Source organism: Haliotis asinina, chromosome 7 (assembly GCF_037392515.1).
Source record: "Haliotis asinina isolate JCU_RB_2024 chromosome 7, JCU_Hal_asi_v2, whole genome shotgun sequence".
Lineage (NCBI taxonomy): Eukaryota > Metazoa > Mollusca > Gastropoda > Lepetellida > Haliotidae > Haliotis > Haliotis asinina.
In genome coordinates, this window is record NC_090286.1 from 28,255,686 (window position 1) to 28,494,489 (window position 238,804).

General features: G+C 38.6%; 4 protein-coding genes across 5 annotated transcripts; 2 read left to right on the top strand and 2 right to left on the bottom strand.

Annotated features, from left to right (window-relative positions):
• Positions 1 to 18,708: 18,708 nt before the first annotated feature.
• LOC137292144 (E3 ubiquitin-protein ligase TRIM23-like) lies at positions 18,709 to 26,580 on the bottom strand. The gene is made up of 10 exons (XM_067823684.1): positions 26,481 to 26,580; positions 25,827 to 26,114; positions 24,913 to 25,191; positions 24,523 to 24,705; positions 23,256 to 23,471; positions 22,913 to 23,047; positions 21,816 to 21,945; positions 20,784 to 20,894; positions 20,075 to 20,199; positions 18,709 to 19,624 (listed from the first exon to the last, which is right to left on the bottom strand). Exons 1-10 carry the CDS (start codon positions 26,553 to 26,555, stop codon positions 19,445 to 19,447), a joined length of 1,722 nt encoding a protein of 573 aa, XP_067679785.1. The 5' UTR covers positions 26,556 to 26,580; the 3' UTR covers positions 18,709 to 19,444.
• A 153-nt stretch (positions 26,581 to 26,733) lies between these two features.
• LOC137292146 (trafficking protein particle complex subunit 13-like) lies at positions 26,734 to 203,208 on the top strand. Of its 2 annotated transcripts, none has more exons than XM_067823686.1 (11): positions 26,734 to 26,803; positions 175,987 to 176,155; positions 182,570 to 182,654; positions 186,337 to 186,467; positions 186,961 to 187,033; positions 188,228 to 188,272; positions 198,182 to 198,312; positions 199,350 to 199,551; positions 199,857 to 199,957; positions 201,248 to 201,401; positions 201,801 to 203,208. In XM_067823686.1, the coding sequence occupies exons 1-11, from the start codon at positions 26,761 to 26,763 to the stop codon at positions 201,900 to 201,902; spliced, it is 1,236 nt and encodes a 411-aa protein (XP_067679787.1). In that variant the 5' UTR covers positions 26,734 to 26,760; the 3' UTR covers positions 201,903 to 203,208. The 2 variants fall into 2 exon arrangements, with proteins under 2 accessions (XP_067679787.1, XP_067679788.1); XM_067823687.1 differs by lacking the exon at positions 26,734 to 26,803 and adding an exon at positions 149,032 to 149,089.
• LOC137292145 (sodium-dependent organic anion transporter-like) lies at positions 52,229 to 91,175 on the bottom strand. Its single transcript, XM_067823685.1, has 3 exons — positions 90,454 to 91,175; positions 68,484 to 68,655; positions 52,229 to 53,017 (listed from the first exon to the last, which is right to left on the bottom strand). The coding sequence occupies exons 1-3, from the start codon at positions 91,114 to 91,116 to the stop codon at positions 52,308 to 52,310; spliced, it is 1,545 nt and encodes a 514-aa protein (XP_067679786.1). The 5' UTR covers positions 91,117 to 91,175; the 3' UTR covers positions 52,229 to 52,307.
• A 26,466-nt stretch (positions 203,209 to 229,674) lies between the features above and the next one.
• On the top strand, positions 229,675 to 235,294 carry LOC137290623 (uncharacterized). Its single transcript, XM_067821686.1, has 3 exons — positions 229,675 to 229,756; positions 231,258 to 231,485; positions 233,429 to 235,294. Exons 2-3 carry the CDS (start codon positions 231,307 to 231,309, stop codon positions 233,622 to 233,624), a joined length of 375 nt encoding a protein of 124 aa, XP_067677787.1. The 5' UTR covers positions 229,675 to 229,756; positions 231,258 to 231,306; the 3' UTR covers positions 233,625 to 235,294.
• Positions 235,295 to 238,804: the final 3,510 nt, after the last annotated feature.

Consider the following 238,804-nt stretch of genomic DNA (forward strand, 5'->3'; position numbering starts at 1 on the left):
TAGGTATTCTCGTATCTGCTGAAAACTGGTATCGATTGATGTGTCAATGGTCTCTGTATGTGTGACAACCTCTTGTTTACCTCGGAAGTAAGGCTGAACATACTCAGTGGTACTCCCAACCTGCTTATCGAGCGACATTTTCACTGTGATCTGAAACTTGATACTTCCTAGATTATTTAGTTCCTGGTTGACCTTATCAGCTATCAGAGGCTTGATATCTGTAATGTCTATGTTTCTATCAACGTGCATGCGCCAACCTCTCAAATAGTTGCCTACAGCGCGCTCAGTGCGCACGAACTGTAGGTCAATAGCTCTATTCTGTCGTAATAGTTCTACAAGCTGTGGTTTTCTCATACGGGAATACCCGCCTAAACCCAAATCGTGTGCCTCGGCTTTCAGTTGTTTTACAGTGGGAGGTTTTGCTACGGGGGCATGTGATAACAATGCGGTTAACCCGGCTCTCCCCAGGTTTGAATAACCCGTGTATCCAAGCTGTTTTGCTTGAGCTTTTAATTGTTTTACCGTAGGGGCTTCTAAACCTAGTAATCTCAACAATGCTGACTTCCGCATTCGAGAATACCCAATCACACCTCTCTGTTTTGTGACCCGCTTAAGCTCGCGTACAGTAGTCATAGTGTTTACACCTAAGAGAACCAATGTCTAATTGGGTCACAGTAAAGGGAGTTGATAAAAATATAGTGAATCCAGTACTCGCACTGTTGGATATAGTATTGTAAATATTTTATTTGGTATTAAGAGAGCCGCCAATCAAAACTAGGTGAGGATTTTCGTCCAATATTCGGACCAATTCTCGTAAGTCTTCTTTCAGCGAGGTATCATGTGTACCCGTGTATCCAAGCTGTTTCGCTTGAGCTTCTAAACCTAGTAATCTCAACAATGCTGACTTCCGCATTCGAGAATACCCGGTCACACCTCTCTGTTTTACGATATGCTTAAGCTCGCGTACAGTAGTCATAGTTTACACCTAAGAGAACCAATGTCTAATTGGAGTCTATCTTGAGCAGTCGCCTACGTTCTTTTATGTAGCCCTTTTTATTCTCGTAGATGAGTTGATGTCTGACTACGTTCGCTCCGTGAGCTTTACATAGACAGTAGTGCCCTTTAACCCCGATACCACACACAGAACACGTGTAGTTAGGACTTCCCATATGGAAACAACAGAACCCCTGATTCCTGCATTTCCTACCACAGGCCTCGGTCTTCCCCATAAGTATGTATTCGCATCGGTATGGAGCGGGTCTCATGTTTACTTATATGGGTATTTAGTTTAATTGCTTCGCAACCAACGCAGTAGCTGCTATACCCAACACTATGAAGCCCAGTTCACGATCCATTTGCCCCTTGGATGGTGTGTAGAACTGAGCGAGTGTGGGTTTATTTAGCGGTTCCAATTGTTTACCAGTTAGTAGGTAGTATTCTTTCATTGCTTCATCGACATCGTTGAATGTTTGAACGGCATGGTTTTCACGCTGGAGTTGTTCGTTAATAAAATCGATCCTCTGGAGGCGTTTTTTAGCGTACTCGGCCTGTGCCTTTTGTAATTTCTCAGTAGCGAGATTGTGCCGCTTCCTTTCTTCCTGTATTTCAGCCGCGTGATCATCTCGTAGTTTCGAGAAGAGGAAATTACTCCCGGAAAATGCCAGGGCATTCACTAACGCCCCACCGACCATCATAGCTATCGTGGCCATCCTATATTTATTTCATTATATTTTCAGGTATTATCTCTTGTTTTACTAGGATGTCTTTTGTAGCCATCGCCATACCAAGGTTCATTATGAGCATACCCATATCCTGCAGGTTGAAATCTAGCTTGATAGTTGGTTGTTTAAGCACCATTTTAGTCAACCGAGCGTACCCTACGGCTAGACTGGCGACCACTGTGGCGTGGTATGCGTCGTTGACGAACGTTTTCCCCTCAGACATTATGTATATGATATAAAAATATTAAAATTATAACATGATATGCGGGTCGACAGTGGGGGGTACCTCACTGTTGGGGGGTACCACCTCACTGTTGGGGGGTACTCCCACGTATAACCATGTTATAACCACGGCAGCACCTACAGCCAACAACAGTCGGGGGTTGATAATTTTATGTTGGTTACACCACCGTTTTATACCGGCAGCTACTCTCTTAGGATTCTTCTGCCTGGTTACTGTTTCCCTGGTCTCCACCGTCACCTCGGGAGGGGTTTCCCTCACTGTGGGGGGTACCCCCACCGTCACCTCGGGAGCAGCATCCATCTATACTATTATTATTATTTTTTCTCTCAAATTGACAATGCTTTGCCGTGATAATCGCCGCCGTCACTGGAGCCAACAACATGCCATATTTGTGGTACAGCTCGCAGCTGATAGAGCTCACGGCGTGTTCGATAAAAGGGTCTTTCTCGAGGTCCTCCCACAGGTAAAGTCGGCGCTCTGGTGGAATGGGAAGGAAGTATGACACAATACCGGTGTATATCTGGGTCATAGCCGATCCTATTGTCTTTGTCATTTCTGCTCCGAGCCGGGACTCGTATCTAGCGTACAGCTTATCGATTTCTTCGGCTGACATTTTGTGAATTTTATCCGGAGTGTAGTCTCCAAAGTAATGTTTGGCTTTGCCGCCAACAGCCAACGCCACCAGTTTCTCTCGCTTATCATCAGTGGGGGAGACCCCCACACCCCCAGGTACCAACAATTGTTCGAGCAATTCCTCACACTCCATCTTATAATATAACAAGTAAGATTTAGTTTTAACTATATAATACCCGATGCAGACAAAACACAGAGAAATGAAGGTTAAGTTGCACACGACAAACACTTCAAATATCATAGCTATACTTAGTATTTGCTTAGCTTTAGCTTAGCTTTGCTTAGCTTTGCTTAGCTTTAGCACACCCTATATGCTACTGGTTGGTCGGTCTTGAGCACGAGCTTAGCGTGTTTAGTTTCAGCGAGCTGTTTCTTCACCCGTTCCCGTTCTAATTTGCTCATCACATCGTTCTCTCTCAAACACTCCTCGAACGAATCCCTGTCCTTGCAGTGAAATAAGGCCACCCATCGCGTCTGCTCCCTGAGGTCTTTCAACACCGAGTTGAACTTCTGCGTTAGCACCCAGACGCTGTGATTTGCATGCTGGCCGGAGAAGGCCAGGTACGATAGCATGTCTCTCTTTTTTGTTATCTCGCGATTAGCGCTGCAGTCGTCCAGTATGAACAGCGTCGGTTCCCCTTTAAATTTCTCGTGAAGAGCTTTCAACCAGTCCTGCAGGCGTGTTCCAGGGTCGATTTTGTGTACGTCCGGGTCCGTCATCACCCAAGGTCGCGCGTACGTTTTATTCATGCTCAGAGTAGGGCACATGATAACGATGTTATCGAACACATCCTTGTAGTAACCCTCCAACATATCCAACACGAAAACGGTCTTCCCACAGCCAGTCTGCCCGCACACTATGGCGCAGTGTGGGTCAGTGGGGAGGTGGGGCAGTGGGGGACCCCACGACTGTTTATTGTTGGGGGGTGTGGGGGGGTACCCCCCATCAGTAGATGGCTTGCACGAATCTCCCATTGTCTATATTAAGTTGCGCGTCCATAATAACGCACAGATATAATTTCAACTTACCAGCGGGTTGAGCCTTCTTAGTAATCTGGATGGTTATCCCTTCGCTGCCGTTATCTATACGGCGCCCGCTACCGTGCAGTTTATCATCATCCGTGGATCGCATGTCCAACCATAGGGCGTACTTGGTGGTCAGGTATTCACCGATCTGCACGGAGCCGAGGTCCAGGTCCTTTGTTATATAATGTGGGGTCCCCCCCACTGGTAGCTTTTTTATCTCACCCACTGCTGGTGTGGTCTCATACCATGACTGAACAGCTGGTTGGGCACGCCCTCGATGGTCACTTCCACCTTTTCAATCTCGGGGTTGAAAAACTTCTCGCTGTCCCTCCGGAATGGCTCGTAATCCTCCACGGGGACGACCAGGATACCTTTCATCGATCGCGCCAGCACGTTCAGGTTGATATTCCACACAGTGTCGCTCTTATCTCGCACGACTGATCTATGCCTCAGTACGCGATCGTACAGGATAGCCATCTTCCCAGAGTACTGGCTTCGAACCTGCCTGGCCAGCTCCGGGCTAGTGACCATGTCGAACTTCAGAGAGATGTTGTCTATGGCATAACTGGCCTCATCACCGTTCGGCGTACGCACTACTTTGCTATAGTCGTTAAACGTGAGCTCGTATTCGAGCCTATCACCCAGCGCGGCCTGGTAAAACGGCGCGTGTCCCGTGAGCAACTCGAAGTCGAGCGGCACGCAGAATCGATTCCCGTATGCTCGAGCGATGGCCTTTTCACCGTCCGATAGCTTGTCTAGCTGGTCTGGCGTGAAGGCATACCCTATGCGCGACCGGGTTGATTTGCTGATGCCCTGGTACACATCATTGACTCGTTCTCCCTCGCTTTTCCAGAGATCCCCGTAGCAGTGAAACACGTCGCTGTCGTCGATGCTCAGCACCTTGTTACCGCTGATCTTGACGGTCGTTTTCTTGATGATAGCTCGACCCACGTTCCGCACTAGCTCGCGTTTGTCGTTGTCGGAGGTCAACGTGATATTGAACGCCAGTCGAACAGTGCCTGGTACAATAAGGTCATTCTCACCAAGGTTTGGAAATCTAACCCGCAGAGTTTGATTCTGGTCTATCTTGCTGGGATTGTTGGTGATGGTCACCGACTGGCGCACGGCTCTGGCGCCTAGTGGCTCTCTCAATCTTCTGAAAGGATCTAATTTTCTGCCGTACATTGTTATATAAATGAAAATATATTTTTAATACTAATGGATGAAGACATACCTATGGATGATATGTGGGGCGATAGTGCCCATGCATTCGATGATGCCCAGGAGACGTCATTCTCGCTAGGTGGCTCACTCATGAAGGGCGCCTTCGACGATTATTACAACGCAGTTGAAAATAAATCCAAACTCAAGCCGTTGGTAAGGGACTATTCCAAGTTTACCATCGATAGCAATGGCAAGCTGCGTTTGAAGGCTCGCCCGGAGATCGATCTCGTGAATAAACGCACGAGAGAACCGCTTGCTTTATCAACATTGGGCAGTAAACATGGGAGTGACTTGATCCGCGATGAACTAGGTTTCATAGATTACGGTGGCGCGCGACCTAAGCTTCCTCCGAAGGTCCGTCAAGGTCTGCAAGACATCAGGGACGCCACATCAGATCAAAACATGACTTATGATATTAATAAGTTGTTGGTCGACTACGAGAATTTACCGTTCGGGAACTGCGGGGGTTGGACCGGTTGATGCAAACCCTTCATGGACAGCTCTGGAAAAGCACGGCCAAAATTGGTGAGATAGACGACCACATCGCCTATGAAAAGGGCAAACTCGGTGAAACTGAGGACGAGTTCTATGAAAGCCACCATCGAGGAACGAATACGTAATTTGGAAGAGGAAAAGAAGGTCTGGCTGGAGACAGCATCCTCCTTCAAAGAAAAGCTTCGATCCCAGGTCAGCCGTATACGGGAAACCATCAATCAAGTCCTCCACCGAGACACCACGTTAGCAGACAGGATTCGGATATTGTTCCGGGAGCAAGGGATCACCATCGCCAGCATTCTGACTGCATTTGGTTTCATCATATCAACCCTGGTGGTGTCACTGACAGGGGGTACTGTGGGGCCTGCCGGCGGCGGTGGGGGTGTTAAACCTGCCGGCGGCGGTGGGGGTGTTAAAGACTGGATAAAAAAAACTCGGGGAAGGCCTAGCTAAACTGGCTGGTAAAGCCGCCGAAGCCCTTCCCGGCATCCTGGGTAGCATCGTCTCGTGGTTGTTGGGTGCTCTGGCTAAAACTGCCACGTGGCTCAGTCAAAACCTGTGGGCAGCCATCGTCGCCGTGGCGGGTCTGGTGTACGTAGCGGCTAAGAAATTTTTAACCAAATAAGTCCCAAAGCTACCCCACCAACCACCAGGGCCGTTTTACTATCGATGTGCTGCTGATTGGAGGCCTGAATGTGGGGGGCCACCTCCTGTGGTGTTGGTTGAACTTTAGACTCCGGGGGTGGCGCCACTATACCCGTTTCACGTGGTGGGATGTGTGGGATATAGGGGGTGTTAATATCGGGGTTGATACCCAACTTTTGATCCGCCGTGGCTATGACTATTTTGTTGTTATAACCCACCACTTTTTTTACTCTCAGTTGCATATCACTCGGAGCCATGTACAGCCCCACGCCGAACACGTAATTGACTTTCGATCTGGCGTATTCTAACACGTTTTGGTAACGGGCGATGGCCCGCGGGAGATCAACTGGAGAATTGATAGCATCCTCAACGTTGGCAACGAACTGTTTCTGAGCGTCGTAAGCAGTTCCCTTACCGAGGATGTTGGAACGCGTCATCGACTGCGCACCCAACAGCGCCCACACGTACGTTCGAATCGAGTCGTTCAAGCGTATTGTACCAGCACGAGTGAATTCTTTCGATGTTTTTGAGATCATTTTAGTCCAGGATGTGGCTGCATCAGGATTGGTTTGCTTTATGTAGCTGACATGGATCTGTTCATTCGTTGTGGGGCCTGTAAATGTATGATGGTGTGGGTTGTATGTACCATCTGCAGAACCGGCTATATATGTTCCGGACCTGTAGAAGTACACGTAAACTATACCGAGACCATGGTTCACACCAGGAAGGCGAAAGTCTTTATTCGTTGGAATCTCAAACTCCCCACAAACACGTTCATAAGCGCGTTTATCATAGGGGTTATTCGTCATACTCCACGCTTTATCTTGGGGAAGAGGAGCACTTATTTCCTTCAATATTCGTCTCGTTTGATAATAAATATGAAACAAAATGACTGCCTTACTCAGTTCGTCTATACCGTAGTCTAGTGTCACACCCGACCCTGTCGTCGCACACCACACAGCAAAGTTGAGTTCGTTCTGCCAAAACTGCATTGGGTTTTGATTCTAGTTTACCACCGCCTGCGCGTTATTAACGGTCACGATATAGTTTTCAAAGATATTAATAAAGGTTGTTTTAAACCCCGTACTACCTACCACCACGATTTTCAAGTGTGCTAAGTCCATATTATAATATATAAATTATATATTATAATATGTACATAACACTTCCAGGAATAACGAGCGGTGAGGCCGTTCAGCTGACGCACGTGATCGATAACACGTCAGGCCAACTAGAAGTCGCACTCTGCGATATCACCTACCTACCGCAATGGACTAACATCAACGCCAGCAACAATAAGCTGTTCGTCAGTGGAACTCGCAGCCAGATAACTGACGGCTACTACAGCGTGTGCTCTCTAAACGACGAGGTCTTCAAACCCCTGGGAGTCAAACTCAAGATGAACGACTCAAACGGCACAGTGGTGTTAATCAACAACGGAAGAACCTCCTTGAGGCTCGGCCGACCATTAGCGAGGATACTCGGTATGTCTCCTGACGAGATAAAACCAACAACAACCGTCACAGGCACGAAGTTACCCGACCTAGTACCGTACCGAGAGCTGTACATTCATCTCGGTCAGGTGAGCACAACGTACAACATTCAAGGAGGTCACCCTTCCACTATACTGAGAGCAGTGCCGGTGAAAACTGAGAAATACAACGACGGTAGAACCGAGTCGTTTTCACCACGGCAGTATAAGAGATTAACCCAGGGCAACATACCTGAGCTGATAATATCGGTGTTAGATATAAATCATAATCCTGTAAATATAGGATACCTCAGCTTAACGCTTCATGTAAAATGACCAGCGCACAAGGGCCCGGAGTGAAAAAATGCGTCAATATCGGGATCTCCGACCTCGGAGACACGCGCAGTTTCGACGCTCCCGGAGTAGATGGTAAATCGTACGCCTTGCAATTGAAAAACAACATTTACAAACGCGTTGAAGTCACCTCCGGTGGAACCCTAAGTGATATAGTAGATACCACAAGAGCAACAGTCAACACTAAGTACGCCCTTGTCAACACCGGTAATAACTGGATAATATACCCATCGTTCGGGGGTAAACTGTTCGACTTAGACGATGTTGAGAGCACTACCGTCGCCCGAAACAAGCCATATATGCTCGTCTTCACCGAAGATGACAAGTGGGTGTTGTTACCCGATAACGACTGGTTTCTCAATATTAGGCTCAGCTCCCCCTACGTGTTCACGGATAACAAAGACAACCACCTAAACAAAGTCGTGAACAATGGAACCCTGCTCGTGGCTTACGTCCCAACTCAGAGACGTAGCGTAGTCGTCAGCCCACTCGACACTATGGCAGCCCACATGCTATCGAGTAAACCGGCCATACAAAACGTGACATTACAGTTGGTGTCTGAATTCGAAGGCGTGGTCAGTATACTAGAGAGTCTACCGGCAAACTCAACACTGATCATCAAAGTCTACCTAGGAGAACCATCGGGGAATGATGTCGAGATCGTGAAGGGGATCAAACTCGGGTGGGGGAAATGACACCAGTATCAAGTTTGCAACGTTTACGTGCATGTGGGTGTCGGCTCCAACACCAGTCTGCAGGGGGTCAACCTGATCGTGGAAAACAAGATATCACTAACCAAGATCTTCCTGCCTGACAACATACACTTCATGGGTATGAAGTTCACCCCTGAATTATTATCAGAAAACCAGTTGGAAATTATATCGTAATAGTATAATAATGACCAGTCATCGTCCCAACACTACGCTTAACGACCTAGGAGATACGGAGGGATTCGATCAGCCTGGTGAGGAAGACACCTTATATATCCTGCACTTCAAAGACAACGTGTACAGACGGGTGTCGTTATCAGATTTAAAAGAGCCCAAATGGCTGATCAACTTAACACTCGCCTCACCTTATATCACAATAGACGAAAATGCGTGGATCTCTAAGATTAGGAACAACGGTATCTGGGTCGGGGATTTCATTCCTGAGAGTATACCCATGATAACTACTGATACCGAAAAAAATAGGTTAAAGACTGGAGTAAAAAATAAATTAACATTTAGCAATTATTCTTTTAACATAAGTCTTGATATATCCTCCCCTTTCACACTCATCATAGAAGTCTTCTTTAGGAATTTAGACAATGAAAACACCTCAAGAGTACACCAAATTTTACCCGGGGTGTCAATACACTGGTTTGACGAACACCAAGGCCAATATTGTCGTATTGTTATGCAACGGGATACCCACAGGGGTTCTATAAACCGCTTAATAAACCTCAGTGGGGTTTTTATTACAACAGGAAAGTCTATTAGATTCTCACCTATTACCCTGACTACTAGTCTAGAACTTATAGACTTCAAATTAATTTATAGAGTTTTAACTGAAACCCAATTAAAACATCTTTCAAAATATATATTATAGGATGGGTCTGTACCCAGTCGTAGAGGAAGTAGCGAAGACGCTGGAAACCGTAGATGGGTTCCGCTTGAGGCAGTTATGTGACGTGAAACGCCAACTAGAACAAGACCGTGACACGCGGAAAGCACTATGTAAAAAGTACCATAGAGCTTTCAATATCTTGGACGGGGCTGACACTACCCTTATGACAACCAGCATGGGACTAGGGGCGGCAGGTGTTGGATTGTTAGCTACCATCGTGGCTACACCTATAGTGCTAGGTATTGAAATAACAGCTGGGGTGGCAGGGGTGTTAGGGTTGGCACTTAAGTTGATATCACGCAGACTGCATCGTAAGGCATTGAAACACGACGAGATCAGGGTTCTGGCCGAAGCAAAGCTCAACACAGTAAGTGGGCGTATTTCCACGGCACTCTCTGATAGTAAGATCTCAGAAGAGGAGTTTCGTTCAATCCTCTCTGAACTCACAAAATATAACGGAATGAAACAAGATATTCGGTCCAAGTCTCGTAAGTCTGCTATCAGCGAAGACGAGAAAAAAAAGTACATAGAACAAGGGATACAAAAAGCCCAGCAAGCCTTTATTACGAACACCAAAGAGATCATAGGCGGTTCACGTTAAACTGTTTCATCGATATAAACGTGACATAGGCCGGGTAAGAGAAGAATTATTGATCGTACCGTATGGCACAGTGTTACCTCCAACACACGTTAAGTAGTAGGGGTAATAGTAGCAAGAGCTAAGGGCCCAACCAAAGCCTTATTTAGTAAATAAGGCTTTGTAGAGACTTTTCTTGAAAGTGATCCAGAACCCCCATTCCCTATACTACTCCTATAAAACACGTAGCAATTGTTTTGAGTGTAATCTTCCACAACCCTGCTCTAAACCAGATGTTCACAGAGGTGTGTTTCACCAGGGATAATCCAAATCTTCTATTCTCCTTGGTTTGGCCCAACATATATGTTATATATGGTAGTTAATGTTAACAGCTGCATGTGTGTAGTAGGTCATGCTAACCTGTGTAAATGTCTGGAAGGTGATGCTAGCAGCCGCAGATGATGCCAAAAGTTACACCTGTGCAGCAGATGATACTAATAGCTGAACATGTGTAGTAGGGGATGCTAGCAGCTGCAAGTGTGTGCAAGATGATGCTAGCAGCTGCAGGTGTGTGGAAGCTGGTGCCAGCAGCTGCAGGTGCGTGTGGAACGTGATGCTAGCAGCTGCAGGTGTGGTAAGTGATACTAATAGCTGCAGATGTGAGGAACATGATGCTAGCAGCTACATGTGTGGTAGGTGATGCTAACAGCTGCAGGTGATGCTAACAACAGCATGTCTGTAGTAGGTGATGCTAACAGCTGCAGGTCTGTAATAGGTGATGCTAACAGCAGCATGTGTGTAGTAGGGGATGCTAGTTGGTGTGGGAAAGATGATGCCAACAGCAGCACTCTAGTAGTAGCAAAGTTTCAGACTAGACTTTGGTAGTTATTTATCTCCCTAAACTCCTGAAATATGCTGCTTCTCAAGTCATGCTGTGGAATTATAGGCAATAATACCTTGGACAGATGGAAGGTACATGTATGTCCATATCTACTAACAACATCCATTTTAATACCACCTACAAATATGTTGAACACAAATTGTTGGCAAATTCAGCCCAAAATATCATATAGAATCTGTTTCCAAGAGACAGTTTACAAATATTTAAAACCATTTCATATCTCAATATTTTATTCCATGTAAGTATCACACAAAATTGCGCACTAGGCATGGTACATAACAAAATAACAAGAAATAAATATCAGGTGGTAAAATAATACCATCTAGGAATCATCCATACTCTATCTGTCATGACAATTTCCACCCAGCATAATGATTTTAAACACCAACAGGTGGTATCATCTCACCATCTGTATCTGTACAGGCCTTCCCATGTGTCTCTCTTTTGTACAGGCCCACTCATGTCCTCGCCCACATACGTGTCCCATGTTTGAACCTTTACAGGCTAACTCTGTGTGTGTCAGATATACCACATTTGTAGGGGCCAAACAACATGCCTGCTGCTTGTACGTATGTACAAGCCCACTGATGTCCACCACACTGGTATCACTAGTTAGTCCTAGGCCAAATGCTAGAAAAGTCCCTATCTTTTAGGATCTCTCAGCAGCAGTAAACATGTTATTCAGTTATTAGTATGACACCTTCCAACCTCCAAAAATTCTTGTTGATGTTGAACTAGCTACAGGAGGTATCAGGTTACTAAACACTAACTGGGTTCAGTCCACTGTTGAAGCAGTGTCCACATGTTCATAGACAAACTGCTTGAGAATTGATCACATTGTCTAATGGATGGTGACAAGCACTGGTGTTCAACATGGTCAAGATATGTTGTATGGGTGATAAGGCTAGGTGTATCATAATACCTGATTTTGATGTTATCTCTACATTTGACCTAGGAGTATAGTGACATGCCACACTTAGTCTGACTTCCCCATGCCTGCCTAGATGTTGTGCTACAAAAGAAGCCACAGTGTTCAAAGACACACACAGATGGATGCGTATTCACAGTACTTACAGCCAAAGGTAAATGTTTCACAGCATACACTTGGAACCAAGACACAGCATGTTCAGACCAATTAAGCAACTATTACAAAGTATTTTGGTAGTGACTGTCAGATCACGAACAGATTACTACCAGGGCCCCGTTCAGCAATCGTAGCACTAAGATTCCCATACTTCAACACAGACTTACCACTGTTGTAGTGCTATGATCACATTGAGGAACAGGGCCTATTTACCTAGCTACATAAAAACATACTTGCCAAATATGGGTGACAAAACTTTAGCCCCAAATCAATAAATCGATAAGGCCAGACCAATTTTATTTCTTGTTTTACAGATTTTTGTCATCTGAAAGCCTAAAGGCAGGTGGGAAAAACATAAAAATAAAACTTCCAATCAAAGTAATATTCCTTCTAAACACTCAAAGTATTTTACTTTTGGCAACTTATGAAGTGAAAATGGGTAAAAAAAACCCTAAAAAGTATTTTCTTGTGAGTTTACATTTTTAGCCAATAAAACCATTAAAATTTTATTTTTTGAGGGGGAAAAATTAATTTATATTTTTTTCTTATTCTTGAAGAAATACAGCAGGTGCATCCTTACAACAAGAAATAAAATTGGTCTGGCCTAACCTTAGAATGCTAAACAATATCTGTATTTTAAGGAGGTAAAATCAAACTCACATGATTAACAGACCACTGAAACGAGACCACCTGTTTGCAAGACATATTTGTAATAAATATTACAGCAGATTCATAATGATCTTAAATGTTCTCACATCTACTTGATAGTAATATCGCGAGCAGTTCTACTTGGTTATTTACAACACTGTATAAATACAGAAGCACTGTTCCCTTGAGTACTCTGATTGGATGCACTGTATTATGTCCTTCTATACTATACATCTCTTATCCATCTACATATTCCAAGATATCACAGATATAATGCATCCTCTATATTTTTCCAGTTAGAACTAGTATCTGACACTACAAAGGTAGAAAAGCATACACATTCTCACATAAAACTCTGAGAATTATTCAAAACGAACCATTTAAGAAAGATATCTACAGCAACAAGGACATGGCTCACACAGTCCTGATATGTCTGTATATTTATGGCTTAAGGAATCTAAAGACTACATCACCAGAACATCACTCAGCGACACAGATGAGCATGAAACATGAAACAGAACTTGGGACCAGCAATAACATGGTTTTAAGGTACCTCAGTATCTTTTAGAATACCTCAGTGTCCAGTAATAGAAATAAAGCAGGGATGTCTAATATCCTGAAAAGTGACAACATACAGCAAAGGTTTCTACCATATCAGATATTCTACCAGTCCTTACTAAACTGAACTAGTTTGGGTTTGTGGGTTGGTGCTTTTTTCCATTCCTGCTTGAGTCTGGGTTGATGCTGTGATTGGTATTCACTGCCGGTTACACAACACCAAATGTTTTCCCATAGACTTCTATAGTAACCTTATATTTTTTTTAAAAATATCCAGGCTATCAACAGCCATTCCATGTACACATGGGCACAGTCTGGCCTCTAAACTGCAATAAAACACAAGTTGTGGCCAACTTGTCCGGCACATTTGCCAAGCACAGGAAGCGGAACACATCAACCCCCAGCTCCGCACCGAATGTCACCTACTTCAAAATATAGGTACACACATAAGCATAACCCATGGTGATAAAAATGACAGCACTAAATACTTAAAATTGTGGTCAGTTTTAATAACAGGGTGGATGTGCTTTTAAAACACATACACATCTTACACTATTTCATCCAATCACAGCTGTCACAGGCCTCTGTCCGTTTGAGTTGTTTCCATACGGTCCTCGCTAGGGCAGCATGTGATATTGATATAGTGTAGTGGAACCTGTAGAAAAAATGGTCTGCATCTGCACAAGGCCAATCTGTGATTTATGTACTGTACATACATGAAACTTCTCAGAAAAAAAATAAAACTGCATGAAACCTCAATATTTTTTTCTGTCCAACATATCTATTATGGCAAAAGAATAAAGAGATTTGCTGCACTGATAGAGGTGTAAGAGTTACATCATGTCTACTTCATCAAAGCTTTGCAAAAATGCATTTCTGCTTTCATAGAGAAAGTTTTCAAATCATGTATATACCATGGGAGTTCACTCCTATTTCACAAAAGAAGGGGGTCATGGGTTGATTCCATACATGACTGGGGCTGCCTAGATCACATCAACCCAGAATATATTTTGAACGACCAAAATCATGGACTATAGGCCAGATATTGGGGAGATTTCACATTAAGCAGCTTTAGAATCTTGACATATGTAAGGCTGGTTGATGAAGTTTGTCAAAAAGTACTAAGTGAGGAGATGCATAATGCCTAGCTGTCTGGAACACTGATCAGAGTACCCTGCCGCCTGTTCGTCGATCAAGGCAAATGACCCCTTAAACAGATGAAATCACTTTTTGACCACAGCATGATAGGAACTTATTCTTGACTCTATTGATTCATCAAGCTAAGACTTTTAAAAACTTCCAGGAAATCAAAACTATTTACTGTGAATTGTTTTGAGGTTGTTAGACTTGACAGTTTCATGTATAAGCCAGTTTAGAGGGTACAAAGTGGAAATATCCTCATAATTTTGGAAATTTATTGGTTAACCTGCCCAAAACTGAATATTTCTATTCACAGTTAACAGTATTTGACAGTATCAGCTAAAACCAGTGTTTCTCTGCAATAATTTATGGGTTACTGGGTGACAAGAAGACATATTGTATATGGGTAAACAAGGGAGATAATTTAAAGACATCACACACTCTCATGTCAATAAAATTTCTGGTCAGACCCACTCTACAAGGGTCAATTGTTATTATTTACATCTAATCAACTTCTTGGGTTCATGTACAGCCCTTAATTCATGTCTGGCAAAAAGAAATACTGCACAGTGAGGCATTAAGAGATCATGGTCAGAAACTTCCAATGGATGACGACGACCGAGTGGGGGAAGTTACCAGTCAGACATTGTGGTGTTTTAACTGGACTGGGGTACTTAAATGTACTGTATGTACCTACATATCCAAGTACTGCAACTGCTACAAGGTGGTAAGACATATCGAAGAAAAGGGCGTGTGCTTGATTAGACGCAGTCAACAACAGACTTCAGACCGGCTTGTCGAAATACCACATTGTATGTGAAGGCTTCTGTTTCTGCTGTATGTGTGCATACACACCTACCCATTCATCAACAGGCATTCTGCAAGCTGAAAATAATGTTGCTATTATATTAAATGTCAAATCATAAAATCCAAAACAGCAATGAGACAGTTGCAGATAAAACAAAAAATAATTTTGAAAGTCATATGTGTTAAAAAGGGGGATTTTCTTTTAAAATAAGGAAAGAAAATTAAGTTGATTCACATGCAAAATGGGTCAGACAGACAGAACTGACCATATGCTTCAATGTTTACATTTAAAACAAGGGTTTGTGACATGTTCTGCTGTGCAATGAACATATTTCATGATTTTCTTATCATTTAACTTTAATTTGACCCTCAGGGGATAACCTCAGACACTCACATTGTTATAATAGTGTTGATTTTGGCTTACTTTGTTGTCAAATTCATCAGTTCCAACAAATTTAGAAGCAGGTAACCATTAATCAAAGGTAGAACTCACCATAGGGGTCTATTACCACTGTTTGGCCTCAAAACGAAGCAACGTTCATATTCACAACACTAGAACAATCTATTCCACTCAATACAGCCCCATCTTTACTCCCATTACCTTTAAATTTGCCTCCACATTCATACTGACTTGTTTCCATGGTGAAATAAACACAGGAAAGCATGTAAAGTATGAATTACTGAAATGTGCTCGAACCCTACAGGTTACACAACACCAAATGTTTTCCCATAGACTTCTATAGTAACCTTATATTTTTTTTAAAAATATCCAGGCTATCAACAGCCATTCCATGTACACATGGGCACAGTCTGGCCTCTAAACTACAATAAAACACAAGTTGTGGCCAACTTGTCCGGCACATTTGCCAAGCACAGGAAGCGGAACACATCAACCCCCAGCTCCGCACCGAATGTCACCTACTTCAAAATATAGGTACACACATAAGCATAACCCATGGTGATAAAAATGACAGCACTAAATACTTAAAATTGTGGTCAGTTTTAATAACAGGGTGGATGTGCTTTTAAAACACATACACATCTTACACTATTTCATCCAATCACAGCTGTCACAGGCCTCTGTCCGTTTGAGTTGTTTCCATACGGTCCTCGCTAGGGCAGCATGTGATATTGATATAGTGTAGTGGAACCTGCCAGTGCAGCCTATCAGCTAAGGGAGGTAACTCTGAACCACAGTGACAGGATCAAGTGCCACTGAACTTCACAAAGCTTCTGTACGGCACACATAACCGTGTGTGGTAAGGTTAGTTGTAACATATGAGTGTGTTTACAAGGCGTTCTAATTGTTAATACTTGATCTAACCATTCACTACACATCGCACAAATCCTGAGATTAAAAGCACATCCTTCAAGGGAGATGATGTATGGAAAAAGACATAACACAGAAACAAGTACAGCATTCTGCTGCTAGCTAAAGACTTTAACAACAAACACCACCACTACTAGTAAATGTCTAGTAACTGTAAGCTCTGATGGGTTGGACAAAATGGATATGAATACTAATGTCTCAAACCTGACTGACTTTTTCTCAGCAATTCATATTCATAATCTCATTTTCATCAGCATTATTTAACTCAAGACCTGTGTCCACATCTTGTACTATTTCTCTTCCATGGCTGCAACATGTATGGTTGAGAAGCAAGGATGAGAGTTATCTACCCAGGTTGGTACTCAAATACATCTACACCTGACCTGTGCCAGACAATTGTAATTCTCCTTCCATTATCAATCAACAACTAGATCCACTGGAACTTATATTCATGACAATTGAACACATTGGGATTAACAGGATGAACCTGTTGAAGATCTACCAGACCCTATTATCATCAAACAATCTTCCCTATCAACATCTTGCTCTGCAAACAAGATCTCTAATGGCAGTAACTTTCCTCTCACAACACTTCAGCAGTCATCAAAAACAAACAAGTATGCACAGAACCAGATCGACTGGCTTCTCACTTCCACAGCTTATGATCATGTTGAAAATGTTGAAAAACATCACCCCAAATTATTTCACATATGTAATCATTAGCAAACACAAGTTGTCTATTAAACCAGTATTGTTAAGCCAGTGAAATCTAAATCTTAACTGACAAGAAATCAAGCTGACAGTGCATAGGAAAGGTAATACATTGAGCAGGAACTGTTCTTATAAGGGAGATATAGCTGGAAAGACCATCCACTTTGAATATCACTTCCAATCAAGTAAAATTCAACTAAAAATTGTTGAATGATGGTGCTACAGATGGACTCAATCTGGTGCTTATTTCTAGTTTCAGTCAACAAGGTCAATACATTTTAATTACAGCATTCATTCAATCTCGACCATTTAATTGAGTAAGTAGGGTAACAATTATTTGTGTGATTAATTTCATGGAAATTATGATAATAATCATGATCAGTTGAAATCATAAAAGTTAGCAAATCATGTGGTGAATGAAAACATAAATTTGAAGCTAGCGTGCCTGGACTCTGGACTACCTTTACTCGTAAGCTATTCAGATATCTACTTTCTAATATAACTTTGCTTCATTTATTGACTGCATTAATTGTGGAATTTTTAAGCAGGGTTCTCCAGCAGGACACAAATCTGTCCCTGATTGTAATTTGTACTCCCTTTGCCATGTGGAAGCCATGGATCTTGGAAAACCATGGGGTATATACTATCAACAACAATAAAACACTCTGAACTTCGTAACGTATACATGACCCATGAAGGTCTGGAGTAGAATAGGCCTTCATCAACCCATGCTTGCCATAAAAATGACTCTGCTTGTCGTAAGAGGCGACTAACGGGATCGGGTGGTCAGGCTCACTGACTTGGTTGACACATGTCATCAGTTCCCAATTGCGCAGAACGATGCTCATGCTGTTAACCACTGGATTGTCTGGTCCAGACTCAATTATTTACAGACCGCTGCCATATAGCAGGAATATTGCTCATTGCAGCTTAAAACTACACTCACTCACTCATAACATATGAGGGAAAGATTGTTTAAGCCTATTTTCAAAATACAAAAGTGAGATATGTACGCTGTAGTCTGAAACCATGATGGAGACTCGCTGACCAGAACATTCCCCTGAAGCAATCACATACAGAGAGGTATTTCACTGATGTAAAAGATTTGAATTCATTGTAACATCAGATATATATGTAATATTTTAGGACTGTCAATGAAAAGTCTTGCTGTCTATTAACTAACCATTTTACCCCACCATGCTAACCATGAAATTTTTCACACATACTTCTAAACATAGAAATCAGTTTGGGTATTCCAAATACTGTAATTAATATCGGTATGAAAACTCAGAAATCTTATCAATTATGGAACAATGATGGAAATATGGAAATTAGATCATCTTTGCAAGTATGAAATGAATACTAGTCAACATAATGGCTCCCCGTCAGATCTCTGTATACCAACATACTGTTCAAAACACCACAGTATTACCAGGTACCCCTCCAACATGTTAAAACACATGTTTACACTGTTATCCCAATCTAACAAGCTATCACTACAGCAGTTCAAATAATAACAAGAACTCACATGTAAATTGACTTCTGCTGAACATCACAGGTGAATTCATTCAATATGGTGAGGCCACGTGGAGTCTTAAAGTAGGGAGATTGTGTTCTAAGACAGACAACATGTACTCATTCCACTTCACCACTGTGAATAAACTATGTTTACAACAAAAATAAACAAGCTTTCATGTCTCTACTGTAGTAGGAAATAGAAAGGTCAACCTCAATTCATTTGAAAAATTATCCTTGTAAGACATGCTGAGGTCCGCTTTGGGGTCAAATTGGAAGAACTGTCTGAACAGTCAAAAACTTCAGTCTTTTCTCCAAACGACAAGCACACAAACCATGATGTTTTTTCAGGGATATCATGTTAGATCATCCTGCCTTGAAGCAGTTCAGGTGGTCACAAAGGCTGTGGTCACATGATTCATTCTCACATGCACATATTTCTCAGTGCATTGCCAGTCCCCTTGAAAGTCACTCAGTACAGTTCATCTGGCTAGAGAGATGGTCCATGACATCACGCAGTCCAGATATTACAGGTCTTGGGCTCCTGTAGCTACTGTCTGTCTAGAGAACACTCCACAACATTGCACAATACACTCTTAAGTTTATGCCAGTTCAGGAAAACTTGTAGGCACCATTTATCGAGAGAGCTACAACACAACATAAAAGTGTCCACACCAGACAATACAGGAGCCACTGTGGCCACCATATGTGAAGAGAGTCGCTCTACAATATCACAACGTCTGCTCCAGAATTCACGCAAGTTCCGGGGCCCCTGCTGCCACCATCTGCCTGGAGAGCCACTCCAGCCCATCACAAAGTCCATACCCGCTCTTGGCGTCACACGCCTGAATATGCCAACTCCTGTTACAGCACAGCTTGAACAGACCAAACTGCTCAGTGATCTCCTCTATAGTTGCACACCCTTCGATGTCCTGAAATACAAACAAGACTAAGGTATAATCTTAAAGTATAATCAACAGTGGCCTTAGGCTACAGTCTTCTCCAGACAAACAAATGGCATGATATATGAATGTGCCTTTGAATTTGCAAACAACAAACCAAGCCAGTCTGACCAATCCAGTAGTATAGGAAATGAGGGTATAGTGACTGGTCCACTATAGTGATATTTTAGCAAACTACGAGCCATACGCAGTATGAAAGCATCACTAGAAGTTTGCTAGTTTTTTTAAACTAGTTTTTGTTGGAAAGTTCTTGCAAAAATACCAAAAAGTTACAAAATTCCCTATACTACTGACCACTAATTCCACTCTGTCGCCCTTGAGAAAAAGCAATCATTTCTAACTCTAATTCATGTTCCACTGGAGTGGTTAGTGACATTCTGGCCCAACACTAACAATGAATGAATCCCACTTAGCACTAACCTGTTTGCTGGCAAAGATGAGCAGTGAAGCTTCCTTTAGTTCCTTCTCCTGGACCAGCTTTGCCAGTTCACTGTGAGCCTCTGACAGACGCTCCTTGTTGCTACTGTCCACCACATAGATCACAGCTGCAAATGGTGGAGTAAGCTCTACACTAGCTAGCAATATTATAAGGGTTACACTATTTTTCAGGGCATTATCATTTGCAGGAGCCTGAGGACTTCCATTAACTATCCGGTGAAAAAAGACCATTTTTGCAACAGTCAAATACTGACAAGTCGAATTGCTTCGGACAGAGTAATAAATATGACTTATCAATGATTTCGAGGTATAGGTTACTCATAAATATGTATGTATATGATGGCAGAAAAATGAACCAACAGGTACTTCAAGATATACATAATATTTGAGATGCTGGAATGCGACTCATTGGGATTTGACTGTATAATACACTTATATCATTCATGGCTCTTTACTGCTGCTGTCCACCACAAAGATCACCGCAGCGAAAAATGGAATCAGCTTTATAATTGCTAGAAAAAGCTTCTTGCAGTTGCTGTCCCTAACACAGACCACAGTTGAAAGCAATGGAATAACCTTTACACTAGCTTGACTAGTAAGAAATATTACAGCTTTATCATACATAGTGTCTTCCTGCTTCCCTACCACACCCGCTGCAAACCAAACTTGCACTTCTCAAGTGTTCCCTTACCTTGAGTATTAAAGTAGTAATGTTTCCACAAAGGTCGGATCTTATGCTGCCCTCCCACATCCCAGATGGTGAACTTGAAGTTCTTGTATTCCACAGTCTCAACATTAAACCCTGCAAAAAACAAGTGAGTTCAACATTCAGAATCAAGAAACATGTGAATCTTCAGAGTGCAAATTTACCATCATCATGGGATTTCTGTAGGAAACATGCTTCGGTGTGAATGGAGCTGCCAATTATTACAACTACATGTACAGAGATGCCAACCCTGATTCAAATGAAAGCAGAGTCATGCCTTGCCCAAAGCAATTCTCGAGCACTGAAAGTGCCAGCTGGGGGTGAGCGTGAGAGGGGGAACGGGACAATTTTGACAGTGGGTGTCTCGGGGGACCTCCCCTACAAAAATAGATTTCGTCTGCTGGAAATTTGCAATTTCTGGGCATACTTAACCAGATTATACTTAACTCAAATGAGTGAGTGGGTGAGTGAGTTTAGTTTTACACTGCACTCAGCAATATTCCAGTTATATGGTGGCAGTCTGTAAATAATCGAGTCTGGACCAGACAATCCAGTGATCAACAACATGAGCATCAATCTGCACAATTGGGAACCAATGACATGTGTCAACCAAGTCAGTGTGTCTAACCCGTTAGTTGCCTCTTACGACAAGCAAAGTCGCATTTCATGGCATCCATGGTTTGCTGAAGGCCTTTTCTACCCCAAGACCTTCACTGGGATTAACTCAAATGAACATAATGGCTACTTACTAAAATTCTTTCAAACATTCTAAATTGATATACATATTTGCATTTTCTAAAAATCAGAGGTTTCTACAGAAAGTAGAGTTTGTGTTTGAAAATCGGAGTAATTCCTCCAAATTCGGAGTGGTTGGCATCTCTGTAACTAGTATTGATCATTAAAACCTAAGGAAAATTGATTATGTTTTTCCAAATTCCCAGGCCAGACCTGGCAAATACATTCAAGAATATTAGATTGAAAGCCTGTTAACACATGTGACAATGTTCATTAACATACCTATTGTAGGTATCGTCTGTATGAACTCGTTCTGTTTCAGCTTGAAGAGAAGGCTTGTCTTCCCTGCTGCATCCAGGCCTAACGTCACTACTCTCATCTCTATCTTGGGCCCAATGTGGACTCGGTTGTCCTAAAGTTACAAACACAAACTGCATATTAACATGGTAAAAATGAAGAAGTAATTGTCATTGTTGAAATTGCTGACAATTGAAACTGCTAATGATTTTAGGTGCATTGATACGTGGTTTCAAACATTAAAAAATGTTCAAACTGTTTAAATATAAATACAATATACATCAGACCCAGGTCACTCATGATTCCTTATGAGTATGGTTCAATGTTATCTTGAACTATGGAAAAGTCTTACAAATTCAAAATAATTCGATAATGTTAATCTTTACTGAGGCTTGTATTGATTATATTTTGAGTAGAGATAACATAGGGGCTAGTTGAGTCATAATCTAAGGGGAGTAACTCTATACAGCTGAATATTTTCAGATGCTTTTTTCCTTCCTCAAATTTATATGTCGAAAATATGGCAAAAGTTTGATATATCTATTCTAAATAGACACTGTATATTCTGTTTGCAAAAAGATAAACAGAGCTGCATAAATTAAATGCTAAAGATTTCAATCTGAGTTTCTATCTTCAGTGTGTAAACATTTGTGTTGCTGAGAATTATTCTTCTAGAATTTTTGTTTAAGAACAAGAAGAAACTGATTTTAGTGTGTGATCTTTCCCCTCTACACTAATGTCAGCAATATTCCAGCTATGTTACTGACACCTGTAAACAACTGAGATAGGACAAGACAAACCAGTGATTGAAATAATGAGCAATGATTCACTCCACCACAAACCAATAGCGGTTTGAATGAGAGTGATCTGTTTATAGTCACTACCCATGAGTGAGTGAAGTGGGTTTCACACCGCTTTGATCAATATTCAATCAATATCATGGTTAGGGACACCAGAAATGTGCCTCACACAAAAAAACACACATATGGGGAACTGAGACAAGCAAAAGCTTTGAACACGGGACTACTCAACCACCCCTGGTCCATTAGAAGGAAATACTCATGGTAGACTATGGCACCCACCTTGGTAAATGTGATGGGAATGGTTGGGTCAAGAGCCAGCTGATCTGGGAGATCCAGGAACTGTTGTTGCTGTTTCTGTATTGTGTCCAGTAAGTTATTCACATCAGGCTTGGCCAGCAACACCTTGGTGTCATCCTGGTCAAATTTGTTTTGTATTGATAAAGTATTAACTCAGAATCCTTACCCTCTGGATTACAAGATCATTATGTCGTGCAAACATATTTCCACCTAATTAATTATAAATAATCAGATTATTCAATTTTCAGTACAACAGTTATAATTCATTAACATTAGAAATAATAAAAGAGTAAAACTGAAAATCTTGTCCCAGTGAAGCGTGTACCTGCTGCAATGCCCCTTCACACTGGTGACAGACAGAGGAGATCTGGGACAGCAACATTGTCATGTCCTCTTGCTGCTGTCGGAGCATGCACAGCTTCTCCCGGATGTGGGTGTCCACTGCTGTCAATGCCGCGATCTCCTGACGGTTCAAGTTCTCACGCAAATCATGGAAGTACTGCTTGATCTTCAAACGAGACTGTTCAGCTGTGCCAGGAATCTATCATGAGAGATCAACACTGAGTGAGTGAGTGAGCAGATTATTGAAATGCAAAGCAAAGGACCACAACCAGTTTAAAACAGATCAGCATAGTTTCCATTATCGCCAATGTCAACATCATCATCATCATCATGCTTTTGTTACAGGTTTTCCCACAATTTTGAATGAGGTTGGTTGTACGCCACTTTTAGCAATATCACAGCAATATCATGGCAGAGGACACCAGAAATGGTCTTCACACACTGTACCCATGTGGGGAATTAAGCCTGGATATTCAGTGTGAAGAACAAATGTTTTAACTTCCAGGTTACTCCACCTCCCCACCAGACACTTATGAATAGTCATTGTCTGGATTATTGCTTGAATTGTACAACATGTCACCAACTAATGAAAGACAACTTTATCCAAAACACAAGCTGTCACTCAAGGATCTGCAATTTCTGCGTGACAAAACGCCCTTCACTACATCCATGTAAACCTGCTATCTGAAAACCTTATGGTATGGTGACACATGAGAGAATAACAATATGCTAGGAAACCAGTTCACTCGAACACTTATGGATATGGTTGTCCAAAGAACAGACCCGGCAAAACACAAACAACAGCTAAAATGTTCTTAGCAAACAAATACCATATTGGTTTAGTATCATCTGATTCACTGAGTATAGTTTTGCATTGCTTTCACATACAGCAAAATCCCAGCAATTGCATGTAACAGAGCACCTGAAACAGCTTTAGACATAGTATTCTTGCAAGGAATAAAACCTGAGCTTTGACAATGATGACCTAACTCGGTAACGAAGAGGCTATACCATTGTCCTGAGTGTAATTTATGGAGTTACCCAATTACCTGCAGTCTGTATGAAAAAGACAGGTAACTTTAAACAAATCATATTCTGATCATGAAATCAAAGTTGTACATATTTTCTTCATTCTGGCTACAAATGTAAGCAAAGGTTCATTGAAAAGGCATAAGCTAGTCTGGCCAAATAAATATCAGAACATGCTGTACAGTAAAAGTACTCCACAGTAAACTGGGAGAGAACCCTACTTGTTGTGTGGAAGAGCTGCCATCAGTTGATGTGATGACGTGCAGTCCTCCCTCAATGTGCTGGATGACAGACCCCAACTTTCTGGCAGACTCTGCCACCTCCTCAGCAAAGGATCGGATTCTCTGCACAGCACTGATTATGGATGATCTCACATTCTCTGCCTCATTCTCCAAGAGAGCATGCTGTAAAACATGATTTCAGTTGGTCAGTTTGACTTGGATGAAACCAATGAGTGAATGAACAAGTGCATGACAGGCATGGAGCTGCTGGACCAAGTATCATTACCCAAATAAGCTCTTTCCATAACAGAGACACCCTGGGTATTTTTAATTTTCTATATATCTAGTTCAATCCTCAGACAAACAGTTACAATTAAACTGAAGTTTTACCTTATGTTTGGTATGCCTGCCATAGTCTTTACATATGTAGCACATGAGGGGTGTCGTCTTGCATTCCTCTTCAAGACAGGCAAACTCAACCAGGTGCATTGGATGAAATACACACTTAGGGTTCTCACGGGGCTTCTCTGATATTGGAACTCTTTTATGTCTTGCCAGAGTTCGTGTGGAGTGTGATGTCTCCGAACAGTCCAGACACAGATGTGTGCTGCACACAATACAGAAGATTACCGCTGTATGGTGCTCATTTTCATCACAAGGAATGGCAAACTGGAAATAAACAAAGCACTGAGTTAATCTTAAGTAAGATCTGTTTAATTGCACCAAGTATGAGCTGCATACATTGTACACGTGAGAACCAAATCTTTAACTACAAAGATTCCCAACCTGAACTGAAAGTGAAACTCAAATAACTGTATCATTGAAGACACCTTGGCACATTCATTGTTGTCTTCTAAAACATGTGAAACCAAAGCAGATTTTTGTACAGTGTTAGAATACAATAAACAATAGGTATTAGTCATGCTAGCAGAAGCCATGGAGAAATTTGGTTAATGCAGAAGCAAAATGAAAATATCACAAAACTACCTTCACTATCTCAATTGATAACACTTGGATTAGCATTACAATAAAAGAAACTTCTCACAATTTACACAATGTACACTACTCTGTTATACAAAATGAAAAAGGGTCTGCAGATGTTGGGACAAATGATTACGATGAAGTCAGCTAACTCATGATAGTATTCCTACAATAAGAAGCAACTCAAGAAATCCATTGTGCACACCACTGAGACACATGGATTTCTAATCATATTCATTTCACTTCCCAAGTAAATATGACAAGCATATATAACACTGTTGGTAGACAAGTCATTTGCAGTAATTACATAAAAGATTACACACCCCTTCTTCTCGGTTCAGAGCTTTTTCTGAAATAGACCAGTTCTGGGATTGCTTTGGATACTGGATTTTTTCAAGGAGTTCAAGTAGCGCAAAGTTTTTCTTGAGTCCCCACACACCAGAATCTCCAATCTCTGTTGGCTGTCGGTCAAATGGGCATAATACTGAACGACCATGTAGTGGCAGACGAGTGAGACACTGGTGACAGCATGTGTGGCCGCAAACCAACAATCGGGGAACCTTGTCGCCTTGAAATCGGAAAACTTCATTGCACACCCGGCATTCACTTGTCTGAAATCAACATAAACATTCATTTCACTAAATTTCTCGTGAGAGGGTGAGTAAGTCGAAGGACAGGCTACCCAAACAAAACGAACAATAGACATGGTGGAGCTTGCAACCTCAGTCTATTTTACCAGACTAAGCTGCACCCAGTAAACTGATGTCTTTCCCAGAGCGACGTAGTAACGACTGCTAGATGTCGTATAGTAAAATAGGAACAATATCTTCGCTTAGGACAACGCAGTGTTTGACATTCACCCTGATCATGCATATTACAATTGTCAAAATCTGAAATCTGAAATGACAACCTTCTCTTTTGTTAGCGACACAAATATTTGTTTACTGTGCATCTAACTATCTGCAGTCTGAACGTACATTTTCTGGTTCACTCTGATTCAGAGGGGTTGTTACATTGACAGTATTATAGACCCTCTGGCCACCAGACGCCATGTTGGAAGTTTACACTATCCGCAGTGACGTTTATTCCATCTTCCGATCTTCAAAATATATCCTATATGATTCGTTATCTTAGATTTTCCTCTAAGACGACTGACGATTCTCTATTTCTATATTACTTAATGAGCAAATTTAAAATAGGATAAATACGAAACCGGAAGTAGTGTCCGTTCTCCGCGGAGCTGCAATTCAAGCAATCATGGAGGGCGGAAGAGAACGAGAACAGTTGTTGGCATTGAAAGGTAGGTTTATTTACAAGTTTCTTCTTCTTATATTAATGCAAATATTGAATTATAGAGAACTCCGAACACATGTTATCGTGCTCCCTTAATGACTGGACAAGTGGACTTAGTTACTTTGGCATAGCCTGTGTTCGCATCGTTCCTTGGGATCTGTAGTCTAGCAGTCGACGTTTGCTACTGCTAGCAGACGATTATTTCCCGGTTTTCTGTGAACGGTTTTTCTGTGACATAGATATGACATCAGTCAAATGTAGTTATTGCTGACTGCATGATTTTGTCTATTGAATTAAGATGTGACAGTTTGTCATTTTGACGTTCAGAGCAGCCGAAGGTACCTTTCCTGTTCGAGGACTGTGCGTAGTCCCTTAGTCTTGTGGCATTTCAGACGCTCAGGCGTTTTTCTCGATTATCGTAGGAACAGTTTCAAAGACATGTTACTAATTAAGAAAATATTACCTTAAACACATGCCACAATCCGATTATTTACAATGTCTTTGTGAGGCAACTCACCTCGTTATTGCATGAGTGAACGCTGTCATCAGAAAACATTTTGCACAAACTCACTTTTATGACAAGGGTTGTAACACTGTCAAAAGCTGTTGACTTGATTGTGCATACAACCGACCTATCAACATTTGGTTCATGTAAAGTACTGCACACTTATTACAACATGCTGTCGTCGTCACTCAGGAGTTGGTGCTTATGTTATGGTTCACTATAATAGGTAACTTCCAATTATTGGAGTTTTCAGGATGGCCTGCCGAAATTTATTATGTGTCATACTCAGTTGTTCATTCATTGGGAGCTGTTCACGGAAACCCTGTGAAAGTACTGTACCAGCCAATGTGGCTGTGGAATGCAAGGGTATGCAAGAATAATTGAGACTGAACATGGCTGAGTAAGCTTATGCTGCTACTTCTTTGAGTGGCATTTTAGAAGTTGAGGTGTACAAATAGAACAAATTGTTATGGATAACAACTTCTTTATTGCATGAGTGCGACATTTCGTTACAGATTCTTCTACCGTTATCAAGCAGGAGTGACTCCTACAGATTCTTCTACTGTTGTCAAGCAGGAGTGACTCATGCTTGACAATGGTAGAAGAATCTGTATCCAAATGTCGCACTCACGCAATAAAGAAGTTGTCATCCATAAGAATTTGTCCTATAAGCTTATGCTGGTCAGTATCAGTAGGTATGGAAAACAAGCACTCGTTTTGACAAAACAGAAGTACAATGTAATAATGTCCTTTAATACAGACTTGATTAAACAGTAAACTATGAATCAGTTTGTTTCTGTTCCACTAATTCATTTTTTCTATTTTTATACTAACATATGTAAGATATTTAATTTATAACATTACCCACACTTTATCATTTTTAGCAATGTCAGGCCAGACCATTTTTTTCTTGTTTTAAGATAGGCCGTTACTTGATTTGGTATAATCATAATAATGAGGGCAAAAGATCTAATCCTTTCTATCTATCAATACTGGAGCAACTAATGCAAAGAGCAAAGAATTCTTTTTAAAGTCAGTGAATTCATTTGTTTTAAGGTAATGTTTTTTCCCTCTGACTGGAATGCTGAATTAAACCAACATATGTTCCCATGTCTCTTATAACATTGATAAACTGTGAAACAAGAACTGAAATAGATCTGGCCTGTGTAAATTTTACTACTAATGATTTGGACTCATGAGGTAAGTGTTTCTTTGAATGTTGGTTGATGGTGTTTTGTTCATTGTATGATAAGCAGTTCAAAAGCTCAGAATATACTTGTGCTGAATCTTTTTATAGGTGTATGTGTGTGTGTGGTGGAGAAAGTTGGGGGAGGTGGGGGTTGTCTTGCAATATGACTCTAAGATAGATCTATGGTTGTCTTTGGTAACTTATAAACCTTCTTTACATAGACTCACACATTTTAGAATGTAAGAACATGAAACTGGCTCTACAAGATAGAGAATATATGTGACTGGGATTTCTAGTAAGCTAATAGGTGCAAGCATCCTTGATTGTAATTTGTGAGAGCCTACTAGTAGTCATTCCTTCAGGCTGGCTGCAGAGGTTAAAAAAGCTTCCTAGATTTTAAGTAGTCAGTCAGAAAGTCAGTTTCACAAATGAAAATATGCTTCCATCTCATATGTCTGTTTGCAAGTTATTGACTGATCTTGTGTTGGGACCATAGTTGCAAAATGGACCTGCAGTGAATTTTTGTTTTAGAGATATTTGTCGCACAAATGTTTGTATCTGAAGTGGTCTTTCAGTAGTCTACTGTTGGCAGCCCTGCCAGTCTTATATTTCAAACACTGTCTTATCCACTATAGGGTGAAATGATTCGTTTGTTGTAAGTGCTGTTATCTGTTATCCATCTTCACATAGCACCTCTATAAATGGCAGTTGCTGCTAGAGCTATTTGGGATACAAGTTGAATTTCTGGACTCACAATATATCTTTTGTTCCCACATATACAGCTGTCTGGTACTTATACCAGTACATGGCATTTTTAGATGGTAGTGATATTAGTGCATGGTACTGATATAGAATAAACATATGTTTTGCAGACAGTGTACACAACAGGAATATGTGTTCAGGAATGCTATTGCATATAATTTTTTCTTGTGTAGACAAAGAAGCTCTCAGATCTTCGCCTTTCAAAGTGCAGCTTGCTTGATTCTTGCATAATATACAATATGCTTGTATGTCCCTTATCCATTGCCCTAACTATGTATCATGACATGAGGGCAACAATTGGTATGTGTTTAAGTATGTATCATGACAGCCATACCATATTCACTCACTGTACTGACATTTCTTGGTGTATGCACATATTGAAAGTGTATTGAAGAGACATAAAATATCTCAACAGAATTAAAACACAAAAATGGAAACTCAAACAAGGGAATATACTCTTTAAGTCTTGTGCACAGGAGACTTGGCCGAAGCTTTTGCAAATGTCTCTCTCTCTTTAGAAACGTGAAAACAAAATGACCTGTGATGTTTTGATACATAACTTTTGATGGATTTATCTACACGTCATCAGAGGTCTGGTCTTAAGCAGATGTTAGTAAAAAGCAGGGATCAATCTCCCCCAACATCCTGTGTCTGACGTAGTAAATTCTGGCAGGACTTAAAATAATTTGTTAACATGTGCAACCTCTTATACACAAGACAAAGTAGTTGTCGCCTGTATGAAATCAGTTCATTGGTTAGCTTTTGAAAACATCTGATTGACGACAAAGTTTAAAAGTTTTGCTGATTTCTTACATGAATTTGACTCTGAAGAAATTCTCAAGGAGGGTAAAATCAATCCTGATTTTCCAACAACTGCCAGTGAACTATTAACATCTATGTATGGTGTGATAGAGGATGAACTACAAGTTAAAATGCAAAAGTGTCTGTTTGTTACCATTTAGTTCTGAAGGCCTCATTTATTTCAGAGTGGACTCAGTGAGTCCTGGGACTCAGACAGTTGACTTTGTAGATTTATCACAGAAAATGTCATGTCAGTATAATTATAACTCATGTTGTAACTTGGCAGAGGTGACCTGTGTGTCACTGGTAGCATTGTATGACACCATAACTATGGTAACATCTGACAACAATTTTTTAGTACCATGAATATAATATTGTGATTGTTGTTGCTGGTTGAGGTCATATAGAGTAAGTGGATGAGTTAAGTTTTATGCAGCACTCAGCAATATTCAAACTGATTGTGGACCAATATCCAGTGATCAACAGCATGAGCATCGATCTGCACAAATGAGACCTGATGACATGTCAACCAAGTCAGCGAGCCTGATCACCCAATTCTGCTAGTCGCCTCTTACGACAAGCATAGTTGTCTTTTGTGGCAAGCATGGGTTGTTGAAGGCCTATGCTACCCCGGAACTTCTCAGGTCAGGTCATGCTGAAGATATGAATAACTCATCGATATACAAAATATGGTTGTCGTCAGTATACATGCAGAGATTTAAACATTTGTATGTCATCGAAATACAAGAAGATGTGGTACACATGTGTATGCAATGAATACACATGCAGTGACTGTAACTTAAATATGCATATGTTATTGTTATATAAGCAAAGGTTGTATATATGAGTATGTTACCAATATATAAACAAAAGGGTGTATTATGAGTATGTCAACAATATATAAGCAAAGGATGTCAGCGATATATGAACAAAGGGTATATATATGAGTATGTCATCAACAAGTCAGCAAAGGGTTTATATATGTCACCAATATATAAGCAAAGGATGTCAGCGATATATGAACAAAGGGTATATATATGAGTATGTCATCAACAAGTCAGCAAAGGGTTTATATATGAGTATGTCACCAATATATAAGCAAAGGATGTCAGCGATATATGAACAAAGGGTATATATATGAGTATGTCATCAACAAGTCAGCAAAGGGTTTATATATGAGTATGTCACCAATATATAAGCAAAGGATGTCAGCGATATATGAACAAAGGGTTTATATATGAGTATGTCACCAATATATAAGCAAAGGATGTCAGCGATATATGAACAAAGGGTATATATATGAGTATGTCATCAACAAGTCAGCAAAGTGTTTATATATGAGTATGTCAGCAATATATAAGCAAAGGATGTCAGCGATATATGAACAAAGGGTATATATATGAGTATGTCATCAACAAGTCAGCAAAGGGTTTATATATGAGTATGTCACCAATATATAAGCAAAGGATGTCAGCGATATATGAACAAAGGGTAAATATATATGAGTATGTCATCAACAAGTCAGCAAAGGGTTTATATATGAGTATGTCACCAATAAATAAGCAAAGGATGTCAGCGATATATGAACAAAGGGTATATATATGAGTATGTCATCAACAAGTCAGCAAAGTGTTTATATATGAGTATGTCACCAATATATAAGCAAAGGATGTCAGCGATATATGAACAAAGGGTAAATATATATGAGTATGTCATCAACAAGTCAGCAAAGGGTTTATATATGAGTATGTCACCAATATATAAGCAAAGGATGTCAGCGATATATGAACAAAGGGTAAATATATATGAGTATGTCATCAACAAGTCAGCAAAGGGTTTATATATGAGTATGTCACCAATAAATAAGCAAAGGATGTCAGCGATATATGAACAAAGGGTATATATATGAGTATGTCATCAACAAGTCAGCAAAGTGTTTATATATGAGTATGTCAGCAATATATAAGCAAAGGATGTCAGCGATATATGAACAAAGGGTATATATATGAGTATGTCATCAACAAGTCAGCAAAGTGTTTATATATGAGTATGTCAGCAATATATAAGCAAAGGATGTCAGCGATATATGAACAAAGGGTATATATATGAGTATGTCATCAACAAGTCAGCAAAGTGTTTATATATGAGTATGTCACCAATATATAAGCAAAAGTGTGTACTGGTATAATGAGTATGTCACAAATATATAACCAAAGGTTGTATATGTGAGTATCTCATCCATATAAAACAGAAGGTTGTATGTAAGAATAACTTACCTTAACACATCTTACATTTATATCAAATTTGTTAAAATGTAACAACAACAAAAGTCTGCATGTGTTAATAACATAGACACACCCTAACCACAATCAAATTGAAGAATGGGCAGTGGGGTAGCCTTGTGTTTAAAGCGTTCGCTTGTTACGAAGACCTGTGTTTGATTCTCCACATGGGTACAATGTGTGAAGCCCATATTTTGGTGTGCCCCGCCATGATATTGCTGGAATATTGCTAAAAGCAGCATAAAATAAACTTACTCAAATTGAAGAAAGATCCCTACATAATTAGATATATTCACAACTCTGATTAAATCACTGATTAAATCACAAACTGATGTGGAACAGACTCAAAGGATTCCTCACATTAAAACAAGCACCTGTCACTGGCAGATGTATTATTATTGATCCACTGTTTCAGATGTGGTTGGTGGGACATGTTTCATTATGAGCAAATACTCAATTTATCATTGTGCAGAAACTCACGGTCTTTTTGTTTTCATACTGTGAACTGAGCCAGTCAATCTAGGTGTGGCCATCACACTGTCTCTTCACAGACATATATCATGGTTTGTCCCCAGCCATGTTAGTTGCTGTTGCCGTTCCTTCACCACTCATTCAAGCTACGGTAGTGGAAGCAGCATTTACCTCGAGACAGGAAAGTTGTGGTTAAGGCCCCTAGTTGGGTCATGCTAAAAGAAAATATACAATGGTATTTGTCGTTACTATTTTTAGTGGTCAATTTGCTAAGGATTGAAATAAGGACTGTCAAGCTTGGATAGTTTTAGTACCAAGTAAAATTGTGTCATGATATCTCAGTGGGTTAAGCCTGTAAGCTGATATATCTTAGGACTGGCACAAGCTGCCCCAAACACTTGTGTATAGAGATATTAATTTGCAATGATAATATTCTTCACATTCTCCAAGATTATCCAGGATGAAATCTCTGTTTATGTTGTGAGAAATTCCGTGGGACTTGCTGAACCATGGGTTTATTTGATTCTGATTACGAAAAAAAAAATCATAAAATCAAATCATGCTTTCAAATTTATTAATGCTCAAGTATACTTAGGCCATGATGGATCTAAGTAATGAGGGTAGCGGGTAGCCTTGTCCCCCTGAAAACCACGGTTCGTTTCCCTACATGGGTGCAATGTGTGAAAGTCATTGCTCGTGTACCTTGCTGTCATATTTCTGAAATATCGCTAACAGCGATGTAAATCCATACTCATTCGAACTTGTTACTGCACTCAGTGTATCAGTGTGCACATGAACTGCTTTCCTTGGAGGTTGTCCATCATTACTTTGAAAAAATTAGAAATTGAAGGATTCAGGGGTTCATTTAATTCATTGCTGTAACATCTTCATCTAATCAGTCTGCAATTCAAGCAACTTGTGTAGGTAAGCTGCAACAAATGAATGGTCCTTGTAGAAGATGAAGTTCAAGCTACTGGACTCATACATTTTCAGGCACAGACGGCAAGGGACTCATTTACATGTAAACCTTACAATTTTTATGACTTTCATTGTAAATTTTAACACTAGGAGGCATACATCAGCCAGCATCTTTACCACTTTCCCGGAGCCAAAATCAATTAAATTACTTTTTATTCAGTAAGTTCAACAAAGGTGAGACCATATAGTTAAATACATGTAAATTGAAAAAGAAAGACTATGGCAAGTTGGCTTGGATGTATTTGACAAGAACTGATGTGTAACTGCAACTGTTAACCTTCAGCTATGCATGTATGGTTACCTACAGTGAAAATCCCCCTTTAAGTCTCTTTTTCACTACATTATTGACTCCTAGAACTCAGGTGCTCAGCCTTCACAAAACATTAGCAGGATAGAGTTAAATTTGAACCAATAAGGTCATCAATTTGGTGGTTATTTTTGTAGCTGCTGGTTAAATTTGGTAAGTGTTCCAGGCTTATTTCAGTATGTTCCATTGTGCAGCTCCATATGGGGCCAAAATGGCTGCCAGTAAGGGATCAATCAAGGCTCTCCCTCCCCATCGCAGACAAAGATGCATTAGGTTATATTTTCATCCCAAAGACTTCTGTATACTGCAAAAGGGTAAATGGACACGCCACAGGGGAGTGTTCATATTAGCCAACAGTGATAAGATTAAATATGACTGAAATGAGGGAAAGCAATGAATTGATCCTATTAACATTTCTTCAGTCATGAAGCTGTGCTATATTTATATTACTCCACTTTTGATTCATGCTTTATCTTTCCATAAACCCAAAATGATGCACAGTGCAGTTGAAACTTGCTCACACATGACATTTTCCCTCTTTGACCATATAAACTAATTTTCAGATGTCTGAATCATTTATGTCAAGTGAATATTTAAATATATCTAAAATTTCATAATGCATAAACAAATTTTAATAACAAAACGGGCATGTGTGGGTTGTTTTTCTTTTTTTCTTTTTTTTCTTTTTGTGACAATAAAATTGTTGTGAATGCCTTGGTATTTCAGTGAGTGTATACTGGGATTCAGCACAATTCTGATATAATTTTGGTGTTGGAAGAGAGCTTAAAGCAATGCAGATCTCAGACTAAACCATTTTAGCGAAACCTTTGAGCATGGATATGGTCCTGACAAACCCTGAGAGTGAGTGAGTGAGTTTAGTTTTACTTCACTTTCAGCAATATTCCAGCTACATGGCAGCGGCTTGTAAATAATCAAGTCTGGTCCAGTCCAGAGATCAACAGCGTGAGCATCGGTATTAACCTGTTATCAGGTCATTACCAATCCCTGTAACCTCTTAAAGATATGAATGTAATAAACATTGCGAGGTGTCTGTTTTTGTAATCACAGTAATCATTAAATTTTAGTTGATGTTATGTTAAAATGTGCCTTTCTAATCAGGTGCAAATATGAAAGTGTTGAAGCATTTTGAATCGATCTTGTGGGGACTGCCAATATGCTAAAGCCTAATTACCTCCTTTTTGATTTGAAAGGCAGCCAAGGAAATCGGTTAATCCTTCTCATCATCAGGACATAAATAATGGATAGATAACTTCGTTATGACTGTTATAGCATTCTATAATTAGTACTTCATTTAACGAATGTCTGTTTCCATGTTATTGTATTATAAAGGTTTGTGAGACGATATGTTAGTCCCAATTATTAAAACATTTATTTCTCTTGAATAACTTCCTATTTCCTGAGAGGAAACCATTACAGAAGAGTTAATTCATTTATGGATTTCTTCTGATGTAAATATGGTACAAACAGCCTGTCATTACCTGTTCTGTTAACAAGTTTCTCATAATAATCTTTACATGTACTCCCAGTTTTACATTGCTTTGCCAAGGGTATTACATTTTTTTATTGTTTTCATATGCACAACATGGATGTTTGGACTCCAGCACAAGAAGGCCAGTACTGTGTGTATTCTAAGTGGAGTGTCCATCCTGTGACAGTACTGTGTGTCCATTACAATGACACCAACAATATTGTGTGTCCATTCAGGCCCCATCAATGACACCAACAGTACTGTATGTCCATTCAGGCCACTCCAATGACACCCACAGTACTGTGTGTCTTTCTTGGCTACTCCAATAACACCAACAGTACTGTGTGTCCATTGAGGCCGCTCCAATGACACCAACAATACTGTGTGTTGGCCACTCCAGTGACACCAACCGTACTGTGTGACCATTCAGGTCACTCTGAAATGACTCCAACACTACTGTATGTCCAATGACATCACTAGTGATGCGTATTCATTAGCTGATAACTGATCGATATAGCATAAGTTTCAATATGACACTACCAGTACTATATTGTATGTGTATTTATAGTGACATACTTATACCTGCATCAGTGCTTTATATTCATCAAAATGGCCAAATATCAGCTGATTCGGATTTTAATCAACCAAGTCTTTACCCCATTGCTAATATTGATCCAATATTACCAGGCAATTATTATAAGACCAAATAATGCGATCAAAGTAATATTATCCTCAACAATTTTAGAAATTGCTGTTTACTGGCCAACAACTACAAATCAATATGGATCCAGGGATGATGAAGGCAGCCCAGTTTAATAAGTACATGGGGCCGACTGATCACACCAGACTATAACCAGTACCAATAATCAAACTTCTTGCATGAGGAAGTGGCCATCATTACCAGGTTTCTGAACTGGCTGATCAGGTTGATCGGGACAGGGCCTGACTGTGTCCTGGACAAGTGCTTTTCATCGCACTCTGATAGGACATGTTGTGATTTTGATGAGATTTTTGACCACATTTGCCCCAATGGCCATGCAACTAGTAGACTTGTCAGAATGTATTAGCCTGCATTGCTTCAACAATCAATACCTCAGGAGGCCAGCTTTGTGGGAAGATAGAAGTCAGCCTTCAGAACTCCCCACTCCTCAGGGTTACACTTGCATGTTTTCTGACTAAGTATGAGTTTCGATAAGTTTATGAGTCACACTAAAAATGATTTGTCATATTCATGATTCGGCTATTGCTCTGCAATATTTCATTTTGGGTTTGACAGTTCAAAAGGGTGAATGTTTGCAGATTTTTGTAATTGTGTGCATTGGTGAATATTTGTCTTGGATATCCCAGACTATTGATCTAGATGTAGGGCATCTTGGTACCATTGATAATAGCAGGATTCGTTGTTAGATTTTGCTTGCTCATAAAACAAGACAACTTATCAAACAGCTTTATCTTCAAGCATTGACATGAAAGAGAGGTGGTGTTAAGACTTCTTACTTGATGTTTGTTGCCACTTTCAGTCATCCATGAGTTAATGAAACAGCTTCTTTTTTATGTAAACTTGGTTTTGAAAGATAATACTGTGAAGCATCCATTGAGCTCTTCCATATTATTTATTTTATCATTCATATAGATGGATATTGTCTCAGCCCCAAGGTATTTCGCTTTGATGAAGTCAGGGAACACTTGCTTCACTCACTGTAGGGATATGAAGTGATTCCTTTTAAAGAGGTTGAATACCATGGTATGTGTGCATACCGTATGCAATGGGATGTGACAGTAGGAGCATTTGTATTGTGTTACGCAGTTATTTCCGTCTACCCGGCTTCTAATCATACTTCATGATATTTTGGCCACACAAGTACTTATCCTTCGGTAAACCTGGGCAAGAGTTACCTCCCCATCAAATTAAGTTTTGGTATGCTGCAACATTTAATTGGAGATAATGTTGATACCCTCTGGTAGCATATTTTTATTATTTTTGAATATTAATCTAGTTTGAATTTACTACATTTAAAAATTCATTTCACATAAAAAATTGTTGTCATGATAAACATCCTTTTTACACTGATGAATCAATATTTCTTTTTAAAGTTTATCTAGAAGTTAGTGAATGTGTCAAATACTACACACTGCTCTAGAAGTGGATTTTTTTGATTTATTTCATATCAATACTGAAATATCTCTTTAAAAACACATACTGAATTATAAAAGCAAACAATTTTAAGGGAACTTTTATTGACATATTACTTTTTAAAGATGGTGCCACAAAGGGGTGACACTTGTCAAACAAATGCTCTAGTGACTTGCTGCTTTTGTTACATAATTAGATTTTCTACAAAATGATACCAAATTTATGAGTTTCTTGACATTTTGATGTTTTGTATCCAACCTCCTTAATAGAAACCTGAAACTTCATTCCTTTTGTTGTACCTCAGTGGCGTTAAATATTTTGCCTTGTTAGATGTCTTGATTTGTCCCACCCTGAAGGTTGGGGAAAAGCAATGCTGACTTTGTTGTTTAACTTGAGGCAACATTATTTACTCTGAAGAGTTGCCTCCCTTGGATATGCAAGAAACCTTTGATTATGATCCAGGTCCACCCTGATATGTTTCTAGGGTTCTCATAACCATACCCATGCTTATGAATTCAGTTTAGTGGTACCCTCCATCATGTATCAAGGTGAAAACCTTCCTTATCTTGTTTACAAGAGCAGTTTACAATAATAATAATAATAATAATAAGAAGGATATTTATAATGCTAGATATCCTGGTCAAAGAGTACAATCAGATCGTTATTACCCCGGATAACCCAAGCTGCCTGTTAGGCACTAAAAGATTAACAGCCTCACGACTTGTTTCAGGGGGTACCTGTTAGGTAACAAGCTTTTTATCAAATTCCTTTCATTTAGACACAATGTTGCAGCCTGAGGACCTTCCACAGTTTTTTAACAGGAGGCAAAAGCAGTTAAAGTGACAGTCATGTATGTATCATTGCTATGATGTGAAGTCACGTCCCCCTACCCACACCTTTCAATAGAATAATATATTGCAATTTGTTTCCCTTGAGAAAATGAACCATCAGTCAGCCACACTACATATTATTATTGATTAGCCATTGTATTGTGTACACAGCAGAAAATACAGCTCCCCAGAACACTGTCTGAAGGCATCAGTAGCATATGAAGAATAACACTTGCTTTAACAAGTAGTTTGTAGGAATATTGTGTTTGGTCAGAGAACCTGTTCAGCTGAACCTGTTTGTAGCTGCATACGACAAGCAAATGGGCTGTTGGTATTGCTGCTTGAGGTGGATATTTTGTCATCATTGATGCAATGTCATTGGGACCTTGTCAACTTCAGAATAGAATTCAATATTACTACCAAATTTGGAATCATTCTTGCCGATATTTTGGGGTACAATGAGTGAGATTCAGAGAAAATGAACCAGTCTGACATATTGCATCATCATTATCATAATGATCAGGCAGTATACAGTGATACTGAACTTACGCATCACTCACTCACTCAATCACTCACTCACTCACTCAATCACTCACTCACTCACTCACTCACTCACTCACTCACTCACTCACTCACTCACTCACTCACTCACTCACTCACTCACTCACTCACTCACTGCATTGATCAGTAGCTCATTTCACCCACCTGTAAATGGTACAGTAAAATGTTATTAAAAGCAGATAAACTCATGACGACGAGCAGATGCTTAACCACCAGGCAACCACACTGTACCTCTATTTAGCAAAGCACCAATGTCATTGTCATGGCTGTAGCATTGTGTCATGCTTCTACCAAGTTAAACACTATTTACAGAGATGGTTAGAATCAGTTAAAGTTACCAATTGCTTACTTGAACAATGCATATTTGTTCCCTACCACAATGCAGAACAGGGGGCTATGTACTCACCAGCATCTATAGATACGTCACGATTCTTGTTTACGCGATATCTCATGAACTGTTATACTCAATGTCTTAACAATTTGGTGACAGACTACATTTGGGGATTAAATAGACAGCAGTTGATTGTGGTGAACTTATCTTGTTTGCAAGGGTGACCACGACTCTTGTTAACTCAATATCTCATGAACTGCTAGACCCAGTGTCTTCAGATTTGGTGACAGGCTACACTTAGGCATCAGGTAGAGACCAGTCAATTTGGGTGATCTAGACCTTATCTTCCACTGTCTCTTGACCACTTTTCAAGCTCTTATTAACCTTATATCTCATGCACAGTTGAACCAAATGTCTTCATGTCTTCAAATTTGGTGAATTACATAGACAGCAATAATGATTTTGGTGAACTTGATCCTATTTATAATGTGACCACAACACTTTGTTCACTTTCCAAACTTATGTTAACGTGATATCTGATAAAACATTGCAACCAGTGTCTTCAATTGTATCGACAGCCTACATTGGGTGATTATGCAGATAACACTCTTTTGTGTGTGACCAGTAAGTAATAGATTAGCAGCAGGGACATTGCCACATTAGTGTCAAACACTTCTTCATATATATTTTGTCTCTATGTAGCTACAAGATTGGACAGTTTAAGAGTATCTGACAGTAATTGTTTTCTGATTCTCTGTGTAAGAAGTTCAGAGAATTTGTCTTAAGATTATGGTATTTACATTTAGAACGGCAGTTTTTTTCTGACTGTTGTCATCAAACACCACTTACTGGCATCTAGATTTGTTATAGTCTAAGGTTATCTGCATATTAAATGTATGCATAGAGGCATTTGTTCTTATGTTATTGTTTTGCCATTGGTTATAGTGGTATGAAAAATCTAGAGCTCAGACAGGTTGAATAATGCCCTTAGCAGTGGATAATGCCCTTAGTAATGGATAATGCCTTTAGTAATGGATGGTGCCCTTAGTATTAGATGATGCCCTTAGTAGCGGATGATGCCATTAGTAGTGGATAATGCCCTTAGTAATGGATGGTGACCTTAGTAGTGGATGGTGACCTTCGTAATGGATGGTGCCCTTAGTATTAGATGGTGCCCTTAGTAATGGATGGTGCACTTAGTAATGGATGGTGCCCTTAGTATTAGATGGTGGCCTTAGTAATGGATGGTGCCCTTATTATTAGATGATGCCTTAGTAGTGGATGATGCCCTTAGTTGAGGATGATGCCCTGAGAATAAAAACTACCCAGTGTTTACAAGGACTGACTGAAAGGGATCTAATCACCTGCAATATATGCACGTTTCAGCATCAGAATATGCCCGATAGAGACTCCCACAAAACCAAAAATGGCCACCAGCCTATATCAAACAGCTCTGAAGAACTCATGTTTATTGTCATGTTTGCTTTCATTGAAAATGTCAACATTTCCAGCTAAAACTTTTGACAGCATCTTTAAACCAACTTGATGCTGAATGTGTGGGAGAGATGAAATGCTGATAATCTAGGTTTACCATAGATGTTTTATATTAATTGGTTCAAGGATATTTGTCTTGAAGACTGTTGCCCATACTGTGCGTAGAGATGAAGATTGATTCTTTATTTTTATCTTTGTTTTGGCATGTTAATACTTGGTACTCTTTGGATTGTGGCCATTTTTTGGTATACTTTGGATCATGGCCATTTTTAAAATAAAATATGGCAGACATATACACTCTTAAGCAAGGATATACACTTTTAAATAGTATATCGCAATATTATGTTGCAATAGACTTTCACATAAAGTTGCAATAGACTATCATAATTGTAAGTTTCTATAGACTATCACAGTCGTATGTTGCAGTAGTCTATCACAGTCATGTGTTGCAATAGACTATCACAGTCGTATGTTGCTATAGATTATCACAGTGGTATGTTGCAATAGTCTATCACAGTCATCATGTTGCTGTCACAATTGTATGTTGCAACAGACTATCACAATTGTATATTGCAATAGACTATCACAATTGTATGTTGCAATAGACTATCACAACTGTATGTTGCAATAGACTATCATTATGAACTTATCACAGTGGTTGTTTCCACCTGGTTAGCAGGGTATGGGACAAATGTCATTTAGGCAGGAAAGCATTTATTGATGAATTTGTTTAAAGGCATAACTATCAGCCTGATCAAGTTATGCTTAAATACACAGAGCTCGAAAACTAGCATTGTTTATCATTTGATAATTGAAAAACCTTGTTTCATTTACAAGTCTACTAATGGTGCAAACAGAATATTTTCACGTGAATATAAGTTGCATATGGTCAGATTACTCCCATGCAAATCTTTGATCATGGTAGTGCCATAAAGACAGAAAGAGGCTGGTGAATTAGCTTTCATGTGTTCCACATCTTTATCTTGTTTATCATGGAAACTCAAACAGGAAATACTGGTGTAATGGTAGACTGACACTTTGTCACTGCAGCTATATAATTCTGAAAGAAACAGCAACAAAAATGAAATTGGCTTGGAGTCCCCAGGAAGGAGTGAGTGAGTGAGTTTAGTTTTATGCACACTCAGCAGTTTTCCAGCTATATGATGTTTGTCTATAGATAATCAGATCTGGACCAGACATTCCATGAATCAACAGCATGAACATGACACACTGAAAATTTACAATATGGTAACATGTGTCAGTCCAGTCAGCAAGCCTGACCTCTTGATCCTGTTAGTCACCTCTTGTGACAAAAACGTAGGTTACTAAAGATCAATTCTAACTCGGATCTTCATGGGTTCCCAAGGAAGATGGGAGATTACAATCCTGACTTGCATATCTAGACTTGCCTCATTTACAGCTTCCATATAAATTTTACAATAAGGACTGAGTGGAAAAATTTGCTGTTGGCCCAATGTTAAGTTTGCAAGCACAGCAAAATACCAATTTGATTCCCATTTTCCTTAACTTATTCAGCTCAAATACCAACTTGAAATTCTGAATTTAGAGTTACAAATATTCAAACTAAGTATGGTTCACAGTTATTTGAAGAAAAGTAAATGAAAGGATGTATGGGACAATATTAACTTTTCAACATAGAGGAATGTATATTGGTGCAAATATTGCTAAAATGAGGATTTGGTTCTGATGTTTTATTAGCATGAGCACATTCTGAAAATATTTGGAAGGGAATTTAAATTGGTAAACATTGATTATTGACTCTGAATTTATAGAACCTCTTAGATTTTGTAAAGAATTCTATTCAAGTAAGATGAAAGGTAATGCAAGTACAATTTATCACTGGCAGCATTAATAAGGGGGTGAATACCTGAAGGCATACTGACCAAGGCAAGTTGGCACTAAGAGAAGACAGAGCTGAGTATATGAATGGTTGGTAGAGGAGCATAGTCACCTTGATGATTCTTGTCCTTGAGTAACACCTGTAATCAGGGTCTGAAAGGCATGATGTGGGGAAAATGACAACATGACAAGTAGCTAGGAAAACCAATGATATTTTATTGGAACAATAACAATGCCTAAGTCAATCGTACTGCTACCACAGAATCCTGCTTGATCCCATTTTAAACAACTATATAATGCTGTACTTAGACTATACAGAAGTGAAATAGTAGTGCAGAATACGGGATGTATCCCATACAGATCTCCAGTGCTCAACAGTATACAGGCATCAGATTGTCGCGCTCAAGAGTCTCTATTCTTGCATTAATTATATAACACTCTTAGAAATAAGACCCTACACACCTTTGTAAACTTTGTTAATTGTGTTAATTTTAATGCAAAATATGCTGATGTAGAAAATATATGTCACTGGAACGTTTTGTGCAATAATGTTTCATTTTTTAATACTTCATATCTGCCAAGTGATATGTCACTGTTTCACACTGTTTCAACAGGTTCCTGAAAATATTTGAAATGTGTTCACATTTGATTTTTGAAAGACATCTCATGCCTGTATATGTCTTTAATATGACAGAAAACTATATTACAATTAAATTGTACTGTCAAATTTCAAATACGTATGCTTGAAGTGTTGGTATGGACATTTTAATACTGGGTTTCCTTGCATATACATATTTTGTCTGATTACATGTGTAACTTAGGCACTGTTAAATAACAAATTTGCACATTGATTGAAATAATCACAAAATCTCTCAGAATATATACTTTAATATATGTTGATATAAAAAATGTCATCAGTAATATTAAACATTGACATGTAACTTCATTTACACGAGGATATACAGAAAATTTGCATATTGGATTGATTGTTTGAGTTTGGGGGGTTCTTAAAAACTGCTAATATAAATTCATATATATATATATTTTTATATTTTTTTTATTCAGTCTTTGATTTAACACCTACTTGTACAGTTGCGTCAAAATGATTGATGCTGAAAATACGAATTCTTTTCTCTCAGTAAATACAACACTGTCATGTCAGTCAACTTGAAGTACTTTTTCGCTTGTATTATGGATTAGGTAAGGCATTTTAGTTTATTTTGGCAAGATATGTTGTAGCATTAGCAGGTTAGTTTTGGACTTGTTTGCATAGGTGCATCTTTTCCGCATCTCTGTTGCATTCACTCATGCATACCTTGATGCAAGCATGGTTTGCTGGACCAAGTCAACACATTGTACTCATAATGCTTTGACAATATGGCAGCTGGTTCATCTGACATAAATATATTTATGTAAAATTATGGACAGTGGTGAATTTTTTTTTCTTTCATACCAGCAATTAATTATCTTTAAATTTGACATTGAACATGTGTGCACAAACTGGAAATTTGATGTTAATTCTTATGGTTAGGCCATTTTCCTTATAACATTTTTTTACAGATTTTCTCTTAAAGTAAATCCAAAATAAATATATCTTTGTTGTTTAATATTATTCTAAAATATAATTAGCAGTAGTGGTAGCAGTCATAAAATTAACTGTAAGTATGAACTTGTATGCTTTCTAATTGTTGCTCTCAACCCAGGTCATTCAAACCATTATATTTTTATTTATCCAAATCCATATATCACCATATATCCATATATTCAAAAAGCTTGCTGCTTTGATTTTCCAGTTTAATGATTCACTGCAATCTGATCAAATTAGGCAGAAATACTGATGTCTCTTGACAAACAGACCAGGATGTGATACACTACACACACAGATGTGGACATGTATAAACCAACAGTATCAGTTACAATTCTGTTCTTGTTCCAAGCAAAAATATCATTCAGGAAAATCAAGTTCTATGGATAGTCAACTTCTTTATTTGTTTTCGTTCAACTATACAACTTCTGAAATTGCTTTCAAACTTCAGTATAACAACTCACAATACTTGAATGTCTTGTACTAACATTGAGATATTTATTGTATCCATATTCAAATTACACCATGTTTTTGTATGTGTATTTTAATAGACCATTATTGAATTGCTGATCACAGGTATGAAACAGGGAAAAGGGATTTCATAGATTGTGAATTTCTTAGTAGTATATTCATGGGATATTATGACTATGCTTAAGCTGTGATGTCATCCCTGTCCAGAGAAATTGCTACACTCAACATGCTTACCATACCACGTATCACATGAAAGCACTGACATGTTCCTATAATACTCATCAGTTACTGCTCCGTCACACTCACAGCAACACTGTGCATATAACATATGATATTCATTAATTATCTATAGATCATATTTGAAATTTGACAGTACATAGAATACATTTCAGTCTCTTAATAGCAAGTAATAAATCACATCAAAGTTGAAAAATAATTACATGATATGCAAATTTCTGCATCTTGAAACTATCATGCCCATATATGGGTACATACTAAGGAATGTATGAGGTTCACAGGAGTCATTTGAAGGTCAGAGGTCAATCCTGACCAATCAAAAGCTGAGGATAAAATTGTGTCCTTGATGCATTGCCATTCTGAAGGACAAATGTGCAAGGTATCTTTGCATGGCTTGAATGTGAATGATGCTTCTAGGATATAATACAAACGTAAACAGCATGTATTATCTAACAATGATCATACCATAATGAGTCATGAAATGTGTCATGGTTCGAACACACACATATATTCAAGGGTGCTCCTCAACAGAGAGCAAGGGTTCATGAAGAGAAAAAGGGTTAAAGCAAATACCATAGGACATACAACTACTGATTCATGTTTTTTCAATAATAATACATCAGTGCATATTGAGTTTTAATACTAACTTCCTACAGTCTACTTTGGCCTATGCCATATGTTTCTTAATGACAATAAGCTGATGTTGTACCAATGCTCATTACAGATTTTCCTTTTCAGCAAATTTGTAAAGGGATAAAGGCAGACCATTATTTGAATTTTTCAGCTTTACAGAACTTCCTTATTAGTCCACCTGCTGAAAAATAGAAACCAAACAAGTTTTAACAGCATCATGCTGAGAAAAAACTGATTAGTTGTTGTGTTTTGAAGCACAATAATTACCAATTCATATGAACAGTTATAAGATTGGGTTGTTCTTTCATTTCACTTAATTTGCACAATATTAGTCTTCATTTTGTCTTCTTCTAATTTCAGTCTTTGTCTTTTAGCTGTCAGTGAGAAAAATACCAACAGGAATATGTTGCAATGTAAAGCCTAATCAAGAAATATATAATCTCAATTTTATGGTATAAATTACAGGATAAAATTTAGAAGTATAATTGTAGAGAAACCTATAAATAATGTAAATGTGTTGTCACTGAAATATTTTTTGTATCCACTGATATAATATTTAAACTATCAAAAGTGTTGGATTGGTCAGGTGGAAGTGTGGACAATTTATTTGGGTGAAGTTGTGTTTGGGCACATGCTCATTTAAGAAGATGTTACTAGTGATGTTATACTCACAGTTGTCTTTCTTTGTGTCAGTTCAGCAAGATCTTGACTGGTATGTATTTTCATTACAAGAGTCAGGTTGTATAGTATGCAGATGTTGGCTCACATTTAAATAGGTTACTTTGATTATAATGAAATGATTTACACACTCTATAATCTTAGTTTTTGAAATGTTAAAATTGTGTTTGATGGTTGCCATGAATAGGTTATCACAGTTTTTCTTCTGATTTCTGATTAGTCCATGAAATGCAGACATTTTCTTATCAAGAGAATGCTGGCTTATTCAGTTTCAGACTTTTTGGACAATGATGAGCATTTGCCAAATTGTTATCACACCAGTAAAACCCTGTTACCCAGACAACTTGTAGATGGTAATTACATTTGGAAGTGTCTGTATATGCATGTGTACAGTGGAATATCATTAATCATGATAGTATTGGATTAGAAACTGCCTATCTGTTTACAGAAACTCAGTAACACTTAACATGGGAAAGAATATGTGAGAAGTCTAATGGAAGATGAGATCTGAGAAGACTGTGCAAAGATTCAACAGTTTGGGCACACACAAGATCTCAGGGACATGAGTTCAAAAGTTTTGGACCTGTGACTGAAGATTAGCATTTTGCCAACTTTGTTTTGGTACTTAGCACAAAAGGTAGACTTGCACAAGTCTCTAAGATAAAAATGAGTAGTTTAAGTGACAATTTTGGAAATATAATATGTACTAGCTGTCCACTTTTCTAGACATGCCTCCTTGTAAGCTAGAATTTATGTACATCCATGAGCTCAGTATTCAGTACAGCCTTGGAGCAAGGCTATAGAAATTGTTGCTGTTGGTTTTCTGACTGACAGACAATAATGGTTGAGACATGTGCAGAAGCTTTTTTCAATTAAAATGGAAAACAATACTTCTTACCCTTGACTTGTTAAACCAGACATATGTTCCATTGTCAGTTTCCCAGGGGAGCTACACAGACTGGATAATCAGGGTTTCACTATGCAGTTTTGTTTATGTGCTAATATATCAATATGTTATACTCTTTTGTAAACAACTTAGCAAAATGTATTCAGAAGAAGAACCCAGCAAAATGTTTTCAGAAGACTTAAATGGTTTAAGCCAGAGACTTGTAGTCTCAGAATGTTGAAGGTTGTAAAGATGTCCCGCACTTAAGGATCTTGAAAACAGACACACTGTTCCACAAAATGGAACTTCATCACATTATACCATAACACATTTTTGCTCTTTGAGCTCAAAGAAAAGGTGGAAGGCTTTGGAGTAACCTCCCTTTGAAGTCCCTTTGAAGACTGAGAAAAACTGATCTCTCTCAAGAGTCATCCATCATATTGGTGAACTGGTTTGTTATTCATATATTTGCTAGTCAGATACTTGCAAAAGAAACGCTCTTTCTGGTTACAAGATGCAGATTGGCTGAAATAAGGTTATACGTCCAATTACACTTGTAAAATGTGGGATAATATCAAGGGCAATTGGGGGATAAAACACACACAAGAATTTTGCTGAAAAATTGGTTAGAGATAAATATTTTTCCTGCTCCATGAGTAAGGGAGGATGTAAATGGTGATCATGCTCAAGCATTGGTCAAGTGAGAAAAGACAGATACTTTGTTACACTTTCTAATTCTTTTAAGGAAAGTTATAATAGATTACAGTCTGCTGAGTATGTACAGCTACATGTAAAGACTGATAAGAATGAAAACATTTATTAGATGTGAGGCATTCCCTTGGACAATTTCAGTCAAGTCATTAACCTTGTAGCCAAAACTGGCATGATATGGTTATGCTGAAGGGATCGTTGGCATGGATATGTTCGACCTTTTCTTAAATATTATAGCACCTGACCTGCACAATTCTTGTACCTTTTCTACACAGATGTACTTGACATCCATGTGGGATATATGGCAGTGTTTAAATAAAATTATGACCAGACCAGTTGTATTTCTTGTTTTACAGATCTGCTTGTTGTGTTATTTCCAAGATTCAGAAAAAAATAAGGATTATTTTTTCTTGCTGAAAGAATACAATTTTAATATTTTTATTGGTCAAAAATGTTAATGTGACAGAAAATGTTTTCAGATTGTTTTTTTGCCCCATATGCTTGTACAGTATGATGACAAAAGTAGTTGCGATTTTTCGAAAATGGCCATTTGGCTTCGATTGCAACATCTCAGACTTTGTCTCATGCTTCACAAATACTGAACATATTTCATGTTTGATACATGATATACGATTAGCTATATGTAAGCTTGATATACGATTAGTGTACATGTGCAATGACATAACATGTTGTCTGTCTGGAATGCAAAAATTGTCTGCTGTAAACAGTGGGCTGTAAACAGTTGATTGTAATATTAATGCTGTCAAGTATCATGAAATACTTAAAGACAACCTCTGGCCTGTTCTAGCTCAGCACTTCAAGATGACAACGTCCCAGTATATTGGGCACAAATTATTCAGGAATACAAACATGACAATTGCATAACTGTAAATTGCATGATTTGGCCTGCACAGTCTCCTGATCTTAATATTATTGAAAATGTGTGGATATGCATCAAATATTTTTGAATGTCATTTAGCAGTGAAAATACATAAGAATGAAGATTTTTATGGATATCAACTTCTTTATGAGAGAACACAACGTTTCGGAGTTAATGCTTACTCCTTCATCACCTGATGAACAAAAAGATGTTCAGTGTTCTCTCATAAAGAAGTTGATATCCATAAAAATCTTCATTCTTATGCATCAAATACACTACATTGATGATCACAATCTATCCTGACCACTGAATCAACTGACACCATCCACGATGTTTGAACAAATATCACACTACACTATGTACTTGACCAAGTACTGAGGTATGACATTATTCTTTTCTTGAAACATTGCTGTTTATAGGTTTCAAATGGTCTTGTGTTTATCTCTGCTATTTTTTAAAAATCGCAAATATTTTTGTCATCATGCTGTACACTTCTTGTATTGGCAAAAGCAAAATACTTTCAGCATTTAAAAGGAATCTTACTTTGAATGGTGGGGATGGGGGGGTTTATTTTGATATAATTTATTCCTCCGGCCTTTAGGATTTCTGAAGACAAAAATCCTTAAAACAAAAAATAAAGTTGGTTTGGCCTAATACAAAAAGATGTTCAGTCCGTCCTCATCATAACCCTAATGGTGAAAGTATCTGTATGATCCTGACATTCAAATATGCTACTCATATTAACTTAAGTTATCATTATTTTTTTCATATCATTCAAGTTAGTCTGTCACTGCATGATAGATTGAAAACTATAGTGACGTGACAGAATGAGGCAGAAAGCCGCAAATACTATCCATGTGTAATTTGCAACAATATATGGTGTTCTACCTGAATGTAATGAAGAATGAACCATCGATTAAGTAGTTTACATTAATTAATGGTCAGTACAGACGAATTATTTGTGTTTTTGCTGAAGACTGATTGTTTTATCTTTCTTATTTATGTGTCCTGTTGGCAAAGCGGTCATAGTGCTAAGATAATCACAGCACCAAGATGATTTTTTTACATACCCTGAAGCGCAGTACTGCTGTGTAAAACAAGGCCGTGACTGTTCAGTTAGATATTTTTTTTATCATCTAACTTTCTATGTCAGATGATCGAATGGTCCCATAAGGTATTAGAACAGTTTGATGTCTCATACCTCTCGAATCTTTATTCAGTTTGGGATTGCATGTTTTACATTTTAATATCACAGATTTATCCTTGTTCCGTTTGGTTCTAATACAGCTATGGCAGCCATTGTGGTATGGAGTTAACCATTTCAATGATTTGAACCAAGTTACACTGACATTATAACATGAAACATGAATAATTTTATAAAGATACAAATTAGAATTTCACTATTCTTAACTGCCTCAATTTCAGGCAGGCATCAATGCTAATGCTACTTGCTATTAGTATGTCAGTGATGCTCTGCGATCTTCATCTTGATTCACTTTTGGTGCCAAAGTTTACTTTTGATCCCCTGCAGCCTCCACCAATCAGATAAGAAAGATCAACCAATCATAATCAGATGGGAAATATAAGCCATTGAATGATTGGTGGGATGCCCATAATACTTACACATGCACAAATACTGTACAGCTAAGTGTTTCTACTTGATAGTATCAACCAATCACATGGCAGTTAGGGTCAGATATGCCCAAGAAATACAAGTCATTGATTGGTGGGTTGTTGGTATTACAGTCACACATGCACCAATACCATACAGCTAAATGTCACTACTTCATTACATCTGTCTGTGATGGATACATGTATATTGCATCGGTTTGCCAACACGCATCCTTCATTATCGCATGTAATATATCACCAATCTGTCACAATAATAATGCTAGACTGATTCACCTGTATTGCCTTGTTTGAGAGGGGACGTTGCCACCGATCCCTCATCCCTAACTTTGAAAAGAGTTTCATGACCTTGACCATGAAATCAATAGCCAATGAATATGTTTTCTTCTGAACCTAGGTTTTTTATTGAAAACTGCAGCCTAATACAGACCATGTACCTTGAGAGGAAACTCACTGGTTAAATTTTAACTTTTAAAATTGTATTCTGAGTACTTACAATGATCTCCTGTTAAAAGATAATCTCTAAGCTCTAGTTGATAAATAACGTGAGTGTGCTATAACTGCTGATGTGCTATAACACTATAGTCACAGTATACCTGCTTGTAACAATTTGACTGGACGGTTAGTTTAAAATTGTATCATTTAAATCTGGTTTAAAATGGAGTTATGTTGGTGAGTAGGTCCAGCACATGTATTACAGAATGAAGATACAAAACACTGGATAATCAAGCATGGCTATTGTGTTGCATCACAGCTACTCGATCTAAGCTACAAAGTATCATATGTACAAGTAAACAGTGAAAAAATCCTTAGAAAGCCATCTTTTGCTTGTAACTTTTATCCTATTTTTGTATAATGAAAGTTGATCTGAAGTAAATGTTGAACACCACCTTTCAAACAGGGCTAAAGGGACATAGCGATAAACCTGCTGGTCATGGAAAATTCTTTATGGCTCCATTATAATGACTGTTAGAACCACCAACTCCATATTGTTTACAATGGAAAATTCCTATAAGACTTTATACTGACTAGGCAAAATCAACAAATCAGGATTACAAGTTCAAAGCATGAGTTTGGTTCAAGTCTAGTACAGGTTTCATGTACTTGTATCTTAGACACATAAAAGGAAACAATTCAAAAGCAAAACCAAATGTATATGTAGACAAAAGCTTTGCTATTTAGATAATGAACACACTAAATGAAGTTTTTTCTTGGGATTTAATCACAAGAAATTAATGCTCACAAAGTTCTTATCAAAATGAATGGTCAGCAAATAATATTTAAAATAAATGCATAGTTTCCAGCCCCTTAAAATACATCAGAAATTTGTAGGGATTCTTCTAGATGCAACTTTGGGTATGTTTGTTCAACAGGATAAGAGTTACAGGCAGATGGTGCTGTTGCTATGCACAAATCACTGATGGACATATAGGGCATCCACCCATGTCTGGAGGGACTACATGATAAAAAATAAATTTAGAATCAAAATAACAGACAAAGTGGGAAAGGATTGCACTGTTGTCTTCTCACACACTGAGGTCATGTGACAAGCATTGCCAGTGCAATGTGAATATGTGTTTTTTTACACGTGCGTCTAGATGGAAACGTTTGCATGTGGTGACCAGCACCGTAGAGCTTTGTTGGCTGGAAAAAACATCCTAAGCATGTATCAACAATTGTAATAAAAATCAACATTCATACACATATAAACCAAGAAACATTGCTTATGCTTTACCACTGAGATGTCGGCCTGAGAATGGTTGTTACTGTACTAAAGGTAATTGGAAAGTCCTAAGACGAAGAAATGCTATAACACTGTCACTTTTTCATTGGGGGTATTGTGTTCATCCTCAGAATTCTCCGCCACAAACAGTGGAGCAGACAGAGCTGCTATTCCCGGCTGGTTCATGATGCCAGAAACAATACTGTAGTTCCGACAGTTCTTCTGTTTCCGACTTTCCAAGAAATTATCAACCCACTTCTTGACCGTCTGCAGGATGGCCAAGCAGACGTAAAGTCCTGGCATAGTGAACATAACCCATATTGGAATCATAGAGGCTGTATCAGCAGCTGATTGAGGAAGAGAAAATCGCAGGGCAGCTAAAACAATCAAGCAGTTCATGCTTGACGTCTCCAGTGCTATTGTTTTGATGAAGCGGACTTTCTGCCGACATGCCACGGAGCACACAAATCCAGTTGCACATCCACACACAGGAAGCAGAATTGCCCCCAGAACTGCGTAATTATCGATGTATTCAAACACATACATATTTATGTAAACACCTAATGTGATATAGAGAATGGTAGCAAGAAGCAATAGTGGTTTAATCAACCAGGTTAAAATGGCATCTGCTATCACAGGCCGGAACCTGTTTATCACCAGTCCAAATGCGTAAGCAAAAAATGTTGAAGCCAACCAAATTTCGAAATTGTAAATTGGAATATTCTTTGTGGTCTTCTCTTCAACTCCTTGTTGAAAGTATTGTCCAAGAACGAAAACCCATAATGGAGCCGTACCTGAAACAAACAAGGAAAGAATGTAAATTATGTCAAAAGATTTCATGTAGCTTTGGTAAAGATTTCTACGTAGCTTCCTTGAATGTTGCCTGACATATGTGGCTGTTTGAGCAAGCCTGTCTTCCTTGCTGATCAAAGAAACATCATTCACAGATTTTCATGTAATGATCAATTTTCCCCAAAAGCCATCATTGTTGATATGCAGAAGACATTAAATGGGATATTGATCTACTAGAGCTGCTGTATGGGGTAGCTGAAGACTCGTTCACCATACTTCATCTCAACATGCTTTTTGTGACTCATTAAAGATTACACCAACATATTAGAGAGGAGTAGTTGTACTGCTAGCCCTTTACAGTCAATACTATTTGCCTTCTAAAGAAGCTATTAGGATTCCTGACTTGGAGAATGTTTGACCTATAGAGGAAAAATTAGGCTTGTTTGCAGCGAGCAATTTTGTTATTTGTAAGAACATGATATATTGATTAAGTCTTGCTCGTTACAAGTTATGATACATCATATTTTTGGATCTGCCATGTGTCTGATGATTAAAGAGAAAAAGACATAACAGGATGATATCAGTCAGAAGCCTGTGCAGGTTGCTGTTTTCTGTGAAGCATCAATTAACACTGATGAAAAACAGGGAGCATGGTTCGTCAATCACAGGAAACAGATACTAAGCAGTTTGTCTTGTGGGGAAAAAAATCTATATTTTTTTAAAGTTGTGCAACACATTTCAGTAAATGGAGGTTTCAATTGCAAAATTTTCAAAAGCAGGATATGAGTAGTGAGTATGTTTTTATGCTGCTTTTAGCAATGTTTCAGCAGTACCGTGGCGGGGGACAACGGAAATGACACATGACACATTGTACACAGGAGGATAATTGAACATGGGTCTTTAGCATGACAAGCCAACACTTTGACTGCTACCAGAGACCATATAATATATATGGTCTCTGCTGCTACGATACCTCACTGCCCCACAACAGGAGGTAACAACCGTCAACAGAGGATTCAACAAGCTATGAGAAATAATAAATTGTTCAAACTGAGTTGAAGAATGCGTGTTTCAATCTTTGGCTCAACTCAGAAACAGTTTTAGGGAGAAAATTTTAAAAAGTATGATATGTAAACTCAGCAGACATAATTCCATGAAGGCAGTCTATACATGGTCCTGATCAACTCACAACAGTGAGTTGTGAACAAAGGATGACATTGTATGATATGTTCCCCAGCAGTGACGCCTGGTGATGTTCTGTAGCTTCTGGTGACCAGTCAGATTCAATAAATCCACTTGTGGAAAGGTTACACACTGTCGTTCTGCCTTTTTGGGTGATATTCTTGAATAATCAACTGATCGGCTATTTGCCATCAGGGCCAGAAGAAACATAAAAGTAGTAACCAGGAACGATTCCCTGTATCTGACAGCTGGCCAGAGCATTTGTGGTTTCTTGTAGACCAACATGAATGGTTTAACAACACACCCAGTCTTCAGGCTGCAACAGCTTCAGGTGACAAATAGGTGCCTTAGGTGAAGGGAGTCAGTGTTCAAGAACATATCAACAGCAGATAATTCCAAGCAGAACATTTTGTCTTGTAACAAAGGTTGTAGAATAGTTTGGAAGCAGTGTTACAGTATAAGGTTCTGCAAAGTATGGATTGTGTGGCTTCTGATTAATGTACTCATTATTGATAAGTAATTGCCACAGATGGGGAGAGATCAATTTTATTTTTTTGGATTACACATCCACCAGACATATTTTTTTTTCATGAATAATGGCAAAAATTTATAATTTGTCCTTTTTTTTCCTGATGACATTTTCTGTCCAGAAATGTAAATTAGCAAAAAGTTTTTTTGTATTTTGCCCCTATATACACTTCATAAATTGTCAAAAGTAAAATACTTGTAGTATTTAGAAGGAATATTACTTTGACTGGTGATTTTAATTTTTTTCCCTTCCTGCCTGGCTTTAGGTTTTCTGAGGACAAAGTTCCGTAGAACAAGAAATATTGTTAGTCTGGCCTAACATTTACTAATTCTTGGTTCTCTTGTAAATTTAAGAGAAAAGAAATAATACACCAGCTCGTTTGAAGGATCTCATAAAAATGTAATAAATTTGTTTTATCTGTAACAACAAGGATTATGAATATTATGAATCGACAAAAGTATGACACATCAGTAAATAAACATTAACAGAACCATGAACCATGTTGTCATATTTTCGCCACGTTTCTATGCACATAGGAAGTTGTTTCAGGTGCTGCTTCTGTCTTTTTTCGATAAGATATTCACAATACATAACCCAAAGAAATATTCATGCTTCCTTTCATCTGCTTCTCATGTTCCAAATGTGGATAAAATTTTATAATGAATAAGTGGTCATGAATACAGATTACATTTTTATCATTTCCTGGATTGCTTCCATTCTTAATAGTTTATAAAACAAGTAGGATCTTCAACAAGACATTCTCAGTGTATCAAAGTTTGGATGAACTTAGTCACAATGAACTGGTATCCTAGTGACTGATCCTATTATATAGATCTCAGCACCAGGGTTTATTGGCAGGACACTGTCCTGATGTGGCTGACCTTCGCTGGTGGAGTTGTGTTCATTACACAGACATACAAAGTAGATGGAATTGGTCTGGTAGTCTCCCAACTTTCTCGCCTGCTGATGTCCAGTATGCTGCCGTTCTTGAATATGCATGAGAGTTTTACGTGTGCAATTTTCTCTGCTGAAGTACTGCTTGAGTGGAAATTTGGCAAATGTGACGCTACGCATTATAAAGGAAGAGTTATTGGAAATGCAAATATGATGTAGAATATAAGTTTGAGCTTGTCAGGGAAAGAATATGGTTGAAGTATAAACTGATTGTGAAATTATCTTCTTGCGTGTTGGGTATAAAAACTGCATACATCAACCTGAGGCTTCGGCCCCTTCCTTAGGCAGTCTGTCTGTTACAGTTAACATTCAGTTATTGGTTTGGGTGGCCCAGGGCGATGTCCGACCAAGCTATAAGATGCATGTTACTAAACTCCCATATCTGAATCCAGAGTTGTGACAGTCACAACATGGAATATGGTCCAGTTCCTTTCTGGTATGGGATTTTAGTGCTAAGGCAGCCATAACTCCGATGCTTAAACATAGTCTTCCATCAATCAAAGCTGTAAGATCACTAAACCACTAGGCTACCTACTGTCCAACCCCCTTTCCACATTGAAGACACGTTTGTCTGGGTAACGTATCATAGACTAATGCTTAGTCTCTGAATATATAATTTTGACAGTAACAAACTGAACCATACGAATTGAAAAGGAACCCCAGGGAGTTTCAGAACCTAAGGACATCTAGACTTGCTTCGTTTAAGGCTTTAGCATTGCAGGGATGGCTAGGCAGCAGGGAAAATAATTTGGTTCAGGGACTGTGAGACAGACTGAAGGTACCTTGGCATGGTGTACATAGCAGGGACATCACGGCTGCAGTGTGCGATAGTTCCAGCCTTCATTAACTACATCCCACTGATCTAAGTGCTGTAACTTGAGTGTGTTGCAGTGTGGTTATAACACTCAAATCAAGTGTAGCAGATCATTTTAATGTTTGATCCCATATTTTACTCTCCACAAATTCAGTTCATGTGTAGTTTCTTCCTTTGTAATTACCACAGCATGTTCCAGGCAGCAGAGGATACGCTGCAGCCTCATGGTTCACTCATACTGATACCAAGAAGGGAGGGCATCATGACTTGTTAAATTAATATAAGCTTATAATCTTTGTTGAAGTCATTACAAAGGAGAGATCCAGTTTCGTTGCTCCTGACAATATTTTCTTTTTGTTTCTCTGACATTTTGAAAGCTGTATTTCACAAGTGATGCATAAATACCTTGACCTTTATCAATATTACACAAGCTGCATTGAGTTCACTGTTTTAATTCTTTGTGCAAAACACAGGAACTTTTATTTTTGTCACATATATTTTTTTTCAATTTGTTGAGTTGTTGTTGTTCAGCAGTTCATTCATGGCTGTTTCATTTTCATTCTGAAATGTACGTACTTGGTGTTTGTCTGTGTAAACCTGGGCCAAGAGTTTTTAAACTCTCTTAGGGTTACGATATTCATAAGTAGATTTTAATGTATTGCACTTATAACTATTTTAGCGCTAAGAGGTCGTCAGATATCTAGGCCCTGCTCTCTAATGACAATTAAATGTTGCCATACAGAAAATGTATTTAATGAGAAGTCCAGAAATTTATGCTAGAGGTTTATACTGAAACTCCTGTTGAAGTAATGAAGAAAAATGTTTAAGGTCACTGATTCTCTTATTTGGGTCAGGAAACCAAAAACATAGATTCACAGTAATGACACTGGGTTAAATCTGATTACTGACTTGTCTTTTTTGTTTGATGATTTTGCAGGCCTTGCATCAAGGGTTAACACTGCACTTTAACATGACCCCCTCTCCTTCTGTCTGGTGTCGTGTTCCTGTTTATTAATACTACTTTCCTTACACATCTGATTACTTCAAAGACATTCCTCTAGTTTTCATTTTAATACTATTGTATTACTTTAAAACTGATATAATTATGATATCTTAATTTCACTGAGGTAAAGGGCAGACAAATTCAGTGATCAAGAGCAGATAAGGTTATTTTCTAGAAAACACCCTTTCTTTTCAAGCTGTCTCATACATTTCTATCAGCTGTGTTGTGAAAATATATTGACCTTGCCTTGGTTTAATAAAGAGGTTTTATATGGAAATCTGTTTTATGATGTTTTTCACATTTGTCATGGTGGCTTTAAATGCATCTTGGATTTGACATCTAATAAATGTTATTAAACTAAATGTCAACATGAATGATTGCCAGCCACAGGACATTCATCCAGAATATTTATTGTGGAATAATGTTGTAAAATTCCTTTATATATTTGTACCTAATACACTTCACAAAAGTAAAATGAATCCAATGCTTTTAAGATACTCCTCTCAGTGTTAATTTTTTTTCTACCATAGTTTATAATTGTATGGAATGAGAAGAATGTCCTTACCCTGCTTGGAGCTCAGCAGTGTATGATGTAAGGAGCTGTAGGCATGATACACACTAACACAAAAACCAAGCACCTGCTGAAACAGGATCATAAACACAGTTCTTGTTTCACAGGACGCCGAGCAATATATGCCTTGTGTGCTGCTCATTGACAGGTACTTAGTGATGATTTGGGATAGAACTGGTCTTTGCAACCATTATGCTTATGATAATAGGTTGACTGAAGGGGTCTGGTGTCTTTCAAACATGGCTGATGCATGTCATTGTATCCCAATTACATGGATCGATGCTCATGATGATTGTCTGTGCTAAATCTTCTGACCATTGGTTTGAATCCTAGATTTGCCGTGATCACATTTCTAGGCTTGTCAGCACTATACTTTGGCTTCCATCACTTCAGGTTTGCTTCCTAAATCAAGCTTATGACTGGGATACTGTCCTGTACAATGTTTGGACCCTGCAACTGTCTTTCTTCAGCCTGTCTTGTGAACTGTAAGTTGGAGGCAGGATGTGTGGTAGAAACTAATCAATGTACAGGTTAACTTAGAGGAAAAATAGGTCAGTTAAAGTTTCTGGTTGATGTCTGTAAATATGTCTCTAAACACATGGGTCCACACTATCAACAGACACGACCTTTCAGTATGATCATCCATGTAATAACATAGTTGGTAACAACCTCAGACAGCACTGTTTTTGTTCAGACAGTTCTGGTCCAAATATCCAGACAGTAAAGTTCTTATGTAGATGACCCGACAGTACAGTTCTTGTCTAGATGACTAGATGGTACAGTTCTTGTCTAGATAACCAGACAGTACCGTTCTTGTCTAGATAACCAGACAGTACAGTTCTTTTCTAGATGACCAGATGGTACAGTTCTTGTCCAGATGGCCAGAGGATGCAATTCTTGTCTAGATGGCCAGACCGTATTGGTCTTGATTAACAGATGGTACAGTTCTTATCCAGATGTCCAGACAATACTGTTTGTGTCTAGATATCTAGACAGTAAAGTCCTTGTCCATCAGTCCAGAGGGTACAGTTTTTGCCCAGATGTCCAGACGGGTCAGTTTGTGTCTAGATGTCCAGACATTACAATTCTTGTCTAGATGTCCAGAGAGTACAGTTCTTATCTGATGTCCAGACAATACAGTGCCTCTCTTGATGACCAAACAATACTGTTCTTATCTAGGTATCCAAACAGAACAGTTCCTGCCCAGTTGTGCAGTTATTTCAGTGCCCATATCCACAGGTCTTTGATTCAAGACTATGCTCCTGTGACCATGTCTCATCCCAATACTGGACCCAAGTCACAAGCACATAACAAACACTGAATCTTGAGTCACAACACAAAACATTATGAAGATAGTTTATCACATAAGAGAATGTACAAAACCAATTCAAATGGTTTTGGCAGAAACCACATCCAACAGGTTTACATCCCCCTATTCACCATAATTACAAATAACTCAGTATAATTCAGATATGTTTCAGTGTATTCCAATTGCAAAGATCAATGCTTATACTGTTGATCACTGGAATGTCTGGACCAGACTTGATTAAGTATGTATTCAGCTGGAATATGTAACAAAGTTAAACAACAAAACCAGTCAGATGTATTTACAGTGTATTTCTGATGTTTTTCTGAGATACTTCCAATGTATTTCAATGTTCTTTAAATGTATTTCAAGTGTGGGCATCATGATGAATGTCAAGATGGTTTCTCAGTTTCTATCTATTACATGTCATCTGAGTCTGAAATCATTAAACCTAATTCTGATTGGCCTTATGGAACATGTTTATTGCCACTGAAGCAGTGTTCGGAATGGATACTGTCTGACATGTTCGTTATCTCTGAATGTTGCTCAGAGTGTTGAGAAATGATTTATAATCTGCACCAGACAACTTACTGTGAGATAATTATTGTAATCATAACCAGATTGTCAGAAATCAGGGCACTGCTGGTCATTTGTGCCATGGCTCCCTGTTTTGGAGTTTTCAGAAGCTCATTACGGTTGTGTTAGAACAAACTGACATATCTGCTATGCTCTGTAGGTAGTTACTCCATGCCTGAACATTTCTGTGTGGGAGCTGACTAAATTGAAATTGTGTGTTGTGATAACTGTATAGTGTGGATCATTATTCAAAATATCAATCATTACATTTTCTTTCGTGATTTTATTCTTAACAGGTCTGTTGCTCCTATGTCACTGACTGACTCATTAAATCTGCAAAATTTAAGAATTTTTGGAAGCATTATACCTTATGTGGGGAAATGAACCCAGGCCTTTGGTGTGAAAGCAAATGCTATTACCACTAGTCTCCTTGTTGCTTCTGTTGGAACGTGACAAATAGGTATGAGAGACTACAATTTGTAGCCAATGTACTGCAGCGATACATTTATTCGTAATTGTGAAATGTTTGTGGTAAAGGTTGTGTGGTTACTGGTGCTACTTGGTCTGCCTTGCCACCACTAGTGTTCGTGCATCAAAGGATATTACATCCTCCTATCCATGGAGATTTGCTCCTAATGCCGATTTGTCTGCATGCAACTTTGGTCTTATGTTCTGCTGGCATCCAGCCTGGCTAAGGCTCAACAGCCTCCCAGCAACCTTTTGGGATGATAGAATGTTAAACTAAGGCAATTTAAGTTGTGAAGTTGCTGTAAGTGCGATTTAAGTAGAAGTACAGTCTCGTGAGATTTTAGATCAAAATTGTGCCCTCTCTGACTTCAATTATGCATGGTCTGAGCAATTTGGACAAATATTTTAAAGATTTTTCAACCCCCAAAAAACACACATGAAAGTCACATAGGTGGCTCCTTCAAAAGACCATAACACATGTACCTGCTACATCTATTAGTTGTTATCGATTTGGAAACTTTCAGAATACATTTTTGATTCTCAAGGGTTAAATTTGGCTCACACATTTGTAGTTAATATCCTTTCTGAGGTGTTGATACTGTTACTCGGCAGACAATGCCACAAGTGGTGAAATCAGTCATGTCTAAATGATGACAACATGCTGGTGCTAATTTCATGACGACTTAACGAAGGGTCTGTGAAAGGCACTGGGCTGTTGCTATGTAGTGGCACTGATGAAATTATTGCTCTAGATGGATTGTCCATTGATTTGAGCCTCAGTCTTTTGGGGTCAGACAGAATTTACAGTGACAAGATCAATAATAGCCACCTAATGGTGGTAGTTCTCTGCTGATAAATACGTCTGCGTAAATTTCAGTAAAGTGATCACTTTGTGACATTCACTGATATGTTTTTCAAAATGTCCTTGGAGATGTATGTTTTATCAGTATGCAAAGTTCAGGAACTGCTGAAATGAATCAATGTGTTCACATTCTTCTTGCCTTCAAAAGGCATTGCCATCTCAGCAATTATCTGCCTTGGAGCTATCTCCCTTTCAATATTGATTTACAGAAAGTGAAATTTTGTCACAGGCAGAATCATAATTTGAGTTGCAAGTCTTTCACAATCCTTTTGCTTAGACCCAGCGGTATCTTCTATTATCTGATCAAACCAACCAATGAAATGACACAGATCAGTGTTGGCAGAATAACACGGGATTTAAGATTTTCACTAAACCGAATCAATATAATGTCCCCGATGACATTTAAATGTCATAGATGTCTCCTCAGCCTTCTATTTTCTGCATTGTTTGCAGATTTAAAATCCCATTTGTTTTATCATACTAGAACAGAAGCATGACTATCAGTTATGTTTTCAAAATTTGGTTTGTCGGTTTTTGAAACTTGTAAATGAAACAGATCAGAGCAGCAACATGGTGAAAGACCAAACACAATATGAACCTCATGAAGAGTCGTCGCAATCTTGTTTCTATCCCAGGAATAACTACGAACTTTCAGTGCCATTATATGGGATCTTGTCATTTAAGATTTATGTATGGATATCATGAAAAATTAACAGTGGCCAAATCAGCTATTTTCCACAATTTTACGCAATCTGTATTTTTCTCTTGCTTATTGTCACCTTATGAGATGTCTGCACTAGTAAGAGAACCACATGTGCCTATTGAAAATGATACCTACTTTGACAATAATATTTTAGGGAAGATACTTTTGTTTTCATTATATTTTTTTTTTCGGATAGTATTAACTTGTATGTAGAAGGGATTAAATGCTATGTTTATTTAGACTGATTTGTTGATAATGTATTGATTGGTTTGAACATGTTGAGCTGGACCAATGGTCAGTGATAATATACCAACCAATTCCTATGGATAACATAAGATGACCATGTATCCAGTTAATCAAACTATCTAAGAAATATTACTTGTATAATCAACCAAATTTTCTTCACCCCAAGCAACACCCCACCTCATGCCCAATGCACAACATAATTCTAGCCATAAAATGGCAGTGTGTCTTGATCAGACAGTCCAGAGATTGGCACTTTGAACAATGAACCTCATCATTGGTGCACAGTGACATGAACAGAACCGAGTCTTCACCTCACAACCAAACATATTAAGCCACCTTTGTAAAGTGCAAGGCTTGCTGGAGACTCATTTCAAGTTGGAATCCCCAGCGGGGGAGCTGAGGTTCACTGAAAATTAATCCACAAATACCAAAAAAAACAATACAGATACTCGAGGGACATATCAACTAACACAAGTTTCCATATGTGTTCTGACTTTGAAACGTCTTCTTGGGAAATAGTTCCTATCTGATATTTAAGAAATGAAAGAAATTTCAGTTGTACCAATATGTATGAGCTCGTACCTAAGGGACACATCAGGGTGATTTGTGATACTATCTGCAATTATTTATTGACCTTTGAAAATACAGTGACATGTCCCATTCATTATCAGCCAAGTCTTGGTTTAGCCACATTCGCCATTTCTGCATGTCCTCATATTTACCTAATGGAAGCCATGAGCCTATGTTGTTTCTAGCTGTACAACCAGATAGTGTCACACAGGTTCCACTTCCAATAATGTCAGGTCACTAATGCATAGTATCTATGTAAATTGGTGCGATTACCTCGACCCAATTAACACTTCGATGGTTTTGTCTCCCTGTTATCTCTCAGCATGAGTTCATCGGTGTGGAAAACCAAAGATTGCCACTAAAGTTTGACCAAACAACATGCTAATGTGCCTGGCATTCTCCATCTGCTAGTGTCTGACTTGGGCAATTTATACGTACTGGACACAGGCCTTCAAGAAGGGCCTCATTGTCTTTGAATCTGTTAAAGGTCAAACAATCAGCCATGATTCCCATGGAATGAAGCGTAGGGTATATACCACCTATACTACGTTACTCTGCCATGCTGGTGATGCTGGAGATTAGTACAATTGACATATGTGTTGTTCGTCCTAACTCAGAGAAATTATTTATACAACTACATCAAAGTGAACAATACCAGCACTTATCAGAAAAACTCATCAGAGGAACTGTCATGTAGCAGTAAAAGTTAAGCCGTTGCATCATGAAGAAAATAAAAGAAATTTGGACCTGTTTGTGATTATGATTTGATCTTCAGGTGCATACATTATATTTTTGAAGTTTTCATTTAGTGCTAGTTTGCTAGTTTAATAGTTTACTTCGCTGATGTTGAATGTCTATATGAGCAATTCTTTGTTTCAAATCCATAATAAATAGGTTTCTGTTCAGTGTTGGGTAAATGGGCAACTGGAAGAACTGTTTCATGAAAGAGTGTAAAATCTGAGTTTCAGCTACTGGAATTATATATAGTCATCATGTTAATTCCTGAACTGTTTAGCGTTCCAGGGGCCCACATTGATTGCTGACATGAACAAGAAATACTTATGAGCATATTAATATTATTTAGATGAAATACCACTCAGATGAACTCTTTCTAATCATTCAAAATTATGAATTAAGTTTCTGATACTTCGACATCATAGTTTCCCTTTCAGTTCAGCTATTCTTTCTTTATGAGAAATACTTAATGCTGTTAGAGAATACTAAAGCTTCACTGACGCCCCTTGATCTGGCCTGTAGCGGGGAGAGTGTAAATGAAGGCTGAGAATAATGTATCATGAGTTGAAATCGAGCAATTTCAGCAGGGATTCCTTTCTACCAAACTCTTGTTAAGTTCGCACATAATACTGGATGATTTTAGAATGTTCGGCATTCATCCAACAGATCTGCCACTTCACCTCCATATAACATGCAAACTAATTTGGATAGTGTCAGTTTAAAACACTGCGGGTTGATTGTTCATCATATGCATCGATCACAAACAGTTTTACTGAAATTGATAACTGCCTCTTTCAACTGTTTTGGCATCTTTATCAATGGGCGTTGTTAGCAGTGGCTTTCCTTCTTCAAGAGTTGGTTTATTATGAGGCCATTTAATGCATAGATGCTAATATTTTTATGTTTCAATGCAGCTTCATTTATTTCATGCTTTTGTGAAGTTATTTGTTGTGTTGAAGCTGACTCTAAATGCTGCTCAATGGAACAAGTGACTGTTTTGTTGTGGCCAATTTTGCCTCATTGCACCCTTTCAGCCATAATGGCAGAGAGAGTGTACTAAATGGGTGGTAGTGAAGAGAGTAATTATTGACATTGCTAATTAATGATCGGATCATTACTTGTCTATTTCACTATGCACTTGCACATTTCAGTAGGTGTGTTTGGGTTGTCAGCCTTGTTAGCTTTGATTTATGATGGGAACTTAAAACGGTTTATGCTTGGATATTTCGTTTGTAATTACAGGGGTAGGTTTAAGAAAAAGCAGTGTACTTGCCCCTTTGCCAAGAAACTGAACAAGAATAAACTGACTGGTGTTAAAGAACATCTGAAGACTGCAACCAAAAGTTGGAAACTGATTGAATTAAAGAATTGTCAGAATCTCATTGACTACACATACAAAACTGAAACAAATATTTGAAACTTATTGATCAAATGCTTTGTATGTTGTCTTACGCTACTAAGTTCCTTCTGTAAAAGGAACAGAACCTTCTGATGAGTAAGAACATATGCATCTTTCAGCAGCAATGTGAGACTCTTCAACCAGTAGGAGCATCTATGCTTCTTTGTAAAAGACTGACCCAAACAATGTAATGTTAAATCAGATGATACATAAAAGTGTTTGAAACTGTTGCATTTAACTGCTTCAGTACAATATTTCATTATTGTAAGTGACCCACGAAGATCCGGGTTAGAATTGATCTTCAGTAACCTATGCTTGTCATAAGGCAACTAAAGGAATCAGGTGGTCAGACTTGCTGATTTGGTTGACACATGTCATCAAATCCAAATTGTATAGAACAATACTCAGTAATGCTCATGCTGTTAATCACTGGATTGTCTGGTTCAGACTGTCATCATAAAGCTGGAACATTGCTGAGTGCTGCATAAAAACTAAACTCATTACTTATTACTCTTTATTAACTGTTTATGTTTATGTGAAAATAGTTCTCAAAAGTATTTACATTTTCAGATCCTTTGGTAATATCATATTTAGAGAAAAAGATCTGTAAGTGTAAGGTATTTAGGAATAGTGTAAAAAATGCTTGTTTCATGCAGAGAAATGGTTTGAACATGAGTATTGACTGGCTATGGGTTTGTGCAGCAACAGAGAGCATATGAGTACATCACACTATTATTGTGAACATTCTCACGATGAATTCTAATCTGAATATACTGAGGTATTTGCATCTGCATAAACAGTGTTTGTCAGCATTTCATTTATAGACATGGGCAATGATCCTTTATTCAGAGGGACAGCTTTTAAATAATTGAGGTCGGTGAATTAACTGAAGGTTGGTGCATATTGATTCTGTGACTATTGTGGACATCAATTTCTCTCTTGTCCATTTCATCTCATGACCGTATGTTATTTTGCAAGACATATAATCAGACATCCATACTGAGATAAGAGTTGATGAAAATTGGTTCTAGAATTGCCGGACATGACTGTGGATAAAGGAGAGACAAGTAAAATCAGTGGCCATATTGACCAGGTCATTCCTGAAATTGTTCCTGCATTCGGCTATTACTTAAGGTTAATGAGGTCATCGCATTGTAAAGCTGGTTCCAGAATTGAGGAAAGGGAGGAGCTGGACTTTGTTTGGTTTCAGACACTGATTGGGAAGACCTACTTGTTAATCAAAGAGCACCCGCTATTTATCATGATGATGATGATGATGATGAAGAAACTGTACATAAACACATTTTTATAATGTAAGGCATATAGGGATATAGTGGCAGTCCAAACCTTGACAGGAAACCTTGCAAACACATCATTTGGTCATTTGTGCAAATTGGGATTTTGATTATTTTTTTTTGCTAAATCAAAATGCCCTCTGTCTGTGATATTTAAATCATTGGATGTATACTGATATACTGTTATAAGCGTTTGATGTCAGAGGGTGTATAATGTATCATGTGATATCATGTATATATTAATATACATTTGTATCCATGTGAAATCAGATGGTGTGTAGTTCCCATACTGTTGTATCCATGTGATAACAGGATATATGTTAATATACCATTGTAGCATGTGATATCAGAAGGTGTTTACAATTTTCTCCTATTTTCTAAACTAAAACACTGTTCAATGTTTTGTAACTGGCATCAGATTTATTTTGATGCAAACATGTAAATCATTATAAGAAAACTTATGCCATTGATTAAACATTTATGCAAAACTATTAACATCATGAGGAATTTGATAAGAATGAGTAAGTGAGTTTAGTTTTACTCTGCACTCAGCAATATTCCAGCTATATTGCAGCAGTCTGTATATAATCGAGCCTGGACCAGACAATACAATGATCAACAGCATGAGCATCAATCTGCGCAACTGGGAACCAATGACATGTATCAACCAAGTCAGTGAGTCTGACCATCCGATCCCGCTAGTCACCTCTTATGACAAGCATAGTCACTTTTTATGGCAAGCATGGGTTGCTGAAGGCCTATTCTACTCCTGGACCTTCACGGGTCTTAGTAAGTGACGGGAGCAGTAGAATACAGACAATCCCACATTATTTCACATATTTTGATTATCATTTATGAAAACATGGCTGAGAAATTTATTCTGACAAGCCAACAATTGTCTTTCAAGATCTAGTCTGGTGCCAGTAGACTGTGTGTGGGGTGAGGGTGTGTGTGCGCGTGCACGTGCACGTGCGTGTGTGTGTGTGTTTACAATGACAGTAGGATGGTATGTTGTTCCTCTTTGTGTGTTAACGTCATGAAATCAAGAGTTAGTGTCTGATTGTATAAATGATAATTCAATTCAAATTAAAAAGGAATCCCAGTGACCTGTGCATTATGAAAATCTTGACACATCTTTTGCATTGCATGAAGGGCAGTATGTGAGGAAACATTGCTCAGGGACTATGAGACAAACTACATGAAGTTCAGTAGACTAATACTCAGACTCTGTATATATTATTTTGAAGGCAAGAAATAGTCCTGTTTGAATTGAAAAGGAGCCAGGTGAGACTGGAGATTCGGAACCTCAGGAAATTTAGACTTGTTTCATTTAGGCTTTACATTTCAGGAGGGCTAAGCAGATAGGGAAATAATGTGGTTGGGGACTGTGAGACAGGCTACTTGAGGTTCTCCTGAACTGTTGCCTAGAGGGTTGGATGGAGTCTAACCATGAACAAACACACAAGGCAAGGTACATAGCACAGGCAGTGATTACTTTCAGCACAGTCCCCCTTGCTGTGTTGACTTGGCAGAAGACTTCAACCGCCCTGTGATTAAGTTTAACATTAGCTCAAGTGAATACATAGTGATCAGGAACACCAGCATATCTTCATTACACCCAGACATTGCATTAGCTTTGTAATTTATTATAACCTTTGATCTACTTGATAGAGTTAGGGTGTGTGTAATGTCTGATGGTCGAAAGTCATGTTGGTGCAGGCTTTGCCATTCTTAGATCTCTGTTCCTGTTAAGATATATAATGAAGAATTGTGATACAGAAGTCTTTGGTGGTGATGGCCTACAGGTCCTGGTTCTAACACTCGTGATAAAGTCCAACTGGATCATGTTATTTGCTTTGACTACCTAACTTACTCACAATTTTCTTTATGTTGGCTAAGAACATGAATGGAACCCACCATTAGATATTCTGGAAGGAACCTGTGATTTTGTGCCTCCTTATTTTGATTCATACATGGTGGATGAAATAGATACTACTGCAATAATTAAGCATAATGTTACTGGGTTATTACAATAATATATCTAGCTATTTCCATACTATCCCCGTAGTAAACTCAGTGTTTTAAATTACCTACTGGTGAGGTTTGTGTTTGCTTTCATGGTGATTGCAGTGTTAAATAGTATTTACTCACTCTACAGTATAAGAAGATTTGATACTAAAGAGGACCAATCAGAATGCTTGATTGTGAAATGTCCTGGTAGAATATTGTTCCCATCATGTCGGGGAAATACTTACCTAACATTGCCACGACACTTATCATATTCATGGTGAGACTGAGGGGAGCGTCAGCATCGCCGATCATTACAGCCACGTGCCCAAGGCCGCCTCCAGGCACACATGCCACACATAGTAATCCAAAACGTATATTTTTATCGACAGGTAGCAACATCGCCAACCCAAATGCCACCTGGAACAGAAGGAACATCACACAATGAGTATTAAAACTAGTAATATGAATTACTCAAATTTGAGCACATACTGATGGAGAGTAATAAGGAAGCCATTGTAAGAAGATATTATGTCACAGTGTTCTGCAGAAGAATGTACTGACATTCCATTCTACTGCATAGAGGTTGATAACATTTCATTGCATAATTTATTTTGTTGCTGTGACCCAACACCATGATGACTCTGGGTTGAAAAGGGCACTAGAAGCCCATGTATTGGATTATGTCATTTATTGCATGTGATCATACTCGGCTGCATTGATCACTTTTCATATCAATCACTGGATTGTCTGGTTGACTCAATTGTTTAAGGGAGCGCATGAATATATCAAGAAATATTACCGAGTTTGACATTAAACATCCAAGAAATGATATCAAACATATAGCAGAACTTTATTTTAGAAACTAATGAATCAATGACAATAAATTGTGGATTATCTGTAGAATTTGGAACGGTGATTTGGAGGTTTGCATCCAATATTGTGCTAAATTCAAGGCTGGAGGCATATGTTTTTACTATCCCTTTGATATTTATACAAACTTTTCAAGATATCAAACGGGCAGCAGGGTAGCCTAGTGGTTAAAGTGTTCACTCATCATGCTGAAGACAGAAGAATTTGATTTCCCACATGGGTACAGTGTGTGAAGCCCATTTCTTGTGTCCCCCACCATGATATTGCTGGAATATTGCTAAAAGCTATGTAGAACTAAACAGACTCACTCACAATATCTAAACACTTGAACTGCTGACAGAGTTAATTTCCATGAAGCAGAAAAGGTTTCAAATTTTATAAATGTCATCAACTAAAAGTGGTCAGAATATGTACAGATTTTTTTCATCAGTTAGTACCAAGGGACAGTAATAAGGGGCAAGGGTTAGCAAGTTAGCAGGGATGAAAATCTAACAATTAATTTATCATAGCCTAGCAAGAAAAGTGGTAATCACCGAGTTATTCTCAAGAGTCTGGGTAGAGTACTGTGCAAGGTGCAAGGACAATTTGGAAGCATGGCGTGGTGGGACAACCAGAAAATGTGCTAGGTCAGCACTTACAGCCCCTTAGGTTTCAAGCTGATAGATTTTCACAACTTGTACATTTATGAGGTGTTAGCAGAACAACAAAATAGTCCTCGGGGACCAGGAACTGTCAGATTTCATGTGATGATTTTGTGTAGTGTTTGCTGCGATTGTCAAATGATTAGACTACTGTGCTTGAAGGTAATGACATTATCCCAAGGAAAGTATTGGTCAGTTGGCTGGAAATTCCTCATTACTCTACAGTCACAACATTGCTAGAATAACTTGCATAATGCTGTATAGGGTATAATGCAGTTATAACGTAGAAAGAGGATATCAGCTGTGAGAAATGCAGTCACTTCAATTCACTTTCTTTATTTGGTATAAAGGCCAGTGGCCCATGTACAACATAATGCATAATAATCATTATAGTGACAGATAGGAATTTGTGAGTAATAGAGTTTCCTTAATAAACTTTACAACATTAAGTCACTTATCCCTTACCAAACACATAAATATTTTATTCATACGTTTACATCTTTGCTGTAACCAAAGTTTTGGTTTCTGATTTGGATCAGCAAGATCACCATATTCATAATAGTCCATCAAAAAGGTACTACAAGTTTAGTTACGTGAATCAAAGGTATTGACAGGGGCTGCACTGTTTGAATGTAATGACATTGTTTCAGTGAAAGGTTTGCTTTTTGAAAACTTTTTGTGTCACTCACTGTTGTTATGCCACATGGGCCTGATTTATAGCCCTCTTATAATGTATATCTCAGCAGTTAGTTGGTGCCTTTGTTGCCTTTGTTCCACATATTTCAGTATTTGCTACTAAATCTGCAACAATACACTGTTGTTGGGATAAGTATCATGGTATATACTCTTTGGTTTACCATATTTTTATTTAATACAGAGTGCATACAGTAGAAGAATCAAGCACAATATATTGGCTAGAAATGTTTATAGTTTGTACCATAAGATAAGCAAATGATAAACAGTCTTTCTCCATGAGGAGAAATTACATAAATGCAATTTAAACATAACAGTTGGCTGAGGATAAAAAATGAACCTTTAAAGGACTTCTTGTAGTATTAGGCAATTTGTGATGCTAATACTGGGCAGCATAAAAATAAACGATAACATAACAAATGAGACCCAAGTTCTATGGATAGTCAACTAATCTTTATTGCAATGAATCGTTATTGCAATAAAGACATTGATTATCCATAGACCGTGGGTTTTCCTCATCTTTCCAAATTTAACTGATGGTAAATATCGATAATCTCAGTACACTGAGGAACGCAGTATACTTTTGCAGCTCTCCTTGTCACAGACATTTCATCAGTTCCAGATCAAGGAAACTTAAACAGTCCTAGTATGTTGAAGCTGACATGTTTAAAATTCCATTTTGCTTAAGTAGTTTGAAACCCCTAAAGACGTCCTTAACCATTCGTTGAAGTAGCCAATGAAAAATGTCTTCCAAGACCAGTCAAGTGGCTCATTGTCATTCTTTGCACCATCTGTCCAATCAAGATGCCAGGAAGGGGACTGGGAAAAGCTCTCTAATAGTCTTAAATATTACACTAGCATTTGATCTGTTTAACAGAAAATGCTCATTGGAGTCTGGCCAGTCTATATTTACTGAAATGTAGAGACGAAAAAGAATTTTGTTTTGGTTAAAGGCTCATGTGCTGTAATTTTGTATGTATTCCTCAGATCTGGTAGGTTGAGCTGTTTATGTTCATTTTGTATTTATTCTTGATTTGGGCTAGATTGGGTAATTAAAGGCCCTGATTATGTGTATTAGGATAAAGGTAAGCTGAATTCCTTATGACCAAGGATTTGAATAAGTTCTAAGGATAGTGTTTCTTCTATACGTTATCGTGAAAATGTATATGTAACACTGAGTGCATGAAATCTTGTGTGTAATAAAGCATCACAGGCCTAGTGGTAAGTATTATCATATCCACATCTCTAATATGAGTGCAAAATATGAACATATATCTTGTTTGATCTTAACTTTTAGTACATTCATGTTTTTATTTCATTGTTCAAAGTTATGGTGATGATAAACAGAACTTCTTTGAATGGCAATTAGAACCCATTTATCCCTCCATCATACAGTGGTTCAAAAATATTTTGAAAAGCCGCTTGCCATAGGGCAAGTGACTTCAAGAAAGTATCTTGTCCTAACTCATTTTCCACTTGCCCTGATTTTATGACGCAATGCATGATGTTAATGTTTACCCGAGTATTTATCGAAGAGTGATAATTTCACTCTGTACTATCTCTACTTTATTATTAGTGCTAACTTTAATAGCTTCAGTATGAGCAGATATGAAATGAAATCCAATATTATTTGCAGTTTGAAACCATAAGTGGAAATTATCTAGTAGTCCATGGACAAATAAGATACCATTGTTTGATTGCCCAAAGTGAAAACTGACCTGTCCCGGGCATCAGGCGATGGAATTTTTTAACCCCTGTCTTATCTTTACTTATTAGATGTAGTATATATATATTTACTGAAATGATGAATTTAGCAGCTCCAACCATCATTGATTTGAACAAATTTGATATTGTTCTTTATTTGGACTGATGGAGCGTATCTATTTGGGTGTATGGCAGACATTTTATCAATGTTGTCATGAGCTATACATGTAATCTTGTTTTTCGTAAAGAGAAATCAAAGTGATACGGCTTTGACCTTTAAGTCAGTGTTTTTAGTAAAGCACTTGAATCTTTTATTATTGCTTAATGTTGACAGATGATCAGACCAAGAAAAAAATCTTTACATGTGGATTTCTGGAAACGACAACAAATTCCTTCATGAATATATACATGGTTGGAGATTTTAGTAATTTGATTTGTCACAATTGTATAGAGTTGATTATGTTGAGAGGTGAGACTTGGGTCTACATTTATCTGCCAAGTCTCATTGTTATCCTTACTTACACAACCAGGTTAATTTAAAACTTTCTTCTTACTCTATGGATCCAACCCCAGATGAGACTCTGGTCAGAGGGATGAGAATAGCCACCATTCTGAAGAAATACATTTTAACCCAACATCCCCATAGTGCAATGAACATCGCATTCTGAAGAATCATTGCAGCTCAGACCCCCCACACTATGAGCATTTTGGGTTCTATATGATGAAGTAGATGTCCCTACCATCGGAAATATATTACATTTATCTGAGAAGTAGAAAACTCTGCCTGAAATATGAAGATTATTGATTCTTTAGGGTTGAAAATCAAAGTCAATAAAATGTCTGATGAAAATTTGTAATTTTTCCTGAAAAAACGCTTAATATCAATAAAAAGTTAAATGTGCATAATTTTTAGATCAATGAAAAAACACAGCTGTTATATTGCTGGGTACTTGAGGCCAGATGAAATCTGTTTTGGTCAAGTGAGAAATGAGTTATTGACCAAAGATGTGCGATTTCAAGAGAACATTGTAGGAATGTTGTTGTGGAAAGGACATGGAGTCACGTTTTGGATTAAGCTGAGGTCATGTTTCTGTATTCCAGTTCTAGGACTGTCCAATTCTTAGCGCCAACTTACCATTAAACTTTGGAGGGAGGGCGTAAAGAAGAAATAACATTGCATTTAGAATGGCCTCTTGATTGCTTTGATGAACCAGATATTGAACCCAGTGTTAGAAAGTAAACTACTGAAAATATGGAAGAAATACTTCTCACGGAATATCCTTGACAAATGCCTTCAGTGTGGAATATTTTCATGAGGATGTTTTTAGGAAATTATTCTTTTTAAAGTTCATTTTAGGTGATATTCTAAATTAGTAAGAATTCCTTTGCCAGTAAAGGGACAAAATCAATTTCTTTGAAGACTGAATTATTTTTGCTTCAAATGAAAGCCAGATAATGGTAGAAAATGGTAAAAACATTATCTCGTTTGTTGTGAATTTATTATTTTGTTTGGAAAGGGCTATGTAAATTTTAGAAGGAAATTCCTTTTGCAGATTTTGTAATTTAAAATGTGAACAGACTGAGTGAATTTCATGAGAAAAAGACAATACTTGAGTCCTAGCCCAGTAGGCAAAACACGAAGGATAATTTTTAGCAAGAGGAACACCAAGTACCAAGAGCAATTCCAGATGAAATTAAAATGTCATTTAAGCTATTCATCTTTAAATTAAATGATGTATATTGGAGTCTTAATATATGTCATGTAGTCTGGAAACTCAGCACAATGTCTGCGATTCCCATGAGTCTCTGTGATGGCATTCTTCCACTGACACACTGCACTGTTCCTTGTTTCTGAACACTTTATTGCGTGAGTGATATGCTGAATGTGACTTCATTTATTTGCACAGGTAATAACTGGGTGCGACCTAACACCTGAATACCTTGTAATGAGTCTGTGTAGAAATCCCCTGCCGCCTAGATTAGTGCTAAGTGTTGTCTTGATGAAGTGCTTGTCATGTGAGGGAATTCAGTACTGGACAGTCTGGCGACCGTGTTGCTGTTGGCTATAGAAAAATATAGGACCCTGAGTGACTTTAATGTGTAATGTTAAAAGATAGAAGGATGTTATTAAATGGACACAGAAATAACATTGTTATTGCATCTCAGTGGACATACAGATACATTGTTCTGATTTCTTGACTAAAATTGTAATGGTCCTGTATTAAAGTAAGTATCAAATCTTATAATTCAGGATTGTGATCCACAAAGGGTACATAATGCTACGACCTGTCATAACTCCAACTAGTTTACCATTGGCAATTAAATGTCATACAGTTAAATGTCATACATGCTTTGTTGATTGGGGCCCTTATGGGCTCTTTATATTTATAATTTGTTTGTGTCTCTGGTGTTGAAGGTGAAGGCAAGGTGTTTGGACACTTTGAACAAGGTTTATGCAATATTTCTAGCTTTTATTAATAATCTGAATTATAGAATCTCTTTCTATGACTATAATTTCTTCATGCGATTTGTGACTTGATGTGGGTGGTAGGATAGTCTAGTGGTTAAAGCATTTGTTTGTTGCACCAAAGACCTGGACTTGATTCTCCACATGGGTACAATGAGTGAAGTCTATTTCAGGTGTCCCCTGATGTCATATTGCTGGAATATTGCTAAAAGTGGTGTAAAACTATACTTACTCACTCAAACACAGATGATGGTATATCTGTGATATGATTCACTGAAGCAATGAAACATCATAGATATATTCATGGGAAAATGTTGATTGTCACAGAAATCCAAACAATGTGTGAAGTAAAGTAGTTTGTGAGACATATGGTAACCTGACCTTCTGGACTATCTTGATTCTAAATTACAGTAAACAATACAATTTGTGACCATGAGGTTATAGACAGGGACCGGTGTCAAAATGTTTTCTTCATCTCAACTCTGACTGTTTGATCATAGGAATTCAATATAATTTACCATCAGATGTGGGGAGAGCATTTCCTCATCAAAGGATTACTATTTTGGGATCAATCAGTTCCATGACAGCTGTGATTTCTGGTCAGGCAGGCAGGATTGGTAACAAGAATGCATTTTTCTGCTGTTCACAATTGGATTTAGTTCTGATTGGATAACAACATAATGGATGTGCGACTTGTTCAAGACATCATGTGTGACTTTAATAGTTTGTTTGTTATATATATTGAGGGACTAGCTTGAAATTGTTTCCTGGTCCTTCAGGAATGTATGGTCTACTGTTGGTAGTGGGGTGAGGAAACTGGTTATGCATATTTTCCTTAAGCACGCCTACTCTTTAAGTGAGTGAGTGAGTAAATGAGAATGGTCTCATGAACAAACACTTAAACCGCTAGGCTATATCCTTCTATGCATGGGAAGGTTATTTTTTTGTATGTTTTGTGTCAAGTATTATTGCGAAAAGCCAAGGTGACCTTGACCCATGATAGGTCCTGTTTATATATTAGTGAGTGAGTTGGGCTCTATGCCGCTTTTAGCAATATTCCAGCAATATCACAGCAGGGTACACCAGAAATGGGATTCAAACATTGTACCCATGAGGAGAATCCAACTTGTTTTTTTGTTGTAACAAGTGAATGCTTGAACCTCTAGGCAACCCCACTACCCATCATATATATAAGAAGATGGTGGATTTGGGACTAGCAAAGGTGTCCACTAGCTTATGTCCTCCTCACCTAGGCATCTTTTTCTTAATGGGTGACCAGTAAGGTGCTTGTTAGCATGCCATTGGAAATGTAGTCCTGAAGAGGACATGACCGTAACCTGTTTCTGATGTGGAAACTAAAAGTATCAGGCATCCAGAATTGGATGACTTAATTATTTATTGGCCACTTTCATAAAGTTGCAATATTCCTGAGAGTTACCTAAACCATACTCAACAAATCCTCACTCATTTTGCAAACATCTGGTATCATTGTTGTATCTCTACAGTATATGTTCTTGAATTCTCATTTGTAATATGGTTGGACTTCTTGTGATTGAGTACAAATACTCATTAAACAAGTCTGGGTTATCAAAAAAAACTATTTTTTTTTATAAGTAATATATTTATTTAATTTTCAAATCATCCGGCTTTTAGAAGTGTTATTTTGAAATGGATAAAGAAGAAAGATTTTTTACAGAAATCTGAATCATGTACTAATGGTATTTTCCAGATAGGCATCTGCTTTTAATAAAATGTTTGCTTACATTTAAAGTCTCTATACACACACAGTGAATTCTCATCTAAACTGCCACAGTTTACTCATAAACAGTTGAGAGGAAAAGTGTGGGTAAACGTTCCAGCAGACCACTCTCAAACTGCACCAGACGAAACGATGTAGCATTTCAAGTATATGGATGTTGCTAGTTTATCAGAACCCTCAGCCTTATAAGTGGCTGAGTCAATAATCACCAGAATTACATCAATGCCTATAAAACAGGCATCTATCACATAGTTTGCTGCAATCCCGCAGAAGAGATTACTCTTATTTTGCAAATGGCATGTACATAATATTAGTAATGGCATGACTGTCTCAGACTGTTTTATCTGTCAAAAAAAATAATCGGTTTTCAAGTCAGTTTGATTCCTGTAATGTATTGACATCCATTCACTTACTGATAAGTGGATAGATTGCTGGTATAATTACATCTCAGTTTGTCTGCCTCACCACAACCTGTTGGACGTTCCAGTCATGTTTCAGCCATTTTGTTATTGACCATGGTCTGTCTTTCTTTACCTGTGTATCCCTTGGTTGGCTTGTTTCATAAGCATAAACTCAAATTACATGAAATCAAAGGCAAACATAGCATATTCTCCCCATAAAGAGATTATACGGGTTTAGATTTCCACCTAACAAACATTCATCATTCTACAGATCAATATCATCCGGTCCTGCAATTCCGTAATTCAACAATGATGTGTGGGCGAATATTGGGTCAAAGACAAGCTAGTTATTGAGGTAATGTGGAAATTGGCCTCCTTGGATTAGTTGTCAGGGATATGTGCCTGTAGACATGGCTGCCACCTTGAGGCAAAGGTGTCAAGGGAGAGAACTGTGTACTGACAAATTGCCTGACAATTACATCTCTAATTTGTACCGCATACCCAGAGGGTGTTTAGCAATTATCTGTCTCTCAAGTGCCTTGATTTATATCAGTTTTGTTGATGGAACTTATTCAGGGTTCCAAGAGTTAATCCCACATGGAATTGTGAAAGCTAGTTTAGATGTGTAATGGTATTTCAGCTTTGTCGAGAAAACTAGCGTTTATATTGTGTTATATGTCTCGTCTTGCCTGGAGTGGCTTGTCATAGTCCTTGATAAGGTAAAGGTTAATGTATACACTATCATCCGCGTATGACTACTACACTTTAAGTGGTCAATGAATATTGTTCAACTTCATATTTACACCCTTACCCAAACTTATAAGATAAGAACTTATGTCGAGGAGCTCTTGCCCTTTCTTAGTATTTTACAACATCAGCTTACGGAATAACAGAAGATAGGCAGTAACAAGAATATTTTCCTTTCAAACTAAGGTATGAAATAAACCTACAGCTTTAGCTCAAAAAGCATCATGCAGAAAGAAGTCAATATTAAAATAATTGCAATAAATCAGAATTGCATTTGTTGTTTTTCATCAAAGTCAATATTGTGACATACATTTGTCCTATTTTAGGACTGATAGCAAGGTTAAATTTTAACCAGTATTTTGATTTGCCATATGAATTGTGACAATGGGAATGAAAAGGTCTTATCCTCTGCAAATAAAGTTTCAGAATAACAGAAGCCGATTATCTAGCCTGAGGTCCATTTGAGCAGACTGCAAGCTAGGAAAGAACATTGCATCTGGGTCAGCTTGTCTGTCTGATCATAAATACATGGCATTCAATCTAAATAATCTCTAATTGCTAACTGGGTGTATCAACTAGTATAATCTATTAATCGCAAAGCCTACATGTGCATCTGGACTGATGTTTGTGATTTAACTGTATTGATTTCATTCAAAATTATACTGAGATAGCACCAATTTCACATTACTTTCATGAACTGATTAGCACCACTGAAAAGGTATGTGAAGTGGCATGGTTACATAGGTAATCTAGGTTTCTGGGATCTGTTGGCATTGGTCCATGGGATCCACTAGTATAGGTAATATGGGTTCCTTGGACCAATTGCTATTGGATCCTGGGACCAGTTGGTATTGATAGTTTCTTGAAACAGTATTGGTTCCAAAGATCAGTTGGTTTAGGTTCCAGGGACTGATTGGTACAGTTTCCTGTGACAGTTAGCATAGGTTCCTCAGACCAACAAGGTCTGGACTTGGTTGAGGGAGGCAAAGAGCCAGGTTGGGAGGTAAGAACCACGCACTGCCAACACCTTCCTCAATCAAAAAGAAATAAAGTGTTAAAAAAAAAACGAAAATAACAAAACAAAAAAAACCACCTTCCTCACTGTCACATAGCACAAGCAGCTACACATCGGTGCCAAATAAATGATGTGCAATTAGTTATTGTCTAGATTATCATCAATATTTAATCGACCCAACATACTGTGTCTGTGGAAAATTGGCTTTTGCAATATGACATGCCTGTAACTTTGTTCTTTGTTATATATCAAATATATTATAGTGTCCATAGTACAATTGGCAAAATTGATACATCATGAATACATATATTACTTTTTATGGTAGCAGGTTAGCCAAATGGTTAAAGCATTTGCTTCCATCAAGTGGAAAGCCCAGGTTCTATTTTTCACATTCAATGTATGAGGCTCAAACAAGGCTTTTCTTGGTGTATTCTTATGGAATATTGTGTGGGCTGTGGGGTAGGCTAGTGGTTAAGGTGTTTACTTGTCATGCTGAAGACATAGGTTCCATTCCCCACATGAGTACAATGTGTAAAGCCCATTTGTGGTGGGCTCCACTGTGGTGATATTATTGGAATATTGCATTTAAGAGTGGCTTAAGACCAAACTCACTCCCTACAACTCTCGGTGTTGTGGGCCAACATCTTAAAAATACCAATGATATGTGAAGATAAACCACAAACTGATATTAGTAACTCCAAAAGTTCTCACAAATATTTTTGAATGGTACATAATTTGAACCCCAAAGTGGTATTCATAAATATTTTGAATACGTACTGGATACCACTGCTTCTTCCCAAACGGCCATATTGACCCACTGAGTGGGCACAGAGAGACAGATTCTGGTAAACATTGCAATATCCACTGTTATCCGCTGAATCTGGCTTCATGCATATTGCATTCGTTTAATGTGAGTTATCATAAAAAGAATATACCATTATTTGCATTTCACCTTGGGGATGCCAAATAAATCAAGTTAATGAGCAAGGGAGAGGAGTATAACAGGAGATGTGACAAAACCAGTTTTGTGATGTCAAAGATTTTGGATTATTTAATGTGAGACAGATGAGTTATCAAGACACTAAATTGTCATTCATCTAAATGACAACATTGAAATACCATTTAAAACACTGACAACTAAAGAAGATGTGTGGTATTTGAAGTGAGTGAGCTTCATGCCACATTTAGCAGTATTCCAGCAATATCACAGCAATGGTTAAGACATCGGCTTGTCACACTGAAGACCCAGGTTTGATATGGGTACAATATGTGAAGCCCATTTCTAGTGTGTTCCACTGTGATGTTCCTGGAATATTGCTAAAAGCAGCATGAAACAAAACTCACTCAAACATACGGACAGATTTAACTCTCAAAATCTAATGCTGAATATACAGTGTGTAGATGACATCAGAGATGTAGATTTATCTGACAAATATGATACAGCCCTGAAAATAACCACAGCATCTGCTGCCTAATTGGGTCACAGCTGTGTTTAAATTTTCTGATTGTCAAAACACAGTGAGATTAATCCATCATGTCTGCAGCTCATTTCAGAATAGCTGTTAATAAACCATTACTCTGTTTTGGTTTTAACCTACTCATCATGACACAATGCTTCGATTACACAAACTATTTGACCATTGGGTTGGACCACTGAGTTGAACCCCAGGAGTGGGTTGATAATCGAAGTGTTCCACGACATGAGTTTTGATCACCTTAATGCTGTGATGGTTTCATGGAACAGATGTTGATCATTATTGATGACTTGATAGAACTGGTGATGACTTTCTTCATAGTGTGTCTTGCTACTGACATGGCATGGATACTTCCCAGGCAGTTGTGAAGGAAGTGTGCTCTGGTCCATTGACTAGGTTATTGCTATCAGTGTAGCACCATGGGTATTTCAAATGGACACCTTGCTTCAAAATTATGTTCAGATCTCTGTGATGTGAAATATGTTGATTTCTTTCAAGTTTTGAGAGGAGATTTTTGCTCAAACTTACTTCTCCAACATTTGTCAGTAATTAACTGATATTTTGTTCATGATTATCAATTTCTTTGAACTACATTGATAACCAGCCCCAGTGCCAATACATTTCTTGAGAAAGTGGTGATGTTAGTACCATCCATATTGAAACATTGCAGTGAACAAAAAGACTTAAGTCAATCCTGTTCTCACATATACTACACCTTCAGGATTGAGGACTTAACTCAGAGTTCAGATATTCCGCCTCTACTGATTAATGGTTTGATCATGCAGTTGTTACCCAGCTGCTTGACAGTCGACACGTTATGAATGTTTTCTAAATCAAATGTTCAAGCCTTTGTGAGTGCAAATTCAATTCAGTAGGGACACAGAATAATTTCACAAACTATAATATGTATATATCCATTCCTACAACAATATAGTATTAACAAATGGAATAATTTTACATAGATATTGTCAGGTTTATTTTACTTCATGTATGTATATGTGATAAAATTATTCCATTTATTAACATCATATTGTTAGTGCTATGGAAGCAGTGACTATATTTGCCTTTCGATTATTTATTAAAGTCCACCTAGATAAAGCTTCTGTGATCAATAAGGGATAATAAAAAACAATATTGTTCATAAATCACATGATTCTTTGTTACCGCCTCAGTTTGTGGATAGTACTGAATCTATTCACTTGAAGCAGTGTTCGTCATAATTACAAATGATTGGTCTCCAAGAGTCATCCATTATACAGCCTCAGATGCTCCATAATATAGAGCAAGAGATTTTCTCTGTATCTGTGTGCCAAATTGAATTTTACAACAGTATGTGATCAGGAATGTGTTTGTTCATAAATGCCCTTGTGGTTAGGGTTGTAATTGAAAAGGATATGTCCTTTGTTGGGTTTTCATGCATTCTTTTAGGAATAATTTGGCAGTCATGATATATATTTGTCAAATGTGTACAGAAACTTATCAACCTTAACCCTCATCGATGGTAGAGGTTTTCAAGCTCCATTGTGTTTTATTGGGTGAAATAATAATTCAACTATTTCCTGTTTTGCATTACATGATACTATACAATACGTAAACGATAGCTATAAACCTCAGCTTGCAACAGTTCTACCATGAAATGAGTAAACTTTTGATTGTTATTGGTTAATTAAAGTCATTCAAAATGCAATCACTTAATACAGGATTCTGATTTTCTGTTATGCAGTTATACAAAGTAATGGACTTGTTTTCGTTTTTTTTGCATTCAATCAAAAGGAGACAAACTGAAATTGAATCGATATTGCAATGTTAATGTGCAGGTAGTTTTACACGAAATTTCACACTTGCCAATGAATTTGCTGTGGTCAAAAGGATTAATGTAGTGATACATGGAAAAGAAAGTAATCTCTAATCTCCTTTTTAAAGTCATCAATGTTGAACTTCAGTATCTCCCTTTGGATGGCATGATAAAGGTGTATTCAGGTGTGACGTATCATGTTGGGACTGTAGTAGCATGTCCACGTGTATGATATAATTTCCAGGTGTGTATTATCATGTCCAAGGGTAGAGTATCTGATGTTCAGGTGTTTAGTAGCATGTCCAGGTGTATAGTATTATTTCCAGGGGTGTAGTATCATTTCCAAGTGTATCATGTCCAGGTGTATAGTATTAATTTCAGGTATATAGTATCATTTCCAAGTGTATCATGTCCAGGTGTATAGTATTAATTCCAGGTATATAGTATCATTTCCAAGTGTATCATGTCCAGGTGTACAGTATTAATTTTAGGTATATAGTATCATTTCCAAGTGTATCATGTCCAGGTGTACAGTATTAATTTCAGGTATATAGTATCATTTCCAAGTGTATCATGTCCAGGTGTACAGTATTAATTTCAGGTATATAGTATCATTTCCAAGTGTATCATGTCCAGGTGTATAGTATTAATTCCAGGTATACAGTATCATTTCCAAGTGTATCATGTCCAGGTGTATAGTATTAATTTCAGGTATACAGTATCATTTCCAAGTGTATCATGTCCAGGTGTATAGTATTAATTCCAGGTATATTGTATCATTTCCAAGTGTATCATGTCCAGGTGTACAGTATTATTTCCAGGTATATAGTATCATTTCCAAGTGTATCATGTCCAGGTGTATAGTATTAATTTCAGGTATACAGTGTAATTTCCAAGTGTATCTACTATCATGTCCAGGTGTATAGTATTAATTCCAGGTATATTGTATCATTTCCAAGTGTATCATGTCCAGGTGTACAGTATTATTTCCAGGTATATTGTATCATTTCCAAGTGTATCATGTCCAGGTGTATAGTATTAATTTCAGGTATACAGTGTAATTTCCAAGTGTATCTACTATCATGTCCAGGTGTATAGTATTAATTCCAGGTATATTGTATCATTTCCAAGTGTATCATGTCCAGGTGTACAGTATTATTTCCAGGTATATTGTATCATTTCCAAGTGTATCTACTATTATGTCCAGGTGTATAGTATTAATTTCAGGTATACAGTATCATTTCCAAGTGTATCATGTCCAGGTGTATAGTATTAATTCCAGGTATACAGTATCATTTCCAAGTGTATCATGTCCAGGTGTACAGTATTATTTCCAGGTATATTGTATCATTTCCAAGTGTATCTACTATTATGTCCAGGTGTATAGTATTAATTCCAGGTATACAGTATCATTTCCAAGTGTATCATGTCCAGGTGTATAGTATTAATTCCAGGTATACAGTATCATTTCCAAGTGTATCATGTCCAGGTGTATAGTATTATTTCCAGGTATACAGTATCATTTCCAAGTGTATCATGTCCAGGTGTATAGTATTAATTCCAGGTATACAGTATCATTTCCAAGTGTATCATGTCCAGGTGTATAGTATTAATTCCAGGTATATAGTATCATTTCCAAGTGTATCATGTCCAGGTGTATAGTATTAATTCCAGGTATACAGTATCATTTCCAAGTGTATCATGTCCAGGTGTATAGTATTAATTCCAGGTATACAGTATCATTTCCAAGTGTATCATGTCCAGGTGTATAGTATTAATTCCAGGTATACAGTATCATTTCCAAGTGTATCATGTCCAGGTGTATAGTATTAATTTCAGGTATACAGTATCATTTCCAAGTGTATCATGTCCAGGTGTATAGTATTAATTCCAGGTATACAGTATCATTTCCAAGTGTATCATGTCCAGGTGTATAGTATTAATTCCAGGTATACAGTATCATTTCCAAGTGTATCATGTCCAGGTGTATAGTATTAATTCCAGGTATACAGTATCATTTCCAAGTGTATCTACTATCATGTCCAGGTGTACAGTATTAATTCCAGGTATACAGTATCATTTCCAAGTGTATCATTTCGAGGAGTAAAGTATCATTTCCAGGTCTGATGTACCATGTTCATGTGTGTTTTATCATGTCCAGGTGTATAGTGTACCAAACATGTGCTAGTTGTAGTGTCCCCAGCAACATGTACTGGGCAAATCGCAGTGTCCTACCTACTGAAGGGTTGCATTGTTAACCAAGCCTTTGGTCATCATACACATACAGCTGATAGGGTAACACAGATCTTTATCCAACAACTGGTTAGGTTAGGTCTCCACCAAACTATGCATGTCAGAGGAAGTCACTGAATGGATTGGCTGTTCAAACTTGAAGGCATTTTTGATTGTGTATCATTGTACCCCAGTGGAGTAGATTGGTGGTCACCGTGTCAATCACTATATTATCAGGTGAAATATATTAACAAGCTGTCATGTTATTGTTTGAATTTTGATGCTGTAAGCAACTAACGATACATAGTGTTAAAGAGCTGTTGAAAACAACCTCACAAGTTCAACATTACCAGGTGCTGCTGTGTCCTGAAAGCACACATTAAATCACTAACTAATTTAAGACGTTGGTTAGTGAAAGGTGACTAAGATGGCAGTTATGTTATCTGGATTGTAGCAGGTCTACAGACTCCTGGTTCTGACGTGTTTACAGTGTGAAAAGTTCATCCAATATTCACATTGCAATCATCAGATCTGTATGTTCTGCGTGCAGAGCCCTGATTGACTACCATTACAGGTCTCATCAACTCACGCCAAGTCTCTTTGCTTAGTGGTTTTTTTTCTGTTGATCTGTCCAACAAGGCCAAACATGTCCTGAAGGAAAACATAGAGGACCAGCCATGAGTGGTTGTCATCACAGTAGGTGGATTAAAAAAAGTTTATCAGTCTAAAGACGGATGGTTCATAATGAATAATGAATAACAGACACTGAGGGAAGGGGGAAATCTCAACAGGCTCCATCTGGTGAGGGCGGCTGTAGGTTTAGCTCTTAGTGCATCATTGGTGATTAGCTATTAACAATATAAGAATGGAAATATATCTTTTGTGGTATTGAAAGAATTGAAGCCTTAAGGGTTCTTGTGTGTCGACAGTTGTGAATGGTTGTGTTTTTTCTTGGATGAGTGAATGAGTATAAGGTTCGGTCATCATTATTGTCACAAGGCCAAGTATCAGGCTTGGTGACTGTGTTGATTCAGCATCTCTATACATTTAGTGACCAATGCTGCTCATAATATCAATCACTGGATTGGTTTACCTCAAATGCATAAATTGCCACTTTAAATGATAAACAAGGAAGAGATTCAGTAGGTTTCATAAGTGTTCAGTTCCAGTTCAACTGAAAAACTCTTTGCCAAGTTCATCTGTTTGGTAGATCAATAAATCAGTAAAGTTTTCCTATTTTGAATCACTGGTATGAGACAAAAAATACTCTGGTGTTTTCAGACATAAACTTTTATCATAAATCATTCAAACTGGTAGATAGTTCAAAGACTGGAATTCATGCGATGCCCTATGTGGATCATGCAGCGTTATGGCCATGGAACATAATGGGATTCCAATCCCAAGTTCCAACTGATATTTCTATACATGATGGGTTTACAGATAATGCAACCATTCTATTTTCAGTTTGGGGTTATTTCTTCACTGATTCAATTCACATCTTCAGTTTATCTACCATGGAGACAGTATTTACAGGCTTACATAACATTTTAGCAGAAATATGGAATCTTCTGTAAATTTGCTCATTTCGGGTAAAGGTAGTCGTCCTCAATATTGTATTTTAGAATAACACAACTTTGTAGGTGTTCAGTTTTGTGGGTACGAGTAACATAATATTATTCTGTGATATATCTAAGGAAGCTGACTATAAGCACCAGTGTTTTGCTGTTGTATATGTGTCAGTCTTCGCTGTAGACAGCTCATGACACGGATCAGACACTCCGCTGTTGTAATCAAACTGCTGACAGTTGGAATTGGACAGTTAAAAGTAATTCAATTTCATTGCAATTGCTCTTTCACTTATGTTGGTTGTCTAAAAGATACCACTGTGTTTATTTTGTTATATCCTATCTGTAAGTATGTGAAGTGTTTTGGTTACTCAGTTTAGACTACCATGGCAGATGGAAGTCGGTGTGCTGCCAATTTGCGGTGCACAGTTGCATCCCTTATCTATTTCAGGATCTTCTTGTATTTGTATCGCATCTGTTGGGAACATGCACCTGCTTATTGGTTATTTTTTGCAGTCATATCACGTTCATCTACACAGAAATAATATTTACATTGTTTAAATCATACTCACTCTCTGATTCACTCACTCACCAATCACTCACAATGCCTCACCACACACCACATCACCACACACCACATCACCACATCACTGATCTCTGAAAGAAAGAAACGTTAAAAGTGCAGTTGCACTCTATTATTCCACCTGTATGTTGCGTTTTACATAATTTTGATTGGTAGAGGCCACAACTTTTATTGATTATTCAAGGGGTGAGATAAATGACTACAATCAAGGGGTATGGACCATTATTTAGAAATTTGGCTTGACATTTTTCTGTAGTGTATTTTTGACTGGTTTTGATTGTGGTGCAAATAGTTGAGAATCCTGTGGCCAGTTGGGAGACAAACTCACTCCCTCACTCACCCACCCACTCACTCACCCACCCACTCACTCACCCACCCACCCACTCACTCACTCACTCACTCACTCACTCACTCACTCACTCACTCACTCACTCCATTGCTTCAATAACTCATTTCTGGTGTCCCCAGTCATGATATTTGCTGGAATATTGCTAAAAGTGACCAAAGTTGCTAAAACCCAACTCACACACTGACCTAATTGTTTCAGTATTGCTAAATGTTACAAATTTGATTGCACCCAAACATCTAAACCAGTGGATTTCACTTATAGGTGATAAAGATCCATAATTCTTACAGACGCCCATGGTTAAAGGTTCTCTGATAGTCTGATGGTATCTGTTTGATTATAACACTTGATGACATTTACGTTCACCATGGTCACATGCCTTGTATACCATGAACAAACAGCACCATCACATTCTTCTGTTAATAATTCACGCTGTATTTGTCTGGAGTGTTGTATTTAGTTAGTGTCACACTCTCAAACACTATACACTCAGTACGACTTTATTGATGCTTGTATTAAAACAGATGTTGAGGACTTATCCTGCAGGAAAATCCACTCTTGGCAGTTATGAAATGATGTTTTCCTCTCAGCAGATATTGATTGGCTACTACCTGACATGACTGGAGTGACTATTGAACTAGCTGCCCTTGTTTAGGTATGTGTTGAGAAATTTCTAGGGTTGGCTGAGTTGGTAAAGTGTTAGCTTATGAGATAGAAGAAGGTTTAGGTTTGATTCTTCATGTGGGTACATTGTGTGACAATGTGTATCGCTGGTCTCCCTTGATGTGATGTTCTGACAAATCACTGAAGCTTCTTAGTACCGCATTCATTGATGAAGTAAGATTAACTCCCTTGGAGTATTTCAATCATATCATAGGATGTCAGATACTTAGGATGTTAGTCTCTTCTTGCGACAAGCATAGTCGCCTTTTATGGCAAGCATGGGTTGCTGAAGGCCTATTCTAACCCAGGACCTTCACTGGTCAATTGATAGACTAAACAGTGTAATGTGTTCATATTCTTTCGTGATTAAAAGGTAGTATTGTAGTTGAAGATCTAGGCGTAATTTACAGCTACTTTTTTATATAATATTATAATACATGATTAAGATTTTGAAAAACTGAAAATTTTAGCCTCTGAGCTGAGGAATATATTGTCATTTCTTGCCATTTTGATGTTAGGGATAAACATTATGGGCATCTGGGTAGGATATTGTAATAGGGGTGGGGTATTTAGGTAACAAATTTGAACCTGTCCCAGCCCTAATAACAGTTCAATGGCAGCCATTCCCCTTTCAGCTAATACAACACTGAAACAGTTGCAGAAGAGCAAAATTTACATCGTGTTGAGCATCCATTTTACCAATGCATGGGAAAACAATTTGAAACATACGTCAAGTACTCATTCAAACTATTTCAGTTCGTATCTGATGAAAGTTCAGAAATGATTTCATCAAGTGGAAAGGCAACAATTTTTAAGGGATCACTTTCATACTGAAGTTTGGATATGAAGTTTCTTTCAGTGATCTATGATAAATATTGGAGGTCCATATTTTGGCAGAATTCCTCCATTTTGGGTGTATAATGCCCTTTCTAGTCTCCTTAGCATCAGATGCTGTAACACAACAGTTAATGGATCTTGAAATACTTTGTGAGTTGCCATCTGGATTGAATGTCAACCATTTTAGACACACAATCTCCACTTCACTGACGTCATGCGACAGACACCTTCTCAGTGGTGGTATTGACCACAACATGTCAGTGCTTGATTAATCTGGTTATAATTGGAAATACTATTTAAGGAACTGCCACTGTGACTGGACATTGCGAGGCAAATCAATCTGATAATTTCACGTGAAGACAAAGAAACTCCACTGATAATGATCAGGAGACTGTCAGCTGGTTTTACATAATCTTGGAAATATTGTTCAAAGTAACATTTCTTTTGTGGCAAGTTAATCATAGTGTTTAGTAAGGACTTGTTTTATCTGCCCAAAATCTGCATTCAGCTGATAAGGACAAAATTTGTGGATGAACAACTTCCTTATTCAGGTAATGTGATGTTTCAAAACAGATTTCTGTATTGTTGTCAAGCAGATATATGACATCAGACAATGGTCACATATTACGTGACAACGATACAATTATCTATATCGAAATGTGCATCCACAGAATAAAGTAGCTGTTCAGACATAAAGTTTATCCTTATCTGACTCTCTAACTTATAAAATGCCTCTCCAAGAAGTTAAAATGCATTCAGCTATTAAACATGTGTTTCAACAGAGCTGATTTACACCAAATTCAATACATATCGTCTCATGATGAGTTGACAATGACATGATTCAAAGCATGCAGAGAATTTAGTATAAGAATTAAGTCAAAGGAACCATAGTCATGAAATGGGTGGTTTAGGGTTCCTCGATTCATGGCCTGATGCTGTAAATTTCATTGTTGCATGTGTCTGATGTGGGCCGATACAAGTTACTGAGTTGAGTTTTATGATATTTTTAGCAATTTTCCATCAATATCACGGAAGGGGACATCAGAAATGGGCTTTACACATTGCATCCATATGGGCTTGATACAAGTGAGTTTTTTTCATTTGCACTTTTTTTTTTCAATACTCAAGCAACAGCATGGTAGGGGGTACCCGTGTATGCCCATTACACGACTGTTTCTTTCTGTTTATCGTAAGACAGTAATTCTTATCCAGCTGACTGGCATTTGTTGCAAGGGACTGTTATGTTATCGGACAACGCGTTAAGAAAGCTGGAGGCAATGATTGGTGGCTACATCAGCATCAGTCCAAGTCCACATCAATACAAGGCCTGATTATCTATGGCGTTATTCATGTTAATATGGTGTCTACCTGAAGGCATGTGTATGTACCGTAAATATTCCTGGTGAAGATATTGCAGAATATCCCAAACCAACACTTTTATGAGGCACCATGAATTACTAATTCCAGGGTTGTGTTATTATATGATTTAGGCATTATGTTTAGTCTAATGACTGGTGTTGGGTTGAAGCACAAGCTGGTTGTATCAATGAAGGGTAAAGGGGCAGCTTTTGTTCAGACGTTTTGGTCAGTGTACATAACGAAGGATGGAATCTTATTGACATGACACATCCATGTGTACGCTTCCAGAATCCATCTCTACATTACATGACAATGCTGCAAGCAGGTTGTTTTCACATTTGTCAAGCAATCCTTGCCAGGATGTTGAAACATTTACTTGAATTATCAGTTATTTCAAAAGGTATTGTATGAGAGGTAGGGGGGAAAAGCAGTTGACAATTAACATGGGTTAGATAGAATAGAAATGTGTATTGATGTTCTGTGAATTGATTATTGTTATACAGAGGCTGTAGCTTGTGTGTACTTTGTATCTTTATACACAGGCAGGGCTTGTGACAAAACAGGCATGGACCCTACAAGTGGATGAAGATACTGTATAACATGCATCACTTGATGAGTATCGTGGTAAAGATATGCAAATAGCTGAGCGGTATTATTATTAATGGTTTTGCTATCTAGCAGGTGGTTTTAGCAGGTTGTTGGCAAGTTTGCATCTTTATGAAAGTACGAAACTTAACATGCATCTCCATTTCTCAAGTATGATAGCAAGGAAATTGAAACTCTGAAACTTGAAATTTTCATGTTTTCAACTTTTCTATATTTTTCCCAAATTTGAAATAAATACCAATGAAGTTTACCTGAGAATTCATTGTTGAAAATAAGAAGTTCCAAAGACATGGGAATTAATGATTATTATACATTTTGCAGCAATATTTGATAATTTTCATCATGGTTTCAAGTCTTACATAATTTATGAGTAGATGGTTGGTGGAGACAAGATGTATGAATATCTATATTGAGTACCTGTACAGACAGATGCTGATGAAACTCAGGTAATACTTACAACTGGCATCAGGATGAACTGGCAACAAAACCCAATGACGAGGGACACGGGGTATTTCAACTGTCTCTTCAAGCTCTCCGTATCAGTCACACAGCCAATCCCAAAACTTATAAGGATGGCCACCGCAGCAGCCGAACTATTAAACACAATGTCGGCAAGACGTTGTTCTTTTTTCACAGAGACACTGATGGCCTGGACGTAGTGGGCCTCGGGTACATCCATGCTTGTGTGATATGTGTTGAGCATTGCGACAGACATCGTCACACGCCCAACGTGCATAGCCTCAATGGTGAAGTTGTGTTCTCGGTCAGCTTCCACAGACATGACAGCATATCTCTCCTCCTGCTCCATATCCACTGACTTGTCATATAGACTGTCCACCACTGGCCGGGCTATGTTGTCATTGTCTGATATTATCACAAATACATAAGATGTGCTATTTTCCTGACTACCAGAGCCAGGCTCAAGCAGCGAACAGTTGAAATAGACGCTCTGTCGTGAATTCACTTTCAGATTATTGATCACTGGTGGATTGAAATAGACGAGGAACGTCTCATTCTGGGGTGTGCTGAGCTGCACCTTGTGGGATCCGCCATTGATTTTCTCAATACTCAATAGAATCATCATGATACTTTCTATGTAAATCTGACACTTAAAGTTCATGTTTCAAGCGCTGATACCTGCCCTTGGCTTTATTGTAATCAGATGGAATGTAGGTGCTGATTGCAATGTGCTTTACTGTGTTGGACCCACGACATTTGTTATGTTATTATTTTTTCAGTGCTTACTCTCCTGTCCACCCTACAGTGGTGGTCACAGTAGGCATGATCCAGAAGGATTTCTCATTGATTTGTCTTAATGGTGCTTCTTTGGCAGTTCCTCTACACAGCTACTAGACTGTGCTAGACATAGACGAAATCTAAGCTGTGGACAGAAGATTCCAATGTCTCAATCTCCCTTTCACAGTTCACTTACATGCTGCTACTGGCAGGCACAAGTTAAATGGAGCCCCTTCCTCTGTTGAGAAAAGACGGATCACTATTCCAGCACTGTGACAAAACACTTCATCAGAACTAAGTGCAAAGTGACAAAATGGCTGTAATGCATATACAAAATGTGTGACACTTGCAGATTGGTCACATGGTTTGAAAGGCGTTTTATCACTGACCTAATCCTGTTTGATGACAAGTTGCACAATTTTGCAATAATTGTAATTTGTAATTCTCCTGAAAATTACTGACAACAATTTTTCACTCTTGACTCTCCATATTTTTCACCACAAATCCACAATTTTTCAAAATAATATCAGAAAGTAGAGATACGACTGTGTTTTTCTGGTCCCCAAGGAATGTTGTAGGTTTGCAGTGCAACTGCAGTTTGTCAAGATTCTGTCTCGTGGCCTGTTTCTTTGTGGTGATGCCGCCTTAGCCTCTTAACTTCATTTGAGGTTATCAATCTGATGACTTGTTCTTTAAGTAAGGCTGAAGTTTAAGATACTGACATACGCTTTGTGATCTGTCATATGTCCTGTGGGAGGTGATAGAGTTGTCCGTTTAACACACAGTTTGAAACAGATGGAAAAACTAACCTCTTTCTCTAATCAAACCTAAATGACAGGCCTGTTTAATCAAAATGTAAATTGTGTAAAAAGCTTTCAAGTTAAAAAAAACATGGAAACTGAATATCTAAAAAAAGTGTCTTGTTTAAAAGTTTACTCATAAATATGTATTTTTTGAATAATGATATCCTGTCAGACATTTGATAATGTTATCTGCTTCAGTATTCCTTTTAATGTTAGCATAGTATGTTATGCTTTGTGTTGTCATGAATTACACTTGGTGAGCTGTTTATGCGTTACGAAAATCATTGTGTAGTGATTAAGCGTGCAGGAGTCAGAATGGTAGGACAGACACTGGATGACCTTGACCTTGAATATGACTTAGTTATGTGTACTCCTGGTGTTCCTCCTTGAAGGACTGTTGACATGAGTGAGTGAGTTTAATTTTACTCAACATGTGTCACACGTAAGCAATATTCCAGCCTGGCTGAACTGTCAACGGGATGGCATTGAGATATTCCAGAGTGGTCACAATTACTGAACTCCTCTTCTTGAGGACCAGCATTGGGTTTTACATCCAGTTGTAATGTTTGGTCGCTGGTGTGTTGTGGCCATTGTACTTTCCTTCTACAGATATACAATCACTACACTTAGCTGTTTCACATCTGTGATCCTGAATTAATCCATATGGAAAGTGCCTTGTGTTTATTCCAGTGTGTTGATAGATTAAACACCACAAGTAGATTTACATTAACTGGTTGCTGATTAACACTGTGAACTCCATCATTGTGAGCTGATACAGAGTGTGTTTAAGGCAATGCACTGTGTGGGTCATTCAGCTGTTGATTACATTGAAACAATGTAGACTTTTTTCTTTTGTGTAGCATCAGATGCTTTAATATTTCTGCTTCTTAAGATGAGCACTATGTTGTTGGACTGTTGTGGTTCCAGTAGTGAGGAAATGAGATGTCACTTCCACAATATTGGACACTAATCACAGGTACCTCCAAAGACACAAGCTGCAACTTAGATCTCCTGAGACAGTAGATTCAACCTCCTGAAACAAGTAGTGGCTACCCTCCTCTGAAACAAATAGTGGTTTTTATCAATCAACACAAATAGTAGTTTTAATCCTTTGCTACAATCAGTAGCTTCAAATGCTCCTATGAAAATACGAGCATGAGTTCTCTGTTTCAGACAGTAGCTTGAATTTCCTGGAACTCATAATGCTATTGATCTTCTTACACAAATAAATCAGAAATCATAGTGTTAATTCACTGATACCATCTTAATTTCAACCTCCTGACTCAAATAGCAGTATTTGCTCCAACAGCAGGCTTCAATTTCCTGAAACAAATAGAAGCTTTAATCCTCAGACACAAAGAGCAGGTTCAATCATCTGATGTAAATAGTAGCTTCAAAACTCTGACACAAACCTTCACTCCTTTGATAGCTGTAGTAGTTTTAATGTCAGTGCTTATAATCTATGACATGACTTAGATTGTCACCAGTTTCTGTTGATGTATTCCACTGTTATTGTATTCAAAATTCCAGACACTTGAAACAAACACAAGCTGTCAGCTTCTGGTGTCCCACAATCTGTACACATGTCGCACTAGTTTCACCTATAGATTTTTATGCTTTTACATCTGCTTTGCATATCTTCAATCAATATCAGCTGTACACCTCAGACACCAAATAATCTGTACACTTCTGACAACACTATTGTTGCCTGCACACCGTATGGCAGACCCCTCCTCCCGCACCAGGAACGTGGGCTGTGGATACAACATGTGTCAGGTACCTGTGCACCTTGATCTGAGCCAGTTGCTAGTGTCTACAATACTACTTGTCCCTATAGCATATGACTAACCTTCTGGGCTTCCAGTAGAAACTGTAACTCTTTAAGAACAGTCATTGAGTACCAGACTATTATACCTTGTGATTCTACTCTGACACAGTCTTGTTGAGTATAAGACCATTATACCATGTCATTCTTCTCTGACACAGTACTTATTGAGTGTAAGACTATTATACCATGTCATTCTTCTCTGACACAGTCTTGTTGAGTATAAGACTATTATACCATGTGATTCTTCTCTGACACAGTCTTGTTGAGTACCTGTTTTGTGGACTATGATACCATGTAACACTTCTCTGACACAGTACGTGTTGGTTGTACCTCACACAGAGAGTTGTTGCTGACAAGGTTGACAGCAACAGACTAAAGTTGTTCACTATCCAGTGTAGCAGGTAATCCCAAACAGTGTAGTTGACCTTGGACAGTGTGCCACATGTTACACTCTGTCTTTGGTTGACAAGAAGCAGGAAGGCTCTTTCCTCATGCAGATACGTTCTCTGACAACTCAGGAACCCCTCTATCCACCATTCTGTTGACTGTATATATGCAGACACCTTCTCCAACAGAACTGTGTTGACAATAAACAAGTACTTTCTGTATCTTCAGTGCTGTTGACACCTTCTGTGACACAACCCTGTTAACTGTTAACAAATAACAAGTACCTGCTCTATCCACAGTTTTGTTGACAGTCTATGTGCATACACCTTCTCTGAAGCTTCACTGTTGACAAGTAGCAAGTACCTGCTCTATCCACAGTTTTGTTGACAATATATGTGCATACACCTTCTCTGAAACTTCACTGTTGACAAGTAACAAGTACCTGCACTATCCACAGTTTTGTGGACAATATATGTGCAGACACCTTCTCTGACACAACTCTGCTGACAAGTAGTAGGCACCCTGTTTAAACACGGTGCAGTTGACTATATATTTTCAAGTACGTTTGCTGACCAAGTTTTGCTGACAACCCCCTATGTATCCAGGAAGGAGTAGACTACAATTTACATTAGGTTTCAGTCCCCTTGACTGCACACTTTGAGGAGAAAGATGGACAACCTTCTTTCTCAGTGTCTGTTCCTATCATCACAAGTGAGACACAAGTGTGGACTGGAGGTAGCCTCTCTTGATCACCAGCCTCCTTTGGGAGTGATTAGTCACTCTGAACTGTACATAGCCACCTTGTCAGCGAGGATCTTCTGTTCACTTAGAATTCACAAAAGGTGTGAGTGATCCCTGGAGATGCTAGTGATGTCTCCTCCTGAAATGTAGCAACCATACATATGAATATCTTTTGAAAGAATTTCTTTTACTGTTGATAATGAATATGAAGACAGGGATTTTGTGCCCTCCCTTGGTACCTTATTCACTTCATTGCCTGTCTACTTATAAGGTTATTGAGATGATTTCTCAGTGAATCTGAACTGTCCCAGTAGCTTTGCTAATCCTGTGATAAACTATATTGTTATTCAATTTTTGTGACTACAAGATTCTCAATAGAGTCAAAATCCCCTATTGTGGAATATTTTGTCTGAGTGAAGAATATTTACAAAGAGTAAACCTTGTTTTCTTTTTTTGGGGATTACAATAGTGTCAAACGTTGATGTCTTGAAGCAGAAGCTGGGGCTCCTGTGTAATCCTAATATCTAGCTATTATTTTGTGTTTGAGTTAAACCTTAGCTAAGGATAACTCAACGTATTTAAGAAGGTCCCTTCATTCTTAATGGTGTTTTGACTTTGCAGTTACCTCCCCTACCCAAATTCTACTGAAGAACAAAAGCCTTTGTTATGTAAAGATTTTCGATTATGGGAAAATCTTCATTGTATCCACTCAGCAAATTCAGATGAATGAACAAGTGATAAGAAACCTAATTACTGATCATTGCCAAATAGCAGGAATATAGCTGAGTGAGGCGTAAAACAGCACGCACGCACTAACTCACTCACTCACTCACTCACTCACTCACTCACTCTCCTACAGGTGAGTCAATAAAGTTTACAGTGCATTTATCATAGTATTATATTATTGAAAGTAAAATCTGCATACAATACTTCATTATGTTGTGACCAAGAACAACATTTGGAGACAATTTTACTTTTTAAGTTTGTTTTCTGATCAACTAAATTAAAAAATTTAAGTGATATATGTATTGATGTGTTAGACCTTTCTAGATGCATGATTACACAATGCCATTTAGAAAGTGGTCAAATGCAACATATGTCATATTTGGGATTTCACTTCATTAGTAAAGTACAAATTCTAGTACTTTTTTGGTTCCAGGATTCAAACCCTCATCCTCAGAGGCACCTAATCGCCAGAACACAAATTCAGATGCGTGTTCTTTTCTCTTGGAACTTTACCCATCTCATGAAGAAAACAATGCCTTTGTCGAGGAAGTAACTGTCAATGATTCTACTCTTTTACCAAAATGCCGTTTTTTTTCCCCTAAGCTGATCAACCCAATGTCCTTTATAGATGTCCAGAGTCCATGTAATATTATACAGTCTCTGATATGTCTTAATATGTATTTGATATAAAAGTGTATCACTCAGCTACACATAACAGATACCAATACCATGTTTATAACCTACGCAAGCCCACGTCTGTATACCATCCATTACTGTGGGCTTGGTTTATGGTAGGAGGTTCCTATGGTTGTAAGGTGTTGTGTGGAAGCCTGACTCGGGATGGGGGCTTCAACGGACATGATACAGACATCTTCAGCAGATGCACAGCCTATGTCGTCAGTTGCCTCTGAGATAATGAATACCATGACTGGACAGTGGGATCCCACCATATGATCAGAAGGCATCAGGCCTGGTGTTGCTGTATCTGTCTTGGAGGGATCTTGTAGGTAACAGCCAGCTTTAGACTTGCAGAGTCTCTCAGGCAGTGATGGTTTGTTCAATGTTCCTCAATTTTATTAAAACAAGAGTGAGTGAGAATGGTTTTAATATTATGGTGGTGGTCTTAAAAAATCAGACTAAAAAATCAGTCTAGATCAGACAATCCAGTGAGAAAAAATTGAGCATCAATCTACGCAGTTGGGATATGATGACGTGTCAATCAATTCAGCAAGCCTTACCCGTTAGTCACATCTTCACAGAAATAAAAATATCAAATTCTCTGTATTAAAAGAAATCATTTATCAATCGTATGAAAAAATATGAACAAAAAGACTGGCATCCTCCGATTCTGCTCCTTTATCTAGACTTGTCCATTATCAGGATAGAATGGCCATACATCCACGGCCTTATACAGTACAGACCTGGATCAAAGTAAGTCAATCATGGAAGGGTGTCAGATCATGGACAGAGTTACGACTTGCTTTTAGAATTACATAGGGAATGGGGTTCTTCACTTCATCATACACTAGTATTGAAATAAAACCATTCTTTTCTGTCATTAGGATTCATACTTATATGATGTGGTGGGTGTGATTCAGTCAGCATGTTAGATGAATCAGTGTGATCAATTAGGGGGCGGTATATGATCGCAGACAGACAGTCTTTACAGAGGCATGTTCAGGCTGGTGATGTGTGTCGCCTTATTTCCTCTTCCTTGTGGGACATAGTACTGGGACAAGCATTCAGACTGTGTTCAGGTGTTAATATAGAATTTGGTATAGTATACTGTAGTATATACTGATTACAATGGACCATTTCAAATTTCTGATGAATACTAGAAGCCAGGATGATGGTGTATAAATCCCTATAACACTGGTAACGATATACTGGTACTTAGCAGATAATGTCCTTGTTATCAGGCATTATACCTTTCATCGTAGTATCCTCTGATTATGATATACATGCATGAAGTGACTCATGTGTGTCGAAATATCTTATGCTTAAATCTTATATACATGCACTATAGTGTACTTACTCATTGTGTTGGGGGCGATGGAGTAGTCCAGTGTTGGGGTAGCCTAATTGTAAAGCATTTGCCCGTCACACCGAGTTACAGTTCGGTGCAAGTCCCCACATGCGTACAATGGGTGAAGCCTATTTCTGGTGTCCCTTGATATTGACCTTGATATTGTTGTAATGTTGCTAAAAGTGGCATAAAAGCATACTCATTCACTCACTCACTCGCTCACTCACTTCTGTCATGATATCCTGTGCTTTAAATATATATATACACACAAAGGGACTCTCATGTGTCTAATTATATCCTATGATTTAGGACATGCAGACATGAAGCAATTCTCTTGTGCATCATGATAGATAGATAGACATATAAACTTATCCTATGATATACATGCATACTGCATAAAGATGTAGTGTATACCAAAAGCTGATAATTATAGTTGTGATAGTGAAACTGAAATAGTTAGAGGAACCTTAATGTACATAATTTGAATAGATTATGAATGAACTGAGGCTCATAAAAGGTTTTTAAGCAATACATTTTACACATGTTAACACTGAGGGATTTGCATGATACATGTTCTTGTTCCTTGATGGCATGAGATGTTCATATCAATCATTGGTTTGTCTGGCCCATAGTTGATTAACAAGCCACTCTAACCTTGATCAAATATTGATGAGTACAACATCAAGACTGCTTTCCCATGGTGTTATTTGATTTCTCACAAAATTAATTATACTTGTTTATAAAATATATCAAACATAACAAAGAGTTACTTTTCACCCTGTTAGAATCAGCATTCCTCTTTTTTGTATAAAGGGCACAGTTCAAGTATGGTTGTAAAGGTTTATTAGTATTTTACATTGATCAGTAAAAATAACTCAGTTAACATTGTGTGGGAATTTGTGAATTTTGGACCATTTTCAAACACCAGTATATCAGTAAAAATTATTATTTCCAGAAGAAGCATTGCAACCCTTCTTTTTCATTTCATTTATAAAAGTTTTGTTTATTTGCTGTACTTGAAAAAGTCTATATACACAACCTTAGAGAATTTAATTTACTTTTGTTTTTGCACAGAATTTGTCATGAATCAACATTCTTAAAATTGTAACATTATCAAGCAATATCATTACTCAGCTGCATCAATAGGCTTCCCACCCATTGTTCAAGTTCAAACTCAGCCCTTCAGCATGATGAGTGAATACTCTAACCGCTTTGCTAATCCAACAGGCTCGTCTGTGATCTTGTTTACTACAATTTATCGTAATTTGAACCTTAGTGCAGACACGCCATTCTCTGGTTCATAATGAAAGTGCTGCAGAAAAGAAGCTAAGTTCCTATCATATTATTCTGGTGCAGGCAGTAGTGTATGTCAATACAACCTGGGCTCATTTTCGGACACTAACTACAAATTAGGCAGCTACACATGCACAGTTCTGGGAAGAAATCATCTAAATATTGGCTCTCTAATATCCACTGGTCAAAGAACGTGTTACTTTTTCATTGATCTGAAGAACATTTGCCATTACAAAGGTGTTTTACCTCCGTTGAAATTGTGTTACAGCATTGGTAAGATGATTGAAAATTGATTGGCTGTTACAATTGTAAGCAGCGACTCATTAAAGGAGAAAATAATAGAAGATCAATTTCAATTACCCAAACACTCTGGCAGATGGACTGGAATTCTCCTGAATACCAGAGTTCAAGAACTGTGTAAACAGTGGGTACCTTCCTCATAATGTTGATGGGAAATAATAGGCCCACTATGTACTCTGCTTGACCATGAATGCAGAGTTTTGCTTCCTGTTATTATGGAATAAACAGTTCCTCTGTCTGTTGCGTCGACATCAGTGAATAAGTGAGCGAGTGAGCTAGCCCATACAGAATCGTTCCAGTCAAATCATGATCAGTTAGATACAATTAATGAGAATTTTTTTTTTTTTTTTTTTTTTTTTTCAATGTTCATTTTTATTGCTGCAATGTCACAGCTGGGGACACCACAAATGGGTTTCACACATTGTATTCATGTAGGGAATTGAATCCAGGTCACCACTGTGACAAAAGAATACTGTGAACACTAAGACCATCCCACTGCTCTGATTTCAGTACAAAGCACTAATAATGATCTTCCTGTGGAGGTCATCAAATCTGTCTCAGTCCTTGAACAACATGATTTTTGTCCTACTGCCTAACCCTCTCTGCGGTACTAAAGCCCAAATAAAGCAAGTCTAGACTGCTTCAGGTTCTGAATCTCAAATCTTACTTTGTCTCCTTTTCAGTTAATATGGGTTTATTTGTTACTGTCAAAATAATATGTATTCAAAGTGTTGGTTCGAGAACTGCCATTGTCTTGGGTATAAAGTCCATACACATTTATCATTTCTCAACCTCCCGTTTCCCATCATGCATGTATACTGTTGAACTGTACCTGCAGAAGTGCAAAGTAAAACCCACATACTAGGAATGTATATAGTGGTTTAAGGGTATTAACTGACTTCTGAACACCAATGGAAGGTGTTCAGGATAATTAATCATAACTGTTCCTATAGTCTGTCTCACAGTCCTTAAATTCATTATTTTCCCTACTGCCTAGTACTCCCTGCAGTGCTAAATCTTTGAATGAAGCAAGTCTAGATTTCTTCATGTGCAGAAAATCAGGTCTTCCTTGGGTTCCTTTTCAATATAAGTGGGTTTATTTTATATCTTTGGATTCCTCATTTGCCAAATGAAGCTGTCAATACATGTTTTGATTTGCTTTTTGTTTGTGAGGCAAATTTGAAACGTGAAGTCCCAAAATGCTTCTCGAGACATTAACCCCCTGGATGCCGAGTTTTTTTTCAAGCGCACATTTTCATAAGGTTTGAAAAGTGAACGTTGTGCGAGAATTGCGCTCGCGTGGTACTGGATCTGCGTATGGCTATAAAATTGCTCAGAAATGTAGAATATTTAATTTCCCATCAGTTGGTATAAATATATATGCGGCTACCTCAGGGCTCTGAGAAATAGACACTGCTAAAAGTTGTCCAAAACTTTTGTGTGTGTTGAAAAACAGTAAATTTCTCCGTTTTTTATCGTGCACCAATAAAAGCACTCTGCTACGGTTTTTTAATTTGGCATCTTTGCAGAAAGTGTGAGCGAAGAAAATACAGCTTGATATCTGAACGACATAACTGTATATGAAATGGATGGATGTACTAATGCGTAACATCATAATCACAAAATCAAAAATTACCTGCAATAAATGTCAAAAATCGATTTTCTACCATGATGTCAAACGTCGACACAGTATTCATGAACGTATAAAGATAAGGGGGCATAACTCAGCTATGGTTTACATTAGGTCAATGTAACTCCGATCACATGGAGAGAATTTGCTGTGGATACCGACAGTATATTTTCGTGATGTTTTGTTCACAGTGAACCAAACTATTCCAATACAAAGTTCCCCAATGTGAGAGGATACTGTTTGGTAGATTCACAATTTGTAAGAAAAGATGCAAGTGTACTACATCAAAAAGCAGGCAATAGCGATTTGGATGTCCTTATCCGATACATATTTTAGTTCTTAGATTCCCATATTCTCCTGTTTGTGTAGATGTATTTTTATTAATTTTGCATCATTATTAACGAAGTAACAGCCACAATTTCAAATGTAATGAAATAACTGAAAATAATTTTAGTTGACGTCACGGCATTTTGTGACGTCGGAAAAAGACAACTCTGGTTGCTGATTAGTATATATCTAACCTAATTTCCACTCAATGTGTAAAAGATCTCGGCTTCTGTGTCAGAATTCAACACTTTTTAGACAAAATATAAAATGAATGGTTTTATCACTGAAATAGTGCCCTGAACATATGAACAATTACATGGTTCTACTACATATCTTATTGTGAGCAACACGCGCACCTGCCTAGCATCAATTTAGCATAAATGAAAATTTCACAATACCTGATTATTCATTGAATATTCATTTAGGAAATAGACTTTTCTTCTCATGATTATGAAATCAATTCCATCACAAGTATGCAATGAAAGGTACAAAGAGATCGCTTTTTCAGTACAGAAGTATTAGGATATGGACGTAAGGTTTGTCCAAATTAAGACATGACCTGGTTTATATATTTTTAACAATTTTCGTATAAATATTGTTTGAGTTAGATATTCTGCCATCAGATATATTTTAATCGAATTTGAATTGACTGTATTATTGAGAAAAATGATAATGAATCATGAAACGTTTTTGACAAACTCGCACCTGGTCAATTAATATTCATAATTGTTTTGTCTATAAAAACGACACAAACCAATACAATGAACAAGACAATTCCTTTAAATAGTAGTATGTGTGCCCCTACATTTCATAAAATGTGCAAATCATTTTCATTAATATTATCCGTTTTACTTATAAGTTGGAATTAAATCGCCGTTTATTAACCTGTTCATATGAAACTGCAATATTTGTCCCAACATATTGAATTTTGCACATCACGGGAACTAAAGCACATGTTGCAGTAAAGGCTACGTGTGATCTTCCAACACTTGTGTAGAGGCTTAAAATGTGGTATAGTACACTTACTGAGTCAATTTCCCATGTAAGTATTATTCAAACAATCAAAAGCTTTCAAAGAATAAAAACGCATACCTTATATCCACATATGATATGGTGTTGAACATGGATATATGTAGATAATGAAATCAGTTTCATGAAAAAATATCTGAACAATATGCAAAATATACATCACAATACTAAAAATGCAATCGGAATGGTATGGGCATTGTGTTTACTCTTGTTCAACCGACCTTCACCTCAAGAAATTGCCTAATATGTGCAACAATGTTGACGTGTGACATCACTACCGATGACCGATTTCTTTCAAAATGGCGGCTTCGCTGAGAAGGGTACACAGGAATTTGCTAGGACTTTTTGCTTGATTCAGGGATCTTTTGTATATAAATGTGACATGTAAGTAATCAGAATTATTCTGACTATCTGTGTATTGTTATATGTTTTGTCGTTTACATTGTAAATGACGGAAGAAGCCAGAAATGCCGATAAGTACCGTTGTCGTTCTGCGTGATTTTGCGTCAGTCATGGCGTCATGCTGCACTAAAAGTTTGACAGTTTCTCATGAATTACCAAATGCTTTCATTGCATCTGTTTTCAGTTTGCTTTTCCTTGCTACGATACTCTTCCCCGAATATACTAAAAGTATTGAGCCATTGTAAGCAATGATTAGACGTCTGGATGTTGGAAAATTTCCGAAAATGCTACGCAGTGTAAAATTGGAATTTTTCTTTGCTTACAGTTCAGTCAAGCGCTGCCTTTCGAGCACAGCGTTCGTTTTCTTACAAAGTATATTTCGTTTCGTTTTGTCTAGACAGTTGGTATTGGTGACAAAGACCTTTTGTAATTTGATTCTAAGATGCTTGGGGAATACAATGATGCATTTGTCACAGCTAACTATGAAGAATACATGATGCAATAGGCGTCTCAATACCGGCCTTCTCGAAACGTGATTTTGTAAACACTATCCAATATGGCGGAAAGCGCACTTCGGCGTTCGTGTAAGTGTATTTTCGAAAACATCCCAACCGATTCTAGGTACATCGGTGACGTTTCAGAATTATCATTACTGGTTACATGAAAACTTGATATCAGTGATAATTAATATGCTATTTTTGAAATTCATCACTCCCAGTAATTATCCAATTTTCACATTTCAAAAGATACTGCAAATAACGCTGTGAATCTCGATTTTGTACAGTTTGAAAAATGGCGACATTTACGATGAAGCCTATTTTGAAAGACGATTTTAAGCACTTTAGCATGGTCTGAGATAATAGTGGATGGTATCAAGAAACTGGGAATTTTCCGTAGAATTCAAAACTGTGAAGTATTTATATATGCGTGGTATATTTAGAATTATATTAGACTTCCAAGTGAGGTATGTAGAGGAGGGACATATATGTCCCTGTGGCATCCAGGGGGTTAAGGACTTCACAATGGACTCTCTGTTTCCTGTAGGTCATGAAAATAATGGTAGCGCTACACAAAACATGGAAATTATAATTGCATGTATGCTAAAAATGGTTCATCAGTACAATTGCAATAAAAAGTCTGACCCTGTAGATATCAACTTAGAACAATACAAAAGATAAAAAATAGCTGAACAGTTGAACTTTTTGATTATCTTTAAAGATAGACAATTAAATGATTGCAGTCTGAATGTTAGAAGGAAAGGTTTACTTTCCAAGTGAGTGAATATTGCCATATCAGCCATTTTGCAACTATTTGCATCAATACTCACCTGGGGCAGTATTTGAATCACCTGTCTCGAACAGCCGTGTATGTGATTTACCTGAACAGAATTCTCTGACATTGTGTCAGTCCACTCGCTGAAATCAATTGAAGGTACTACACTGACAAGTTTGTAAGCAAGTTCATTGTTCAAACTGCCCCAGGGTAATTATTAATTTATGCCTTTCTTTCATTCATTCAGTGAGGTGGATCTGAGATTCTCGCATGGATGCAACTGTATAACTGTCAGTGTGGAAGCGCTGTGTTGTGCCAGGACATTTCTTGTCACAGCTGACTCATGTGACCATCAGTCCGTGACTGTTGAAACCCAGGAGTTTACAACCACAACAGTCAAAATTAAATCCATATTTGGACATATCATGGCAATGACCCATGACATTTTCCTTACATTCTGTTTCCTTAATTGATTATATGAAATGCATTTATTCCCGAATCCTTGATATCTCCAGGATATACGTTACAATAAGTCTCCACTATACTCTGGATGCGCCAATCACCTAAGCTGCCAGTGTCAACAAAGATAGCAGTCGCATCTGCAAAGGTTTGTTCACAGTGCAAGTCAGATTTTGGGAAATTGTACAGACAAACTGACAGGTCTGAAATATGCAAGAACTCCCTATACCTGTTTCATAGAACCCCTGCATCATTTGTGTCACCAAGTTTAGTCGGTTAGATAATTTAGGATGTGAAAGTGAGTTGTTATTGGTACGTTCAACTTCTCTTCATAGACACCTGATGGGATAAAAAGCCAGCCAAATGAGGTAATAAGTTCATCGGGCTGAGCTGTAGATGTATCCAGGGTATAGTGGAGATTTATCGGAACATATACCCCGGAGATATTGAGGATGGATTCCTGATACAGCAAATTATTAATATATTTTGAGCCTGTGGCAGTGTGAAGGATTCAGAAAAAAAAGTATTGGACTAGATTTCAAGCTAAATAATCTTGGACATTTGTAAAATGTTTGCATAATATTTTGCTTTGTATTTTATGCTCAAAATATCTTTTTTATGTATTTGTTGGCCTTGGAATAATCATACAAGGTGACATATGGTTTAGAAAATTATTCATGCAATGGTTTACAATGTTTTGCGTTTATGCATTTTAACCCCTCAAAAAAAACTTTTAAAATGTTTTTCTTGTTTGTTTTTTTATTTGCACTTATTTATGTGTTTTGCCTCAGTAGCATCTAATTCAACATTTTATCTTAACAAAAGATGTTGAATAAATAACCAAGCCCAAAACAGCTGCATAAAAGAAAAATCAATCGATGGGGAGGTATTTGTGACATATTGATCGTATTGATCTCAAAGAGTGAAACTTGCCACACAACTTGAACTGACTTTCTAAAGACGTAATGTCATGCTCCCCTCTTTCTCAAACATTACTAATTTCAAAAGGTGATATGTGTAATTATGCTTTTCAGCTTGGAGAACTTGCAATACTATCGATCCCAATGAGAGAGTGTATTCATCCATATTCTACACATAGGATGTTTCTTTGAGGGACAACCATGTGATTGACTGTGACCGACTAGGTAGGAGTTACCAGGATGTCGATTACTGCCGAGTTACAATGACTCACAGGTGATGGTATGAACTCGTAATAATGTTAGATGTGTTGCTATTGGGTATAATGACCTGAAGCATTGTAAACAAGTCTTTAAGAGACACTCATAAGCAAACAACATTTTCATGGGAATTTTATTGTGTGTTTCCATTTCATGGTCAAGGCTTGGAGATATGATGTTGGTATAACAGATTTTTTCAAAAGAATTGTCAAAGAAACATTCAGTTCCTGTTTTGTTTATTTTACAAAATTATTGATTTTATTTATGTTCACATACATAGTCACACTTCTCTTTCACACTCCTATCTTTCATAATTATTATGGTGGGCGAGCTGGCTAAGGCACCAGGCTAGTGATCCAGCGAGGTTGTGGTTTCGGGATCAAGCCCACCTGTGACCGGGTGTAAAAACCTTGGAGTCAGCTTTGGTGGCCACATGAACATGTGCATACACCTAGTTGCGGGTACAGCAAAGTGCAGTAAACTTGGACAAAGTGCTGTGACTATGTGTCCCAGTCAACCCAGCTGTCAATTGGGTACCTCATTGGGATGAGAGAGCCACAATAAACTTGGTGTGCCTAGTGGCAGCAAGAGTTGTATACTCCTCAGGGAGTTGAGATTGACATACGATGTGCTGTTGAGATTGACATCCAGTGATCAAGGGAAAAATACCAGCGAATTGAGCATGCACTCGTGCGTGGATATGTGCGCTATATAAATATCCTATCTAAATTATACAGTGCAGTGTTCCAGAGATAACTTACTGCCCTTTGGTGGGGCAGGATATGTTGTGCTTGATTTCGAGATCTGCACTCTGTCTGTTAGCCTACTCTTCATCTAACCCCACTGTGAACCATAACAAACATCCTACAACCATCTTTGTTGTGATGCCTCAATGAGTATTGATGTCCTACAATCATCTTTTTTGTAATCCTACATCATGACTGACATCATACAGAAATCATTGTGATACCTCCATAGTAGTTGACATATAGTCATCTTCACTATAATCCCATTGTCATGGCTGACATCTCATAGAAATCATTGGCATACCTCTATCAACGTTCACGTCAACAGCACTCATTGCTGTGGTAATACCCTATCATTGTTGACATCATACAGCCATTTTTGTTGACATGTATGATGTATAACAAGAATGTTTATCATATATTCATAAGCACTGTTAGTACTCTTTGCAGACCTTAATGTAGCTTTCGTCGCCTCTTCACTACACAGCGAATAATTTAGCAATAACATTTGTCTGCATAATGCCTATATTTTTAGCTGATTGTTAGAATTTTGTTACATTTTTATAGAGCAAAATAAAGCGCTAAATAATTTTATGTCCAAACACTGTGGACTTACCTAGATAAATGACCTGTGAAGTCCTAGGGTAGAATAGGCCTTCAGCAACCCATGCTTGCCATAAAAGATGACTGTGCTTGTCGTAAGAGGCCACTAACAGGATCAGGTGATCAGGCTTGCTGACTTGGTTGACACATGTCATTGGTTCCCAATTGCACATATTGATGTTCATGTTGTTGGTCACTGGATTGTCTGGTCCAGACTCAATTACCTACAGACCGCCGCTATATAGTTGGAATATTGCTGAGTGGGGCTTAAAACTAAACTCACTCACTCACTTAGATAAATAATGCCTATGTATAAAACCAAACTATATGACAGCACTTGGCAAATCAGACTGCTCAGGAGCAGAAACATGTACATATTTGTGAAGCTGATGAAGACATTCCTGGTCAAGAACACAAATCAACTGTCACCTGGCTAAGCATACATGTACATTTTTGTATCTCAAAACAATAATACGATGCTGAAAAATTCCCCAAAGAATAGCAGCCTGTCAGCCTGGCTGTTCAGATATAATAAGCAAAACTCACACTGAGAATTCACCTCTGCATATACTAAAGAGTGCCACAAGGAAGTATGAACATTCATGCATTGTACAAACCAATAAATCTGCACAGAAAGTAGAGACAATACCCCCTAATGAACTATTAATGCATTTTGGGACAATCCCATTTCCTGCTTCCTCTCGAGATGACAAGTCAGTCATGTGATTAGTTGAAATTAAAACTCAAGAAAAGTCCTACCTGTTTCATGTCTCTCCTGCTCAAAGTCCCACACAGGGGATAAAGGTTGAGCAGACCTTGTCAACCAGCCAAACATTGATTGTCACTAGTTGTAGAAGTTTGATAATTGAGAATAATGACTACTCCATCTTAGTCTGCACAGACCAAGCTTCTGAATGTTACTTTGTGTATCCCTCGAGCATGGGAAGTGCTGCAAGTCTAAACACACCTTGGAGAACAACATTGATTAATAGTATTGATTCCAGATATTGCCATCAAGGGGCACTGAAGGACTAGCAAATAGCCCATGTGGTCACTTTGCTTACAGCCGGATGAAGTCCTATCTCCAGACTTATGTAGGTCCTACACATCTGCACCCACATACACGAAAATATTTGCCGTTATGAATTATCGATTTCGGTGTTTTGTTGTTGAAGGTCATTGTTACATCAATTAATGCTTCCTCAAATGTCACACCTTGTGATTCTGTTGTTCATAAACATACCATCATGTTTGCCCTCAGGATCCATATACAGAAGTATGGTGCAGATACACCTCGGTTTTCTGTGTCAGTGAGTGCGGCAGGGATACCTGATAGACATTGCTTGGAGACTTACTGTAATCCAGTATTGTCATGCTAATGATTGTGTTAGCAACGCTTCACTGAACACCATGGAGGCAGCATGCTTGTGTGCATGACAACCTCAACAAGGCCAATTTCTAAATCAGAATTAAACTGAATTGGGTGGAATAACTGGAAATGAATGTTTCAGTGCTAAAGTTCCTGATGCTAACAAGGGTCTGCAATCAACTGAACAATCTTGGAATGGACTTCCAACAGCCTAATTAGTATACATGTTGACGCGTTTTGATAATTCAATGTATCAAGTAGTTAGTTCTTGAGAAAGTTAAGATATCTGTCAAAAATGCAACTGGAATGTACCTTGCTAAGTTTTGCATGGATTTTCAAAATGTGAATAAATATGTGAACTATATTACCAAAATGGTCAAGTATTTGACATAAATGACATATGATTTGGCTGCCAATAAAGCATAATGATTAATTGTATCAGCCATCGATTGCAATAAAGTGGCAAACACTGGCTGTAATGTCACGGGCCTTAACACTGACAGTGTTGTGGCTTAGCAGTTTCCCAATCTCTGACACTGTCTTAAAACAACAAAGGAGTATTAACATAGAAGCATTACCTGTTTCTGATGAATGGGTATCATGGAAATCATAAGATTCACCTGATGATGACATCAAAGGCTCTCTCACTCGTCTCTGAGTGTTGTAAAACATGCACTGAATAATGTTGACGTATAACCCAGCCTTGTTATTGACAGAAACCAACAGCTATGTTTTACAGCGTGTGTATTCCTGTACAGCTTTTAGTTTCATTAAATATTTACGCAAATTCTTACAGTTTGGCGATCTGTTAATGAGTCTCTGTTAGAAATATAGAGAGGTGTTAGTTTATTTGAAATTGTTCATTTTAGCCTATCATGACAATTTACCCATCCATATTTGTCTGTTGTATATATAAGCTTCACCATGGCAATGGATAGGACAGTGCTATACAAATATGTATATGCTTTATAGATCTGGACATCACGCATGACATTGATGTGATCACTCCATGTGGGAATTATATTAGATAGAATTAGTCCCAAGAAACCTTTGCTGGTTCTAGAAGCAATTAAATGGACCTGTGCTTAGAGATGGGGCTTTTGTTATTTGCTTGTTATTGTGTTTGATGGGATGGGTTACTGATGAAAATATTAATCACTGATGATTCTGGTTTAGAGATAGCAATTACAGGCTATGGTCACTTATGTGTAATATTTCAGCCATGAGTAAAGTATTATTGTATATCGATAGCCTGAACATTCACGTTATGTGCAGATTGTACTGATAATGGTCTCCCATTTTAGGTATAATAGTAACACCAGCTGTCTTGATCTGGTGTGAGTATTGTTGTGTTTAGTGTTTATTTCAGGTAAGAACTGTTTATGATGGCCTTTTTTCTGTCATTTTTAAGCAGTTATGTGTATTTGGTTTGTATGAATCATGCGACATCCACTGGACCAGGCTGTCAGTGCTACTTTGAGGATCAGACCATTGTTGACTCCTAATCTATCTGACCATCAGTGCGACCCATCTCATCAAATCAAAAGTGCCAACAGTGACAGACTAGGCTGTCAGTGCTACTTTGAGAATCAGACCATTGGCAATGTCTAGTTCTTCCGACCTTTCATGCCACCTCTAGGTCCCCACCTCTAGGTCCGACCAACAGTGATAGCCCAGACTCTCAGTGCGATTTTGAGGATCACACCATCCATCTGTTTTTTCTGACCATCCAGGCCAAACATGAGATCAGATGAACAGCGACAGAACAGATTGTTAGTGCTATTTTGGGGATCAGGCCACTGGTGCTGTCTAGTTTTTCTGTCCATTAGTGCCACCCATGAGATCAAACCAACAGTGACAGACCATACTGTCAATGCTATTTGGGGATCAAACCATTGGTACCATCTAGTTTTTCCAGCCATGCTGGCCAAACATGAGATAAGACCAACAGTGACAGACCATGCTGTCAGTGCTATGTTGGGGATCAGACCATTTGTGCGGCCTAGTTCTTCCGACCATCAGTGGCACCTATCACATCAGACCAGCAGTGCCAAGACATTTGACCATATTGTCAGTGCCACTTTATGGATAAGACCATTGGTTTCTGCTAATGGTTTAATCAGTGCCACCCAATTGATCAGACCAGACCAACAATGCCAACTGGTGGTCTAGACTCCCAGCTCCACAGTTTCAGACTGTTGGTTCCCCTCACCTAGTGAAACACACCATCAGTGCTACATAATTGACAAGACTGTCAATACCAACCTTTGGATCAGAACAACAGCGCTAACTGATTAACCAAGCTTTCTGAATGACACATTTGTCACCTAGTAGCTCAAACCTTTGGTGCCCCAATGTAAAAAGCCAATGGTACCTCAGGCAAAGTGAACCAGACAATTGGTGCTAACTAAAATGAACAAGAATGTCAGTGCTAACTTACGGTTAAGACAATCAGTGCCATGCAGCGTCACCTGTTGGATAAGAACATAAATACCAGCTTCTTGCAAATAGTGCTTCTTTCCATCTTACGTATATAAGTGGACCAGGCTATCAGTGTCATAAGTGGACCAGAGTGCCATTGTACAAAGTCAGCTTATCTCTAAGGGAATCATAATTCCCGCATAAGTCAAAGTCAGAGTGAATCAAAATGTAATCCTGATGTCAGAAAGTGGATCACACCACACTGTCGCTTGTGGTCCACGGCAGCCATGTAGTTGGCCAGCCGGATGTACCATCTAGTAGACCAGATCAGCTATGCCATCTAGTGGACCACACCAGCTGTGCCATCTTGTGGGCCAGACCAGCTGTGTCATCTAAAGACCACACCAGCTGTGCCATCTAGTGGACCAGATCAGCTGTGCCATCTAGTCTACCAGATCAGCTGTGCCATCTTGTAGGTAGAAGCATTGGTGCCACTTTGTGTCCATGTAGTTGGCCAGCCGGATGTACCATCTAGTAGACCAGATCAGCTATGCCATCTAGTGGACCATACCAGCTGTGCCATCTTGTGGGCCAGACCAGCTGTGTCATCTAAAGACCACACCAGCTGTGCCATCTAGTGGACCAGATCAGCTGTGCCATCTAGTCTACCAGATCAGCTGTGCCATCTTGTAGGTAGAAGCATTGGTGCCACTTTGTGTGCAAGACTTCAGTGTCACCACACCAAACCGTTCTGTTACCTGAGTAACCATGCCATCTCGTGGCTGCTAATTGAGAAATATGGTTCAAGATAACATTTTGGAAGCAATACACAATCCATCTGATACACAATATATATGTAATATTTTGTCAGGAGCATACCTATGCTCTGTAGTTTCACTGAAAGTCTAACTCATCTGGCTTCCTGCCTTATCCAACCGAAAGGCCGATCAGACTGTGATTTAACTGAAATACTGTTCAATAATGTTACACTCAATTCACCCAATCACAACATGGATTGACCGACTTCAAGTGTTTATTCAACCTTATTTCTTCCATGATCACTATTATGAAATCTGTGACATTAGTGTGGTTCTTGGAATAAGTATGCTATGCATTATCAAATTCAAAAGATAACATAGAAATACACACAGAAAATCCACATCAAACAGTCACAAATAAGCTTTCATGACACAAATTTGATTTGGGTTCCATTTTCTTAAGTGTGAAGGTTACATTCTTTAATCAAGCTTGCATCATCAATTATTGATCGACCAACTACCGATGGTGGAACGGCTGATATCTTCGAGCTGTATAAGCCGAGAAAACCACATTTTATTGGATTATCATGATTACAGAAGCACACTTTCAAAGTAATTACATCCTCACTAACCATGTGAATATTACATCCTTACTCGTCTTATATTGATGGCTTCTTTAAGGAGTCAAGTGCTTTGCCACTCTGAATAAAGCTTTGTCATGCTAGTATTAAAGCTGTTTGGGTATTAGAGCCTTTACTGTTCATCTTTAGGATAGGTTTTTTTTTTAGTTATAGGTTACACAAGTTCATTTGATTCAAATACTATTTAATTATTGAACAAATGTACACTGACAGACAATGTGAATTATAAGAAATTTGGATATATCGCCAGGCAAGATCTTCTCATACTGAAAAGAAGAGACATTTTCTCATTTTAATTCATATTGAATTAATTTGAGTAATTTTTTTCTGATTAATGTTTATTGTGTGATGTAAATTCATTACCAGCAAGTCTCTTTCCTTTATATTGAAGAAACCAGTGGTTTGATTATTAGCATTTTAATAAAACACAGAGTAATGGTAATAACTGTCAAACATTTGAAAATATCAATACTTTTTAGAGTTGAATGGGTAATCAATATCAAACATGTGCAAACCCAGCTTGTTATGGACCTGTTCATTATACAACTAAGTGAGGTCATTACACAACTTTTGGGCAAAATTGAGCATACTCTTCCCATTAACATTTAAAAGGGTATGATGGTTGTTTCATGGCCTAAAAAATGATAACAATATGTGGAGTACGTTTCCAAATCTGAGAGAATTTTTATATTGAACAAACTTTTGGGATAACTACTTCTTATTTTATGTGTGCAACATTTCAATTCTTGTACCCTTGTCAAGCAGGAATTACATTTCTTCAGTATGTCTCAACTTCTAAAATGCCGCTCACTCCTATGCAGTCCTGTGTTTGGGATTTGTACCACATGTTCCTTTGTTTTTTATTGGTGAACAATTAACTTGCCTTAGCATGCTTTTAAGGGTGACACAGAGCATAATGCTTTTTTGTAACAACAGATGTTATCACTGTTTAATAGTGAGTCATAAACATATGCTTTGGTACCAGCAGAATTGTACAATGGACTCTCCTTTGAGCAGACGTCATCAGAGGTGGAGGTTTGGTCACACATATTTGCATTTTGTAAATCAAAGAAGGATGCAGTCTCTTCTGCCACCCAACTCCAAGCATACTGTTGCTGTCATGAATTTACAAAGCTTACATATTTCTGTTTTTGAAATACATATGTGTTCAATCATAGCAAGTGGTCAAAATTTTGTCAGCAATGCTTTCTTTTCTTGATGTAAGATAAATGTTCAGCATTCTAAATCTGATAAGCAAAACAGTCCTCCAGCAGGCCCAGTATCCCAGAATGAAGGATATTGGCCTGATATAACGATGATGTATGGCTTACAAATATTACCAGGGTCACAATGGGAATTCTAGTGCCAAGACAAACAGACCCAGATTACATTCATATAGTACTCTTCAGAGGGTCGCCAACTGGCCCACCTGTGAGAAAGGTGTGTAAGGAAGCTAATCACATTTCTCTTTTGATAATTTTCCAAATGAGAATTCTGAGAATGTTAAAATGAGTTTTCATCACATGAGGATCTTTAACGCCAGTATATTCCCATCCAGAAGTAATTTCTGCACCATCACTTCTTGTTGGTCACATCTCTGTACATGCCACTTACCTGTCGTAGAATTCGTACTCCTTCTTCACTGTTGCTCCCGTTCTTTGCATGTGACCTTTTTAGTTAATGGTCTCCATACCTCCAGAGAGACTTGTGTTCTTCAGGGCATTTCATTGCCATTTAACAAAGATTATGTGATGTGTAATTCAGAAGCCAGACTGACAGGTCAACCCTTTTAGACAACATTACAGCTGGTTCTTCGGGGCCATTTGCAAGGCTCATGGTTCAAGTTCTTCATTGGAAGGAGGAGAAGTAGATTCTGTGTCCGCTATGAACTTGTTAGCTGAATTAGCAGGAGAAATTGGTTGAGTCTTTTCAGCATTTCAGGCCCAGTGTGTGGTTGCCGTGACTCAGATGTCATGAACAGATCAATCAACAGAGTATAAAGGAGTGTGTTGTTATTTGATTAGTTCTACCATGAATGACTTTGAGGATAGAGGAATACATGTGCTTCTTCTCATGTCTATATGCTATATATGTCTATACATTCAGTTGGAAGAAGAGTTTGTCCAGTTTTGATCCGTTTAATTCCTTTCACCAAGTGACATTACTGCCCCTGTCGATGAATGAGAGCATGTGACATTCATTTGCAGCTCCCTTGGGAGTTCACAACCTTAGATCTTGAGTTAGAGGTGACTAATATGATCAGGTGGTCAGACTTACCAACTACTTTGACAGATGTCATTGTATCCCAAATACATAGATCAATGCTCATGCTTTGGTCACTGAATTGTCTGGTCCAGACTCGGTTATTGTCCATGTAGTTTGAATATTGATGATTGTGGCCCAAAATTAAACTCACATATTCATGGGAGGCGCTTGAGGGTTAAGAGTCACCTGGTATCCACTCACTGTTGACTGAACATCTCATTTCTCTGACAAACAGTAAATATCATGGAAAAGGGACATTGATATTTATATATCTTTGAAATAGTCTTCCAACTGAAAAACTGTCCTCACAGAATGTATAACTATCAACATAAAATAGGTGTTTTACTTTGACAGAAAAAGATTTCACATTGTTCAAATTTGTTTTTATAAGGTACATTTTTTGCACTAATGTTTAACAAATTTGGACCAAGCAACTTTCGCAATAAACTGAATTCATCCATAAGTATATGACTTGTTTGGTAAGAACAGTTAGGTTTCTTGCATATAGGTACAATGTGCATGAATATTGTGGACTTAAAGTAAGTGTGGATAGACTGTAGGTATAAGCTGAAGACTTTAACAATGTTACAATTTGAAACAACAAGCCATACATGACTATACATGATGTCATTGCAAGCTACCCTTGATAGTTTTAACTTGTGCATTATCCACTTAGTCCTACAACAGGAGTGAGTGAGTGAGTGAGGTTGATTTTACACTGATTTTACCAGTATTCAAGCAATATTACATGGGGGACACTAGAAATGGGTTTCACACATTGTACCCATACTGAAAATCGAACCCGAATCTGTGGCATAACAAGCAAATGCTTCAACCACTAGGCTAGTTTTATGTAAAGAATCTTCAGCTATTAGACAGGTTGTCATATTACTGTTATGAATTCAACAAAAATATATCATTGTTTTTCAAGTTACCATTATTAACACAAATTCATCATTAGTATGGTTCCATACACTGTGATCACATCTTGACATGCATGTCAAGGTCAAATCTTGACACACACATTTGGATCCACTTTTGAATATCAAGCACATTTCTTACATTTGTTAGTGTGAAGTTTTGAGAGAAACAGATCCAACTCCACATGTCTGAGCTACAGAAACAATACAATGTTATATCACTTGTTTACAATCTTCTCACAATTGCCATGGCAACAACTCTTAAGATACAAAATAGGAATTGTTCTTAAACAAACAATCAGGCTTCTTTTTCCTCTCATGTTTACTTCAGAATGATGCGTAAGTTGGTTGCATTTATCTGTCTGAAACAAATAATGACACTTGCACACAAAGTGTTTATGTTAAGGAAAGGGTAATACCTGTTCAGTGTTTGTGCCTACAGTGTCTGGGTAAGGAGACATTCATTATTTACAAATGTCTAAACAGTTGCCAAAGGAGATAGCAAATCCACTGGGTTCGTTGAAAGAACTTTTGAACTCAACATGTTTTTTCCCCTTTTGTCTGGAAATACAAAACAGGTATGCAAGGGTTCCATAAAAAAACAGTGTCTAATTGAAGTGCTGATATTTTTTTCCTTTGATCAAAAGATAATTATGCATGGTTAACTGATCTGCTGACCAACATTTCCAAACTGTAGAAAAAAATTCAGATTGGATTTTTTTCTTTTGATTGTGTCCTAATGTCTGTCTTGTGAAAAAACAAAAACAAAAAAACATTAAAGTGAAACCATATATGAAAAAGTCAATGATGTATCTTGTCTTTAAATAATTGTAATTGTGTCGTAAACATTCCCTCTGGTCCATGGTTGCCAGTTTCCTGTGGGTGACACAGATATACAGAATGAATGAGATTACATTTCTTCTTCTAAGTCATAGCTATCCGGGTAAGCCCTGGTGTTATTCTTAAATATGTACATGATTATCTCCCTTGTCTGTGAAGTCACAGCCACGATTACTCAACCCTTAATTCTTAATTCTTAATTTTTTCTGTATGGTCACCAACAGACATGTCAGAATGGAGAGAGATTATTTCATCAAGTTACCTTACAGACTTAATTTACCTATGGTCAGCAGACATCGCATTAGGTCACAGGACCATTGCATTGTTGCTAGGTTTAGTGTTTTTGCGATAAAATTATCATTTTAGGTATTAGGAAGATTCCCACCCATTTTTGAACTTTCCTTAACTTCACCACGTTGCAAAATAAGTGCATACAATGTTAGAAATTTATGGCTGATCTTGATCCACATTCTCTGTGTGCATCATGCTTTGTGGGAGCCCCTTGTACAACTGATGCCCGATGTTTGTTATGTTTGGTTTTATCAATGGGATATGGATAGAGCTTGTATTCATCCCAGAAAGAGGAAATTATCAGACTCTAATTCAGATTCCTCAAAAAGCTGCCTCACAACCATCTAATTTATCAGTAAAATCAGAGACGAAACCTAGAAACAAAGTCTGGATCTAGTTCGTCATCTCGCCATATTGATTTGTCAGCCATTCTGGACTTATTGTCTTCATTCTAGTCGAAAATCGAATCATCCATGTGGCAATCCCTACATGACTTTGAGTTCCAAAATGAAGAGAAAATCTGCGGCTTACAGAGGCAAATAGTTTTCTCATGCTTCTTAACTGAAAATGCTGCATACGCATATGACTCACATGACAACGGGCATGCTTGGTACTAAAGAGTCATTTCCCGTAGGGCGGTGTGGTGCTCTGTTCAGTTTGGTCCAACATCACCCACATCCTGATGCCGGGTCGCCAATCCCCACGGCGGGAGACGCTAAGGCTTCAAGCAGAAGGGACACGGTCCCTGGTTGCCAACTCTTAAAGGTCAGTTCCTAAGCTAGCTTGCCTGCAGAGCCAACTATCATGTCACGCTTGGGTGATTCGGCGTCCCCAGCACACCATGGTCTGGATCCGGTTGGCAGGGCTAAGGCGACTGGCATAGATACTAATCACCATTAAACAATCAAGATTCCACAGCATCTGCAGAGCAAGGGACGGTGCATGCTCTTCCTCAGTTACAGTTAGCCAGGAATTTATTTACACAGACAACACGCCAGTCATTTTGTTAGTCCCTGTCTTCTCGAATTCAAATGGACACACGATTTACCTTGTGACTAATCCAGAGTAAATTATGAAGGAAGGTTTGTTTACATTACCATTCCGGGGATAAAGTTCTTAGGAGCAGTTTTGGTTGCAAGAGCTTGTATTTATCCTCCATAAAACCATTGGGAAAAGTTCAAGACCAGATTATTGCAATATATCAGGTTAAGGTGATCGTCAGTCAGGGGCAGAGTACATCTTCAGGGAAATCCAAGTGTGGATAAATCAAAGCAGAACTGTAGATCTATATACATTAACTGTCTGCCCGGATCATGTAAAGGCAGAATTACTTTGGTGGAGTCAGTAATCAAATGTTCTTTTGGGTGCCCCATTTTGTCCAGCATTTCACTCAGCATTTCACTATATATTTGGATGCATCGGCCACTCTAAGGATGGGGAATGCACATGGGCCTGTTGCAAGTTAGGACACATGGTCTTGTCAGGAGAGGGTATTCCACATCAATGTTTTGAAGATGCTAGCCATTGTAAAAGCATTGGATCACTGGAGTTGGAAACTGCATTGAAAGATTGTCATGATAGCTACTGACAGTTCTATGGTAGTGGCTTATGTCAACAAGCAGAGGGGAACCAGATCTATGAGTCTTTCACGAGTCATGTTAAACCTGTTAGCCATTGCCAAACATACAAGATGTTACCTAAGGGCTCATCATAGTCTGGGACGTTTCAACATCCTTTGCAGACTCTGTATCAAGGCAGGACATCATTATTCCCTAGGAGTGGACTCTACACAGGGAGGCCTTTTATTTAATCAGGAAAAAATTGGAAACTCCATTGACAGACCTTTTGGCGACCTGCAGGAACAATCATATCCCAATGTATGTCAGTCCAGTGCCGGAGCCAGTGACATGCAGTGGATGCCATGGCGATAACTTGGGAAAATATGACTGCTTATGCCTTTCCCCTGTTCAAAATGATACCAGAAGTTCTGGTCAAGATTCAGTTGCACAACTGCATAGTTTATCTGGTGGCTCTCCTCTGGCCAGCAATCATGTGGTTAACCACACTCTTCCAGCTTCTCACAGACTCTCCCCTGCCAAAATGGGACAATCTTCTCAGTCAACCGAACTCCTCACAGGTCCTGCAGATTTGTCATGTGGAGAAGAGACCAAGGACTTGTGCATTCCCCAGTATCCATCCCCATGATTGCGGATTTCTCCCTATTCTTGAACTCTATGCTTCATGAATTGATCAGATCCTTCTAGATCAAGGGTGTCAAATCTCCTACCATCTTTCTGAAATGTTTGTTGAAAGCTCCTTCTGAACCAATGCAAGACACAAGCTTAAAGTTTCTGTCATTTAAAACAGTGTTCTTGCACGCACTGACTTCCAGAGTATCTGAAAATTCATGGCTTGGACTTTAGATCACTAACTTTTTCGGAAGGCTATACTGATATGTCTTGTAGAACGTTAACAGAATTTGTGGCAAAAAAAAAAAAACAGTCAGTGTCTAGCGGGCATTTGGGACCAAGGGTTTTTAAAATTCCAGCCTTGCCTGCCACTACCTCCAGAGCAGACAGATCAAGATTATTGTGTCCTATTCATTTTTTACATTGGTACATTCAGAGCACCCTAGCCTTCAGAAAGAGTCAACTGTTGTCTACTTGTTCTGTGTAAGCAGAATATTGACTCAGAGGTTTCCAAGAGTACCTACCATCTCTTCGTGACTCAGAAGGACTATTATGTGTGCATATAGAGACATATAGTTTGCCTATAGTTCTCACCTGATGAAGTTAGAGCTCTAGCTTCAACCTTGTGGCATGTAATTCATCTTAGATGTGTTGCTGCATCTTTAGAAGGGCTTTGAGACTTGGGACCTGCATTGTTGGCACAGCATATATCCTCTGCCCGACCTTTTGTCAAAAAAATGGGGTGGGGAAGTTTAGAAATGGAGCACTGTTTGATACGTGCTAGATCAGCAGAACTGTGGGACCTTGAATATTGGATGCAGGTCCAGGAAGATTCTTGTGAAGATCTTCAAGATTACCCAGTGAGAAATTAAGAAGTATGTCTATTAACATCTAACAGTGAAGGTAACAGAGGTTACAGGATTTTTATAATGAACATTATCTAGGAGTGGCATATATAATCAATAGGTGGCACCATGTCAGAAAGTGATGTCATAGGACTGGAAGAAAAAGACAAACAACTGGAAGAGGAGTCAAAGAACCAGAAGTGATGACATAGAACTGGAAGTGACGTCATAGAACCTGAAGTGACGTCATAGAACAGGAAGTGACGTGACAGAATTGTAACATGGACAAGAATTATTTTAGTCTGTAAGAAGTTTGTGGATTAATTAGGAATTGGTCTTCAGTGGGGAATTAATTCCATTATTGATCTAATTTCTCTTCAGATACCTCAGAATCTTCCTGCATGATAGCTTCCTGTTCAGGAACTATAGTAACAAGATAACATGGTGATGGGAATATTGAACAGGTCATAGTTATGTGGGATTCTAGCAACCATAATCCCGAAGGAATGTTTACGACATAATTAGGAACAATTACAGATATTGTTAGTAATAATTAGTAAACTTACCTCTGGATTTAACTTAAAAAAATCATAGAAAAGCTAAAATTGTCTCCTATCACCAGCATATGAGGCATAAGTCATTAAGAATTTTGTACGTTTGTAACAATTTTCCATTTCCAAGGATACTGAATTGATTTGTTCATTGATAAACTGCTTGTATTCCTACTGACTTCTAATTTTTTAAATAAATATGTTTAAAGCTTAGATATTAGCTTCAACAGTATTGAATTTTTTTTTTGCGTGTTAACATGAATGTATAAATAGCTCCTGGAGTCTAAGTCCACCTCATTGTTTTAATGATAAGCGCTTGGGAGCCTTAGAGGAGGTCAATGGAAAGTGACGATACTGACAACAACAGAATCAGTTCCCTTTCTGTTTACTGGAGAATAACTCTTTACAGTGATTGTGAATTATTCATGTTTTCTGTCTCTAAGAGAATTATTCATGGTTTTAGTGGAGGTTTTGTATTAGTACGGGTTTAGTCAGTTGTACTTATCAACACTCTTTCTGCATGTTGTATTCTTATCCATGGACAGTGTGTTAATGGCTTACTCCCCTCACAGGTGCTGGGATGAAAACAAACTTTGAAGAGCAAATACATGCCATGTTACTATGAAATGGTAGTGAGTGTTTGAATGTGAATGAGTGAGAAAATGTGTCTTAGTTGCTACTTTGAAATACATCATTTTATTATGAGAATGTGGAAGGAACATTTTCTTGTTACTCACTCACTCACTCACTTAACAGCTCCCTGTTCCTTTTCACACTCACTTAATTATTACATAAGAGGCCCCATTCCTGTTAAAGTGAGTGAGTGAGTATGGTTTTACACCACTCTTATGCAATACTCCAACAATATCACAGCAGGGGACACCAGAAATGGGTTTCACAAATTGCACCCATGTGGAGAATCAAACTTGAGTCTTGGCATAACAAGCAAACACTTGAACCACTAGTTTTATGAAATCTCAGCAGGGATCACCAGAAATGGGTTTCACACTTTGTGAAGGAATCATGTGAGGAATCTAACACAGGTCTTCGGTTTGGTGAGCGAAAGCAAAGCCTACCCCACCGCTCCTTGTTAAAAAAATAAACTTGATTTTTTTTAACTGCAGCTTCATCAACTATCTCTCCAAATCAAAACATGATGAAACAATATAGCAATGTCTCCCTTTAATGATTTGCACATATTGCTGTTCTTTCTGCTTCAAGTCTTTCCATTTTTTTCTTTGTAAAGAGGCACTTGCTATGAATGTGTATCAGCCAACAGAGGGAGATTTATTGTAAATAATGTCTTCTAGTCAGGCACTGTTGCCTCCATCCACTCTTCAATAAAACTTTCTTTTCATGTGATTATCTCCTAGACGTGATAATGTAATGGGCATCCGATAACGTCACCACCATGAAATGGGAAATAATTTCATTGAGTTTATGAGGTAAATTATCTCCAATCCAGCCTCCTTACAGCTGATTAAGTACAATGTATTCATGGCCGGAAAATGGAGAGGATGCGTTATGGTTACATGATCTGTTCCACTGTGAAAGTGTTAATGATGTTAATTGTGATGTACATTCAGTGACTACCTGCTTTGTTTGTACAGTAAATGGATAGATTGAGTTAATGTGTCATGGTTCTTATTGTTGGCACAACACTGGTGGTGCTGTATGTATGAAAGCGTTGAACCTTCAGATACAGAGGTTGTTACAGTGTGCACTGAAACAATGTTGTGTACCAGTACATTGTTCAGGCTTAGAAGTTACTTATGTGTTCACTAGCTACCCAAATGATTTGCTATGAAGTTGCATTCAGCCTAACAATGCAAGGGGTGTAACTTGTGTTATGTTTGGGATTATACTTTTCAAAAGGTATTGTTTATTCGTAAAATGGGTGGTCGACAAGGATGTGTACTTTGTCCTCGTGATTTTTATGTATATTGAATGACTGTTGCTGCATTGTTGTACACTAATGCTTTGTCATTGTTGCCTTGGTATGCTTTGTACATGGTAGTGTCCTGCAGTATGAGATATTGTCAGAAAATGTCGAGTAATTAATGTTCAGTAAGCAAATTCAGCAATTCATTCCTGATGGAAGGACTTTCCTTAATGAAGCATCTTAGTGAGTGTGTAAGGTTTTATTATTCCAGCTGTATCACAGTGTATAACACCAGAAATAGACTTCATATATGGTGCCCATGATTGGATTTGAACCCATGCCTTTTTCATGATGACTGAATGCTTTAACCACTTGGCTACTCCACTGCCCTATTCAGCTGGAACAAATTCTACCTTGACATGCACTTTAACTATCATCTATCACTGCCTGACAAGACATGATATAGTTTCTTTAAACTCTAATCTTTTAATACTGAATGTGTGACCTGTAAAGATCCAGGGCGACTAACAGGATCGGGTGGTCAGGCTCACTGACTTGGTCATCGGATCTCAAGTGCGCAGATCGATGCCCATGTTGTTGCTCACTGGATTGTCTGATCCAGACTCGATTATTTACAGACTGTCGCCTCATAGCTGGAATATTGCTGAGTGCAGCATAAAAGTAAACTGACTGACTGACTGACTGTAAAGATCAGGGGTAAAATAGGTCTTCAGCAACTCCATGCTTGCCACAAAAGGCGACAATGCTTGTCAAAAGAGGTGACTAATGGGACTGGGTGGTCAGGCTCGCTGACTTGGTTGATACATTTCATCAGTTCCCAATTATGCAGATCAATGCTCATGGTGTTGGTCACTGGATTGTCTGGTCCAGACTCAAATATTTGCTCAGTGCAGTGTAAAACTAAACTCACTCACACTAATACTGAATGTCAGTCATGTTTCAGTATCATTACAACAGATGCATATAAACTATGATTTACAAAGGGTGTATATAGACTAGGGAGGCCGTTAAAGCAACAGGGCTTTCAGAGACACTTTGGCATTGTAGCAGGTTAATAGGAGCACCGAAACCATGGTAGTGACCTTCCTGAGGAATTCTCGGTTATTACTTGGTATTTTTATTAGCGTATAACCATGAATTCATGTGTACCATTTGCACTCGCTGAACTACTCTAGCCAATCATTTTTATTTCACATAGGATTCATTATTTAGACACTGTCCAGATTGATATTCATTCATGTGACCGATTATTTGATCAATAACTCCAGCAATGGTGATTTTTTCATTGATGGGTATTAAATTCTCCAAGTGACCCAGTTTTGCAGTCAAGTGGCCAAGATAAAGTGTTTGGCACTATCGCTCCGTCAAGAGTATGTTACCAAGCATTCCTAGACTTTATCAACCGTTCCAGGATTGTGGAATTATACAAATTTGGAACTTGACTTTGGTCAAGTAAACAGAAAAGATTCATGTGTCTGTCTACTTTAAACTTTTTGTCCAAAAATGGTGGTAATTGGAATGTTGTTCTTGAAAGGCATTTAAAACTGGACGCACATTTATACATTACTTGTTTTTAATGGACAACAACTTCATTTGTATTCTTAGCAGATTCATTCACCCGATGAAGGAGCATCACCTGCTTCTATCTCCTGACATTCCATCAGATTTACTAAATGAAAAGACAACTTTAAATCAGTTCTACCTAGGCAATGCAGCAAGTGCAACATGGTGAAGAGTATAGTCGGTGCAGTGGCTGATATTGTGTTCCACAGTGCGATCATAGGGTGATCTGGTACATATGACTTAAGTAGTTCCGCCCTAGTGAATGCTGATTGCACATATACTCTGAAGGGCTACTTTGGACTCACTGGCAACATTGTGACAGAAAATTGATTAGATTTGGAGGAGATCTGCCATCTTGATCAAACTATTTACCATTTGTGTCATTCTGGAAATTGGCCATGCGAAGGTCGTGGTGATGAAAGTATGCTAGGATGGTGAATTGGGTTAACGCTACCCTGAAGTGGATTTCAATTTCAGTTATACCACGCATGTGAGTTTATTGTGGCAGGGCAGACCAACCCAGCGTAGCTGGAAGTTAAAAAGCATAATATGACAAACAGACTATTGTAGTGTAACACTTGATCATTGTTTCGGTTTCTATTCCAAATTTTAAAACTTAAATCAACCTGCAATAGTTTGTCCAAAATGTTGTCATCTTGTTCTAAAAAAATGTCCTCATTGGTGCCAACTCTACAAATTGGCAAGTCCAAATTTAAATGTACTGTGAAGACATCTTGAAAATGATGGAAGTGCAAAAAGTGTCAATTATTTTAACATTTTAATACATGGCAAATAGTCTTGCAATTTCAGGGAACTGAATTCTATTTGATTATGTTTTTCAACCAATTAGATTAAAGAACACAGTGACTTTGAGTTTACAATTTCAGTTAGACCATACATGTTAGTTTATTGTGTCAGGAGGGACCACCGCCATATAGCTGCAATATTGCTGAATATGGTGTAACAATAAAGAAACAAATTATTGTGGCAAGGACTGGATTCTGGCACAACTAGGGAAGACAACTCCGCAAAGTGAATTTCAGTGCTGTAGACTACTAGACCATCCATGCAAGAATATGTGTGCAAGAGTATAATATCGATATGATAACATATGTGTGAGTGAGTGAGTTAAGTTTTACACCGCTTTTAGCAATATTCCAGCAATATCACGGCGGGTTACACCAGAAAATGGGCTTCACACATTGTACCCATGTGGCGAATCGACCCAGGGTCTTCGGCGTGACGAGCGACCGCCTTAACCACTACGCTACCACACCGCCCCGATAATATATGTGTGCAAGAGTATATCGATATGATAATATATGTGTGCAAGAGTATATCGATATGATAATATATGTGTGCAAGAGCATATCGATATGATAATATATAGTCTGGTTCATAATTATTGAGAATTTTTCTTCTTACTTTGAGCTATCCTAACACCTCAACTGATTCACTGATACTTAAAACTAAGTAATGGTATAAGGGAGGTAACTCATCTTGGTCTACTGAGTATAGTACAATTAGAGTTACCTCCCCTGAATTTGTAGCAGACGTCATTTTCCTAAGCACTGTCAACAATGTCTGCTGAGGATAAAAGAAGGTTGATTTTTGAGTTGTGTAATCAAGGAATTGATGATGTAAATACATTGGCAGAGAGAACAGGAACTCCTCTTTCTACTGTGTATAGAATTAGAAGAATTTTAAAGAGGGAAAGGATTTTGGGCACCAGAAAGGAGCAGGGAGACCCAGAAAATTGGACTTCTCAGATCGCATTCGGCTGGGAATTTTAGCGTCTAAAAAGCAAAGGGCAAGCATCTCCAACATCAGGTATGAAATGATAGAAAGGGGATCAACAGTTGTATCAAAATCTACAGTTAGAAGAAATTTGATTGATCTTGGATGGGAGAAAAAGACTGGAATTCCTTCTCCTCTCATGAAACAAGAACATAAAGACAGGCGTGTTGGGTGGTGTTTGGCACATGAAAACTTTGACTGGGAAAATGTGATTTTTACTGATGAAAGCTCAATATGGGTATATCCCAATAATGTGAAAATATGGACAAAGTCTGCGTCAGCACCGTTGTATCGACGACCTAAATACAGCCCAAAGTTTCATGTATGGGGAGGGATATCCTTATTAGGAACGACCCCGCTGTGTGTGTTTGGGGGAAATCTGACAAGTCAACGCTACACTAACATATTAGATAATTTTCTCCTTCCAAGTGCACATGTGTTTTATGGAAATGACTGGATTTTGCAGCAAGATAATGATCATAAACACACCGCAAAACATGCCAAGCAGTGGTTTCAGGAGAAAAATGTGACTGCATTACCATTTCCTGCGTATAGTCCTGACTTAAATCCCATTGAGAACATTTGGGGGATGATGAAGGAATGTGTGAATCAAAAGGGGTTGACAAAAATTGAAGACATGAAGAGAGAAGTGGTCCGATACTGGGACAGCATAACTCACGAGACACTAACCTCTCTGATAGGAAGTATGCCTACCCGTCTTAGACTGTGCCGTGAAGCTCAAGGAGACTTGATAAAATATTAAATTGTTACCTACACAACATGAAAAGGTCAGTTCACTTTCACGATACATTCAATTTTATCTGTTTTGTTCTAGTTTAATAATATGAAATGCTTTAGCTATTCTCAATAATTTTGAACCATACTGTATGTGTGCAAGAGTATATCGATATGATAATATATGTGAAACAAACATTTTATCAGAGTCAAATGAATATTCATGCAATGACAAGTCTAGACTAGTGGGACCAAGGGACGTCTTTAATGGAAAAGGGAATATGATGGTATCGTGTCTGCATTACAACTCAGACCAGCAATTTTTGTGTAGGTTTGTCGAGTTGTCCGGAGAGAATACAGGCTGTCTGGGACAGAAACGAGAGTCCAGAATTTACAGATATGAATACGCGGTGTTATTAGATTAACAAGATGTTACACCTCAGTGTACTAGCACCAAAGAGAGAGGGTGGTTGTGTGGTAGCCTGTTGTTTAATGCATTCACTTGTCTCACTATGGCGCGGTTTGATTCCCCAGATGAGTACGATAGGTGAAGCACCTGCGACCCTGGAGATATTCCTGGAATATTGCTGAGAAGAGTTCAAATAAGGAGAAACTTTTTATAATTAGTTTGCAGATCATCTTCCCCCCCTACCATAACCCCTTAAATTGAATGTGAAATTCCAAAATGAAAGCTGGAAAGCACTGGAATATTCTGTTCTTCTGAATTAATTCTTTAAACAACAATAACATTGTTCTTCTCAGTTTTCAGATGTATGAATGGCAGACCAAACTTAAATACATTACTGTCAAAATCAGATCACTTGATTTACTTGATCACTTTTCCACCAAGTGACGAAGATCCTGCTTGACAAATTGCTGAGCTTAGATGATGCGAACTCCCGTACTTTAGCATAGATGTACGATAGTTGTAGTGATATGCTTGCTTTGTGAAGTGGGTTGAGGATTTAAGTACCAGGATGATACTAATTATCATCTGTACTTTCACAAAGAATATACGACAGTTGTAGTGATATGACACTTTGTGAAATGAGTGGCAGGATTTTAAGTACCTGGACACTGTTTCACAAAGCTCTCGTAAGCCTAAGATTTCATATTTTTTCTAGTAGAATTCATATCTCCTATGTTACAGTATAGGAGGTACGAATGCTACAGGAAAATTTACAAGATTTAGGGCTTACAAGAGCCTTGTAAAAGTGGGCCCTGGGTCACACTATAGTTTTGGTGATCTCTTTGTAAAATTGGTGACAGGATATTAGTAATATTAATAACCTCCAATACTATGACAGAGACTCAAGACACTTTTGGCACTATGATCACTTTGTGAAATGGCTCACAGGATTGTAAGTAATTATTAAAACCTGTACATTATATCACTACAAGCTAATCTTATAAGTTTTAACAGATGCAGAATCCACTTAGTCTTCTGGCAGTAGTGAGTGAGTGAGGAAGTGAGTGGGTTTTACACCACTTAAAGCACATGGGTGTCACACATCATACCATGTGGGAAATTGAACCCAGGCCTTTGGTGTGATGAGCGAATGCTTTAACCACAAGGCTACCCCACTGCCCCAACTTTGGCAGTACATCAGCTACAAGGTTGTATCAGGTTAATGAATGAGCCACCTTCAGCTTATTCCAGACATTCATACAATGTAAAAATGTAGGAATGGAACCCAGGCCTTTTGTGAGACAAGCATGATATGTAGGGCACTGCCTTCTCAGTGAGTAAGTGAGTGAGTATGGTGAGTGGTGAGTGAGTATTCTGTTACCAATATTCTAGCAGTACCATGGCGAGGGACACCAGAAATGGGCTTCACACATTGCACCCATGTGGAGAATCAAACCTGGGTCTTCCACGTGATGATCGAACGCTTTAACCACAAGGCCACACACCCCAATCCAACCCCTTTCATAGTTGAGCAAGTATCTGGCTACAGTTCAGGCTATCAATGAAACGCTCCTTTATAACATGTCTGGAAGTGTTGTAAACTTCAGTACACTGTGGACCAGTGAGTCACTGAGTATCATCAGTGTTTCTGGTAGATTTGGCTCAAATGATCAATAATTGAACATATCATTGATGGGAAAACTTCTTAATGGTTATCGATATGAAAATTGTGTTATTGATAATATCATGCTTTTACTTTTGTGATAGAGCATAGTTTTATTTTCCTCACACGATCAACAAATTTAAGACTGTATGGTCTGATTCTTAAATCTACCCAGGACACTGTTTTGTTAATAATCCATGTGAAAACATTTCACTGCTCACCAGTGGCATGAAATATATTTATTTTTTCAGACATATTTGGCATTTCTGCACGAAGTTATGTCTCTGATATTTATTGATAATTGATCAGCATTTAGTTAACAATTATCAATCTCTGTGATGAATAGCGATAACCAGCCTCAGTTTCTGGCAACTGTTTTACTGCCAACCCTAATATAGACAGACTGATTGCTAGTTTAAAGAAGCATTACACACATTCTTTAAACCTATATTCTTATTATCATTTATGATTTTCTGTGCTTTTGTAACTGTGGGAAGACGATTACATTCTGCTTGGGTATTCCACCATGTTGTATGCCTGTATGATGAGTAGTCCTGAACCAGGCTCTACACAGCATCACTTGACAGCTATCCAGTGACAAATATAATTATTATTCAGTGCTGGATGACTAAGTTACAATTCAATATGAGATGCGAGCAAGTACCTTACGTTTTGTAAAACAAATGATAAATGTTGTGACGTGCATGCTTATGATACATGGTATTATGTTATGCGATGTGGAGAATGCCAATGTCCCTTTCAACAATATTTATGCCTGTCACAGGGACCAACAGCATGTGTATTCTTAGTCTGTAAATTTTAGACCATGAATTATTGATAGAACAAAACACTGAGCATAAGGACTACAAAGAATGGAAATTTTCTGAAAGGTCTCCTAAGAGTCCTTATAATTGTATGTATAGTATGTCACATGAGAAATAGTTTTGGCTTGTAGTTTGCATTAAACTGTTCATCAAGGTTGATGAATAACATAGCAAACAATCCTGATTTTCAGAAGATGAAATATATTTACATGTTGAATATTAATTGCAATACAGATGCATGTTCTTTAAACAATTAGAATGTAAACTTTGTTACATAATTCGCAATAAAGAAGATTGTCTTTACGCTTACAAGTCACAAAGACAAAAGGTTTATGCTAAACATGAGAAATAAGAAAGGAAGATTTAAAATGCTAAATCACAAAGATAAAAAGTTCATGCAAAACATGAGAAATAAGAAAAGGAAGATTAAAAGCATCATCCTACCTGAGAGTCTACTGGAGAAGGATAAAGTCAAGTGTAAACATTCATCTGATGCTGATCCACTCCATATGTACAAATAAGTAGTGTTATGGACAAGCCTCGCACCTACCATGTCTTCCTGTGATATAAAGCCAGGCTGTGGTCTCACACAGACTATTATACAGCTCATAATGTGTATCTTCCCTCACTGGTTACCCAGGGGAGATCAGGAGATTTCCCCACTCAGTTTTCAAGACCAGCGCAGTTGCAGGGTTCAAACACACTGACATATTGTTGTGTGATGACTGCTTTGGGTCCATCAGTACAGGCAGGATGAGGCAGCTATTGGGAAATTATTTTAGTGATTTATTGAAGTCCTCCTTGAGCAGTGTCAGGTAGCAAGGTGGTTCCTAATGAGAGTTTTTGGTGCAGAGCTTTTGCTTTGAGAGTGTGGTGTGTGTTTAGCCTAGGCTGAGGTTGCAATTACACTCGTGACTGGATACAGACAATTGGAATGTGATGATCTTCTATAATACATGACACCTGATGGCTGATTGAGATGATGCTGCCCATCTGAGCTGGTGTTTTCTGGAGGGGGCATTGCCTGGAACTGCTCACCTGTGTTAGGTAGATCATAGGGTTGTAGTGCCGGGTAGTGTTTGGGGCTGGTTCCTGAAGGGGGAGTTGACTGGAACTGTTCACCTGTGTTAGGTATAGTGTAGGACTGTGCAGTGTAAGGGCTGGTTCCTGTAGGGGGAGTTGGCTGGTACTGCTCACCTGTGTTATGTCAAGTGAAGAGCTGTAGTGTATGCTAGTGCTTGGAACTGGTTCCTGAAGGGAGAGTTGACTGGAACTGCTCAACTGTGTTATGTCGAGTGTAGAGCTGTAGTTTCCGGTAGTGCTAGAGGCTGGTTCCTGAAGGGAGAGTTGATTGGAACTGCTCACCTGTGTTATGTTGAATGAAGAGCTGTAGTGCCAGGTAGTGCTTAGTAAGGGGCTGGTTCCTGAAGGGAGAGTTGATTGCAACTGCTCACCTTTGTTATGTCGAGTGTAGAGCTGTAGTGTCAGGTAGTGCTAGGGGCTGGTTCCAGAAGGGAGAGTTGATTGGAACTGCTTACCTGTGTTATGTCGAGTGAAGAGCTGTATTTTATGGTAGTACCAGGGGTTGGTTCCCATAGGGGTCTGACTGGACTGCTCACTGTGTTAGGTAGAATGGCAGGCTATAGCATGGGGTAGTGCTAACAGCTGGTTCCTGTGCTGGGAGGTGGCTGGATATGTTCACCTGTATTACGTAGAGTGACAGGCTGTACTGTGGGGTAGTGTTAGGGCTGGTTCCTATGGGAGAATTGACTGCATATGTTCACCTGTGTTATTTTGAGTGTAGAGCTATAGTGTGGGGTTGTGCTAGGGTCTGGTTCCTGTGGGGAGAGTTGGCTGGAACTGCTCACTTGTGTTAGGTAGAGTATAGTGCTGTACTGTGAGATAGTGCTAGTGTCAGGTTCCTCTATAGGGAGGTAGCAGGAACTGCTCACCTGTGTTAGGAAGAGCGTAGGGCTGTGGTATGGTGTAGTGCTATGGGCTGGTTTCTGTACGGGGTGGCGAAAAACTGCCCTGTATTAGGTAGAGTATGGTCATTTTTTCCTTTGATGATCTATATACGTGAGTTGGCTACAACTGCTCACCTGTCTTAGGTTAGAACATTTGCTATTGCCTTTGGTGGTCTGTATGTTAGGTTGAGTGAAGTGCTGTCATGTAACACAGTTTCAGGGGCTGGCTCCTACATGGATTTAAAGGCATGGGCTTCTCCATGAAGGATTTATGGTTAAATTATCCAACTTATGTTCTCTTGCAGTGCCTACTGGTTGTTCAGCTGGGGTCATGGACTTGTCCAAAAAGGTAGAAAAGGGTCCACCATCCAGTCTTGTTGGTTGTTAGGCTAGGTCTCTACATTATTGGACTACTTGTAAGCTAGGAATGAGCTGGTCTAATTTGTAACTAGCTGTAAGACAGGCCTTTTTGTCTTTTTTAACTGGAATGTAACAGATGGGAATGGTGCATATATATATCGCAGTTTATTGTGAAGGCAGCAGCTGAAATACTTCACATCAGATTTTTTTTTTATGAGTTTGTTTTTTAAAACCGAACACACCATTAATTCCAACTTAGACATCTGACTGTTTCCTGTAAATCAGTAAATCTGGACCAGATAATCCATTGATCAGTATGATAAGCAATGATCCACACTTTTGATTTCAATGATGGCAATCAACCAAGTCACAGAACCAAGACACTAATCCATTAAGTCATTTCTTTTGACCACCATGTTTCTAGGCACCTATTTTAACTCAGAAAAGAGACAGTTGTGCTTCTTAGTTCAACTTCGGCACAGCACCGGATGAACATTACAGTTTCTTATCTAATTCCATGAAAATGCCAGTGCTCTAGATGTGTATCTGAAATAATCCAAGAGTCGCTTCCATAGTTCCTTTGATCATTAATCCAAAAAATCCAGTCACAAAGGAAACCTGTTAGGACCAGTCAGGAAGTTGAAAGCAAAGTGACCAGTTATCCACTGTGCATGACTGGTGAGTGTTGATGTAGCAAATGCTTGACAGGAGGGAACCATTTGTACCTCATCCTACTTTGAAGTAGGCCCGAGTTAGCCGAGATGCCAGCCTTTGATCCAGGTCAACACTACACAGGGAGACACTAGTTCCAGACATGATCACTTCTAATGTGATCCAGAGGTAGCCGGAAACATTGCTGCATTTGTTTATTCAACATTGATACCATGGCTTGTGTGGGTAGGGGCACATGTCTAACCAAGTGGTTGAAGGATTCGCTCAGCATCATGGTCTGTTCGAATCTTACATGAGAAAAATCTGTGAGATGTGTCTTTGCAGTGATGTTCCAGGGCATCATCGCACAGATGGAAAAGGTCTTTCAGATTGCCTTGCTTGTTACAAACTGAGGTGGAGTGATCAGTCTTAAGTACATTTCACTGGATAGTGTTTTTCCATAGCTTATTGTGTTTTTATGGTTCAGACTTGATTATTTGCAGGCTGACTTATTTTCATTGTATCACTGCTGACAATGGCATGAAACATAAATGTGTGACCGGAATTATGCTGAGTGTAATGTTGACTCACTCACTCATCCTCTCACTTGCTCCCTCACTCACTCACTCAATAAAAAAATTCACTATTTGTTGTAAGGCTGGAATGCATAGAGAGGAACAGCCAGGTGTACAAGGAGCATGTGCTAGGTACCAACAAAGTTATAGAATTATTTACCTATTGTCATTCCTTCCTCACACACCTGGCTGTTCCTCTCTTTGCACTGCACCCTTGTTAAAAAATAGTAAACTCTGTCAGTATTTTAATGATAGTTTGTGAAACCACTGGTATTTTTATTTTTAGGACATATATTCTGCAAGAAAGTCACAGAATTGGTCTGATGTTTTGATTATGATAAGCATCTCACTGAGCATTATATGTTTATTGGTTTTCGAGTTGAGATGTCAAGATTGCATTTGAGGCAAATGGACTATAGCACTCACTCAACCACACAACCGAATGCTCACTCGACCTTCCACCATTCACTCAAAAACTCAACCACCCAAAGACTCATTCAACCACTCAACCACTTTAGTCACTCGACCACTCACTACCTAATTGCACACCAGCTCACTTTCATTCTGTCAAAGTTGGTCATTGGTCACTGAAGGTTGGATGGGTTACCATTGGTTGATTTAATGATGGAACGTTATGTGTGATTGTCACCAAGAACACCAGTTAAAACAATACGGGATACAGTTATACAGTATTAAGTCAAATGTGATGTCAAACACACCTGGAACAGACACATCAAGGTACAACATTGAATCCTTCTCCCTATTAACAGAGCACAATAAGTGAATTACTGGCAGTACCAATTGAACAGTTTTGGCTAAAGGAGTTTGAGGAATCTTGACAGTTAAGTTTCTTACATACAAATATGTTTGCTTCTTAATTCTAGTATTCTTATGGTTGCATACATATTTTATAAGCACTTCAGCGTTGTATATATGTTTCTCGTCCCAGACCCTTTCTATTGTCACTGCAGTGTGTTATCCTGGTATGACTACACTGTGTACAATTAGTATAACTGTAGAATATTTATGTCAAGAAAAATACCTTAAATATCTTGAATCTCTGGGTTGCTTTCAAATTGATTATTGCCATCTTCTGGGTTCTCATCAACAAATCACAAGGTGCTCCAGCAAATGTCAAGATCCAAGGACAAATTTGTCACTCCAAGATAAAGCTAGCATCAGTGTCAACATAGGTATTCCCTCTTTCACTTTAATGTTACTCAGCTAACTTTCCATCAATAATTCATTGGGTTAGGTTGTCAACGTGCTTCAGTTAAGACGAGGACTGGGAATACGTTACCAAGGTAGCTGATGTAAACTGGCTGGAATATCATCATGGACTGGGATGAGTGTCATCATATGTTTATAGAAAGGTCAGAGTGGTCCTGTCATGTAAGGCACTGATGTTTGCTGTACAGAGTTGTGTCCCTTAGACATTGATGAAACCTGATATGGGTTTGAATCCGGATTTGCTGGGATTATGGTTTTAGGTTTAACAGCTGCGTAGTTGTGTTCATCGGTTTCACCAAAGTCTTAGTGTCTGAAAACTGTTTCACTTCACTTCTCCTTACGTTATGCATTAAGCTTACCATCAATGATATTGGGTAAAAATACAGGTTACTCACTCACTGTAGAAGGCATCATCTGCTGGTATAGGAATGTAATCATATGCTTGTGAGTATAATCATATGCTTGTGAGTGTAAGCATATGCTTGTGAGTGTAATACAGTCATCTGCGTGTGAATGCAATCATTTGCTTTTATGAATGTAATCATGTGCCTATATTAATGTAATCATCTGCATATAATAATATGCTTATGAATGTAATCCTCTTCTTGCATAATGTAATCATGTGCCTGTGAATACCGTCAACTGCTTGTGGGAGCATCATGATGCATTTATGACTGCAGTCTATAGATATATATATATATGCTGTTTTGTGGAGCTAATACAAATTCAGCATGGTGAACTAATATCACAGAATATGACTACCAAAGTGAAATAATTCTCAACTGTCCTGAAGACAAAATCTCAAATGTCCATAACTTTTCTGAAACAGAGTTTGATGCTGTGCCTCTGTCTGTTATGACCAAAGATTGTCATTCTCAATGATCAGTGAGGCAAATTAACAAGTATCCTATATAAAGTTCCATGATTTCAATGAATACAAAATATTTCACTTTCAGTAGCAACTGAAAAAACATAGGATCAAAGGATCAGAAAATTGGAAATGATGTTTTCTTTTGTCGACTATTCCAAAAGGACGATGCAAGAGGCAATATTGTATATGAAAGATGTAGTTGCATATTCACTTCAATAAGCAAAAGCTGCAGCCATACTCATGTATCACTGACGGGCTGCAAGTCCTGAATCCCTGCATGGCTGCCTTCTATACATATATTGTACATAGCACAACACAAGCAACCATTCTTGTGAAATATTCCCCCCCCGACCACTGGTATTGATCAGTACGGGGATAAGCTGGTTAGCACTGATGTGATAGTTGAATGTGAAGCAACTTCACAAAAATCAAATTAATTTCAGATGAGAGATTTTGGACGTGAATCCTCAAGGAGCCTTGTCCCATGGCAGAGGCGGAAATCAGATTGTCGACTGAATACCCTTCTTTTATTGTGGTCACTATGTGGAATTACTGTGTCCACAATGCCAGCATCAAAGCATGTGTTATTACTGTGAATCTGGATGTGCACGTTGCCCAGAGCCAACCACATTCCACGTATTGGAATTGGAATGTCCATACTTCATAAGTGTCAAACAATATTTTGTTATGATGGCATTTAGATATGCACACTTCCCAGTATGATTCGTATACCATTATTACTGTGGTTAAATGTGTACGCTGCCCCGCATGATCCACATGATGTATTGTGGGACTTAGCTAGGCCCACTGCCAAATATTAAGCCAATATTCCAGCATTATTATGGCATTTGAAAGTACACCCTGCCCAGTGTAAGCCATATATATTTATCATGGAACTTGAAAGTCAAAATTACTCTGTAAAGAGCCGTATTTCTTTATTATGGAATATTTATGTCTGCTCTACCTTAAGTGTCAAGCAGCATTATAGTGTTATCTTGAGATATAAATGGCCACACTACTTTTTAGCAAGTCATATACTATCATCATGAAATCTGAATGTCCTCACTATTTAGTGTTAAGTCACCCACTGTGTTTAAAGTTCCCACTTGCATAAATAAGTACATCTGTTTTTGTCAGCTTTTTATGACCCCCACCATAATATGGCTGGGAGCATATAGAGTTACTGTTGTTGTCCATGTCCATCTGTCTGTATGTCTGTCCATCCATGTGAAAGAGGAAATCTACTCTACTTCTCAAAATTCAACTAACTTGTACATGAGCTTTCTTGGGACTGTAATGGTGTGCATCTAACATTTTTGTTTTTTTATTTAGAGACATTTGAGCTTGGGTACATTTTGCTGAATTTTTCTATGATGATAGTCTAATAGGGGAAGAAAGGGAGGTACATTATCCACTTCTCCTCAAAAACTACTGTATGAAATTTATTTAGATTACACAAGTGCTCTGTGGGGACTCTAAAGGTGTGTATCTCATATTTTGATATTGTATGTTATTTATTTTTCCAATTTTAATGCCATTTGAACTTTCATAAATTTTGGTGAATTTCTCTTTGAATAAAGTGTTATGAAGTGGGAAGTATCCACTTCTCCACAAAAGCTGCTCAACAAAATTGATTGAGCTTATACCTGTTCATATCTTGTTCATCCATTTTCTTAATGTTGTCACTTCTACAGATGTTTGAATTCAGTTGAATTTGGTTCTCTTCATCCTGTTCATTCCATACAACAGGGGATGTACTGCATCCACTTCTCCTCAAAAACCACTACACAAAACTCAGGTAGCTTACATATATCTTTCATAGATACTCTAAAGATGTGCAACTCATATTTTGTTTTCTGGGGTTTTTTTGGTGTGTTTTATAGTTTTTTGTTTGTTTAGAGACATTTGAACTTAGATAAAGTTTGTGGAATTTCTCTCTGATGAAATAGGGGATAAGTCAATCCATTTCTCCACAAAAACTGCTCAACAGAATTGATTAAGCTTACTCATGCATTTCAGTGGGACTCGAGAAGTGTGCATCTCATAGTTGCATGGATGTATATTAAACTTGTTTAGTAGAAATTAATCACCAGAGCACACTCAATGTGGGGAACGCTTCCTACAGCAGCAGGGGCATCCGTGTCCCTAGACGAAATTCTGTCTTGTTACAGTATGAAAGCCCAGGGCAAAGTATGTATGAACATTTAGTTGATATACGATATGAACTTATTCTGTGAGTTGTATTTACTATATAAGCCAATGTTAAAATCTTGCAGAAATATTCTGTAATATTTTCTTGCATCTAGAAACCAAAGATGTATGCATAATCAAATCGTATCAGTTTGTATTTACATGTATTACACAGTCCAGTGAAAATGAAATATGGACTGACATTTTAACAGACAGGAAGTTTTTACACTTGTCAGTTCAGGTAGAATTTGTTTTTCATCAAACACTGTTATGCCTGTTGTCATGTGACAGGGAGCCTGTGTGGAACATATTCATTGGCAGTGTTTGGTAGCTCTTCATATATTATCACCATTATTGAAATGGAAGTTTTTCACTTTTCAATAACTCTTGTTTTGAAATTTATGAGTATTCAGGCATGTCAGAATAAGTGTGATCACAGACAGGATATGATATAAATGATTTTATGAATAAAAATAAATTTGGTGTGTAGTAGTTTTGTAGAACTTAACAAAATAACATGAGTCATCCAACTGTAGATCAGATGACATTTTCTGTTGTTGCAAGTGGTCACAAATGTTGATTCAGAGTGATAGGACATTGGGTTATGTAAGTTTCAGATGTCAATCTGACCCACTGAAAATTCACAGGATCCACAGAAAAAAAATTAAACACTCATTTCAGATTTAACATTCCTTCGCCTTGAAGTTAGTCGCAAACATAAGGTTTATAACACAAGTATGATGTGTCATTTATGACAACTTCCGTCATAAGAAATATACAGTGTTGACACTGGGACCAGCTGGCTGTAGACTCCCATTCGGACTGCTGGCAAACTTACCGGATTTGTCAGAGGGTCCAGCACTATTCGTGAATACTGGTGTTGGAGTAAGGCTCTGCTTCACAAGCAGCACACTGTCTAATTCAGACCAGCTTGGGATCAACAAAAATGTCTGAATTAGACAGCAGTACGAGTTACATACAAATTTCCAATATGAATGCCTGAAGGCTCGAATTTTTCCTTCACGGGTCAAGTGGTTTGATAACTGACATTGTTTTAGTTAGAAGATATTTTGCTGTAACATTGGTGATCAATTAAATATGAAATAAAAATCATGATTTTTACAGTTAAACAATACGTACAGAAAATATACAGGAATCTAAATAACTGTTATGAGCATGGTGTCATCATTCGTTAAAGGACAAGCATCTGTGATATGAATTAATTTGGACCATGGGTGGGTAAAGGCTCTGATAGCATAGAAACTATCAGCAAGGTCACACATGACATGCTATTTTTTTTTAGCATCATTCACTTCAGAAGACCGAGAAGCTGATTAGTGTTTTCGGTATTGAGATAATTGTCTTCGTTACTGATTGTAGATGTTATACCAAGGACATGGAACAAAACTTCTTCCACAATAAATGATCAAGTGCTTCTGGCTGTTTGGTCGTTAAATTTGAATCCTGTGGGAGTAGTTTTAACATGCAGATGGAAATAAGCATTTCAGTTACTGGACCTGAGGTAAACACAGAGGTGGCTGTTTGTGTGAAAATACATCTACCGGTCCACATATGCCTGACCAATATCAGTCAACACACAAAATATGGAGTCCTAGAGGCCTTATTTGACAAGGCATTACACGGGGTTTAAGAAGAAAGTGGACTTGATGTGAGAAAACTGCATCAGAAGTCCTCCACACAGAAACATAAGCTATGGTGACCAGCCTTTGGGTGGTGGGGTAGGCCAGTGGTTAGAGTGTTTGTTCATCATGCCAAAGATCCAGACTTGATGGATACCATGTGCAAATCCCATTTGTGCTATCCCCTACCAAGATATTGCTGGATTATTGCCAAGAGAGACATAAAACTAGACTTATTCACAGCAGTCTCAATGATGTAGCTATTTATTTTTTTGCATTAGGATTTAATCCTGCCCAGAACAGAATCTGTGTTATTATATAGTTTGTCAGCTTTATATATCCATCCTTTCCAAAGATTAATGGCAATGCTGCATTCATCAAACCACTTGGCTTGCGTTTTCCCTGTACATCTGTATCATTTGTTTAGGATACAGGAAAGAAGACTTGCCACAATTTTCCACACTACAATACCACAGACTATATTATCTCAGTCAGTTGCTGTTGTATATACATAACATTCTTGGGATCAGATTTGTTCACATAAACTATATCCAACACAATGAAATCTAATGAAACATAACCCACTCCAGGCAGGCCATGACCCAATGCGTCTTGTAATGTCCATGAAATGGTGAAAGTCTGCACATCACTCACAGGATGAAGCTACCTCAGGGATGAAAGAGACTGGTGATAAATACACCAAACTAAGGAGGCATATCGTCATAATTCATTTTGTTATGAAAGTGGTAAGCTTTCAATACTTAGGGCTGTGAAACATTAGTGAGGCAGTTTCACTTATTGATGCGAGAGGCTAAATGATGTTTCTTGTTTACCTGGAGCATTAAAATGGATGGATCTCCAGGGCAGACTCTGAAGGACTTCTATTCCACATGTGGAACATGGACTAAGTATTCAGGAGGTATGGATTCTCAATACTGCCATGAAGTTAATGGTCGACATACTCAAGTTTATGGATGGCCATTTTACATGGATTTCACTACAGACAGATAGTCTATACTTCGCAATGTGAATGGTGTATTTTGACAGTTATGCTCAATCATCTTTTGATGTGAGTACTCATAGCTTATTGACTGTCATCATCCAGTGGATAAGTTCAAAGGAGTTTATATATATATGAGAAAAGTTGTAGATGAGAAACCATAGAAGACTGATTGATTATGCAGATATTTTTTCACAATGGCCTGAATGAGTGATTTGATAAATTAAGTGATATTCAGCTTGTTCCATCTAGTGATGCTCTATGTGCCAACAAGATTTTACATCTTCTTGTCCATGTGTCTTAAGGCATCAGTTCTCTCTCGACCATAACGTGTTCTATGAAGATAAACATCACTTTAATGTTTCCAATTTGGACTTCCTTGGACATATTCTCAAATACTGTCCCCAAGGACTTAAACCCATTTCCCTCACTCACCTTGCAAAGTGAACAGAACAAGTAGAAGCTAAATTACAAGAATAATTCAAGGCACTTACGCAGTTCCCAGTCGTCAGCTGTAGGCTTGATGCAGTACACGGAATTTATATGTGAACATCTTGCTGCATATGCTGTGCTTGGGTGGAGATGTGAGTGGTCAATAACAAGGGGCAGTTTAAGTCTATTTGGTACCACTGGCGTGTGGTGAGATGAGTCAGGAATGGACCAACACAACTGGTCAAGCAAACAGTGATCAGTGAAGCTTTCCTCAAACCAATTACTTGACACACAGATGTTGAGCGGCCATTCTTGTAGATGGATGAATTGCTGCATTAAGCCTAGAACTTGAAAAGAACTCCAGTCAATCACTCACAATCCCAGATGGACATGTACCGATATATATAGCACAATGTCTTGATTAAATTCAGATAAAGAAACTCTTCATTAGGCCAGATTCATTTATTTTCTTTGTTTCACAAATGAGTTTTTAAAAATGTGGTAAATAACTCTAAAACAAAAATTAACATTGGGAAGACTAGTTTCTTTTTTATCAGGATCTTAGAATATAGTGATGTTGCTCTTATCTACTAATTGTGTTCAAATAGGGTAATGCCATGTCAAAGTTAATTTATTGGTGATGTTCAAGTTAAGGTAGTTGAGTTATGGATTTCAACTTCTTTTATTGTGACGTTTCCGTGGAGATGCAAGTACCTCTATTAATGTTGTATGCCTGTTAGTAATATGGGCATTGCACTTGTTTATTCCCAACACATCTAAAATTCCTTTGAATTCCTAGGCCTTTTATCTTTTAATATTTGATTTTACAATTAGGGTCAAATATTAATATATGGTTTAACAAATGTGTTTTGGAATGTCAACTTCCATTTTGTAAGTTAATTTTCTATAAATAAATGGAAACGGAAGTGAGTTTTATTAGGGCTGTGTGTCGGCAAGTACAGGTCGGCGATTCAGGTACCCATGTTGCGATATGTATTGCAAAATTGGTAACTTAGGTGTTTGACAGTGAGTGCCACATATTGTGCATGTCATACCTATTGACTATCAGTCAGTCAGTCCCTAAACATATAGGTCATGATTCTGATAACAGCAATCTCAAAATGAGGTTGCTTAGTTAAGGGGTTTGTTTCCCTTTTTCACAATTTATAGTATTACAGTATTTCATTTTGTCATTGAATAATGAAGGAAAATTTGTTGTGAATGGCAATCTGTGTAGATTTTGATTTAAACCATAGAGAAAATCACACAAAAATTAGATATGTTCTTTACCCAATATATCGGTTCTCAGAAGAAGTATTGCAATAAGTATTGTTTGAAAAACGTATTGCGATATGCCAGTATACTGGTAATATCATGCAGTCCTAAGTTATAAATTTGGAGTTCATTGAGGATTAAGTTGCTAGATGCTTTATCTGTATTTTAGTATCTGGATCTATTGGTATGACACGGGAATCGAACCGGCGACCTTCCACTCTCCTTGAATACAAACTTATTCCTATTTCAACTAACATTCTAAGAGCCATATTTCTTTCACAGCTGTAAATTATATTGTGTACATGTTCTTAGTTAGTCTGAAGATGTTTTATAAAATATCAGCTTCTCTTATTCCAGTTAGAGAACTGTTTTGTTAACCAATGATAAGCTTAAAGACCATAAGAATATTAAAAGAAAACATCACATGTAATCTTTGCTGAAAGTGCACAAAGTTTACACTCAGACTCTAACCAACATTACCAGAAGAGACTAAAAACATTCAGGACACTGAACTTCATCTCGACATAATCATGTAATTGAATTTGCCAAAGGAATACATAAGCGTCTTGACAGCCCCACAGAAACCAAAGTGGAAAACTAAGTCAGTAGAGAATATGATCGATACGACATTGCTGCTAGAGTATGCACATAGAGTGTACAGACCAACACAATATATTACTTGTTCACTATATTCATTTTTAATTATTGAGAGACTTGTCAATTATCCCTGTGCCTTTCCATGGAAGTCCAAGACAGTGACTAGTCCCAGTGCTTTAGCCTGTCATATGAATCAGACAACAGGATTGGGTGGCTAAAATGCATGTCTGACTGCTAGTATTCCTTTACAGTGTGGATAAGTGCTCATGCTTTCAACCAATGGGTAAATATAAAGATTTATGTTCAGGTTGGTCATTGGAACCAATCAATGAGCATTTTGGTTTTAAGGTAAGTATAAAAGTGGTCCTTTGATGATGGGCCTTCGGTGTTGCCATTGCTGTTCAGTTTTGGGTCACCTAGCCATGAGGTTTGATTTCAATCATGTCAGGATGCATTGTTTTAGGGAGTTGAATTCAGTTGTGCCCAGATTATGATCTTGAAGCCATTATAAACGGGTCAAACAAAATGGAACTAATCAATGAGAATTTTGGGTTTTGAAATGAAGATTTTATGGATAGAAATGAAGATTTGAGTTGAAACGGTAATTAAGGATTTTGTGTTTCAAATGGAGTGACTGACAGTGTCGCTGTACCTTGACATGGTGGATAAATGTTCATACTGTCAGCCCCTGGATAGAAAGGAAGCCTGTAGTACCATTGTTTGCAGATAGCTTAGCCATGGGGTTCGAATTCAATCATGTCAGGATCTGCTGATTCATCGGTTAAAATTCAGTTGTACCCAGAGTATGATCCTAATGAGATACCAGCATCATTACAGGTGGTCAAACCAAATGGAGAACATTTACAATCTCCAACACTTTCCGTTTGTTTTTCTTTTCAGTTGTTGTTGTTTTTCACATGCCTTGCTATATTTGCTAAATCAAGGTCATTCACTCAAGAATGAACACACTGACAGGGTTGCCATATGTGATCCTTTTGTCGGCATTACCCTATACCTGATGGGTTTCTGCTGACATACCTTGATATAACTGAAATAGTGTTCAAACACACTTACTCCCAACTATGATTGAATGAAATCCCATCAACCCAGACAGACATACCAACAAATGACTGGGGACTCATAAACTTCATGCTCCCCTCGATCAGTTATATGCACATACCAGTGATGATCGACTTAAGTGTACCCTGCATACAGACACCTCATCCGTCTGCTGCACCCTGTGTCTGGGTCTCCCACAGTGGGGAGTTCCAGGATGGAAGATGGCACTGTAGCATGTCGAGGCCTGCTGGGATACATTGCCTATACAACCATCCTTCCATACACTTTTATTATAACAGACAATGCTGTGAGACAATCTTCTGCACTCCTGTCGAAAAAGTTGGGCCAAATGATTCCCGTTGCTTCAACAATGAGGAAATCAATAATTTCGCTGCTTTCTATCCGGACATTAGGATTCCTGCATTTTATAGACAATTCAGTGTCACATTCCAGTGGTTGCTTTTTGGCTTAAAAGAAATTTAAGTATGGCCCATATTTGATATTAGATCAGTGCTTGCATTTTGACTGCAAGAGGGTTTCCTTGGCAAGGCGACAGTATTATGGACGAGAGGAAGATAAGCTGGGTTGACCTTTGGTTTTGGTCTTTGAGCTGGTCCCAGGGGAACTTTTCTATCAGTTGAGATAGCTTAGAAGAGAGTTAATAAGATAACCTGATACTGCTAGAAGATGATGGAATGATTAGCCAATAACACAAGGTACCAGAAGCTGAAGAGAAGTATTAAACCCTTCATTTTCATAGTTAATAAGCTGTCATGCTCTGGGTTTGCCATTTCAGGTGGCCTTGTCAGTGAAATGTCATATGACCATTCCTAGAAGCTATGTTCTACACATGTAAAGTTGTCCTTTTGCTGGAACATGTTGCTGTGTCACTGATTGCTATTTTGCAAGCAGATGAAATATTTCTGACATGCAAAGTCAAACGGTCCACATAAGTTTAAATTTTGCAATAAAATGTTATAGGACAGGATTGTGCCCCAATTTTAGTGTAAGATGGCTGCAACAGAATTCCTGTTACAAGTCATGAAACTGTGCTGAGGAAGGTCTATGCCAAAACACATTGTCTTATATGCATATGTTTTGGTCTGTTTGTGAGGTATCATAAGGTCAACAGAATGGACTAGTTTTTGGACTGATGGCTTAAATTCCTGACTACAATGACTTCTGGACTGGATCAAGGACAATTTCACGTCTGCAAGCTTGTAGATGTGCTTAGTCTAATCAGGCATCACAATAAGGCCTGGATGACCTGATGGAGTATGTTTACAGCAATGTCCTCTGAGTATGATTACTCACAAATCTTGACAATAATCCCCTCCACCAACATCCAAGCTATCAATGACCCGAACAAGGCCTGCTGTATAGAATCAGTCAGCTTCATTGTGCAGCATCAGCTCAAGGATGAGATTAGGAGTGAGCTTGCTCTGCCCTTGGAATGATGTGTGTAGAAAGCAAGCAATCCTGACTTGCTGAGCAAATCCAGATACATTGGGATTTGGCATGGAGATATACCATTTACATTTGAGTTACTGATCCCAACTCATGGGACATGGGAAAGTGAATCTGACAGATCTGAACTGCATCACACAGCTAGCTGATGAAGATTAAGCCAGATTCATGGCAATATGGGGTTGATGGGGTGGCTGTTTGGTTTAAGCGTTTGCTCATCACACTGAAGACTTGGGTTTGATTCCTCATATGGGTACAGTGTGTGAAACCCATTTCTGGTGTCCCCTGCTGAGATATTGATGGAATAATGCTAAAAGCGTCATGAAATCATACTCACAAACTAACTCACTCACTCACTCACTCACTCACTCACTTCAATATCCAGCCTTTCTCATAGTCAACAGCATTTCTACAAGTTCCCTGATGATATGACCGAACACAGCCTAATATTCCTAATTGTCATGTGTAATTAGTTTGCTGAAATCATTGGCCTCTTTAGATGATAACATTTGAACTGGTCGTGGAATTTCTGTGATTTCGAACTTTAAATGTTGATTAAGAGTGATTCAGAGTATTCAGAATGATTAGGAATGTGCATTTAGTTTTTCTTGGTGAATGCATTGACGGGGAATCTTACAACAAACTTGATAGCTGATTACTTGATGTAAATGAAGGCAACATATGGCCAAAATACAAGTTGGGGCTTATCTGACTGAAAGTCAAGACCGTTTGTGTTGTATTTCTATCGTCAGTCAACATCTCTCCTGGAACTAGAAGATTTACAACTTTGTATTAATGATCACATCTATAATGTCCCCATCCAATCCAATTTAAAATGGTATTTTTGCCATTCCTAAGCAATTTGTGCATGTACCATTATGACAATGGTCATTGCATTGCTAAAGCCCTAAATGAAGCAAATCTAGATTTCCCCAGGTTTCCAACTGATTGGGGATCCGGTCTGTGAAGATCCAGTCTAGAAATGACCTTCAGTAACCCATGCTTGTCGCAAGAGGCGTCAAACGGGATTGAGTGGTCAGACTCACTCAGACCTGGATGGCACATGTCATCATGTCGTCCCAGTTGCATAGATGATCACTGGATTGTCTGGTCCAGGCTCGATTACTTACCAACCATATAGCTATTTACACCAAATAGCTGGGATATAGCCGAGTGTGGCGTAAAACTAAAGTCACTCACTCAATAACGCACCTTTTAATATTAATGTGCTATCAAACTTATATTTATTCAGGGACTAAGCATCAGTCTGATATCAGATATGGTGAGATATGACATAGCTCGTGTTGTTTGGTTTTCTTCTGATCTTTCATCACTTTGTACAGCCTTTGATCTTCACTTAGCATACCTTTTCCTGTGTCATTAATTTTTTATCATCATTTGAAGCATGACCACAACTATTTCCGCAGAATTCAGCTTCAGACTTGTGGGCCTTATGTTGATCTTAAAGGTACAATGTAACACATTTTGTGACAATATTTTGGCCTATATTACATATACTGGGGATGTATGCACTCACTTAAGCTTCCTATTGATGCAATCAAAGACTTTTTGTCCCTTACGACTTGACAGAAATCAAGAAGAATAGCTTCCAAGCGGATAACATGTGCCATGTATGGAATGTAAACAAGTGCTCCGTATATCGAACACTGTCTCATGACTGTTCTTGGTGTTTGCCAAACTGGTTTCAGTAGTGAACTGCGCGTAGAATATTCGTAAAGTGCGCTCCAAGGGACATAACTCTATCAGGTTCACTTGAAATAATGTTCAGACACTAGATGGCACAATTTAATACAATGTTGTATTAGTCCTTTCAGACATTTAAGTTGATATTGTAATCTAAATTTTAAAAATAAATAAATTAGAGAAATGTGGTGTGACATTGTGCCTTTAAGTTTCAATCCAGCTTGACACAAAGTTTTTTGCTTGATCAGACAACAAGTATAGTATGCATTACTTTGGGTTTCACAAATATTGTACTCTTTAACGACCTGGGTCACGTTGGGGCTTTGCCAAAAACAACTTAAGCTAACAGGCAGTGATGGAACTGAAATGTTCCTTTTCACAAAATCCATAGCTCACTCTCAAGACATTATTTTTTATCTTGTGTCATCTTTGAGATGGATTTTCTTTTGGAACAACCATCCATCACCCGTATGAGTAAGTTGGCAATATTCCAGGATTATCACACAAGAAATGGGACCTGAAAATCATGCGGGGAAACGGACCTGATTGTTCAACAGAAAATGAAAGGATTTCATTTGGTAGGCTACCTGTATTTTCCTTCAGCAACTTGGGTACTCCTTGCTTCAATCTCTAGGCTATCCTATACTTAAGCAATTAGGCTAGCTCATGCTTCAACTTCTACCATTCTTTCAACCACTTGGCTACCCCATGCTTCAGCAACTAGGGTATCCCATGCATCATCCACTGTGCTACCCTATGCTTAAACCACTGGACTACCTTATACTTCAACCACTCTGTTACCCTATGCTTCAATAACTAGGCCACCTCATGCTTCAACCCATGCGATCACACAAATCACCTACAACATAGTCAATTTCTGGGTCAGTTTCACCAACTACTTTGCCTGAGCTGAATACACCTCAAGACTGACTTAAAAGTCCCTGTGGGCTTCCTCAAATGTCTTGTTCCATGCAAATGCCATGATCCATCTTTCACAAGATGGCACAAAATGGGAAATCACTGTTACTGACTAATTAAAATAAAAATTAGTTCTTAACACTGACAAGCTATGTGAAAATCAAATCTTGCATCATGTTCCTACATTAATTCATTCATTTTGTCTGGAAATTAAATTTCTAGATAAGGTAAGCAGGGATTGGGAACTTTGACAATGGGCCATTTTCAGAATTATTAGCCATTTTCTGAATTTAGAAGGGGCCACTACCCTTGTGTCAATATTAAACTTCCAAATTTTAACGGGCCATTTTTCATTCTAATGTGCCAAGTGGCCCATGGCCCCTGCCTTTCCCAATCCTTGAAGGCAAGCAATATTTAGGTACCAAAATGGTTAGCATACTACTAGGTATGATCCTTACAATGTAAATGGGGTGTGATGTTTATTTAGGTGATCTTGGTGTCCTGCATGTAGTAGTGGGTATTTCATGTGCTAGGTAGAAATGTCGTATAGACTATAGACACTTCTAAAGACTAAATCACAGTGGTATAAATGAACCTTGTGTTTCAATCAGTGTTGATTAAAGCAGATATTAATGTTTGAATACCACTTCTGTTAGACCCTAATATCTGTGTGTTTAATCAACATGATTATTTAGAAAGACTATTGGTGAAAGGGATGTGACATTGTAGATTTTGGACACATTGTTACTAAAACTTTGAAGCTGTAAACTTTGCACAACCCAACTCGTTTTTCAACTGGAAATCTGTTTCACATTTCAATAGGTACCCTGACTCACATTCCTAAGGGTACTCCAACTCGTATTCTAACAAGTACTCTGACTCACATTCCAACAGAAACTCTGACTCACCTCCAACAGATAGCCTGACACGCATTTCAACAGGTACCACGACACATTCCAACAAAGACATGACATACACCCCAACCCCTTCCAGCACCCAGCCCAGCCCCCTTATCTCCATCCCCTTATCACCAACACCCTTAAACTCCAAGAACCCATGACCTGTCACAGCTTTCTCACTGTACACTTCTGCAGGCAGTGTCATTTAGACAACCATCCTAATGCATGCCAACCACATTTGGACAACCCTCTTAAACACCCCATGCCTATCACATGCAGACAACTCTCCTAACCTCCACTTCAGCCGCATTTGGATCCCCCTGCTAATACCTCTAAGTGATCCATCAAGACACCCACAACCAAGACCTAACTCTCACAGCAGCCACATTGTGACACAGCTTCTTACTCTTCACTTCAACAAAATATGAACCCCTCCTACAACCCCAAAATGATTCCATCAGGACATCCCTCTTTACTCCAAACACCTTAATGATCACACCCCTCCAACAAATAATCCCTGACATTACCATTTAGACATCTGCACTACCAACCCTACTCATCAACAACCACCCGTTCCAATAATCACATAGCCAAATGTCTACACTACACTACTCTCCACCCTTTCCACCATCTGTCTGGCTGTGCCTGTACCACTATTCCCACAGGCCTCGTTCATCGTGGAACATGCAGGATGTGAAACCAGTGAACAATGAACATCACACACTCTTTCTAATGACCTCTTTTTCCATTCCTCCCAACACCCCTTCTCCAGGCTAATCCCCATCTATGTCAGAGCCGAGGATAGGCTAAAGAGATCAGGAAGGCAGTTAACACTGAACATTATACACAAACCCTAACACCCTCTTTTCCATTCCTTTCATCACCTACCCAACACCCCTTCCTCCAGGCTGATTTCCATGCCCCGTCAAATGTCAGAGTCAAGAATAGGCTATAAGATATCAGGAAGCTCATGAACAATGAACATAATGCACAAATCCTAACACCCTTTTTTCCTTTCCTCCAATCACCCACCCAACACCCCTTCCTCCAGCTCACTGACTGTGATTCTCTCATGCTTCAAGCATAGTAGAGCAGAGAACAGGCTGAATGAGATGAGAAACGTAGTGAACATTGATTAGTTGTGTGGGACTGACAGGGATGCCCTGAGATAAACACACTGCACGCTATCAAGATATTGCTGTTTGTTCCTCACCCTCCAAGGCCTCTCCCTACCAGATTCGGACAGCACCTCATGAATAACCAATCGCCCAGATGGTTACCCTCAAAGGTTAGTGTCTCTTCTCACTGATTCATGCCCCAGCTTAGCACTGCCTCTCAAAGACAGAAACCAATGTTTCGCTTCACTTACAACACTCACATGTTCACAGTTTTCTTTCCTATTGATGATGCTGGTGTATATAATCAGCTACTCTTTGCAGTCTAAACCAAAAAGTATACAGGACAAAGCAAAACACTGTCTTGCACTTGCACACTCAGTCATCCAAAATCACAAACCAATTACAAGGTCACGTGACAGAGTTACATCATCCATGGAGTATCTCAGCGTCAAGATTTGATTGTGTCTGCTCTAAGAATACAAAGTATGTGTTAGGTTTTTGATTCAGGATTCCAAACGTATGCCAACTGTGCTAGGTTAGAAGAAACCAGTATTCGATTGAGCAGGAAATAATCATGGGCTGGGATTTCAATCAAATTTGGAACTGCTCTGTCTTTTGTTATGTTTCATCAAGAGCCAGAGGCAGCATATTTTGTGAATAACAATTCATTTATCTCCCAATCATCTGTTGAAATAACAGACCACATCTGTCAAATGGAGACTGTTTTCTTTTATCTTTAGGAGAGGAAGAAATTTTCACTTTATGGTCTTTCACTTCTTGAATTGCAAGTTTGCAGATTTCCCACTGGTGCACATGATGCATTTGCTGAACAAAATGAAAAATATTGGTCTCCAGGACATGTTTGAAAGTGGCGTGAGTTGAAAGGGAGCAGAAGATGTCATTACAAGTTGTTGTCCACAAATACTCCAACTATATCTTACTACAATCAGAAGTGCAGTCACCAGTACTTCAACTTTACCCATGCCTTCAGGGCTGGATGACATGCAGCCACCAACATTACCACTTTATCTGTGCCCTCAAGGCAAGGTGACATGCAGCCACCAACATTACCACTTTATCTGTGCCTTCAGGGCAAGGTGACATGCAGCCACCAACATTACCACTTTATCTGTGCCCTCAGGGCAAGGTGACATGCAGCCACCAATATTACCACTTTATCCGTGGCATCAAGGCAAGGTGAGATGCATTACAACTTTATCCATGCCCTCAGGGCAAGGTGGCATACAGTCACCAACATTCCAGCTGTATCCATGCCCTCAGGGCAAAGTGACGTGCAGTTGTTCCAGCTATGGTGACTACATATGTGCTTTTGTATACCAATTTAGGATGACTAATGTGGAGGACTGGGTATCGATTGATATCAAATTATCAGTAAACATCAGAGAAATAACAAAAATGCAGTCACTACAAACTCAATATATTTCACTTCACTGGTGAGTGGTGACACATTTATGCAAGGATGACTCACAAGTCAACAATTTTGAACATAGTTTGGAATCAGACCATGAATAAACACTTAACTCTCGTGTGTAAGTAAACATTTTATTTCTGATAATTTGTGTAAGATCTGATACCACAATTTTCATATGGATAATTATTGATAATTCTTATCCTTCTCTTTATATAATTATCCTTAACATATTTGACACCTGTAGTCAGTTCAATTATTGACATCATTTTATGTCACTGGAAGGTGATGGTTCCCTGTTTTCAATTAGTACCAATTATGCTATGTTCTTTTTTCAGTAAATTCGGGTACAACTTTTTTAGCTGAAACCTGTCATAAACATGTCATAAATAGGGAAATATAGTGTATTAGCTGATAACATGTTTCAAGTGTTAGTAGCAGATCATTTCCTCGTAATACTGCCCGGTTAAGGACAAAAGCATGCCCTGCAACTATTACACCCACATTGAGATTCAAACCCAGAAGAGCAGAGGTTAACCTAGTGGTTAAAGTGTTTACTCATCACACTGAGTCCTTACATGGATACAATGTGTAAAGCCCATTTCTGGTGTCCCCAACCATGATATTGCTGGAATATTGCTAACGGCGGCATAAAACTGAATTCACTCACTCACTCACTCACTCTCTCAAACCCAGACTTTTAGCTTGATTCTCCAGGAGATTCTCTTTCCATCTAACTATATATTATCATCTAATGCAGGAACTACACTTGTTTTTCATGGTAGTAGTTTTGATTTTTTTGCAGCAATAATAAGTGACAAAAGCTTTCACAAAAACTGAAGTTTGTTTAGCAATTCTCATGATACTATATCCCAAGTGATAAGTTCGGAATGGAATGACAGTTGAAAGAGAACATTAGAGAGAATTGCTTGTCTCAAAAGATATCAAAATGCATAAAACATCCAAATATATTGCTCCTTGACAGGGCTTGGCAATATGTTCCTTATCATCTGGCCATAAGTATCATTTTGTCGATGTATTTTTAAAGCTCAGATGTAGCGTTTATTATTAATGGTTGAATCAAGTTGTTATCAAAGAAGGAATCAAGGTCTGATGGTCCAACAATCAGGTTTCTTGTTTCTCGGGAGATGAGGAACAACTTTAACTTCTGTCGTGAAATTACTTCTAAATGTAATCAGTTTGCCAAAGGATGATATCAGTCTACAGCATCATGTGACAAACGAACCAGTCCCTTTTACTTTTGTTTCATTAGGACTAGAATTTTAAGCTGGTAACATTTGTTCCTTAGCATTCATATTGAAAAGTGTTCATGAAGATGCTATTTAGGCTATTTATAGATGGATTACCAAGTGGACAGCTGTCATTCATAGGCCAGACCAGTTATCCCCCTTGCACATCACATGATCCAGATGAGTTGTCTCCCTTTGGTAGGAGTTTAGATTGACCCTACTACAAGGTATCGTGTCTTTTTATCAAGTATAAGTCAAGTCACACAAGCTACCGATCATGTGTTTTGATTGAGTATCAGTCAGGTCCACGCTATCTATCGATCCAACCCCAATCAAATAGTTCTTTCTCAGGCAGAAGTTTTATTTGATCCAGAAGTATTTGATAGCAAGTGGTTGTTTAGATCAATCATGCTGATTGTGAAGGCTATTGTGAAAAGGCACAGCAGCTCACAGAAAGCTGGTTGGCAGATCATTAACAGTTATTTCTTTCTACTCCGTCCAGATTCAGTTTACTGTTGAATTAACCGTAGCACATACTGTCATGTTGTTTCCCCTATTGCCTGCAAGTTTCAGCTTGGAAACATTTAACATGTCATAATCGCTCATTGTGTGAGAGAAGTGATGCAGGCCTCATGCAAGGGGATTTAATGCTGAATAGGCTTGAATGCCAAGGCTGAGGAAAACATTCTGCTGGGCTGTTTTATGCAGGTCCTGTGTAGTCCTTGGCTGTTTAGCATAGGCACTATGTTGTCCTTGACTGATTAGTACAGGTCCTATGTTGTGCTTGATGAAGAAATGTAGGGGGTATTTTATTGTCTTTGGCGGTATAAGATAATGAGATGTACTGTCCTAGACTGTAAGGCAATGAGCTAGCATATTATTGTCCTAGACTAAGGCAATAGGCAGGTATTTTAATGTTCTAGACAAAGGCAGTGAGCTGGTACATTACTTTCCTAGACCAAGGCAATGAGCAGGTATTGTAATGTTCTAGACTAAGCCAATGAGATTTTATACTTTTGTCCTAAACTAAGCCAATGAGCAGGTATTGTGATGTCCTAGACTATGGCAACAAGCAGGTATGGTATTGTCCTAGATTGAGGCAACAAGCAGGTCGTGTAATGTCCTAGGCTAAGACAATGAGCAGGTATGGTATTGTCATAGTATAAGGCAATGAGGAGACATTGTATTGTCCTAGACTAAGGCAATGACGAAGTATGGTATTGTCCTAGACTAAGGCAATGAGGAGGCATGGTATTGTCCTAGACTAAGGCAATGAGGATGCATGGTATTGTCCTAGACTAAGGCAGTGAGGAGGCATGGTATAGTCCTAGACTAAGGCAATGAGGAGGCATGGTATTGTCCTAGACTAAGGCAATGAGGATGCATGGTATTGTACTAGATCAAGGCAGTGAGGAAGTATGGTATTGTCCTAGACTAACTCAATGAGGAGGTATGGTATTGTCTTAGGCTAAGGCAATGAGGAGATATAATTCTTAACTGTTTTGACTTTATAGGTCTCATTTTCATGTAAATTATGTAATTATTTTGCTAAGGATCTATTCATCAAGTTTGATTATCAGAATTATTACTGCTTGATTTTACAATCCGATTGCCTTACATACGTTAATCAAGCAAGACTGCACAAATCATTTAACGAATGCCTGTCCTATGAGGAACAATATCATTTTTTAGTTCAGAAGCATGAAATTAATTACTAGACTACATAAATGACCAGTTATCAGCCAATACTCAGACTCTTTGTCGTCAGAAACACAACACAATCTGTATTAAGTCATTGCTATGCTGACCTTGTAGCTTGAGGGTTTTGTCATTGAGTACTTCTCCCTGTTGGGAGGTTTGTACATTATACTGATATCCATATTTGTGCTTGACGCGAGGAAAGAGTAGCTATAGTTACTCTATGGGGGCATAGTTGCATCATTTCCTTAGCCGTAATTTGACCATGATTTGCCTCTAGTGAGTTGCATTCTGCGACACTTATAACAATACCCTCAAATATCATGGTGGGGGAAAGCTAGACTAATGCTTAGTCTCTGAATATATGTAATTATGATAGTAACAAACTAACCCATATAAATTTATAAGGAACCCCTGGGAGACCAGAGATTCAGTACCTAAACCTGAGGAAATCTAGACTTGCTTCATTGAAGGCTTTAGCTTTGCAGAGAAATCTTGGCAATAGGGAAAATAGCGTAAATCAGGAACTGTGAGACAGACTAGGAGACACCAGAAATTGTCCTATACTCTCAGCCTGATGAGGGAATGTTTCAATCTCTGGGCTGTCCCACCATCCCAGATTTGTATTGACGGTGGATGCATTTCGATGGGTAAACTTGATATGAGGCATATATTATGTTTATTTGTGAGGTGGGGATGAATGTTTTGCAATTCAGTTATCATGGTCTTATCGAGGGATGAAGGAAAATGCTTGCAAGGTTACATATTCTTTCATACTTTCTTGTTGGGGATTAAGAAAAATGTGGAGCTATACAGGTAAAGTTATCGTGTGACTATTGTGTGTTACCATCCAATCGCACCTTGCACAATGGCATCATATGAACAAACTGGGATTAGTTTGTTCAGAAAGCCTCAATTCTTCCACTGTCTGCAGATTATTCCCAATTTCCTTGATCATGATAAATCACTGTAAAAACTACTTTAATGCATTATTCTCTAAGGAATGTCCACATTCTGTAAATAATCTTCCCATGGTAAAAACCTGTGTTACTGCAAGTTCTAGATCCCTAATTTCCTTGCATTGACTGTTTCCCAGGGGTTGGCCATTCCTCGCAGACAAAATAATTTTGATTACATTTTATGGAAATATGTGAACCTTCCACTCAAGAGATCAATACAAGGGACCAGACCAGAAATACACTGGAGCTGGTCTATCGCTGGAATGAGATAGACCGAGAAGCGCATGTTGCGTGTTGTGTGTAATCACAGGATGGTTCAAGTGTTAGACTGATAGCCAAGTCTAATTACCTCTCGCTACAATTCATTAATTGATGATCACTCTCTCAAAGCTGCGCCCATCTGATTGTTGATGTTGCTGTTAGCAGGGAATGAATGGGGCCGGGTTTTTTTATGTGACCTCCATTGCATTAAGGGACCTTAGTTGACTGTTTTAACCTTTGCTTTTTAAATTTTTTGTCTTCGTTGATTTTTATGGTTTAGATATGCACTGATGTTATTTTCTTGTTTTTTGGCCTTTTAACAACTTTATTGATTTTCTTTAATGATATTGGGGCCCGTATGGTTTAAATCACTGCCTTTTTGTACTTTCGGCTGTACTGTTTTTTGCAAAGTATGTGTGCAGCTGCAAACTCTGGATGCAAGAATTTCTTGTTTTCCATTAGACATATATGTTACAAAGGCAGTGTTTTGTTTACAAACTAAAATTTGTGGTCCCTTCAAACTCTGGATGCAAGAATTTCTTGTTTTCCATTAGACATATATGTTACAAAGGCAGTGTTTTGTTTACAAACTAAAATTTGTGGTCCCTTTCAGTTCATTAAGGTGCAGTGGGGTAGCCTAGTGGTTAAAACGTTCACTCGTCACGCAGAAGACACGATTTCAAGTTGCCAAATGGGTACAATGTGTGAAGCCTATTTCTGACGTCTCCCTCAGTGTTATTGATGGAATATTGCTAAAAGTGGCGAAAGACTAAACTCAGTCAGTCACTCACTTCATATATTCGTAGCTTACTGTATAACATACGATCTGCTTACTTTGAGCCCTTTCTTGATTACAGTATTGCAAGTATTATAATATTGTGTTATAAGTGACTGCTATTATTCATAAAAATAAACAGTTGTTCAGCAGCTATGTACTTCTATGTTTACGAATAAGAAATATGTCAAAACAATGCTAATTTGGTAAATTGTACAATTTTGTGAAACTGGTGGTAAGAATGCATTGACCATTAAGCTACAACCCCCACCTCCACTGGCCAACAAACTCTTCAAATTTGTACCTCCTGGTTTGGAAATGTATGTATTCAATGCCTTTTATACATATATTCCTATTTTGAAATTGGGTCTATTTGAAACTACTGCTGGCAGTTGAAACAGTAAAAGGATAGATGGTGTCAGATGCCTCAGATGGCCTCAACTCAATGCCAGTCTGAATGGAGCTACTTTTGGTGTCCATCTTGGTGGAGGCTGTAAATGTTCAAACAACAGTAAAATGGCAAATATACATTTGTGGGACAGTTTCATTTACAACAGAACTGAACTCAGATATGCATTTTCCAAAAGATAATTTCATGAGTATCTACAAAATAAAATCAAATTCATGAAAACGATCGAAAACTTCAGACCATTTGAGCACAACCTTGAAAGGATTAGTGTTGTGGGAATTTAAGCCCCAATAAGTCTGGGATATGCATAGAATCGGCAAGTGAGTTTGATGAGTCTCCTGTGTGCCACAATGTTAGTGCACCATCATGTTCAATATTTCAGTTGGATGGCCTCCCAGCACCCATGTCTGTCCGGACATCTAATCCTGTTAGGTGTGACATTTGTACGTTTCATCTCAATGAAATGATTTTGTATATCACCACAAGCTCAGGCGAGAGAATCGAACGTGGTCTTCGAGTGATCAGCTCCATGCGACTGGGTTTTATGGAGCTCCTGACATTGCTTGCTGGGCCAATTACTGAAAAAATGTCTTGGGCGAATTGGACCTACCTTTACATTCTCTGCTGAAATTTCTTGCAAAATAAAGTATTGCTAGATCCATAGTCTGTCGCACAGTCCTTGAACCACATTATTTTCCCTAATGTCTAGCCTTCACTGCAATACTGAGGCATTAAATAAAGCAAGTCTAGATGTCCTTAGGTTCATCTCTATATTCAGAGACTATGTGTTAGTCTATTAGATCCAGTGCCCTGATTCAGTGTCACAGGTTTATGTTTAAGTAAGGGCATTACTGTGTTCTAGAGCTAAGATCACTTTGCAAGACTGCATCCTGATGAATCAATCCTTTGTCACTGATTAAGAAACAGGTTAATCATGTTTCCATTTAGTCTAGATAAGATAACTTCACAATTAATCATTTTCTTGAAATTTTTCTTTCATTGCTTTCAGTTTTCAAGAAGATGAATATTTGAGTCACCTTCTTTCACAGACTCTGTTGCACTTGTACTGAAGCAGTTAAACCATTATGCCACTCTTCCAAATATCATACGAACTGCAACAGTAAGCATGATGACTGTTGTGTACCTTAGGACAAGACCAAAGGATACAAATTGTAACTGCAGAGAAGTCTGCATTCCTTGACCAAGGGAATTTGCTGAAAATGATGTTTTTAAGTCATAAAATGTGCAACAAACACTGAATGATTCATCAGTAGTGCCAGAAATAAAAAAGGACTGTTAATCGTATATTTTTTTAACTTGAACAAGGATGGTTCCAATGAATTAATTGATATCATTCTGCACATACAGAGAAACCATCTAACTGAAGTTGATTTAATTAGAAACAATGATTTTCTTTTGTCCTTTATATTTATATCTAACTGAATTTGATTACCCCAAAAAATGTCAGTTTCTTTCTGTCCATTTAGCTAGAAGATTTACAACATTGGCTCTGCAGATCCATGGTCCATTGTCCAATTCAGGTACATGGCTATGGAGCAGGATGCATGGTGATTACATGCTTAGGAACCTTAGTACTTTCTACCCTAGCAAATAATTAAGGCCATATTTGGTTTCCCTGCCCCATTCTGCTGGTCTGTCTGCACATCTATAGATATTCCCTGATGGTTTGGTTTTGTGAAGATGTTTTTGCCCATCCACTGTTCTTGATCCTGTTCCACCACCTAGAGAACCTGTAATGGTTGTGTACACAGGAGTTAGACAAGTGAGTCATTGATCGTCGCTCATTGTATGTACTTTCAAAGGATGATATTTTGTTCAAATTAAGATACGACATGGTGAACAAATATTAAGAATATTGTATTCTGATAAGTGACAAAAGAATTATTGAATAAATGTAAAGTAGGCCACCTTATTTTTGTGTTTGCACGAAAAGAACATCACTTATCTTAAGATAGTTGGGCATGCTTGTTGAAAAAGTATTGAACATTATACAACTCTGTTTTTTTTACTCAGAGGCTGTGAGAAAGAAAGTTATTTGTAGTTCAATTAGAGGGTAGGTTCGTGGTGTTTTACAATATTCTGATGACTGAAATGGACACCATCCACAGTCAAGAACAACACAGTTCCAAAGTCACACATTCTGAAAAGACAATTCAGTTTAATGCACCTAAGAAGACAACTCAATCTTATAATTACTCATCCTTATTCCCAGTTGACAACTTGGTCTCTCAACATAAAGATATGAACTGGATTTCAACGAACTATGTGTGATATAAGCAGAGACCAAAGAGATCAGGTGTTCAGACTCACTGACTTAGTCGATGTATGTCATTGTGCCCCATTTGCAGAAATCAATACTTATGAAGTTAATCAGTGGAATGTCTAGTCTAAACTTGTTTATTGACAGACCATTGTAATGAAGTGTTTCTGCGAATGGCTTTAACAAAAAGAAGACAACCCAAATTTACAGCCAAACACGAAAAAGAAGACAACCCAATCTCACAACAACTCACACTGGAAGACAAGCCAGTCTGACACACAGGAAGACTATCCAATCTCATAACCACACACCCAAGAAGACAATCCAAACTTACAACTAAACACTCAAGAATACAATCTAAACACTCAAGAATACAATCCAAACTTACTTATATTCAGGTATACTCACTCACTCACTCACTCACTCACTCACCAACTCAAATAAGCACCAAAATACCAACACATGGACCCAACCACCAACCCACTATGTTGCCTACTAACACCACTGATCCACTCACTCGTACACTGATCCACTTGTAGCAGGGCGTGGAGTCATCTCACAGATAACATCCTTACCTTGTCAGCTTGCTGACAGGGTTAACCTTTTTGGTCATGTGGACTAGGCGCCTGACTTTGGATCAGAAGGTCTGTCGTTCGAATCCCAGCACGGGAAATTTTGAGGCCGCTACATACTCACTACCAATTAACAAATCCAAACACCACAACATCAGTCCTCTCACCTATCCAACCACTCACTAACATCCGCATCCACTAATGTACTCATACATCCTTGATCAATTAGCAATCCAAACATTGCATCCACTCACTTACCCAATCACTCATTCACTTTTCCACTCATCCACTGATTCACAGATCCATTGATCCACTCACTCAGCTGTAGAACCCTTGGTCACAGCAACCTGCACCAGTTTGTCCCAGACCCAAACCTCCCCTGCAGTGACAAGACAATATTGCCATGTTAGACTGTGCTCTCTGCGATCAGTCCAACCCAATCAACTCAGCCATATGTTTACCCTCTGTTGTATCAACATGTATCCCCTGCTGCTGGTGTTCCTGACTGATAGGAGCAGAGCAACCGGGCAGGGGAACAAGCTGAACAAGCACTCTACAACAAAGAGGGGCATTAGGTTCAAGAAAACATTGCTCAATTATCCTTGCTAAGTTCTTTTCTGCTGTGTGATCTAAGACTGCAGAGTTCACTGTGCCCTAGTACCCAGGCCAGTGCATCTTTGGGCTAAGATAACATTACTCTTCTCTGATTATTGTGATTGGAGGACCACTCTTATGTGATCAAAGAATGTGTTTTGTAACCTTTCAGCTGAAGACAAGGAAAGTGTATAGTTGGGTGTATGGTAATCCTGCATTGGTCTTGTCACTGTTGCGTGGGTTGTGTAACTGACAAAGGGACAATGATTGGTGCTAGAGGTTGTATTGTTACTGATTTTGGGACAATAATTGTCTCAGGGGTTATATGGTAACTGACGTAGAGACAGGCATTGTTTCAGAGGTTGTTTGGTAACTGACATAGGCACAACCATTGTTTCAGAGGTTGTTTGGTAATTGACATAGGCACAACCATTGTTTCAGAGGTTGTTTGGTAATTGACATAGGCACAACCATTGTTTCAGAGGTTGTATGGTAATTGACATAGGCACAACCATTGTTTCAGAGGTTATATGGTAATTGACATAGGCACAACCATTGTTTCAGAGGTTATATGGTAACTGACATAGGCACAACCATTGTTTCAGAGGTTGTTTGGTAATTGACATAGGCACAACCATTGTTTCAGAGGTTATATGGTAATTGACATAGGCACAACCATTGTTTCAGAGGTTGTTTGGTAATTGACATAGGCACAACCATTGTTTCAGAGGTTGTTTGGTAATTGACATAGGCACAACCATTGTTTCAGAGGTTATATGGTAATTGACATAGGCACAACCATTGTTTCAGAGGTTGTTTGGTAATTGACATAGGCACAACCATTGTTTCAGAGGTTATATGGTAACTGACGTAGGGACAATAATTGTTTCCAGAGGTTGTATGGCTGTTGTTGTTGTCCCTATGTCTGTTACCATAAAACCTCTGAAACAGTGACATATTTGACATAGGGACAATCATTGTTTCCAGAGGTTATATGGTAAGTGATATAGGGAAAATCATCGTTTCCAGAGGTTATATGGTAACTGACATAGGGACAATGATTGTTTGGCTGCAAGGAAATGTCTGTATATTTGTATGACTGCTCTTGTGGAGGTAGTATGGGGACCCTACTTTTTGGACAACCATTCTTTTGGAGGATATATTGTTACCTGTATTTCTGTTCAAAGAGTTTGCATGTTCCTTGAATTCTATAGTACTGCCTCCCTCTGGACAGTTACTGTTTGGGAAATTATAGGTAACCCTTCCTTCTGAACAATCACTATTTATGGAGGTTGCATGGTAACCATACCTTCAGACAATCTCTGATAAAGAAGCTATGTGATAACTCTACCTTTTTTGAAAATCTTTGCTGACATGTTTTTTGATAGTACAGCCTCTTGGACAGTCAGCATTCAGAGGCTTGTTTGGTAGGTTGTCCTTATGGACAGTTTTGGTTTCTGTGTGCTTGCCTGTTGATATTGGTTGTTACTTGTCACCAGTGTCTTAATCCAGGGTTACTTCACTTCTGACTTTATACAGACTTCTATCACTCACTTGCGCTCAGCAATAGTCAAGATGTATAGTGGTAGTCTGGACCACATAATCCAATAATCAACAGCAAGAGCATTAATCTACCCAACTGTGATACAATGACATGTGTCAAGCCTGACCACCTGATCCCTTTAGTCGCTTTTTATGTTAGGCATGGGTTACTGAAGACCACTTCTGACTTGGATCTTCTTGGGTAAACAATACCAGAATCCAAATAAAACATTCATCCATTACACAATGGTCACAGTGTAAAAGGCCTTTATTAGACCTACTTAGTGGTAATTACCTAAAATGAGCTATTGTAATCTCAACACTATAAGGCGTTATCACCACAATAAAACTTTACCATGTACAATATTCAGTGATCATTCCCATCTGTGAAGAACCCAAGACTTGCCTCAGAGCAGAGAAAAAGTTACTTCTTGAAAGAAAAAAAAAGTAAGAAACTTCTTGCAGACAAATTCTGGACCTCATATTGGCAGACGATGATTGAATTAACTCGCCATGTAATCCTGATTACCTCGTAGACATTTAAAAACTCCCTCCCTCTTAAATTGGCCTTCAAGGGTACGGCAGTGATGTTGCCTCAATTATCACAATCATAAACCTCCCTTGTTGTCTGTGGCCTGACTGCATCCATAGAAGAAAGTGTGCACCTCTAATCAGCGGACAAATACGTCTCGTGCATTAGTCGCTAACGCACACCTGCGCTGCACAGTTGCAAGCTCGGGGGCAGACGTGAACCCTTCTTGTCGAATGGTGGGGAAGATGCTTAATAATGCATCCTTGAAGTCATTGTAGTAGTGTTTCATGGTGGAGAAAAAGGCAGGAGGTATCTCGAATAGCTGATGTATAGGAAGCCGGATTGGACATGATGGGCAGAGTGTTTGCCAGACAATTTCTTCACTCATTTCAGATGGCTGGAAATATCAGTTTGATGTGTATGATTTATGAGTTAATTTGTGTCTTGCTGTAAAGGAATTTTAGTCTTGGCTTTAGTGTCTGTCTCATGCTGCTAAACTGTCTGGATCATGGTTAGTTTTGTCGGGCATTAAACAATGGTATTGTTTAGTGCTGTTCTGAGACACATGTCACCAAAATTCAAATGCTAAATTTCACATAGTCAGTTCACTGACCATATATAAAATTGTATTTGTAAGCAGGAATGGGGTTACACACTGCAACCAAATACAAAGACCAGAGGGATAAGACGTCATATGGTACATTTAACTCTAGTCCAGTCATAGAGCTCAGATTAAATAAACCATATATACCAATAGCCTAGCAATCTTTTTCCTATCTGTCATGCATATAACCTCATTTTTTATATTTTGTTTAATTAGAAAAAAAAAAAATTTCGGTTTGTCCTAAAATGTTTTGAGTCTGCATCTTCCCACAGATCTCATTACTGGCTCATTGACCATATCTCCAGAAGGATTCTGTTTAGGTTCTTCAATTTCCCTAACACAATTTTGTCAGATACAGCTGATTGTTAAAATTTTGAATGATACCCTTTAATAAGCTATTGATTTTTTGTTTTCCATTATATATATTGAGGGAAAACCTTTTGTTACCAAGAAAACAATGCTTCTATTTTAATAAATCATAGTCTTAATTTAATAGTATATGTTATCAGTTTTATGTTTCATAATCATTGAGATATGTTTTGATTGAAGAGGATACAGTGGTCTTAAGTATAGGAGAAAACATACCTCTGAGGTTTTGGTAGACAATGTAAAACCGGAGGGAGAGGGATTTCCTGAGCCCAATGGTTTTAGATTGTCTACTGAAACCGAGGAGAAGTGTTTTCTGCAGCATATATACCATCAATGATGGATAATTACAGTGTAGATGATTTAATGAAGCTACGTAACAATGACCGAAGCACATGTAAAGTCAATGTAATGACAGTAACTTAAGTAGATAATTTAACCCCACCACCTTTGTTGGCCCGGTGGTGGTTTTGGTAGAGCGTCTGCCAATGAATCTGAGATTTGCAGTTCTAATCCAGTTTGGAAAATGTTTGTATAGTGAATTTAATCTTGAATGACATTTTTCAGTTGATTTCAAACACTCATGTATCATTTGAATGTTGATGTTCATATAGTTCATAAGTAAAACCTGGGAAGTGGTCTTACTAACGAAAAGTAAAACCTGGGAAGAGATCTTTCTAGCAAAAAGTAAAACCTGTCCCTCCAAAACTATAACCTCAAATGCGGTTATTCTGGGAAAACAAGAGTTGACCTAATATATAATATATAGTGAGAAGCACACTTTAGGTTTCTATATGATATGTAAATCTCTTCCAGTTTTATCACATTCACTGAAATATGTATCAAATCATCTTTTGCATCATTTTTTTCATATTCAAATCTATATCAAGTTGTATATCTATGTCAAGCAAGGCTATACTTTTACACAAACTCTGGAATCTTGGATTGAAATTATACTACCAGTATTTGTAATAAGTGAAAGAGCATGTCTTTCATTTGAAAGTATCAGGAGTTAAACTTCTCTTGAGTAGTATATGTGAGTTTGTGTATAAATCTGTCAAGTACAGAGAATGAGGAATGTTCTCAGTTAATGTGACTTTGGGTACTCATTCATGTTCTTCACTTATTTCATAAACTGCTGTATATCCTAGACATTGAAATAAAATGCTCGTGAAAAGTGACTGAAATTAATATCCTGTTGTGCAATTCCAGCAGATTCCAGGGCTGTACCAAGATCTATAGACTCAGTTCTCTACGGCAATAATAAGATTCCCAAAGAAACTGTTCCATTTAAAGGACATAGTGACCTTGAGCTTCAGTTCCACTTTTAAAGGTCAGAGCTATCAATACTTACAGAATGGTTGTAATAAATGTGATCTTAATGGCTTCCTCTCAAAAAATTTATCTGCTCTCATCACATAGAATGTGTTGACAGAATTGTTAAGAGTCTGTATGTTTTGGAAAATCGTAACAACTGGAATTGCTCCAACCCTTAGATTTTCAAATTGTCCTAGCTTTAAATGTATTGGTCCTGTTTGGTGATTGTGTGTCCTTTGACTGAGCATATTTCCTGGGGTATTTGACTGTGCTGATTTAATAGAGGCCCAGCAGAACTTAGAATGACGTTTAAGGGATTGAATAAGCATCTTGCAAATTTCATGAATGGTTGCAGTTCCTTTTTCCATTGCCCTCTTTGGATTTGCTGAGTAATTGTCTAGGAATTCCTAATGAACAGAGTTGACTTTGACTTTGAGTTTAGAATTATTCATTTATGTAGGGCACTGTGAAATTTCTTCCATGTTGGCAAACTCTTTTTTGGTTGTGTTTTTGAAGCTATCGATTTGTCTTTAGAACTGTGTCTTTTGTTGGTAAAAAGACATAAATTGTAAAGAACATGATAGTGCATAATAAGACATGCATTGATGTGACATTGTAAAATTTATCATTTATTTATTAGAGAAATGTCCATACTGGCATATCCCCAATAAAGATAGTCTTAAGGATTTTTCTAAATCCACCACCATCATCAGAATGAGAAGTGAGATTATATAAGTACCGATGAAGTATTGATTATTGACTCCATTCATCTTATCATTCAGGGTAATGAGGACTGCCTTCAACAACCCATGCTTGCCATAAAAGGTGACTATGCTCATCGTAAGAGGCAGCTAACGTGATCGGGTGGTCAGGCTCACTGACTTGGTTGATACATGTCATCAGTTCCCAGTTGCGCAGATTGATGCTCATGCTGTTGATCACTGTATTGTCTGGTCCAGACTTGATTGTTTACAGATCGCCGCCATATAGTTGGCGTAAAACTCAACTCACTCACCTGAATCAGGATCAGTAGTCTAAAGCATGGCAGTTCCCTGTGCAAGTGGGTTTGAATCTAAAATACTTAATCACCCACTGTTCAAAGCAATAGTAAAAAAACTCACTCATTCTGATGGAGCAGTGGAAGATTTGACAAGTGGCATGCTCAGGTTTTCTTCTGTTATTGAGCCTGTTGCTCTTGGACAGTCAACCTCAGGCCCCCAAGCGCTGTTGGTGTTCAGTAGACATATGAATAGGTTCATATAAGTACTGAACAGCTTCCTGTTCATCTTCACTCTTATCAAGCTATATGTATTGCTTCACCTGCCAAGTGGCTATATCCATAGTCCATTATACATTGTGAATGGTAACAGTTGGTGTGTATACCATTTACCATCACTGCTAGGCTGATCATGGGGCAACAGATAAAAGACTTTCTCACTCATGGACAGATGATGTAGCTGTGATACAGCAGATATCATGAGGCTTTGTCTGTCTCTATTAAGTCTTGGGGGAATATAGAAAAAAAAACATCTTCACCAAAGAGCCATGACTTAATGCCTGATACAGTTGACATAATACCTTATCTATATTAGTTCATAACACAGAATTAATTACAAATGCGTAATTCAAGGCATGAGCGTTTCATTGGTACCAACGTCTTCCATCTTTGTACTGATGTTTCAGGGCATGATCTTGCCCTGTATCAGGATAATGACCTGATGAAGGGCACATGTTGACCCTGACACATGGTTGAAAACATTTAAAAAGTTGTGACTAGTAAATTGCTTCATGTTCTCCCAGTTTCTAAATGCATTTATGTTCTAAAGTTTAATGCCTTCATCTTATTTTTAACAAATATCAAAGACAGGAAAATACAAGTTCAGGCTGACACTCAGAGTTTAGTTTTGCATTCTGCAGTCTTCTTTGGTCTACATTTTGTGGTGGTGATTATAACGTTTGTTTTGAAAACTTATGCATGTAATTAGGAAGAGGGTGGTTCTGAGTTGGTTGTGTTCAAATATACCAAAGATGCAATGAGCATGATGAGTGCTGCTTTGAATATTCAGTGCGAGGAGGTTCAGGTATACAATGATCCTATACAATTACCCTACCAGCACAGCTATGGTGCTTAAAACTCAGTAAGTCATAGGTTTAATATCAGATTTGAATCCTTTATCATCAAATCCTATCAAGACTAAGAAAAGAAACTCTGTATATTGAAATGCAGTACTTTGTTAATGAAGAGTAATGAACAATGTAAAGAGTAAATCTAATGGTAATGTTAGAGGTGTTGGTGCTACCATGGGTTGGCATAAGTATAATGGACGAAAGGCTGTCTGTTTTTAAAAAAAGTTGCACGCCCGATGGTCTTGCGCGAACCTGACTTTGAGCATAAGGCCCAAAGCCTTGATTTGAAAAGATTAACAAGTTTCTGTCCTTTTATTTACCTTAAGTTGTCTGGCTGAAATTGTTTAGAGTTTGATGAAGGATGATGGCTGACATGATGATACCAGTGATTATAGTACTGATAAGATGTACACTTATTTCACTGACATGCCAACATTTTACACATTCATTAAAGGCACAGCTGACCAAGTTGGAAAATAGAACTATTTGCATAAAGCAAGTCACATTAATCCCAAAACATTTCTGTTTTCCTTCTGGGTGCTTTGAGTTTACCATGGTATAACATGGGATTCCTGGCAGTCTGTGAGGAGGTTCCATGCACCATAATGCAGCAAGTCCATGCACGTAACCCATTGCATGTCACCTAGTCATTTCCTACCTGCAAAATTTGACTGTAAAAACTAACATCAGCCCATGACTAATTGAATATTAGGAAGGAAGATGAATGTAAAGGCCATGTTGGAAAAAGTCAGCCACATAAATGCAAGCATTCGAGGTATTGCTATACAATATTTTAAGAGGCCTAGCGAGAAAGGCTATAATTTAAATTGATTCAAACACCCCAAAGCAACCTTTATTGCTTCGTGAAGGATGGTTTCCATTTCAATGAAGGAATTTGAATAATTCCAATTGTATATTTTGGGGGTTTCACAACTGTTGTATCTAGTTGAAAAGACCAGACATTTCGAGCTGTTTTAAGGTTGTAATTGTTTAGTATTGCTTTGTGTGAACGATTGGCCTTTCTGACAATAATGCTTTTGGCACATGGTCACTCAGGACAACAGATGATCACCTGCATATTCATGCTGAAGAAAGATATTGTTTCAGCTAAAATATACCAGCCACTGATAATGGAATCACAAATTAAAATTACTTTGTTTGGATGTATTTTTAGGGTAAACACAGACAGAGGAATTGTTGTGATGTAGCCAATGAGCGTTGCCAAAATAGTCCTAGGAGGGAGTGCACAATCAGCCAGTCAAATGGCTTTATTGATGGAAAAAGTAACTTGCGCACTGTGCAGATATCAGAAATGTGATCATTACAACATTTTATCCTTGAGCAAAAATGGCACTGTGTCAAATTTGATTGAACACCTCCGGGTTGTGCATTACCAGGCACTTAAACTCATCTCCTGAAATATTATCAAGGTTTTTCATGATCATACATAAACATTGCAATGATTTAGAAACTAATAAGTTAATGATACAACATGCATTTCAGTATTTTTAATTTAGCCATTTTCTTTCGCATCAAGTACCCTGGGACACTATTAAATTGATCTTAAAGTATTTTTCCAACTTGAAATCCTGACTATCACAATTAAATCAAACTCAGATTTCACTAAATGCTGTTGAACATGGTAACCAGCAAGTACATCTCAGAGCAGTTTCGTGCAGTTGTCCCTGCGACTCTGATTAGCAGCTCTGTGAAACATGATTACCTTTTAATGGGATTACGCTTCCCTGAGTGGAAGCTGTGATGACTGTTGTCTCTGATTATGTCCCTGAATCAACTAGGCCATCTAAAACATCTTCAGTTTGTTTAGAAGGAAGTAATTACTACATGCTATTGATGCAGCCAAGCAATTAGGCATATCAAGGTCACTGTCTTTACTGTTTCCAATAAAACAGTACTATTAAGAGCTTACACAAGAAACAAGGTAATGGATGAAAGAAAAATCGATGTTGAGTATATTGGCTCTTGTCTTGATGGTCAGTGATGTACAGCTTCATCTCATCTGTCAAGGTAATGTTTTTGTGTTGTGTTCATGTTCATGTAGACTTTCATTATCTGTTCTATGGTAATGTGTCTTTAAGAACAGATGAAACATGATACAGCTACTCAGTCATGAGGATAACATCTTGTTCCTGTTTGTGTCATGGCCCCTTTCAGATTACTAAACCACTGACAACCTCTCCCTCATCCTTCATTGTGCTCAATACCTTCACTCAGTCTCCCATTCCCTGTTTCACTTTTTCTTTAAGACACCCTTTTAGTCATGCAGCCCGCTCATAGTATTTATTGACGTTCATTCTAAAATCTCAGCCAAATACAAACCAGTGGTTAACACAAACCAGTGCTTTACACAGTCCGTACATAAACAAAACAGTGATTAACTTAAACCAGTGACCAATACAAACCAGTGCTTAATACAAAATGGTGCTTAACTTAAACCTGTGCTTAATTCAAACCATGCTTGACACAAACTAGTGCTTAACGTAAACCCATGCTTAAAACAAACCAGTGCTTCAGAGATGGAGCTTCATATGAGCCAGATTACAGACAGAACAGTCTCGCACGTGAGTGAATGAGTGTTGGTCAGTATCACTTTCAACAATATCAGTGATATCATGGCAGGAAGATATCACTATTTCCATGAAAAATGAATAGGAGTAAATAAGTTGTGTACATACAACGTGTGTCAGTCTTTACCTTACCTCACTGTGGTATGGACATCCATCAAGCTAGAACTATGGACTATGGGATGCACATAACTACAAACCTGGATATTATTGTATAGAGTCACAGCTGCTGCAGCTGGTCAGAGTTTATACCATGAACACCAATGGACCAATCACTGTTGTGTTAGGAAAAATTAAAAATCTATTTTCTCATTAAGAATACGTCAGAGAGGTAATAAATGCTTATTAGTTTGTTATCAGCATAAGGGTTGTTTGGAGAGTTTTACGGTTATGGCATGGTCAGGGTATCACAGGGTGTCATGACATATGATGAATGTTTATTGGATTAGGAAGGGATAGGGGGGCGCACTGTGTACATCTGCATCTGTGTTCATGAACAACACTGGTGTTCATCAACAGCATCAGTATTCATCAACAGCATGGGTATTCATCAATAGTATTGGTGTTCACTAATAGCATTGGTGTTAAAAAAATAGCAGCAGTGTTCATGAATAGCACCAGTGTTCATGAATAGCATTGGAGTTCACAAATAGCATCAGGGCTAACAAATATCATCAGTGTTCACAAATAGTATTGGTGTTCACAAATAGCATTGGTGTTCACAAACAGCAACAGTGTTAAAAAATAGCATTGTGTTCATGAATAGTCTCAGACACTCAGACAAATCGTACTGATTTACCGATGGACTGGTGGAAGTCTACAACCTGCCATCCTACTAGGCCGACTGTATACAGGACCCAATGTCCTCTTGCTTTTTAAACCATTCGTGAACGCTGCTGCATTGGACCACAGGCCTTGTAGTGCAAATAGAGTTGTGCAGCAGAAAGACACTTACCAGTCTTCATGGATGCTAGCGAAGCAACAAAGGTTGACAATGTACTTCCTACGCTTTGGTTCGTAACATATTTTCCATGTCAAGATAAAATATCGCCATCATCAATGGTATACACATATTTCTTCACTGGGTTGTGGTCTCAGATTCCCAAGAGGACTAGAGATTTCAATATCACAAGAGCAAAACTAAAGTAAAAGTAGATCCATGTTTTGAAAAAGCATGGAGGCACATAATAAACAAGTCACGAGGTCACGAAGGCACTTGGCCGAGGGCAAAGTTATAAAATATGTCTGAAAAATGTAGGGGTGCAACCTCCCGTTCACTCCTCTCAGTATCTTCCAGCATCGAGACACCAGGACTCCTTAACTGTTAATAATGGACAGTATTTGATAAGTTCATCAGTGAAATAGTAATGACAAATATTACCTTTATAACTTCGACAATATCCAAGGGTATTTGTGCCAGTCAGGGTCCAACATGAGTGTGTTGGAGTTGTAACAACTTGTTAATCAATCCAGTTGTGAACTGCAATCACTCAATAGTCCTCTCTCTGCTGGCTGTGGAGACAGATTGTTGTAAGCTACACTTGCTGAATAGGTGACAATGATCCGTATGACCTCTCACTTGCTGAGCTTATTGAAACTTTTAGTATTTGTATGTATTATGGGAATATCATGTGTGGCATTGAAATAGATCCTGCAGCTATGCAGTCTTAACCAGATCTCTTTTTGATAACATGTCATGTTATAGCTTGCTTCAGTTAATGGTATAAGCATTGAGTAGTATTGAGACATATGTATGTCATGTTTGGGTATTAATACCCTATGGAATACATGCCAGTATATATGTGAGTGGGGTATAGGGGCATTTGTGTCATGTCATGGTATATGTACCAATATAGATTGTGAGCGGGTGGTATATATAACAGTATATACTGTGGATGGGTGGTGCACATACCAATAGATATTTGTGAGTTAGGTATATGTATGTTCATTGTTGAGGTATTTAGACACAGCAGTATACAGATAGATGTTGAATATGAATTAACATTTTGTTTTAAGGTATTAAGTGAGTGAAACTGGAATTGAACAGCTTTTAACAAAATTCCAGCAATAACACAGGGGGTGACTTCACACGTTTCACCCTGTGGGGAATTGAACACAGTCTTTGACATGACGAACAATCACTTTCACCACTTGGCTGCCCTACTGCACCTTAAGATATTATGATAGTGATGTGTATGTTAAGTGCAATATAGAAGATACTAAATGACCTTCCGTGTGATACCTTTATTAAACGAGTGAACAAGGCGATAAATCTTTCATGAGTTTAATGAAAATGGTATTTCACAGAAGCGAGTTTAGTATTCTGTTCATTACTTCCAACACAAATTGATAGAAACTGTGGCTACAGTTTGAGGACTCCAGTTTCCTTGAGTCAAACAAGGTCCAGTACCACTGCAAAAACGGCATTAGCATTGTGACATCATAACTGTGAACCCTTATGATAGCATACATCTAGCGGTATTACGCTAGAGTAACATTGCTATATAAATGTTACACTGCAGTATCTCCCACAGGTGAGTAATAAATCAAGAATAATATACACCTTAGTTGAGAATTTGTTCTCTTCAGTCACGGTGAATGTCTCATGATACTTAGTTCTACAGACATTCCCCTATTTTATAACTACATATAAAAGCATTTTATTTGTTTACCAAGTGTTTACTCACAAAGTAGTAGTAACACATTATCAATATACAACTCAAAAAGTTCAAGGATCACCCAGTCCTTTCATACTCATACCAAAGCGTTATGGGCTACCCCATTATCTTGCAAGTTGTTAAAGTTGATCTGTCATAACAGACTTATGAATCAGTTTGAGTTTGTTCCACTTTTAGCACTATTCCAACAATATCATGTCATCGTGCCTACGTAGGGAATCGAGCATGGGCCTTCGGCAAGGCGTACAGAATTATGAATAGTTATAATGATTATAAGGGATGATGCATAATTTTTTTTTATTAGGATGTTATATTACTCTATGTGAATGTGAAGGAAGAACGAAATCATCAGTCAACTGATTATCTCAGAAATTCAGAGATATGTATTGGTCCATGAATCTCATGGAAGCAAGGAATGCCAAAACCTATTGATAAGTCTTCACGATCCAACAAGACCAGTTCATGGTAACCGTGATGTATGGGGCCTAGACATCCCTTCCAATATAAGTTCTTCTGACATATTGATCCTATCAGCTCTGAAGATGTGAAATTACAGGTTGCTATCAATTTTTACACAGATGACCATCAATGGGTAATTGTGAAGTGACCCGCTGGGTGCATGACACTCACTGCTGAATGACCTTCTTCAGTCAAAGAATTAGGTCAAGCCTACATTTATGCCAATTTCAGACTTCATAAGCATTGCTATAAGCAGTGTTTGTAAAGATTATATGGACAATACTTATTCAAATTTTGACAGGGCAACTTTTAAAGGGAGACTCTGCTCTGTGTGATGCCTTTACTCAAGCTGGTCTTAAAGCTTGTTATGTGTTGTTATGTTGTTCAGGACTAGAACTAATGTCACTGGAAACCTTTCTTTAATGAGACAGCTTAATGGAACAGTAGTTAGGATAGTAGCTTTGATGTTTGTGTGGCATCATACCCTGATCTGAATTAATCATTGATTTGTCTGCTCCACACTTGAATATTGACAAATAGATATTATTTAGCTTGAAAAGTGATGAGTGCAGCATAAACAAAAACAAAAGAAAAAGATATTTTGTGACACTGAAACATAATCAGTCAGTCATTACCGGCTAGAATGATTAAACCAAAGAATATACGAATAAGTTTGAGAAAATTTGACAAATATAGAGAGGACCATCTGTGAACCTATTTCTAGTCTGGTGTGGTCCAACTCCCCAGCAAAGAGGCCATAATGATTCCTTCGCATATGCCATCACTGCATACCTGTGAAGATACGGGATAGAATTGATCTTCAGTAGCCCATGCTTGTCCTAAGAGGCAACTAATGGGATCGGGTGGTCAGACTCGCTGTCTGGTTTGACATGTAATTGTATCTGAGTTTCATGAATTGATGCTCATGCTGTTGATCACCAGTTTGTCTGGTCCAGGTCTGATTATTTACAGACCGCCACCAAATAGCTGGAATATTGCTGAGTGTAGCATAAAACTAAACTCACTCAATCGTCATAGTATCTCAGTTACATAGATTGAAGCTCTTGCTGTTGATGACTGGATTGTCTGGTCCAGATTTGTTATCTTCAGACCGTTGTCATACAGGTAGAATATCCTTGAGTGTTGTGTTAAACAACAGACCAATACTCATTGCACCTGTAGCACTGTGAATATTGATGGTTTCTGTGAATGATCAGCTCCTGAAAGGCGATTCATATCACTGCTGCAAAACTGTTTCTACTTACATGCTTAGAAATATTCAAGTTTTGTATTGCTGCATATTGTTCATGTTCTACTTTCTCAAACGTTATTGATCCATATATAATGGCCATTTGTGTTGTGTAGAAAATATACCTGAAATTGATGATTCATGCAGAAAATTACCACCATGCATTATTTGGCATAGTCAGGCTACAAAAACAAGTGTCACATCTGCAGCCATGTAATGAAGTGGAAGTATTTCATTCTCTAACAATTTTTGTTTTTCAGTTAATTTGAACTACAAAAACAGTTACTAGTTATTGTGATTATTATGTAAACATGATTATACACTTGTGAAACACTCCCTTTGTAAGCAATTTGTTTTGCAGTCTATTTGTGGGTATAAACAAAGACAACATTGAATTGAATTCTTATTCAAAGCTCATGGTGTATCATGCCCTGATTGTTACATCACAGTGTCAGAGTGACCTAGATGGCATCAATAGGTAGTGGAGTGCTAAGATTCAGTGCCAGCTAGGTTGCTTACTAGTTACTGTAATGTAGGAAATCATTCTTCGTGGGACTCTGCGGCACCTCTTAGCTTTTCATCCAAAGTCCAAGTTCTGCCATAATGTAGCTGTGATACTGTTCACTCACTCACTCACTCACTTACTCACTCACTCACTCACTCACTCACTCACTCACTCAGCCCAAACAACTATCCAAATATTCTCTCACTCCTTTGGCCAGAGGCGCTTTAGGCTTTCTTTCCATGTCAGACATTGCTCACTCCCTCACTCCCTCACACTCCCTCACTCCCTCACTCCCTCACTCCCACCCTCATTCCTTCTCACTCAGTCACTCAGTCAGTCATTCAATCGCTCAGTCACTTATTCAGTTGCCACTCACTCAATCACTCTCATACACTCACTTGCTCAGTTGCTCAGTCAGTGACTCACTCACTCATTTACTCACAGTGATGTCTTTATCTTCAAAAGTGTCCATGAATAAATCCCAGGAATCTCTTGCTCAGACTAATTCTAAAATCAAACCCATCTTTATATAAACTGCATCACCATTCGATTATGCCAATATTGACACAAGACTAATATGGTAATCACATCAGTTCAGATACAGACACTCGTAACATATTAAGTTCGGAGGATGTATGCTTCAGATGTTGGCATAAGGTGTTATCCCTCTCCCTGCTCCTACACTACAGTACCTCACACAGGAAGCTTGTCCTGCAGACAATTCCGATTAGTTAATGGAACATGTCACAGAAACCTTCTCAAGTTTTCCATCTTATACAGTTTGTCCCAAGCTATGAACATCCACTGGGGCTGTTTGGGGTCTTAGACAGAGTATTTGCACTGCCCTGTCTGACTGAGTTGGTACATTGATTACCTGATAGGGTCAGCCCAGTAGACTAAGTGCATAGGATAAGTAAACCTGTAGATACAGAGGCCTGGACTTGGATGGGAGATGGGAAACTCAACTGTCTGCTGTTTTCTTGCCTTGTCGCGCTGATGTAACTTACATGGTGAAAGCTGAGGCATGCAGTGTTGTGGGTATGAGTGGGTTGGATACAGGATAGGGAACGATTAGTGGTTAGTATACAGGATAGGTGGTTGGGGTAGGGGACTGAGTACAGGGTGGAGGATTAGGGGTTGGGGTAGAGGAGTGAGTATTGGGTGGTGAATTTGGGGTAGGGGTAGAGGAATGTGTATAGGGTGGAAGATAGAGTATTAGGGTAAAGGAATGAGTATAGGGTGGAGGATTGGGGGTTGGGGTAGAGGACTGAGGATTTCAGTGGAGGATTGAGTAGGGCAGCAGGATTGAGGTGGAAGGAAACAGATTTCTTCAATTCAGGTACACTTAGTTTTATGTCAAAGGTAGCTTATGAATCTAATTTTTGTCTGAAATCAACTTTTTCATTGGTTAGAGGATTCTTGTTAGGGGAATAAAGGGTTAGGGGAATAAAGATTACATGTCTATTTGAATTTCATTTAGATAGAGCTTATGAAATACGTAAATCAATTGCAAAAACCATGTTTCCTTAAATAAGGGGTCAGAAGTTGAACAATATAAATATATGCTGTTAGGCCTGATGATCCAATCACATATTCAGTGAGAAACGTGCGTATTATGCTTCAAATATTCTGATACTCGACTAATTACTCCATCAGATGCTGCACAAGGCTGATGTAGTCCCCTGTTCATCATGTCATTCAGACGAGAATCAGGCCTAGCTACCAAGGATAGGATAACTGTACAGAGAAGAACTGACAAACGCTTGTGATTATGTACAGATGATTTCCTTCACAGAAAATTCGTCCAACAAACATGAAACGCTCAGATATACATTCTACAGTCTAGCCATTGTAAGCGATACTTGACTTGTTAGTTGTCATGTCAGAGGTGAAGGTCAACAGTGATTTAGTCGTCTGACCTGGCTTCGGTTCCTAGCTGACTTATGTCTGGTTGGTAATGTCATGAGTCAACACTTTTTAGGTTTTTCTGAAGCATGTGCTTACCTTAGTACATCTTTACATATTTTTATGCATCCACAGATCTTACCTTAGTACATCTTTGCATAGTTTTATGCATCCACAGATACACCTTTAAATTGTATGACATCCAAATTTCTTTGATAATTGAGTTTGCAAGTGGCATAGACAACTGATGAAAGTGAAGTTGGATAGTCTAGTGATTAAAGCATTTCTTTCTCAGACAGATGATCTTGGTTTGATTCTACACTTGATAATACTGTGAAAACAACTGTACAAGTGAAATATGCTGACAGTGGCATTTAGTGTGAATTCACGCTGTCTTCCACTGCCAGCTGATGTGACCGCACACTATTATGAGTATATGAGTTATGTCCCTTAGCATGAGTTATGTCCCTTGATTGTTTGTTTAAAGCCCATTTCCATGTGATTATGTCTGATGATTTGTCATCTCCACACCGTGCTTATGGACTTCCACAAAGTGGTAATGTCGGAGACCAGAATCACTTTCCTCCCAAGAATACATGTACCACTTTAAGCTGACAAGCCGTGATATAGCTGATATGCTGTTCAAAGTGTGATAAACCCAACTCACTCACTCACTAAATTTAGCTTGAATGGCTGTTCAACTGGAATAAACTTAGATCTGAACACTGATATATCACTGTATGCCAGTACAATCTTGGAAGAACTCATCCAGGTGCAAGACAGCAGATGCTTTAGTGATGCCTAGGCAATGTGTTGACTCATAATGATGGTGAGTCTCTGATCAGCAGATCCCGGCAGGTCTAAGGGGTGTAGGTATTGTTAAGAAGTATTCAGATTTTATTAATTGCTTTATACAATTTTATGAGGTCTTTTTAATATGCTTACTTATTGAATACCCTTTTCCTTGCAGTGATGCGACTTACAAAACCAACATTGATGCCATTTCATCCAATCCAGTGCGAGTCACGTGATCTGTGTGGTGATCAGTTCCTGCAGCAGAACAACCTTGACCTTGCAAAGCCGAGGGGTCTAGAATGCTTTCCTCTGGGAGATATGCTGACATTGCCGCAGAACTTTGGGTAATGATTCAAAACCTTTCCAGCATCTTCGGAATTAGTATTTTGACAACATAAACTGGTAATATTAGCCTTGATCTATTATTTTCTGTTTTACAAAAATGATGACACCCCAATTTATTCATGAGTTTGGAACACAGTGCATACAATATTGGAAATTGTGGACATTTCTCCTCCATTTCTCATGGATGTGATTTCAGTATAATTGGTACAGGTGCATGTTTGTAGTAAAACTCAGCTAAGCCAGTCCTTATATTATTGATTTGATTTAATGCTGGTTTGTATGTTTTTTTTGTGAGAGGATCATATTTTGTTTTCTTCATACCATTGTTACTTTTATTCAGTTCTATTATGCTTGTTATTGAAATTGGTCTCATCACAATATGGTTGAAATACTGCCAGTGTGACTCACACACCCATAATCTCTGACCCATGAAGATCTGCACTAGAGCTGGTCTACACTTTCACCGATCCTTTCATAAACTCACAAGTATACAATACAAATACAATGCTTCATAAATAGTTTGCCTTGACACACAGATCTGCTTGCTTGCTCGCTCACTCACTCAATCACTCATAATCTCTGACATCCGAACATTTACAAATCCATATTTTCCCTGATCCATTCAGACAAATTCACAAATACAATATAAACATGCAATATCACATTAACAAGAATTGGGACGTCCATATGTCCATTTGTAAGTGCATACGTACGTGCCAATTCTTCTTAACGCAAAATCTCGTGAACTGTTAAACACAATGTTTTCAAGTTTGGTGACAGCCTACATTGGGGGATTACACAGACACTTGTCAACCTTATTTTCAAGGTCACCATGACTCTTTGACAAATCTTCAAACTCTTGTAAATGTGATATATCATGAACTGTTTTACCCAATGTATTCGAATTAGATGACAGCCTACAATAGGGGATTGCACAGACGCCGTTTGATTTGGTTGACCTTGACCTTAATTTCAAGGTCACCACGATTCTTTGACCCCTTTTCAAACACAGGTTAACATGATATCTCATACATTGTTGTACCCAATGTTTTCAAATTTGGTGACAGCCTGCATTCTGGGTGTACACAGACATCAGTTGATATTGGTGACTTTGATCCTATTTTCAATGTGACCACAACACTTTGTTCACTTTTCAATCCTATGTTAACGCATTATCTCATAAAACATTGCAGCTGATGTCTTCAGTTTTGTCAACAGTCTACATTGGGTGATTATGCAGTCATTTCACACATCGTGTGTGTGTCCAAAAAGTACAAATTAGTGAATATGTTATTAATAATACAGTCTTCTTTAGCAACAGAGGATATTGCCACTTAAGTAGCAGACACTTGTCTCACTTACCATATAGCTTAATAAACTGTGCCCTTAATGGTAGCTGATATATGACTCAGAGATAGACACCTCTTAGTGGCTATGAAATGTTATAGGGCTTTGGGGTGGCATAGTGGTTAAAGCGTTTGCTCATCATGCCAAAGACCAAGGTTTGATGCCCTACATGGGCTCCAAGTTTAATGCCCATTTCTTGTGTCCCCATTGTGATATTGCTGGAATGTTGCTAAAAGCAGCGTAAATCTAAATCACTCACTCTTGGCTCACTAAGAAATGTTGCAACACATTCTTCCAAATGTTACATTTAACATGTGATAAGATAAATATGCATTCTATGGAGATTTATGTTTCGTTATCAACATGGGGCCCTCATGAGCGTGATTGCTCCTGGAGTATTACATGTTTGCCCTCCACATTGTTGAGTTTGATGGTTGATATAAATTCTTAGCTTTGAACATTTACTGTTGTCACACTTGTTTGACTGCATGAATGATTTGAATTATATGGTGCAAGATATTCAAGACTGTCTCTTTCTCTTTCAACTTACATGCCCCATGTGTATATGGGATCATGTTCATTTATCTGTCCTTTTCTCTACAACATTTCCATTTGTTTCTTTTACCTTACCCAAACTTATGTCATAAATAAGCTCATGTCATGCACAAAGGCAGGCATGCACGCAAGGGATCACATAAAGGAAATGAGATAAGAGAGTCAAATGTTTGAACTAATTTGCCATGAAAACCCTGATAACATCAAGTAACTTCAGATTTGTCTGAACTATCATGATCGGCTTTGGCCATTATAGATTTATCCCGAACAGCTTGTTTGAGATTTTTATACTGTGTACATGATCCTGATCTTAAGGGGACTTATTTCATTTTCATCCGAAGTATAAATTAAATTTAATTTGCAATCCTGTTTGAGATCATCTCTTAAACCAACAAGCAGTAAAGCTGAAACTGTTCATGGATAATTAGCCTGATTCATGTCGTTCCAGATCATCTCCACCCAACGGAACATGATGAAGATTTTCAAATTTGCTTCAACTTTGCAATTATTAAATATGAAAATATAATTTCTTATGTAATTCTCATATGATGTTTTCTTGCTTAATTCATGTACCCCCTTTTCATATTTCTAAATTTGTAACAAAACACTAAAATACAGTTTTATCCCCAGTGCATACGAAAAATATGCTGGTCCTTGAAAACAACTTTCTTGGACTATACTTTCATAGATACTGTTAATGGGAGGCTCATGTTTTAACTTGACAGCATCTGCTATGAATGTGTCTGGTTTAGCTACATCTCGGGAAGTGTCTTGATTGTGTTGGTTACCATCAAGACACTGTTAGTATTGTCTGAAACTGCTGTGTCAGCCTTGATAAAATTACAAACTGAGCTGTGGAATTACATGGCCAATTGAAATGGATGATTGTGCTTCATCAGACTACAACCATTCCCCATTTTTATCTTTTTCATTCATCCTACCCTCTTATCATCCTTTTATTCATTTCCTTATTCCTATATAATTCAATCTCTCATTTCTTCCAACTTCCTACAACCCTCCTTGTTTCTCCATCCATTCATCTTAAATTTTCTTCATTCCCTCCATTATATCTTTCCTTCTTCATTCATCCAGTCCTCGCTCAAGTTGCACACATCTTCATTCCTCATACTGTCAATCAACCCTTCATTCTTCCAGCCTTCATTCTTCCATTCATTCACATCACACCTTCATTCCTCATACTGTCAATCTACCCTTTATTCCTCCAACCCTTGTTCCTCCATTCATTCACATCACACTTTCATTCCTCATACTGTCAATCTACCCTTCATTCCTCCAACCCTTGTTCCTCCCTCCATTCACAACACCCCTTCATTCCTATTAGCTCTGTTTCTTCATTCCACCGTTCTTGTTCCTTCATGAAATCATCCTACCCTTTTCTTCCTTCATTCTAGCCTCCTTCATTATTCCCACCTACTTTTGTATTGCATTTCATTCCTCCCACCCATGCTCTTCCCTTCATTTATTCTATCTTTCCACCATTTTCATTTATCCTCAAAATTGCTCCAATCCTCATTTCTCCAATCCTCATACTCTTTCCTTTCCCTTCTTTGACCTTTACTGACATCTCTCCTAGTGCCCTATTTAATATGGATTGCTAGGAAAAGCGTTATGACTCTAAATGCTGATATTGCTGTTTAATCAAATTTATCGTGAACAAATTTGCTGTTTTACAATCATGAAGCACTGCATGGGCAGTTACATTGCATTTTTATTTGTTTGGCAAAGTTATGTTCCAGAAAACCCAATTTCCTTCTTATCAGACCATGATTGTGGTTTGAAGACCATTTTCTAGGGTTGTATTGCCTGCACATACTAATTAAACACACTTTATAACTACCATACCTTTCTGTCATGGCTTCATTTCAACATTATGGCTCTTCCCTTACTTAAAAAAACATTTATTGATTTGGAAATAGCCTTTCCAGACACAAACTTCTAACTTTAAAAAACTGGTGATAATGAATATTTTTTGCTATTTTCAAAGCAATAGTTATGAATTATAAGGCCACAATTTTAATCTGTTCTAATAACTGGAACCTTCTCACACAGCATCAGTGTTTATCTAAATTGATTGCTAAGGTTCGCTACCATGTTGGGGATCTGTTGTTGAGTGGGCAGATAAAATCTTTACTTCACAAGGGAGCATAGGGTGGCTCTATGGGCTCAGATACCTATGATGATCCGTGTTCGAATTGGTCTTTAGTAACCCAAGCTTGTCATAAGAGGCAAGTAGCCTGTAAGTGAAAAAGTCTGGACAAGACAATCAGGTGGTGAACAGCATGAGCATTTATCTGTACCACTGGGATTCCATAAAGTGTCAATCAAGTCAGCAAACCTAACCATCTGATCCTGTTAGTCGCCTCTTATTTATTGAAGACCAATGAAGCCTTGTAGGCCAAGTCACAGATAATGTTAGGGGTAATGTGGCATTATATACTATGAAAATAAACTAGAGGATTTCTGTTTTAGGCCGATATACGTTTTCTTTGGAAGTGATATGTTTGTTTATGGATTTAGAAAATGTTCTGTTCACAATGTGTCATGAATTTTGTGTAAACAAGCCAATTTTGTGCGGTTTTCTTGATGTGCACATGAACATGGTGGTGTCAAATTTAAAATTAACAATGAAATGTGTCAGTGTGTTGCTGTACGTTTCAGTGATAAAAGCCAGACTGAAAGTGGTTCTAACACTGTGTTTTCTCACTTAAACTTGTTTGCAATGTGGCATCTGTCAGAAACAGCTACATGCAAGTGGCTTGTTGGAAGTTTGAACAAGTCACGGAGCATTTTGGCAAGAGTTCTTAACATTACTAGGTCAGTTATTAGCAGATTACAACCATGATGCTGACAAATAAATGACTTCAATGACAGGACAAGGGCAGCAACTGGCACATGAGGTCATTTCATCAGAATGCTTCTGTTGCAAAACTGTGGTCAAAGTGCCTCAGAAACCGATGTCCACGTGTCATCGCTTGACTGACAGTCCATCACAATACATGATTAGTATCATGAATGGCTGAACACCTTTACATGTTATTTATTGTGTCACTTGGCTGAACGATTATAACAACATCCTACAGTCTCATATGCTGTCATTTCTCAGCAACATGGATGTTGTTTTGTGTTTTGGGGGTGTAACACAAGAGCACACAGGGGTGGTAGTGATACTCAGTACCTCTGAATTAGTGAAGACCATTTCTGGTGTCCACTGCCATGATTTTCTGGAATGTTGCTAAAAGCAGGGTATAACCTAAGTCACTCATTCACTTGCCCACTTCCAGCTGAGGAATAGAACCACCTTACCACAGTCAGCACTCGGTTCAGTCTTGTCACCCATTGAACATGTCTGGCATGAGCTTAGAAAGTAGATATTACAAGCACCGATTACTTGTGCTTCCTGTGCAGGAAGAATGGGATGGAATATACTACGATGACACAGGATGTTTGGCTAAGAGCATGCCTCATTGAATCCAGGATTGTCTTCAGAGTAGAGCCAGAAACAATGGGATGGAATGTACTACGATGACACAGGATGTTTGGTTAGGAGCATGCCTCATTGAATCCAGGATTGTCTTCAGAGTAGAGCCAGAAACAGTGGGATGGAATGTACTACGATGACACAGGATGTTTGGTTAGGAGCATGCCTCATTGAATCCAGGATTGTCTTCAGAGTAGAGCCAGAAACAATGGGATGGAATGTACTACGATGACACAGGATGTTTGGTTAGGAGCATGCCTCATTGAATCCAGGATTGTTTTCAGAGTAGAGCCAGAAACAATGGGATGGAATGTACTACGATGACACAGGATATTTGGTTAGGAGCATGCCTCATTGAATCCAGGATTGTCTTCAGAGTAGAGCCAGAAACAATGGGATGGAATGTACTACGATGACACAGGATGTTTTGGTTAGGAGCATGCCTCATTGAATCCAGGATTGTTTTCAGAGTAGAGCCAGAAACAATGGGATGGAATGTACTACGATGACAGGGGATGTTTTGGTTAGGAGCATGCCTCATTGAATCCAGGATTGTTTTCAGAGTAGAGCCAGAAACAATGGGATGGAATGTACTACGATGACACAGGATGTTTGGTTAGGAGCATGCCTCATTGAATCCAGGATTGTTTTCAGAGTAGAGCCAGAAACAATGGGATGGAATGTACTACGATGACACAGGATGTTTGGTTAGGAGCATGCCTCATTGAATCCAGGATTGACTTCAGAGTAGAGCCAGAAACAATGGGATGGAATGTACTACGATGACAGGGGATGTTTGGTTAGGAGCATGCCTCATTGAATCCAGGATTGTTTTCAGAGTAGAGCCATATTCACATGATATTAATGAGTTTAAGTTTGTATGGTACATGACATGATACAGAGTCAAATGCTTTGGTGAATCATCTTACTTTCAAAACCAAATACAAACCAGTCAGATACTACAGTAAAACAAAAGGATGGATGCTTTATTGTTTGGATGTATCTATTTCAGGAACATCTTTCTCGGAGAGACATTCTCGAGCTACATCAGCGTCCACAATGACTGCGATCAGATTTGCAGGGACATCGTCCTCAAGGTAGTAACATCATATCTCATGTTGGTTATTGTCTAACAATTAATTCATTGTGCTTTATCAGTGCTCATGCCTTAGACCCTTTGAATGCTAAGTATTTTATATTAAAATAGTACTAAGGATTATTATACTATATTATATGATTTTATTATGAACATCAGCTTATAAAGTTGAAGACTGCTTCTCTGTCACTTTCACTTCATATTGCCGATACAGATGTCCCACCATCAGACAGTGCCAGGTATCTCGATACTGAAACCTGTAAACTTCTGATGCGTTGTATTGTCACTTCTAAACTCGACTACTGTAAAGCACTATATGCCAGCCTCTTCAATAAATCAATCCAGAAACTACAAAGAATCCAAAATCACCAGATATATCACTCAAACTCTTCAACATGACCATATCGCACCAATACTACTGTCTATACACTGGCTCCCCATCTTGGCTAGAATTCCTTCAAAATACACTACAACGATAACTTTCCCAGCTATCTCAAACAAATTGTCTCCATGTAAGTTTCTCACCACAGTCTTTGATCCTCCTCTGACTCTCTCCTCATCCAACGCATATCTCCAAACCAACTGTGTTTAGCCTTCTCTTTTGCCAGCCCTGAACTGTGGAACTCTCTTCCAAAGGAAATCAGGAACGCGTCCTCAAAAGAAACTTTTAAGTCTCTGCTAAAGGCTCATCTGTTCATCTGTTTATGTAAAAAGCTGTATGAACTATTCCCTTCCCCAGTATTGTCATTGCACCAATGACCATCTCTACCGTGGATATTAGGTGCTCTATAAATACATTATTATAATTACCGACCAGCGAAGGTCCGGGGTAGAATAGGCCTTCAGCAACCCATGCTTGCCATAAAAGGCGACTCAGCTTGTCATAAGAGGCGACTAACGGGATCGGGTGGTCATGGTCGCTGACTTGGTTCACACATGTCATCGGTTCGCAATTGCGCAGATCGATGCTCATGTCGTTGATCACTGGATTGTTTGGTCCAGACTCAATTATTTACAGACGGCTACCATTTAGCTGGAATATTGCTGAGTGCAGCATAAAACTCAAGTCACTCACTTACTATTATTACCATTATTATTTTGGGGGGTTGACAATCTAAGGCTTCTAAATTATTACACTAGTGTTAAGCTATTCTGGAAACTTGACTGTCATCCTGAGAAAAAAGACCAGGTTGGATGTAACTGATGCTCCAAGATCGGAATATCTGGATTGTCTAAGACAGCATTCAAGGCTTCTATTCTGTTACAAAAGTGTGGAGTTCCTTCATTCTTGAAACCTGACTGTAAAGTCAAAGAAACAGGCTGGGTGCTGCTGATGTTCCTAGATCTAGATTATCATTTCACTCATCTGGTTAGCAGTTCCCATCAATAAGCTGTCATATATCATTGGGTTTGCTAAGAAAGTAATGTTCTAAGTTATTTGAATGGGACACAAGTGGCCGTTCTGTGGTGCCATTGATTTCCTGGAAGTGAGATCACATGTCGAGCAAGAGAAGTTACTTTGTGTGAAATGTAAACACTTTTAGTCAGTCAACATTGATCAAAGCTGGTTTATTTACTTTCACTTCTTATCAAAGATAGAACTATTTCAAGTGAAGGATTATTTTTAAACCAAATTCTTATTCATATTGCATTCAATTTTTGTGTGTATTTTTATGATTCATCATAATATCCAACACATCTCAACAAGTTTGGCTTTTCTGTCATGTTTCCATCTACAGGCTTGTATAAGATACCACTTGATGTGAGTAGTTTATGCATTCTGTTGTCAGTTGTAAAGATACTTCTTTCACTGATTTTCACAGACTGCATGTTAAGGGGATTCATTCTAACAATTACAGTTTCCATTGAGAAGTTCCATGGAAAAGGGTATCAACAACTGTCTGTGGGATTTAATGCTTCAAAATCCATTCAGCTACATGCTCAGCTACTTCAGTGTAAACATTAAGAGAAGTGACAGTTTCAGCACAACTCCATATAAAATGTACAGTTTGATTTTTTGACAATAATTGAAAACTTACAGCTGCATTAAAGCCTAAACTGTGAATGAAGACCTAAAATAACTATATCAGAACTGACAGCAAATCTGCTGATTAGGATGTTATATTCCATGTTGAAACAATTGTTGTCTGCGATATGTTTTGACACTAAAGTGGGAATACTCGCTTAACACGCAATTGCAATAAATATGCAGGGTGTCAAGTTATTACAGAAAGACCTGTAGATTTCCAGACTTGTGTCAAATGGCAAAACATGATATACTTGCAAAATAATTAAAATGCAAGGGACAACATACCATTAATCTTGCGCCATGTGTTCTTCCACTGTCCAGTGAGGAAACTGAGTTACTTTTGAGGCAACTCCACATTTTCTATGGATAGCACTTTCTCCCAGTATTATCTACCATAATATCTTTAGCTCCATATCCAGTAGAGTTTCTACAACAGTGTTAAGTTTCTATACATATTTATTGACTCTGAAGTGGGATATTATGATAAAGTAGTATCTAAGGACTTTACTTCACTCTCCAGCAGATTAACAATGTTTGTAGCATGTTAGTCAAAGGGGGATAACTCCAAATTGTGCTTTCAAATCGAGAGGAGATGGGAAAGGGAAATGCTTTCAATTCTGATAGGGGTCACTTACCCATTTTGTTCAGTGTATTGTTCCATTGGATGTTTTCAATATATAGCCAGTGGTAGACAGCTGTAAGAACATACAATGTAGATAATAAAAATTTTGATTCTGATCAAACTGTTTTTTATTTAAAGAAAGATATAGCGGCTGACTCAGACTTTCTTCATAATACAATCTGACATGTAACATATGTTACATTTGACCACTTTTTTAATGACTTTGTGTAATCGTAGCTTTCGGCCGTGGGAGACATGCCAATTTACACTTATCAGAGGGGTAGACAAAGTCCACAGTCGAGACTACCAAATGTCCGACTTCATTTTTTTGGAAGTCCTGGTGGCTGGGTGGATTAGGCTGACTTTGTGTGCTGGGGATTAGGTAGCTGGCTCTGAGGGTGTGAGTTGAATTCCCCGTTGGGATTCAACAAAAGTACTAGAATCTGTACTTTGCTGTAATCCCAAATGTAATATATGTTATATAGATGTTGACCCCTTTCTAAATGGCAATGTGTATCACAATCAGACATGACAAATTCCAAAGGAACTGAACCCCCTTTACATTCCAAGCAGTTCCTTGAGCATAGGGCAAGGCAGACATGTCAGACTTCGGCAGATATTCCACTGAAACCGTTATGTAAAGATAAAAGTATTTAAACTATTGCAAGACTGATTTATCAGGAAAATATTTAGATAGATTTGCTGTAGTGATATCCATTAAGCAGACAAATGAGGCTGATATAATCCTCTCATATATGAGTACATCACATGGACATGTGGCAGTTAGCCCATGGTGATCCTTGTCTACTGAGGTAGACTTGCATCTAGACTCTGAGATGATCGTTATATTACAGAAAAAATAGTCCCTAATTATGATCATAAAATATAATGAAAAGGAGCCCAGAGACTTTATTCAGAAACTATGGTCATCTCAACTTGCCACCTATTCTAGACATGCACAGGCTTTTGTGGATATGTTGGTTTCATTGTCTATATGACAGACTAGCACTGCTCCTGTACTTGTTATTACAGGCAGACTTGCAGACCAGCTCCCAGAGGCTGTCTCTGTCCAGCATCAACTCACAGCCAATCATGGAGCTCTTGCCTGACCACAGCATTGATGACGTCATACACCATGAGGTCAAGGAGCTTGGCACCCACATGTTAGTATCCTGTTCAGGGCTTTCAATGGTGATATTTCCCTTTTACTAAGTGTACCTGAAAAGAAAACAAAAGGTAAAAACACCAACTCAACTCCTGTCTACTCTGACTTTCTCAGTGACCCATGAATTTATGCGTTATGCCTTCTGCAACCCATACTAGTTGTTAGAGGCAACAAACAGGATTGGGTGGTCTGGCTTGTGGACTTGGTTAGCACATATCATCATATCTCAGTTGGTAGGTTGATGCTCATGCTGTTGATCACTGGATCATCTGGTCAAGATTTAATTATGTGCAGACCACCACCATATAGCTGGAATATTGCTCAGTGAAGCGTAAAACTAAACTCACTCACTCATTATTGCAAACTCACTAATACAATACAAACTACTGCCTCAGTAAATGATTCATAATATCCTAACCCCAGACTTCCAACTGTAGACATGGACTGGAATCAGAATCAGTGTTCTGTTACATGTTCTGACTGTCTTCCAGCTTGGTCTGTGCTGTCAGCTACACGCCACAGTCAGGGGAGAAGCTGCAGTTTCGGAAGTTTTTCAAGTTTCAGGTAAGACAATAAAGGGAGGAGACATGAGGAACTTCTGATTATGAAAATCGTCACCTATTGGAATCTTCAAAACAAGAAACACTGCATGACTGTTTACAAGTTAATCAAGGAATAAAAATAGACAGATAGTGTTCACAGTGGTATAGCAGAATAAACTCATACTTGTGATGTATGACCAGGTACTTGCTGAATGTTTTGAATTTGTCTCTAAAAATGACAACAAATTTAAGTTGGGTATATACTGTTGTGTAAAGGCTCTCCTCTTGTGTTTTGTTTGGGGTTTTTATGACAGGCAGGCACACTGATAAAAGATCACTGTTCAAATCTGGGATATTGTTAAAAGTATCAATGCCCAAAGTACCAAAAGTATTGTAACATTATATTCAGCACTACAATGTAAACTTACTATTAAAGCCTCTTAACCTTTATTATTCTTGTCATCAGTGATATCGTGCTAATACATATCGAGAGATATAGCAATGTCGAACATAAACTGTCATCACCAAAATCACGCTATTATATAGCTGGAGATATAGCTTTATTGAATATAAACTGCCGTCAGTGATAACATTCTAATATATACCTGGAGATAGCTAATATATAGCCAGATATGTAGCTATATTGAACGTAAACTGTTGTCAGTGATATCATGCTAATACATATCCGGAGATATAGCTGTATTGAACATAAACCGCCATCAGTGATATCTGACTAATATATAGCTGGAGATATAGCTATATTGAATGTAAACTGTCATCAGTGATATCATGCTAATACATAGCTGGAGATATAGCTATATTGAATGTAAACTGTCATCAGTGATATCGTACTAATACATAGCTGGAGATATGGCTATGTTGAATGTAAACTGTCGTCAGTGATATCATGCTAATATATAGCTAGGGATATAGCAATACTGAATGTAAACGGTCATCAGTGATGTCAAGCTAATATAGAGCCAGACAAAATGGAAAGTGTTAAATACCAACCGTGAAACTTTGAGTGATACATACTGCTAACTTGGGGTTGAATACTGAAAAGCCAGGATAAAACATGGAGTGGAAAGAGGTAGCAAATCAGGATCCTATATGATTCGTATTAGACTGACTTACTACATGATGTTTCACTGCCCATGTCCTGATTGGTGCAAGAGTTGAGAGACAGTTGTGTTAAAGATGTGGGCTTTTGTTGAAGGTGCTGAAACCACTTGATGTTAAAACCAAGTTCTACAACGCCGAGGTAAGAGCCATGTAATCTCCCTCTGTTCAGTGTACAAGTTGTGTTATTTGCACTCTGTTGCTGAAAACACTTTCCTTGAACTAATGACTTTCAATATTGTAAAATGACATAATTGCAATTCCCTTTTTTACAGTATTTTCTAAATAATCTCATGGTATATTTTCAACCATGTTTGGCTTTATAAATGCGTTCAGAACTATTTTGGTTGAATAGAGATACTAAAAATTGGTAGTTTTATTTGATGACTTTTGTATTAAGTTTATGTTTTTGAAATCTAACAACTAATATTTTTAACTGGTTCATCAAGGACAGTAACTCTACTTTGTATTCATTGTTCAATTGTTCCATTGTCATGAATCATCATTTTGTCTTCAACACTTCAATCAGTTTGTGTACTGTGCCTTGAGATATATAAGCATGAAACAAAATTCGGGGAAATTACATGGCAGATTTTGCATATTAATCAGTCATAATTTCTTGTCAAGCATGTATATAGTCAAACATGGCATTTAGTTTCTATGTCACTCAAATGTTTAATTTCACTTTCTTATGATACTTCCTAGTATAGCTATTATATTATGTGACAAGAACATACTGTAAACTGATCAAATTGCAGATACTTGGTAATTCATTTCAGACGTCTCTGCTCAAAGCACAGCTAAAATTTTGTTCTCGAATCTGTTTGAACACATTTTTTGTGTCCATTGTTTATGTTTAATGTTCACTTGATGCTATATATTTGATTTTAATTCCTTCTCCTTTGTTTCCTGTTATTTGCATGGGCAGGACTTTTTAGTAAGTGATTTCAATTTTCTGTTGGTCTGTGACTAACCATGCTTGTTTAGCTACACTGATTTGCCTTGATGTTTTACACTGAGTCAGATAAGGGGGGCACTGTTTTGAACTAATTATCACATGTTTAATATCTAACTTTCTTGAATGTATAAAACATGATGGAATTTAGGAAGAATTTAAAGTCTAATCAAATCAGAACCATATACTGCAGCAAGATGTACATTCATATATCACACAATAATAAAGTTAAGGCAAATTAGTCAGTACAATTTCTTTAAAATGCCAGTAAACAAAAAGCTTCCTACATTAAATAACTTATCAATATCAGATTTTCTAAATGGAGTTTTCATTTTATATTTCATGTGTAAATTGTGATTGAAATAAGTATAAAAGTTATATTGACAATGGTGAATACCTCAGTATGCTGTCATCAGTTGACCAGTGTGTCATAGACATGGTAAGATTTACTGTTACTGTTTACTGTGGATTGTTGATTTGGTATGTATGGGGAAATTGACCCAGTGTATCTCATGAGAGTTTGATGCTTCAGATTTTGACTGCTGCCACCACTATTTGAAAACCATGTAGTGCATTGGCAGCTGATGCATACATGTATCTCCATGTAAACCCTGCAAAAACTTCTGTTTATCATGTCATGGGTCAAGGTCATTCTTGAGGTCATAGATATAATGTAGGTCAGTGAAACTTTTAGTATTTGTCTTCCTTAGAGTGTGGAAGGTCTTAGTAAGGTAGTCATGGTGAAGGAAAGTAAAGTATCCAGGTGAATTTTTTCATATTTACTTCAAATTCCACATTGAGATATCATGTTTTGCCTAAAAGATGGTCTGGCCCTTCCAAATGCTCTTAAAAACATCTCAAGGTCATGAGCTCAGAAGTTTATCAGAATTGCTATAACACCAGTAAGTAATCAATATTGTAGTATGGACTTTGTAGTGATATAAGTAAATATCTGCTGTTGAAATGTTTTGGTCCTTTGAATTAAAGGTGATTGTGTGTTTTCTCTCTGTCAGTCAGGATATATGTTGTAGGAGCTGGAATGTTAGCTGAGGGTCAAAGTCAATCAGCTGGATGAACTTATAACTATACCTGGATGTTTATGTAACTGTGGAATTATTGCAACTACCGACCTGTTGGCACATAAGTTTTCCAGTTCAGGAAATGGCATTAGACCAAAGTACAAGTACATATTGTAGGGTAGCTAGAGGAACAGGACTAATTTGTAATGTTTTTTATAGCATTTGAGAGCAAAAGTGAATGGATAGATTTGATGAGATAAGGTGTCACCTCATTTGGTTAGAATGTTCACATTTTCTGATTTGATTTTATAGCTTGGGGCTTTTATGAAATGGTTGGATTTGGAGCTGCATCGTGATTTGAACATCTTGTTAAGGTCCACATACATCACATTCCCTAAGTAAGGAATGACTAAAATGAGGATTGGGACATTGCAGTGTGTCACCAAAGTGATTCTGTCCCATTTTTCTCTGATGGTTGTCATGGTTTCATGATGAAAAGCACTGCATGTATGACCCATGTATTAGGCAGTGACAATCCAGCTGGAATATTGCTGACCCAGCAGAATACGACATCCACTTATGGTAGATTGTTGAATGAGTTTACATGTTCTTGTTGGCCATCCCCTCGAGTAGAGTAAAGCGCATGGTCTGTAGTTCACTCAATCATACATACTTGATTGAATATTGACTTACCTTAGATTCCAGTTACCTCCCCTTCCACTTTTCATGTCGATCACTTTCTTAACATTTGTGTGTGAATGCCACATCACTTAAGAACCTTTGCATTCGTGTCACAATCAATTTTTCGATTATCTTGTCACTTTTTTAGTTTCGTTTCTTATAATCATGTTATGAATTTTACACATTGCTGACACATTTTGGTTATTGCCTGTGGATTTTCTGGGTAGGTACTAGCCTCCTGCAACAATTGTGGGTGGTAAAAAACACCTTAACACATCAGGTGGTCTAGCCCAGTGATTTTGCTGATATCCTGTCATTGTATCTCAACTGGATGGACCATTGCTCATAATTTCAATTACTGGATCCAGATTTTTCACAGGCTGTTGTTCATGCTGAGTGATCAGTGACAAACAAACATTCTGTACTTCAGTGGTGAATTTTAAACAAACTGTATGTCAGATTACAATTGGTCTTCAGCAGCCATTTTTTAAAGAGGTGACCGAGGGAATCAGGTAGCCAGGCTTGCTGGCTAGGTTTAAGCATGTCATCATAATCACAGTTGCAATCACCTGGCCAACAATCCATGTTAAAAATAACAGAGTTTTATAAATGGACATGTATTGTAGCAGAGCTTGTTTGATTCTTATTTAATGCTGCACTGACCAATTTTCAGCAATATGGCAGCCGTCTGTATATAAACAGGTCTGGGCCAGACAATCCAGTGATTGAGATCATGAGCAACAATATACGCAGTTTGGATACGATGACATGTGTCCGTGAACCAGACCACCCAATCCCAGTAGTTGTCTCTTATGACATTGGTTCCTAAAGACCACTTCTAACCTGGATCTTCACAGTGGGGTAATAGCAAAGGATGATTGTAGCTTGAATAAGAGATTAATCATGCAGGGTTATTCCAAGAGCAGATATATTCAGTATGACAACATGTGTATGATACCATTCTTTATTGTCGATGTTGTGTATATGGTCTGGACTAGAATTCTTTCCCATGATCATAGTTCCCACAATCCTCCCCTAGATGTGCCATATTTTGATGTTGTACAATAGAAGTGATTAGTGGGTAGCTTCCATAGAAACATTTGAGCAATTCGTGCAACAGAAAGGTGAGAAAATGTTTACTCTCTTCCAAGTTCTGTTAGATAGTTCTAAGTCATAAGTTCTATATTTTCTTTGGCACTTTTAGACAAGTGAATATAAACAGTGTTATCAAACTGATAAACCAGTGTGATAAATATGCAAATGAGAACACAGTATGTTTATCTCCACAATACCAACACAGGATTAGATGACTCTATGGAGTCAAGGGAGAAACTGTGTGGTTTATTGGTTGGTTTGTTGTTTTATGCCAAACTCAGCAATATTACAGCTATATGGTGGCAGTCTGTAAATAATCAAGCCTGGACCTGACAATCCAGTGAACAACAGCATGAGCATCGGGATACCCCAGTGGGATAAGATGACATGTCAACCAAGTCAGCATGCATGATCACCCAATCCCATTAATAGCCTCTTATTAGAGGCATGGACTAATGAGGATTAATTAACCTATATCCTCATGGGTATATATTGAGTGATTAACCCATTGTTTGAATGGGTTGATTTCATGTTTGGAAACACAACAAGAGCTTCTTTTATCTCTAGAGACTGTGAAGTATGTCAGTTTATGTCCCAGATTGAAATGAATATTTTTTATGCTAGTGAAGGGGCTGATTTAGAACTGCTTGTATAACTGCTTGGATTGGTAAAGAAGGACTGGATATTCAACATGTCACTTCCACATAAGTGTACTGTTGACATGTTTGATTTTTCATGAAAACTTTCAACATTTTTCAGGCAGACAGTTTTAAAAAATGATTAAAATGCACAAAGAATAAAAGATAGATGTATGTTGAAAAGGATCAAGGTGCAGTATTCATGTTTTCTATTGTCAAAGTATAATATGCTGAGTCTTGACATTGGTGGTTTACCATTACACAAAGTGTCAGATTAATACATGACAAGCATGGGTTACTGAAGACCAGTTAACCCGGATCATCATGGGTAGATATTGAGTGGAGCTCCATTGTGATGGCATCTGACTTTCCTGTGTAACCTGAATCCTGAACTGAACTAAGTTATTTCATTTTCAAGGCCAATTTGGATGTATGTATAAACATTTTGTTGTCCTCTCATGCCCATTAACTCTGCTGTCACCCTGACTAACTCTGTATGGACTGCCTGGCATGTCTGTCCTGTCCACTTCCACATGAATGTATGACAGCAGACGTGGAGAACTTTCCTGCAAACACTACAGATGTACAATCACAATCTCAGAAATCAGATCTTTTACTTCAATATGATATCTCTGCACATGAAAACCCAACCTCCTCAAAGGTGATAGTGTCAGGTGAACTTTCCGTCTGGCCAGCCAGTGTTAAGACTTCTAAATTCACAGTACCAGTGAGTGAAGCATTACACCAGCTTATCTGCTTTGTTTAACTAAAAAATTATCCATATGACCTTTCACAAATGTACTAAAGAAGACTCTGCTATTATATTATCATATTTTTAACACCCTGACATGTGATTCACAGCCTTTGTTTAAAAATTGAATTGATGTGAAACATAAACCCTTTTGTTGTTCATTCTAATTGTACAGTCAAATATTACTCAGTGTTCACCTGACATGACCGTATGTGGAGATGTTGTCATATCTTTAAGCAGAGCGATATATAAGTAAAAGATATAATTTTTATTAGCTTAACACAAGCAGTAATGATTATATATGCTCTTTTCCATGTGCATCCTTCTGTATCACATTCATCCTATGATACGTATGGCCATAAACATCACATGTGTAATTGAAAAAGGTGTCAAATGTATTTGGACTCATTTGATATTTCTTGGTCTTTGGATGTTCTACTGTTTCTAAGCCCAAATACTGCCATGAATCAAACAAATTACTCCTTTTTTGATGATCACTGGTCTTTATAAATAATTTGTGTACTGATAACACTAGCCTAAAAAAGTGATTTTGGAAAAAATAAATATATTAATATATTATCATCACAAAACCTGATAGCCATGCTTTGAAAAACACATTGCTTATTGCATTCTCTGAGATGAAAGTATTTTCCATTCCTGTTTCTAGTGAAGGTAGAACTTGAAAGAATCTACCTGAATTTGTATGTTTATCATTAGTTTTAATTGCATTTTTATTTTATCCAAGATATGACCCAAACCCATAAACCATGTGATGAAAAATTAATAAGCTGAAAATATGCATCACATCATTCTGTGGTTCAACAAATACACACAGTATTGTTATACACTACTACACCAAACTCCACTGACAAGTATCGATTCCCTTAAAGCAGACAGGCATGTTGTTCCAATCTCCTTTGAGATTTGTTCTTGTAGACAAATTTGGACTTTTGTTGTATCTTACATAGTAAGAAATGAGATATATGAAATGTAAAAAAATTATGATTTTAAACAATATGTATATAAACTAGCTATATAAGGGATTAATTAACTAATTTTAATGAAGTAGTGTTTATATCCTTGTAGTTGAAGCAGTCACTCATTATGTTAAAGACTTGGGTTCGAACCTCCACATGGTACAACATGTGATGCCCATTTCTGGCATCCCTCAATGACTTTGCTGGAATTTTGCTAAAGCAGCTTAAAACCATACTTACTCACTCACTCACTCATCCTGGTTATGTATCTTCACCAACGTGGCATGACGTCCTCAAAAATACATATACTACTGGTCCTTACTGCTTTGATAAAGTTTTGTATACATACCTGCACGACTGTAAATTTGGGGACTGTAAATTTCCACAGTCATTGGTCCGATTATTTAGTGAATTTCCATGGGATCATTTTGTAAATCATCACACTCTCCAACTTGTACAGTCGTATTTAATACACTTTTAAATCATGCAAGATTATTTTGTAGGCTAGTAACTTTCAGGCAGTGCTAGCCTGACTGGCTAGCAAATTTTGGAAACTATTAGATAGATGTTATATTAATAACTGCGGCACAAAACATCACTCTCACAGCTTGAGATGTCATGGGTTTGATTCCCTGTCTGATTATGTTTCCACAGCTTGTTTTCCTCCCATAATAATATGGTATGCCCTGATGTATCTGGGATACTGTTTAAAGCAGCTACTGCCTGGACGTATTTTGATATGACCCTTGACTCAATATATCTTGTATGTTCATATGTATTAATTGCTTGACAGACTCTTTGCAAATAATCCCTCTGATATGCTTAGCTTCATCTGGAAATCATGTACTAACAGAAAACTACTACCTAGTATTCCGTACAGATCAATAAACAAATATATCCAAGAAAGCCCATGCAGTACAAGGCTAGTCTAGATTTCCCCAGCTTCCAGGATATAAAAACAGTCTGTGGTCTTCATGTCATTATATTTCATAATTTCATAAAGTTTTCTTTTTTTATTCTTTTTTTTTTTGAAAATATGTTCATTTCAGAACATTAAAGGAACAAATCCCAATAATTATTGGCTCATTGTTGATTTGCACTGTAAAACTGGCATTGTCAAGAGAGGTACAGCAGCACAAGTCATCTGACAGATCACTCTCATAGAAACTGTGACAGATTCACTCAACATAGCACAGTTCTACTAATGTGTTAAGTTGTAGGCTTGAGCATATATTTGTCAAATGTTAGTTGTATTTAATACATATTTGTTGTATTTCTCTCAATATCAGTTAGCATGTTAGCACGGTGTACCATTGATACCAATGCACTCCAGCAGTATTGAGGACCAGGTAGAAAAGTGTCCCTATGATAAGTGCTCAAATGGAAAAACTGGTCCTCAGGGAAACTCACCTCAGGACAATTATCCCAAGAGTACACGGAAGCCTATCACAGAAAATCAGTTTCTTGGGTGGTAGAATTCCAAAAGTAATTTTTCAAGGGTAGCTTATGTTGACCTGATATGTTATTGTTCAATACCTAGAAACTCCTACCTGCTTTTCAGACCATACTATTCAAATCTATTAACCTTTCACATGTTTTTCACTGGAGACAGAATCAAAGCATGTGAATGTCACATCACCTACTGCTGATGTCTGGCTGACTTGGTGTGAGATCTTACCCTGAGCATGAACAACATGTGTATGCTTCTTACCTCATTCCATTGCAGTTACATGCTACATCCAGCCTCTTCCTTCTCACACTACCAGCCAGCTACCTCTCTTCCATTGCAGTTACATGCTACATCCAGCCTCTTCCTTATCTCACTACCAGCCAGCTACCTCTCTTCCATTGCAGTCACATGCTACATCCAGCCTCTTCCTTCTCTCACTACCAACCAGTTACCTCTCTTCCATTGCAGTTACATGCTACATCCAGCCTCTTCCTTCTCACACTACCAGCCAGCTACCTCTCTTCCATTGCAGTTACATGCTACATCCAGCCTCTTCCTTCTCACACTACCAGCCAGCTACCTCTCTTCCATTGCAGTTACATGCTACATCCAGCCTCTTCCTTCTCTCACTACCAGCCAGCTACCTCTCTTCCATTGCAGTTACATGCTACATCCAGCCTCTTCTTTCTCTCACTACCAGCCAGCTACCTCTCTTCCATTGCAGTCACATGCTACATCCAGCCTCTTCCTTCTCTCACTACCAGCCAGCTACCTCTCTTCCATTGCATATATACCAGTATAGCAGTTCATTTACGAAGGTCTTTTAATATCTTTCAATGTATCTTTCTGCCTTTGTATATATTCTGTTAAAGTAGTTTTTATATAAGAGTCATTTAATGACTGTCAAGTTGTTTCTGCCTTTGTTTATATTCTGTTAAAGCAGTTTATATACAAGGGACATTTAATGACTATCAATCTTTCTTTCTGCCATTGTTTATATTCTGTGAATGTGTTTCATTTTATAAATATGCAGACACCTTCAAAGTATTTTATACCACTGTATATGTACTGTTGAAGTAGTTAATTTCAAGGTATCATTTAATAATGTCTCAGAAATTGTTTAGCCAATAGGGCTGTGTACTGGCAAATAAATTGTATTGCAATATATCACGAATCAGGTAGTCATATTGCAATATATATTGCAATATATTGAGAATGTAAATGTTTGACACTAATTAGTGACACTAATTTTACATGTCAACCCTATTTTAGTCCCTAAAGCTATATGTTGTGGTTCTGATAACGGCAGTCTCAAAATTCAATTTTCTAGTTCTATTTTCTCTTTTATACAATTTATAGTACAGTATGCTGTTTTGTCAGGATTTAATAACAAAAGAAAACATTCATTGTGAATGAAGGTCTGTGTAGATTTTAATTTAAACCATAAAGATTATCACAAAAACTCCCATATGTCCTTTACCCAATATACTGTTTTTCAGAAAAAATATTGCAATATGAATCATTTGAAGTGTATTGCGATATATCAGTATGCCAGTATTACCATGCGTCCTATCTGCCAATATTACTTACTTTCATTGACAGCAACAAAATGATTTGGTTGTCAGGCTTGTTGACAAGGTTCATGATGTGCAATATGTGCAACCTTTAATCATGAAACCAATCACTTGTTTATCTCCCTACACACAGGGAACTGTATACTTGCATGTGTATTTAAAGCCAACAATATTTGTCAAAGGTCAAGGTCATCTTTGAAGTCAAGGTTAAACAAGTGCAATTCTTGTGTAAGGTCAAGGTAATGATTTTTTTATTTGAAGTAAGCAATGGATTAGAGACCAAACCTTCTAGGAAACAACAGCAACAAAGCTCAGTCATTATTTGCAAGGTCATGCAAAAACTTCTGGTTGAAGCATCTTTCTCCAAACAGTATTTACAGCAGTTTAAAATGTCAATATATACTGATATTACAGGTAGGTTCTCCATTTCTGTTGTCCCCTTCCATGTATAGCTGGAATATTGCTAAAAATGACATAAAACTAAACTCACATGGGTTCTACCAGATGGCTCAAACTAAACTAGTGTCAAATGACATGTTAGTTTTGTCAACATCCCCAGAACAGTGTCCATGTTAATGATTATCGCTAACATATATTTCTAAATCTTGTCATTGTTAATTAAATTCAATTAATGCAAACTGTATTTTAAAGTAGAAGTACGTGACTCATCTCTCTGGTAAAATGGAGAGTAAATGATCACCTTTATAAGTATTTGATGCTTTCAATGCTTGCTTACTTGCTTTAGTTTGGAACTCTTCTTCATTCTAATTGTTACTTCTTCACCTTCATGCATACAATGTCTTTAACGGAAATGAATCAGATCTGTATGCGAAAAGGTATCCGCAAATGTAAATGTAGAATTGCGATAACGAGCATGCTTAATGTGACCACTGAGTTTTATGTACCTGTAGTCTGACGAGGTTTACTTGGAGGCTCAGATCCAGAACATCACACCTGGACCGATCTACATGGATCATGTCAGTCTGGAGCCGTCACCGCAGTACCATGTGAAGGAACTCAACTCAGTCAGTCCAGACACAGGGTAGGTGTACAACACAGGCTCAAGCACTATTTTGGTTGGTTTGTTATTAAACCAACCAGCAATTTTTCAGCTATATGTTGGTTCAAGCACTCTGGGAATACTTTGTTAACACAATATGGAACCTAAACACTATTGGAATACTATATACATACTGTATGCAACATGAAGACCATGTGAATGCTAGATAAATACTTGTGGACTATGTGATAACAGTACATAAACACTAGTGGAATACTATATACATGCTGTATGCAACATGGAGACCAGACATGTAAAGATCTGAGATAGAATAGGCCTTCAGCAACCTATGCTTGCCATAAAAGGCGACTGTGCTTGTTGTAAGAGGTGATTACGGGATCGGGTGGTCAGACACATGTCATCACTTCCCATTTAGGCAGATCGATGCTCATGTTGTTGATCACTGGATTGTCTGGTCCAGACTCTATTATTTACAGATCGCCGCCATATGGCTGGAATATCGCTGAGTGCGGCATAAGTCTAAACTCCCTCACTCACTCACATGAAGACTATTTGAGTGCTAGATAAATACTAGTGAACTATGTATTAACAGTACATAAACACTAGTGAAACATTACGTAAACAGTAAGTGAAGACCACAAATAAACAGTAACACTTTGTTAACACTGAGTAACCAGTTTGTCCAATTTGAGAACACCCTAATACATTTTTAACAGTGTGAAAAATGAATGAACACTTGTTAACACTTACTGACGACAAAAATAGGATTAAGTGAACAATAAGTAGACATCAGCTCATCACTTAAGATAGTAAGAACAGTGCATTAACATCATGTTTACAATGTAAAGTTAGCAAGTAGTGTTTGTTCAAAAGCTGTGAACCCTGTGTTACTCCTGTATTACGAAGGGAGCAGCATGCAAGCACTGTAGTTCTATGGGCCCATAGAAACAATGTTTACACTCCTTTTTAACAACATGTCAGCTGACATTTGGATCCCTATTTCTGCTCTGACAAATTGTACATTTCTCCACCTGTATTATATCTGCTGTTACTTCCAGGATGAAGCAGGTGTTTGGCAAGGCCAACTACTTGAACCAGATGGACACCCGTCAGTACCTGTACTGTCTGTCACCACGGCCTGAGCTGTACTCAGAGAACAAGGTGCTGAAGGGAGTCACCAACATTGGCAAACTTGACATTGTTTGGAAGACCAATCTTGGGGAGAAGGGGCGACTGCAGACCAGCCAGCTCCAGAGAGTGGTAGGAACTTGGGTCATTGAGCTAGATTCTCCCTAACATGAGGGATTGTGAGAGCAGGTTGTGAAGGGCTCTGAGCTAGATTCTCCCTAAAATGAAGGATTGTGAGAGCAGCTTGTGAAGGGCACAGAGCTAGATTCTCACTACAGTCAGTTCCAGCGTATGGTAGGAACTTGAGAGCTTTGAGGTTGAGAAAATTCATGGAGTCCAATATGCTCTGTTAGAATACAAAAATGTGACTTGTGTTCTTCAGACTAACAGTAATATTTGTGAGCATGTAATGTGTATGGAATACCTCTCCTCTTCAGGCACCTGGGTTTGGAGACATTCGGTTGACAGTGGAGTCAGTTCCCGACACTGTGGCACTGGAGGGGACCTTTGCTCTCACCTGCAGGATCACAAACTGTTGGTGGGTATCTACAGCTTCCTGCACTGTCATACAGATTCATCACATCTGCAATGGAGTGCAACAGTGTTTGGACAATCACTGAGATATGTCTGTTTTAAGGCTTTGTTATAATAAATAAAATATACATATTTAGCTTCATGCATTTCATCTCTTTACGTCACCAAATGTACCTGATGTTGAGTACATCATCTAATTCTTTGAAAAGACATGAAAACATGTTTACTGACATTATAATTTCATAAAATGCCTTCAATTTACCCTATGTACCTTTTTCAACTTTGATTAGGTCTGAAGACAACATGTTAGAAGCCATTTTTAATAATGTTGATACACATTTCTTAATAGCATAACTCATTGGATACATGATATGGTATTTATTTATTTGTCCACCTAAGGGCTGCCCTACAGTGTTTCTTTCATTGTAACTAACTAGGCATTATCTCACCATTTTGTGATTAGTTTTATAGCTTTCTGAATAATCAGTTTCAAAATTAAGACATCATTGAAGAAGTATGTTTTTGATCAGATGTTTTCTCAGTAAACTATTTATATATGTTTTGTTTCAAGAAATTACAGATCATTCAGAATTGTTGGACAGATTTTGTTATCACATCCTTTACTCTGGATCAGCAGATAATATCATCTGTGAGGATCAAGCAATAAAGACAGGCTATATATGACACTGGGTAGGCTAATGCATTGTCTCTGAGTATAGATAATTTTGATAGTAACAAACAAACCCATGTCAAGTGAAACCAGAGATTCTGAACCTAAGGAAATCTACACTTGTGTTATTTTGTGCGTTTGCATTGCAGAGAAGGTTTGGCAGTTGGGAAATAATGTGGTTCAGGGACTGTGATACAGACTAGACATAGGGATAAGGTTCAATTCAGCAACAGTACGTGAGACTTTGTCTATGTCAGGTTGAGGATGCTGTGTGGCACTGTTTCAGTGAGAGGGCAATGGACCTGACGCTGGCTCTCCAGAAGGTTTGGCAGTTGGGAAATAATGTGGTTCAGGGACTGTGACACAGACTAGACATAGGGATAAGGCTCAATTCAGCAACAGTATATGAGACTTTGTGTTTGTCAGGTTGAGGATGCTGTGTGGCACTGTTTCAGTGAGAGGACAATAGACCTGATGCTGGCTCTCCAGAAGGTTTGGCAGTTGGGAAATAATGTGGTTCAGGGACTGTGACACAGACTAGACATAGAGATAAGGTTCAATTCAGCAATAGTATGTGAGACTTTGTATATGTCAGGTTGAGGATGCTGTGTGGTACTGTTTCAGTGAGAGGACAATGGACCTGACGCTGGCTCTCCAGAACCAGGGTGTTACAGGACTCATGTGGTGTGGCATCTCAGGGAAACAGCTGGGGAAGCTGCAGCAGAACGACAGCATGGACATCCCTCTCACCATGTTGGCCACCATTCCCGGACTCCAGGTAAACTCAGCAACCCCTCACCATTTCAGGAGTCCAGTTACTCTCACTTTCTGTGCATCCTTTCCCATCTCCATTGCTCTAGCTATACTTATATTGACCATGATTGTCACAAGAGGCAAATGTGTGGTCAGATTGATGTCTTGATTGATGCTCTTACTGTTGATCACTGGATTGTCTGGTTCAGACTTTATTATTAACAGACTGCCACTATATAGCTGGAATACTGCTGAGTGCGCCATTAAACAACAAGCTTATACTAACTCCCACTTCCAAATAGGGATTTCACTCTTGTTGGTTTAAGAATGTATTTTATAAACAATGCAAATAAAGTGCCTCCAACCAAACTTAAAGCCAAAGTTTGTAATAATTAATTTATTGTGGTGTTATTATATTTTCCAGACAATATCAGGCCTGCGACTTACAGACAACTTCTTGAAGCGCACCTATGAACATGACGAGATAGCTCAGGTGTTTGTTGTTGACGATGCATCACTAAGATAGATGCTCAGAACCAACTCTTCATGTGTGTGAAAACAGCAATGCAAAATTTGCCATTGTTACATGAAAGTTTAGGTTTAAAAGCTATTGTACACCTTTAATTTAAGATATGTTTGTCTGGGTGTGTTCTGTCTGATTATCCTCAATATCGTAAAGTGTTGTGCTACTCAGTCTTTTAATGGGATCATCAGTCTTCAGTGTCCAGGTGACAACAGAATGTAATTGAATGCTTGTAGGTGTTACCTGCACTAATAATACACTGCCATCGGGTATCACTGCTTAAATTGAACAAACACACATTTCAGTAACTTGTTTGGCCACAATGTAAAATTGATCAGTAATCTGATCAAATTGTTGTGGTATACTGGTTGTAAATATCACGACTTTCATCAATGCTTACAAGACAGAGTAAGATATGCACTGAGCAAAATAGCCCTACATCAGCGTAGTCAGCGGCAAAGTGCAATATTTAAAGTGTTGGGTACTGTAGTCTGTGATAACAGAGCAGACTCAAACCAGCACAGACACAAAAAGGGATTTCTTTGGCTTGGCTGTTTTGTAACCCTCTTGTCATATTCATGAAAGTGTCTGATTTGTAAATTTGTACAAAATGCTGTTTTCAAGTAAAGGATACTTAAGTATTTCTTTCTCTACCAGCAATGTGTAAGGTGATACTAAATTGTATTAAATAATGTGTTAGGTAGCTTTAGGACATGTTTTGTAACTTTTACAATGCCTGTTCATTTCAAAGAGGATACATGAAGTGAAAAAGTCAAAGAGTTATCTCCCTTCCTCATTTATATTTTAGCATCGCTGAAATGTGCAGCAGACTTTGCAGAAACATCCATTTTTGGGTTGTTTTAATTCTTTCCTCATATGAAATGTAATGTATATTGTATGTATAAGAAAATAATAAGACACCCTATCCAAGTAATTCCAAACAGCAAAGCAAACATGCTGACTTCGCACTGTTTTCTCACATGTATTTCCTGCAAGTTCACTGTTTCACTGGTATTTGTGTCATAATGGTGAGGATGATTGCAGGCGGATGCAGAAGATGGATGAAGAAGAAAGGTTTTAACTAAAGTGACTGTTATGCACTTCAGGTATAGATGTTTTATGCTGAGTTAAAAATGCAAACAAGTGGTTGACAAGCATGTTGAAGCAAGCAGATGTGAAGGATATATGGTGTATATGAACTACTGTACATAGATGTGTATGTATATATTGTCTCCTTCCAAGGCTGCCATGTGAACAGTTGTGAGCTTATGTACAACACATGATTGAATAAAAACAGCAATGCGGATCAGACTTGTTTTGCTTTTTCCTTCATGGGTATATTTGTTAATTTTCAGGTATGGCTTGCGTGTGATGTTCAAAGTGGGATGAAGTGTGATATGTAGTGATATTACAATGATATTTTCAATATGGACATTCATATCAGTATTTATACCCCATTTATGATCAAACAAGCTAACAAGATAAACCTGTAGATTCATCACAGGACAAAGCAACAGCCTCCATGATGTAGTGGATTAAGCAAACCAGCCTTGATAGAGGAAGACCAGTGCTTTTTTTTTATTTCCAGGTGTGCAAAACCAAAAGATGTAAAAAGAAACTTTTTGTTACCTTGCCTGGTTCTCAGCACTAGGCAGATGAAAGGTGTGGTTGACTTACAGAAGTATGAGTGGGTATTTTATGTTAATTTGCCCCATCTCAGTGTGTTTGAGCTTTAAAATGGTCTTCAATTCAAATAGTACAAGCCCAGACCAATGCATCCATGCACATGACTATCAATCATCCTGAACTAGATATTAGACCTCATTTCACGTCCCCTTACCAGTGACTGACACATTGGGACACCAATAAGGGTGCTTTCATATTTGAGGAGTTAGTTTTTCAGGACTTGAAATTTCATTTAATGTAGGGCAGTTTTGAATATGTTATGTTTACACTGACATGAATTTTTTATTCGTCAAAATGCGTTCTTGCATCCTCAAGGGGTGGCGCGGAAGCCTCTCGTCACGCCGACCCGGTTTTTCGATTTACCACATGAGAACAATCTGTGAGGCCTACTTCTGATGTCCCCTGCCGTGACATTACTGGAATGTTTCCAAATGCAGTGTAAAAACCATACTGACTCACTCACTCCATATTCCAGAGCGGAAACCAGGTGGTTGGTCCACTGGCCACATCACGCCTAAATGCATAGGTGGACGTGTTACCCTATTTAGCAACGACGGCTGACAGTCACTAGAATAAAGAATGTCAAAACTAGGACGGCATATTTATACATGAACTAGCTCACAAATACGCATAAATTTAGACAAAAAGGCAGACACACACAAGCGCATGCGCATACACGTCTTTCTGTAAGTGGAATAATCTTGAACGCCACGAAAATCCAATTTCAACTGAACCACTACCTTCACATTAGTCGAACTGACCTTACAGGTCAAGCGTAGCCCACGTTCTTCAAATATCGTCACACCCATCGCCAGCAATCTCCACGACAAGGTGAGCTCTCTGCAACACTGTCCCATCATATATAATACTTCGCTAGTAATGTTTTTGGAGTCAGTAGAACACTTTTAGTAAACAGGTGTTTTTTTCAACAGAGAGAAGGTAGTATTTAATTGTACGCACATGTGGGCCATGGCCTAACCCATAGGTCCAGTTGTGTGTACACACGACAGTGACAAAACTGTATACAGTTTGTGGAATGTAGGAATTTTCTTCAGTCCATGCATTCCTGAAATACAACAATTATCAAATTTAAGGAAAGAAATGCACATAAAGAATTGTCTTTTGTTGTCAGCATCTTCAGTAACGGTTCCAGTTTCTTCGGTGCCGGATACTAATACCACAGTTTGTCTGATAGCGACATCACGATCCGAATCCATGCAACGGAACAATATGTTCTCCGTGACAATCAACGATATTTAAAGCGTATTATACCCATGTCAGTGTTGCTGAAGATGACTCCGAACCAGGATATCATAGACGCGTCTATATAGGTTACATTGTAAATTTATAGACATTTATACATCCTCCAAGGAGTCATGGCATGGGAACTTGCCAAAGCGTCACTGACCAAAGAAATTAAAGTATTTTACATGCAGGTAAGATAATGCACATTTAGAGAAATTTACATATACCTCGACCATCAAGAGGTTGAATCCGGAAATACACTCAAAGGAATTGATTGTCTTCTCGATATTACAGAGGAAACACCTGATACATTGTATGTGGCGTATGTTTAACATATATCACGGTCGTTGTATATCTATTCTTCGAATTCCTGGCTGTAAGACCTACGTCTCGTGTCAGTTTGGCCTGGTTTAAGTTAACTGTCTCGCATGTCTGTCGGAAGCAGATCTTTCTCCGACACGGAGCTAGATACCAGGACACGCCCATTCATGTCTTTATCTAGCAAGTTTGCTCATAGTTGTTCAGAGTACGACGTGGCCTGAAATCCAAACTCATCGCTTCGCTAGTTTTCTCCTCTTTTCTGTTTTCACAAGGTAAACATAGTATCTACTCCACTCTTGATTTCGATAGCGATGCAGGTTTGTTGCCCATGTAACATATTTACTAGTACAGTGTAAACGGGTACAAATTGGAAATCTTTATATGATTATGTTTAAGATGAAACGTTCATTGAAATACGTTTCAAACTTACCTTAACCATGCTTTCATTTCAGTTTCTGGTTTAATACCATATACTCGATTTGTAGTAGGGTGATGTCCAGCAACATATTTAAAATAATTCAGTGCATGCCAAGTAGTGATTGATCGCGTACTAGATAAATGTTATAACCAAATTGTGGTAGTTCTATGAATGTAACTTTCCAGACATGAGTGAAAATCTTGAGGTTTTTGTTTGTTTGTTTGCTTTCCTTTTTAAGTCGCCCTTAACAATATTTAAGCTTTGTGACTGCGGTAACTAAATTTTCCCACAAGAAAAAGACAAGCCGTTGGTCTACACCTTAAGCATTGATCCACCCTTCTGGGATCTTAAGCTGTAGAATCAATCAACCTTTGGTCGCCCCATTCTTGCCCGAAATCCGCAAGGTTGTGAAAAGCTTGTCACAAATCAACATATCAAATATATGCGTTAGTTATTATTATTTACTTCATTTTGGGATCTGTTTATACTGGGCAGATTTATGGGTATCCGAGAATTTGTCTTTATACCTTCACGATCGTTGAATGTTCGATTGTGTTATACTGTGTCATTACCTAGTGTAGTCGTAGCATCTTTGTTTACCCAATTCCAATTCATATTTTTATAACACTGACTGGACCAGTGGGCTGGGCTGCAGATGTGTGTTGTGGTATACACTAAATACCATATTGTGTGATAACATTGTTATCAAATACCGTGACTTAACACTGTGAAGTGTTACCAAACAAAAGTGGAAGCAAAACATTTTTTACCTTGTTGGAAGACATTGTCGCTGGAATGCCGAACAGACGAGCAGACGACACACTAAGGGACGTAACTCCAATTTCCTGTCCAAACTATGTGATTATCCATTCAACATGCATGGTTAACCCATATCATCTGGGCCAGGTCTAGCTGTTACACTGTTGCAATAGGCCTAACATCTTTGTGAGGTATTTGATAAAAGATATTATTTAGTGACGCCATACTGTCATGTGTCAATGCTGACAGAACATAGCAAAGACAGGAAAGAGTCTGACAAACCATCATAATCGTTTAAAGAGTACATGAACTATTCACAACCGGAGCGCTTATACTGTTCACAGTAAGGTCGCCCTGTTTGGATATATTTGTTGTCAACCCGTGACGGTCCGGGTTAGAATTTATCTTCAGCAACACATGGTTGTCCTACGAGGCAACGGGGTCTGGTGGTCAGACTCGCTGCCGTGACTGATGCAAATACCAGGTGTTAAGGTCGATACTCATGATCTCAGTCACTGGATTGTGTGTCGATTATTTACATACACAGCTGGCAAATTGTAGATGGTAGTGTTCAGCAACAATCATTTTGAAACTTTAACCATCATAAAAAAAACTACATTTAATTTTTGCATTTCCCCACTTCAGTCGCCGACTCCTCCCTCTACAGACGGTCTAAATATGACCAATCGGAAGTTCTATGGTGCCGTGGTGATAATAATCCTTGTGACGGAGCTACTACTTGCGCCCTTCTTTTACAGCCTTTGGTTGGGGAGAGCTCGACGGCATTTCATCACTAGTGTCGCCTGCGACATCGGACTGTGCTACATGGTTAGAAACATCATAGAGTAAGTATATAGCATTCTTGTACAGCTAGTGTAGCACTGAAATGTTCATCAAATGAACGCTGGTTCGTCTCAATGGGAGGTCGAAAAAAGGGTACATTTGAAAGGTTCAGGGACTGCGATGCGAGAATATGTTGATATCTCTGCTTGTTAAGGTAATGAATGAACAATGGAACTTTATTGGATAGTCAGAGATACTCTACAGCTTGTATCACCTTCTCACACACTATAACCTGATACTGAGTAAATATATACTATCCACTTTTTCAGCTAACCCCGCTACACACTAACCCAGTGAATGTCCGCGCTTGTCGTAGGAGGCGACTAACGGGACAGGGTGGTCGGGCTCGCTGACTTGGTTGACACATCGTCCGTTTCCAGTTTGCGCAGACTGATGCTCATGCTGTTTATCACTGGATTGTCAGGTCCAGACTGGATTATTTACAGACCGCCGCCATGTAGCTGGAATACTGCTGTGTGCAGCGTGAAATTAAACTCACTCACTCATTACGTTACAAGTATGCAATAAAAATCACGAATTATTCTAAATGTAACAAAATATGTTAAATATTCTTTGTCTCTCCGAAATGTGTTATCATTGTAACCTTCACTATGATATTAATGTTTAACGATGTACATGGGAGGATGGCCTAAAAACGAATACAATATGAATCCGTTATGTACTCACTAAGTGGGTCGTGTTTCAGACGTCTGTATCCAGTAAGGAACTGGAAGGAGGGACTAAAACTGGCCGGCTACCTGACAGCGTTCTACTCCTTAAACATCTGCCCCACTGTAGCCGTCTTCCCGCATGTGTTTACCTGCATTAATGCAGCTGTGCAAACTACTCAGGCCTTCGTGAACATTTCTGTGATTGTGCTGGCATTGATATATGTGAAGAAGTGAGATAAATGTATTCTTTAACGTTGTAGAACTTGGCTTATCTGCATGTACGTTCTAGTAAATAAAGGCAGCACTCCAGTTGCACAAAACCGTGGGCAATGTTGTGTGTATTCCTCTGGTTCTGGGAGATGGGGTAGTCTAGAGGTTAAAGCGTTCGCTCGTCACGCCGAACACCCGGGTTCGATTCCCCACATGGGAACAATGTATGAAGCCAATATCTTGTGTTGCCCTCCGTGATTCCTTTCTGGAATATTGATAAAGGCGGTGTAAAATCATACTCACTCACTCGTGCGCATCTGTCACATCACATGATATAGAGAAATATGTCACTTGAACCTGTATCATTGTTTTCCTGAACACCATGGTTTAAGAACAAAACACTTGTAAATATGCAAAACAAATGTATAGCGATTGACAGGTGGTGTTTTAACGTAGGTGCCGCCGTGCCCTGAATTAGCCAGTTCAATAGCACGTATGTGCGGCCCTTAAACCCCGACAGGTCTTAAGTCCCGATTGAACATGAATAATCATTAGTGGGCGGGGCTTATGTGCTACGTCACATATGGGCGACAAAGGTTTCTGTTGAACTAAGGATAGAATACATGTCTCAATGACAGGCCTCTTTGCGTTATGCAATGTCTCAACCACAAGATGCATACGAGATATGTGTAAGTATTTAGTATATGTGCCGTTTATTCAATATGATGTGCTTTTGATTTTTTTAGACGCAGCTTCCTACAGGTAGCATTGGCTGAGCTGAAGCGATTTCCAAAGCCATCTCGAAAACATCCACTGGCTGACATTAGACTATGCCATGTCTCAGCCCAGTCCTAACTGTTCATTGCAATCCTTCCATACACAGTAAAATATATTGTCAGCCGACGTAATACTTATGCGATGCATATTGCCACACCTAATTAGGCTATTTCCGCGCATGTCAAAAGTGGGTCAACTCTGATAGTGCACTGATGTAAGGCAGGTTACCCAGGCCGAAGCAGTGCTACTCACGCTATGTGCTAGTTCACATTTTGAAAAATAAAAGGAAATATATATATCCCCAATTTTTCCTAGAATGACAACTCATTCTTCTGCAATTTTGGTCTTGTAAGTGAAGTGGACAGATAAATTCTTTTAAAGTGTAATAGTTTCTGGTATGAAGCCAAATTAAATATAAAGCATAAAAAATAACCACTATACCAAAACCTTCACCAGTTAATATGTGTGCAAGAGGCCAGTTCTCTCTAGAATACCATTGTGTAGAGGTTGTTGTTAAAGACAGCACACCTATTCACTCTTAAATGTCATTTATATTTCTTTCATAACTGGAAATCACTTAAATATCAACAATTTCATAGTATTTATGGAATTATTTTTATCCCTTCTTGACAATCTTGGTAATCCCTGATCACTTGGAGCCTATACAGCCTTCTGTAGACCAAATATTTCATTCACTCTCTCTCCCATTTCAGTCACCACTTTCCGCACTCTCGGCGCTTCATGGCGAACAGTCAGCGGGCAGATGACAGGTGGTGGCAGGTGCTCAGGGGAGATCCATCCAGCCCCAGGCACCCCAAGAGACTGGTAGGACATGAAAAGCATCTTCATTTTGCCCTACCTTTTCAGAAAAGGACCAGTCGGAACTTAAGACCCTGTTTGAGTTTAAATATTTAAATATTTTAACTCTGAAAAGGTCTTAAGCTCCGGTTGAAGTCTTGCCCCCTACCTGGCCCCTCATGGTTGATTGTGGCTGGTGCAGACCATTCCCCTGATCACTTGGAGCCTGTACAGACCTCTGTAGACCAAATATTTCATTCACTCTCTCTCTCTTTTCAGTCACCACTTTCCGCACTCTCGGCGCTTCATGGCGAACAGTCAGCGGGCAGATGACAGGTGGTGGCAGGTGCTCAGGGGAGATCCATCCAGCCCCAGGCACCCCAAGAGACTGGTAGGACATGAAAAGCATCTTCATTTTCCCCTACGATTTGAGAAAAGGACCAGTCGGAACTTAAGACCCTGTCGGAGGTTAAGACCTCGTCTACCAGGCCTTAAGTTCCGACAAGGTCTTAAGCTCCGGTTGAAGTCTTGCCCCCTACCTGGCCCCTCATGGTTGATTGTGGCTGGTGCAGACCATTCCCCTGATCACTTGGAGCCTGTACAGACCTCTGTAGACCAAATATTTCATTCACTCTCCCTCTCTTTTCAGTCACCCCTTTCCGCACTCTCGGCGCTTCATGGCGAACAGTCAGCGGGCAGATGACAGGTGGTGGCAGGTGCTCAGGGGAGATCCATCCAGCCCCAGGCACCCCAAGAGACTGGTAGGACATGAAAAGCATCTTCATTTTCCCCTACGATTTGAGAAAAGGACCAGTCGGAACTTAAGACCCTGTCGGAGGTTAAGACCTCGTCTACCAGGCCTTAAGTTCCGACAAGGTCTTAAGCTCCGGTTGAAGTCTTGCCCCCTACCTGGCCCCTCATGGTTGATTGTGGCTGGTGCAGACCATTCCCCTGATCACTTGGAGCCTGTACAGACCTCTGTAGACCAAATATTTCATTCACTCTCTCTCTCTTTTCAGTCACCACTTTCCGCACTCTCGGCGCTTCATGGCGAACAGTCAGCGGGCAGATGACAGGTGGTGGCAGGTGCTCAGGGGAGATCCATCCAGCCCCAGGCACCCCAAGAGACTGGTAGGACATGAAAAGCATCTTCATTTTCCCCTACGATTTGAGAAAAGGACCAGTCGGAACTTAAGACCCTGTCGGAGGTTAAGACCTCATCTACCAGGCCTTAAGTTCCGACAAGGTCTTAAGCTCCGGTTGAAGTCTTGCCCCCTACCTGGCCCCTCATGGTTGATTGTGGCTGGTGCAGACCATTCCCCTGATCACTTGGAGCCTGTACAGACCTCTGTAGACCAAATATTTCATTCACTCTCTCTCTCTTTTCAGTCACCACTTTCCGCACTTTCGGCGCTTCATGGCGAACAGTCAGCGGGCAGATGACAGGTGGTGGCAGGTGCTCAGGGGAGATCCATCCAGCCCCAGGCACCCCAAGAGACTGGTAGGACATGAAAAGCATCTTCATTTTGCCCTACCTTTTCAGAAAAGGACCAGTCGGAACTTAAGACCCTGTTTGAGTTTAAATATTTAAATATTTTAACTCTGAAAAGGTCTTCAGTCCTGGTTGAAGTCTTGCCCCCTACCTGGCCCCTCATGGTTGATTGTGGCTGGTGCAGACCATTCCCCTGATCACTTGGAGCCTGTACAGACCTCTGTAGACCAAATATTTCATTCACTCTCTCTCTCTTTTCAGTCACCACTTTCCGCACTCTCGGCGCTTCATGGCGAACAGTCAGCGGGCAGATGACAGGTGGTGGCAGGTGCTCAGGGGAGATCCATCCAGCCCCAGGCACCCCAAGAGACTGGTAGGACATGAAAAGCATCTTCATTTTGCCCTACCTTTTCAGAAAAGGACCAGTCGGAACTTAAGACCCTGTCGGAGGTTAAGACCTCATCTACCAGGCCTTAAGTTCCGACAAGGTCTTAAGCTCCGGTTGAAGTCTTGCCCCCTACCTGGCCCCTCATGGTTGATTGTGGCTGGTGCAGACCATTCCCCTGATCACTTGGAGCCTGTACAGACCTCTGTAGACCAAATATTTCATTCACTCTCCCTCTCTTTTCAGTCACCCCTTTCCGCACTCTCGGCGCTTCATGGCGAACAGTCAGCGGGCAGATGACAGGTGGTGGCAGGTGCTCAGGGGAGATCCATCCAGCCCCAGGCACCCCAAGAGACTGGTAGGACATGAAAAGCATCTTCATTTTCCCCTACGATTTGAGAAAAGGACCAGTCGGAACTTAAGACCCTGTCGGAGGTTAAGACCTCGTCTACCAGGCCTTAAGTTCCGACAAGGTCTTAAGCTCCGGTTGAAGTCTTGCCCCCTACCTGGCCCCTCATGGTTGATTGTGGCTGGTGCAGACCATTCCCCTGATCACTTGGAGCCTGTACAGACCTCTGTAGACCAAATATTTCATTCACTCTCTCTCTCTTTTCAGTCACCACTTTCCGCACTTTCGGCGCTTCATGGCGAACAGTCAGCGGGCAGATGACAGGTGGTGGCAGGTGCTCAGGGGAGATCCATCCAGCCCCAGGCACCCCAAGAGACTGGTAGGACATGAAAAGCATCTTCATTTTCCCCTACGATTTGAGAAAAGGACCAGTCGGAACTTAAGACCCTGTCGGAGGTTAAGACCTCGTCTACCAGGCCTTAAGTTCCGACAAGGTCTTAAGCTCCGGTTGAAGTCTTGCCCCCTACCTGGCCCCTCATGGTTGATTGTGGCTGGTGCAGACCATTCCCCTGATCACTTGGAGCCTGTACAGACCTCTGTAGACCAAATATTTCATTCACTCTCCCTCTCTTTTCAGTCACCCCTTTCCGCACTCTCGGCGCTTCATGGCGAACAGTCAGCGGGCAGATGACAGGTGGTGGCAGGTGCTCAGGGGAGATCCATCCAGCCCCAGGCACCCCAAGAGACTGGTAGGACATGAAAAGCATCTTCATTTTCCCCTACGATTTGAGAAAAGGACCAGTCGGAACTTAAGACCCTGTCGGAGGTTAAGACCTCGTCTACCAGGCCTTAAGTTCCGACAAGGTCTTAAGCTCCGGTTGAAGTCTTGCCCCCTACCTGGCCCCTCATGGTTGATTGTGGCTGGTGCAGACCATTCCCCTGATCACTTGGAGCCTGTACAGACCTCTGTAGACCAAATATTTCATTCACTCTCTCTCTCTTTTCAGTCACCACTTTCCGCACTCTCGGCGTTTCATGGCGAACAGTCAGCGGGCAGATGACAGGTGGTGGCAGGTGCTCAGGGGAGATCCATCCAGCCCCAGGCACCCCAAGAGACTGGTAGGACATGAAAAGCATCTTCATTTTCCCCTACGATTTGAGAAAAGGACCAGTCGGAACTTAAGACCCTGTCGGAGGTTAAGACCTCGTCTACCAGGCCTTAAGTTCCGACAAGGTCTTAAGCTCCGGTTGAAGTCTTGCCCCCTACCTGGCCCCTCATGGTTGATTGTGGCTGGTGCAGACCATTCCCCTGATCACTTGGAGCCTGTACAGACCTCTGTAGACCAAATATTTCATTCACTCTCTCTCTCTTTTCAGTCACCACTTTCCGCACTTTCGGCGCTTCATGGCGAACAGTCAGCGGGCAGATGACAGGTGGTGGCAGGTGCTCAGGGGAGATCCATCCAGCCCCAGGCACCCCAAGAGACTGGTAGGACATGAAAAGCATCTTCATTTTGCCCTACCTTTTCAGAAAAGGACCAGTCGGAACTTAAGACCCTGTTTGAGTTTAAATATTTAAATATTTTAACTCTGAAAAGGTCTTCAGTCCTGGTTGAAGTCTTGCCCCCTACCTGGCCCCTCATGGTTGATTGTGGCTGGTGCAGACCATTCCCCTGATCACTTGGAGCCTGTACAGACCTCTGTAGACCAAATATTTCATTCACTCTCTCTCTCTTTTCAGTCACCACTTTCCGCACTCTCGGCGCTTCATGGCGAACAGTCAGCGGGCAGATGACAGGTGGTGGCAGGTGCTCAGGGGAGATCCATCCAGCCCCAGGCACCCCAAGAGACTGGTAGGACATGAAAAGCATCTTCATTTTGCCCTACCTTTTCAGAAAAGGACCAGTCGGAACTTAAGACCCTGTCGGAGGTTAAGACCTCGTCTACCAGGCCTTAAGTTCCGACAAGGTCTTAAGCTCCGGTTGAAGTCTTGCCCCCTACCTGGCCCCTCATGGTTGATTGTGGCTGGTGCAGACCATTCCCCTGATCACTTGGAGCCTGTACAGACCTCTGTAGACCAAATATTTCATTCACTCTCCCTCTCTTTTCAGTCACCCCTTTCCGCACTCTCGGCGCTTCATGGCGAACAGTCAGCGGGCAGATGACAGGTGGTGGCAGGTGCTCAGGGGAGATCCATCCAGCCCCAGGCACCCCAAGAGACTGGTAGGACATGAAAAGCATCTTCATTTTCCCCTACGATTTGAGAAAAGGACCAGTCGGAACTTAAGACCCTGTCGGAGGTTAAGACCTCGTCTACCAGGCCTTAAGTTCCGACAAGGTCTTAAGCTCCGGTTGAAGTCTTGCCCCCTACCTGGCCCCTCATGGTTGATTGTGGCTGGTGCAGACCATTCCCCTGATCACTTGGAGCCTGTACAGACCTCTGTAGACCAAATATTTCATTCACTCTCTCTCTCTTTTCAGTCACCACTTTCCGCACTTTCGGCGCTTCATGGCGAACAGTCAGCGGGCAGATGACAGGTGGTGGCAGGTGCTCAGGGGAGATCCATCCAGCCCCAGGCACCCCAAGAGACTGGTAGGACATGAAAAGCATCTTCATTTTCCCCTACGATTTGAGAAAAGGACCAGTCGGAACTTAAGACCCTGTCGGAGGTTAAGACCTCGTCTACCAGGCCTTAAGTTCCGACAAGGGCTGGGCCTGCATTGTGTACAGCCTTCAGTGCTGACCGAATCATCTGACATTTGTGATTTGATGATTTTGTGTAAGAATTTTGTGTTCTTGAAATTTTGTATCCATGCAGTAATTACAACTAATTTCTAATATTTAGTTGCTTCTTTTCTAGTCTGATGACTTCTGCAGAATGTGTGGAGAGAAGTTTTTAAGCATGCTGAGTCAAAAACGAAATATTCTTTCTTTAGGGCACTATGAAAGAACAAGAGATGGTAAGGTGATTAAATTGTTATTATTTCATCGCTGAGAACTGAGTGATGTACTCAATACACTGACAGTGCCACAATCAGTTCCATTAGGCTACACCTCCTTTCCAAAACATGGGTATACAGAATGTCAAGTCACAATATGGAGGTTGAGAATGGAGACTGGCTGCCTGCATATGATTCCAAATGGTTCGTGAGGACAGTCGACCTCTTAACATCTCAGCCCTGGTTCATGTAGCCAGCAGAAATCTGTCACGTAGGTGACATAGGATGATCTGACGGTCTTCTGCTTGTGTCGTCACACATGGACAACCTGACCTTTTGCAATCAGAAGCGGTGCCAGTTTTTTTGTAGATGACCTCTCAAGTCATACACAGTACGATATCTGCATCCCATTGCTCTTGCGACGTCAATAACTGATCTTCTCGCTTTTCACATGCCAACGGCACATTCATGTTGCACAGTCGTGCCATTTAAAATATCGTTAGAACTGTGGTTTAAAGGTGTTTTTTATCCCCCCGTCATGTAATGTGGGGGGATATAGTTGACGCCTCGTCTGTCCGTCCATCCGTAATCATTTTGTTTCCGAAACATAACTCAGAAACCATTCAATATTTTTAGACCAAACTTGATAGATATGGTAATCTCAGCCAATGGTTGTGCCTTTTGCTATTTACAGATTTTTGGCATTTATATTTTTTTTTTTTTTACATGGAACATTTTGGTGTTAGTTTTATGATTGGGTGGGCTTCGTTTCCGGAACAGAACTCAAAAACCATGTGGTATTTTTCTGCAAAACTTGGTAGATATATCAGTCAGAGCCTGAAGTGGTGCCTTTTGTCATGTACAGGATCTTGTGATGTATTATTTTCTCGGTTTCCTTGGAAACATTTCAGACTTAGTCTCGAAATGGGGGGGATGGTATTCATTTCCGGAGCAGAACTGAAAAACCGTTCAGTGTTTTTTCTGCAAAACTTGGTAGATATATCAATCAGAACCTATAGTGGTACCTTTTGCTATGTATAGGATCTTGTGATCATGGAAACACTTTGGACCTTGCCTGAAAAGTGAAAGGTGTGTTTTATTTCCAGAACAGAACTCTCAAACTTCTCTCAAAATGGAAGGGTGGGCTTTGTTACCAGGGCTCAACTCGAAAACCATTTCATATCTTTCAACAGATCTTGGGAGATATATCAGACATGTCTTGAAATTGTGACTTTGCTGGTTACAGATCTATGGCATTTATAATTTTCATGATTTCCATGGAAACAATTCAAACTTAGTCTATAAAAACAATGAGTAACTCTCAGATTATTTGTCCTTTCAAACATGTTGGGGCCGGATGGATATGTCATCTTCTGATGACTCTTGTTTCACTTCTTGAGGCCAATGCAAACATGTGCAAATGAGGAAAACTTCGATGCAAAGATCACATGAACGATTGCACATGCAAAACCTGATGTGGCACTAACGTCATTTGCTCGACGAATTGATGGGTTTGAGTGGGTTTTGCTAACGGTTTTCTGGAGTCGAAAGTTTGGGATCCCATTTCGGATATACAGATGTATCATCAGAGAAAAATTATTCATTATTATCCTCCCGGCATATAATGGAAGAGGAGAATACAGTGTTTTGTGTAAATGGGCTGTTCTGTCTGGGCTCAATTTCTTCAGGGTGACTTGTGATAGCTTTCATTAAAGATCAGATGAAAGACGCTGAACTTTACTGACATTTCTTTTGGTCCACAATCTGCACATTGTATTGACTCCACCCATCCATGATTTGACCCCAAGTTCAAGGTTGTTTAGAGTGTTTCAGATTGAAACTTCGGGTGACCATTGTTGACAGTGGACACAGCAAAATTGAGATGGTCATTCCATGCCTGTATGGCTGTCAAATAGTAACTGCTTCCTAACAGTTATCGCCAGTATATCAGTATCAGTGTGCACAGTTCGGGGCATTGAATTAACAATTTCTGTTTTGTTTGCAGTGTTTTTCACAACACTAGAGGACAGCTCAAGAATCTTGTGCGATGTAACATAAGAGGAAAATTAAAGAAAAAGTTATGAACTGCATAAATGTTTTCACCTTAGTCAGGGCAATATCACACAATCAACATAATAGCAATCTATATCATACATAATAGTGCATGTTAACAAAAGTGATTAATTGCTCCATTCCCTATCAGTCTAGCGCAAAAATCAATCAACTAGTCACACAATCAAATATCAGAGGTTACTGTATCATGATACAAACATACATTAATTCACAAATGAGACAAGGAATTCTGAAATGGCGATAGAGTAAATTGTGAGGAAACACCTATTTGTACTGCCATGATTCTCTTCTGCCATCTTATATAAAAACATGATCAGCAGCAGTGAACTGACAGGCCATATTGGTGAATAGCTCAGTAAGTACCATGACTAAATCTTATTGCACGGAATATTTTCGTAAATACTGCTAAAATATGGTGATAACTTTTCAGCAACATGTTAACAGCCTGTTAAGAAAGGATATTTTTCAATGAAACATAATGTTGCTGTGGAAGTTAGTGGGAAAACACTTCAGTTTTAAGCAACCTGTAAAGGCAAGTACACACTTTAATAATTCATACTTTTATGCTTTCCTGTTGATATTTTACCATGGATACCATTTGGCAAATAGTGACAGATTTCATAGTACTGGGCGTGAAGCTATAGTTACTTTAAATGGAATGGATTGTTTTGTGGCCCAGATTTGAACACAGCTTTGTTTTGTGGTCTATCAGTGACAAGAGCCCACATTGTCGAGTCATTGTTACCTGGTTTCTAAATTCATAGAACCGATAAATTTGACAACAAATTAGGATAAAGTCACCTCTGCCACTATTTGGGTGTCTGAGTTAATCTTTTCAGTGTAAAGTCACAAGATGTGAGTATTGTGAGTATGAAATGTGTTCACTGTTGTTGGCACAACATGCCACAAACCCTTTTGATTGAACTAAACAATGTTGCATATGATTCATTCATTCTGTTTGACCCTTTTGGCATATGAATAGACATGGTTTTCTTTTTAAAAAACACTTTTTTCATTTTTGACTTTCAAACAAGTATGTAGTCTCATGGCTGTTAATTTCCTATTTGACATTTAACATGATATTGACACCATTTTCAACTTGTAGAAAGACTTGTTGTGACAGGGGAGGTGTATCTTTGCACAATCAGCATAATCAGAAGCCTTCACATCCAAGTTAGGCTAATGTTGACAGTATGTAATCAAGCACCCTCATTTTGCACTGATATCCTCTACCACCTTTTAGATGCTGTCACAACTGGACATGTAGGTACATACCATGTTTAGTAAGTCTTCTGGTCCAGGCTGTGTCTCAATATCAAATTTAATGACTCACTTACCCTTATTCATTAGATTTGTATTTCTGAGGGTTTTTTTTTTCACTTTGAGAAGAGTAACCAATAAACTCCTTAAGTTTTCTTCATTTTTTTTAAAAACTGACTAATGTGTGAAATGTGGGTTTGTTGAAGCAATTTTAAATCTCAATCACATGAGGTCATGAGTATCAAAATCCTATTCCTTTAATGTAGTAGACTCTGATGTGTCAGTATAGGAAGGCAAACAACTGACCATTACTGAACAGGAAGTTGTGTAGTTACCAGTTTTTAGGTTTAAACATTATTCGATATTCGAAATATGCCTTTGCTTGGAACTATCACATGCCCCCCTTCTTTTGTGACAAATGAGTGAAATCCCATGGTATCTGTTTGATTATAAAAGATTCTTCATTAATGCAGAAATACATTTTGCAAAGCATTTTTGAAATAGTGTTACCTGAGGGTTATAATAGACCTAATTTGTCTCTAACAGCTATTTCAGTGCAACAAATCTCCTCTTTATGGATATGTTGGACAGGAGAAAGTATTGAAGTATCATTCAGTTGCCTTTTATAGTCGACATCTCATCTGTCTGTCCGTCTGGTTGTCCATAATGATTTTCTTCCCAGAGCATAACTCAAAAACTGTTCAATATTATACAGTAAAAGTGGTAGATATACCAAAAATACATTTTGGTGGTGCCTTTAGCTATTTACAGATTTTTGTCATTTTTTTTCCTGGATACAATTCAGACTTTGTCTCAGAAGGGAAGGGTGGAGTTCGTTTCCGGAGCATAAATCAAAAAACGTTTCATAATTTTAGACCAAAATTGATAGATACAGTAATCTCAACCTATGGTTGTGCCTGTTGCTAGTGACAGATTTTTGGCATTTTTTTTGGTTTTCTATGAAACGTTTTGGTCTTAGTCAAATGGTGCAGTGGGTTCGTTCCTGGAGCAGAACTCAAAAACCGTTGAGTATTTTTCTGCAAAATTTTTTTTTTGACAGTCAGAATGTAAAGCGGTGCCTTTTGCTGTTTACAGGTTTGTGTGAGTTATCAAATGGAGGACCTTGAAGTGGTGCCTCTCTGTTTACAGATATATGGCGTTTATATTTTTCTTGATTTCCATGGAAACAATTCAAACGTAGTCTAAAAAGTCATTAAGTAACTGTCAGATGATTTGTCCTTTCAAATATGTGGGGGCTGGGGGGATATGTCATCTTCTTATGACTCTTGTGATTTATTATTATCTCGGTTTCCGTGGAAACATTTAGGACAAAAAGTTTCTCAAAAGTTATAGGTGTGTTTCGTTTCCGGAGCAGAACTCAAAAAACTTCTAAATATCTGTCAGTAAACCATGGTAGCACAACTCAAAAACCATTTCATATCTTTCAACAGATCTTGACACATATATGATACAGATCTTGAAATGGTGACTTTGCTGATTACAGATATAATTTATACTTTTAACCTTAAGTGAGATATGATATGATATGATATGATATGATATGATATGATATGATACGATACGGTATGATGCGATATGATATGATGCGATACGATACGATACGATACGATACGATATGATATATGATATGATATATGATATGATATGATATATGACATGACATGACATGATATAGGATATTTATATAGCACACATATCCACACATTAGTACATGCCCAAGGCACTGGTATTGTTTCCCTCGATCACTGGATGTCAATCTGAACAGCACACTGGGACACATAGTCACAGTACTTAGTCCAAGTTCACTGCATGTTGCTGTACTGGAGTTTGCCAGTATCCATTTGGCCACCATCTGGTCATATGCCAACGGATTTGTGGGTTGTGCACTGTACATTAGAGGTCTGCAACACAAATAGTCTGCACACAAAGTTGACTTCAAGGTTCTTTACACCCGATCACAGTTGGGCTCGATCCTGACACCTCAACCTCGCTGGGTCACTAGCCTGGCACCTTAGCCAGCTCACCTACCATACCCCCTGTAACTATTCTTTTAAATATTTGGGGGCCAGGGGAATATGTCAGCTTCTGATGACCCTTGTTTCATTGTAGTTGTGACATGATGCTGATTACCACTTTTCCAAGATATAAAACATCAATAATTTGGGAGAACAACAAGTGTATAGGTTAGATGTAAAGTATTTTTAGAGTCCTCCTTTTTGGAAGCAATGATATTTGAATCCAGCAATCCAGCAGGACAAACGGACTTTTTCTGTAGGCTGGTGCATTGGATCATAGACACATTTTTGTCAGTGTCCAACACTGTAAGTTGTGCAGCAGCATCAACATGCACATGCTATGTAAGTTAAGGCTTGCTAAACTTATTTGGAGTGCAGAAGTCAACAGTAATCATCATGCTCATGTATTTTTGTACTAAGGTTTGTAATGTACAAATCATGCTTTATTTGGAACACATTTTTCAGCCAGGACTATCATGGACATGTATGATTAATAGTCATTCTTCTTTAGTCAACACATTATATAGGTTGAGATAGAAAAATGTTATCACTAAATATACTGCCAGTGCCCTGTTGCCAATACCTGTGCATTGTAAGGAAGTCTGTCTTCTTCATGCACTAGGCTGTTGTGTTTGGGAGTTTGAATCAAACTTGGTGCTGGTGTGTTTCAACACCCTTGTTTTTTGCTGTTTTTGACAATGTTTCTTTTCACTCAAACTCAACGAATATTGAATTATATTTAAAGTGACCATTAAGCGCACAAAAACTTACATTTATCTAAGAGTATAAATGACTTCACCATGATTCAGTTTATGTATATATATGACTATCAAATTCTGTGATGTTCCCACTTTCTTTTTTTTTTTGTTGTTGTTGTTGTATATAATGAACAATATACATTTAAGGAAGAGTCAGTTTTTGAATAGTATGTCCTTGTACCTAAAATGTATTTTTTCACATCCATAGCTAAGCCAGTCATGGTACATGAACATGTCAATAAATATGGATTAGTATCTGTGGCTTTTGCACTGAATGTGTTTCTCTACTCTTGTTCATTTTCAGTAAATTTTATAACATTATTAACATTAATCACATAATGTGAGATAAACAAAAGAATGGTAAACATGACATTATGTATTACTATACCTCTCCATATAGCTTAGATATTGTTGAGTGTGGCATTTGATAACAACAACAAAAAATAAACAAAAACATGTGAAATACAATTGATCCTAATGATTGATATTGATACATTTCAGGCACAACCTGCAAGAAAGAAAAGTAAGGAAGTCGCAGTGGCTGATCCGTCTAGACAGCTGACTTTGTGTGCTGGCGATTAGGGTGCAGGTTCAAGTCCCAGGTGGGACTCAACCAAAAAAGTAGTAGAATTTGTACTTTACTAAGAAAGTGTAATCCCAAATATGACATACATTACATCTGATCACTTCCTAAATGGCAGTGTAATCACAATCAGTTATGCCTTGATATGGGAACAATAAGTCAAACTCAATATTCCCTATCTCAGGGAAAGGTAGTTGACAAATATCAAATAAAATATGTGTGATCTGATATGAGATATCAAATGTGATTTTTATGGTCATATCTAAAGTTTTAGTCACAGATGCAGAAGCATCTTCCTGATGCCTGATATAAAGGAAATTATTGTTGATGTAATTATTACTGAGACAGATACACAGAAAAGATGTATTTGACTTGCACGTTTCCACTGGTGAGGCAGTATAGTATTCCCAGAAATTATTGAGAATCATGTTGCGTCATGTAACTCATTACGTTTATTAACTTCTGGTGTTTTACTTACATAAACATGTTAAAACATCATCCTTTTACAGTCTCAGTCTTGTTTTAGTGCTTTGTTAGACCTCCTCGCTCAGCAATGCATGCCTGAATACGCCTAGGCACACTACCCATCAAAGTTTGTAGGTAATCGTGTGACAGGGTATCCCAATATTGGACCACCTCGGCCTTCATATCTTCAATATTTCTCAGTCCCTTTTGGTTTATTCTGTCCTTCATGACTCCCCACACATTCTCAATTGGGTTTAGGTCTGGGCTGTAACTGGGCAAGTCTAAAACCTGAACATTTTCGCCCGACAACCACTGTTTTGTGTAGCGCGAAGTGTGTTTTGGGTCATTATCATGCTGGAAAATCCAATCATCTTCATACAATGTTTGTGCTGTCTGAAGAAGGTGACCATTTAGAATGTCAACGTATCTTTCTTTTGTCAAGTTTCCCGTAAAAACACACAATGGCGTCACTCCGCGAGCCGATATGCCACCCCACATGTGAAACTTCGGGCTATGTTTTGGTCGCTGGTAGATAGGTTTGACAGTATCTTTGGTCCAAATTTTCACACAGTTACGGAAAAGCCAAACAGAACTTTCATCCGAAAAGAAAACATTATCCCAATCTTGATTTTCATGAGCCCGACACCAGTTTAAACGTTTTTCCTTTTGTGCATCTTTCATCAACGGCGAGGGAATTCCACGTTTTTTCACCCAATTAAGTCTCTGTAATTCCTGCCTAACTGTTTCATTGCATACCTGAGGACTTCCTCTGCTAATCATTTAATTTCTGATGTTCTCAACACTTTTCAATTTGCCCCTACTCTCAATCTGCCCAAGTCTTCGGCAATCCACAACACTGAATTTCCTAGGCCGACCTGCCCCTGCTTTGTGCTCTATCCCGGTTCCTGTTTGAATATTCTTCAAAGTTCTGTATACTGTAGACAGAGGAATACCATGTCTACAAGCTAACACTTTAGCATCAGCCTCACCACTTTCAAAATCATCTAGAATGAGCTTTCTTTTCTCTCTTGCTGTAAATTCTGCCATGTCAACACAGGAAGCCGTCTGCTCAGACAAGGGAGATAACTCTTGACGTAATGAGCTGCCTTCTAAGCCTTCAAGAGTTGTCTCCCTTATTTAGTATGTTTAGTGCATAGTGAAAGCCCTTTTTCCAATCTTAGCATCATTAGAAAAAAAACAAAGATTTTCTCAATAATTTCTGGGAACACTGTATATGCTCAGCTTTCTGTGAACCCTTAGTACCAATACTATATGCCATAGTAACAATCAGACAATTCCCTCGGCTCTGTAGTGGCATGGCTAATGACATATTTGTCATTTTTCCATTCAGAGAATAAATGTATTTGACAGTTCAAAGGCTTCTGACAGATTTTAGCCGTAATTGTCCAATAAAACATTTTTATGTTTGATGTTAAATTCATTATATTTTTCTCATATTTTCCTCCCTTCAGGTTATCATGACATTAAAACCAAATGTTTCTTTTAATGATTAACTTCATATGTTCACAGGTTGTTCACCATTCATCCCATGTTGGGTTGATCGCCTAGTCCAGATCAACAATTTGCAGACAGCTTGGAATTCAGTTGATGTCTACTCTTCCTCTCAAGTGAAGCATTGTGAACTGAGTGCAGCGGCACTGTTGAATTTATAGATTTAGCATTAAGTTAGGGTAATTCATGCACCCACTTGCCATTGATTTTAAAGGCATGTGACGAATAAAAAAGTTAAAAATCTGTCAAAAATAGAAGTCTTGAGCAAGTACATTGAAAAGTTAATGACAAGTTTGAAATGCAATGTGGTATCATCAGCCTAGAGAACATGTCCAAATTCCCTAAACTGTAGATTTTAAAGGCATTAATCCATTTTTGATGACAGTCATGTGACGAATAAAAAAGTTAAAAATCTGTCAAAAATAGAAGTCTTGAGCAAGTACATTGAAAAGTTAATGACAAGTTTGAAGTGCAATTTGGTATCATCAGCCTAGAGAACATGTCCAAATTCCCTAAAATGTAGATTTTAAAGGCATTATTCCATTTTTGGTGACAGTCATGTGACGAATAAAAAAGTTAAAAATCTGTCAAAAATAGAAGTCTTGAGCAAGTACACTGGGATGTTAATGACAAGTTTGAAATGCAATTTGGTATCATCAGCCTAGAGAACATGTCCAAATTCCCTAAAATGTAGATTTTAAAGGCATTAATCCATTTTTGATGACAGTCATGTGACGAATAAAAAAGTTAAAAATCTGTCAAAAATAGAAGTCTTGAGCAAGTACACTGGGATGTTAATGACAAGTTTGAAGTGCAATTTGGTATCATCAGCCCAGAGAACATGTCCAAATAACCTAAATTTTAGATTTTAAAGGCATTAATCCATTTTTGATGACAGTCATGTCACGAATAAAAAAGTTAAAAATCTGTCAAAAATAGAAGTCTTGAGCAAGTACATTGAAAAGTTAATGACAAGTTTGAAATGCAATTTGGTATCATCAGCCCAGAGAACATATCCAAATTCCCTAAAATGTAGATTTTAAAGGCATTATTCCATTTTTGGTGACAGTCATGTGACGAATAAAAAAGTTAAAAATCTGTCAAAAATAGAAGTCTTGAGCAAGTACATTGAAAAGTTAATGACAAGTTTGAAGTGCAATTTGGTATCATCAGCCTAGAGAACATGTCCAAATTCCCTAAAATGTAGATTTTAAAGGCATTAATCCATTTTTGATGACAGTCATGTGACGAATAAAAAAGTTAAAAATCTGTCAAAAATAGAAGTCTTGAGCATGTACACTGGGATGTTAATGACAAGTTTGAAATGCAATTTGGTATCATCAGCCCAGAGAACATGTCCAAATTCCCTAAAATGTAGATTTTAAAGGCATTAATCCATTTTTGATGACAGTCATGTCACGAATAAAAAAGTTAAAAATCTGTCAAAAATAGAAGTCTTGAGCAAGTACATTGAAAAGTTAATGACAAGTTTGAAGTGCAATTTGGTATCATCAGCCTAGAGAACATGTCCAAATTCCCTAAAATGTAGATTTTAAAGGCATTATTCCATTTTTGGTGACAGTCATGTGACGAATAAAAAAGTTAAAAATCTGTCAAAAATAGAAGTCTTGAGCAAGTACACTGGGATGTTAATGACAAGTTTGAAATGCAATTTGATATCATCAGCCTAGAGAACATGTCCAAATTCCCTAAAATGTAGATTTTAAAGGCATTAATCCATTTTTGATGACAGTCATGTCACGAATAAAAAAGTTAAAAATCTGTCAAAAATAGAAGTCTTGAGCAAGTACATTGAAAAGTTAATGACAAGTTTGAAGTGCAATTTGGTATCATCAGCCTAGAGAACATGTCCAAATTCCCTAAAATGTAGATTTTAAAGGCATTATTCCATTTTTGGTGACAGTCATGTGACGAATAAAAAAGTTAAAAATCTGTCAAAAATAGAAGTCTTGAGCAAGTACACTGGGATGTTAATGACAAGTTTGAAATGCAATTTGGTATCATCAGCCCAGAGAACATGTCCAAATAACCTAAATTTTAGATTTTAAAGGCATTATTCCATTTTTGATGACAGTCATGTGACGAATAAAAAAGTTAAAAATCTGTCAAAAATAGAAGTCTTGAGCAAGTACATTGAAAAGTTAATGACAAGTTTGAAGTGCAATTTGGTATCATCAGCCTAGAGAACATATCCAAATTCCCTAAAATGTAGATTTTAAAGGCATTATTCCATTTCTGGTCTCAGTCATGTGACGAATAAAAAAGTTAAAACTCTGTAAAAAATAGAAGTCTTGAGCAAGTACACTGGGATGTTAATGACAAGTTTGAAATGCAATTTGGTATCATCAGCCCAGAGAACATGTCCAAATAACCTAAATTTTAGATTTTAAAGGCATTAATTCATTTTTGATGACAGTCATGTGACGAATAAAAAAGTTAAAAATCTGTCAAAAATAGAAGTCTTGAGCAAGTACACTGGGATGTTAATGACAAGTTTGAAATGCAATTTGGTATCATCAGCCCAGAGAACATGTCCAAATTCCCTAAACTGTAGATTTTAAAGGCGTTATTTCAATATATTGTTAAGGTGATGTGACAAATAAGATTGTTCATAATCTCTCAAAATTTGAACTATTGACTAGGTAGAATCACAACTTCTTAACAAGTGTGAAATGCTCTTTACTGTAATAAGCTTAGAGAACATCTTCAAAATTCCATAGACTGTAGGTGTTAAGGGCAATGTTCCATTTCTGGTCAAGGGTGTATGACAAATAGAAATAGTTAAAAACCTCGGAAAGTAAGAACTTTTGACCCAGTACATTCAGAAATTGACCACAAGTTTGGAATGTAATTTACTATCATCTGTACAAAGGAAATATTGAAACTCCATAAACTGTAGGGTTTGCATGCTTTATTCCAAGTGCATGGGACTAATGATTCATGTATAATGTAGAGTCAATCATAAAGAAAGGTACAGCATCATTAAGGATGGGTATCCCAGAAACTACAAGTAATTCCAGTTACTTGTATTATTTATTTCACCAGATTATTTATGTCACCATGACATGCAGTATCACTGTCACAGTTCTTAGGTACTGATTGTTGAAGTTGTATGAACCACCAGTGGCTACCACATCAGTACCTAATGTAAACACCCCTTGTACAGACATCCTCTGTCAGTTTTCTCCTCATATTGACAATCAGTCATCAAATCAGCAGGATTAGAATGTGCTCCATATTTTGTTTCTGTTGGCCTTTTTGTGACAGGTAGCTTCCTATCATGAGTTCATAACAAAATACCAGATTATTTTTTAGCCCTGGGGCTTGTTTTATAGTGGTAGCTAAGCTCTTGCAAATACAAAGGGTATAATGTTCAGTGTCATAGAATTGTGAATACCATATACTGACACATTCATTGTTGGTTAGCCAATGGCATTACTTGTTTGTTGGATTCTTTTCGACAGGTATGTGTCTATACCAACTTAATGACTTTAGTACTACATATCATTATGTTTAACATGGTATTCTTCAAGTCTACTACTTGGGAAGATATGCAGCACTGTTTTGTTTTGTAATAAAACACCTTCAACAAAATTGATTTCTTTTGTCATTTTATGGGAAAATGTGACAATGGTTATGTTTTACCTGGCCAGCTGACGCTCTACAACATTTCTGAATACACAGACAAGTAACACCATGATTTGGACAGAAAATGTCCACTGTGACATGTTCACCAAGAACATGATTCAGCTGTCAGTGTTCAGCTGCATTTATAGGATGCCACAGATATTACCTCAATGCAAATATTTACAGTTGATATCCTGGATTGTGATGTGACTGGTATGATATGAGGCATCATAAACAACTACCTCTCATTTTACACTTTATTCACATTTTCAAAAGCTGTCCCAAACATGTAAACTTCTGATGTCTTAAGAGTCACATGTGCATGTGGTACCTCTTGTAAAATGTACTAAAGGTGTCCTTAAAAACATGCTTCTCATGATGTATAAGCACACCTGTATTTCAAGTTTATTATTAAAGAACATGACACATAACCCAAGCATTGATCACCAAACACCAAATTCAGCTCCAACACTGGGAAAGTCTGCAAACAACCCACCACACTGCTGAAAGTGTGTGTATGGTTTTACTTCACATTTAGCAATATTCCAGCAATATCACGATGGGGGACACTGGACTTGGGTCTCATGTTGATCAAACACTTTATAACCACCCATGCTAAAGGAGTAGAATTCATGCTCTCAAATTTTCTTCAGGTACATGCTCACCCATACTGCTTAGTGGAAACAAAACAGGCTCAGTGCTGAGGAAAATGTATATACTTTATATATTCTTTGGTTTTATGAATTTCCTGGAATCACTGACTGATTATATAAACTGTAATTATGACTTGACAACAACAACACTCAATTTCCATGTCAAACTTTCATACAACGATACATAACTGATACAGTTTCATGAATGTACAGTGGTAAACATGTACAAGGAGTGCTTTCATTGATTTTGTCCATGCCAAGCCTGGGGGTCACTTGGTAGACTTACTTTGGTGTCATAAAGAACATCATCACCCCGCCCCAGCGGTAAATTATCAACGGTACCTTACATAATTACGATCGATTTCTTAACAAACATTGGGACATGTCTTTATTTTCCGTAGTATTGAAATGGTAGTTAGGTTGAAATACACTCTCATTGCACGCTTATCAACTTAACACGACTGAGCAGAAGTAAACCGAATGCTGTTCAACTGAGAAGTTGTGCGTAAGAAAGACGTACGACCTGGTCACATAAGCTCCGCCCACTAATGATTATTCATGTTCAGTCGGGACTTAAGACCTGTCGGGGTTTAAGGGCTCTACATATCGCGCGTTCACACACAAACCATAAAACCAAGTGAATCATGATCAGAATCAAGACGACAAACGGCTACTAATCGTCTTTGAAAGTGTACATTTACGACTGACACCAAACACACGTGAGAACCGCAACTGTGCAGGGCACATCCATAATTTTACTATAACATGACTTGTATGGGAATGTTTAGGCTGCATAAAAACAATTAAATATTTCTGAGGCATATTGTTTTCAAAAGTGACGAGGAAGGCAGGATTTTGTTTTTTCATTTTTGATAGAAAAAAATGACGAGGGAAGAACACAGCTATATATATATATATTTTTTCTCTCTCAGAAATACAGCTTGGGAAGTTTAACATGTATTAATGAGTTGTAGATTCAGTCACACTCGTCCTTGCAGACACTAATTCCTATAGTGGACAAATGGATGATCGGGACGCAGCATTTTTTTTTCTAAATGGCAATAAAAATTTTACGTGCACAAATAAGAAACATTTCACTTTTTCTGTTTAGCCTTAATTTGTTGGCAACGCCTATATTTGTTCTTGGTTTTAACATTTGTAGTTCACAATCCTCTACTCTTTATCCTTGATTTACACCGAAGAACCCAGGGTGAATCTGATCAACTTGGATCCTGACTAGATTTGATCTTCAGCAACCCATGCTTGTCGTAAGAGGCGACTAACGGGATCGGATGGTCAGGCTCGCTGTCTTCGTTGACACATGTCATTGTATCCCACTTGCGTAGATTGATGCGCATGATGTTGAACCACTGGATTTTCTGATCCAGTTTCGATTATTTACAGACCTCCGCCATATAGCTGGACTATTGCTGAGTGCGGCGTAAAATCCCAGAAATGTGGTAACATCGGTTGATTCATTTGACTCATTTTTTTAGATGAATATTGAACGCACGTACTATGTCAATCGAATAAACCCATTTACACGAATGTCACGTTCACCATATAGCTATCTGTTTATTGATGTTTCGTTCACGTCATAAAAGAATAAGATTCTACGCTTCTACGATTCTGTCATGTTCCTCGAAGTATAGAAGTTCACCTCCACAAATTTCACTGTTCACATGTATTATTTCGGAATGCCTTTCTAAGACTTCACATGGATTATTATTGGGCATTGACAGTAAATATATATGGGATCCAATATGCATCAGGGCAGTTTCTTTCAGCAGAGACCATATATTATATGAACTCTACTTTCAGTGTGTTCATATTTCGCAGTAAGGAGGGTGCTTCTTGCTCGCGGAATGTTTACAAACAAACCATCGTAGCGGAAACGACCTTCACCTTGACCCGATGAGCTCAGAGGTCTTTGTTGAAAGCGCGTCCCTTTGCGAAGACTCATCATTATCGACAGGTTAGTCTGCTTGATTTTTGACGTTTCACGAATTCGCATGGTTAATAATCTCGATAAATTGTGTTCACCACATTCGTCTTCAGGCTGCCATCATAATTTGACCTGTCAGTGGATGCTTGAACTGATAATGTTCGTAGAGTTCACCGAGGAGCGATTGACGTTTGACAGGAAGGGTTCGTCACTTGTGTTTATTTACATCATGATTTTACAACCGAACCTCAACATATATATGCTGTACAGTTGTCCTCGTATGATATCAGAAACATGCACTGTCTGTCAGACCTGAGACATTGTTCTGCAAGTTCAATATATTGATACATTGCATACCTACATATATATGAACCATAACAAGCTACTAATTAGTATATCTCTGCTATGATTCATTACATTGAAACCATATTCAGTCTTAATATGTTGACTCTAGTTTCTCTGTTAGGGGTTAACAAACGTTGCTTGCAAGTGAACTGTACCACAGTCTGCACGCTCGAATAGTTCTGCTGACTCTGTAGTTTGCCCATCGACATGGAACAGGTGCGCTCACAAACACTTGCATTATGTTACTGGTTGATGCTTTGTGTCACTTTGAGAATGCGCTGTGAAGGTTGGGTTCTCGAAAGAGGACAAACGAGTCGAAGGATAGTTTTATATGAAAGGAAATGAACAGATATAAAATAGATGTCTGGATTATTTTATCAAACATGTCGGTTAGATGAGGCACGGTGGATATATGATCATATTTAAACCAAAAGGGATGATGGAAGATGTATGCCAAATGGTTACTGTGTATGGAGGCATATCACTGTTAATTATAGTTTAATGAATAATGTTTACCAATTGCTTGATAAATGTACGTCTACATGTGTGTCTGTGAGCTCACATATACGCATGTCTGTACGCATATAATGTAGCTAAGCAGGATTTGGGTAGGTTGGTTATTAAGTCGTTATATCAGAGAGATTAAATAAAACCGATAAAGTGATCAGTTTCATGACCAGATTGCCTGATTCATTTTTTTTTTATTTTGTTCATCTGGCCTGTAAAAGGACCTTAATGGAAAACGTTGTAGTTAAATTTAGACTGAACAATTTAAGGACAGAGGTAATGTTAAAAATGGGTCTTGTGAAAATAAAATGCATTGTTTCCTACAAGTCGCCCTTCACATTCCTCACATTCCTCGCATCCCCATAAAATCAAATACGAAAGGCGCATTCTGATTACTGCTTCGACGAGGCACACGGGTCATTGTGTTTTGATATATGCCCTAAATATATTTGCTTCTCTAATTCGTTTTGAGCCCGAAAACCAAGCGCTAAATATTGCCAATAATTCAGGTTACACTGGTCCCCCTTCCGCAAGGCCCGTCAGCGTAAAATAGATTTCACTGTATATTACAGTCAGCATGTTCACATTTCGTAGCTGTAACACTTAAACGGATATTTATAGACACGTTAAGCACTCCTCACGTAATGCCATGAACATGTCTTACAAACTTTTTTTGCAGGTAACCACAATAAAGACTCCTTCATTTCAACCTCTTTTCAATCATTGCCATGGAAATCAAGGTCAGCTTCAGCATCTCCATGGTGATCGCAGTGGTATTGGCAGAAGCCATGAGTTTCCTGTGGTACAACAGCAACTCTCCCTGGGGGCGGAGGATCGGTGAAAGATATCTGATTACCGCGCTTGTTTCTGATGTTGGGCTGGTGGTTCTTATGAAGTTTCTCATGGAGTGAGTATCTATCTGCTCCTAACGACAGATTCATTATTTATTACTGTATGAAGCAGCCCACCAAAAACCCCCAATCTGACTGAGATGCTTACGATATGTCTAGAATATATTTCAGGCAGTATGGATGATGCAGGAGAAATATACATATGGAAATTAATTAAGCAACACCAAATTCAAAGACACATAAAAACTTAACAAAGTTTAACGAAGTAATTTTGATGATTGATTATTCAATTTTGATGTATTGACATACAGCATGAGCTTTTCATGGGTTGATATGACGCGCGTGAAGCTTGCACAGCGCACGTGCATTGCTTTAACCTCAACTTTCGAAAAATGCACTTTTTCCCTGGGGTGTTTACAAGCGCAGGTTGTCGATTGCATTCGGTTTTTCATTCATTTCAATGTCATGGCACGTAGGAAATTATCAGAGGCCACTCGTTGGCAAATAATCGGCATGAGGAATGCTGGTATGTCTCTAAGACAAATCGGGACTCAAATCGGACGACATCATTCCATAATTTCAAAACTTTTGAAAAAATACCGGGCCACTAATGAAGTTAAAGACCTGCCTAGACCAGGAAGACCCAGGAAGACCACAGTCCGGGAGGACAGAGCTTTACTGAGACTTGTACGGCGCAGGTCCTTCGACTCGAGCTCTCGGTTGAGACAGGAGTGGCTTCCAGGGAGACCCATCTCGAACAGGACTGTTCGGAATCGTCTGAAAGCTGCAGGATACCGGGCAAGGAGGCCAATCAAGCGACCCAGACTGTCTCCAGCCCATAAGGCAGCCCGACTGGCCTGGTGTAATGACCGTTTGCACTGGAACATTGCCTCTTGGAGGAAGGTCCATTTCTCAGATGAGAGCCGGTTCTTGCTGCACATGGTGGACGGTCGTACTCGGGTCTGGAGGCAGAGGAACACAGCAATGGCTCCACGGAACATCCAGGAGACTGTGGCCTTTGGGGGAGGTTCCGTTATGGTATGGGGGTGCATTTCCATGAACTGCAAGTTGGATATCATTACCATCCGTGGCAACCTTAACGGTGTTCGTTACCAACAGGAGGTTCTTGACAGGGCTGTGGTACCTCATTTTGAGAACCATCCTCTGGCAACGAGACCCATATTTATGGACGACAATGCTAGACCTCACAGGGCGCATGCTGTAAATGATTTTTTGCGGCAAAATGCAATTGACAGAATTCCATGGCCTGCCATGAGCCCTGACCTCAACCCCATTGAACATTTGTGGGACTTTATTGGCCATCGTGTGAGGCAGAGAGACCCACCAGTCCATAATCTCAACGAATTGACGGCTGCCCTGCATGAGGAGTGGAACAGGATCCCCCAGAATCAGATCCGGAGACTCATCCAAGGAATGAGGAGGCGTCTGGAATCGGTGGTGCGTGCGCAGGGAGGACACACTAGATATTGATGAAAGTCGGTGTGCAGACTCTCAGATGACTGTTCTTTCTTTCCATGTGACATTTGTGTTAATACACCTGACAACAACGTCTGTGGATGAATAGTAAATTGTGTCCATTTTTTCATGAATTTAAGACAGTTTTAAGAATTTGGATTTCGTTGCAATAAAGCAAAGTCTTGATACTTTTTCCCTTTAAGTTGTTTGTCAGAGATCGTCTGTTGAATAAAAAAGTGTCAAACTATATCAACCCGGCATATTTTGATTGTCAGAACACTTCAAAGTTGCTCCAATAGAAAAAATTGGGGTGTTGCTTGATTAATTTCCAGGTGTATACTTTGCGCTCGCATTATTTAGAATGGATACTTCCAAGGGCGTTGAGATTGATAATACGATGTGCCGTTGAGACTGACATCCAATGGTCGGCGGAAAGAAACAAGCATTAGTTGCTTCGATATGTGTGCGATATAAATATCCTAAATGTAGTGACGAACCTATTAATCTCAATGATTTTTTACAGGAATTACTGGACAATCGGAAAATGGGAGGACGCCGCCATATTGGCCGGCTTCCTGACCTTGGTGTACATGACCCTGGAAGCCCCACACATCGTTCACAACAGCAATAGCTTCACTCACTGTTTCGTCCATTCCGTTCACAAGTTTTGTGTCATGTTTGTCATGCTGTTAGCCCTCGTTTACTTCAGGCATTACTAAACGTGACTGTGGCACCAGTTGCTCAGGCATTTAAGGTACAGCAGTTCGCTGTGTAGAGTTATGTCCCTTTGGCGGATCCAGTAGGTTCATATCGCAGGTTTAACAGTTCGAAGACTACGTTTGTTTCTGGGTTTGTCAGCACCATACTGTGCTCGTGAGTTCTTATGGAGTGGTATGTCACTGTGGACATCTCCTTGTTCACTGCCAAATGCATTCAGTCACAGGTCTGGTGCAAGTAGATTCTTTTAGCAGGCTGAAAGAAGGTTGAAAACTGTTTTCTTCCACAAATATAGACAGTTGCCCTGGAATAACGACAGTGGTATCATTGACTATTGCTGCAACAATATTTCAAGACGATGCAAATCGAAGGACCAACGTTAGTGCCCTATACGAAATCCCACCCTCACTGAATGTATAATTTTGGTGCTACAGAACCTCCCGAGGGTCATTGTATTGCAATATTCAGAACAATGGTTTTCGAAAAAGATATATGCAAATACTCACCCAGTAGAAGCAAAACTAGAACTTCTAATAGTCTCAGGTCAAGTTACGCTATACAACCAAGTAGCCAACTTTCTTTTCCTGTGCCTCTGTCATTCACCTGTTACTAGTTACTGTCGTAGTACTTAGTTTCGGTTGTACTTCATTACTATCATAGTGGTCTGAAGGCTCATTATCATTCGCTTCGACGTACAAATCCCGGCCATTTGTCATCCAGGCATGTGACGGTATCCATGGCACAAACCGTGGGAGGTATTCCTTAATCATGTTTTCACTATGAACCACTGAGTCTAACAAACCTTAGTAGAAGGTCGCGTCGGGTAACCTTTGAGCGACCTATGACCGTCCAATCAATAGCTAGACGATTAAATAAATTTAACCAATCAGACAACGGTTACTACTTTGGGATCGGAGGGACTTACGAAATATTCAGGTCACTGACACAGATCTGTCCACAAACAAAAATTCGCATATTACATTTTGGGTCTGTTGACATGGTTACCATTACGCTAATATTCCCGCAAGATGGCATCCTTGAATATTGCCCAAAACACTATTTTCAGCGACTGTTTACTCACCGTTGTCATGGTTGTAACGCGACCGTGTGCATCACCCGGAAGCGACCGTAGGCTAAATAGCATTCGGAATAGGTCGGGCACGAACCCTTTCGAGATAAAAATTCAAAGGTATGTGCGAATGTCCACTTTCGCTATTTGGTAAGCTGTGTTCTGATTGGTCAATCTCAAAGGTTACCCTGACGCGACATCCCATGAGGTTTTGTTAGATTCAGTAGTGGACTGTAACGAAAAGTACTGAAGCGAAGTTTACTTAGACTGGAATAGACTATGACATTGGCCTTTCTACCAACCCATCATCTTTAACTGGATCGACCACTTAGTGTTCTTCTTTTCTGCTGTAATGGAAAACAAGATGGAAATCCACAAGATTTGAACTACTCCCGATCGATTGTGCCCATAGCTCTCACTGATGTTGTATTGTGATAACCTGACATACCTCCTGCATTTAGAGAACCATGATTCATGTTTTATAATACGTCTTAACGTTTTGGTCATTTATAGTTGTTACTTGTTTTTACCTAATTTTCCTATACAAGTACTATGTAAACGTGTTAAGCTTACGTCTTCTGAATAAAGAGTTTACATTTTCGATGATAGATCTATGAATGTTTTATTAGAGTATGTCTTGAGAATGTTCAAGCAAAGTGATCTTCACGAAGACGGCCGTATCCGAGTGAAAGATCCGTATCTAATGAGACTGTGTAGCTCCCATCTTTTGATCACGTGGGGATTTCATGACTATTGTACGTTCTAGGTAAGTGAGTGAGTGAGTGCGTTTGGTTTTACGCCGCTTTTAGCAATATTCCAGCAATATCACGGCGGGGACACCAGAAAATGGGCCTCACACATTTTACCCATGTGGGGAATCGAACCCGGGTCTTCGGTGTGACGAGCGAACACTTTAACCACTAGGCTACCCCACCGCCCCGTACGTTCTAGGTATGATGTCATCACACCTGTTCGATCGTGCCTGTAAATGGTAGAGCTGCCTGGTCCAAACTTAGTGTCTGCCAACACCTATACTTCGTGAATCGTGGATCGCGTCCTGCTTACTCACAAACACGTGGTTAGGTTTGAGAGATCTCATCTTGAGTGAGTAAGATTTTACGCAGCTTTTAGCAATATTCCAGCAATACAACGACGGGAGACACCAGAAATGGGCTTCACACATTGTACCCATGTTGGGGATCGAATCCAGGGCCTGGATTTCCGAAGCTCTCATAGCGCTAAGGTAGTCGTAAGTTAATGTAAATGTATGACACATAAGACTATCTTAGCGCTAAGAGAGCTTCGAAAATCCAGACACATATCTTCAGCTTGACGAGCGAACGCTTTAGCCATTAGGCTACATCACCTGCCCAGATATGATATTGTCGGTACTGAACACGTTTGGAAAATCAGGATTACGTGAATAGGGTCTTCGTGTTTACTCCGAAATCATGATGTCTTTCAATTGGTTTTAAGCTGTAACTTGATTTGGTCCTTGACACGAGGTATTTAAGATGGCATTCCCGTCTACTGAGAGATATACCTTCCTGATAATGATTTCATAGGATTTCTGTAAAGTGTACAGTGGTCAGGTGTGGTGAAATCGGTGTAACAGATTTTCCGTCTCAACTCTTGTTAAATTTGGACTGGATATCTTTTCAAGAGGTCGTCTGAACTGATATGAAATAGAGTCGTAAGAGCTCGAACAAGCTGCTTTCTGACTGCCCACTAGGGGTGACTATTGAGGGCAAACCATCTGTTGCGATAGCGATAGTCTATTGGGGCCAGCTATTCCAATATTACTTTTTTCCTTGAATTGTCTCATGTGAAGTCATTTCCCAAATGGACGTATAGTTTAATTGAAATAAAACAAGATGAAGTAGTTTCAGTCTCTTAATAGCTGACAAGAAAATGAAACGTACTCTCTCACACTGCCGCCATATAGCTGGAATATTGCTGGGTGCGGCGTAAAACTAAATTCACTTACTCTCACTCTGCATTCTAGAGGATTGTGAAAGTGAAAACAAGTGTATCATAACGCTAATAATTCTGTAGCCGCCTTGAAGAATGGAAGATCACTGGTGTTCAGAGTGAGGGAGTTGATTCTTACCCTACACTAAGCAATATTCCAGCTATGTGGCGGCGGTGTGTAAATAATCGAGTCTGGACCAGACAATCCAGTGATCAACAGCATGAGCATCGATCTGCGCTATTGGGTACCGATGACATGTGTCAACCAAGTCAGCGTGCGCAACCACCCGATCCCGTTAGTCACCTCTTACGACAAGCATAGTCGCCTTTTGTGGCAAGCAATGGTTGCTAAAGGCCTATTCTACCCTGGGCCTTCACGGGTTCCTGGTGTTTAAAAAAGCGTTATATGCTATATATAAACAAACCAAACTGAATGTGAGCAAGTCTCATTGTCAACCATAAATCTGACGGATCCTAATTACAAACTGCTGCTTGACCAGTAATTAGTATGGTAAACCCCGAAGACACTTCCTTTCGTGGGGTCGTCACCACAGCACATGAAGCGTCATAAAATAATCCCATTGTTCAGATGATGCAAGGGCTGACTTTAAATTCGATTTCAGATTCTGTGCTCTTTCAGCCTAATGTTAATGGGGCGTGATGTCTTTCCTATATAGGTGCTGCCAGTCACATGGTAATTAGAGCCGAAAGTCGCATGCGTGTCGGCAGATTTCTTGGGCAGTCGGCTGATCTGGCCTTGGTATGGAAGATAAGATGAGGTAACAATGGCAATATTCTATAAACTACAAATAGTAGGTACTAAAACATAGAAACACACATACATTTCAGATATACATATGGTGTACACTACAACAATTTCACAGATCATATGTAGTACAATGACATGAAACAATATTAGGTACTACGGTAATGCACAGAATGGTAATACTATGGAAATACACAGAATTAATTTAAAATTGTAAATATTCTGACATATTTTGGAAATTGTTTCAGGTTTGGAAATTGTTTATTCTAATCGAGGCTCAGGTTTGTGTTGCCGTTCTTACTGGTGGAGGTTCGATGTCTGCAGGATGTTTGGGATAGCCGTTTAGGTTGATGAATCTAATTCTTAGCCGTCTGATTGGTTTATTTTTATTGGAGATGGTCGGAGTCACAAATGGATTTGTCTCGTCATTCAGGGTTGGTATAATCGCAGTTGATGTGGGAGTTGGACAGGTACAAGGACAAACCTAGGAACGGCAGTACCTAACGAACACTGGCTGCTCAAGCTCAGGGAAACTGATTCAGCCCGTAATGACATTCATTTGCTTTTCAATACGAAGGCGCGACCAAACTACACCACAGCTGAGCTCCATCTTCGCAACCAAATACAAGCGCAAATGTAATGAGCCAGTCACCATCTTTGGTTGCAAATACCGCGTGATTTCACGCGACTTTGTGTTGTCATTGTGGACTGTTGTCACTTCGATCTTGACGCCATTTTAGTGTTGCATCTGTACTTTGATATACCTGTAAAACGTTATATCCTATCCTTGATTGCTCTTCTTGAACCTGCCACCATCACTTATGTTCAAGGCATAATTCTGATTAAGTTTCAGTAGATTTTGTAACTTCAAGATGAAGATAGTGATGAGAAGGTGTACAAGCACCAGTGTGATTCCTGAACTGAATCTGATAAAAATGACCTAAAATTTGACACCATTAGGGATCTACGCTGTTTATTGCAGGACCCTAAATACATCTTGGGCTTGCAAATACTGAAACTGGTACGTTAAAATATGTTTCACAAAATGCATAGTGTCATTTAAAAATGTAACAACCCGCTTACTCATTTTGTATTTTTATCTTTCTGTTGCCCAACAGTTGATGGGTCTCTCCACTAACCTCTCCTGCTCCTTGTCCAGTAGGTGAAGTAAGGGCTGGTCTTGACAGTGCTTCTTTAGCACTACCATAATATGTAGTATATGTGGTGGTGATGCCTTCAGCATGTTGTCACCTACATGTGGAGGCTGTCATTGCCCATTTGAATGTTAAGATGTAAGGTTGCTGCAAAGACTTATGTGACATTTTATATAATCTTCTTTTTCATTTTCAAAATATCTTGCTGATCACCTTAACTCT

Coding starts and splice junctions, on each gene's coding strand:
- LOC137292144 (XM_067823684.1), bottom strand. CDS start 26,555: ATGGCGTCTGGTGGCCAGAGGGTCTATAATACTGTCAATGTAACAACC. Junction 24,706..24,912: donor GCAGGCATACCAAACATAAG/GTAAAACTTCAG, acceptor CATGTTTTACAG/CATGCTCTCTTGGAGAATGA. Junction 23,472..24,522: donor GCAGCTCTTCCACACAACAA/GTAGGGTTCTCT, acceptor CTCTCATGATAG/ATTCCTGGCACAGCTGAACA.
- LOC137292146 (XM_067823686.1), top strand. CDS start 26,761: ATGGAGGGCGGAAGAGAACGAGAACAGTTGTTGGCATTGAAAG. Junction 188,273..198,181: donor CCAAGTTCTACAACGCCGAG/GTAAGAGCCATG, acceptor ATGTACCTGTAG/TCTGACGAGGTTTACTTGGA. Junction 199,552..199,856: donor CCAGCCAGCTCCAGAGAGTG/GTAGGAACTTGG, acceptor TCTCCTCTTCAG/GCACCTGGGTTTGGAGACAT.
- LOC137292145 (XM_067823685.1), bottom strand. CDS start 91,116: ATGAACTTTAAGTGTCAGATTTACATAGAAAGTATCATGATGATTCTA. Junction 68,656..90,453: donor AGTTCATCCTGATGCCAGTT/GTAAGTATTACC, acceptor CTTCTGTTCCAG/GTGGCATTTGGGTTGGCGAT. Junction 53,018..68,483: donor AAGTGTCGTGGCAATGTTAG/GTAAGTATTTCC, acceptor TGTTTGTTTCAG/GTACGGCTCCATTATGGGTT.
- LOC137290623 (XM_067821686.1), top strand. CDS start 231,307: ATGGAAATCAAGGTCAGCTTCAGCATCTCCATGGTGATCGCAGTGGTA. Junction 231,486..233,428: donor CTTATGAAGTTTCTCATGGA/GTGAGTATCTAT, acceptor GATTTTTTACAG/GAATTACTGGACAATCGGAA.